The sequence below is a fragment of the Bubalus bubalis genome, chromosome 21 (genome assembly GCF_019923935.1).
Source record: "Bubalus bubalis isolate 160015118507 breed Murrah chromosome 21, NDDB_SH_1, whole genome shotgun sequence".
Taxonomy (NCBI): Eukaryota; Metazoa; Chordata; class Mammalia; order Artiodactyla; family Bovidae; genus Bubalus; species Bubalus bubalis.
The window spans coordinates 10,325,429-10,575,573 of record NC_059177.1 but is presented as its reverse complement, the minus strand read 5'-3'; the positions used below and the strand labels follow the sequence as shown (position 1 = coordinate 10,575,573).

Here is a 250,145-nt window from a genome sequence, read left to right as displayed (position 1 = left end):
GAGGAGAAGGGGAGGACAAAGGATGAGATGGCTGGAGGGCATCACCGACGTGATGGACATGAGTTTGAGTGGGCTCCGGGATTTGGTGATGGACAGGGAAGCCTGGCATGCTGAAGTCACGGGGTCACAAAGAGCCGGACACAACTGAGCGACTGAACTGGCCACACCTAACGCACACAGCCTATGGTACTTCTTCTGAGTCAAGAAGTAGCCTATCAGTCTAGCCCAGTGTTCTCTGTGCTTCTGTAATCTCACCTCCTCCCATTTCTTCTGTGCATTAATCTCTCCAGATACTGCACTGTATCACATACAGTTCAAAAACTGTCGATGGCACCTCTATTGCCCTTTAGCAGCTGGGCACTTGAGATCTTCACAATTTTACCCTACCCTTCCAGGCTTAGCCTCCTCATACACACTCTACCCCAGTGGTTCCATGACTTGACTGCACACTGGAATCATCTGAGGGTCTTTCAAAAATACTGATATCAGGGAATTCCCTGGCAGTCCAGTGGGTAGGACTCTGAACTTTCACTACAGAGCACCTGGGTTGGAGAGCTATGATCTTTCAGGCCTGTAGTGGGAGGGGTGAACAGAGGGCAAAATAAAAGAAATTATTGATGTCTAGCCCCTTCTCCTACTTAATCTGTTTTAATTGGTATGGGGTATGATATAAGCCCAGGATTTTTAAAAGCTCCCCTGGTGACTATGGCGGTGGTGGTTTAGTCGCCAAGTCCTGTCCAACTCTTTTGCGACCACGTGGACTGTAGCCTGCCAGACTCCTCTATCCATGGGATTTCCCAGGGAAGAATACTGGAATGGGTTGCCATTTTCTTCTCCATCCAGAGGATCTTCCCGACCCAGGGATTGAACTTGAGTCTCCTGCATTGCAAGTAGATTCTTTACTCCTGAGCCACCAGGGAAGCCCTCTGGTGAGTATAACATGGGGCAAATTTGGGAAACAATGTTAGTCTCCAAATCATTGAAGCTGTTTGCCATTTCCCAGACATCATTGGTCCTTTCACTTTTAAGAAACTTGACATATCCTTTATTCGTTTCCCCAACATCTCCCAGTTCTGCATTTAGAAAAGGCCCTTGCAACTTCTTCCAGCATGTCTCTCTGTCTCTGGTGTGGGTTTTTTTTTTTTTTTTTTTTTTGGCCAACTGCAAGGAATCACTTTTTCCCAGAAGGCCTAGCCAAGTTCTTACAAGGAAGGCAAGCCAGGAGATTGGTGAGTGCAGAAAGTTTAAAAGATGCCTCTAAATTTTGATGCTTTGACCAGTTTCTATAGCATCTCAGAATCTTTTTATCATACTTCTTCTTCTGTATCTTTTATCATAGTCTTCAAAACAGCCACATCAACTTAGTTCTCAAGAGTTGCCTTCCTTTTAAAAATTGTTTATTCTCTCCCTACTACTTTTATGTCTTTATCAAAACTATTCATTCTCACAGTTAAAAGAGCAGTCCCCCCTTCCACCTGATCTATCCCCCCAGGGGCCACAAAACACTTTTACCTCTGTCAGTCATTTTGATGGCTGTATTCATGTCCTGAAAAATGCTCTATTTCTTGTTTTGTGTCTGTTTTTTTTTTTTTTTCTTTTTTTTCCAATTTTGTTCATCATCAAATAATTTTTTTTTCTGATTGTACTTGTCTGAAAACCTTCACTCTCAATATAGTTCGGCTGGGTATAGAATTCTAGGTTGGAAATCATTTTCCTTCAGGACTTTGAAGCTATTATTCCAATGACCACTAGCTTTCACTATTGCTGTTGGGAATTCTGAAAGCATACAATTACCCAATTTATGTGACCTCTTTTTTTTTTTTTTAATTTTAAGAAATGCTCAAAATCTTTTTATCCCCAGTGCTTTGAAATTGCACACTGATATTCTGTGATGTGGGCCTATTCATCCATCCACTGAATACTGAGTAAGTTCTTTCAGTATTTCAGGCTCTTTGATTCTTGGAAATTATCTTAAATAATTTTGCTATTTCTTCTCCTTCATTTTCCCTATTCTCTCTTTTTGGGAACCCTATTATTAAAATATTGGACTTCCAGGGTTGATCTGTATCATAAAGTCCCCTAATTTTCAAGCCACTTCTCCCCTATTTTCCATCTTTCTGGGGTTTCTTTTTTTTTTTTCTTTAACCTTTGAAAGAGTTCTTCTGATCTTTCTAAATGAGGTTTTTGTTTTTTTAATTTCTGATACCACATTTTGATTTTTTCCAAGAGCTCTTTCTTATTCTGTAAGCATTCCTTTAGTGGTCCCCATTCTCTTTTCCACGATTACATACCTTTTCTAATTTCCCTGCAGATATAGTAGCTTTTGTTTTCTCTACATAGGCTCTGTTGCTTGAGTTCCTTTTTCTGTTTCTGTTTTTTGTTTTGTTCTCCTTGTTATGGATTTTCCTCAGATGGTTATCAGTTCAGGATTAAGAATGAGGGAACTAGATGTGCATTAACAGAGAACAACTGAATAAACCATGATATACTCACACCATAGAGAACTATGTATGCTTTTGAGTCATCAGGAGGATCACTGTTTAACACTATGGGATACTGGGCAGAAAATACTAAGTGGGGAAGAGTAATATGGAGAGGTCAATATTCTAGTTCATGTGCTTATATTTTCAAAACAATGGAAGGAAAATAAAAAACTAAGACAAAAGATTACCTATAAGGGGAAACAGAGTAGAGGGGAAAGATAGGGAACCTAGGCTTCTTTAAATATACCTTGTTTTATAGTTTTGACTTAGAAACCAAGGGAACCTTAAATATCATTGAAAACTTAAACCTAATTTCTGAAAAGTAGTTTCTAAAATTGAAACCATACTGTAACAAATAAATGTATATCAAGTGGGTAGCACCACCAAACAAAAATTATTTCAAGTGACTTTAAAACAGATTTGTTTTCCCTAAGGGAAAAAAGAACCAGCAGAGAAATCTTGAATTTCATAATCTTACATCCTTATTAAGTAATATTGGTATGTTTTACAAAAATTCTTAAAAGCATTTATTTAGAGACATTACTTGGAAATATCTTTATTACCCAGTAGTGTGTATAAATTAGAATAAGCAAATAGTCAATTACAATCAATTTCATTCAGAATCAAGATTTTCAGTGTAAGAGAAAAGAAATACAAATATAAAATCAAAGAAGTTAGGGGAAATTGTATAAACTGAAAACTAAAATGGAAATATCAGAATGAATTGGCAGTTTATTGTCTGACTTTGCAGATTCTCTTCAACTTTGATGTGATGCATTATTGCTGGGTTTAATAATAGCAGGCATCCCTGACACACAGGGATAGTCAAAGCTATGGTTTTTCCAATAGTCATGTATGGATGTGAGAGTTGGACCATAAAGAAGGCTAAGCACCAAAGAATTGATGCTTCTGAACTGTGGTGCTGGAGAAGACTACTCCCTTAGATTGCAAGGATATCAAACCAGTCAATCCTAAAGGAAATCAACCCTGAATATTCACTGGGAGGACTGTTGCTGAAACTGCAGTTCCAGTACTTTGATCACCTGATGCAAAGAGCTGATTTACTGGAAAAGACCGTGATGCTGGAAATGATTGGAGGCAGGAGAAGAAGGGGTCAACAGTGAATTAGATGATTAAATAGCATCACTGACTCAATGGACATGAATTTGAGCAAACTCTGGGAGACAGTGAAGGACAGGGAAGCCTGGTGTGCTGCAGCCCATGGGGTCACAAAGAATCAAAGATGACTTAGCAACTGAACAACAACTGGTACCCAGGAGGCACTCTCTAAACACCATTTCTTTCTGCAAGGAACCAGGACTCTTTAAAGAAAATCACTGATTCCAGGACGGGGAAGGAAATGTACAAGTTGAACCTGGTATGTTTGGTTGTTCCACAAAGCAAAGAAGCTATCAAAGAGAATGAAAATGAAGAAAGCCTATGTGAATTATAGGATCATTGTTGCTTGATTGCTAAATTCTGTTTGACTCTTTGCTACCTGATGCTCTGTAGCCTGCCATGTGCCTCTGTTATGGGACTTCCCAGGCAAGAATACTGGAGTGGGTTATCATTTCCTTCTCCAGGGAATCTTCCCAGAAAGAGGTTGAACATGAGTCTCCTGCATTGACTGGTGGATTTTTTTACCACCAAACCACCAGGGAAACCCTAATTATAAGATACTATCAGACAAAACAACACATTATTGGAGTCCTTGAAGGAGAATCAATGGAGAAAGGAGCAGAAAGCTTATTTAAATAATGACTGAGAACTTCCCAAATCTAGGGAGAGATTTAGATATCCAAGCTTATGAAACTCATAGGTCCCTAAATAGATTCAGTCCAAAGAAATCTTCTCCAAGATATTAAAATAAAACTGTCTAAACTCAAAGACAAAGAGATTACTTAGAGTAGCGACATAAAAAAAAATTCTCACATACAAAGGAACCCTCAACAGGCTATCAGTGAAACTTTGCAGTCCAGGAAAGAGTGGGATGATATATTAAAAGTGCTGAAAGAGAAACTGCCAACCAAGAACACTTTACCCTGCAAAGCTGTCTATTCTTCAGCAACAAAGGAGAGATAAACCCTTTACCAGGCACACAAAAGTCAAGGGAGTTCTTTACCAATAGAGCTGCCTTACAAGAAATGACAAATGGTATTTCTCAAGCTGAAATGAAATGATGCTAAATAGGAATATGAAAATATAAAATAAAGGTAAGTATATAATCAAATCCAGAATACTTTAGTACTGTAACACAATGGTGTTAATAACTTAATTCTAGTATAAAGGTTAAGGGCTTCCCTTGTGGCTCCAAGGGTAAAGTGTCTGCCTGCAATGTGGGAGACCCGGGTTTGATCCCTGGGCTGGGAAGATACCCTGGAGAAGGAAATGGCAACCCACTCTGGTACTCTTGCCTGGAAAATCCCATGGATGGAGAAGCCTGGTAGGCTACAGTCCACGGGGTCACAAAGAGTCAGAGATGACTGAGTGACTTCACTTTCATTTTCATAAAGGTTAAATAACAAAAGTATTAAAAATAATGGAAAGATTGAGGGCAGGAGGAGAAAGGAACGACTGAGGATGAGATGGTTGGATGGCATCACCGACTCAATGGACATGGGTTTGGGTGAACTCCGTGAGTTGGTGATGGACAGTGAGATATCACCCCTCACTGGTTTCTGTTAGAATAGCTGTCATCAGAAAGACAAGAGGCAAGTATTGGTGAGGTGGAGAAAAGGGAACACTTCTGCACTGTTGGTGGGAATATAAACAACATGTAGCTTCCTCAAAAAACATAAAAGGAGAACTGTATGATCCAGCAATCCCACTTCTTGACATTTATCCAAAGGGAATGAAATCAGTACATTGTAGAGATATCTGTATGCTCATATTCACTGCAGCATTATTCACAATAGCCAACATAGGATATGGATAAAGAAAATGTGATGCATAGATAGATAATGTATAATGAAATATTATTCAGCCATAAGAAAGGTCACTGCAGATGGTGACTGCAGCCGTGAAATTTAAAAAAACTTGCTTCTTGGAGGAAAAACGATGACAAACCTGTCTAGCATATTAAAAAGCAGTGACATTACTTTGCTGACAAAGGTCCGTATAGTCAAAGCTATGGTTTTTCCAGTAGTCACGTATAGATGTGAGAGTTGGTCCATAAAGAAGGCTGAGCACTGAAAAATCGATGCTTTCAAACCGTGGTGTTGGAGAAGATTCTTCAGAGTCCTTTGGACTGCAAGGAGATCAAACCAGTCAATCCTAAGAGAAATTGATCCTGAATATTCTTAGGAACGACTGATGCTGAAGCTGCAATACTTTGGCCACTTGATGTGAAGAGCCTACTCATTGGAAAAGACCCTGATGCTGGGAAAGATTGAAGTCAGGAGGAAAAGGGGACAACAGAGGATGAAATGGTTGGATGGCATCACTGACTCGATGGACATGAGTTTGAGCAAGCTCTGGGAGATGGTGAAGGATAGGGAGGCCTGGCGTGCTGCAGTCCATGGGTCGCAGAGTTGGACATGACTGAGCAATTGAACAACAACAACATAAGAAAGAAGGAAATCTTACCATTTGCAAAAAACACAGATGAACCTAGATGACATTATGCTAGGTGAAATAAATTGCACAGAAAAAAGCAGATACTGTATGATCTTAGTTATATGTGGAATCAAAAGGAAAAAAAAAAAAAGCCAAACCCATATAAATAGAGAGTAGAATGGTGGTTAGTAGGAGGAAATGGGGACATAGTGGTCAAATCTTTCAGTTATAAGTTCTGGTGATATAATGCACACCAAGGTGACTAGAGCTAACAATACCGTATCGAATGCTTGAGGGAATTCCGTGGTGGTCCTGTGGTTAGGACTCTGAGCTTTCACTGCCAAGGGCTCAGATTCAATCCCTAGTTGAGAAACTAAGATTCTGTTAGCTGTTCAGGATGGCCAAAAAAAACCCAGAAAAGAAACCCACAATAAACACTTGAAATTTGCTAAGTGAATAGATCTTACACATTTTCACCACACACCTACACACTCCCATATACATAGGAGCTACGTAAGGTAATGAATGTGTTCATTCTGGTAATCACTTCACAAAGTATACGTATATCATGTACATCATGTTGTACACTTTAAACATGAACAATTTTATCTACCAACTGTACCCCAACAGAGTTGGAAGAGAAAAAAAGAATATTAATTTGAAGGCACAGAAAAGTCACCTGGCAAGAGCATCCATGTATCTCTCTCGTCCGAGTCTGTAGTTTGGTCCTTATTACAGTGTTTTCAGGGCCAGAGCCTTGAGCCACATAGCTTTCTGCTTTTCCCATGTGGTTGGTTGGATTTTTGATTGGTTGGTTGATTGAAAGAATATAAGCTCTTTTCTCTTTAAAATGTCCAAAAGCTCACTTCAGTGACCTTGAAAAACTGAAAACTGATGGGCAAACTGGGGCATTAGGCCAGAATCATCACTGTCAAAAATATGAACACAAATGACAACTGAGTGACTAGGAGCCACAGGGGCCACTTTACCAAACGAAGACACAGGCCCAACACAAATAACTAACCAAGCAAGAAAGACAAATATTTAGATAAATTATCAGGAACATAGAGTACACAAATAAATGTCAGCTGATTTTTTTTTTTAAGAAAAGAGCTTACCTAATGAGGAAGTACAATTTATTTTCACTCAACATTTATCAGCATTTATGTTTTTTAAGTCTTTATGATAATTAAGTTGTTGTCAAGAGAGTCCACTAATTAAGTCCGATATTATTAGCTCCATTTTACCAAAGGAGAAACCAAAGAAATAAAAGGGCTTTCCTGATGGCTCAGTAGGTAAAGAATCTGCCTGCAATGCAGGAGACCCTGGTTTGATTCCTCAGGAAGATCCTCTGAAGAAGGGATAAGCTACCCACTCCAGTATTCTTGGGCTTCCCTTGTGGCTCAGCTGGTAAAGAATCCGCCTGCAATGAGGGAGACCCCGGTTCGATCCCTGGATTGGGAAGATCCCCTGGAGAAGGGAATGGCTACCCACTCCAGTATTCTGGTCTGGAGAATTCCATGGAATCCATGGGGTCGCAAAGAGTCAGACATGACTGAGTGACTTTCACTTCACTTCAAAGAAATAAGAGGTTAAATGGTTTATTAGACAACCAGTTTGTCAAAGGGCTAAGACTAGAGAACACAGATGAACTCAGAATGGACTTAGCTATGCTTCTTGGGCCCTGAGTTCTGTCCACCCTGGAATCTGGTGCTGAAGCACAATGTCATTGAAGACCATTGGGTTTATCACCCATTCATTACACATACTGTGTAATGTCTTTTTTTGGCCATGCAGTACAGCTTACAGATCTTAGTTCCCTGACCAGGGATTGAACCAGTGTTTTCTGCAGTGAAAGTGCAGAGTCCTAACCACTCTACCACCAGGAAATTCCTAAAACTGTTTTTCATTTCAGCTTTACTAGAGCTGAGTCTTAGTGTTCTGAAAGTACCAATTAAGTGTCATATATGTTACTAATTTATCATGCTGACATAGGAGGAGGGGCAGTGTGGACTATGTACAGTCCAACCTCGAAACACACAGATATTTATAGCTACACACAGATATCTATAGCCACAAACAGATACCTACACCCACACTGAGAATTGCACATTCTCAGAAATGTGTACAGAATGAGTAAACCAAAGAACATGCTTGATCAAGTCCATGCAGCTACACACACACACACACACACACACACACACACACAGAGCATGCTCTGTTTTCATTTCCCCATCTTGAGCATAGCTATTCACATCTGATGGAGAAGGAAATGGCAACCCATTCCAGTGTTCTTGCCTGGAAAATGTCATGGACAGAGGAGACTGGCAGGCCTCCCTCTGTGGAGTCACAAAGAGTCAGACACAACTGAGCATATACACACATTCACACGTGAGCCCACCAATGTTCCATTCAAACCCCTGACCAGCAGGAGCCACCCTCTCAGCCTCTGAGCCAGCCCTGCAGAGGCTGGTATTTAATCCGGAGCCTTCATGCTCACATTCCTGATCACTGATGACATCGACCTTGAAGGGTCAATCCTGGAGCCTCCAGTCCCCTTAGAACCGTGGTTCTCAACCAGGCATGAGTTTTCTCCCAGGAGACGTTGTGCTTATCATTACTCAATGGGGGGCTGGGAGGGGGGAAGGGTCCTGCTGGCATCTACTGTGTAGAGCCTGGGATCCTGCTAAACATTCTACAGTGCACAAGTCAGCCCCTCATGGGGCAAGACTGGGAAACCTTGCCTTGCAGAATCAGGGGACAACTGTCCTGGCCTCAGCAACTTGCTAATAAACTGCTTGAGGCTGATTCCTCTGTGACAGCTGGCCATGGTTTGTACCACAGGATCCCACCCTTGGACACAACTGTTGTAGGAAGGGAGAGGCCCCCCTACAGGGCCCCAAGAGCGGGCTCTTGTCTAACACTTGGAAATGAATTGTCCGAGGAGACACATGTGCTGACAAAGCAAAAGATTTTATTGGGAAAGGGCACCCGGGTGGAGAGCAGTAGGGTAAGGAAACCCAGGAGAACTGCTCTGCTGTGTGGCTCGCAATGTCGGGTTTTATGGTGATGGGATTAGTTTCCGGGTGGTCTTTGGCCAATCACTCTAATTCAGAGCCTTTCCTGGTGGCGCACGCATCGCTCAGCCAAGACGGATGCTAGCGAGAGGGATTCTGGGAAGTGGACGGACACGCAGTGTCTCCTTTCGACCTTTCCCAAACTCTTCCGGTTGGTGGTGGCTTATTAGTTCCATATTCCTTATCAGGATCTCCTGTCATAAAACAACTCATGCAAATGGTTACTATGGTGCCTGGCCAGGGTGGGCGGTTTCAATCAGTGTGCTTCCCCTAACACAACTACTTGGACTCGATTGGGCAGACATCTGTCGCAACGGCAGCCATGGCCAACTGGCCAGTTCCCAGTGAGCCCAGCTGGTGCGAAAGTGGTTAGGACAGGGACCACAGCGATACTCTGAACCAGGCCGTTTCTCAGTTAATGTGAACGAACTCTAGCCTCCAGTTCACAGTAACTGAGAAAACGGTTGAGTAGGGGCTTCCCCAATGGCTCAGCAGGTTAAAGAACCTGCCTGCAATGCAGGAGACACAGGAGACTCAGAGTCAACCCCTGGGTTGGGAAGATTCCCCCGGAGAAGGAAGTGGCAACCCACTCCAGTATTCTTGCCTGAAAAAAATCGATGGAGAGTGGGAGCCTAGGGGGCTTCAGTCCGTTGGGTCGCAAAGAGTCTGACACGACTGAGTGGTTCAGGCACAGAGCTAGAGCAGACGCCCCGGGCAACTGATAATGGAGAGACAGCAGCAATATGGGTCAGACAGATCAACCACATTTATTGTCACTGATAAAACTAAAAGTCTATGCCAGATCCATTTGGCAATGGGAGGGAGCAGGGAGCGCCTCAAAGGCTGGTTTGCCCTGACCTCCTGAACTCCAGGTAGCATGATGAAATAATGTTGTTTACACAGGCTGTTTTTGCAGCCTGATAATGGCCTTGCTGCCCTCTTGCATGTGGTAAATTCCAAAAGTCTCTGGATGACTCATCCCCATCCTTACCTCCCTTGTAAACTCGGGCTGACCATCCACCAGCCCCGCCTCCCCCTCTTCACCACTTCCTGCTCAGTGCCCCTTATTCTCTGTTACAGAGCCTACCACAATTTACTTGTCATCTACCCCAGACAGCATCCAAATCGAGGATTTTCTTACCTTGTTGGTTCTGTACTCCCAGCTCCCTGGCACTTAGCTGACACAATGCTTGTGGAATTAATGAGCAAATAAAACGTTATTCATGAGGAAACTCAGGTCTCCTGGAAGCTGGGGGGTGGGGTGGGGGGTGGGGGGAGGAGGGATATTCAGCAGGATTTTGCCAATAAATTTGCATTTGAACTGCGAAACCGATTTTCCAGGGGCGGGGGGCAGGGAGGAGCAGACGAAGAACAATACCGAAACGAAACTGAAAGCTTTTGAAAGGACTGAAAATGCTGCTGGGTTTCGATGGTGACGATGGAAGGGTGAGCTGGGAAGACCGCAAGTGATAGTCACTGACTGTAACCGAAGGTTCTTAAAGGGTAACCGAGGGGTGCGGGTTGTGTAAGGACGACGGAGGTGGCGGCAAGAGAGGAATCGGAAAGCGCTTCCAGCACCCTGACGACGGCTACCGCACTTGGGAAGAGCTTTACTTCCTCCCCAGCTGGGAGCGCCCTTGCTGCTTTGGAAATGCGCCACCGTGAGGCCGAGCGTACAGCTATACCCGGGGACGGGCTGAGGATTTACCTCCACCAGCAGAACCCACTCCAGTGTTCTTGCCTGGAGAATCCCAGGGACGGGGGAGCCTGGTGGACTGCCGTCTATGGGGTCGCACAGAGTCGGACACGACTGAAGCGACTTAGCAGTAGCAGCAGCAAAAACGGGTCCCATCACATCCTGGCAAATAGATGGGGGGAAGATGGAAACAGTGACAGACTTTATTTTCTTGGGCTTCAAAATCACTGCGGATGGTGATTGCAGCCATGAAATTAAAAGACTCTTGGTTCTTGGAAGAAAAGCTATGACAAAACCTAGACAGTGTATTAGAAAGCAGAGGTTAAAAAAAAAAAAAAAAGAAAGAAAGCAGAGGTGTTACTTTCCCTACAAAGGCCCATATAGTCAAAGCTATGTTTTTTTCCAGTAGTCATGTAAGAATGAGAGAGTTGGACCATAAAGAAGACTGAGTGCCAAAAAATTGATGCTTTTGAAGTGGAGAAAACTCTTGAGAGTCCCTTGGATAGCAAGAAGATCAAACCAGTCAATCCTAAAGGAAATCAATCCTGAATATTCATTGGAAGGACTGATGCTGAAGCTGAAGCTCCAATACTTTGGCCACCTGATGTGAACAGCAGACTCACTGGAAAAGACCCTGATGCTGGGAAAGGAGGAGGAGAAGGGGACGGCAGAGGATAAGATGGTTGGATGGCATCATCGGCTCAATGGATGTGAGTCTGAACAATTCCGGGAGATGTGAAGGACAGGGAAGCCTGGTGTGCTGCAGTCCGTGGCGTCGTAAAGAGTCGAACACGACTGACTTAACGACTGAACAACAACAATGAGCAGAAACCACTCTGGCTCAGTGCTTCAGGGATGCACCTTCAGTTCAGTTCAGTCACTCAGTCGTGTCTGACTCTGTGCCACCCCATAGACAGCAGCCCACCAGGCTCCGCCTTCCCTGGGATTCTCCAGGCAGGAACAGTGCAGTGGGTCGCCGTTTCCTTCTCCAATGCATGAAAGTGAAAAGTTAAAGTAAAGTCGCTCAGTCGTGTCCGACTCTTTGCGACCTCATAGACGGCAGCCCACCAGGCCTCCCTGTCCATCACCAACTCCCGGAGTTCACTCAGACTCACGTCCATCGAGTCAGTGATGCCATCCAGCCATCTCATCCTCTGTCATCCCCTTCTCCTCCTGCCCCCAATCCCTCCCAGCATCAGAGTCTTTTCCAATGAGTCAACTCTTCGCATGAGGTGGCCAAAGTACTGGAGTTTCAGGTTTAGCATCACTAAACACAGATTTCTATTACAGCAGCTGAGGACAAGCAGAAGAAAGACCACATGCCACTCGTCTCACAATCCGTCATGCCTTCCTGGAGGCTGACTGCTTGTCTCCAGTTTTCCTTCTAACCAGTCTGTAAACAATTTAGAGACAGAGGTTTACTCATCTTTGCTTTCCTACAGAGCCTTACACTCTGTAGGTGTTTGTTTTTTTTTTTAAAAAAAGCTCTTTTTAGTGCATGTATATGAAGATGATGTCTTAGGCAAATTTGTTAAAAGCTCCAAAAACAAGTCAAATAAGCCAGGCCCCCAAAGGACAAAGACTGTATGATTCCACTTGTGTGAGATACTTAGAACACTCAAATTCACGAGGAAAAAGATGAACAGTGGTTACCAGGGACCGAAGGGAAAGGAGGAGAAGCAGTTGTTGGCTAATGCTTATGGACGTTGTGATTGGAATGATGAAAAAGTTCTGAAATGATACAGAGGGGATTGTGAATGTACTTTACGCCACTGACTTCTACATTTTGACATGGCTAAAATGCAAATTTTACATGATGTATATTTTACCACAACTTTAAAAATGAAAGAAAGGAAGACTAGCTTTATTAACATCACATAAAACAGAATTTAGGTCAAAAAGCATTAGATGAGTCACTGCACTATGACAAATGTTTCAAGTCATTGAGAAGAATGACCAATTCTAAATGTGTATATACCAAATAACTACTTCCACATATGTAAAGCAAAAGTTGTCACACTGTTTCTTCAATGAGAAAGTCACATGTTGATGGGAAGTTTTATCAATGCTGTGTAAGTAACCTGAAAAAAATTCTCCTACATATCTCCAAGACATGTATAAAAATGTTTTACAGCAGCATTATACACAATAGCAAAAACTAAGAACAACCTAATATCCATTAGCGGTTTCTGTTGTTTACTTGGTGAGTCCTGTCCCACTCCTCTGCGACCCCATGGACTGTAGCCCACCAGGCTGCTCGTCCATGGCATTTCCCAGGCAAGAATACTGGAGTGGGTTGCCATTTCCTTCTCCAGTCTATCAGCAGAAGGGACAAACATATTAAGGGAATGAAAATGAATTAGCTGCAGCCTCAGGTAAAAAACATGGGGGAACTTTACAATGTACTGATTTTAGAGTTTTTCTTATTTTTTCAGCTGGAGCAAGGTTTTACTTAATTTTATATTATTTTATTGCAGTATAGTTGATATAAAGTGCTGTATTAGTTTCACATGTGCAACAAAGCGATTCACTTATACATGTACATTTTTTTCAGATTCTTTTCTCATGTAGATGATCACAGCACATTGAGTAGAGTCCCTGTGCCATACACTGAGTCCTTGTTGGTTACCTACATTATATATAGGAATATATAAGGTAGATATATACTTATATACAGAAGTATATGTATGTAAATCGCAAATCTTGATTTATCTCTCCCCATCACATTTCCACTAGGCTAAGAGTCAGACACGACTGAAGTGACTGAGCAGCAGCAGCAGCAACCATAAGTTGGTTTTCAAAGCCTGGGAGTATGTTTCTGCTTTGTAAGATAATACAGTTTGTATCAGTTTTTTTATTCCACCTACAACTGATCACATATGATATTTGCCTTTCTGTTTCTGACTTGCTTCACAAGATATGGTGATGTCTAGGTCCATGCTTGTCGCTGCAAGTAGTATTATTCCATTCTTTTTATGACTGAGTAACATTGCGCTGTGTACAGGTACAGCTGCTTCTTTATCCATTCATCTGTAGGAGGATGTTTTGGTGACTTCCAGGTCCTAGCTGCTGTGAATGGTGCTGCAGTGAAGGTCGGGGTGCACTTGTCTTTTCAAATGAGGGTTTTCTCTAGATATATGCCCGTGTGAATGGGATTGCCCGTTCCTATGGTGTTTCTGTATTTCGTTTTCTATGTAACCTTCATGGCGCCTGTCAGCAATTTACTTTCCCACCCAAGCCGAGGGGGAAGGGTTTCCTTTTCTCCAGTCCCCTCCAACATTGATTGTGCGTAGACTTTATGCTGATGGCCATTCTGAGTGGTGTGAAGTGATACCTCGTTGTGAGTTAGATTTTCATTTTTTTTTTTTTTTTTTTTTAATAATGAGCCATGTGGAACATGTTTTCCTGTGATTTTCTGTATTTGAGTGTGAGTAGAGTTTCCCTTTGAAATTGGATTCTTGAAACTCTGGCCTGTTTTGCATTGTTTTTCAATACCCTCTCCCAGGTCATTTCTTGAAGGCCCATGTCATTTACAGGCCCGCAACCTGGTGGCTCAGATGGTAAAGTGTATGTCTACAGTGCGGGAGACCTGGGTTTGATCCCTGGGTCGGGAAGATCCCCTGGAGAAGGAAATGGCAATCTACTCCAGTACTATTGCCTGGAAAATCCCATGGACAGAGGAGCCTGGTAGGCTACAGTCCATGGGGTCGCAAAGAGTCGGACACGACTGAGCGACTTCACTTAACCTCTGTGAAATGCCCCAAAGCGCGTCTACTACAGTTGTTGATACCAGGAATGTCCGCACGGGGGCAGCGCTTCCTCCTGCCTGCCCCTCTGATAACAGTCAAGCAGAGTCCCAGAGACTCCTGTGCCTAGGTTGGAAATGAGAATGGCACGTGCCAGAACAGCACCCAAGGACTTATGTTCCAGTATTTTTACTCCTTAATTTTCACCCCCAGGAAAATCCTATCCCCTGCCAAGCCAAGGTATTGGGGATATAGCACTCAGTTCCTGGTGCATCTCTAAGGAAGGAGGCTGGAAGTGGGAACCCCACCACCTGGATGCATGGAGATCTGGTGACTTTTGAAACCTCTTCTACCCACAGGGCCAGCATCCTTTAGCTACACTAGGCTCCTTTAGCTTCAGATCCCCTGGCTTGAGATTGTAAACTTGCTGTTTGCCGGGAGCCACCACGGGAGATCCCACCCATGACAAAGGTCATGCAGATCTGACAGGCAAAGGCGGATCAGGCCTCAAGGGACCCCCTGAATCTGCTCGAGCATCTACCCCCAAACCAGAATCTGTCTGTCTTACTATTTTGTGCCTTTCACCAACTCTTCTGACATTAGCAGGGGGCTATCCCCGACCACCTTTCTCTGGAAAAAGTCAACTTAGGGCTCTAATTAATAAGTCTCCTGGGCATGATAGGAGTGTTTCAATTCAAACTCCTTTGATGGCTTTCTAGCTTGCTTGACAGGTTTATCCATACTCTTGCAATTAACACACATGATTGTTCACAACTCCCCAACCTTGAAAGGCACGGGAAGCCAAAATATTCTAAAAGTCCTAATGAGCATAGAGTCCTTTAAGGGATGAAAAATCATTAGAATAGATAGTACTGGTAAAGGGCTTCATTGTTGAGCCAATGCTTGCTGCCAGTGCCCATACCCCTTATCCATTATGCACCTGGGAGTGCATTAGTTAACATAGTTGGAATGTAAGAAAAATAAGCAGCAGCCTTGGAATTAACCACATCAGACCTTTGAGCTAATTGGTTCTTTTCTTTGTTGTGACCCACTGCACCTTTGCTCCGTGAGAATGTAACTCTGTTTAGCACTTTCTGAGGCTGACATAGATTAAAAATATAAAGAAAAAACACTTCAAGGGAAAATAAGTTTTCTGGTTGAACAGCCTTTATCAAAAAAGGGTCATAAAATGTCCACAGGCCTCCAAGGCCAGAAGATATTATACACAACATTGTTTATGGGAAAGGTATGCAGAAAAAATCCTGGTTTTGATAAAGACAAACAGATGTAATGTTTGGGCTGACTCTGTATGACTTTGCATCTTTCATTTCCCTCTATGTACAAGTCAAGGTATAAAAGTTCCTTTTGAAAATAAAGTTAGAGGCTTTGCTCACCAAAGCTTGGTCTCCCCGTGTCATTCTTTTTTTTTTTTTTTTCCTTTTCTCTCTTTTTCTCTCTCTGTTCTTTTTTCAGGATGACTCCTTGGAACATAGGAGCTTTATTGGCTTTCTGTATTAATCAAGGAAGATCAAGCCTCTTTCTCTTCTCTTTATTCTTTCTCCTTTATTCTCTTATCGTTCAACCCCGGACTATCAGGTTTCAATCCATTTTAAGACCCGTGTCATCTCTCTCTCGCCGACGCCGTCTTTCCTGAGGGTACCCTAGGATCCTGCTGGAGCTGGACCCCGGCAGCTATTGCCAGAAATGTTGTTACCAGAATTTTTGTCCAGAGGGTACCAGGCACTAGAGGTCCACGGAGGTGCTTGCTGGCACATTTTCTGCAGCTCCCTCTGTCTCTGATACTCCTTTCGGGAAACCAGGACCCTCAGGGTTAACAGAGGTGACGGCATTGCAGGTCACCGAGGTCTCAGTGGAATACAGTAGGCAGTCTGTGTGGGTTTTTTTTTTTTTTTCTTTCTGTTTTATTTTCTTCTCTTTTTCCTTCTTTTTCTCTTTGTTTTAAATTTTATTTCTTACCTTATATTGGAATACAGTTGATTTACAGTGTTGTGTTTGTCTTTGTTGTATAGCAAACTGTTGCAGTTTTACATATGCATATATCTTTTATTTTTACTTTATTTTATTGCATATATCTATTTTAAAAAATAAAGCTGTTTATATATTTTTGGCTGTGCTGGCTCTCCATTGCTGCTCATGGGCTTTCTCTAGTTGTGGTGTACTGGCTCTCATTGAGGTGTCGTCTCTTATTGCAGAGCTTGAGGCTCTGCAATAAGCTGCTGCTAAGTCGCTTCAGTCGTGTCCGACTCTGTGCGACCCCATAGACGGCAGCCCACCAGGCTCCCCCGTCCCTGGGACTCTCCAGGCAAGAACACTGGAGTGGGTTGCCATTTCCTTCTCCAATGCAGGAAAGTGAAAAGTGAAAGTGAAGTCGCCCAGTCGTGTCCGACTCTTCGCGACCCCATGGACTGCAGCCCAGGCAAGAGCACTGGAGTGGGGTGCCTTGCCGTCTCCCATGAGGCTCTAGGGCACCTGTATTGAGTAGTTGTGGTCACAGGCTCAGTTGCCTCGCAGCACCTGGGATCTTCCCAGTCCAGAGATAGAATTTGTGTCCCCTATATTGGACAGGCAGATTCTTATCCACTGGACCACCAGGAAGTCCTGTTTTTATTATTCTTCTTCCACATAGGTTATTGTCACATGTGTTGTAGAATTCCCTGTGCTGTTCAGTAGATCCTACTTGATTATCTGTTTCAAACATGCATATGTATATATGTATTTATGTGTACCTGTTAATCTGAGTCTCCTAATTTATTCCTCTTCCCCCAACTTTCCACTGTGATAAGCATAAGCTTTTTTCTAATCCTGGGACTCTGTTTCTGCTTTGTTAAGTAATTCAACATATATTGGTTTTTCCAAGCAACCTGTAAGTGAACACATATGATATTTGCCTTTCTCTATCTTACTTCACATGGTATGATGATGTCTAGGTCCATGCTTGTTGCTGCAATTGGTATTATTTCATTCTTTTTATGAGCGGGTAATATTGTATGGTGTATACCTACCACCTCTTCTTTATGCACTCATCTGTCGATAGACACTTATCTCACTTCCGTGTCCCCACAGATGATAATAGTACTGCAGTGAACTTGTGTCTTTTTCAGTGAGGGTTTTATCCAGTTACAGGTCCAGGAGAGGGATTGCTGGATCCTACGGTGGCTCTATTTTTTTCCCCCCTATGGAACCTTCATAATACATGTCAGCCATACTCTTTCCCACCCACAGCAGAGGAGAGAAGGTTCCTCTTGGCATTGACTGTGGGTAGACCTTTTGTAGATGGCCATTCTTAGAAACGCGATGCGGTGCCTCGTTTTGGGTTATGTTTGCATTTTTAATAATGAAGGATGAGGAGCATGTTTTTCTGTGCTTTCCTGTTAAAGCGTATGAGTAGCATTTCCCTCTTGAAATGGATTCTCTAAAGTCTGCCCTCTTTTACGTAGCTTTTCGATGATCTATTCCAGAACATCCTAAAAGGTGGTGCTGTGAAAGTGCTGCACTCAATATGCCAGCAAATTTGGAAAACTCAGCAGTGGCCACAGGACTGGAAAAGGTCAGTTTTCATTCCAATCCCAAAGAAAGGCAATGCCAAAGAATGCTCAAACTACCGCACAATTGCACTCATCTCACATGCTAGTAAAGTAATGTTCAAAATTCTCCAAGCCAGGCTTCAGCAATACATGAACTGTGAATTTCCAGATGTTCATGCTGGATTTGGAAAAGGCAGAGGAACCAGAGATCAAATTGCCAACATCCATTGGATCATAGAAAAAGCAAGAGAGTTCCAGAAAAACATCTGGTTTATTGCCTGTGCCAAAGCCTTTGACTGTGTGGACCACAACAAACTCTGGAAAATTCTTAAAGAGATGGGAATACTAGACCACCTGACCTGCCTCTTGAGAAATCTGTATGCAGGTCAAGAAGCAACAGTTAGAACTGGACATGGAACAACAGACTGGTTCCAAATAGGAAAAGGAGTACGTCAAGGCTGTATATTGTCACTCTGCTTATTTAACTTATATGCAGAGTACATCATGAGAAACACTGGGCTGGATGAAGCACAAGATGGAATCAAGATTTCCGGGAGAAATATCAATAACCTCAGATATGCAGATGATACCACCCTTATGGCAGAAAGCGAAGAACTAAAGAGCTTCTTGATGAAAATGAAAGAAGAAAGTGAAAAAGTTGGCTTAAAACTCAACATTCAGAAAACGAAGATCATGGCATCTGGTCCCATCACTTCATGGGAAATAGATGGGGAAACAGTGGAAACAGTGTCAGACTTTATTTTTTTGGGCTCCAAAATCATTGCAGATGGTGATTGCAGCCATGAAATTAAAAGATGTTTGCTCCTTGGAGGAAAAGTTATGACCAACCTAGACAGAGTATTAAAAAGCAGAGATATTACTTTGCCAACAAAGGTCCATCTAGTCAAAGCTATGGTTTTTCCAGTGGTCATGTATGGATGTGAGAGTCGGACTACAAGGAAAGCTGAGTGCTGAAGAATTGATACTTTTGAACTGTGGTGTTGGAGAAGACTCTTGAGAGTCCCTTGGACTGCAAGGAGATCCAACCAGACAATCCTAAAGGAGATCAGTCCTGGGTGTTCATTGGAAGGACTGATGCTGAAGCTGAAACTCCAATACTTTGGCCACCTGATGTGAAGAACTGACTCAAAAAAGACCCTGATGCTGGGAAAGATTGAAGGCGGGAGGAGAAGTGGACGACAGAGGATGAGATGGTTGGATGGCATCACCGACTCAATGGACATGAGTTTGAGTAAACTCCGGAAGTTGGTGATGGACGGGGAGGCCTGGCGTGTTGGAGTCCATGGGGTCGCAAAGAGTCGGAGAGTACTGAGTGACTGAACTGACTGACTGACTCCAGAACATTTCTTGAAGACCTGTGTCATTTACAGCTGTTGTTACCAGATATGTCCACAGGGCGGCAGCACTTCCTCATGTCCACCTCTCTGATAACCTCAGGCAAGCAGAGCGCTAGCGATAGTCCTGTGCCTGGGTTGTATACGAGCGTGGAATACAAGAGCCAAGGATTCGTGTTCCCGTATTTTTACCCCTTAATTTTCACCCCCAGAAAACCCCAAACCCTGCCAAGCTGATGTACTGGGGGTGGATTCAGTTCATCATGCATCTCTAAGGAAGGAGGCTGAGGTGGGAACTCCATCACTTGGATGCATGGAGGCATGCAGGGGACTTTTGAAACATCCTTTGCCTGGGGAAGTCCCCTTTCCAGGTCTGGAGATTGTGGTTTTGCCCAGAGGGGACCAGGCACCCTGGAGGTGCTAATTGCTGGCACATTCTCTGAAGTTCCCTCTGCCCAGGATACTCTTGCCAGGAAACCCAGGACCCTCAGGGTCAATGGAAGTGACACCATTGTGGGTCACCAAGGCCTCAGGGGAATACAGTAACCTGCATTTCTTTTCTTTTCTTTTTTTTTTTTTCGTCTTTCTCTCTATGTGGTTTCTTCTTTCTTATTTTTTAAAATTTTCTTCTTGCTTTGTACTGGAGTATAGTTGATTTACAATGTTGTATTTGTTTTAGGTTTAAAGCAGACTAATTCAGTTACACGTGTATCTGTTCTTTTTTGGATTCTTTTTCATATAGGTTATTGTCAAGCGTGGTGTAGAAATCTGTGTGCTGTTCGTTAGATCCTATTTGATTGTCTGTTTCAAACGTGTTCATATATGTGTACTTGTTAATGCACACTTGGGTGTTAAGTCGTTTTAGTCATGTCCAACTCTTTGAGCAACACTACGGACCGTAACCTGCCAGGCTCCTCTGTCCATGGGGATTCTCTGGGCCAGAATACTGGAGTTGTAGCCACGCATTCCGGGAAACAAACTCACTCAGAAGGACAATGCAGATAGTGGAGTGCAGTTTATTACACCAGCGGGACCAAGGCAGAGTCTCCTCTTAGCCAAGGACCCCGACCAGCATTTGTGAAAATCTTTTATGCCCCATGTGCACGTGTCTGAACCCACCACCCCAAATTCCTTGAGACTTACATAAACCAAGGAAAATACAATCCCAGTAACCCCATCATTCACGTGCTATGTGCTCATGTGCTCAAACAGTCAAACAATTAGCCAATAATCAATAAGCCCGAGGTTACACTCTGATAGGTACAGAAAAATTTATGGCCTGTCTGGAGGAAGGGGTGATTAGTGTCTGTTTTCTCTTAGGCGATGAGTAACCTAGATACGATCTGCAAGGTTCCCCTGTCTGGAGGGGGTCTTATCCTTCTGTTGTTGTTTTCATAGGCACTAAACACAGAGTTCAGAGTCCACTGGAAAGGTGGCCAAGCATGATCAGCATGAACAGGCCTAAGATGGAGTCCAGGCCCTGTGAATTCCTTCTTCAGAGTGAGTTGCCATGCCCTCCTCCAGGGAATCTTGTCAACCCAGGGATCGAACCTGCATCTCCTGCATTGCAGGCAGATTCTTTACCCACTGAACCACCTGGGAAGCCCACTTGTTAATGGGACCCTTGTAATTTATTCATCCACCCCTTTCTTCTCACTTTGGTACCCATAAGTTTGTTTTCTAAGTCTGGGAGTCTGTTTTGCTTTGTTAGAAGAGTTCAATTAGTATCAGTATTTCCATTCCAGCTGTAAGTGATCAAATATACTTGACTTTCTCTGTCTGACTTAATACACTTGGTTTGATGATGTCTAGGTCCATGCTTGCTGCTGCAAATGGCATTGTTCCATTCTTTATATGACTGGGTAATATTGCATGATGTATACCTACCCCCTCTTCCTTATGCACTCATCTGTTGCTGGACCTTTTTCTCACTTCCCGTGTCCTCACTGGTGATAATAATACTGCAATGAACACTGGGATGCAAGTGTCTTTTGGAATGAGGGTTTTATCTGGATATAGACCTAGGAATGGGATTGCCAGATCCTATGGTGGCTCCATCCCTCATTTTTTTATAGAACCTTCATAGTTCCTGTCAGCAATTTACTTTCCCACCTACAGCAGAAGAGGGACTGTTTGCTTGTCTCCAGTCCACCTGGCATTGACTGTAGACTCTGTGCCGGTGGCCATTCTGAGTGGTGCTAGGTGATACCTTGTTGCTGTTTAGATTTGCATGTATTTAATAATGAAGGCAAATTTGGAAAATGCCAGCAAATCTGGAAAACTCACCAATGGCCATGGGATTGGGAAAGGTCAGTTTTCATTCCAATCTCAAAGAAATGCAATGCCAAAGAATGTTCAAACTACCACACAATTGCACTCATCTCACATGCTAGCAAAGTCATGCTCAAAATTCTCCAAGTGAGGCTTCAACAGTACGTGAACTGTGAACTTCCAGATGTTCAAGCTGGATTTAGGAAAGGCAGAGGAAACAGAGATCAAATTGCCAACATAAAATTATCAAAAAAGCAAGAGAGTTCCAGAAAAACATCTACTTCTGCTTCATTGACTATGCTAAAGCCTTTGAGTGTGTGGATCACAACAAACTGTGGAAAATTCTTAGAGATGAGTGTACCAGACAACGTTACCTGCCTCCTAAGAAACCTGTATGCAGGTCAGGAAGCAACAGTTAGAACTGGACATGGAACAAGAGACTGTTCAAATTGGAAAAGGAGTATGTCAAGACTGTATATTGTCACCATGCTTATTTGACTTATATGCAGAGTACATCATGAGAAATGCTGGGCTGGAAGAAGCACAAGCTGGAATCAAGATTGCCGGGAGAAATATCAATAACCTCAGATATGCAGATGACATCACCCTTATGTTAGAAAGTGAAGAGGAACTAAAGAACTTCTTGATGAAGGTAAAAGAGGAGAGTGAAAAAGCTGGCTTAAAACTCAACATTCAGAAAATTAAGATCATGGCATCTAGTCCCATCACTTCATGGGAAATAGATGGAGAAACAATGGAAACAGTGACAGACTTTTTTTCTTCAGCTCCAAAATCACTTTGGATGGTGACTGCAGCCGTGAAATCAAAAGATGCTTGCTCCTTGGAAGAAAAGTTATGACCAACCTAGATAGCATATTAAAAAGCAGAGACATTACTTTGTCAACAAAGGTCCATTTAGTCAAAGCTATGGTTTTTCCTGTGGTCATGTATGGATGTGAGAGTTGGACTGTGAAGAAAGCTGAGCGCTGAAGAATTGATGCTTTTGAACTGTGGTGTTGGAGAAGACTCTTGAGAGTCCCTTGGACTGCAAGGAAATCAAACCAGTCCATCCTGAAGGAAATCAGTCCTGAATATTCATTGGAGGGACTGATGCTGAAGCTGAAACCCCAATCCTTTGGCCACCTGATGACTCATTGGAAAAGACCCTAATGCTGGGAAAGATTGAGGGCAGGAGGAGAAGAGGACAACAGAGGATGAGATGGACATGAGTTTGAGTAAGCTCCAGGAGATGGTGAAGGACAGACAAGGAAGCCTGGCGTGCTGCAGTCCATGGGGTCGCAAAGAGTCGGACACAACTGAACACCACCACCAACAACCCAGAGGGTCAGCATCCTTAGCTGCAGGAGGCTCCTTTACCTGCTGAGCTCCCACCCCCTGTCTGGAGATTGTGGTTTTGTGCAGAGGGGACCAGGCACCAGAGATCCACGGAGGTACTGATTGCTGGCACATTCTCTGCAGCTTCTGCTGGCCAGATACTCCTTCCAGGAAACCCAGGACCCTCAGGGTCAGTGGAGGAGACACTGTTGCGGGTCACCAGGGCCTCAGGGGGATATGTTATACAGTCTATTTTTAGTTGTACAGCAAACTGTTGCCGTTATGGATATACATATATCTATTTTTTTCTAAATTATTTTTCCATATAGGTTATTGTTGTGTAGTTGTAGAATTCCCTGTGCTGTTCAGTAGATCCTACTTGATTATTTATTTCAAAAATATGTATATATATGTATATTTATGTGTACTTGTTAGTGCAAACTTCCTAACTTTTTCCTCCGCTTGCATCTTTCCACTGTGGTAAGCATAGGTTTGTTTTCTAAATCTGGGAGTCTGTTTCTTCTTTGTAAAGTAATTTAGCTTGTGTTGCTTTTCAATTCCACGTGTTACTGATGTCACATGACATTTGCCTTTTTCTGCCTGAGTTACTTCACTTGGTAGGTTGATGTCTTCTAGGTCCAGGCTTGTGGATACAGTTGGCATTATTTCAGTCTTTTATGACTGAGCAATACTGTGTGGTGTAAACGTACTATCTCTTCTTTATTCATTCATCTCTCCATGGACATTTTCCTCGCTTCTGTGTCCTTGGTGGTCATAGGCATGCTGCAGTGAACACTGAGTTCCCTGTGTCTTTTTAAAGGAGAGTTTTCTCTGGGTATAGGTCTGGGAGTGGGGTTCCCAGGTGGCTCCATTTTTCATTTTCTGTAGAACTTTCATCGTGCCTGTCAGCAATTTCGTTTCCCATCCACAGCAGAGGAGGGAGGGCTTCACTTTCTTCAGTCTCCTCCATCACTGAGTGCGTGTAGACCTTTTGTTGATGGCCATTCTGAGGAATGCTTTGTGATACCTCGTGTGTTAGATTTGCATTGTTAATAATGAGCGATGTTATGCATGTTTCCCTGTGGTTTTCTGTTAAGGAGGATGACCAGCGTTTCCCTCTTGAAATTGGACTTCTGAGAGTCTGTCCTGCTTTGCATTGCTGTTGGATGCCTTACTCCAGGACATTACATCAAGGCCTGCGTCGTTTACTGCTCACAGCCTCCTCTTCAGCCCCTCTCTTAAAGATGTTGTTACCAGAAGTGTCCACAAGGCAGCAGCACTTCCTCATGCCCACCCCTCTGATAACTCAGGCACGCAGAGCCCTAGAGACAGTTCTGTGCCCGGGGTTGTAAATGAGAGTGGAGAGAGTCAGAACAGCACCCAAGGACTCGCGTCCAGTGTTTTTACTCCTTAATTTTCACCCCCCAGAAAAAGCCCAGACCCTGCCAAGTCCCTATACTGGGCGTGCAGTACTCTGTTCCTGGTGCATCTCTAAAGGAAGGAGGCTGGAGGTGGGAACCCTACCACCTGGATGCGTGGAGATAGGTGACTTTTGAAACATACTTTTGCTGCACTAGGCTCCTTTACCTGCAGAAGATTCCGTCCCTGGCCTGGAGATTGTGGTTTTGTCCAGAGGGGACCAGGTACTAGAGGTCCACAGAGGTGCTGATTGCAGGCACATTCTCTGCCAGCTTCCTCTGCCCAGGATACTCCTGCGGGGAAAATCAGGACCCTCAGGGTCAATGGAGGTAACACCACTGCAGCTCACCTCAGTGGAATACAGCAGGCAGTCTAACCTTTTTTCTCTTTCTGTTTTGTCTTCTTCTTTCCTTCTTTTTGTCTTTGTTTTAAAATTTCATACCATATATTGGAGTTTGGTTGATTTACAGTGTTGTGTTTGTTCTATTTGTACAGCAAACTGTTGCACTTTCACAGATGCATATATATTTTTTTTAAGTTAATTAATTTATGTATTTTTGGCTGTGCTGGATCTTCACTGCTGCTCAAGGGCTTTCTCTAGTTGTAGTGAGCGGAGGCTACTCTCCCGTTGCAGTGCACAGGTTTCTCATTAGTCTGGAGCATGTGGGTTCAGTAGTTATGGCGTAGAGGCTCAGTTGCCTCATGGCACGCGGGATCTTCCCAGACCAGGGATAGAACCTGAATCCCCTGCATTGGCAGGCAGATTCTTATCCCCTGGACCAGCAGGAAAGTCCTCTCTCTTTTTGGATTCTTTCCCTGTATAGGTTATTGTCAAGTGTGTTGTAGAATTCCCTGTTTTGTAATAGATCCTCGGAGAAGGCGATGGCACCCCACTCCAGTATTCTTGCCTGGAAAATCCCATGGATGGAGGAGCCTGGTGGGCTGCAGTCCATAGGGTTGCTAGGAGTCAGACACGACTGAGCAACTTCAATTTCACTTTTCACTTTTCATGCATTGGAGAAGGAAATGGCAACCCACTCCAGTGTTCTTGCCTGGAGAATCCCAGGGACGGGGGAGCCTGGTGGGCTGCCCTCTATGGGGTCGCACAGAGTCGGACACGACTGAAGCGACTTAGCAGCAGCAGCAGCAGCAGCATGTATGTATGTATTTATGTGTACCTGCTAATGTGAACCTCCTAATGAACTCCTCCTCCCTAATCTTTCCAACGTGGTAAGCATAAGCTTTTTTTCTTAGCCTGGGACTCTGTTTCTTCTTTGTAAAGTAATTCAACTTGTATCAGGTTTGCGATTCCACCTATAAGTGACCACATGTGATATTTCCCTTTCTCTATCTGACTTACTTCACATGGTTTAACGATATCTAGGTCCACTCTTGTTGCCGCAATTGGTATTATTTCATTCTTTCATGACTTAGTACTATTATATGGTGTATACCTACCACCTCTTCTTTGGATAAAGAAGATAAGTGGATGAATGTTCATCTGTCGGTGGGCCTTTTGCTCACTTCTGTGTCCTCATAGGTGATAACAATGCTTCAGTGAACTTTGGGGTGCACCTGTCTTTTTGAATGAAGGTTTTATCTGGATATAGGCCTGGGAGCGGGATTGCTGGATCCTATGGTGGCTCCATTCCTTGTTCCTGCTCCATTCCTGACTAGGACTTTCCTAGTCAGTCAGTTCAGTCGCTCAGTCACGTCCGACTCTTTGCAACCCCATGGACTGCAGCACGCCAGGCCTCCCTGTCCATCACCAACTCCCCGAATTTGCTCAAACTCATGTCCATCGAGTCAGTGATGCCATCCAGCCATCTCATCCTCTGTCGTCCCCTTCTCCTCCTGCCCCCAATCCCTCCCAGCATCTGGGTCTTTTCCAATGAATCAGTTCTTTGCATCAGGTGGCCAAAGGATTGGAGTTTCAGCTTCAGCATCAGTCCTTCCAGTGAATATTCAGGACTGATTTCCTTTACGATTGACTGGTTTGATCTCCTTGCAGTCCAAGGGACTTTCAAGAGTCTTCTCCAACAACACAGTTCAAAAGCATCAATTCTTCGGTGCTCAGCTTTCTTTTTAGTCCAACTCTCACATCCATGTGTGACTACTGGAAAAACCATACCTTTGACTAGATGGACCTTTGTTGGCAAAGTAATGTCTCTGCTTTTAAATATGCTGTCTAGGTTGGTCATAGCTTTTCTTCCAAGAGGCAAGGGTCTTTTAATTTCATGGCTTCAGTCACCATCTGCAGTGATTTTGGATTTTCCTAGTTCCTGTCAGCAATTTGCTTTCCCACCCATGGCAGAGGAGGGAGGGTTTCCCTTTCTCCAGTCCCTTCTCGTATTGGTTGTAGACCCTTTGCTGATGGCCATTCTAAGTGGTGTGAGCTGTACCTCGTTGCGGTTAAGATTTGCATGTGTTTAATAATGAACGCTGTGGAGCTTGTTTTACTGTGGTTTTCTGTTAAAGAGTATGACAAGACTTTTTATCTTAAAATTCGAGTTTTGAAAATTTACTCTAGGTTTGTTTTTTTGATTCCTTACCGCAGGACATTTCTGAAGACTTGTGTTCTTTACAGCCCCCAAACCTCTGTGTTTATAAAGTGCCCTTCAACGCTTCTTGTGAAGTTGTTGTTACCAGAAATGGCCACACGGCGGCAGCACTTCCTCAGGCCCACCCCTCTATTATAACTCAGGCAAGCAGAGCCCTCCAGACAGTGGCGTTCCTGGGTTGTAGATGAGGGTGGAATGTGCCGGAACAGCATCCAAGGTCTTGTGTTCCACTATTTCACCCCTCACTTTTCAACTCCAGGAAAACCGCAAACCCTGCCAAGCCGTTGTACTGAGCATGTGGTACTCTCTTCCTGGTATATCTCTAAGGAAGGGGGCTGGAGGTGGGAACTCCACCCCCTGGGTGCCTGGAGATCAGCTGACTTTTGAAAACTCGTCCACCCAGAGGGCCAGCATCCTTTAGCTGCACTAGGCTCCTTTACCTGCAGAAGCCCCCTTCCACCGTCTTGAGACTGTGTTTTGTGCAGAGGGGACCAGGCACTAGAGGTCCACGGAGGTGCTGGTTGCTGGCACATTCTCTGCGGCTCCCTCTGCCCAGGGTACTCCGCTGGGAAACACAGGATCCTCAGGGTTAATGGAGGTGACTCTATTGCCCCTCACCAAGGCCTCAGGGAATACGTTAGGCATTTATTTATTTTCCTTTCTATTTAGTTTCTTTTTTTTTTCTTTTAAAAAATTCTCCTTGCTTTATATTGGATTATAGTTAATTTACAATGTTGTGTTTATGTTAGCTGTAAAACAGACTGTTATTCATATATCTGTTCTTTTTTGGATTTTTTTTCCATATGGGTTATTGTCAAGTGTTGCATAGGATTTTCTGTGTGGTTCTTTAGATCGTATTTGATTATCTGTTTCAAACTTGTATGTATGTGTGTGTGTATATATATATTTTTTATGTTAACCTCCTAACTTTTTCCTCCTCCGCCATCTTTGCACTGTGGGTACCACAAGTTTGTTTTCTAAGCCTGAGAGTCTGTTTCTGGTTTGTAAAATTGTTCAATTTGTAACAGTTTTTCCATTCCACCTGTAAGTGATCAAATATACTTGCCTTTCTCTGTCTGACTTACTTCACTTGGTATGATGATGTCTAGGTCCATGCTTGCTGCTGCAAATGGCATTGTTTCGTTCTTTTTATGACTGAGTAATATGCATGATGTATACCTGCCCCCTGTTCTTTATGCACCCATCTGTCGATGGGCCTTTTTCTCACTTCCGTGTCCTTGCTGGTGATAATAGTACTGCAGTGAACACGGGTGCAAGTGTCTTTTCGAAATCGGGTTTTATCCAGATGTATGGCACCCCACTCCAGTGCTCTTGCCTGGAAAATCCCATGGAAGGAGGAGCCTGGTGGGCTGCAGTCCATGGGGTCGCTAGAGTTGGACACGACTGGGCGACTTCCCTTTCACTTTTCACTCTCATGCATTGGAGAAGGAAATGGCAACCCACTCCAGTGTTCTTGCCTGGAGAATCCCAGGGACAGGGGAGCCCGGTGGGCTGCCGTCTATGGGGTCGCACAGAGTCGGACACGACTGAAGCGAGTTAGCAGCAGCAGCAGCAGGTTCAGGGTAGGATTGCCAGATCCCATGGACAGATGTGTGGCAGGCTACAGTCCATGGGGTTGCAGAGTCGGATTCGACTAAGCGCCTAACACACACGTGGTGGCTCCATTCCCCGTTTTCTTTGGAAACTTCATGGTTCCTGTCAGCAATTTACTTTCCCACCCACAGCAAAGGAGGTAGGGTTTCCTTTTCTCCAGTCCCTTCTGGCATTGACTGCTTATAGGCCCTTTGCTGATGGCCATTCTGAGTGATGCGAGGTGATACCTTGTTGCAGTTTAGATTTGCATGTATTTAATAATGAGGGATGTGGAGCTTGTTTTCTTGTGTGTGTGTGTGTGTGTGTGTTTTAATGAGTGTGACTAAAGTTTTTCTCTTAAAATTTGATTCTGGAAAGTTTACCCTGTATTTATTTTTTCTTTGATCCCCTACCCCAGGACACTTCTTGAAGACCTGTGTCTTTTTTCTGCCTGTAGTGCAGGAGACCTGGGTTCGATCCCTGTGTCGGGAAGATCCCCTGGAGAAGGAAATGGCAACCCACTCCAGTATTCTTGCCTGGGGAATCCCATGGACGGAGGAACCTAGCTGGCTACAGTCCATGGGGTCGCAGAGAGTCAAACACGTCTTCACTTTAACTTTGTGGTTTTTTTTCAGCCCTGCAGCCTGTCTGTATTAAGTGCCCTTAAGCGGCTCTTGTCGGAGAAGGCAATGGCAACCCACTCCAGTACTCGTGCCTGGAAAATCCCATGGACCGAGGAGCCTGGTGGGCTGCAGTCCATGGGGTCGCTAAGAGTCGGGCACGACTGAGCGACTTTACTTTCACTTTCCACTTTCATGCATTGGAGGAGGAAATGGCAACCCACTCCAGTGTTCCTCCCTAGAGAATCCCAGGGACAGAGGAGCCTAGTGGGCTGCCGTCTATGGGGTCGCACAGAGTCGGACACGACTGAAGTGACTTAGCAGCAGCTTAGCAGCAAGCGGCTCTTGTAAAGTTGTTGTTACCAGGAATGTCCACACGGCGGCAGCACTTCCTCATGCCCACCCCTCTGATAACTCAGCCAGCAGAGCCCTAGAGATAGTCCTGTGCCTGGGTTGGAAATGAGAGTGGTATGTGCCTGAACAGCACCGACTTGTGTTCCAGTATTTTTACCCCTTACTTTTCACCCCCGGGAAAATCCCAGACCTTCCCAAGCCGCTGTCATGGGAGTGCAGGACTTCGTTCGAGGTCCACCTCTAAGGAAGGAGGCTGGAGGTGGGAACCCCAGCACCTGGACATGTGGCAATCAGGGGACTTTTGAAACATCTATCCAGAAGGCCAGCATCCTTTAGCTGCACTAGACTCCTTTACCTGCAGAAACTCTCTTACTCTACCTCGAGATGTTGGTTTTCTCCAGAGGGGATCAGGCCCTGGAGCTCCATGGAGGTGCTGAGTGCTGGTACATTCTCTGCAGCTCCCTCTGCTCAGCATACCCCTTCCTGGAAACCCAGTACCTTCAGGGTTTTGGAGGTGACGCCACTGCAGGTCACTAAAGCCTCAGTGAAATACAGTAGATAGGGCTTCCCCCCAACCCCTTTTCTTGTAAGAACAAGTTAAATATCATACTTTACATGCAGTTGCAGAGTGAGTGGGTGTTAGTCGCTCAGTCGTGTCTGACTGTGCGACCCTGTGGACTGTAGCCTGCCAGGCTCTTCTGTCCATGGGATTCTCCAGACAGGAATCCTGGAGTGGGTACCCCTTTCCTTCTCCAGGGCATCTTCCCAACCCAGGGAGGATTCTTTACCGTCCAAGCCACCAAGGAAGCCTGCAGTTTAGTGTTTCTTAATCATCTATAACATCAGCAAAGTTATGTAAAAAAATGGTTTAGTGTTTGAGTTGACTTCTTTCAGTTATTTTTAATATAAACTAAAATGTACCAATAATGGTACATTTAAAGAAGCCCTTTGTTATGAGTGCTTTTGTATGCATGTATGCTAAGTCGCTTCAGTTGTGTCTAACTCTTTGCAACCCTATGGACTGTAGCCTGCCAGGCTCCATGGGATTCTCCAGGCAAACTGGAGTGGGTTGCCATGCGCTCCTCCAGGGGATCTTCCTGACCCAGGAATTGAACCCACGCATCTCTTGTCTCCTGTATTGATAGGTGTGTTCTTTACCACTAGCACCATCTAGGAAGTATAAGTGCCTTTGGGTTGTGCTTAACATTAGCACTTATTCCAATGCCCTCTCACCCCTCTTCGCCCGTCAGTACCTAGCTATCCCTTATGGAAGTAAGCATGTAACAGTAAATTTTAAGTGTAATCAAATTGGTGAGCAGTAATTCATAATCAGTGAAGTATAAGCAGGACCTTACAGATTTCTTGAATTTATCAAGTAGGTTTTACTTTTTTAATCTCTCAATTCCCTTTCAGGGGTTTAAAGATTATTTTATGTTTCAGTAATTATTTTACTCATAGGGCATGCTGCTGCTGCTGCTGCTGCTGCTAAATTGCTTCAGTCGTGTCCAACTCTGTGCAACCCCATAGACGGCAGCCCACCAGGCTCCCCCGTCCCTGGGATTCTCCAGGCAAGAACACTGGAGTGGGTTGCCATTTCCTTCTCCAATACATAAAAGTGAAAAGGGAAAGTGAAGTCGCTCAGTCATGTCCGACTCCCAGCAACCCCATGGACTGCAGCCCACCAGGCTCCTCCTTCCATGGGATTTGCCAGGCAAGAGTACTGGAGTGGGGTGCCATTGCCTTCTCTGACTCATAGGGCATGTTTGCCTCTTATTCCACATGCAGTAATTGACTTAACGTAAACCAGTGTCACGGGTTGTTAAAATGATCTATGTAGTTTAAGTTACTTTCATGGTGGTCCAGTCATTAGGGCTCTGGGCTTTCACTGCAGGGTTGTGGGTTTAATCCCTGGTCAGGGAATTAAGGTCCCATAGAACCTGTGGCATGGAAAAAAAAAATTATCTATGAAGATTACCACTGCTCTAAGGATGGGGTCAAATTATCTTCAATCTTCAATTTGCCAGCAGTGTGTAGTTCAGAGTAGAGTGCACTGGGGGAGGGGAAGGGATAAAGGACATGATGCAAGATGAGGTAGGAAAGAAAAGGGTTGTATGGGTACAGATTATGCAGGTGGACCATGATGAGGACCTTGGATCTTACTCTGTGACAGTAAGCCACTGGAGCATGCTGAGCAGACGACTGCATGCTCTGATTTACATTTTAAAATACGACTAGCTTGTTGCTGTGTGAATCATTATGAGAGAAGTACGGAGCAGGGCATATACCAAAGAGAATAGTGGGAAACAGGGCGCGCACATTCAGTGAAAGACACCAGAATGTTCGTAGGAACTTTATTCATAACAACTACAAACTGGACACAACCCAAATTTCCACCAAAGTAGAATGGATTCATAAACTGTGGTCTAAGTCACACGACAGAACACTACAGAGAGGTATTAATAAACGAATCACAACATGGATAACTCACAGATACAATGCTGAGCAAGAGTACACAGAATTATTTACATGAAGCTTTAAAACATATCTCTGGTGATAACGGTCAGAATAGTGGTTATCTGTGGCAGGCTGGGGGGTGTGCATAGGCGGGTGGCGACCAGGGTGCTGGAAGCGTTCAGTGTCTTGATTTGGTTGATGGGTTCTAGGGTGTACATAAAAACCCACAAGGTGTGCACTAAGTCTTTGCATTTTACTGAACGTAAATTTCACCGCAATTAAAAAGAAAAAATACTTTCAAAGAAATTTTGTAGACAGAGAGAAATACAGCTATGTGTTAGTTGGTAGTATCATCTTCCAAATATTTCTGGTTCTCTTCCAAGGCACGCGGAAGGATCACACTCCCTGGACTTGGTGTGGCCATGGAATCTGTCCTGGCCAATGAGAGTGCTTAAAGGGCCTGTAAGTGACTTGTCCTAGTTTTTCATTTCCCTAAATGAGCAGCCACACCCTAGGTGATATCCGCTCGGTCAGCTCGAGCCCCAGAATGAGACCATTTAGAGCATGGATCAGTGAACACTTCACGTTTTGTGGGCTGGACACTTTCTTCTGTAACTCCACAACTCTGCCAGGGTAGAGGACAAGCAGTCATAGATAAGGCAGAAACAAACGGGTAAGGCTGTCTCCCAAGGAAACTTTAGATAAACAGGCCGTAGGCCACACCTCGCCCATGGCCTTCAACCCCTGACTCAAGAGCACAGGCCCTCGCCAGACCACCAGAGAATAGCTGGGAATCGTGGTTGTTACCGCACAGCAACCTAGCCCAATGATACAGAAATAGGTTCTGTTTTCAAAAAATCTAGAGTACTGAACGTTGACTTAGTTGGCAGGCATTCTGGAAATTGCTGCTGGAGAACGGAAGAAGTAATTTCTGCAGGGTAATGCCTGTTATGGAATGGAAGAATTTCCTGGAGAGAATCTGGAAGGCAGAGAATCTCTTTTTAAGACAAGGAAACAAAATATTTTATGGTAGCTGTTGGTCCCATTTGACAAAACAGACAGGAAAGAGATGAACTCAGAAAAGAGTTCATCAGTTTGCAAGCAGAAATACAAGGGGATAAAGAGAGTTCACAAACTCAAGTACTTATTGGGTAGGAAGAGGCGACGTCTCAATTACTGAGAGATAAAAATGAGAAATCCTTTATGCCAAAGGTTGAGTAAAACCCAGTTTTGCAGCAAGGATCAAATCACTGGATGACAGTCACACTGTTAAAATCTCTGAATTAGTTAATGGGCCTCAGGCTAAAAGTCCAGTTAAGACTGTAACACCAGTTAATCCCTTAAGCTGGAAAAAACGGCTAAAAGAGACGAAGGGTATGGCTCTTTCACAACACCTGGAAGGCCAGGTGACCCAGAAAGTAAGTTCAGAGAGGCATGAGACCAAGAAAGCGAAGGAACAGAGCAAATCTGAGCAGCACACACGGAGCACACAGCACTTCCGGGTTACCCTCCTCGGGGAGGTGATGAGTGATGAGGAAATTCTGCAAGTAGGAAAGCATGTGAACGGAGTATCTAGTGATCAGAAGGGCTGACTGGGTCCTTCTTCTAGTATTTTGTGAAATTTACTTACTTTAAAATCCCAGAAGAGCCAGAAACCATCTGTAAAGGAAAAGAGCAGGTGGTTTTCTCCCAGAGTTGATGCTTACAGAAGGAAAACAGATATTAACTCTTAAGCAGGTATTATCTTTTTCTGGTACCGAATGCAACTGAAGTATTGTTTTAGTCCACTACATAGTTGTCCAATCTTTCTCATCCAGGTTCCTTTGTAAGCCTGCCTTTAGAAATTAGAAAGAAAGAAAAAAATGAAGACTTCTATTATCAAGGAGGTAAAGACAGTACTACATGGTGGATATATGAATATACTTCATGTTACTACTTCATGTTTACAAGGGCCAATTACAGTGTCTCCTCAACAACATTCACACAGTAAATATTTGAGCCACATGCCAAGCACTGAACTCAATTCTAGAAATACAACTCCCTAGTCACAAAGAACTTAGTTTCATTTCTTAATTGGCAATTGGTGGATAAGTTACCCAGCAAGCAGGTCATTGCAGAACTAGAGAAGGTCAAAGACTACGAAAGGGCTGCGAAGAGTAGAACAACAAATAATTACTCATCCAAATATTTACTGAAAAGCTAGGCACTGTGCTAAGCATTAGACGAACAGTGAGCAGGCATATACATGGTCCCCAGGCTTGCAAAGCTCACAGTGTAGCAAGGATCAACAAGAAGGATCAATGAAGCGTGCTAAGTATGTGGCTGGGGAGAAACAGGGTATTTAGAGATGCGTCGTAGGGGCACTTAGTCTAGAGGGAATGGATGAAGGCTTCCTGGAGGAAGTGGCATATAAACTGCACCTTTTCCTAAGAGCAGTGGGTGAAGCAGAGGAGTGATGGGACCAGACTTCTGGAGCAGTCTGGCTGCAGCGTGACAAGGGATCACAACCAGACAAGGGGAGACTGAGGCGGCCACTGCTATAATTTAGGTAGGCTGATGGCCTGAACCAGGAGAGTACACTGGAGAACTGAGGAATGTTTAGGCAAGACTTCACAGAAAGGTGTGTGTGAGTGGATGTGATGGATGAAGAGGGAAAGGCCATGGAGACCTGAGTCTGGGGCTCGGGCTGTGCCAACTGGATGGTTGGCAGTGGTGGTGCCATTTACAGACAGAGGGACCAGGAGAGGAGGAGCAGTTTTGGGGGACAAGGTCAAGGATATGAGTGATGCCCATGAGACAGCAAAGTGGTTTTAGTTGGCAGTTAGATACGGGAATCAGGGAAGGTCAAGAAAGGAGACATTAAGTTGGAGTCATTCGCATACAGTTGGTAACTGAAGGGATGAAAGAAAAAAAAAGATCAGCTAAGGAGATGATGTAAACAAGATAGCTTAAAAACAAATTAAAAAATCCCAAGGACACAGATGTTTAAGGGAAAGAGGTGCCTGCAAAGAAGATGGAGAACGAGTACTTGGAGATGGTCTTTCCCCAAAGCCAAACTAAGCAAGCATTTTGAGGAGGGCGGTCAGTGGTGGGAAGAGGGTTGGCATATTGACAAGGACTTGGGAAACTTGGTAGTGATCAGAGCACAATATGGGATAGCGGGAATACAGACAAATCTTTGAAGAAAACTAGTAGGAATGGGAGATATTGGGACACAAAAGAGTTTTTTTTTTTAAAAAATAGTACTTACTTTAACTATATTCACGGCTATGACAGGACCAGTAACAGCTATATTATAAAAAGTAACTTGTAAAGACTGCCATGCAGTTACAGAATTACTTAGTACAGAAAACAGTAAAATACACACTTTTTTTTCTTTTTACAAACACGGCTAATTTACATAGCAAATTCTCTATTGTTCAGGGTTAATTTAAAAATTCTGGGCTTATATCTCCCCCACAGTCAGTGACTAAAGAACTAATTTTATGATCACCCTAAGGAAAACATACAATGGAACTTCACAAAATGTACAAAACTTCAGCATTTGAGGAACTGGAGTTAGAAAGCAGAAGCAGCTTCCAGGTCTTCCAATTATCCTTCCCATAAGGCACCTGCCAAGTGAATACTCCAAACTGCTGGAAAATTACCGGCAGATGTTTTTGTTCCTTTTTTTGGTTTTTTAATCTGCTGTTTCTCCAGATGTTTAAGCTTACTCCCTGTTAACCCAAATCTTAACTTGACCATTCTCGCTAAGTATCTTAGTAATATAGAACACTTTCTTTTCTGCCCTAAACTAATTGTGTGTAATAAAACAGAGCCTTTTAATCTGGCTCAGTGCCAACTAATGATTTAGAAATGCTGTTGTGAGCTACCAGAACCTATCAGGGCCTTGACTGTATCTTACCAGCCAAATCTGGAATGCTGGAATTCGTTTCCGCCATCAAATGTTATCAATTAGCCTAACTTGTCCTTCTAATTCTGCTTCTACCGGTAATTTGCCTTCTCCCTCAAAATCAGATGATGTACTCGGGTGGGGGGCGGTCTGCTGGAACTTTGGGAGGGTAAGTTTATACTGTGCTGTCCTATCCTATGCGCCACAAGGGGAAGGTGTCATTCATGCTCACATGCCAGCAGAACTTCCTCCTAATGAATGTCACAATTACAGTCTCCTTTGTTTCCCTACATTCTAAAGGAGGAGATACTGTCTGATTGAGAACCACTGGCAAGATTTTGGTTCTATTTTGATTGCTCAGGCTTCAATTCCTTCTAAATTCTTATTTATTCTGGTTCCTTGAATTTGCTGAATTAGTGACCATAGAGAAATGCAGTCCAAGAGTTAAGACAGGACTTGAGCACAAGTTTTCAAATGGTACTTGAGCGGATCTCTAAGTTGGGTCCTGTCCTTAAATCATTTTACATATTTGGCTTTACTATAAGATTTTTTAATGGTTGACATAAATTTGAAAATTACTGTTTTAGTCCAAAGCAGGTGCCTCACTAAAATATATGGAACTGCTACAATCAGTAAATAAAGCTGCTTCTGGAGAGTTAAAATATTTCCCCTTGTGCAGTCTTAAACACACAATGTGTGAGACAATGGCAAGTTGATAATAAATCCATTTAAAGTCACAAACAACATTTGATACATCACGTTAAAATAAAGGATTGCCTTTTAGCAGGATTTCTTTATAAAGCTGTAGCACCCAGGCCGATGGGACAAATAAGCTAAAATAGCTCACACCTGATCCTGCGATGCAACCATCTTCTCTTTCTCTTCCTTTTTGACAGGGCTAAACTGTCTAGAGTACAAAGAATGACTAGTGGGCAGCCCCTAAGAGTCTATACTTACCACAATCTTCTAACAGGCAAGCTCATAAAAACGGCACCCAACTGCGAAGCATTCAGGGGAAACTGCCAAAAATCGGTTAGTCTGATCTCCAAACTGTAAAAGCCTCCTAAACTAGCAATTTAAAACAATTCTTGCTCCTCTGACTAAAACTTTACTCAAATTGAGTAAAATTTCCTAAGTAATATCATTATCGCTACCATGGGGCAGGGGAAGGTGAGAGAGAGGAAATATGTCTAAAGTAAGTAAATATATTTACTTTAGACTCAGAAACATGTCTAAAAAAAAAAAGTCTCCAACATTTTGATAATTAGACAAAACACCTCCACTGAATGTACGTTCCTCCTTTGCAGAAGCTTCTGCAGTTGTTATGTGAGTTTCTGCAAACTGGCTCAAACATATATTTAAGAAGCTGATACTTTCAGACTATACGCATCAGAATTTTAACACATTTTTGGTTAAAATAAGAGCAAAATTTCTTCAAGACACCTTAAAAACAGACTTCTGATTCAACTCACATTTTAGTACTAAACTTCTTTAAAAACAATTATATCATAAAAGCAAAAGATAATGACTTTGCCATGAAATTCAGTTTTAGGAAAAAAAGGTGTCTGCAGGTGTCAGTCCCATGCTGCCTCTTGAGATGAAAAAAAAAAATCTAAAGCATATCAATTGTGATCAATTTTGATGAAGAACATGGTGCCTTCCCACAATCCAAATTAGCACACTTGAAAGTCAAACAGGTGTTTGCTTTTAGAACTGGATGCTTGTTGAGTGTTTCAATGTTGTACTACAAGAGTTTATGGATTGGATTCATTTCTTCCTCTCACAAGATCATCCCAGCGAGGCTCTATTTCAGTGGTGGCGATCCGAAACAGGGCGTGGAGGTGTTCGTCTGTCAAAGGCTGGCTCAATGTGTGTTGGTTTCGAGTCAAATATGAAAAAGCCTTTTCACAGATTTTGCTGCTATCAAATAAGGATGCCACCTTACAGGCAACCCCTTTGATAATCGGGTAAGATTCTGCAGGCAGTCCAGCATAGAACTGCCCTAAATCTTTGGTTCTGTATTCCTCCCAAAGGTTAGCACTTGCCTGAAGTTTTGTGAGTTCCACCCTTACTGAAATAGGTGCATATTCAGGTTTAAAGCTAAATGGATTAGCAAAAAGCTCTAAGTCCTTCTTAATGAACTTGAGGTCCTTGAAATGTCGCTCAAACTCTTTCTGTAGGCGACAGATCACCGCTCGATACCTCTCAAAATCGAGTACTTTTTCGTCTTCTTGAAGATTCTCTTTAAGCTCATCAACCACTTGGCTCAAGGAAGCAAAATGTGTCAGATTTTTTTCCTCGACTTGTCTCTGAAGTAAATTCAGCTTCACTTCAAAGGCACAGATATGGTCAAAGGCGGCGGCAGCGAAGACTTTGCTCACTCTCAATAGTTCGCTGATTTCTCGAAGGTGGTCCATAATATCCACCAGGAAGCCAAAGTCACAGAGCCATTCCTTGTCTGTGAAATGGACCGTCGTGGCTCCTATCGAGACCAAGAATGTTTCTATCTCTTTTCTTAAAGAAAATATTAGTTTCAAAGTCTTCCCTTTCCGAAGCCAGTTGTTCAGACAGCGTCCGTTAACCCTTTCACCGTGCTCTGATTCAGATTCAGTCAGTAAAGCCTGAAATTCCGGCCGCCTCACGCCTCTGGTCTTAATCAAAACTATCCATTCAGATACGGCATTTATGATCTGATTAACATCCACATCGTAGGAGCTCAACAGTTCCAAGTGAAGAAATCCCGAATAGTGGATCACATTCCAACAGTTGGGGCTTACAGCCTTTTCTCTCATGTATGACACCAGTCCTGAGTTCTCACCAATCATCCTCAGAGTGTGGGTCGTGGTCAGTCCAACCATGCGCTGCAGGCTAAGCCCGGCCGTCTGCAGGGCCTCAAGGATTGCCGCCATGAGAGCGCCAACACTGAAGTGATGAGTCAGGTTGATTATGGTCAGAAGCTCTTCGTGCACCTCCAAATCGTGGCCGACGCCGCGGACAAAGACCAGCAGGTAGTTCTCATAGGCCACAAAAGCCTGGTCGTCCAAGGCAAGGGAATAGGCTTTAAAGTCCTTGGCTCGGTTAAAAAGTTGACTGCGTAGATTCTGGTGAATGTCCAGGACCCTCTGCCGCGTGGTCTCTGGAGATAAATCGATACCATCCATAATGCCTACGTGATCGGGCAGCACGTCTCTCAGCATCACCGCCATGCACCGGTGCACAAAATCCCCCTCGCCCCAGCCGCAACCCTTCAAGGCCAAGAGGCGGGCGAGTCCCAGGCCTGCACGAGCTATTCTCTGCTCCGGAGTGAGCGGGGCGGCCTCCGGAAAGTCGCCCCGACGCAGACGCTCCACCAGCGCCGCGCGCTCGTCCTCCGCTACATACCGCTCGTAGTACTCGTGCTCGGCCTCGTAGTGCTGCTTGACGTCGAGTTCGCCCGTAGCTGCGACCAGGCGGCGACAGACCAGACACAGGGCGCCCTCGCCCTCCGGAGGCTCCACCACCAGGTACCGCTGGGTCCACTCGGCCCGGAACGCCCGAGACTCGTCGATTTCCATTTTGCTCCTCTTGGGCGTCATCCACATTTCACGGAGGCCACAGGAGATGGGCCGACCTCTGGGAGGCCGCAAGCAAAGGGGAGGAAAGAGCAGGAGAGGGGCCCCAAGCGCCTCCTCCGCTCTGCGCCAGATCACCCCAGCGGCGGACACCAACCTGGGGCACCCGTGCGTCCTTTCCTATTGGCTGGAGATTTCGTATTCCCTAGCCCCAGGCAGGAGCCAATAGAAAGAGCAGGCCGCGATTGCAAGCGCGCAGGCGCACATCCTTCTAGCTGCGAGGCGAACGGAAGCCGTGTTAGGGCGGGACTAAGAAACCGGAATCACGGACTTCACGGGCATTAGAGCTGCCCAATCAGTAGCTTCCTGGTCCGGAAGTGACGCTACCGCCCGAGGGTTAGGCTGGATTTCGTCAACAGGATTGAGGGAAGGACGTGGGCAAGAAACTGTATGGAGATTGGCTGGAGGTACTTCCAGTGAGCTTCACGCCGTGACCCGGGATCGTCTGGCGCCAAAATGTCGCTTGTAGCGGGGGTTATCCGGCGGCTGGACGAGACAGTGGTGAACCGCATCGCGGCAGGGGAAGTTATCCAGCGGCCGGCTAATGCCATCAAGGAAATGATTGAGAACTGGTACGAAGGGAGTCAAGGCTTTCTCGAAGGCCACTACATAACGGACCGCCGCTATGGATGGCGCGGACACGCCTCCCTGCCCTGAACCAAAGTGTGTGTGGTCGCGGCGGCCGAGGCCCAGGCTACTGTCTGCTCCCCTCACGTGTCTTCGGGAGCGGTCTCGCGAGACTTTAGGGTTGTTGGGGGAGCAAGGACAGTAAACCAGTATTTTAGCATCATTGTTTTAATGATGCTATTAACTAAGAAACCCTTTTAAACTGTATATGCAGAAGGTGCAAGTTTTTGAATGTGTAAAAGTTTTATAATTTAAATTCCTTTATTCTTTCAAACGGTACCATGGGTTATCAGTTTCTTGCTTATTCCAGAAGTCATCCATCTACATTCAACGGTTCAATTCACTTTGAGTTATATTCAAAATTAATTGTTGGGATTTTAGGAGAGAACAGTGAACTTAGAGTTTAATTTGTGGTTTTCCTATTATTGCCAGGTTAGTCCTCATTTAGAATTTTTTTAAATTAATTTAATTGTAGGCTAATTACTTTACAATATTTTATTGGTTTTGCCATACATTGACATGAATCAGCCACGGGTGTACATGTGTTCCTCATCCTGAACCCCCCTCCCACCTCCCTCCCCATCCCATCCCTCTGGGTCATCCCAGTGCACCAGCCCTGAGCACCCTGTCTCATGCATCGAACCTGGACTGGTGTTATCTGTTTCACATGTGATAATATACATGTTTCAATGCTATTCTTTCAAATCACCCACTTAGGATTTTCCTACCCTTTTTGCGGAGTCACTTCGAAGATCCCTTATCTCTTGGGGGTATTCCGGGGATTCTGAAGTTTAGAACTGTCACACAACCATTGTGGAGGGAAGAGGTTAAAAACGTGGAAATAAGGTTAGATGTAAACTAAACTTCAAAAAGGGCAGAGGCTCATAGTATACCTAAATGTGTCGGCTCCTTTGTGTTGAAATGCTTTGATTGATGTAGGGCTTCCCAGGTGGTCCAGTTGCTAAGATTCTGTCCTCCCAGTGTAGGGGACTGGGGTTCAATCCCTGGCCAGGGAACTAGATCCCACATGCTGCAACTAAAGATCCTGTGTGCTGCAATAAGACCTGGTGCAGCCAAATATTAAAAAAAAAAAAAAATGCATTGATGTTAATACAATCCATACGTTAAAGGGAAAAAACAAATGTTCCAGTTGGAAGGTTTGTAAAGGGATTGTTCTGAAAATATAAACAACCATGGGGGTAATGAAAGAACAGTGGGTTAGAAAGAACCACCAGGACAAAGGAAGAGAATTAGAAAGTGGACAGAAGAAGCAGGGAATCTGAGCATTGTCTCTCCTTTTGACTTTACTTACATAGTTGGCAAATGCTGGCTTTTGTTTCTCCAATTTTAGAATTAACTAACAGAGCAATTTAAGTGTGTTAAGGTACCGTTCAGGAACACTACACATATTAGATCACTGGCTTACAGTTCTCCAAGAAATTTTGTATGGAGTCTAGCTGTGCTGTTTTTAATACACAAGTCAAGATGGCTAAATGCAACTTCAATTCAGGGACTCCTGAGAAAGGTCTTTGATATTTAAGTAACTTATTATCTTATTTCTGAATAAATAATTATCTTCCTAAAGAGAAGGCAAGTTCTCTTTCTCATGCAGCCCCAGGCTGATTTATTTTCTCTCTCTCCAGATGCTCTATGCTTATAGACTTTTCTTTGAAGGGGTAATAAGGTGTATTTAATTTTCTGCAGCACAATTTTTTTCTTTCTCCCAACATATATTTTCATAAAGAGGCTAGTGGAGAAAAACTTACAGAATTTTTTCCTTAGTGACATTTTATAAGGGTCATGTAGGATCCTGGGGCTGAATAAAGTTTGAGTAACAGATGGTAGAATTAGTTTAGAACTAGAGGAGCAGAAATGTTGCTGAATGTCCTATTGGAAGTGATGGTTGCCCCCTCTGCCCCTCTCTTCTTTCCATCCCTCTCTCACAACATGTAAGCTGATAACATTGTGGTCTCAGAGCCTTTAAGACAAAAGAAAAACACATTCATCAGTCTTGTATTTGTCTGAAATTTGTTCTTATGCCTTGATTCATTTTAAAATATGTGCACTGGAATAATTGCAGACTGATAAATTACTATTTTTTGTTTGATTTGCCAGTTTAGATGCAAAATCCACAAGTATTCAAGTGGTTGTTAAAGAGGGAGGCCTGAAGTTGATTCAGATTCAAGACAATGGCACTGGAATCAGGGTGAGTATAAGCTCAGGGCAGCAGGATGTTTGTGCGCTTCTTGTGTTGCATCTGTGGGAAGTGGTGGAACTTTGCCCTGTTCTGGAAACTTCAGGCTTTTACGGATGGGATTGTTTGAGAACTTCAACAATAAATATTTATTGAATACCTATTCCATGCCGGGCAGCGTTCAGGAGAGTAAGGAGGTCAGGGATCGAGTCATGAGTCTGTTTAAAGGTTGAGTGTTCTGAGCAGAGAGAACAATACACACAAAAACCACAAAATGGGAGCTTTCCTGACATGCTAAACAACTAGCAAGGAGCTTGTGGTGTCTAGAACGGGGTGGTGGGGGGAGTGGAAGAGTAGCAGGAGATGAGATCTGAAGGGGAAGCAGGCTGAGCATGCAGGAACTTGTGGGCCATTGTACAATCTTTGGCTTTTACTCTGGATGAGGAGGGACATGATTAGAACATTTTGAGCCAAGAGATAACATGGTTTGGCAAGTTTTATAAGAACTCTTCTGTCTGCAGTGTGGAAAATAGACTGTAGCAGGACAGGACAGAAGCAATGGTATTCTTTGTTGGTGATGATGAACAAAGCTCTCAGAATTTGCTGGTGTAGGGAGTAAGAGGAGTCAAGAATGCCTTCAAGGTTTTGGCCTGTGCAAATAGAAAAAGAAGCTGCCATTTACCGATGGGAAGACTATACGATAGGCAGATTTGGGAAGATCACTAATTCATTTGGGCGTGTGTTAAATTTAAGATGCCTGTTTGTTGGATCCATGGATCCACATGTTTGGAGTGCAAAGTAGAGGTTTGCTCTGGAGATAAAAATTTGGTGTATTGCATTTAATGGTATTAAAAGCCATGAGACTCAAATTAAGAGACACTTGACATGATTAGTCATTAGGGAAATAGAAATAAAAACTTCAGTGAGATCCCACTTGACATCAATTAGGATGTTTTTTATAATTAATTAATAAAAAGATTGTCACCATATCCTGCCTGCCATGTGCTTCACCCACTTCCTTCATACAGTGGGTGTCACTCCAGGACCTTTCTTCAGATGTGTAAGCTCCCTCATCCATTAAACCTTTGATGTCTCAAAAAGGAAATATTGGCAAGGATGTTGAGACATTGGCGCTCTTGTACATTGCTGGTGGGAGTATCAAATAGTGCAGCCACTGTGGAAGAAAATTAAACAATTGCCATATGATCCAGCAATTCCACTTCTGGGTTTATACCCAAAAGAGTTGAAAGCAAGGTCTTAGAGAGATTTGCACACTCATGTTCATAGCAACATATTCATGATATTCCAAAGGTGTAGGCAACAGATGAGTGGATAAACAATATATGATAAATACATAGAATGGAATGTTATTCATCCTTAGAAAGGAGTGAATTTTTGACAAATGCTAGTACATGGATGAACCCTAAAGACAGGATGCTAAGTGGAATTAGCCAGTCACAAAAGGAAATATTCTGTTTGTTTCCACTTATATGGCATACCTAGTGTAGTTAAATCTTTAGAATCAGAAAGTAGAATGGTGGTTCCCAGGGGCTTGGAGGAGGGGGAAATGGAGAGCTTTTGTTTAATGGGTACAGTTTCCGTTTGGGGAGATTTCAGAGTTCTGGACATGGAAGTTGGTGATGGTTGCACAATATTGAGAGTGTACTTCATATACCTAGAGAGGGTTAAAGCAGTAAATTTTGTTAATTATTTTTACTGCAACTAAATTTATCTGTAAATTTTTAATAAAGGAGTTTCTTAATACAGTAATAATTTTTGTACAATCTGTGAGCCTGCATGAGATCATCGAGAGAGTGAGTGTAGACAGAGCGGAGGTCTAGGGATGGAATTGTGGATTATCTGCTGTCAGGGGAGCCGAGACAGAAGCAGCAGCCCAGGCTGAGACCCAGGTGAGTGAAGAGGAGGGAGTGCCAGGGCCTCGTGGAATTCTGGAGCCCAGAGAGGAGGCTCCTGCTGAGTTAGAACTCTTCTCCCGAGAGCATTTACTTCCTGGAGTCAGTCAAGAAAAGGGAAATTCAGAAAGACTGGGAAAAACAAGTAACATAATTATTTACTTGTTTCTTTGCACCTTGTAGAAAGAAGATCTTGAGATTGTGTGTGAGAGGTTCACCACAAGTAAACTGCAGTCCTTTGAGGATTTAGCTCATATTTCTACCTATGGCTTTCGGGGTGAGGTAAGCTGAGGATGGAAGCAGAGTGTAAATATCTTCCTATGATTACATTTCTGCCGTTGGGCAGCCTGTGTTTCTCAATAGGTCAGTAAGGTATAACACTTTTTACTTGTTCAGTTCAGTTCAGTCACTCAGTCGTGTCCGACTCTTTGCAACCCCATGGACTGCAGCACGCCAGGCTTCCCTGTCCATCACCAACTCCCGGAGTTTGCTCAAATTCATGTCCATTGAGTCGGTGATGCCATCCAACCATCTTGTCCTCTGTCATCCCCTTCTCTTCCTGCCTTCAATCTTTCTCAGTATCAGTGTCTTTTCTTATGAGTCAGTTCTTCACATCAGGTGGCCAGAGTATTGGAGCTTCATCCTCAGCATCAGTCCCTCCAATGAACACCCAGGACTGATCTCCTTTAGGATGGACTGGTTTGATCTCCTTGCAGTCCAAGGGACTCGCAAGAGTCTTCTCCAACAGCACAGGTCAAAAGCATCAGTTCTTTGGCGCTCAGCTTTCTCTATGGTCCAGCTGTCACAGCCATACAGGACCACTGGGAAAATCATAGCTTTGACTAGATGCACCTTTGTTGGCAAAGGAATGTCTCTGCTTTTTAATATTATGTATCTCCAGAGACACCCAAGTCTCTTGATGGAAGAAGACTGTACCACCTACCAAGTTTTCTTGTCCCCAGTCAGATGTGAATCTCAGGCAATACTTAGATCTAAGTACCAGTATACCAAAAGTACAGGGAGAGAGGGAGCATGGTACAGGGGCTGAGACTGGGAAATCACGTGATAAAAAACTTGTTTCCTATAAAGTGAACTGCACAGGGGAAGAAAGGCAAAGAAGGGAGCAAGAATCAGAGGTTAGGGGGATGTAAGAGGCATATGAGCCAGCTCCAACGTATGGATATTACTTGGATCCTTATTTGCACAAACTAAAATTTTTTTGAGACAGGTAATTGAACTCAGATTGATTATTTGATTTTATTGAGAAATTACTGTTAATTTTCGTGGTATAAAAAGTTTCCTGGGGTTTTTATTTTTTGAGTCCTAATCTTTTACGTTATATTCTGATATATGTATAAATGAAATTATATGGCCTATCATGGGGACATATGATATAGAAAATGGATAAAAATACTTTTAAGACTAAAATAACTTTTATTTTTATGACAATACTCTGAATATAAAGATATCATTCAGTATATGTAGGACTACATAAATTATAATGCTACATACTGTTCTATTACTTATATGTACTGTAGTCTATTTAAAGGTTTCCTGTTGAACGTTTATGCTCTTTGCCATTTTTTTCATGCCTAATGCTCTGGTGAACATTCACATGTACAGTGTGTTTTGTTCAGTTAATTTTCTTAGGATAAGTTTATAGATATAATGTTTGTGAGTAAAAATACACATACATTTCCAGTAACTTGTATTAGCTTCCTATTGCTGCTCCCCCAAATGACCACAATCTTAGTAGTTTAAAACAGCACACATTTGTTATCTTAACGGTTCTAGACGTAGGGGACATGGGTATCACTGTGCTAAAATCCAGGTGTTGGCCGGGCAGTGTTCCGGCTGTATTCTGGGGGCTTTGGGGTACCAGAGAAACTATTTGGGGGTAGTTATTTGCGGGGATGAGAGTGAAGAGAAGGGAAGGGAATGGAGCCAATTATTTTTCATTTTAGGCCTTTTTGTAGTTTTTAAATTTTTTATCATGTGAATGTATTTTTACTTTGATTTTTTTCTTTTTTTAATTAAAAGGCAGCTTTTTATGACCCAGTTGTCACAATTCAGATCAAATCCAGGTGGTCTGAAGCACCCTCCAGCTCACAGTGAGTCCCGAGTTGTTCCAGGAAGGAATAGCATCAGACTGTGAACCTTGAGGTTCCCCTGACTTCAAGCAGGTCTCAGGTCAGCCCTGGCAAAGCAGTTTCATTCTGACTTTGCAACTTCCTGAGTCAGTTCCTAAGTCCAGGGCCTTCTGTAGCCTTAGCCTGGTTGTAGGGTATCTTTCGGGTTGTGATTAAACAGGGAAGATTTACTGAGGGATTGCTATGTGCCATCCATGGTTCTCAGCCCTTTGTATGTATTAACCCTTTCACACTTGACAACTCTGAAAGAGTAGGTTCTATTATTATTGCCCTGTTTGATATACTGGGAAACTGACACTCAGACTTTAAGAAGTGTGGCTGGAGTGCACAGCTGGAAAGTGGCAGAATGGGGAACTGAGCCCTGGCAGTTTGACTCCAGAGTCTGTGCTGTTATCCTCTTCCCCCAGTGCCTGTACAAAGGCCCCTGAAGCAGCTGGATCATCTGCCAGTGGCTTGCTTTCTTCATGGTGTTGGGTAGTGTTGTAGTTTTGCATGTATTTCATGTCCTTCCTTATCCAAATCTCAAAATCATTAAAAAAAAATCAAGTCTCAAAATCGTTTACATATTTAATAATGAAAATTAGGACTTCTCTATAGCTCAGATAGTAAAGAATCTGCCTGCAATGCTGGAGACCTGGGTTTGATCCCTGGGTCAGGAAGAGTCTCAAGAAGGCAATGGCAACTTACTCCAATATTCTTGCCTGGAGAATCCTGTGGACAGAGGAGCCTGGCGGGCTATAGTCCTTGGGGTTGAAAAGAGTCAGACTGAACTGAGTGGAAGTTAGCTTATCACAGTTCACCAGGGAAATCCAGCTAGGACCTAGTAATCTCTGAGCCTGAGCCATGGTCCTTGTTAATGAACTGAAGCTGCCACCCCTGCATTTACTGTCTGCTTAGATGTTGTCACATATCACAATGCTTAGGTTGTGTTTTTTTTATGCTGTGATGTCCTGTGAAAGGAGATACAGGTTCCAAAGGGCCAGTGAATCAATCTTGATTTTCAGGGGGAAAAATAGTCATTTTAAAAAAAATTTGTTTCGTCTTAATTGCATAATTAAAAATTTTTATTTCTAAACATAAAATTGCTTACAGAAAACAGTTTTGAATACAGTTTACAACACTGTCAATTTGGAGTGATTCCATTATCCTATTTCTGAAGGCAGCTTTAAAATTGTTAGAAGACAAGTCATTGAGAATATTAAATATGCCTATAACTCTACACCTGAACACAGTTGCTGTTAACATTAATTCTTGGTTGTGTTTTCTTTTAGGACTTTTATATGTATATATTTTTTCCCCTTTTGTTCTAGTAATTGTGCTGTAGATTCCATTTGATAGCTTCCTTTTTTTTTTAACGTGTCATCAAATGAGTGAGCAGAGTGCTCATTGTTGCCATTTGTTAATACAATACAGAAGAGGCAATTTAGGTAACTTCTCCCTTAATGCGAGATGGGGGTGACCCAGGAGTGGGCGTTTCTTTCACTCCATGTCCTTTGCTTCCTTAGGCTTTGGCCAGCATAAGCCACGTGGCTCACGTCACCATTACAACCAAAACAGCTGACGGGAAGTGTGCATTCAGGTATAGTGCTGGCCTCTGCTTAGCGTATAGATTCATCCCGAAACATGCTTTGTCCTGCAACTCAATGTAATCCTGTCTAAACACGAATGTTACCTTTTTTTGCCTAGATCTTGGGAACATTTTCTTTCCTCCCTTTGGATTAGTTGGTAATCCAAAGGGGTGGTTGTAAGTAATAATCTTCCTTCATGAACTTGTGAAAGGTCCGCTGTAACAGATTACAAGTGCCTAGCACCGTGTCTGTTACGCTGAGGAGGGCTGAGTCAGTGGGAGCTGTGATGTCACTCTGCCCCTTGGCCCTTCAGCAAGGCATGGCTTTGGCCTAATTACGCGGCTGTGGCTGGGGTGCCAGAGGATTGTGACTCCTTCAGTTCAGTTCAGTTCAGTGGCTCAGTTGTGTCCGACTCTTTGCGACCCCATGAATCGCAGCACGCCAGGCCTCCCTGTCTATCACCAACTCCCAGAGTTCACCCAGACTCACATCCATCAAGTCAGTGATGCCATCCAGCCATCTCATCCTCTGTCGTCCCCGTCTCCTCCTGCCCCCAATCCCTCCCAGCATCAGGATCTTTTCCAGTGAGTCAACTCTTCGCATGAGATGGCCAAAGTACTGGAGTTTCAGCTTTAGCATCATTCCCTCCAAAGAAATCCCAGGGCTGATCTCCTTCAGAATGGACGGTTGGATCTCCTTGCAGTCCCAGGGACTCTCAAGAGTCTTCTCCAACACCACAGTTCAAAAGCATGAATTCTTCGGCGCTCAGCCTTCTTCACAGTCCAACTTTCACATCCATACATGACCACTGGAAAAACCATAGCCTTGACTAGATGGACCTTTGTTGGCAAAGTAATGTCTCTGCTTTTGAATATGCTATCTAGGTTGGTCATAACTTTCCTTCCAAGGAGTAAGCGTCTTTAATTTCATGGCTGCAGTCACCATCTGCAGTGATTTTGGAGCCCAGAAGAATAAAGTCTGACACTGTTTCCATTGTTTCCCCATCTATTTCCCATGAAGTGATGGGACCGGATGCCATGATCTTTGTTTTCTGAATGTTGAGCTTTAATCCAGCTTTTTCACTCTCCACTTTCACTTTCATCAAGAGGCTTTTGAGTTCCTCTTCACTTTCTGCCATAAGGGTGGTGTCATCTGCATATCTGAGGTTGTTGATATTTCTCCCAGCAATCTTGATTCCAGCTTGTGCTTCTTCCAGTCCAGCGTTTCTCATGATGTACTCTGCATATAAGTTAAATAAGCAGGGTGACAATATACAGCCTTGTCGTACTCCTTTTCCTATTTGGAACCAGTCTGTTGTTCCATGTCCAGTTCTAACTGTTGCTTCCTGACCTGCATACAGATTTCTCAAGAGGCAGGTCAGGTGGTCTGGTAGTCCCATCTCTTGAAGAATTTTCCACAGTTTATCGTGATCCACATAGTCAAAGGCTTTGGCATAGTCCAGCCACACATGAGTGCTGCTGTGGATTCCTTCCCACAGGTGTCCACTGGCTGTCTCTTGTGCTGGCGCAGAACAGGAAGGGGATTCAAGGGATCAAAATCATGCCTTTGCTCTCATAACTGTTGGCCATTACTAGTGAAAGATGTGTATTCAAATCTAATTCCTGCCAAAAAGAATTTTTTTCTTACCATACAGAGTGTTAGTTTATATAGAAAACAGCTTCAACCGAGGGCAGTTCTGCCTGTTCTCAGCCCTCTTCCACAGATGAGTGTGTGCTGTCATGGATGATGGAGCGTTTCAGCTGCAGCACTTGGCGCTGAAGGGGGTTGACTAGATGCAAATTGCAACAGCCCTAGGACCTGGCTGCTGATATGATTAGAATCTCTTCTCACAAACGGGGGAGGCGCTTGTGAGTGAATGTCTTCTGAAATAGCCTGGGGCACAAACTCCATTTCTTTGCCTCTGGAGTGTTCTGCCCCTGCTTGGGACCTCTATAGCTTCCCCTGTGTGGCAGGATGAAATCCATAATCTTCCAGAATCTTCGTCATAGCAGCTCGTGCGCTCCCCAGATGCTCAGTCCATCTTCCCAGCCTGTCCCCACAGCTGCGCTGCTATGTATTCTAAAGCTTCTGTGCTTTTGTCTATCTTTTCCCTTCCTGGATGGACTTCCTGCCCTCTCCACTTGAGAAGACAGCAGTCAAGGGCCCAGGTGAAGTGTCATCTCTTCTGTGACACTTCCTCCCACCCTACCCCAGGCTCAGTGTTTTCCTTCTCTGGACCACTTGGGATCTTGTTCCACACTTCAGGAAACAATCTGTCCCCTCACTAAATCAAGAACCTCCCAAGGCCTGTCTCTATTTCAGGGTGTTTACAGGCCTGATACATGATAGCCCTTTAATAAATGATTGCAGAATTATTGAAAAAAATGTTACTGTCATCTTAGGCAGTGGCAAAACTTTTGTTTGTAGCCCAGAACTCAGAAACCAAAAATGCAGTAATTGGTAAACAAACAAAAAAATAGGGATCTTTTCCCCGCTTGTTTGGTACCCATTTAGGATGGTTATGGAAGTAGAAAAAGGGAGGAAGCTGGTAACTCAGACAACATATAACATGGCTATATTTTAATCTGTTGTTGATGTAACTTACTTTTTTACTCTTTGGAGAAGTATCTATTCTCTATTAGCTACCAGTATCTCTTATGTTTTCTGATAGAGCTCATTACTCAGATGGAAAGCTGAAAGCGCCTCCTAAACCGTGTGCAGGCAACCAAGGGACCCAGATCACGGTAAGAATGGTACACAGGAGGTGACATTGTTGAGAAAGAGCTTTGTGTAAATACTGAAATAAAAGGCAAAATTGTCTTTGAGTTCTCAAAGGATTGATATAATGAATATTTACCAGTTAATAGAAGCCTCAAGATATCACCCTGTAAGAAAGAGAAATGATGATTGATTTTTGTGACATGGCAGCCTACCCACCACCTCCTGTATTTTAAGAGGCTGGGAGATTCTTCTGTTGAGATGGCAGAAATTGGTGGCAGGGTAGCTGCCATTGAAAGAACCTTAAACGTGACTCCAGAAGACAAGTCCAGAGTCCTAACCTTGCCACTCAGCGGCAGTGTGTCCAGAGGCAAGTCATTTAATGGTTGTTCATCTTACTTTGCTCCTCTATCAAAAGAAGGATGGCACAAGGAATATCTGACCACTCATTCAAAGGGCACTTGTGTTATTATGTTATGAATCAGGAGAAAGGCTGTTAAGCTGCCTTATTCCTGTGGTGTGTGGCCACATTTGGTGTGTTTCTCTTCTGGGATCCCATAAATCACCCCGCTATCACGTTACATGTCCCACCCCTGCACCCACAGCCCCAGCCAGGGCACATCTGCTTGAAGGCCCCAAGCCCTGGGCTTGATGAGGCAGGTCGGGGGCGCAGCAATGAGGAAATGAACGTGTACTTTGCATCTCATGTTCAGCGGGATCTTGTACCTGGGACCACAGTATGATTTCTAAGAACCCCCAGAAGATCTAACAATTATTTCTAGTTTGCAAAGGTTTCATGCCATGTGGTGTCACAACGATTTATAGGTTTGTCTTTGCCCCACTAAATCCTGTGCTGTTTTGGGCAGGACTGTGTATTTTATTTGTCTTACTCCCAGCACAAGGCAAAGAGCCTGACATGGAGGTGGACCCCAGTGCCTGTCTGAGAAGTCAGTGAGTTAAGTGGGAGGCTTGCTTTCTCTTGTTAAGGCAGCCCTGTCTCCTGCCCTGTCTTCTAACACTTAGAACTGTGCTGGTGGTGAACACAGTTGGATTCTCTGCCTTAAGACCATGCTGTACTTCCTATACTTCTGTGAATTTACAAAAAACAACCTTCTGTTCAGGTGGAGGACCTTTTTTACAACATATCCACGAGGAGGAAAGCTTTAAAAAACCCAAGTGAAGAGTATGGAAAAATTTTGGAAGTTGTCGGCAGGTACAGTCCACAATCTGGGCACGGGTCTCTGAATCCTTCTGTCACCAGAGAAATGTGTTCTGGTGTTTAGAAATGGAGAAGAGTTGCAGAGCTAAATGGTAAGCAGCAATACCAGCCCATAAATTGTTTCTGGTCAAAGGTGTGGTAAGTGAACTGTTACTGAATAAGTGCGTTTTGCTAGACACAGTCCTTCAGTTCCTGGGGCCCATGGAGGGAGGAGGAGTAAATGGGAACCAGTGGAGAAAATGCTGGGAGATCCTGAAGCAGGACCTCGTGGGGAGGAAGACACGGGTGAAGAGGGGGCTGTGTTAGGGTCTCAGAGAGAAGAACAGTACAGGGGGTGTTCAGGCTACATTCTCAAGAAGTTTTTGAGACCACTCAGATGAGTTTGAAAATAAAACTAGGCAAGGAGGAGATTGTATTGAAATACCCTCGAGTCTAGTCAGCAATGCATGGAAGCAAAAGGGAAACCTGTTTTTTGTTCATTTCTGCCACATTGTAGCAGTGAGATCTTCATGCAGTCTCTGCTGGTTTATTTTCATGTGGGCAAAATATGATATTTAAAGATATGTTTGTTTGTATGTATCTTTGTTTACATTAGTTAACTCCACTCATTTAACTACAAGGGGGCTCTTTCTCGTATGGTGCATTTGGCTTCTCTTTTTTACTATTTTTTTTTTCTCTGCCAGGTATGCAATACACAATTCGGGCATTGGTTTCTCAGTTAAAAAAGTAAGTTCTTAATTTATAAAGGATGGTTATGTATTATAAAAGAAGAAGGGTTTTTTTTTTTTTTTTTTAAATAGTTGGCTGTGGAGACAAGGTCATGGTATTTCAGTCAGCCCTGTTCTGTTTATCAGCAAGGTGAAACCGTAGCTGACGTCAGGACCCTGCCAGATGCCACCACCGTGGACAACATTCGCTCCATCTTTGGAAATGCTGTTAGCCGGTATGCTGATAACTTGCATTTTTTAAAATCTTGTGTGTTCTGTCACATTATTTTGGAATCTGTTTACACTTGCCTGGAGAGTTTTCTTTAACCAAGTACAGGCTTGTTTTTATGCTTCAGGCTTGTTGTCATGCTTCAGATTATTTTGTATAATCAGTGCTTCTTGGGTGCACGTCATCTCCTAGGTGGTCTGGCTGCAAACTGTGTGTTCTCTCTAGGTCTCTGGTCTTCAGAACGTCTCTGGTCTTCAGAACTTCTCTGGTGTAGAAGAATTCTATCCTCCGTTGTTCCCGCTTGTCCTTGTATTTTCATAATTGTCACTGGGATTGCATTTATTACCACTCAACATTTATTCTGGGCTTTGTGCCAGAAGTTAAAGATATAAAGACAAGTAAAATGTTTCTGCCCTTGAAGACTTCCCTGTCTGGTGGCAAGCAGTGTTGTGTCCCTAGATCTTCATGGTCAAAGCCTCAGCAGGAAAATTGCTTGTATTCTGGGTTTCTCACGGCATTCCCCTTGATGGGTGAAAGCCGCTGTTTCAATTCATATCCGTAGCTTAATCTCAGGGCTTTGCAAAGCCCAAAGTGTCTGCGTCATAATCTGAGGGGACAATACTAAGTGCCTTCTGTATGCCAGGCAGGCCCCAGAAGCTGGGGGTACACAGATGAATGAGACCGCCCCTGACTTTACCTTTTCCAGCAATCTTAAAAGCAGGAGCAGTAGTCCCACGACTCAGTTTTCTACTCCAAAGGGGACAAATTACTCACCTTTTGAACAAAACCAGGTTCCTAACTAGAGAAGAGTCAATTTGCTTTTAATTACCCTTTTGTTACTTATCAAGTATTAAAGAATTATTTTTTCAGTTGTGCTCCCAGAGCAAACAGAGAGTTCTGTTGACCAAATTTTAAGACCCAGTGAAACTTTTAAGAGCTCCTTGGCCAGATTCTGAGATTCAGAATTAGTTGTTATGAAACTCTTAGAGAGTATAAGAAACTGGAAATCCCACAGAGGAGCAACTCCCAAAAGAGGTTTCCCGAAAACCAGCCTCTTTTGGGGAGAGAGGGCCTGCTGGTGCGCTGCTTGGGGAAGCGCAGGAAGCTGGAGTACAAGCGCAGGCTTGGAGTACACACCACTGCCTGTGGAGCATCAGCCACCCTTCCAGGATGTGTGATGAGCTTCTGCTCCTTGCTGGCCACTGTGCTGCGGGGTAGAGGTGGGGAGGAGGGAATAAAGCAGGAAGGAGTCTTGTCCTCAGACGACTCATGCTCGAACTGGAGAGACACAGGAAATAATTATTCCGTTCATTAGTGACTGTGCTCAGTGGCTTAAAGGAAAAGTATAAGGTGGGGCGTCTCCTGAGATCAGGGAGAGAGATTGTCATGGAAGGCTCTTTGAGGAGGTGATCCCTAGATACGGTGGGTAAGGAGGAATTAACTAGCCGGTGTGTGTGCCAAGTCACTTCAGTCGTGTCCAACTCTGTGAGCCCATGGACTGTAGCCCTCTGGGCTCCTCTGTCCACAGGATTCTCCAGGCAAGAATACTGGAGTGGGTTGCCATTCCTACTCCAGGGATCTTCCTGACCCAGGGATCGAACCAGTGTCTCTTATGTGTCCCGCTTTGGCAGGCAGGTTCTTTACCACTAGCACCACCTGGGAAGCCAAACCAGCAGAGGGAACTTTCCAGCTGGAGGGACTAGCACTTAAGAGGCCCTCAGGCAGAAATGAGCGTGGCTCATGGGGGGACCTTTTTTCATCTTAATCGATGCCCCTGCTCCCCGTAAACACACTCTGGGGGGCACCACACAGGAGCCTGTCATGATCCCCATCAGCGAAGTAAGAGATTTTTCAGCAGAGATGATTTCGTTGGAATCTCGTCTTTGGAACTGAGTTACTAAGATACATAAAAGTTTCAGCAAACAACATCTCAGAACTTGACTTGCCATGTCCCAACAGTGACAGTGACGATTGACATATCATAAATGCTTGAAAATAGTAGCTAGGTGGGTGAATGGATGGCCAGATGGGTGGGTGAGAGGTTGGATAGACAAATGGGTGGGTGGGCCTGGACGATCTTAATGAACCAAGTCTCTGGGATCCACACTTGGCAGAGTCAGTTTATGGGAAGGAGCCCTGATTTTTCCAGCTCTGATTCTTTAGAGTGTTTGAATTTTCCAGTTTTTTGAAAAGCCTAAAAATTTCTCATTTTTCTAACCAGAGAATTGATAGAAGTTGGATGTGAGGATAAAACCCTTGCCTTCAAAATGAATGGCTACATATCCAATGCAAACTATTCAGTGAAGAAGTGCATCTTCTTACTCTTCATCAACCGTAAGTGAGAAGGAGCTATGTGGAGAAATCGCTCCACAGGGAACTTGAAGGGGCCATGGAGGAACTTCTTATCCACAGGTTTGATTACACCCAGGGAAACCTCATGCAGAAATGTGGTTTAACTAGGAAGTAGTTACAGTTTCTGCCCTGAGTCTCCCTAGTCCTCTCACACGTGCTCAGGGTTGGCTGCCGGTTGCGGAGTCAGGTTCTTGCCTCTGAGAGGTTGCCCAGGAGAGGGCATCCCAGCCCCCATGAGCCAGTGCGGCCTCCTCCCTGCCGGCCTCAGGGCCTTACCCGCAGGCCCAGGGCAGACCTTTGTTCTCTTCTTACATCAAGACCCACTGTTGGAAATTGCCCCGCAGGGCACAGGGAGGGGGTGTATTAGGTGCAGGCAGGGTTTTTTTTTTTTTTAAATGAAGTGTAGTTGATTTACAGTATTGTATGAGTTTTAGGTATACAGCAAAGTGAATCAGTTACACACGTATATATTTTCGGATTCTTTTCCATTATAGGTTATTGCAAAATATTAAATATAGTTCCCTGTGCTATACAGTAAATCTGTGTTGTATGTTTAACATACAGTGGTGTGTATTGGTTAATCCCACGCTCCTAATTTATCCCTCTTCCGCCTTTCTCCATTGGTATCCGTAAGTTTGTTCTCTATGTTTGTGAGTCTGTTTCTGTTTTGTAAATAAGTTCAATTGTAGTATTTTTTACATTCCACACAAAAGTAATAGAATAATTTGTCTTTGATTTATTTCATTTACCATATTGCTGCAAATGGCAATATTTCATTCTTTTTTATGGCTAATATTCCCACTGTAAACGCTTATACAGAAATACACACCATGTCTTCTTTGTCCACGCATCTGTTCATGGACATTTGAGTTGCTTCCATGTCTTTGCAGCTGTGAATTTTGGGGTGCATTTGTTCCTTTTTGAATTGGAGTTTTCATTTTCTCTGGATGTTGGATTATATGGTAACTCTATTTTTAGTTTTTTAAGGAACCTCTGTACTGTTCTCTGTAGTGGCTGAACCAGTTTACATTCCTACCAACAGTGGAGGAGGGTTCCCTTTTCTCCACACCCTCTCCAGCATTTATTATTTATAGACTCTTTAGAGGTTAGGTTAGACTCTTAACGTGTGTCGTTCACTTACCTACACACTGGGCAGGCTCCCTCGGGTGGCAGGGACAAAGAACACTCCTCCAGCGTGTCTCAAGTTCAGAAACCTCAGTGGAGGGCCCCTTTTGTTAGGTTACGCAGCACAGCGACATCACCGAGGCAGCTGTGGGTGACGTAGTGAGCACTCAGAATAATAGTCTCCTCGCTCATAAGATCACTGCCTCTCTTTCATGGGAAATAAAAAGATGTGACATATCCTCTGCTTCACCAGGTCAGGAAGTAGATTGTCAACAGGTCAAGAGTCTGGGGAGAAAAGAGAGCCGTGTTGTTTGAAAATAGATCTTCCTCTGATTTTAGTCTTATCTCTCCAGCTTTTATCGTTTTCTACCCTCTCAAGCCTACCTCATCTCCTAAATTACTCTCAGCATGCAGTCAGAGATTTGTACCCCCTGAAGTGCCTGGAAAATGCACTTGCCCTTAAGTCTCTGTTCAGCTACCCCAGTGTTGGAGCTCCCTGAGCCAGTGTGGCTGCCGCCTGCCCCACCGTTCAGCACGCCGGCTCCAGTGGTGGCCCTTACCACGGGGAGCTGGAACTAGTTTTATTCACCAGCGTTTGTTTCCCTGCTTGTAGCCCGGAGTGTGTATTTGCAGAATGAGGTTCTGAGCGGGGGCACGTGGTCTGCCTGGGCTGCCGGGGAGGGGTGAGGAAAGGAGCAGGGAGGCAGAATTGGCTGTTGCTGCTGCTCTGGTGAGAGGAGAGCCCCACGCCCCCAGTGAGATGCTGGGGGATCATGATGGTAAAGGGGGACTGATGTGGATGTCACCCCAGCCGTGTTCTTCCTGAGCTGATGTCCTGGCATGGTATTGGTGTGCACCTGTCACCTCACCCTTTAAGACACATAGGAGCTGATCGCCTTTTATTTTCTAGATCGTCTGGTAGAGTCAGCTTCCTTAAGAAAAGCCATAGAAACGGTGTATGCAGCGTATTTGCCCAAAAGCACACACCCGTTCCTGTACCTCAGGTAAGGCAGCACTGAATTCCTCACCCAAGACTCATAGGGAAGAGAAATTCTGTCCAGCTGTCCTCTCTGAAAGAGCCATGGACTTGTTAATTAGCCCAGTGAGAGTGAACCCCATATCCCACTGGCCCTTTTCACAGGTAAAAGGCACAGTTTTCCTTTATTTATTCACTTGTGCTGTAGAATCCCACCGAGAGCTTCCCTTGTGCCAGGCAGTATGTTGGTGGAACAAAGTGAACATCGCCTTGCCCCTGAACCAAGAGGAACCTGCCTTAACCTGGCAGAGAAACCCTTTTCTCCTATGGGTCCGTCCAGCGCCCTCTACCGACCACACTTCACACTGCCACGCTCCCTTATCAGAGCTTGCAGTGATAGATGCTGGCTTTGACCTGAGGCAGTAAGTTGATGGCACAGCCTCTAAACTGACTTTTATGCAACATTTTAATGTTAGAAAGTTCTCTCACATTTATTATTTTTTGTATATGTTTTTATCTCCACATAATACTGAACAGTAAGTAGGGACAGGTTCATGGTTACATATGGGAGAACCGTCCTGAGACATTAACACATTGTTGACTGGGGAATTTTTGCAGAAACTAACTGACACCTGTCATTGATGAGTTGTTATGTACATGAATATTGAAACACTCTGGTCTATAAAGTTTGGGTAACAAGAGACATATTAATAGGTTGCTGGTCAGCTAATTGTTAAATGCCTCGGCCGTGAGTTATGGAATGAGAAATTCCGCTAGCTCTGGAGTGATGGTAATGACAGCTGATGGATGATAAATGTGCCGGGTGCATGCTAAGTGCTTTACGTGAATTTAATCCCCAACATGTATTAGGTCCAGTTCGCAGGCATGGAAATCGAGGCATAGAAAGATGCTGTAACCTACCCGCAGCCACTCAGCTCTCAAGTAGCAGAGTCAGCATTTGAACCAAGGTCACTCGGATTTGACCTTGAAGCCTTAACTACTGCATCATTTGGCTTCCCCAAGTCTCCTGCCCACTGCAAAGACTGTGAGTGAATTTCCCCCGCGTTTCTCACTGTGTTATGTAACTCTTCTCCTTTTTCCTGCCAGTCTAGAAATCAGCCCCCAGAATGTGGACGTCAACGTGCACCCCACGAAGCACGAGGTTCACTTCCTGCACGAGGACAGCATCCTGGAGCGGCTGCAGCAGCACATCGAGAGCAGGCTCCTGGGCTCCAACGCCTCCAGGACCTACTTCACCCAGGTGGGGGCGCGGCCCCAGCTCTTTCCCCCGTGCCTTTGCCACCGAAAATGTGCCCTGTCACCCAGGAGCGCCCAGACATTTCACTGTTGCTTTATAGGACTTTCTACTTACTTTGATAATTTTTTTTTTGGCCATGACCTGCGGCATGCAGGATCTTAGTTCCCTGACCAGGGATCAAATCCATGCCCCCTGCAGTGGAAACTCAGTGTCTTAACCACAGGACCACCAGGGAAGTCCCACTTTGATAGTTTTCTTTCAGCACCTTTCTTGAACCCAACTCTGAAGGTTCACAGTGTTAGTCCTGAGCATGGAGTCGTAAGGCCCCGAGTTCTGTCTCTGCCTCTTTCTGGGGGCCTTAGACCACCTTCCTAGGAAAAGGGGCTGTCTGAAACAGAGTGGGGCGCCTCTCCCCTGCATTCCCCACTGGAGACGTTCAGAGGAGGCCGATCCCCCATATCTGGGGCAGAGTGCAGGGGCAGGGCCCTGGGCAGGGCCTTTAGTCAAGCCTTGTTACCACTGTGTGACTGACTTTCCCTGACCGCCACATCTCCCTCAGTAAAGATGGAGCTGGTCACCCCCACACCCAAGGACAGTTATAAGTGGTTGGTGAACAGCAAGTGGAAAATGTCTGGTCCAGGACCTGGCACCATTCAACTTAGTACAATTATCCAGGTTCTAAGAACATTGATTATAAACTGCTCCCCTTCTCTGGGGCCTCAGTTTCCCCATCTGTACAATAAGCAGGTGGTAGTACCATCTCCAGTGTCTGGTTGCAGCTCTGAGGTGACTGCCCAGAGTAGTGAGAGTGGGTTCCTCAGAAGCACAGTGGACACCACAACTAGAGAGATGGAGCCTTTTCCCCCTTAAATCACACTGGGTCCTGTAAGCAGGAAGTGGGCTTCTGTGAGCCCTGCTTCTTTGAAAATTTTCAAAATGGCCAAGCAGGTGAGTGCCTTCCCAAGAGCATTCCTGGTTACCTGCAGAGAGCCTCGATGGGGATGGTGTGGGCTCCAGCAGTGAGCAGAGTGCCCTTGGGGCAGCCGCGCCTGCCTGGGGACCTGCACACCTGCAGGTTGTTGGGGGGTGTGCATGAACCCTCAGAGCGGGTGCTGATACGGAAGGGCTCCATAACTGTCGGTGGTTTTCATCCATCGTTGCTGACTCAGCCTCAGTGCCCTTGACTGCTCCCTCCCCAGATACCCACAGAAGCCCCCTGATGGGCTGCTGGGGTTGCAGCAGAGACGGATTCCTCCCTTCACTGAGGCACCCACGGTTTAGAGTCCACATCCCACATGAGAGAAAAGCAGACTTGGAAGGGAGGGGGCTCTTGTCCCAGGCTTGAGCCTCAGAGACATGAAGGAAGGGATGTGGAGCCTGGGCCCCAAGGCTGAGAAGGAGTTAGATGGGCAGAAGGGGACAGGGGTGCGCAGGATGTTTCTGGCAGAGGAGAGGAGGATACAGGCTCGGCCAGGCAGTGGGGGAGGGCTGCAAGCTAAGAGTGTTGAGGATCTGAATGCTGAGTGTGCTGTCAGCGTTCTCCATGCTGGCTGCCTGATGGGAATCACCTGGGCCCTCCCCGAACCAGTACATCTATCTCAGGGGGTGGGTCTGGGCGTCGGTGGTTTTTAAAAGCTTGGCCAGGCATGGGCACGCGTAGGTGGGGTTAAGCAACACTGGGCATGTGTGAAGGCCTACGCTCACTGCAGAGTTCAGGTCAGTTCGAGGGGTTTCATCAGCAAGGTAAGGAGTGTAGACTTCAATGTGATGGGAACGGACAGGACCTGGTTTGCATTTTACGGAGAGCTCTCTGGCTGCAGCATGGAAAGCGGATGGAAACCCACAGTGACTTGGGCAAAGTGAGGAGGGAACCTGGACAGAGGACATGTCTCTGATCACTGATCAATAGTTGAAATCTGGAAATGCCAGCACCTGGGCCTTAGTTGGCTGGTGGGAAGGGGAGGAGAGGCCTGGAGGAAGGGGTTCACTGGAGTCCCAGGAGGCGTCTGTGGCTCTACCAGAAAAAGAACCTCTCAACTTCCCTGCTTGTCCTGTCCTGCATGAGGCAGATTTGTTAGATTCCATTTTATTTCCCGAGATAACTCCGCGTGGGTTCTGACCCGTGTGTCTTTAGAAGGAAGGTGGGTTTCTGGATCAGAGGACCCGCCTCTGTCTGTTGGTGTACTGTTCTGGGTGAAGATCTCCAAACTCAGACTGTCCCCGCTCCCCTGGGGTCTTCAGAACACCTTCTTGCCCTGGCTCCTCACTTTTTGGCCCTGGGTTGCCTTCTTCCTGCTCCCCAGCTTGGGCCTTGCACTTCGCTCCTGGGGCCAGGGCAACAGCAGCCCTGGTTTGCTGGGTTGCCATTCGGTGTGAAAATTGGGAACCCTGGTGGTGCTTGCGGTTTGTTCCAGCTCCATTATGTTGGACAAGGTGTTTCACTTTTCTGGACTTAAAAGTGACTCTGCAAAGTAGTTTTGTTAGTTTCTGCCTCCCCAAACCCACCTGTGGATTGCACAGGCAGATGAAGTAAGTACATCGCAAGTAAGTATCGCTGTGGTAAGGTTCATCAGTGGGCTCAGCTGCCGACAGCCTGATTCCTTCACCATGAGGGTCACCATTAGTGATTAGTTTCACCATTCCTTGATGGTCATTGCCTGAGCCAGTTATTTCATTAAGATTGTGAGATTATGATTTTCTTGATTTTATCATTTCTTCTTTATTAATAAACCAGTTTTTTCTGTAGCAAATAATTTTCACTCGTTTGTTAGTTATTAGGTTATCCTGAAATAGTTTATGCCAGAAAGAAAAGATAAATGCTGAGTTCTTTGCCTTTGGTGATCAGTTTGCAGGGAAATGGGTTGGTGTCCTAGCAATGTCCATTTAATGACTTTTTTCTGCCTATCTCATCTCTCTCCTTCCTGCTTTCCTTTCTTCCTCTCCATTTTTCTCTTTCTTCTAGTATTTTGTCATAGATGTTAACAAGCATCATAATTCAACTAGTTGTAGTTAAATTATTCCATCCCTGACCAGCAGAAACCACTTCAGGCTGGTGCTCTTGTCTTTTTAACCCAATTGCTTGAATCTTTGATAATTTCCTTGTTTCTGATGAGATAGGATTTTTGTAGGCTCACTGTATAGTTTCCCAGCCCATGTCCTGAAATTGGCCACTTTTCCAAAGAACTGCTTTATTTTAGTGGGGGAATGGTATTTAGAAACTATAATCTGGGACTGAGGGGTGGGGGGTGCTTCTCATTGCTGCTGGGTGGTTACTGCTTCCAGGCCTTACCAGTGCACAGAAGTAGGAAATACGTATGTTTACAAATAGACAGTCGGAAGGTGGTCGCCAGAAGCTAGGGGAGAGCTTCCACTTGGGAGGTGGAGGTGGGTGATGGTTGCACAACGTTGTCAGTGTACTTACTGTTGCAGGACTGTACACGTGAAAATGGTTAAACAGATTCTATGTTATGCATATTTTACCACAGTAAATCTCTTATGGCAACAAAAAATGGACAAAAACATATGAGCTTTACATGAGTATTTTTTATATCAAACCAATTTTTAAATTGTAAGGATTTTGCTGAATTCTTGATTTTATATTGTCTATTTCCGTCTTGATTACTTTTTTGGCCATGCTGTGTGGCGTGCGGAATCTTAGTTCCCTGACCAGGGATCTAACCCAGGCATTGGGAACCACCAGACCACCAAGGAAGTCCCTATATTTGTGTATTTTTAATTTTGTACTTCAAATTTTGGTCAGAATTCCTTCTGTAATAATTCTGTAGTGATAATTATACCTGGTTCTAGCTTCTGCTCCCTTTTGGGGCCTGTACTTCTCTACTTCTTATTCTGAATCTTCCCACCGCCTTCTTTTTTGGCACAGACTTTACTGCCAGGTCTTACTGGCCCGTCTGGGGAAGCAGTTAAATCCACAGCGAGTGTGACCTCATCATCCACTGCCAGAAGTGGTGACAGAGTGTATGCCCACCAGATGGTCCGCACAGACTGCCGGGAACAGAAGCTCGATGCCTTCCTGCAGCCTGTGAGCAGCGCCCTGTCCAGTCAGCCCCAGGCTGTCGTCCCGGAGCACAGGACAGACGCTTCGAGCAGCGGGACCAGGCAGCAGGACGAGGAGATGCTTGAGCTCCCAGCTCCTGCTGCAGTGGCTGCGAAGAGTCAGGCCTTAGAGGACGATGCAACAATGAGGGCTGAAGACCTGGCCGAGAAGAGAGGGCCCTCTTCCAGCCCCGAGAACCCCAGGTATGATCTTGGGCAAAAGGCAGCTGGCCTTCTTTGTTCTTTGCTGAAACTGCCTTCTAACTGGAACTGTCACAAACTCCTTGCAACCTTCTCTCTGCCTGTTCACCATCTCCCTCCAGTGGGATGGTCCACTGTCTGCCTTTGACCACGGCTTGAGAGTCACCCGTCACAGTGGCCTTTGAAATACCTTAAATGTTCATGATTCCAAACATTATTTGAAAACATTTCAGGAAAAAAATCATATTTATCATTTGATTTAATAGTGAATTCTAGTAAAGCCTCAACAGCAGAGGTGGCTGGGAACGGGGACCTAAAATACCTGGAGGAGTCTTCATCCTTCTCCACGTCTCGCCGGAAGTTGTCATTTCTTTCAGAAGAAGCAGAGTTTCTCAGTTTAAATTATGAAACTTCCTAAAGCGCATGGGCTAGTGGTGGAGAGCTAGAGAGAGGGGGACAGGAACAGCTGGACCAATGACTGTCAGTTTAATTGTTTAAATTGGAATATATTTGCTTTATAATCTTGTGTTAGTTTCCGCTGTACAACAAGGTGAATCAGCTAATTGTATACGTAAACCCCCTCCCTCTTGAGCCTCTACCCCATCCCACCCATCTAGGTCATGACAGAGCACTGAGCTGAGCCCCTTGTTCCATGTAGCAGCTTCCCACCAGCTATCTGGTTTACTCATGGTAATGTATTTATGTCACACTTACCCTCCCCTTCTTCCTGTGTCCCCACATCTGTTCTCTGTGTCTTTATTCTTGCCCTGTAAATAGGCTCATCTTTACTATTTTTCTAGATTCCACATATATGCATTACTGTACAGTATTTGTTTTTCTCTGACTTCAGTCTGTATGATAGACTGTGTGGCCATCCATATCTCTACAAATGACCCAATTTCATTTCTTTCTACAGCTGAGTAATACTCCCTGTATATAAACACGTGCCGCATCTTTGTCCGTTTCTCTGTCGATGGCTGCTTGGGTGGTTTCTATGTTTCAGCTCCTGCGAGCAGTGCTGCAGTAAACACTGGGGTGCAGGCATCTTTTTGACTCAGGGTTTTCTGAGTGTAGTAGGAATGCTGGGTCATATGGTAGTTCTGCTTTTAGTGTTTTAAGAAACTTCCATACTGTTGTCCACAGTGGCTGTGCCAGTTTACATTCTCATCAACAGTTGAAGAGGGTTCCCTTTTCTTCACACCCTCTCCAGCATTTATTGTGCATAGACTTTTTAATGATTGCCATTCTGACTGATGTGAGATGATACCTCACTGTAGTTTTGATGTGCATTTTTCTAATAATGATGTTGAGCATCTTTTCATGTGCTGCTTGGCCATCTGTATATTTTCTTTGGTGTTCAGTGTACACTCTGTGGGTGCTTTAAGGACATCTCACTGGAATCGGTAAGGTACGTATTCCTTTCTCAGTGTGTGCAGGCAGTGTCCCTGGAACTCTGGGTGAAGTCCTTTGCCCAAGGCCACATGTCCATCTGGTGGCTGACCACCAAAACCCTGGCTCTAAATGCCCACTGGAACTTGGGCCTGTTACTTCACCCCATTTGCTCATTTCCAAGTCAGTCTAGCAAGACGACTCCTAAGGATTTGTTTCCAGAGAATAATAAAGGATGCTAACACTTACTGAGCATCCGCTGTGTGCCAGATACTTTGCATGCATTAGCTCAGTTCATGATCTTAACAGCCCTGCCAGGAAGTGTGACGTTTCTGTTTATCACTTGGGAAGGTAACGCCTTGAGCCATTGACTGCACAGCAAAGAAATCTTTTTCAACCAGGAACCAGAGTGCATCACTCCTTGCTGAAAACCACTTGGGGTGAAACCAGCCTGGCTGCCCCAGCCCATCACTCTCCTCCCCTTCGTGGCGCTTTGGCCAAACTAGTCCCTCAGCCCAGGAACTCTCTGACCTCTTGTCACCGAGGTCTCAACTCAGATGTCACCTCTCACCAGAGACCGTCTTTGTCCATTTAATCTAAAGTTCTTTCCTTCTCCCCTCATTCTCTTACCTTGTTTTATTTTCGTCATAGCATTTGTTGCTACTTAAAACGATCTTTCTCCTGTTGCTGTTTGTCCCACTGGAAAGCCAGCATGGTGAGGGCAGGCACTTTGTCGTGGCTGTATGAGGTCGGTATTATAGAACAGTGATGGATGGAGGGCCAGGTGGAGGATGGAGGGCTGAATGAATGAGACGTGGCGAGATCAGCACACTTGCTTGAGGCCCTGCAGGTCTCTGGGCTGAGCCATGTCCAGTGGCCCCTTGCTTGGGCCCCAGAGGTGTCTGAGAAGCAGTATCCAGGAGAACAGACTGATCTGACTGGCTCCCTCATGGGGAGGTGCCCCCCTGCCTCCCCAGAATGTGCAGATTTGGCACATAGAAGCTACTTCCTTCTCCAAAATGCGAGCCAAATTTGACTGACTTTAAAAACTTTAAAGATAGTGTTGACCTGCCAGTTCTTCATCTTCTTTGCAGAAAGAGACCTCGGGAAGACTCTGATGTGGAAATGGTGGAGGATGCATCCCGAAAGGAGATGACAGCCGCTTGTACCCCCCGGAGAAGGATCATCAACCTTACCAGTGTTCTGAGTCTCCAGGAGGAGATCAACGAGCGGGGCCATGAGAGTACGTAAGTGCCCAGGCTGCCTGTGTGTCCTGCAGCCGGAACTGCTCTGCTGAAGGTTTGGGAAATGCAGGAAGCATGCATGTCCTGATGGTCTCTGCAGTGCACTGAGCGAAGCTTGCTTTCTTTACTAATCCATGGCGGCATAAGCTTCAAGATAATTGACACCTGGGAGAGAAGAGAAAAAGTGAGTCTCTGGTTTCAGCCAGAGCGAATCAGTACTCTGGTTAAATCAGGAAAGTCAGAGTAGGGTGGTCATTTAAAGCGGTGGTCCCCATCCTTTTTGGCACCTGGGACTGGTTTCATAGAAGACAGTATTTCCGTGGGCTGGGAGGGTGGGGGGAGTGGAGAAGGGGGGATTGTTGGAGGATGATTCAAGTGCGGTACATTTACTGTGCACTTCATTTTTGTTATTATTACATCAGCTCCACCTCAGACCATCAGGCGTTAGATTCCAAAGGTTGGGGACCCCCCAATTTAAAGAATCCTGAGTTTGTTTCTATCTTAGCTAAAGGCAGCGTGCGCTGCCTGGCATTTGCTGTAGCTGAGAGTACACAGGTCTGGAGGGCCCTGGTCTGTATCTAGGCAGCTGGTAGCTGCTGCTCTGTGACCTTAGCCTTTCTGTGCCTCAGTTGTTCCTTATCTGTAAAATGAGGTTAATTTTACCACTGAAGATTACTGGTGCTGATTAGAGGTAAAATGTAAGTGAAACACTTGGTACAGAGTAAGGAGTCATAGTTGTTTTTGTATCCTGAAGATAAAGTGAAAAATCATTATTATTTTCCTCAGAAATAGCTTTCAGAATGCCCAAGTATAGAGCTCCATTTGAGTCCCTGTTGCTCTGAAATGATGTTTATGGTTTTAGGAATGAAAAGAGGGCTCATCATCTCCCGGGGATAAACTGATGCAGGGACTGAGGTGTGTGACAGTGACCTGTCCCTAACAAAAGTCCGGACCCCACTCAGTGGGTCACAGGCATGCTCTGGGTGGGTCCGTCGTTGCTGGGCGGTGTTGCACCTGAGTCTGTGCAGTTCAGCCCTGTCCTTGCCATTTTCCATCTACTGCACATTTTTGATTAAGCAAGTTACATTTTATAGCAGTGTTGAAATTTATCTTAAAATATGACAACCTGGACTAACTTTTAAATGAAATGAATGGCCGAGGAACAATTCAGGGCCTTTCCCACTGATCCTTAGCCTTCTAAACAGCTGTTCTGGCTCAGACGCCCCTTCCCTCTTCTCAGTTCCCACTCGTTGGAATGAACTCAAGAGAAGCCTCAGTTTGCCCTTTCCTTGCTCCTCCTTCCTCATCTTCTCACTTTGGGCCCTTGTCTGTCTGCACATGGGGAATGGCGTGGGGTCTGCTCCCTCGGGAAGGCTGCACATTTCCTGTGATTAGGGCCTTGCCGGTTGTAGATGGCGCTGCCAACTGGCTTCTGATTTCTGTTTCCGTGGAGATTTGTTCCCCTTGCTTCTTTTCCCTCTGTTACTGGCTTTCAAGCTGGGATCTTTTAAAATCATTTTTAAATAATGAAAGGAAGGTGGGCCATGACTTGATTTATTTAGCAGTCTCACTCACAATTGTTTTAATTGACAGACTCCCTCAGATTTGGAATTTACTGAGTTTTCTCTAAGAGTTTGTATTCCTCATGCAAAGCAGGCTATTTAAAAGTTATAATTTCAGTGAATTTCTGAATAGTTGCTAACTATTTTCGGTAAGGTATAAATCTAATCTCTACCAAGTTTGGTTAGGTTTAGAGTCCATTGCTAAGGTGATGATGAATCGAAATATTCTAAAATTGTATGTTCATGCATATTACCTCATTTAATTCTAGAATAGTCTTGTGAGGGAAGCAGAGTAGATGCTGTTATCTCTGTTTTAAAGATAAAGAAATGGAAGGTGGAGCGATTAGTTGGAACATCCCCACAGTGCAAAGCTGGCCTGGATGCCTGCCTCGTGGAGGGGGCGGTTGTTGCTAGCCCAGCCTGCAGCAGGGGGCCTGGTCCAGGGCTTACGTGCAAAACTAGATCAGCTGCTTTAGATCACGTGGTGGGATGAGCATGCCACATGATCCCTGATCCCTCAGACTGAGGCTGTTTTCAGATGAGCCAGGGCCGGGTTTTCCAGAGGAGTCCTGGTCTTGGTGTGGAGAGTAGGGCTGCCCTTTGGAGCCAAGAGAATTCCGTTGACGCTCCTACCACCTACACCATTCTGTAGCCAGTCAGAAATCTATTCACCTTTGTGGGGCATCTTTTGCATGTTCTGTGAACCGGTGCTCCTGTTACAGCCCTTACTTGGCTGTTGTGATGAACACCTGAGACATCTGAGCAAGGGGAGGGTGGGGACCTCTGACTCAGGTCCTGCCTGTGGCATCTGTTTATACAGCCCCAAGCAGGGAAGCTGGTTGAGTTGAATGCCTACGGGGATCTCTCGAAAGCTTGGATTTGGGGAAGTAGGCTAGAACCTGGCTGCACTCCCACAGAGCTATGCCCTAGCCCAGGAAAGAAGTCAGATGCTTTTGATCTTGGGTGGCCTGGGCCAGCTTGAAGCGGGGCTTGGATTCCCAGCCAGAGGTTGATGTTGGGTCACAGCAGTGATAGTCAAATCCTAGCCACTAGACTAGTGGTCATTGACAAAGCCCTAGCCCTTTGGCTTTGCGGGTAAAGAATTCTCACAAAGACAGAAAGCAGTGAAACAAGTAAAGTATTTATTAAGAGGAAAAAGTTAAGTACAGGTGGATAAACACAGCTGTACTGACACTGAGGGGCGCGGACTGTCGCCGAGTCTCGCCCTTGAGGCAGTTGGAATTACTGTTGCGGGGCATTTTTTCTGGTTTTTCTTTGGCCAGTCAGTTTGATCTGCCTGGTTCAGAGCCCATATTTGGTATATCTCATGTGTGCACACTCATCTGTCAGCCAAGAGGGACTCCAGAGAAGAGGTGTAACTTGGCATCGCTCCCCTTTTGCCCTCCAAGGAGCTTTCCAGTCAGGAAGGTCTCCCTTGAGATTGAGAAAATGTGTGGTCTCTTATTTGGGGAGGGCCCAGCCTCCTCTCTGGATTGTCCTGCTATTGATATTTAGGAGTTTCTGTCCTCAGGGAACGAACTTCAGTTGGTCACCCTGGGTTGGGGGGCACGTCTACCACCTGCCTCAAATCCTCCCTGAGAGACACAGACCCCAAGAAATTTTTATCAGGAAGATAAAGGGTAAAACTTTTGTAGCTTCTTAAGCTGGCCAGGGCTTCGTAGACCCTATGTAGTCGGGTTCATGGTGCTCTCTCCCTATCTCCTTAAAGGGCTCCAGGTTGCTCTTTCAGCAGGGTCTGCTGTGGGGAGTGAATGGAGTCCCTCATCACCCCTGTTCTGTGATGCCCCAGAGAAAGCAAACTACTTAGATAAGCAAAGACTAAAGATCAGTAAAAGACTGTTATAATCAGACTCGAGCAAGGGTAGGATCTGGTTATACAAGGTCAGCATATCTTTGTTAATCTCAGGCTTAAAATTTAGTATCTTTCTCTATTTCTAAAATGAAAGATCTGAACCTGTTGGTCCCAGGCCGCCTCCTTGGACTGAAAGGTCTTAGTTGCAGATTTGCAACAGTATGGAAAACAATGGGGAAAGTTGCTCAGTCGTGTCCGACTCTTTGCAACCTCGTGGACTATACAGTCCATGGAATTCTCCAGGCCAGAATACTGGAGTGGGTAGCCTTTCCCTTCTCCAGGGCATCTTCCCAATCCAGGGATCGAACCCAGGTCTCCTGCATTGCAGGCGGATTCTTTACCAGCTGAGCCACCAGGGAAACCCACCAACAGAGCATTGGGCAAAATATGAATCAGTATGGCTGAGAAGAGAAAGTTTGTAAGAAAATGTTGCTAAGGAAAGGGTTAGGCAAGAGACATTAGAATTTTCTTCAATTGGAAAATGAACAATTCTGACCCTGTACATTACTGTTCGCAGTCTAGGGTCTCTGGTGGAAGACCATTTTCCTTCAGGAACTTGGTTAAAATTCCTTACGGGATGGACATTGCTTGGGGTAAGCAAATCCAGCTTTCCATCAACTCAGTGGAAGAAGCATGAATTTGTGCAGTGCAAGCCAGAGAGTTGTCTGTTCCTCCTGTGGATAAGGGGAAGAGGTATAGAAAAGCTAAGTCAATTAGTAGCTTCATCGTAGCAGCAGTCAGGCCATAAGTGAGTCACCCAGTGTGGGCAGAGAAGTTTGGTAAATTCCAAGAGCAAGAGTGAGAGCAGAGAAGACAATAGTTATCCAAACCTACCAGAACACATCAGTTATTCTGTAAATGGATTGGTGTACCAGAAGGCAAAAGGAAGATAGTGTCTAAGATGTCTTTCTGTCCTTTTTGAATAAGAGGTTTAGGTCTTGGAGTGGCTTATTCATCCACCTGGAATTTTCAGGCTGTCTTGGGTCCTCTGGGTCCTGTAGAGCCATGCTTCCCAACCTTTTTGGCACCAGGGACCAGTTTCGAGGAAGACAGTTTTTCCATGGACCGGGGTTGGGGGGCAGGGGATGGTTCAGGCGGTAATGCGAGTGATGGGGAGCAGCAGATAAAGCTTTGTTGGCTTGCTCACCACCCCCTGCTCTGTGACTCAGTTCTTAACAGGCCTCAGACCACTACTGCTCCACGGCCCAGGGCTTGGGGACCTCTGCTATACAGATTTGGAGAAAGGGGTGGATTCACAGGGATGATTGGAATGTGGGTCTTCAGGTTCCTGTAACATATCAGTGGAGACAGGTTTAATCCTGGACAGATGAACCCAGCTGGTGACCCCCTGGAGTTTGCTGTAGGAGTGCTCAGCAAGATTTAGTAAGGACCTTTCCATTTTGCGAGTAGCTAGTCGCCAGGGGTTCATTCTTCTAGGTCTTTAAAAGTACCCAGTCTCCAGGGTAACGGGGACTATCATCTGGAGAGGACTGCACTCTGTGCCATAGTCTTGTCTAGCCCTCTGAACCTGGCCTAGGCTTACAATGTACCTGAGATGAGCCTGGGTTTCTGGGTCAGTTAGCGTGTCCAGAGTAAGGAGTGGCTCTCTGTGTGTCATTTCTCAAGGGCTTGGCTTAGTGGTAGTTTCGGGAGCTGCCCTGACCCTTAGGCAGGCTGTTGGCAGCAGGGTACCACGACTCTAACGTTTCCTGACAGTTTGCCCAAGGTTTTGTTTCGAGTACGCTTATCCTGTTCCACTTTTCCTAAGGACTGAGGTCTTCAGGACGAATGGAGGTAGCACTTAATTCCCAAAGTCTGTGAAATCTGTTGTGTGATTTTTGCTATAAACGAAGGTTCATTGTCACTCTGAAGGTGATGGGGCAATCTGAATCTAGGAATAATTTCCTTTAGGAGCACCTTAGCCACTTCAGTTACCTTCTCTGTTCTATTAGGGAAGGCCTCCATCTATACAGTTAGAGTACCTGTAAAGACTAGTAAGTATTTGAAGCCCTGGAAAGAAGGCATCTGAGTGAAACCTATTTGCAGTCCTCTCCTGGATAAATCCCACATTGCTGGACTGGGCTGACGAGGGGGAGGCTTGACTTGGCCTCCTGGATTATGGGTGGTGCAAAGGGCACAGCCTCAAGTTACTCTTTTAATTGTCTCCAGGAGCCCTTTCCCTGTAAACACTTAGAAAACAACTACAGGCGTTGCATCTCTCCCAGATGGAGAGAATCATGTAGCCCTCTAGTATTTTTCCAGCGGTCGGAGAAGGAGGGAGCAGTTTCTGATCTGTGTCACCAGCCATCTGCTCCCTTAATTTCCCCCTCTGTTTCCTGCCTGGGTCTCTTCAGAAATTGAGTACCTGGGTATAACATTAGAAGGGGTAAGGGATAGAATTAAAGCCATTTTTGTTATGGACATCTGGGCTACTTTGCTCGCTTCTCAGTCAGCCCTGTCATTTCCTCAGAAAATTAGAGAAGTTCCCTTTTGGTGCCCATGGCAATGAATGCCTGCTACATGTTTTGGTTTTTGAACCGCTTCTGTGAGATGTAGAATCTCAGCCCCACTTTTTACAGGGAAATTTCTTGCATTTAGAAGTCTTCTCTATTTCCAGATAGCTGTGTGGCATGTAAAACGAAGACATATTTTGAGTCTGTGTATATGTCTATAATGTTTCCTTCCCTTAGGATGAAGGCTCACATTAGGGCTCTTAGCTCAGCCTTTTGATCTGAGGTGTTAGGTGGCAAAGATTGCGCTGCTTTAATACTATAATTGCTCACAATAGCATACCCTGCCCTCCTGACTCCATCTTTAACGAAACTGGTGTTAGCACTTCCTCAGTTTTCTATGGCCTGGTCTACAGGTCAGATCAGCAGGCACAGACCTGGTCAAGGGTTTTGAGGCAAGAATGTGTTAGCTCTGGGCATTAAGGTAGTGGGGTTGAGTGTGTGGCAGATTTTGAGGGTTGGTTCTGGAGAGTCAAGGGGCAAAGCCTGGTACTTGATAAGGCACCCTTCTAGTTTGCCTGTTATCTCTGAAGTTGCTGGTACTTGTGAGGGGTCTGGATTTCAAGTGGCTGTCCAAAGACAAGGTTGTTAGGTTTTTCTACCAATAAACTAGTGGTTGCTACAGCCTGGAGGCAGTCAGGCCAAACTTGGGCCACAGAGTCTAGTTGCTTGAAAAAGTAGCTTTTAGGCTGAGGAACTTCCCCTAGCTTCTGTATAAGGACCCCCCAAGGCTGTCCCCTGCCTTTTAGTCATGTACAAGATGATTGGCTTTTTCAAACTGAGGAGACCCAGAGCAGGGGCTCTGGTGAGGGCCTGCTTGATATTATTAAAAGACTTCTCCTGTTCTCCATTCCAAAGTAACAGTTCTGTATCTGGGACTTTAATGGCTTCATATAGGGGCTTAGCCATTAGTCCAAATCCTGGAATCCAAATTCTACAAAATCCTGCCATGCTCCAAAAAAGATGGAGATGTTTCTTTGTCTTTGGAGTGCTTAGGCCTAATATAGTTTGTTTTCTATCTGGAGATAATTGTCTATTTCTGGAGTTCATAATACATCCCAGATATTTAACTTGTTGCCTCGTGCCTTTTTCTGAGAGACTCTAACCCCGGGCCCCAAGGAAATTAGGGACTTCGATGCTATTTGATCTGAAGCCTCCATTGAGGGCCTCCATGTTAAAACGTCATCCAAGTGCTGTGGAATGATCCCTTTGTTTAGGTGCGTCTTTCCTGGCCCGGGCCAACAGGTGTGGGTTGTCCCGAAACCTCCGAGGCAGTACTGTCCGTGTGTACTGTTGCATTTGGCCTGAGTCAGGGTTAGTCCACCTGAAGGCAAACAGATGCTGAGATGAGGGATGAACTGGTGTGCCAAAAAAAAAAAGCCATCTTTGAGTCTAGCACAGTGAACTGTTTGGCATCTCCAGGAATCTGGGCTGATACGTTGCAAGGATTGGCCATAAGGGGATATGTGGGGGCCACTGAATCTTTCACTGCCTTAAGGTCTTGCGCTGTACTGTATTCCCCATTTGGCTTAACAGCTGGCAGAAAAGAAGCAGTGCATGGAGCCTGGAGGGCGCCAAGAGGCCGCGTCTTAAGAATTTAGCTGCACGGGGTTGTAAACCCTTCTTTGCTTCCAGCTTCGTAGAATATTGTCTCCTGTTGGGATAGGCAGTTTCTGGCCTAAAGCTGATTCTTACATGTTGGGCATTTGCGGCCCTTCCGGGGATTCCTTTGTCCCATACTGAAGGGTCTGCTGTTTGTAGAATATGCCTGGGAATAGGACTTTGCTCTTGTGGCTGATGTTAGAGGTAAAATAAGGGGCTGCCCAGGTCCTCCTATCCGGAGTATGGCCCTGAGAAACTCGGAAGGTCTCTCCCAAGGAGAGGGGTAGGACACTCGGTACATCTGAAAAGGCATGCGAAATCAACTGCTGCTCAAGTTGGCAGTGAGAGGCCCAGTAAAATAATGGGTGCGAGACTTTCCCTTGACACCCATCACAGTACAGCTTTTGAAGGAAAGAAGTTCAGTGTGAGGAATCAGGACAGGGTAAGTGGCTCCCTTATCAATTAAAAAATCGATTTTCTATCTGTTATGTCCAGTACTACCTGGGGCTCCTTGATGGAGATAGATGTCTCATTGTGGGGAGCCACCGGAATCCCCGGGCCACCTCAGACGTCCAGCATGGCCATCTCAGGAGTGGGAGCCCTACTTCCCTTCAGGAAGGAGCGAAGTCTCTCTTCCAGTGACTTGTTTGTTTGTAGTCTGGGCATGGCCCAGGGGGATCTTTCTGGCCATCTCAGGCCCAGTGACCAGTTGAATTGCAATTGTAGTATTTCCCCTATTGGTGTTACCTTCGGACAGATAGATAGTTGGACTTTATTGGTGCCTTTGGGTTGTCCTGAGGTTACAAGCCACGGGTGAGAGCAATGGCCATCAGTTTTGCATGAGTCCTGCCTGTCTTTCCTCATGTTGGCTTCCCTCTTCCTCCTCAGCTTGATCTCCATTATTTAATACCCCAAAGGCCACCCCTAAGAGTTGGGGCATGAGTGTTTGTGCGCCAAATTGTAGCTTCTGGAGTTTCCACCTAATATGAGGGGCAGCCTGGCTGATAAAGTGCTGTCCCAGTAGGGACTGACCTTCACAAATGGAGGGATCTATGTTGGTGTATTTCCTAAAAGCCTCCACATGCCACATGTGGAAGAAGGATGGATTTTTTTCTTCTTAGGTCATTTCTTTGACCTTTTCATAGTTAATTGACTTTGTGATACACTTTCTCATCCCTTCTAATAGACATTGGATAAATGCTTCTTGGCTTCTGTTCCTTCCCGGGAATTATAATTCCAAGAGGGTTCCTGACCTGGGACTGTGTCTCCACTCAGAGCATAATGTTTGGGTTGGTCTCTGGCAAACTGGTCCGTTCCCTCTGGCCTGCTGTCCAGATTCTTTGTTTTTCCTCAAAAGTACAACAAGTAGATAGGACTACTTGGACATCCTTCCAGTTAAATCATAGACCAGAGTGAGGATGTAAGACCATTCAACAAACTTACTAGGGTCTTCAGAAAATTGGCCCAGTTTCTGTTTATACTGGGCTATATCAGTTAAAGAGAAGGATATGTACTCTGTCCCTTTTCCATTTGCCACTTCTCTGACAGGGCATAATTTTCCTAAGCCTGCGTGATGGGAAGCTGCACTGTGAGTTACCCCAGAGGGACTAGTCTCTCTCCTTTGGGGTAACAGAGGGTATGAAGGGACATAGGGAGGTGGAGTTTGGGATTGGTCAGAAGTAATTGGGAGAAGTAGATGACTCTGAAAAAGTACAGATGCTGTTGTTAGGAGTGGGGGGAGCTAGATTCCCCCCGAGAGATGGGAACTTACAAGGGGATCATCTAAAATGTCAGGAGAGTCTTCTGGTTCCCCAGGTTTTTAGTGTATGTGTGCCTAAGTGAGCGCTTTCCCCAGGGTTTGAATTATGAGACCCATATAGGGCGAGATGTTGGTAAAGGACCATGGAAGCCTGAACACAGGGACTCTCACTCTACTTTCCCATCTTGTGGCAGTAAAGATCCAATTGCAGAATGGTATTATAATTTAGAAACCCATTTTCAAGACATTTTTCTCCATTCCCCAATTTATACAAAGACCAGGTACTGCGACAGTAGAATTTGTTTCTCCTTTTTTCGTTGTTCAGTCTCTCAGTTGTGTCTGACTCTTTGCAACCCCACGGACTGCAGCACACAGGTTTCCCTGTCCTTCACCATCTCCTGGAGTTTGCTGAAACTTGTGTCCGTTGAGTCGGTGATGGCATCCCACCATTTCGTCCTCAGGGAAGCTCTCTCCTTTATTAGCCCTTCAATTAAAAAGTCCACTTCTTAACGATACACTCCAGAGTGTTTCTCCTGGCTGGGAGGGGGATCCTCCCACGTTGAATAACCTGCAACCAGAAACAAGAGAGCGCTCCTGGAATGGAGTGTGGCGTCCTGGAAATGTTGACCAGGAGACATTAACCTGAAGGGGTTTGGGACGTCCCTGAAGTTCTCTTCAAACCTGATGGGATTTCATATGTCCTCTTCACCCTCTGGTTGGTTTCTGGCCCCCAAGATACGCTGCACAGGGCACTTGACCCAGCATAGCCGGAGAAGGGCTTTTGAACCAGTGTAGACAGGTTGCCAGGACTTCCCTCAGGGATCTGTTGTTTATAGAGCTTATGTCCTACGATAAGCCTTCCTATGCTGGAGTGTATTCCCTGAGACTGAGCATCTACAAAGTTTATAACTCGGGCTTCTGGTACTGGCTGGCCTGATAGGCTGTCTGTAGCATGCCTGGAGTGAGGGGGGTCCAGTAGATGTAAAGAGGAATCCTTGGAGAAATTGGAGCTGGGTGCTATGGAAGATGGCATGGGGTTCAAGGCTTGAGGGCTAGGAAGTAGAGAAATTCTCAATAGTAAATTTCTGACATTGAGGTGAGAGACTAGACTGCTGAAGAATCCCAAATCCTTTGTTCTATCTTCCTGGCAGCTAAGATAGAATTGGAGGGACTTCTTGGTGGTCCAGTGGCTAAGACTCTGCGCCTCCAGTGCAAGGGGGTCCAGGCTCGATCCCTGGTCAGGGAACTAGATCTAACATGCCACAACTATGAGTTCTCACATGCCATAACTAAGCAGCCAAATAGATAAATAAATGTTTATAGTAAAGGAAGAAAAAAGAATTGGGAATCGTCTGGTTTTGTCGGACACAGATGGCACTGAATTAGGCAGTGGCAGGGATGCAGTTTGGGAATGATATATAGGAAATCTTTCCATAAAAGGGTGCAGAGAAAAAAAGTAAGAAATAGACCTTGTTCAAGTAAAGTGGGAAAGAAAACCTTAGTGGAGGTTTCTGTACGGAAAAGTTAGAGAGTGAGAGTGAGACCCCTTGGCTCCTGCATGGTCGGAAATTGTGTTTCTGCCATGTCCCGAAGGACAGCATGAGCTGTCACCCAGACATTTGAATCTGCACAACCTGGGAAATTGCCCTGCCATCCCCAGTGTTGCAGGGAGCCGTAATGCTGTGAGTGGGCAGATGTTACGGCCTGTGGGTCTTGAAAGTGAAGGGGATAGTGAGAGAAAGCAAGAGTTAAAGCCACAGCTGGGCAAACTCCATGGTTTACCTTGACTTCTCGAATTCCCGAGTTTCGGCACCAAATACGATCTTGGGTGGCCTCGGCCTGCGGCTGCTTAGAGCCGGGCTTCGGTTCCCTGGCCAGAAATTGAGGTTGGGTCACAGCAGGGAGAGCACCAGGTGCTCGCCACTAGACCAGTGGGCAGTACTGGCACTCCAGCTTTGCAGATGAGGAATTCCCACAAAGATGGAACATAGTGAAGCAAGTGAAGTATTTACTAGGAGGAAAAAGTACAGTCCGTGTGGACAGACACTTGGGCAGACTCAGAGTTGCCGGGGCATGCCCTTGTGGCAGTGGGATTACTTTTATGGGGCATTTCTTCTCGTTTCCTTGGCCAGTCATGTTGATTGACCTGGCTTAGAGTCCAAATTTAGTTTATATCTCAGGATCCTCCCATATGTGGGTCTTAGCCACATGCACCTCTTAGCCAAGATGGACTCCACCAAAGAGGACTATGGGTAGCGAGCATCAGTTGGCTTCTCTCCCCCTTTTTGACCTCCAAGGAGCCTTTCTGTGCATGTATAATTGAGGAGGTCTCTTGCGCTCAAGAATGAGAAATATGTGGTCTCTTATCTTCTATCTGGGCAGGGCCCTGCCTCCTCTCTGAGCTTTCCTGCTATGCTTGTTTTGAAGTTTCAGTCCCCAGGGAATGAGTCTCCTATCGCTTTACTCTGCGGGAGCCCATCTACTTCCTGCCTCACTTTCCTTTAGCGACATTTTTAGTTGCATTTATTTGTGTAATTATTTCATTATGGTGCCAGGCAGAGTGCCTGGCTTAGGGACTCAGGAGATCTTTCTGAAGGAGTGATTGGGAAGAGCCACCTCAGAGGCGGAACCCTGGAATCTGTAATCTGGAGGGATGTCAGGGTTGAATGCTCCATCAGACAACCCTCTTGAGTCTGGATGTATCCATTCCTTGTGAATACACTTTCAAGCAACAAGTGAGGTTAATTTCTGGCCCAACATCCAGTCATTTGTTCATGGAATTAGGCTCATCCTGCGTTAGTAACAACCAAGTTACTTATTGCCAGTCACATAATTTTGATCCATTAATTAAGGAGGATGAGGAATGTCATAAGTTATTTGCTAACACTTAAATCAGAAAATGTTCTTACTGTTTTATCCGCAGCTTTATTTTCTTGGTCTTCGGTGCACAGTCCTGGGTCTTAATGTAGACACTCTTCTGTGTTTGTCACCAGATGACAGGTTCTTTTGGTTCAAGAAGTCAGCTCAGCAGACATTTATCAGATGTCTTCTCTGTACAAAGTATGCTGTGCTGATCCCTGAGGCAAAAAACCCACTGAATAAGCTCAAAGCCCTGACTTAAAGGAGTCCATGCTGTTGTGGCGGGTGTTTGGTAAATTGCCGCCGGCTGCGATGTAAAGGTCGAATGAGAGACATTCTGGGACAGAGACAGAAGGCCACGTCAGCCAGGGTGACATTTGCCTGGGAGGGCTGCTGGACCTCCTGAGGTGGGGCCAGAGGCCCTGGCCCCCAGGGGCTGCGGGCAGGTGAGAGCTTGCTCCCGGAGGGGCCCTAAGGAGCCGGAGGACTGCTTGCCCTTCCTCCGGGCACCTTCACTCGCTAGTGCTCAGAGATACAGGCTCAAGATGTAGGTGCCCTTGTGAACGTGCATGTGTGGTTTGGCTTTGAAGCCTGGAGGATTTGGTCCCATCTTGGTGCTGCTAGAGTGATAGGGAGATGCCCGCAGGCCCCCAGTGCTGTGGGCATAACTAGGGAGGAGCCCTGTGTGTCTTCCTTGCCGACCTCCTGCCTGAGTAGAGCCCTGACCCCGGCCAGGCTGCGCTTCGGTAGCTGTGGATGCGTCAGAGCTCCCATGAAAAATGTGTATGGAAAAATCTCTGATCCTTTTTTAGTGGATTACGCTGCTTCTCTTTTCTCCAGTGCCTCATTATTCAAGATTATTTGATGTTCTCCAGCTTTTAAAATAATTATTTTCCACTTACGCAGAACATCCTGTAGAGACACTGAGTTTCCAGTGGGAACAGAGGGGAGTACTTATTTTAAAATGAGGAAAATAAGCCTCTTTTGGGGAGGGGGAGCAGAGAGTGTTGCAGAAGTTATGTAACAGTGCAGGAACTCACATGTGGTGCCTGAGTTTTAAAAAAAAAAAAAAAAAATGATGTAGAGGCTTATTGCCGTCCCTAGACCCTTGCCCTATTGTCTCCAACCCCTCTATTCTCGTTTGTAGTGGTGGGGCTTTTACTTCTTTCATTAAATGTATATTTATGTACTCAGGTGCACAGGCACTCAGATAAATTAGTAGATGCAAAATTGTGCTTATAAAACACAGGTAGGAGCTACAGGGGAAAACATGAACAACACCGGCGTTTAAAGAAACAGCGGTGTCTAACACCACTGCGTAAAGGAGCAACAGCAATGTGCTGCTTCCCCGTCCCAGCCTCTCCCTCCTCTCTTAGGGTAGCTATGACCTTACAGTTTGTGATTATTATTTCCTTTCTTTTATTAGAATTTTACCACCCATGGTTTGTAGCCCTACAAAACTTATTGTTGTACAGAGTTTTAAACTTTATATAAAGGGAAATATACTGTATTTTTCTGCAGTGTATATAAATATGCACACACATTGCTAAAATTCATCCATCTTGCTACACTCTGGTTTGCTTTTTCTGTTTGTGATAGATTCCACTTTCTGATTCTGCCCTGTGTTTAATCATTCATTCTGCAGTGGAAGAACATGCAGGGGACTTCAGGGCCCCCACCTCTGCCTCTCAGCCCCCATCCCCTTTCCTAGGCTTGGGCAGATCATGCGCTTGGCACACTGGCTGGCAAGCTCTGTGTAGGGTCGACACACAAACCGGCTGGCTCCTAAAAGTGACAGATTGTCTTCCAGACGGGTCGCCAAGTGTGTGGTCCCTCCAGCAGTGTAGACAGCTGCTTTGCTTCAGTTTTTCTCCAGTGTTGGATATTGTCAGGCTTTTTACCAGTTTCTTGGTAGTGAAATGGGGTCTGATGGTAGTTTTCATTTGCATTTCCTCGGCCATTGATAAAGTTGACTAAGTATTTCCTCTTGGTAAGTGCCTGTTTCTAGCTTTCTGCCCATGTTTCTGTTGGGTTTTTGATCTTTTCTGATTTTATGAGTGTTTTATATAATGTAAACATTAATCAGTTATATGAGAACATCTTCCTTCAGTTTAGGGTGCGTGTGGTACATATTTTTTATGAATGCTTGTGTGTGTGCGTGTGTTAGTTGCTCTTTCGGTCCAACTCTTTGTGACCCATGAACTGTAGCCCACCAGGCTCCTCTGTCTATGGAATTCTCCTGGCAAGAATACTGGAGTGGGTTGCCATTTCCTTCTCCAGTAATGAATGCTCCCCCCCATATATATATACTTTTTTTTATTAAAAAATGTTTATATTGGAGTCTAGTTAACAATGTTGTGTTAGTTTCAGGTGTACAGCAAAGCAGTTTACATTCCCACTAAAGTGTAGGAGGGTTCCTTTTTCTGTACACCCTCACCAGTATTTATTGTTGGTAGACTTTTTGATGGCTGTTTTGACTGGTGTGAGGCAATAGCTCATTATAGCTTTGATTTGTATTCCTAAGCAATACATATCTATGTGTATGGATATCTCTCTCTCTCTCTCCTTGGGGGTGTGTATATATATGGATATATATACCTCCTTTTTCAAATTCTTTCCCAATTTAGGTTATTACAGTATATTGAGCAGAGTTCTTTGTGCTATACAGTAGGTCCTTGTTGATTGTTTGTTTTATATACAGCAGTATGTACACATCAATCCCAAACTCTCAGTCTGTCCTTCCCCAAGTCCTTCCCCCTTGGCACCCGAAAGTTTGTTCCCTCAGTTTGTAAGTCTGTTTCTGTTTTGTAAATAAGTTTATATCATTTTTTTAACATTCTGAATATAAATGATATCATATGATATTTGTTTTTCTCCATCTGACTTAGTATGCTCATTTCCAGGTCCATTCTTGTCCCTGAAAATGGCATTATTTCATTCTTTTTAATGGCTGAGTAGTTTTTTTGGGCTCCAAAATCACTGCAGATGGTGACTGCAGCCATGAAATTAAAAGACGCTTACTCCTTGAAATAAAAGTTATGACCAACCTAGATAGCATATTCAAAAGCAGAGACATTACTTTGTCAACAAAGGTCCGTCTAGTCAAGGCTATGGTTTTTCCAGTGGTCATGTATGAATGTGAGAGTTGGACTGTGAAGAAAGCTGAGCACCAAAGAATTGATGCTTTTGAACTGTGGTGTTGGAGAAGACTCTTGAGAGTCCCTGGGACTGCAAGGAGATCCAACCAGTCCATCCTAAAGCAGACCAGTCCTGGGTGTCCATTGGAAGAACTGATGCTGAAGCTGAAACTCCAATACTTTGGCCACCTCATGCGAAGAGTTGCCTCATTGGAGAAGACTCTGATGCTGGGAGGGATTGGGGGCAGGAGGAGAAGGGGACTAGAGAGGATGCGATGGCTGGATGGCATCACTGACTCGATGGATGTGAGTTTGAGTGAACTCCGGGAGTTGGTGATGGACAGGGAGGCCTGGTGTGCTGCAATTCATGGGGTCGCAAAGAATCGGACACGACTGAGTGACTGAACTGAACTGAGTATTCTGTTCTGTGTGTGTGTGTGTGTATACACATCATATCTGTATCCATTCATCTGTCGACGTTTAGGTTGCTGCCATGTCTTGGCTGTTGTAAACAGCGCTGTAGTAAGCATTATGGTACATGCATTCTCTTGAACCATGTTTTTCTCTGGATATATGCCCAGGAGTGGGATTACTGGATCATATGGTAGCTCTATTTTTAATTTCTTAAGGAACCTCTTTTAGTTTCTTAAGGGCTTCCCTGATAGCTCAACTGGTAAAGAATCCATCTGCAATGCAGGAGACCCCAGTGCGATTCCTGGGTTGAGAAGATCTCCTGGAGAAGGGACAGGCTACCCACTCCAGTATTCTTGGCTTCCCTGGTAGCTCAGCTGGTACAGAATCCACCTGCAATGCAGGAGACCTGCGTTCAATCCCTGGGTTGGGAAGATCCCCTGGAAGGGGATGGCTACTGACTCCAAAATCTGGCCTGGAGAATTCCATGTATTGTATAATCCATGGGGTTGCAAAGAGTCGGATGAGCAACTTTCACTTTCAAGGAACCTGCATACTGTTCTCCATAGTGGCTGTGCCGCTTCGCATTCCCACCAAAGTGTAGGAGGGTCCTTTTTGTCCACACCCTCTCCATCGTTTATGGTTTGTAGACTTGATGATGACCATTTTGACTGGTGTGAGGCAATAGCTCATTATAGTTTTGATTTGCATTTCTAATAATTAATGATGTTGAGTGTCTTTTCATGTGCCTCTTGGCCATCTGTATGTGTTCTTTGGAGAAATATCTATTTAGGTCTTCTGCCCACTTTTTGATTGAGGATTTGGGTTTTTGATACTGACTCGCATGAGCTGTTGTTAATTTTGGAGATTAATCCGTTGTTGGTTACATCATTTGCAAATATTTCCTCCTGTTCTGTAATTTGTCTGTTTTGCTTATGGTTTCCTTTGCTTTGCAAAAACTTTTGAGTTTAAGTCCCATTTGTTTGTTTTTATTTCTATCACTCTAGGAGATGGGTCAAAATATACATTGCTCTGATTTATGTCAGAGTGTTTTGCGTATGTTTTCCTTTAAGAGTATTATATAGTATCCAGTCTTACTTTAAGGTTTTTAATCGATTTTAAATTTATTTTAGCATATTGATGTTAAAGAATGTTCTAACTTTGCCTTTTCACCTGTAACTCTCTAGTTTTCCCAGGACTGTTTATTGAAGACACTGTCTTTTTTCCTCTGGTGTGTAGTCTTGCCTCTTTTGTCTCAGATTAATTGGCCATAGGTACATGGGTTTATTTCTGGGCTTTCTCTCCTGTTCCATTGATCTATATTTTTGTGCCAGTACTATATTGTTTTGATGACTAGTTTTATTTTTTATTTTTATTTTTTGTTTTTGATGACTAGTTTTATAGTATAGTCTGGAGCAGCTCCATTTTTCTTTTTCAAGGTTGCTTTGGCTATTTGAGATCTTTTGTGTCTTCATACAAATTTTAAGATTTGTTGTTGTTGTTCTAGTTCTGTGAAAATGCCATTGGTAATTTGGGAGGGATTACATTGATTCTCTAGATTACCTTGGGTAGGATAATCATTTTTACAGTATTGATTCTTCCAATCCAAGAATATGGTGTATCTTTCTGTTTGTCATCTTTGGTTTCTTTCATCAGCATCTTACAGTTTTTGGAGTACAGGTCTTTTGCCTCCTTAGGTTTATTCCTCGGTTTTTGTTTTTGTTTTTTTGATGCAGTGGTAAATGGGATTGTTGCTTTAATTTCTCTTTCTGATTTTTTTGTTGTTAATGTAAAGAAATGCAACAGGTTTTGGGTGTTTATTTTGTACTCTGAAACTTTACTGAATTCATTGATGAGCTCTAGTAGTTCTCTGGTAGCATCTTTAGGATTTCCTATGTATAGTATCATGTCACCTGTAAACATTGGCCGTTTTACTATTTCTTTTCCAATTTGGAGTCCTTTTATATATATTTTTTCTTATTGCTGTGGCTATGACTTCCAAAACCATGTTGAATAAAAGTGGGGAGAGTAAACATCCTTTTCTTGTTCCTGACCTTAGAGGAAATGCTTTAGCTTTTCACCGCTGAGTACAGTGTTCGTAGTTTTGTCATATATGGCCGTTTATGTTGAGGTACATTCCCTGTATGCCTACTTTCTGGAGAGTTTTTATTATAAATGGGTGTTGAGTTTTGTCAGAACCGCTTCTGCGTCTGTTCAGATGATTGTGTTTTTTTTAAAAAATGATCCATTTTTGGCTGTAATGTGTCTTTGTTGCTGTGCGTGGGCTTTCTCTAGTTGCAGCAAGTGGCAGCTGCCCTTGATTGTGGTGCATGGGCCTCTCCCTGCGGTGGCTTCTCTTGTTGCAGAGCACAGGCTGTCGGCACACTGGCCTCAGTAGCTGTGGTTCGTGGGCTCGGTCACTGCAGCTCTTGGGCTCTTGTGGCACACAGGCTTAGTTGCTTCTCAGCATGCGGGATCTTCCCGGACAAGGGATTGAACCTGTGTACCCTGCATTGGCAGGCGGATTCTAAACCACTGGACCACCAGGGAAGTCCTGATTATATGGTTTTTATTCTCCTATTTGTCGATGTGTATCACACTGATTGATTTGCAAATATTGAAAAATCCTTGCTTCCCTGGGATAAATCCCACGTAATCATGGTGGGATTAAGCTGCCTCCTGGCAAGCTCAAACAGGAAAGAATCTGCCCACAATGCAGGAGACTGGGGTTTGATCCCTGGGTCAGGAAGATCTCCTGGAAAAGGGAATGACTACCCACTAAGGTATTCTTGCCTGGAGAATTTAGTGGACAGAGAGGAGCCTGGTGGGCTACAGTCCATGGGGTTGTGAAGAGATGGACAGTACTGAGTGACTAGAGAGAGATGGTTCTTTTAATGTATTGTTGTACTCTGTTTGGTAGTATTTTCTGGATGACTTGTGCATTTATGTTCACCAGTGATACTGGTCAGTACTTTTCTTTTTTTGCAGTATGTCTGGTTTTGGTATCATAATGGTGTTTGGGGGTGTTTCTTCCTCTGCAAATTTTTGGGAAGAGTTTCAAAAGGATAGGTGTTAACTCTTCTCCAGATGTTTGATAGAATTCACCAGTGAAGAATTCACCATTTATGTGATCCTGGACTTTGTTTGTTGGGAGCTTTTTAATCACAGTTTCATTTTTAGTACTTGTGATTGGTCTGTTCATATTTTCTGTTTCTTCTTGGTTCAGTCTTGGGAGATTGTACTTTTCTCAGAATTTGTCCATTTCTTTCAGGTTGTCCATTTTATTTGCATATAGTTGCTATGTTTCTGCGATGCCTGTCACTTTTCAATTTTTTTTTACATTATTTATTTATTTATTTTTCACGTCATGGGGTTTTCGCTGCTGTGTGCAGGCTTTCTCTAGTTGTGGTGGCTTCTCTCGTTGCAGAGCACAGGCTCTAGGCATGCAGGCTTCAGTAGCTGCAGCGTGGGGCTCAGTAGATGCTGCGCACAGGCGCAGTGGTTGTGCTGCGCAGGCTTATTTGCCCCAAGGCTTGTGGGATCTTCCCAGACCAGATGTTGATTGATCCCCTGTGCCCTGTATTGGTGGGTGGATTCTTAACCACTGGACCACCAGAGAAGTCCCTCTGTTGTATCTTTTCCTTTTTTGTTTCTAATTTTATTGATTTAAACCCTCTCCCTCTTTTTCTGGATGAGTCTGGCTAAAGGTTTATCAGTTTTTTAAATTTTTTCAAAGAATCAGCTTTTAGCTTCATTGATCCTTTCCAGTTCTTCTCTGTTTTATTTCTGCTCTCATTTTTATGGTTTCTTTTCTTCTGCCAACTATGGATTTTGTTTGTTCTTTCTCTAGTTGCTTTAGGTTTAATGTTATGTTGTTTATTTGATATTTTTCTTCTTTCCTGAAGTAAGATTGTATTGCTATATAACCTTCTGTCTTCAAACTGCTTTTGCTGTGTCCCATCAGTTTGGAGTCACCATGTTTTCATTGTCATTTGTCTCTAGATATTTTTTGATCTCCTCTTTGATTTCTTCAGTGATCCATTGATTGTTTAGTAGCATATTATTTAGCCTTCATGTATTTGTGTTTTTTACAGGTTTTTTTCTCTTGTGGTTGATTTCTCATTTAATAGCATTGTCAACTTAAAAAAATGTACAACATGAGAGTTGCAAGTTAAGTTTTTTGGGGGCCAAATGAAAACTATAGCCTCAGAGATGGCATTTCAGGTACTTATGAGAAACTGCTCCAGATAGGTAGAGGGGGAAGGCCAGTATGTATGTGATTTTGGTGAATGGGGATTACGTGCAGTCAGTCACATATTTTTGCAGAAGGTGTTATGAGGGTTACTGATAGTCACGAGGAGCAGACGTCACCGTGAAGGAATTTAGTGCTTTTCTAGATATGAGGAGATGCAAGAACTGGACTCATAAAATCAGCTCCTGAAAATACCTAATTATCTGAAGGCCTGTTCTGCCTGTTTTTCTAGAGAACAGAGTGTCTCATTCCTGATGTTCCATCCTGAACTCCCTTCCAAGGGTGTTGAAGGTCAGCAGCACATGATTTAATCCTTGTAGAGACAGATGGCAAGTGCCCATGGCAAGTGCTGTTTTGTAGTTGACAGGCCCCTTCATGGTAATAAATTCATTCCATGGTACTAGGAAGGTGCACTTCTAGATCGTGAAGATTTTGATGATAGACTACTCAATGTGGTCTTATGAACGGTAATTAAAGATCTCTGAACCACTCATCTCATCTTCTAGTTTTTTTTGGTCCAAGAAAAAAATTCCCTCTTACTGCATCTTCCCATATCTAGAATTATACTATTACAGTCATTGATCGCATACAGAATTATATATTTGATCAACTGCTTCAAGTTGCCTCAGTGTGTTAGTCATTAAGTCGTGTTTGACTTTTTGTGACCCCATGGACTGTAGCTGGCCAGCCTCCTCTGTCCATGGGATTTCCCAGGCAAGAATACTGGAGTGGGTTGCCATTTCCTTTTCCAGGGAGGTCTTCCCAACCCAGAGATCAAACTCGGGTCTCCTGCATTAAAGGTGGATTCTTTATCATCTGAGCCACCAAGCCACCAGGGAAGCCATCATTATTTTTTTGGAGGCTCAGTCGCACATTTGGTAATACAAAAAATGCTAATCTTGTAAAACAGGCAAAATGCCAATAATATAGCTAATAACTTTAATAGAGTTGTAAGTAAATATTTAAGCCAAGAGCTTCCCACACCAAACTGATTTTTGAAGAGCTTGTCAAGACTAGGGTGTGGGTCAACTTATAGCACAATTCTGATTTTTCATATGGTTCCTTAAATGTGTTGTATGAGAGGATTCATCAGGTATGAAGCACACATTCAGTTTGAATTATGGCACAGGTGTGTCCCTGAGATGCTGTAAGGACATTACAGGTCATGTAAATTTTGCTTTTCTTATACAGACCTCAGAGTTCAACAGGCTCATACCCTAGTTACTGTCATTTAAAGCCTGTTGAGTAAATGTTAAGGCTTTGATATGACCGATTACATTCTGCAGTCCTATTGAAGGCACAAAAATAGTTGTTAAATGGTCATACGAGAGGCATACAGATCTCTAGTTTGCTTGGGGTCATCTCTGAATTGTTATGTATATGGCTTATGTCCATGGGACTCGTAGGGTACATTTTCCTATCCATCCCAGTGGAAGCCAAGGCCATAAATTAGTACCACAAATCCACTGAGTTCCATTACTTGCAACCCAGTGACTCTCTGGTGGTCTGACTCAGTTCTACACCGATCATTGTCTCTAAGGGTAATCATATGTAGGCATTGTTCATAAGGCACCCAGCCAAATTTCCTACTGTTACTAGGCTTAGTTTGATTCACCCTTAGTATGATTTAATTGTTCCCAACATAGAGGAGCTTTTAAACTTAAATGACAATATAAATCCATCCCATAATTGTGGAAGGTTTCCTCTTAATAGATGACAAGTTACAGTTTTTGATTGAGACTTAGCTCATTGTTCTGATTGAGTTTGAGTGATGCTAAAGGAAAATTTGTATCTGTGGCCAGGGTCAAAGTGGGTATTATTTATTTCATGAGTAGCCTGAACAAGACTGGTCTTGCTTCTAAAATAAATTTCCTTAGGGCTATCCAGTCAGAGCTTTGGAAGGGAGAAATCTACCAGGGTAAGCCAGAAGTAGTAGACACAGGTAATTGGGCACAAACCCAGCAAGTAGATTGCTTTTTTAAAATTAGCATAAGATCGTGCCCATGATAGGAAAACATTTGATTCATATGCAAAGGTCCAGGAAGTCAGGAAAACTATAAATGATCAAATGTGTCAGTTCCATCATCTTGGGTAAGTTGTCTGCTTCGCATGTCATCTTCTCATCCTCGTGTGAGTATATTTTCTCCTTTATTTGAGCATTGTTTTAAGGTGAGTTTGAGGTCAGCAGTCCTCTCTACAGACCAGTGTGTTGTAGGGCCCCTTTTTAAGTGGAAAATGTAAATCCAACAGTCAGTTTCCTTTGGTTTTGCTGCACATGAGCTAGTTAAGAGTGCCTGGTGAGGGCCTCTCCATCTGGGTTGTAGTGAGTCCTCTAAATGACATCTTTTCCAATATACATAATCTGGTTGCACATCATGGGATATCTGATCTTCATCCAAAAATAGATGACTATGATAAACTTCAGAAACAAGCTTAAAATGCTCTTTCAGGAGTTCAGTTAAGCATTTACAATAATATAACATGTTCCCTTTTAATAATATATGTTCATAAAATCCTTCATCTAGTCTCATTGGTCTCCCAGTGATAATTTCAAAAGGATACAGAGGCTGTTTCCCAAAGAGAATTGATCTTAGGTTGAGGAAGACCACTGGAAGGGCCTTTGGCCAAGGTGAGGAATAAGTATCTAAGATTTTAGCTGATTAGTATTTACTTATTTATTTTTTCCAATTGATTTTTAATTGTTCCATTTGTACTTTCTACTAGCCTAGAGGCCTGGGGGTGGTAAGTACAGTGGAAATGCTTCATAATTAGCCCAATTTTGCAAATTTTCTTGACAATTTGTCCAATAAAATGGGTTCCCCTCTCATTATATATTTCTACAGGGACTCCCCAAATGGGAATCACCCTAGTATTCATTTGCTTACCAACTGTCCAGTGGCTCTTCTGCATGGAAGTGCCTCAACCCAATGTGAAAGCATCCAAATTATAATAAATACACGCTGGTAACCTTGAGAGGGGCCATTTGGATAAATTCAATCTGCCAAATTTCAGAAGAGCCAGCAGGTAATGGAAAACTTCCCTGAGAACTATGTAATGGCTTTCCTGAGTTGTATTTTGGACATTTGGTGCACCTAGAATAAATTTTCCGAGTTACAGTGAAGGAGCGCTTCCAAAAATACTGTTTTACCCCACCCTACTGTCTTGTCTGAGTTCCAGTGAGTTAGCTTGTGAATTTATTGTAAAATGGGGTATTGTTTGCTAAATAGAAGAATACAGCTTTCCATTTGGGCCTCTCCAGAGCGCTTTGTTGGAGCCAAACCTTATTCCTTTTTGTTTTCATGTTTCCTCTTCTCCTTTTGGAGCTGTTCTTAAAAATTTTGCAGGGTGTCAGAAGGGTTACTGGGAGGCTGAAAAGAGAAACCCACTGTTGACTTATCATTTTGCAGAGCTGCCGTCTTGGCAACGTGTTCAGCTGCGGAGTTCCCTTTTGCTTCTGCGGTGTCCGGCTCTGAATGACCTGATACCTTAATGATAGCTAATGAACTTGCTAGAAGAATTGCATCCAGTAATTCTGCATCTTGTCCCCTGAGGCTGCCCTGAGGAAGTTAAAAATCCTCTGTTTCCAAAGCATGCCAAAATCATGTACTACCCCAAAAGCTTTGTGGCTGTTGGTGTAAATATTACAGGATTTCCCTTGCCAAGTGGTAGGCTCTTGTTAGTACTTTTAATTCAGCTTCTTAGGCAGAAGAGATGTTAGGTAAGGGACCATTCTCAAGGATTGGTGCTGGAGAAACAGCAACAAAACTAGTACCAGTACATAACTGGTACTTTCCATGAGGTCCTCACAGATATGAACCATCAGTGAATGATATAAAATCAGGATTATCCATAGGGCTTTCTCGGAGATTGATCCTGGGGGATAACAGATTGTCAGGTAAAACAATACAGTTATGTTTTTCATCATTAACATCTAATTCCTCTGGTAGCAACGTGGCTAGATGAAGCTTGTTGTGTCTGTGAAGAATTATATTTGGTGAGAGCAAGATAGTCTCATGGGAAGTTAATCGACTTGCTGAATAATGTTGTTTGTGATGAAAGTTTAGTAAGACTTCCACAGGGCGAGGAACAAAGATGGTCTGAGAGTGACTCATGATTATCTCCACTGTGGTTGGACACAGCGCAGCTGTCCCTGTGGCAGCCTGGAGGCGAGGGGAGAGGCCCCTGGCTACTGAACCTAGCTTGGCTGTAATAGCCTACTGGCTGGCAGTGAGGGCCGAGGTGCTGGGCTAGTGCTCCCAGTGCAGGCCCCTTGTTTTCGTGAACAAAGAGGAGGAAGGGTAGGTCATAATTTCAGTGCCCCAGGGCGGGGCCTTTGCCAGAAGTTTTTTTTTTTTTAAAGATCTTCATGGCTTCAAAATGTTCTGCATTTCAGCAAAGAGGTTCAGGTTGGTCTTGTTTGAATAGATTATATACTGGTTAAGAAATGAAGGGTGGTGTCATCTGCATTTCTGAGGTTATTGATATTTCTCCCAGCAGTCTTGATTCCAGCTTGTGCTTCTTCCAGCCCAGCGTTTCTCATGATGTCCTCGGCATATAAGTTAAATAAGCAGGGTGACAATATACAGCCTTGATGTACTCCTTCTCCTATTTGGAACCAGTCTGGTGTTCCATGTCCAGTTCTAACTGTTGCTTCCTGACCTGCATATAGGTTTCTCAAGAGGCAAGTCAGGTGGTCTGGTATTCCCATCTCTTTCAGAATTTTCCACAGTTTATTGTGATCCAGCCTTGACAATTCAGATCATCTAGATCGGCTTTTATTATCTGAGAGAAGTAAATGAGGCTTTCAGTATAGCCCTGTGGCGTACAGTCCATGTGTATTGCCATTCATTTGAAGTGAAGGCAAAAAAAAAAATACTGATCATCAGGATGTATAGGGATTCTAAAAAATGCACCACAGAGATCTATCACCAAAAGAAATCACTGTTTACAGGAAGGTATATGAATTTGGCACTACAGAATGTTGAGGGATAATGTTAATAATAGCATTGATAGATCTCAAGTCCTGTACGTATCTCCAGCCTTTGCCATTTGGTTTTCTTAACTGGCAAAATGGGAGTTATTACAAGGGCTGGAAGGCAGGAGGAGAAGGGGATAACAGAAGACGATATGGTTGGATGGCATCACTGACTCAATGGACAAGAGTTTGAGCAAACTCCGGGACATGGTGAAGGACAGGGAAGCCTGGTGTGCTGCAGTCCATGGGGTAACAAAGAGTCGGACACGACTGAGTGACTGAACAACAACAACAAGGACTGGTGCAAGGCACAATAAGGCCTTTCTCAGTGTGATCTCATAGTAAGGGTTTTGTTCCTTCTGTGGCCTCCTGCCTTAATGGATATTGGCAAATATTGGGCAGGGCTTTTCCTTTTCTATAGTGATTTTAATGGCAGATGCAGAATGTATTCTTCCAATGTCAGTAGAATGAAGTGCCCATAATTCTTTAGGTACTAAGCCAAGCAATTTGTCTTGTTCAGTGTCATCCTCATCAGGAGTCACAGACATCTCTGATTGGTCCTTTAGATCTAGATACATTTCTCCGTTAGGAGTAAAGGAAATATGGGCTTCGTAAGCTTCTAATAGGTCTCTGCCTGTCAAGTGAACAGGAGCGCTTTCTACTAGAAAAAAGGAGTGTCTTCCTTTAAGTTCCCCTAAGTAGAATTCTAAAGGTAATGATTTAAGTCTTAATCAGTTCAGTTCAGTCACTCAGTCGTGTCCGACTCTTTGCGACCCCATGAATCACAGCACGCCAGGCCTCCCTGTCCATCACCAACTCCCGGAGTTCACTCAGACCCATGTCCATCGAGTCAGTGATGCCATCCAGCCATCTCATCCTCTCTAGTCCCCTTCTCCTCCTGCCCCCAATCCCTCCCAGCACCAGAGTTTTTTCCAATGAGTCAGCTCTTCGCATGAGGTGGCCAAAGTACTGGAGTTTCAGCTTTAGCATCATTCCTTCCAAAGAAATCCCAGGGCTGATCTCCTTCAGAATGGACTGGCTGGATCTCCTTGCAGTCCAAGGGACTCTCAAGAGTCTTCTCCAACACCACAGTTCAAAAGCATCAATTCTTTGGCGCTCAGCCTTCTTCACAGTCCAACTCTCACATCCATACATGACCACAGGAAAAACTATAGCCTTGACTAGACGGACCTTTGTTGGCAAAGTAATGTCTCTGCTTTTCAATATGCTATCTATATGCTATCTAGGTTGGTCATAACTTTCCTTCCAAGGAGTAAGCGTCTTTTAATTTCATGGCTGCAGTCACCATCTGCAGTGATTTTGGAGCCCTAAACAATAAAGTCTGGCACTGTTTCCACTGTTTCCCCATCTATTTGCCATGAAGTGATGGGACTGGATGCCATGATCTTCGTTTTCTGAATGTTGAGCTTTAAGCCAACGTTTTCAGTCGCCTCTTTCACTTTCATCAAGAGGCTTTTTAGTTCCTCTTCACTTTCTGCCATAAGGGTGGTGTCATCTGCATATCTGAGGTTATCGATGTTTCTCCCAGCAATCTTGATTCCAGCTTGTGCTTCTTTCAGTCTTAATAGCGCAGTAGAAATGCCTACCATCTGTACTGAGGTATTACTCTGAGGGACAGAGCCTTTAATTTTGGTGGGGTTCAAAAGTGAAAAGATGGCCCTGGTATCTCTTAAAGCTTTGTTTCTCTTTGTATAATCATTTCTACTTTTCCCAGGTTGTTAGGAGAAGGGGAAAGACTCACCACATTCCCTTGGAGCAGCCCTGTTCTAGTTTAACTTGAAATTCTGGCCTAAAATCCAGTTTTCCTTCTAGGCTTCTTTTACTTAACTTACAGTTCTTTTCTGATATTTTGGTTTTCTGCAGTAACAGCAAACTTTTTGTTTCTCTCAGTTGGAAATTACATGGAGGTTGGTTAACGTTCGACTGCTGTTGGGAACTTAATAGTATAATTGAAGTTTAATGATTTTTAAAGATATCCCCCTTTCTTTTTAGTGGTTTTGAAAAGTTTATCAGCCAGTGTAACAAGGGCATTTGTATGTAGTGTGGACCAACTTAGATTGTGTCTTTTGCCCAGAGTAGCCAAATCCTCATCTAAGCAAAGAATCATTTTAGTGGTTAGAGAATGATTCAGGTGTCAAGTCAGAATATTGCTTAAAAGTTTTTTAAATCTCGCATAATAATCTGGAATTCATTCATCTGGTCTTTGCTTGCACTGTTGAATCTTTATCCAGTCTACAGTTTTTGGAAAAAGCTCTGGCATAAGTTTGAGGTGTTTCTGAGCTAAATCCTTGCATTCATTGCGAGCTTGTGAACTGTGTGATTCAGAATCCATTAAGGAGTGTTTCTCTGTCCATTGCCTACTTTGCTTTCAGAAACTAATAAACTGTATTAGTTTAGATCTGAAAACCCGAGCTCATAGGTCTGGATGGTTAACTCAGATTCGTTGTTGTTGGAGTCACTAAATTGTGCCTGATTCTTTGCGCTCCCATGGACTGTAGCTCCCAGGCTTCTCTGTCCATGGAATTTCACAGGCAAAAATACTGGAGTGAGTTGCCATTTCCTTCTCCAGAGGATCTTCTCCACCCAGGGATTGAACCTGCGTCTCATGCATTGGCAGGTTGATTCTTAACCACTGAGCTGCCAGGGAAGCCCTTAGATTCCTCAGCAAATCCCAGTGGATCCTGACTTGGATCAGGAAATTCCTTAGCTAAGGCTCTAAGGTTTCACTGCTGCTGCTGCTGCTAAGTCACTTCAGTCGTGTCCAACTCTGTGTGACCCCATAGACGGCAGCCCACCAGGCTCCCCCGTCCCTGGGATTCTCCAGGCAAGAATATTGGAGTAGGATGCCATTTCCTTCTCCAATGCATGAAAGTGAAAAGTGAAACTGAAGTCACTCAGTTGTGTCCGACTCTTAGCGACCCCATGGACTGCAGCCTACCAGGCTCCTCCATCCATGGGATTTTCCAGGCTACTGCTGCTAAGTTGCTTCAGTCGTGTCTGACTCTGTGCAACCCCACCAGGCTCCCCCGTCCCTGGGATTCTCCACGAAAGAACACTGGAGTGGGTTGCCATTTTCTTCTCCAATGCATGAAAAGTGAAAGTGAAGTCGCTCAGTCGTGTCCGACTCTTAGCGACCCCATGGACTGCAGCCTACCAGGCTCCTCCGTCCATGAGATTTTCCAGGCATGAGTACTGGAGTGGGGTGCCATTACCTTCTCCAGGCTACTAAGGACTTTCAAATATGAGCTCCAAGTATGAGCTTTGTACGTGTTGTACATGAATCTGGCTTGGGTGTTCGTTGGAGGTTTGTTTTCTGATGCCCCTCATTTCTGTGTTTGAGAGAGTCTATTTTTCATTTTAAGTTGAATTTGTCAGGGGTAAAATTTACTAATGAAGTTGTGTGGTGGGTCAGTGTGCTGTTTGTGAGCTTACCTCCTCTAAGAGTCACCTTTGAGTCATTTCAACCCTTTTCTTTGTCTTGGTTTTTCTCCCTTGGACAGTCTAAGACCACCATAGGTGCTTGGATTGCTGAATGGCCAGTTTTTATTCATGACTCCTGGTGAGCAAATATTTCAATTAATGAGTAGTTTTCCCTATGGGACCCTGCATGGTATGAGGATGCTGTCTCCACCATTCCCGTAAACTTTTCAGTCTCCTAAGAAAGCCGTAACTGGCTGAGACGAGTCTTGTTCCTTTTCTTCAGAGCTCACTATTTTTTTGGGGGGAGGGGGGGACTTTGTGTTTTTTTTTAAATTTTTTAATGTAAGTTTATTTATTTTAATTGGAAGGTAATTACTTTACAATATTGTATTGGTTTTGCCATACATCAGCATGAATCCACCATGGGTGTACACATGTTCCCCATCCTGAACCCCCCTCCCACCTCCCTCCCCATATCATCCCTCTGGGTCATCCCAGTGCACCAGCTCCGAGCATCCTGTATCATGCATTAAGCCTGGTCTGGGAATTCATTTCAAATATGATAATTTACATGTTTCAATGCCATTCTCCCAAATCATCCCACCCTCCCTCTCTCCCACAGAATCCAAAAGACTGTTCTGTACATCTGTATCTCTTTTGCTGTCTCACATACAGGGTTATTGTTACCATCTTTCTAAATTCCATATATATGCATTAGTATACTGTATTGGTATTTTTCTTTCTGGCTTATTTCACTCTGTATAATAGGCTCCAGTTTCATCTCGTTAGAACTGATTCAAATGTATCCTTTTTAATGGCTGAGTAATACTCCGTTGTGTATATGTACCACAGCTTTCTTATCCATTCGTCTGCTGATGGACATCTGGGTGGCTTCCATGTCCTGGCTATTATAAACAGTGCTGCGATGAACATTGGGTACACGTGTCTCTTTCAATTCTGGTTTCCTCAGTGTGTATGCCTAGCAGAGGGATTGCTGGGTCATATGGCAGTTCTAGTTCCAGTTTTTTAAGGAATCTCCACAGTGTTCTCCATAGTGGCTGTACTAGTTTGCATTCCCACCAACAGTGTAAGAGGGTTCCCTTTTCTCCACACCCTCTCCAGCATTTATTGCTTGAAGACTTTTGGATAGCAGCCATTCTGACTGGTGTGAAATGGTACCTCATTGTGGTTTTGATTTGCATTTCTCTGATAATGAGTGATGTTGAGCATCTTTTCTTGTGTTTGTTAGCCATCTGTATGTCTTCTTTGGAGAAATGTCTGTTTAGTTCTTTGGCCCATTTTTTGATTGGGTCGTTTATTTTTCTGGAATTGAGCTGCAGGAGTTGCTTGTATATTTTTAAGATTAATTCTTTGTCAGTTGCTTCATTTGCTATTATTTTCTCCCATTCTGAAGGCTGTCTTTTCACCTTGCTTAGAGTTTCCTTTGTTGTGCAGAAGCTTTTAATTTTAATTAGGTCCCATTTGTTTATTTTTGCTTTTATTTCCAATATTCTGGGAGGTGGGTCATAGAGAATCCTGCTGTGATGTATGTCGGAGAGTGTTTTGCCTATGTTCTCCTCTAGGAGTTTTATAGTTTCTGGTCTTACGTTTAGATCTTTAATCCATTTTGAGTTTATTTTTGTATATGGTGTTAGAAAGTGTTTTAGTTTCATTCTTTTACAAGTAGTTGACCAGTTTTCCCAGCACCACTTGTTAAAGAGATTGTCTTTTCTCCATTGTATATTCTTGCCTCCTTTGTCAAAGATAAGGTGTCCATAGGTGCATGGATTTATCTCTGGGCTATTTTGTTCCATTGATCTGTATTTCTGTCTTTGTGTCAGTACCATACTGTCTTGATGACTGTGGCTTTGTAGTAGAGCCTGAAGTCGGGCAGGTTGATTCCTCCAGTTCCATTCTTCTTTCTCAAGATTGCTTTGGCTATTTGAGGTTTTTTGTATTTCCATACAAATTGTGAAATTATTTGTTCTAGCTCTGTAAAGAATACCTTTGGTGGCTTGATAGGGATTGCATTGAATCTATAGATTGCTTTGAGTAGTGTACTCATTTTCACTATATTGATTCTTCCAATCCATGAACATGGTATATTTCTCCATCTATTAGTGTCCTCTTTGATTTCTTTCACCAGTGTTTTCTAGTTTTCTATGTATAGGTCTTTAGTTTCTTTGAAAGTGAAAGTGAAGTTGCTCAGTTGTGTCTGACTCTTTGCGACCTTGTGGACTGGAGCCCACCAGCCTCCTCCGTCCATGGGATTCTCCAGGCAAGAATACTGGAGTGGGTTGCCATTTCCTTCTCCAGGGGATCTTCCTGACCCAGGGATCGAACCCAGGTCTCCTGCATTGCAGGCAGATGCTTTAACCTCTGAGCCACCAGGGAAGCCCCCTTAGTTTCTTTAGGTAGATATATTCCTAAGTATTTTATTCTTTCTGTTGCAGTGGTGAATGGAATTGTTTCCTTAATTTCTCTTTCTGTTTTCTCATTATTAGTGTATAGGAATTCAAGGGATTTCTGTGTGTTGATTTTATATCCTGTAACTTTACTATATTCATTGATTCGCTCTAGTAATTTTCTGGTGGAGTCTTTAGGGTTTTCTATGTAGAGGATCATGTCATCTGCAAACAGTGAGAGTTTTACTTCTTCTATTTCAATTTGGATTCCTTTTATTTCTTTTTCTGCTCTGATTGCTGTGGCCAAAACTATGTTGAATAGTAGTGGTGAAAGTGGGCACCCTTGTTTTGTTCCTGACTTCAGGGAAAATGCTTTCAATTTTTCACCATTGAGGATAATGTTTGCTGAGGGTTTGTCATATATAGCTTTTATTATGTTGAGGTATGTTCCTTCTATTCCTGCTTTCTGGAGAGTTTTTATCATAAATGGATGTTGAATTTTGTCAAAGGCTTTCCCTTTATTGAGATAATCATATGGCTTTTATTTTTCAATTTGTTACTGTGATGTATTACATTGATTGCTTTGCAGATATTGAAGAATCCCTGCATCCCTGGGATAAAGCCCACTTGGTCATAATGTATAATCTTTTTAATGTGTTGTTGGATTCTGCTTGCTAGAATTTTGTTAAGGATTTTTGCATCTATGCTCATCAGTGATATTGGCCTGTGGTTTTCTTTTTTTGTGGCATCTTTGTCAGGTTTTGGTATTAGGATGATCCCAACAGTTTCTATGAAGGCAGCCAAACTGAGGAAAAGTGTCAGATCAGCTTCTTGCCTACCTGTTCAGTCAAGACCACTCAGTCTCCTACAGCTGAGCAAAACCTGGTATCTTTCAGCCGAGCCTCCCACCCCACCCTCCCAGTATCTTTCAACTGAGAGGGCAGGTACTCCTTATACACTGTCACATAACACTCAGAATCATCAGCCAGTGTGGGAGATCTGAGAACTGTAAGAGACTTACCTAAATTCATCTGGACTCCCCAAGGAGACAGAGGGGTACAGGGAGCCACTGCTGGTACCAAGTCTTTAGTTCCTCATAAAATTCAGGCAAAGGAGGGAAGTCCACTCTGGGTCACTTCGTTGGTTGAAATAAAACTGTCAAATGCAAAACATGAGAGTTGTGAGTTAAATTTTATTTGGGGCAAAATGAGGACTATAGACTGGGAGATAGCATTTCAGGTAGTTCTGAGAAATTGCTCCAAAGAGGTAGTAGGGAAGGTCAAGATATATGTGACTTTGGTGAAGGGGAAGTACATGAAATCCAGTTATTTTTGTAGAAGGTCTCCTGAGGGTTACTGCTAGTCATGAGGAGCAGATGTTACCATAAAGGAATTTAGTGCTTTTCTAGATATGAGGAGATGCAAGAATTGGGCTCATAAAATGAGTTCCTGAACATAATCTAGAACTCTCTGAAACCTGTTATGCCAGTTTTTCCCCAGCACAAAGCGCCTCATTCCTGATCTCCACCCCTTACTTCCTTCAGTTCAGTTCAGTCGCTCAGTTGTGTCCGACTCTTTGCAACCCCATGAATCGCAGCACACCAGGCCTCCCTGTCCATCACCAGCTCCCGAAGTTCACTCAGACTCACGTCCATCGAGTCAGTGATGCCATCCAGCCATCTCATCCTCTGTCGTCCCCTTCTGCCCCCAATCCCTCCCAGCATCAGTCTTTTCCAATGAGTCAACTCTTCGCATGAGGTGGCCAAAGTACTGGAGTTTCAGCTTTAGCATCATTCCTTCCAAAGAGATCCCAGGACTGAGCTCCTTGCAGTCCAAGGGACTCTGAAGAGTCTTCTCCAACACCACAGTTCAAAAGCATCAATTCTTCAGCGCTCAGCTTTCTTCACAGTCCAACTCTCACATCCATACGTGACTACTGGAAAAACCATAGCCTTGACTAGATGGACCTTTGTTGGCAAAGTAATGTCTCTGCTTTTCAATCTGCTATCTAGGTTGGTCATAACTTTTCTTCCAAGGAGTAATTAATTTCATGGCTGCAATCACCATCTGCAGTGATTTTGGAGCCCAAAAAAATAAAAGTCTGACACTGTTTCCACTGTTTCCCCATCTATTTCCCATGAAGTGATGGGACCAGATGCCATGATCTTTGTTTTCTGAATCTTGAGCTTTAAGCCAAATTTTTCACTCTCCTCTTTCACTTTCATCAAGAGGCTTTTTAGTTCCTCTTCACTTTCTGCCATAAGGGTGGTGTCATCTGCATATCTGAGGTTATTGATATTTCTCCCGGCAGTCTTGATTCCAGCTTGTGCTTCTTCCAGCCCAGCGTTTCTCATGATGTACTCTGCATATAAGTTAAATAAGCAGGGTGACAATATACAGCCTTGACATAATCCTTTCCCGATTTGGAACCAGTCTGTTGTTCCATGTCCAGTTGCTTCCTGACCTGCATATAGGTTTCTCAGGAGGCAGATCAGGTGGTCTGGTATTCCCATCTCTTTCAGAATTTTCCACAGTTGATTGTGATCCACACAGTCAAAGGCTTTGGCATAGTCAATAAAGCAGAAATAGATGTTTTTCTGGAACTCTCTTGCTTTTTCCATGATCCAGCGGATGTTAGCAATTTGATCTCTGGTTCCTCTGCCTTTTCTAAAACCAGCTTGACTATCTGGAAGTTCATGGTTCATGTATTGCTGAAGCCTGGCTTGGAGAATTTTGAGCATTACTTTACTAGTGTGTGAGATAAGTGCAATTCTGTGGTAGTTTGAGCATTCTTTGGCATTGCCTTTCTTTGGGATTGGAATGAAAACGGACCTTTCCCAGTTCTGTGGCCACTGCTGAGTTTTCCAAATTTGCTGGCATATTGAGTGCAGCACTTTCACAGCATCATCTTTCAGGGTTTGGAATAGCTCAACTGGAATTCCATCACCTCCACTAGCTTTGTTTGTAGTGATGCTTTCTAAGGCCCACTTGACTTCACATTCCAGGATGTCTGGCTCTAGGTGAGAGATCACACCATTGTGATTATCTTGGTTGTGAAGATCTCTTTTACTTCCTTCAAGGGGTGTTGATGGTCAGCAACTGCAGCCGCACATGACTTAATCCTTACAGAGGTGGATGGTGAGTGCCAGTTTGTAGTTGACAGCATTGTGGTCAGAAAAGATGCTTGATATGATTTCAGTTTTCTTAAATTTGCCAAGGCCTCCTTTGGTGGCCCAGCCTGTGATCATTCCTGGAAAATGTTCCTTGTGCACATGAGAAGAATGTATGTTCTGCTGCATTTGGACGGAATGCTCTATAAGTATCAGTTAACTCTAATGTATCATTTAAGGTCTGTGTTACCTTGTTGATTTTCTGTCTGAATAATTTTTCCATTGATGAAAGTGGGGTTTAAAGTCCCCCACTATTATTGTGTTATTGTCGGTTTTTCCTTCTGTGGTTGTTATTATTTGCCTTATAGAGATGCTGGTATGTTGGGTACATATATATACAATTGATACAGCTTTTTCTTGGGTTGATCCCTTGATTGTTTTGTAGTGCTCTTCTTTCTTTGTCTCTTGTAACAGTCTTTATTTTAAAGTCCCTTTTGTCTGATACCAATATAAAATAGTGATATAAATATTGATACCCTGGCTTACTTTCCATGGAATACCTTTTTCTATCCCCTCACTTTGTATGTGTTCCTAGATCTGAAGTGGGTCTCTGGTAGACAGCATATATGTAGTCTTGTTTTGTATCAATTCAGACTGCTTGATACATAGGTCTCTATATAGACAAGATTGTTTTAAATTGCTGGTATTTTAATTTCAAATGCATTTCCAATATCCTGCATTTGTCCAATACCCTTTTCTCAAAACAGTTGCTGGTTTTGGTATTAAATCTGCAAGCATCTGATTTCCTACCTTTTATTTTAGGTTTGCCTTTACTAGTGAGCTTTTCCATTAATGATTTTCTTGTTTCTCAGTTCAGTTCAGTTCAGTCGCTCAGTCGTGTCCAACTCTTTGCGACCCCATGAATCGCAGCACACCAGGCCTCCCTGTCCATCACCAACTCCTGAAGTTCACCCAGACCCATGTCCATCGAGTCAGTGATGCCATCCAGCCATCTCATTCTTGTTTCTAGTTGTGGCTTTTTCTGTCTAGAGAAGTTCCTTAAGCATTTGTTGCAAAGCTGGTCTGATGGTCCTGAATTCTCATAGCTTTTGTGTGTCTGTAAAGGTTTTGATTTCTCTGTTGAATCTGAGTAAGAGCCTTGCTGAGTAGACTACCTTTCCCTCTCTTCACTTTATATATTGTGCCGCTCCCTTCTGGCCTGCATTGTTTCTGCTGAGAAGTCAGCTGATAATCTTATAGGAGTTCCCTTGTTTGTTTGTTGCTTTTCCCTTATTGCTTTTTAATATTTTTTTCTTTGTCTTTTGTTTTTGTCCATTTGGTTACTTTGTCTTGGTATGTTCCTCCTCATGTTTATGCTGCCCGGGACTGTCTGCTTCCTGGACAGGGGTGATTGTTTCCTTTCCCATGTTAGGGAAGTTTTCAATTATTATCTCTTCAAATACTTTCTTAGGTCTTTTATATGTTTCTTTTCCTTCCAGGATCCCTATAATGTGAATAGTGATGCATTTAATGTTGTCCCAAAAGTTTCTTAGACCTCATCTGTTTTCATTCTTTTTTCTTTATTCTGTTCTTTGGCAGTAATTTCCACTATTCTGTCTTCTAACTCACTTAGCTGTTTTCAGCTCACTGTTCTTCTGCTTCAGTTATTCTGTTATTGATTCCTTCTAGTGTATTTTTCATTTCAGTTATTCTGTTGTTCATCTCTGTTCTTTAGTTCTTCTAGGTCTTCTTTAAACATTTCTTGTATCTTGACCTGTGCCTTCATTTTTTTCCCAGGTCATCTTTGCTGTCATTACTCTTTTTCCTCCAGTAGATTGCCTGCCTCCACTTCACTTACTTGTTTTTCTGGGTTTTTATCTTGTTAATTCATCTGGGACACATTGGTCTATTCTAATTTTGTCTGCCTTCCTCTGATTTTGGTTTCCATTTTGCAAGCTGCAGGGTTATAATTCTTTTTGCTTCCGTCCACCCCCTGGTGGATGAAGCTGTCTAAGAGGCTTGTCAGGCTTCCTGATGGGAGGAGCTGGTTCTTGCCCACTGGTGAGTGGAGCTGGAAGTTGTTCCTCTGGTAGGCAGGCCCATGTCAGGGGCTGCGTTTATTGAGCAGCTGTGTGCTCAGGAGGATTTTAAGCAGTTTATCCCAACCTGTTGGTTGCTTAGCCTGAGGCATCCCAGCACTGGAGCCGACAGGCTGTTGGGTGGGACCAGGTCTTAGTGAGAAAATGGCCCCTTCCAAGAGGGCTCACAGTGGCGCCTCCTGTGTGCTTGTCCCCACAGTGAACCACAACTGCCCCTACCTCTGCCAGAGACCCTCCAATACTGGCAGATACTTTGGGGCCAGTCTCTTATGAGGTCATTACTTTTTTCCCCTGGATCTTTATATACTTGAGATCCTGTGTGCACCCTCCAAGAGTGGGGTTTCTATTTCCCCCAGTCCTGTGGAATTCCTGTGATCAAACCCTCATGAACTTCAAAACCAGGTCTAGCAACTCCCATTGCTAGACCCATGGGTTGGGAAGCCTGATGTGGGGGTTCAGAACTTTCAGTCCTCTGGGAGAACTTCTGTGGTATAATTATTTTCCAGCCTGTGGGTTGCTGCCTGATTTGATTTCATCACTGTTGTGCCCCTCTCACTGTCTTGTTTTGGCTTTTTCTTTGGATGTATAGTATCTTTTTTGATAGGTTCCAGTGGTTTTTTGTCAGTGGTTGTTCAGTAGTTGTGGTTTGGATGTTTCATTAAGAAGAGGTGAGCTCATGTTCTTCTCTGCCACTCTTACTCCTTGGTATAAGGAAGAGCTGAGTCTGCAATCACTCCACCTTCCTTTGGAGTCTCCTTCAGCTTCTCCAGTTCCTGGGCAGCTGTGTGTGTTCAGTTCTCTGACAAAGGGCTCCAGGCTCTGTCTCCAACACCTCACCCTTACAAGATGCTAGTGGACCAGCTGCACCGCTACCTAGGCAGCGAGTGGGCGCTCGAGATCGTGAAGGCTTTTCATGAACAAAAATTCTTAGATTTAATGTCGGAAGATTTTATGAGTTTATTACATGTTGGATTTTTTTTTTAATGAAGCATAGTTGATTTACAGTGTTGTGCTAACTTCTGCTGTACAGCAAAGGGATTTGGTTATATATATATGTTCATTTTTTTTAATATTCTTTTCCATTGTGGTTTATCATAAAATACTGAATATAGTTTCTCTTTTCCAAAGGAGGACTTTGGTGCTTATCCATTCTGTATATAATAGCTCATGTTTACTCACCTCAGCCTATCACTCCACCCCTCCCCAGCCCCCTCCGTCTTGGCGATCACAAGCCTGTTCTCTGTATTCATGACTGTGCTTCACAGGTAGGTTCATTTGTGTCATATTTCAGATCCCACATGTAAGTAATACCATGAGTTATTTTTCTCTTTGCAGCTTACTTCACCGAGTATGATAATTTCTAGTTGCATCCGTGCTGCTGCACGTGGCATTACTTCATTCTTGTGTATGGCTGAGTAGTGTTCCATTTTGTGTGTCTTCTCTCTCCATTCATTTGTCGATAGATATTTGTTTCCATGTCTTGGCTATTGTAAATTGCGCTGCTGTGAACAAAAGGGTGCCATGTATCTTTCTGGATTAGAGTTTTGTGTGGATTTAGCTTCCCTGGTGGCTCAGATGGTAAGAAATCTGCCTGCAATTCAGGAGACCTGGGTTTGATCCCTGGGTGGGGAAGATCCCCTGGAGAAGGAAATGGCTCCCCACTCCACTATTCTTGCCTGGAGAATTCCATGGACAGAGAAGCCTGGTGGGCTGCAGTCCATGGGGTTGCAGAGAGTCGGACATGACTAAGCATGTATGCATACACTGATGCATTAAGTCTCCACTCTTGACCACTGGATGCAGAGTTGCTGGGTTCGGGGTTTGGCACACCTTGAAGGTAAGGTCCAGGATGTTTGTTAGAAGAGTCTGATATCTTGTTAACTTTCTGCCGGTCAGCCAATGATGTCCTTTGACTTCCAGCATAGATTGTACCCAATGAGGTACAATCTAAGCTTAGGTACATCTAAGTGTTGTCACAGGGTGACCTTGGATACCTCATTAACAAGCAGGGCTGCTACTGCCCACAGCCAGCTTGGCCATCCCAGGGCCGTAGAGTCCATTTGTTTTGGAAAGTAAGCCACAGGTCTCTGATCCATTCCCAGCTTTTGGGTCAGGATTCCTAGTGGCTAATCCTGACCTCTTCATGCACATATAGGGCAAAGGGCTTTTCCACATTTGCAAGCCCCACTGCTGGTGCTCTGCTAAACTAAGTCTTTAGAGTCTCAGAGGCCCTTTAGGTTACTGATGGTCCTTATTCTGTTGAAGGGGTTCCTTTCTCCTCCCTTTAGAGCCTCATATTGGGGTTTAGCTATAGGGCTGTCATTTAGAATCCAGATATGACAGAACCCAGCTGTCCCAAGAACACCTTGGAGTTGTTTCTTGGTGGTTGGAGATGGTATGCACTAATTGCTGTTTGATCTATGGCCAGGGTTTGTTTGCTCCTGGAGTCAAAACAAATCCTAAATATTGAACTCGTTGCCTTGAAATCTGAGCCTTGGTTGGAGAGACTTTTATCCACTTTTTGCCAGAAAATTTAGGACCCTGTCGGTATTTTGATCTGAATCACTACTTATCAGTGTCATCAACAGATTGTAGCAGAGTTCTCTTCTCAAGGCTCAGTTCCCTTAATTCTCTTGCTAATGCATTTCCAAAAAGATGGAGGCCTTCCTGGAAACCCTGGGGAAGCACTGTCCAGGCATATTGGTTAGCCCCCAGGATGTCAGGGTCCCTCCATTCAAAGGCAAAAAGGCGTTGAGAATCTGGATATTGGGGAATCCAGAAAAATTAATCCTTGAGGTCCAAAACAGAAATACTGGGTGTTCCCTCACAGTTGGGTGAGGAGGGTGTGTGGGTTTGGCGCCAGTGGGTAAATAGGGATGACTGCCTCATTCACTACTGCTAAGTCTTGTACCAACTGATACTGCCCAGTAGGCATCTGGACAGGAGGGATTGGGGTGTTGCAGGGGGATTGGCAGGATCTGATGAGTCATGTTTTAGGAATTTGCTGAGAAGTAGTTGGAGTCCCCTCAGGGCCTCAGGCTTCAGAGGATATTGTGTCTTCCAGGGGTGTTTTCCTCAGGCCTTAAATCTTGTTTTATTGGGGGAGCACATTTTTGCCCTTCCTGGCATTGAGGTATCCCAAACTACAGGATCTACTTGTCAAATTTCCTAAAGGATGTTGTGGGGGATATTTTGATGCCCACCAGGTGGGTCATCTGGGGTTGCTCACATACACATTCTCTGTTTGGATTCTTTATCTCCTTGGACTTCATCTTGTCCTAAGATTATGTAGCAGATCTCACCCGAGGAGGAGGACTGGGCATTCTGGCATGTACAGAAAGGAGTGAGTAATAACAACGGACCCGATGTTGCAGGCAAGGGGGAGACATAAATCACCTTACCTTTAGCTGGCCAAGTCAGAACAGAGCTAGTATCTCCAGTGTCCACAGGAAACTCTGTTTTCTTACCTGCCACATCGAAGAAGGCTCTCTGGAGTAAAGAGGGTGGATCAAGTGGGACATGGAACCAGCCAGGCACCTGAGCCTGTCAGTTGGGGTGTGGAATCGCTCACAGGGAACTGGGGCCAGTCAGGGTCACCCCTCTGGCGTCCCACAGGAGGATGCTCAGGACAGCCCCCCTCCCAGTGCCCCCCTTTCTGACAAAAGGCGTGACTGGTTCAGGCCCACGTGGTTTCTTGGTGGTGCGTCCAGCCTTCTCAGCCCTCCACAGTCCCCTTGAGGTGGTAGGTGAGTCGGAGCTGCCAAAAGCTGTTTTCTGCATTAGCCTCTTATCTTGATTGGCCTCCTCCATTAAGTCTAAGTTGTTATAGACCTTTACAGTGGGGTTTGGGCCCAGCCTCAAGTTTTTGTCATTTTCTCTGGATATCTGGAGTAGCCTGCATGATAAAATGCACAGCCAGTAGTGCCTCCCTTAAGACTCAGGGTCTGTATTGGTGTCCTTCCTGAGTGTCTCGTCACTGGTTCAGGAAGACTGCTGGGGTTTCATCTTTTTCCTATGTAACCTCTCAGGCCTTATAATAACTCACAGGCTTTGGCACACCTTTTCATTCCTTCTGATAGACAAGTAATGTAATGTCTCATCCTAGCCTGGCCTACATGATTGTCATAATTGGATTGCGGGGTCATGTTCTGGGGTTACATACACGTGCCCCCCTCTGCACCCCCCCTCCACCTGATGAAGTTGGTGGTGTGGATTGGTGGCCAATAGGCCATCTGCTATTTCCCTGGCCTTTTCCAGTATATGCTCCTTTTCATGCGGGATGCAGCAGTGGGCCAGAATAACCCTGATGTCCTGCTATGTGTGAGAGAAAGCCAACCCCAGCCTGAGAAATTTACCCCTAAACTTGTCAGGGTTCTCCGAGAACCTGGCAAACCTCTCCTTGCAGATTAACCCAGTTACTTTAAGATCTCTCTTTGGGATGTCCTCCAGGGGCCCCTTAAAGCACCCCAAAGTTAACTGGAAGTCAGAGTTTCATTTAGAATTTGCTATTTGAAAATTCTGTCAAAAAGTTTTAAAATACCCAGGCAGATAGGATCTTATGTTTCTGTGAAACAATCCTTACTCCTTGAGCTAAGGTGGGAAAAAATAAAAAGTCGATGTAGATCACTTAAAGGCACAGGGACTCAAACGATCTGTTATCAAAAGAGCATCCAGGACAGCTTTTGTTCTCCTATGAGAGAGACCAATCCAGTCTTACACCAGTCTGCTATTAATAAAATCCATGTACCTAGTTAAATGTAATCCACTTAGAAAATCCTGACCACATACAAAATTCTTTCTCATTGCCTCTCTTCTGCAAATCGTCTGCCACTTTCTGTAGCTATACGTTGTGTCGTGTTCTCTCCCCATTCAGAGAGCCAACTCCAGGACAAAAGCATCTTTTTTCCTTTAAACAAAATATGTTTCCACTCCCCAGACTTCCTTTTCTGAATACACACATCCTACTTTTCTTAAGCAACCATGAACTGACCCTTATGTTGGCATTCCATTGTTGCTGTTCAGTCACTAAGTAGTGTGCGACTCTCTGTGACCCCATGAACTGCAGCACTCCAGCTTCCCTGTCCTTCACTATCTCCCAGAATTTGCTCAGACTCCTGTCCATTCAGTCAGTGATGGCATCCAACCATCTCAACTTCTGTCATCCCCTTCTCCTCCTGCCCTCAATCTTTCCTAGCATCAAGTGGTCTTTCCCAGAGAGTCAGCTCTTTGCATCAGGTGGCCCAAGTATTGGAGCTTCAGCATCAGTCCTTCCAATGAATATTTGGGGTTTATTTCCTTTACGATTGACTAGTTTGATCTTCATGCTATTCTAGGGACTTTCAAGAGTCTTTTCCAGCACCACGATTTGAAAGCATCAGTTCTTTGGCACTCAGCTTTCTTTATGGTGCAACTCTCACATCCATACATGAATACATGACTATTGGAAAAACCATAGCTTCAACTATATGGATCTTTGTTGGCAACGTGATGTCTCTGCTTTCTAATATACTGTCTAGGTTTGTCATAACTATTCTTCCAAGGAGCAAGTGTCTTTTAATTTCGTGGCTGCAGTCACTGTCTGCATTGATTTTGGAGCCCAAGAAAATGAAATATGACATTGTTTTCACATTTTCCCCATCTATATGCCATGAAGTGATAGGACTGGATGCCATGATCTTTGTTTTTTGAATGTTGAGTTTTAATCCAGCTTTTTCACTCTCCTCTTTCACCTTCATCAAGAGACTTCTCTTCACTTGCTTCCATTAAAGTGGTATCTTATGCATATCTGAGGTTGCTGATATTTCTCTTGGCAATTTTGATTGCACCTTGGGATTCATCCAGCCTGGCATTTCACATGATGTACTTTGCATATATGTTAAATAAGCAGAGTGACAATATACAGCCTTGATGTACTCCTTTCCCAATTTTGAACTAGTCTGTTGTCCCATGTGCGGTTCTAACTGATGGTTCTTTACTTGCATACAGATTTCTCAGGAGGCAGGTAATGTGGTCTGGTATTCCCATCTCTTGAAGAATATTCCACAGTTGGTTGTGATCCACATAGTCAAAGGCTTTAGCATAGTCAGTGAAGCAGATGTTTTTCTGGAGTTCTCTTGCTTTTTCTGTGATCCAGTGGTTGTTGGTAATTTGATCTCTGGGTCTTCTGCCTTTTCTGAACCCAGCTTGTACATCTGGAAGTTTGCGGTTCACCTACTGTTGAAGCCTAGCTTGGAGGATTTTGAGCATAATCTTGCTGGCATGTGAAATGAGTGTAATTGTATGGTAATTTGAGAATTCTTTGGCATTGTCTTTCTTTGGGATTGGAATAAAGACTGACCTTTTCCAGTCCTGTACCCACTCTAGTGTTCTTGCCTGGAGAATCCCAGGCATGGGGGAGCCTGGTGGGCTGCCGTCTATGGGGTCGCACAGAGTCGGACACGACTGAAGCGACTTAGCAGCAGCAGCCACTGCTGTTTTCCAAATTTGCTGGCATACTGAGTGCAGCACTTTAGCAGCAGCATCTTTTAAGATTTGAAATAGCTCAGCTGGAATTCCATCAGCTTCACTAGCTTTGTTTGTAGTGATGCTTCCTAAGGCCCACTTGACTTCACACTCCAGGATGTCTGACTCTAGGTGAGTGATCACACCGTCGTGGTTATCTAGGTCATAAAGATCTTTTTTGTACAGTTCTTCTGTGTATTCTTGCCACCTTTTCTTAATCTCTTCTGCTTCTGTTAGGTCCTTGCTTTTTTTACCCTTTATTGTGCCTATCTTTGCATGAAATGTTCTCTTGATATCTCCAGTCTTCTTAAAGAGATCTCTAGTCTTTCCCATTCTGTTGTTTTCCTCTGTTTCTTTGCATTGTTTACTTAAGAAGGCTTTCTTTTCTTTCCTTGCTATTCTCTGCTACTCTGCATTCAGTTGGGTATTATCTTTCCCTTTCTCCTTTCCCTTTCATTTTTCTTCTTTTCTCAGCTTTTTGTAAGGCCTCCTCTGACAACCACTTAGCCTTCCTGCATTTCTTTTTCTTTGAATGGTTTTGGTCACCACCTCCTGTACAATGTTAATGAATCTCTGTCCATAGTTCTTCAGGCACTCTGTCTACCAGATCTAGTCCCTTGAATCTATTCATCACCTCCCCTTAATAATCATAAGGGATTTGATTTGGCCATACCTGAATGGCCTAGTGATTTTCCCAACTTTCTTCAATTTTAGCTGGAATTTTGCAAGAAGGAGCTGATGGTCTGAGCCACAGTCTGCACCAGGTCTTGTTTTTGCTGACTGTATAGAGAGAGCTTCATCTTCAGATGCAAAGAATATAATCAATCTGATGTCAGTATTGGCCATCTGGTCCATGTATAGAGTCATCTCTTGTGTTGTTGGAAGAGGGTCTTTGCTATGACCAGTGTGTTCTCTTGGCAAAACTGTTAGCCTTTGCCCTGCTTCATTTTGTACTTGAAGGCCGAACTTGCCTGTTACTCCAGGTGTCTTTTGACGTCCTACCTTTACATTCCAGTTGCATATGACTAAAAGGACATCTTTTGGTATTAGTTCTAGGATGTCTTGTAGGTCTTCACAGAATAATTAGACTTTAACTTCTTCAGCATTAGTGGTTAGGGCATAGACTTTGATTGTTGTGATGCTGAATGGTTTGCTTTAGAAATGAACCAAGATCATTCTGTCATTTTTGAGATTGCAACCAAGTACTGCATTTCAGACTTCTGGCCTGAAGAGTTCCATGGACTCTATAGTCCTTGGGGTTGCAGAGTCAGACATGACTGAGCGACTTTCACTTTTCATTCCTTCAAAGGGATTCTTGGCCATAGTAGTAGATATAATGGTCATCTGAATTAAATTCGCCCATTCCCGTCCATTTTAGTTCACTGATTCCTAAAATGTCGATATTCACTCTTGCCATCTCCTGTTTGACCACATCTAGTTTATTTTGATTCATGGACCTAACCTTCCAGGTCCCTGTGCAGTATTGTTCTTTGCAGCATCCAGATTTACTTTCACCACCAGACACATCCACAGCTGGACATCGTTGCCCCTTTGGCTCAGTCTCTTCATTCTTTCTATAGCTATTTCTCTGCTCTTCCCCAGTAGTATATTGGACACCAACCAGCCTCGGGGGTTCATCTTTCAGTGTCATCTTTTTGCCTTTTCATACTGTTCATGGGGTTCTCAAGACAAGAATACTGAAGTGGTTTGCCATTCCATAAATTGGTAGAAAACATTTCAGGGTGGCACCATACATCTTTAGTTTCTCACAAGATGAAAGTAGATAAATTTAGACCTAATTTTTAGCAATTAATGTTCCAGTATTTTATCTTATTTGAAACTGGATATTCAGTTAAATCCTATCGTTTAACTTATTTTTAAAAGTACCAAAATTTGGAGGGACTATTTTAGATGAAAGTTTTCAAAACATGATTAGTCCTATGGGGTTTACCAAAAAGTTCTTATCCCAGTTATCTTTACTTCAAAATTTAATCATATCAGGTTGTTTTCCCTGTTGACAGATTTTATAACAGAAACACTGGGTGCTTATTTCTAGTAACCCTCAGTTCAGTTCAGTTCAGTTGCTCAGTCGTGTCCGACTATTTGCAACCCCATGAATCGCAGCACGCCAGGCCTCCCTGTCCATCACCAACTCCCAGAGTTCACTCAGACTCAACGTCCATCGAGTCAGTGATGCCATCCAGCCATCTCATCCTCTCTAGTCCCCTTCTTCTCCTGCCCCCAATCCCTCCCAGCATCAGGATCTTTTCCAGTGAGTCAACTCTTCATATGAGGTGGCCGAAGTATTGGAGTTTCAGCTTCAGCATCAGTCCTTCCAGTGAATACCCAGGACTGATCTCCTTTAGGATGGACTGGTTGGATCTCCTTGCAGTCCAGGGGACTCTCACGAGTCTTCTCCAACACCACAGTTCAAAAGCATCAATTCTTCAGCGCTCAGCCTTCTTCACAGCCCAACTCTCACATCCATACATGACCACTGGAAAAACCATAGCCTTGACTAGACGGACCTTTGTTGGCAAAGTAATGTCTCTGCTTTTCAATCTGCTACCTAGGTTGGTCATAACTTTCCTTCCAAGGAGTAAGCGTCTTTTAATTTCATGGCTGCAGTCACCATCTACAGTGATTTTGGAGCCCCCAAAAATAAAGTCTGACACTGTTTCCACTGTTTCCCCATCTATTTCCCATGAAGTAATGGGACCAGATGCCATGATCTTCGTTTTCTGAATCTTGAGCTTTAAGCCAACTTTTTCACTCTCCTCTTTCACTTTCATCAAGAGGCTTTTTAGTTCCTCTTCACTTTAGCCATAAGGGTGGTGTCATCTGCATATCTGAGGTTATTGATATTTGTCCTGGCAGTCTTGATTCCAGCTTGTGCTTCTTCCAGCCCAGCATTTCTCATGATATACTCTGTGTATAAGTTAAATAAGCAGGGTGACAATATACAGCCTTTACGTACGCCTTTTCTTGTTTGGAACCAGTGTGTTCCATGTCCAGTTCTAACTGTTGCTTCCTGACCTGCATATAGGTTTCTCAAGAGGCAGGTCAGGTGGTCTGGTATTCCCATCACTTTCAGAATTTTCCACAGTTTATTGTGATCCAGACAGTCAAAGGCTTTGGCGCAGTGAAAGTGTTATACTTAACACTGATGTCTCTAAAGACAGGTCTGTATTGATTAAGCACACAGGTTTAAGCCAGACAAGCCAATTTCTATAGAACCAGAGATCTCATAGTTTTCCCGCTTGAATTGAAAATGCACCTCTCCTTTTTTCCCCTCAGTCTAGGGTCTACAGATCAATCCAGTACTTGCTGAGAGCACAGACAGAGCAATTACATTGCAGAGGGCAAGGAGAGAGATGCAGGCCCCTCCAGCTCAGGCAGGAGGGGAAAATGCAGGCTCCTATGTTTTCTTTCTGTTCTTTAAAGTTCTACCAAGTACCCCAGGGCTGCTGTCTCAGGGCATGTGGGCTGTGTTTGTATTTCAAGGCTTAAGTGCTCCACCAGGCCCACAGTGTCACACAGACTTGCAGAACAGCTGGACAGACAAAACTGCATCATAAAGGTAGCAATCACAAAACTTAAAGACACAAAAAGCTTTCAGGATAAAGGGGCCGGTAGTGTAGGAGGACTGAGGAAGAGGTAAAGGGAGGAGGGACAGAAAAGACTGAAAAACAGAGAGAGTGCTGTTTCTACCCACGCCCCTGCAGGTGTCTGTTCAGGCACCAAGCAGCACACTTCCGGAAAGGGCCAGTGAAGGAGGGGGCGCCCTGTCCGCTGCCCACCCAATGCTCTAGCCCAGAAACCAGCCCCTTGTCTGTGGGACTACGACCCAAAGGTGGGGCTCTGACCACGCAGTATATAGCATATATAGTGTATCGCATATAGCAGTCTGCAGCTGCAGCCTGTCCTCAGCAGGGCTTCTCTTGGGGGCAGGAAATAAAGGTGAGAATATTGGGACAGTCAGACTTGCAGCCACGACATGACCTGAGGGCGGAACCTCTGTCACTCTCCTGAATCTCCAGGGGGAGCCCTCTGGCCCGGGGTCTGTGTGGTGTGAGGCCAGCCTCTCCACCTCTGCTCGCCACCCGCCAGAGGAGCAGGTCTCAGGCTGAGAGGAGGGATGCTGTAGCTGCCCGACGTCCACTCTTGGGAGGGTAAGACAGAAGGAGAGGACAGAGAGAGAAGATTTCAGGAGAGGGAAAAGGACAAAGGCGGGGGGAGGCATTGCCTGAGTGAGGTACTGAGGCCCCCAGGGGCCAGGAAGGCAGTCTTAAAATGAGGTGATGCTGAAACAAGCAGTCAGGTGGCCACTTGTCACCCAGGGGCAGCTGCATCCCACGGTCCCAGAGGGGCCCATATCCTCTTCCCAGAAGGGGACGGGCCCCATGTTGGGCACTGCAGAATATGTTACCACCCAGGGTTCTTGGCCTCCTTGATAGAGGCCGGATGAAACATTCAGGCGTGGCCTTCTTGGGGCCCCTGCTGCAGTGGGGGTCAGGGGGACACAGACAAACAGGTTCCCTTGGGCGCCTCCCACTCACTTTCAATCTATGGGTATCCTTTGCCCCAAAGTGGGTCTCTTGTAGGCAGCCTGCTGTGTAGGCTCTGGTTTTTTAATCGCGTCTGCCACTCTGTGTCTTCTGATTGGAGCATTTAGTTTATCAGCTTTTAAGGGAATTCTTGGTAGATATGTATTTATTGCCATTTTAACCTTGTTTTCCCAGTTGGTTATGGATTTCTTCTTTGTCCTGTTTTTCCTGTTGTGGTTTGATGGTTTTCTTCTGTATTATGCTTGTGTTCTCTTCTTGGTTTGTGAATCTGGTTTGTGGTTATCATGCTTTTCAAGTGTTAACCGCATCCTATATCTGCTTGTCTTAGGCTGGGAGTCAAGCACATTCTAGGAAATGAACAAATATATATACGTTTTCTTTCCTCCCTCACATTTTATGATTTTGATGTCCTTTTTTGCATCCTTAATGCTCATCCTTTTGGTGTTTTTACAGTGGTAATTATTGATACTGACCAGGGTTCTTGGCCTTCCTTAATCAGTGGAAATTGACTGGAGGCCAGATAAGAAATTCAGGTATAAGGCTTTATTCGGGCTTCTGCGTCGGCTGCAGGAGTGAGTGGAAACAGATAACATGTTCACATGTTCCCCAGGTGGGGCACAAGCTTGTTCCTTATATGGGGTGAGGGTAGGGGTGTGTTCAGTGGGGGGGGGGGGGCTTAGGTGGTCTTGCCCCCCATCTCTGGTGGTGTTGAGTGCAGCAGGGGCATGCACAGTACTTGCTTTGGCTTGGGACACCCAGGTTTCGTTCTTGGCTCTTCAGAAATGACATCTTTTTTTTTCTCTTTTTGCCTTTTTTGTATCGTTTGGTCCCGAATTTGTCCCAACTGTACACACACAGGGTTGTTTTTAGTCCCACCTATTTTGTAGCTTGAGAGGCGTGTCCAGGGCCAAGCTTTGCAACACTGCGGCAACAGCTCCCAGGTCCCAGGCCTGTCTCATGACTTTCACAGATGGCGTTTTATTTTTTTGTTTTTAATCTGTATACTGGCTTATTTAGGTGATTTGCTTTCCAATTGTGAATTTCTATTTTTTATAGATTCTTGCTTTTCTATTTAGAGAAGAACTTTCTATATTTTGGGCTTCCCTAGTGGCTCAGATGGTAAAGAGTCTGCCCACAGTGCAGGATACCTGGGTTCGATCCCTGGGTCAGGGAGATCCCTTGGAGAAGGGAATAGCAGCCTTCTCCAGTATTCCTGCCTGGAGAATCCCATAGACAGAGAAGCCTGCCGGGCTACAGTCCATGAGGTTGCACGGAGTCAGACATGACTGAACGACTAACACTTTCAATATTTCTTTCAGGATATATTTAACATTGCTATGTTCTTTTAGTTTCTGGTTGTCTGAGAAATTGTCTTTCCTAGTCTAAATGATAATTCTTTTGGGTAGAGTGTCTTAGGTTGCAGATTTTTCCCTTTCAAGACTTTGAATATATCTTGCCATTCCCTTCTGACCTGCAGCTTTTCTGGCTGGAACTATCAGAAATCAGCCGCCAGCTTTATAGGGGTCCTTGCTGCCTTTGGTTTTCTCTTTCTACCTTTGTAATCTTCGTTTTTAACTTTTGCCATTTTTCAAAGAGTGTGTCTTAAGTTTACCTCGTTTGAGAGCGTCTGTGCTTCCTGTACCTTAGTATCTGTTTCCTTCTTTTAGGTTTGGGAAGTTTTCAGCCATAATTTCTTCAAAAACATTTTCAATCTCCTCTTCTCTTTCTTCCCCTTCTGGAATCCCTATTATACATAGGTTGGCACGCCTTTTAGTGTCCCATAGGTTTCTCATGGGCTTCCTAGGTGGCGCCAGTGGTAAAGAATCCCCCTGCCAGTGCGGGAGATGCAAGAGGCGCGGGTCTGGTCCTTGGGTTGGAAAGGTAGGAAATTCTTGCCAGGAAACTTGCGTGGACAGAGGAGCCTGGCGGGCTACAGTCCATGGGGTTACAAAGAGTCAGACACGACTGAGCGCGCACGCACTAGAATCTACCAGGCTTCTTGTATTTGGCTTTCTGTCTGCTGTCCTGAGTGGGTAATTTCCGTTATTCCAATTTTCCAGGTCACTTATTCATTCTCGTGCATTACTTATTGTGCTATTTGTTGCCTTTAGTTCATGAGCTTTCTAACTTTTTCTTAGCTCCTCTCCATAGTTTCTAGTTCCTTTTTATAATGTTCTTCATTTCTGTTGACTGATGTGGTTGTTCTGTTGCTGCATTATGTCCACCTCTTTGCACACCCATGGACCGCAGCATGCCAGGCCTCCCTGTCCCTCACCATCTCTTGGAGTTTTCACATGCACACTCATGTCCATTGAATCAGCGATGCCATCCAACCATCTCATCCTCTGTCCCCTTTTCTTCTTCTGCCTTCAGTCTTTCCCAGCATCAGAGTCTTTTCCAGTGAGTCAGCTCTTCGCATCAGGTGGCCAAAGTATCGGAGCTTCAGCATCAGTCCTTCCAGAAGAGTATTCAGGGTTGATTTCTTTTAGGATTAACTGGCTTGATGTCCTTGCAGTCCAAGGGACTCTCACGAGTCTGTTCCAGCACTACAGTTTGAAAGCATCAATTTTTCATCACTCTGCATTCTTCATCGTCCAGCTCTCACATTCGTACATGACAGCTGGAAAGATTATAGCCTGGATTATATGGGCCTTTGTTGGCAAAGTGGTATCTTTGCTTTTTAACACACTGTCTAGGTTTGTCATAACTTTCCTGCCGGGAAGCAGGTGTCTTCCAGGTTCATGGCTGCGGTCACCATCCACAGTGATTTTAAAGCCCAGGAAGAGGAAATCTGTCAGTGCTTCCTTTTCCCCTTCTGTTTGCCATGAAGTGATGGGACTGGATGCCATGATCTTAGTTTTAACACTGAGTTTTAAGACGCTTCTTTCACTCTTCTCCTTCACCCTCATCAAGTGGTTCTGTAGTTCCTCTTCACTTTCTTCCATTAGAGTGGTATCATCTGCATATCTGAGGTTGTTAATATTTCTCCGGGCAGTCTTGATTCCAGATTGTAACTCATCCAGTCCGGCATTTTGTATGACGTGCTCTGTGTATAAGTTAAACAAACAGCCTTGTCGTACTCCTTTCTCAATCCTGAACCAGTCAGTTGTTCCATACAGGGTTCTAACTGTTGCTTCTTGACCCACATACACGTTTCTCAGGAGATAGGTAAGATGGTCTGGTATTCCCATCTCTTTAAGAGTTTTCCACAGTTTGTTATGATCTATACAGTCAAAGGCTCCAGTGTAGTCTATGAAGCAGATGTTTTTCTGGAATTCCCTTGCTTTCTCTATGATCCAGCGAATTTTGGCAGTTTGATCTCTGGTTCCTCTGCCTTTTCAAATTCAGCTTGAACATCTGGATGCTCTCGGTTCACATACTGCTGAAGGCTAGCTCAGAGGATCTTGAACATTACCTTACTAGCATGGGAGATGAGTGCCATTGCCTGGTGGTGTGAACATTCTTCAGTTCTGCCCTTCTTGGGAATTGGGATGAGGATTCACCGTTTCCAGTCCTGTGGCCACTGCTGAGTTTTCCAAATTTGCTGGCGTATTGAGTGCAGCACTTTCACAGCATCATCTTTTAGGATTTGAAATGGCTCAGCTGGAATTCCATCACCTCCACTAGCTTTGTTCATAGTAATGCTTCCTAAGGCCCACTTGACTTCACACTCCAGGATGTCTGGCTCTGAGTGAGAGACTACACCACCATGGTTATCAGGGTCATTAAGATCTTTTTTGTACAGTTCTTCTGTGTATTATTTCCATCTCTTCTTGATCTCTTCTGCTTCTGTTAGATCTTCACCATTTCTCTCCTTTATTGTGCCTATCTTTGGATGGAATGTTCCTTTGATATTTCCCGTTTTCTCAGAGAGATCTCTAGTCTTAGCCTATCTGTTGCTTTCCTCTATTTCTTTGCATTGTTCATTGAGGAAGGCCTTCTTGTCTCTCCCTGCTATTCCCTGGAACTCTGCATTTAGTTGGGGGCACCTTTCCCTTTCTCCCTTGCTTTTTGCTTTTCTTTTCTCAGCTATTTGTAAAGCCACCTCAGATAACACTTGGCCTTCTTGCATCTCTTTGGGATGGTTTTATTCACTGCCTCCTGTACAGTATTACAGACCTCTCTCCATGATTCCTCAGGTGCTCTGTTTACTAGGTCTAATCCCTTGAATCTATTCTGTATTCATTACCTCCCCTGTATATTCATAGGGGATTTAAGTCATACCTGACTGGCCTAGTGGTTTTCCCTGCCTTTTTTTAGTTTAAGTCTGAATTTTGCTATGAGGAGCTGATGATCTGAGCCACAGTCAGCTCCAGGTCTTGTTTCTGCTGGCTGTATACAGCTTCTCCATCTTTGGCTACAAAGAATGTAATCAATCTGATCTCAGTACTGATCATTTGGTGATGTCCATGTGTAAAGTCGTCTCATGTTTTGTTGAAAAAGGGTGTTTGCTTTTACCAGTGTATTCTCTTGGCAGAATTCTCTTGGTCTTTACTCTGCTTCATTTTGTACTCCAAGGCCAAACTTGTCTGTTACTCCAGGTATCTCTTGACTTCCTACTTTTGAATTCCTGTCCCTTGTGCTGAATAGGATTTTTTTTTTTTTTTGGTATTCTAGGTTTTCTAGGTCTTCATAGAACTGATCAACTTCAGCTTCTTCAGCATTGGTGGTTGGGGCACAGACTTGGATTACTGTGATTTTGAATGGTTTGCCTTGGACATGAACTGAGACCATTCTGTCATTTTTAAGGTTGCACCCAAGTACTGTATTTTGGACTCGTTTGTTGACTCTTGAGGGCTATTCCGTTTCTTCTAAGGGATTCCAGCCCACAGCAGTAGATATAACGGTCGTCTGAATTAAATTCTCCCATCCCCGTCCATTTTATTTCACTGATTTCTAACGTATCGGTGTTTACTCTTGCCATCTCCTGTTCAGCCACATCCAATGTACCTTGATTCATGGACCTAATATTCCAGTTTCCTCTGTGGTTCTGTTCTTCACAGCATCTGACTTTACTTTCGTCACCAGACACACCCACAGCTGAGCATCGTTTCCTCTCTGGCCCGCCGTTCATTCTTTTTGGAGCTATTGGTAATTGTCCTCTGCTCCTCCCCAGTAGCATACTGGACACCTTCTGACCTGGGGGCTCATCTTTCAGTGTCAAATCTTTTTGCCTTTTTACACACTTCATGGGGTTGTCCCTGCTAGTGTGTTGGAGTGGATCGCCATTCCCTCCTCCAGGGGACCACGTTTTGTTAGAAGTCTGCACTGTGACACACGGCACGGCTCACAGCTTCACTGAGTTACACAAGCCCTTCTGCCATGACAAGGCGGTGATCCTTGAAGGAGATTTCTGTCAATAACCTTTCTTAATTCCTTGAGTGTTTTCATTATCTCCATTTTGAAATCTGTGTCTGTTAGGTCTGTTTCATTGTTTGTTCTTTCTGGGGAATTCTCTTCATCGTTTAACTGGGAGTGGTTTCTCTGCTTCTTCATCCTCTTGCTCTGAGTTAAGGAGGAACGGTTGTCTCTGTTGGAGCGGGAGTCTTGGGGGCTGTTTCTATGTGGGCGTGTCCCATGTAGCTTGTGCGGGTTTAATATAATGTGAGGGCTGTTTTTATTTTCATGTGTTTGGCTGCGCTGGGTCCTAGGTGTGGTGTGCAGGATCTTCAGTTGTAGCAGGTGGGGTCTAGTTCCCTGACCAGGGAGTGAACCGGGCCCCTGCACTCTGGAGTGCTGAGCCTTAACTACTGGACCAGCAGGGAAGTCCTGTGGGGGCTGTTCTCAGTGTGTGCCTGTTGGCTCTTTGGTCAGCATGTGCTGGGTGTCCTCTTGATGCAGGGGGTGTGCAGATACGGTGGCCGGTGCCAGGTAGTGGGTTTTTCAGTGGCAGTGGTGGCCCCCCCGCAGCCCAGAAGCTTTGTGATGGGAGTGGAGGCAGCACGTGGGGGTTGGGGGCAGGCGGCGGCGAGTGACCGCTCCCGCTCCCAGAGCTTGTCCCGCCACCCGCACCCTCACGCAGGAAGAAAGGCTGTGATGGTGGGGCCTCCCCTCCCCGTGCGCCCCCCACAGTGGTGCCTGTGGGAAGCTCAGGCTTCTTCCTCAGAGCCCATCGGGTGTGGCCACACCAGACTGCAGCCCCCCTGGCCCTGTCCTCTCCCCAGGCCCGCTCTCGGGAGTGCAGAGCCGTGGCACTGACCGTCTGAGCAGGCCTGGCCGTGCTGAGCGCCACAGACCAGACTGTGTTCCTCTCTGAGGCTCTGAGGCTCCCCCTCCGTCCTGGCCGATCTCCCTGCTGGTGAGGGGACTTGCCAGCATGCAGGACCTTTCCTCTTTCGCAGCTCCCTCCCTGTGGCACAGGTCCAGTCTCATTCCTTTCTTGCTTTTTTTTTTGTCCCTCTCGGTTACATGGAGATTTTCTTGCCCTTTCAGAGGTCTGAGGTCTTGTGCCAGCATTTAGTAGGTACTCTGTGAGAATCCTTCCACATCTAGATGTATCTTGGATGCACCTGGATTTTTCAGTGGCAGCGGTGGCCCCACTGGCAGCGGGTGGCGGGACAAGCCCCGGAGCGGTCACTAGTCGCCCCCCGCCCCCCGCCCGCGCCCGGCTGCAGGAGCAGTCTCAAGCTGCGGGCTACCGCTCCCAGCCTCCAGGGGCACTCATGTGCTGCCTCCACTCCATCACAAAGCTGCTGGGCTGCGCGGGAGCCACCACTTCCACCTTGTGGAAGGAGGTATGCTTTGTGTCCTGGTGTTCCGCCACTCTGAATGGCTCCTATATTACACAGGGACCTTTTTATGTAGCGAATTCCTTCTCACTCTGGGATAATTAAATCATTGCTCTTTTGTTAGCTCCTAAAATGCTTACATGTAAATCTCTTGTCCACCTGGGATTTAGTTTTGGCATATGGTGTTATATTCATAGTTTCTATGTGTCTGATTGTTCCATATTACATTGTTAACTCTCAATTTGTTTGAATTTGTCCAGTATTTTTTGCTCATAATTCTTTCCCTCAGACCTTTGATGGTGTATGGACCTACTTCCTCTTTGAGTGGGGCCGTGGATGGGAAGCTTTTTGTTTTGTCGAATCCATCTTTATTTTGGTAAGTTTCTTTGCTGGGTTTAAAATTTCAGAGTTGCAGTTACTTTCTCTAAGCGCATTGAAGGTGTTAGTCTGCCAATCGTTGGCTCCTTCTATTGTGAAAATTCAAGTGTCAGTCTTTTTTTTTTGGCCTCGCGGTGCAGCTTGCAGAGATCTAGGGATTGAACTGGCGCCCTTGGCCATGAAAGTTTGGAGTCCTAACCACTGGACTGCCAGAGAATTCCTTGTCAGTCCTGTGTTCTCTTACTTTGTGGTGATCTCTCTCTGTCTCTGAGTGCTTTTAGGGTCTCTTTTCTTTGGTATTCTGTTTCTCTCAGGTGTAGATTTTGTTGGGCTTCCTGGAGCTGAGGCTTGGTATCATTCATCACTTTTGGGACCTTCTCTGATACTTTGTCTTGAGAGTCTTCAGTTACTGTCTCTCCCTGTTTCCCAGCCCTTCTGCAATTTTAATTGCATATTTATTTTCCTCCACATTGCATAAGCTTTCCTGTTTTCATGTCGTCAGTCTGTGCTCCTGATAGTTCTACCTTTTAACGGCCTTGCCAACTTTGTCCACTCTGTTCAGTTGATCTTGATTTTTATTTTTAAAGATTCATTTATTTTTGCTTTTTGACTGTGGTGGATCTCTGTCGCTGCACATGCGCTTTCTGTAGCTGTGGGGAGTGGGAGTGAGCGGTGTGCAGGTTCTCGTGGTGGTTTCTCTTGCTGCACGGCGGCGCAGGCTCAGGGCGCGCAGGCGTCGGTACCTGCGCCATGTGAGCTCAGTGGTGGCGGTGCAGGGGCTTGGTTGCTCCGAGGCACGTGGGATCTTCCTGGACCAGGGATCAGACTGGCGTATTTGATTGCATTGCAAGGTGGATTCTCAACTACTGGATCACCAGGGAAACCTGGATCTTGATTTTTAATTTCAATTCTTGTGTTTTTTATTTTTAGACATTTTTTTTTTGGAAATCTCCTTGATCATTTTTTAATATGAACTTTTAAAAATTAATTCTGATTTTAATTGTTAAGGTTGAGTCAAAATAAATCATTTTCCTCATTGTTTACCATGAAATTTTTACCCTCATCCATTAGTATATTAAAATACAAAAGACCTTGTGTCACATGACCTTGCCAAGGGTGCAGATAAAGACAGTTCTACTTTTTTTCCTTTCATATTTTTACACTGTTTGCTTTCCTTGCCTCACTACAGTGTTTAGAACCCACTATACAATGTCAAGTAGAATGAGTGAGTATGGGAGTTATCTTTTTCTGTATTGTGGAAAGAATGCATTTACTGTTTCACCATTAAACATGATGCTAGTTGGAGGTTTTTCATTGATAGGTTTTTCAGATTAAGGAAGTTATTTTCTATTCCTAGTTTGCTGAGGGATTTTTTTTTTTTTTGACTGCACCGCACAGCATGTGGGATCTTAATTCCCCAACCAGGGATTAAACCTGCACCCCCTGTGTTGGAAGTGTGGAGTCTTAACCACTGGATTCCCAGTGTTAAGACAGTCTCTGAGAGTTTTTATTTAAAAATTGTTGTTGTCAAATACTCTTTCTGTGTCTGTTAAAATGATTATTTTTTCTCATTTATTCTGTATGGTGAGATTTTCCAAATGCTAAATCACCCTACATTCTTGGCCTAATCTCTTCTTGATTATGTTATTCTTTTTTTCATATTGCTGAACTTAATTTGCTAATTTTTTGTTAAGAATTTTTGTATCTGTGACCCACAAGGATATTGGTCTCAAATTTTCTTTTTTTAATGTTTTCTCATATTAGGGTTAGGATAGGGTTATGCTAGCCTTGTAAAGTAGGAATTACTGTCTTCCTTTATTTTTTGAAAGTTTATGTAGAATGTTGTTTCTGTTTTTCTTCCTATTTTTTAAGTTAATTTACAGTATTGTTAGTTTCAGGTGTACAGCAAAGTGATTGTTACACATACACATCCTTTTTCAGATTGTTTTCTGTTCTAGGTTATTACAAGATATTGAAGATAGCTCCTTGAGCTATAGATTAGGTCCTTGTTTATATCTGTTAATCCCATACTCCTAATAAATCCCTCCCGACCCACTTTCCATAAAGCGGGTAACCATAAATTTTTTTTCTATGTCTGAGTCCTTCTATTTTGTAGAAGTTCATTTGTATTATTTTCTAGATTCCACATATAGGTGAAATGAATTGTTTTTCCTTGATCATTGTGATAGTCTGCGACTCTGTGTTTTAATACCTCTTAAGCACACTGTGCATGCTTACTGTTTTATGATCTTTACTGGAATTTTCGATCTTTAAAACTTGGCAGATACTGACTTTGTGATTTCTTCTGGGTTCTAATTCTTGGTGCCTAGTTTTGACCACAGAGGTCCTGGTTCTTTACCTGTGAGGAATTATTTGAAGTCTGAATTGAAGATGAATTTCTCCAGAGAGAATTTGCATTTGATTCTAGGAGGGACCTGGAGGAACAGTCAGCCCTGGAATCAGTTTAAATTAAAACTTCCATAGGCTTTTCAGGCAGCCTGCTTAGCATGAATCCTGGCTGCAGAAGGGGGCACGTGACTCCTGTCACAGTCCCCATCTCACCCCATTCCTAGGCTTTTCAGAGTCTGCACAAACTGAAGTTCATGAATCCTGCAGTTCCTCTGCTGTCTTAGTTTATAAAAGGTTTCAGAGCGCTTGTTACTTCTCTGGCTTCCTGCTTTAATCTTTTGGCAATTTCTTGTTGGATTTTGAAAGATTAATTCTATCTTGTTCCTTCTTTGCGTGCGTTTTCAGCAGTTTTCCATGTTTCTAGCTCTGGTGCTTGGTGCTCTGAGGTGCAGGGAGGTGTTTGGGGGCCGCTCCTGACCTGTGTCTTGTTTTCCAGCTCTCCGGGAGATGCTGCATAACCACTCCTTTGTGGGCTGCGTGAATCCTCAGTGGGCCTTGGCACAGCATCAGACCAAGTTATACCTTCTCAACACCACCAGACTTAGGTAAATCGGTGAAAACAAGAGAAACGCAGAGCTGCTAGGACGGTGGTCCTGGAGACAGAGGCAGGAGAAGCTGGGGAGAGCAAGGTGACAGTCAGAAAGGGTCCAGCTTCAGAGGCAGACACGTGTGGTTTCTCACCCAGGCTCAACATTTACCATTTATGTGACCATGGACAAGTCACTCTGATAACTGAGTCTCGGATTTCTCTTCTGTAAAAGTGGGGTATCACTATTAATTCACAGGGTTTTGTGAAGGTAAGATGACGTGCTCTGAGCTGGCTGTTGAGAGCTTGGAGCTGGTGGGGTATTCCAGCCTGTGTGGTGTACAGCAGGGGCTGCGGGCTGCTCTGCAACACCAGCTCTCAGCTGCTCAAATCCAACTGATTGGATTTAAAGCTGGGATCAGGTCCTGTGATGCAGGGGCCGATTGAATTCAAGTGGTGGGGGAGGGAGGGCTGAGCGCCTGGGAGACTTTGAGGGAGAAACCCCCCTCTGTATCAGGGCCCCCCCGCTGACACAGTGAGGAGGGAGATCACTTGGGCCTCCGCCTCCGAGGGCCTCCAGGGCAGGGAAGGGAGGCAGGGGAGGGGTGAGAGGGCCTGACACCTCCTCTCCTTTCAGCTTTGGGATGGAGCCAGGGCCTGTTCCAGCCCTGAAGAGCCAGTGGGGTCCAGGAGCACGGGATGGGCCAACTCGGCAGCGCCCTTTGCCCAGCATGCAGCTGGTGACATTTATGGTTGTTTCCAGGGATCTTGGAGGATGAGCTCCTGTTGAGTCTAGAACCTCTATTAAATATGGTCTCGAATCGGTAGTTCAGGGGGGTGGTGCTGCCACCCTCCATCGCCAGACACCGTCACTTGGCCATCGTGGGACTCAGTCCTGCTGAGATCCCACGTGACCTCCTGGAGCTAGGACTGCCCCACCGGGGAGCTTACTGCCGGCACACCTGGCCTTGGGTGCTGGTGACTCCTTCCTCCTAGGCTCAGAAACCCTTAGTGAGCTCAGCTCAGGGCCACTGTCTGTCCTGAGAAGCCGTGGGCTCGCCCAGTGAGCTCTTACTGGTTATGGGGATCCTACTCCCTTTGTTTTTTCTTTGCCAGGAAATCTAACTGCATGATTTCCAAGATCCCAAATCACAATCGTTTCAGTTCTTTGATTTCATGATTACAAACCTAGGCCAGTCCTAGAATCCTAGCTGCTAATAAATGGGAACAGTTTCCAGCGAGCATGTGAACCGCTGAGAGCGGGTTTTAGACTTGCCTTCTTCCCTCCCCACTGACGGCCTCTGACTTGGGGCCAGCCAGCGGCTCTCCGGGTACCTCCGTGTCCCTGCTGCCGTGCTTTGTCTACTTTGATAACCAAGTCTTTAAACAAGACCTGTGTGGTGCAGATTTCTTTCATAACTATGGAGTACAGTCATTTCAATTCTGTGTTTCTGCAGGTAGGTCAGTATATTGTACACTTCACAGCTGCCTAAACCATCCCCCATGCAGCCCGAGCCTGTCCACTGCTGACCACACGGGAAGTCCCTTGCCCTCCCCATACAGCCCATATTTCTAGATGGTGGGTTGTAAAAGAAATGGTTTATACGATTCTTTGCCAGTGGGGAATAGTGAGCAAACCTGCTTAACTTTGTCACCACTGGGTGTCAGAACCTTTTACCGCGCCAGGAAGGTGGGGACAGCGCGCGGGTGTTGGCAGGGCAGGCGGTCTCAGCGCTGTGACCAGTGCGGGTCCCAGGACTGCTGGAAAGGCCACCGCGAGGCCGCACGCCTTCACCCCACTGCGTCTCGGGTTCTCACTCCCATTTTGTCCCTGCCCCTTGGCTCTCAAGCACAGATTCTGCTTTTCCTTAAAGTCACTTCATTTTTATTTTCAGTGAAGAACTGTTCTACCAGATTCTCGTTTATGATTTTGCCAATTTTGGTGTTCTGAGGTTATCGGTAAGTTTATTTCCTGCTTCTCATTTCTGAGAGTTCAACAACTGGTCATTTCTGAAAAGAGCCCTACCCCATTATCTTATTTGTTGTATATTAAGTGTTTCTAAATGTGATTAGAATAGTTTATGTATGAGTTGCATATGGAAGTATCCTTATAATAGTTTTATACAAAGCAGAACAGTCATTTGGTAGCCAACTTAAAATGTTTATTATTATAGAAACTAATACATATCTACTTAAAACTTAAGAGATAGAAGCAGAAATAAACATTCTCTAAAGCCCACGACCCAGACACAACCCCAACTAACATTTTAATGTAGAATTAAAAATCATACCATCCATGTAGTTTTGTATCTTCTTTTCACATTTGACATACAGAAAAGCCCTCTGGAATTTTTACTGGGATTGTGTTGAGCGTATTCTATAGATCAATTTGGGGAGAAAAATCTCAATTTATTTCTTAATAGTCACGTTTTTTGGATACTATTGTAAAAGGCATTTTTAAAAAATTGTCAATTGTTTGTTGCTATTATATAGAAGTACATACAAGTGTTTTGGTAATTCTATCTTGCAGCCTTGTTAAACTCACTTATTAGCTGTAGCTTTTTTATTGATTCCAGCAGATTTTCTAGGTATATGACCATCGCATCTGTGGATAAAGACAGTTTTATTCCTTCCTCTCCAACCCAGATGCCTTTTCTCTCTCTTGCTTGGTTGTACTGGCAAGAACCTAAGTACAGGCTAAACAGAAGTGGTGAGAATGGAAATACTCCTCTTTTTAATCTTGGGGGAAGCATTCAGTCTTTGACTGTGAAGCGTGTAGGTTTTTTGTAGACGGCCCTTAGGGTGGTTGAGGAAGTTCCTTTCTGTTCCTTGTGTGCTTCAGGCTTTTATTCAGGAAGGGAGGCAGAATTTTTTTCAGATGCTTCTTCTGTATCTGTTCAGATAATTGCATGGTTTTCCTTTTTTTAGTTTGTTAATATAGTGAATTACATTGATTGGTTTTCATATTTTAAACCAGTCTTGCATTCCTGGGCTAAGCCCTGCTTGTACATGATCTATTCCCCTTTTTATAGTTTACTGGGCTTGACTTGTCATAGTTTGTTCACAACTCTTGGCATCTGTATTCCTGCACGATGCTAGTTTGTGCTCTAGTGCTCAGTCGCGTCCGATTGTGACCCCACGGACTGCAGCCCACCAGGCTCCTCTGTCCATGGGCTTCTCCAGACAAGAATACTGGAGTGGGGTGCCATTTCCTTCTCCAGGGGACCTTCCTAGTCCAGGGATCGAACCCGTCTCTTGCGCCTCCTGCATTGGCAGGTGGGTTTAGTGGCACCTGGGACGCCCTACTGGTTTGCAGTTTTCTTGTGTTGTGTCTGGTTTTGGTATCAAAGACTGGCTTCATGGGATGAGTTGGGAAATAGTTATTCCATCTTCAGAAAGAGTTTGTTTATAATTGTTAATGCTTTAGATGTTTGGTAAAATTCATCAGTTGAAGCCATCTGGGCCTGGAGATGTCCTTACAGGAAGATTTTTAAGTAAAATTTTTAGTGGTATAGAGCTATTCATGTTAGCTCTGAGGGGCCTTTGTATTAAGTTTAAAAATACTTGTCCATTTAAGTTTTCAAATTTAGTGGCGTAAAGTTGTTCCTAATCTTTTGTTTTCTTCTAATGTCTGTGCATCTGTAGTGATGTGACCTCTCATCCCAACATGGGCCATTTATGTCTTCCTTTAACTTGGTCAGTCTAAGGTTTGTCAATCTGGACCCAAAGAACTGACTTTGGTTTCAGTGCTTCTTCTGTTGTTTTTCTGATTTCAGTCTCATCGACACCTGCTCTCATTTTCTTATTTCCTTACCTCTACTTAAAGTGCTGTGAAAATTTCCCAAGTGCTACTTGAGCAGCGTCCCACACATTTGGATAAGTTTTCATTTTCATCCAGTTCAGAATACTTCTAAATTTCCTTTTGATTTTTTTTTGACCCTCACATTATTTAGAAATATATTATTTAGTCTCTTAATTACTTGGAATTTTCTCAGAGATCAAGTATTGATTTCTAATTTAATTCCATTTTTGCAGAGAACATATTTGAATCCTTTTACACTTATTGAGACTTGTTTTATGGCCAAGAGTATATTCAGTGTTGGTAATATTCCATGTGCATTTGAAAAGAATTTGTGCTCTGGTCTTGTTGAGTAGAATGCTCCACAAATGGCAGGTGTCTCGTTGGCGACACTGAAACCTTGTACATACTGACCTTCTGTTCCCCCGGTTCTGTCAGTGACTGGGGAAAGGGTATGGAAGCCTCCATGTAACTGCATGTTTCTCTTCACAGTTCTGTTTTATTCTTCACGTAGTTTAAAGCTCTGTTACCGAGTGCATAAGTATCTTGGATAGCTCGGGCCATGCTAACTGGCTCTTCTGTTAGGGAAAAGTGAGAGCGGTGCGCTGTGGGTGGTAACAGGCGATGCGCTGTGGGTGGTAACAGGTGATGCACTGTGGGTGGCAACAGGTGAAACCTGTTGATGTGACAACAGGGACTGTTCAGGGGGAGAAATGGATGAAAACTGAGGCACCTTGTTTTCACAGTGGGTTTCAGTCTCCTTCCTAACAGATGATTTACCTGAATGTCATTTGCTTTAACGTGCTTTCCCTCCCCCTTGCTTTAGTAAGGCGGTAGGAAGCAATGAAGGTTCGGCCTCGTGAGTTTCTGGAAATATGAAAGCGAGGTCTTTAAAGCTACACAAAAGGAAGTGCCTTCCGTGGCTTTGCCTTTCCCAGATTTTCAGCAGGTCTTTGTCGGTGACCTTCTCTGTTGAAATGGCCATTGGTGAGGAGGAGAACCTTCTTTTGTAGATTTTCAAGTGTCTTTGGGGGAATTGAGGAATGAGTGCTAGATTTGTGGCTTCTCACCTGCTGAGGTGACAGGGGTCTTGTGGGAACTCAGGCAGCGTTTGGAAGCCCTGTTAACGCTCGCTCCTAATGTTCTTGCCCCTTCCTAGGAGCCAGCACCGCTCTTTGACCTGGCCATGCTCGCCTTAGACAGTCCCGAGAGTGGCTGGACAGAGGAGGATGGTCCCAAGGAAGGACTTGCTGAGTACATTGTTGAGTTTCTGAAAAAGAAGGCTGAGATGCTTGCAGACTACTTCTCTCTGGAGATTGATGAGGTGGGTGAGGGCCGTTTTTGTCTCCCTTGTAAGTCCCCCTTGATCTCTGGGACTTGGTTTGCTGTGTTCAGTTGGTGAGCAGACCTAAAGAGCAGGTGGCTCTGCTATGTGCCAGCAGAGAAGGCTCTCTAAGCATTTGCCTCTGCTGCCCCCCAGGGCCCAACCTGGTCGCCCAGAATAGCCAGTCTGAGGACAGGACCTGGAGCAAGCACCAGGGAGATGGGATTGGTTTAAACTGTAACAGCATGATTTCTTATCCTCCTTGTCCAGGAAGGGAACCTGGTTGGATTACCCCTTCTGATCGACAACTATGTGCCCCCGCTGGAGGGTCTGCCTATCTTCATCCTCCGACTGGCCACAGAGGCAAGTGACAGAGCACATCCTGATGACAGTCCTGTGGGGCGATGAGTGTCGGGGGGCGGGGGGTGCGGGCCTGTAGCTCCACCATCATCTGTGATGATGAGGAGGAAAAGGGTAATGAGGCTAAGGCCCCTCTTGTGCCCACCCACCCCAGCAGTACTCAGCAGTTCCAGTCTACAACTTTAACACCTAAAAATCATGCGTACTTTTTAAGTCGTCTGTTATCTTCATTTAGAAATGGAACGTGCTTAAAGCATGTACATATGTTGACGTATTGAAGTCTCTCTTTGGATCAGGTGAACTGGGATGAAGAAAAGGAATGTTTTGAAAGCCTCAGTAAAGAATGTGCAATGTTTTACTCCATCCGGAAGCAGTACGTGTCTGCAGAGTCAACCCTTTCAGGCCAGCAGGTACGAGGGCGATACACGCTGGCGCTCCAGAACTGGGATGGGCCCTCACACGAGCCTGCCCCTCTCTGAACTCCTGTGATCCAAGGCACACCAGCTTTAGCACAGTGGTCAGCTCTTACGAATTTTATCTCCTTCTGAAATACTGCTGGAAGGTACCTCTAGAGTGATCTGTCAGATGTACGAACAAGCCATAGTAGTGAGAAAAGGTGGGCTCCGGGGCTCGGGGGCCACGTCCCCACCGCCAGCCTGCAGCGTGCAGCCACAGCCGTCACGTCCCGGTCCGCCCCCCGCCCCCTCGCGCGTGCCCCACGCTGCCTCTGACACTGCTGTGCCAGACGGACCTGGCTGTCGTGGGCCAGGTCCCCAGCTCTTCTGAAGGGAGGTCCCTGGCCTCCTCACGTTCCCACGTCAGATGACAGCACTTTTCAGTCCACAACTATTTCGGGGGGCTTGTTTGGGTGAGGAGAGGCGACTGAAACACAGGCACACCTTACACATTTTGCAAGTTCCGTTTCAGACCACTGCAGTAAAGCGAGTTGCACAAATTTTGGGGTTTCCCAGTGCATATAAAATGTTATGTTTACACCCTCCTGTGGTCTGTTAAGTGCAATATATAGCATTGTGTCTTAAAGCCAGTATATATACCCACATTTAAAAATGCTGTTGCAGAGATGCCACGCATAGATGTGGTGCAAGGTTGCCAGAAACCTTCAATTTGTGTTTAAAAACAAAACCACAACAGTCTGCAAAGTGCAGTAACACAAGGTCTGCCTGTGGTGTCAGACGGACATGTAGTCACCGTAGCCACATAACCGTCTTGGTGACGGCACTCGTCTTCTGAGGTGACGGGCTGTGCTCCGTTCGTGGGTGAGGACGCTGAGGGACCGTTGTGGGGTGTGTTCACAGTGACTGTGGGGTGTACTTCCTACTGCTGCCGTCAGGCACCCCAGTCAGGAGGAGACACTGCTTTAGGTGCTGCTACAGTGAGCACTGTCCCTGAATGGAAACAGCTTCCATGGGGGGAAGCATCACAAGAGCCGTGGCTGCTTCTCTTCCCCCTCTCATTGCTGTGCTCAGGCCTGCGGGATCCCTGAGAGGCTGGCCTAGAAGAGAGACTTCTCAGGCATGAGGTCACACAGCCCTTCTATAAGCCACCACAACTCCCCAGGCCCGGCGTACACGGACGGGGATGTGGACTCTACCTTGTCTCTTCCAGAGTGAAGTGCCTGGCTCCACTGCAAACCCCTGGAAGTGGACTGTGGAGCACGTCATCTATAAAGCCTTCCGCTCCCACCTGCTGCCTCCAAAACACTTCACAGAAGATGGGAACATCCTGCAGCTTGCTAACCTGCCTGATCTGTACAAAGTCTTCGAGAGGTGCTGACTGTGGTCGTCTGGGGACTCTGGGATGGTCTGTTCTTCCTTTTGTGTCCTGATGTCGGTAGGTGGAACTTTGACCTCACGCACGCCTTCTCACTAGGAGCGCTGCTTCATGTGTGGCAGACTGACTATAAATAAATAGCCAAATTTGTCCTGAGCATGATTTATTTAATTTCATTGCAAATGAAATCCATTTTCACCTAGTGTATACCTGATTGTGTTGAAGACTTCCAAAAGTAGTTTGAAAGCCTCCTGGACATCTGATAAGTCTAAATGGCCTTAAAAACTTTATATAGATCATGCATTGATTTGATTCTTTTTACATTCTGATGAATTTCTAATATCAGGTGATGGACATTATGTTTTTTTATGCTTTTAAAAGGCACCTGAACGTATGAGAGACTCTGATGGTATTGTCAGTTCAGCTTTCTACATGGTTCAATCTATTAGTACCTTTAATAACTAGTGTAAAAAAAAATTGAACAGTCCTTACGCAGTGCATAACAGGCATGAGTTTTTAAGTTAGCCTACTTTGGTAATGGCTATCAATAATACCAGCATATGATAAAGGCATTCCTAGGCATTTTTCTTTGAAGGGTGTTATAAAAATACAAACTTGAATTAGTATCAGCCTGCATTTAAGAAATGTGCAGTCAGCACTGGGAGGAAGAATGCCTGTAGTTTGGAGGTAAAGTCCAGCACAAAGGAACAGAAGAATCTTATGAGAAGTGGAGCCATTCCATTGGGACAAGGACAGGCCGCTCTGGGAGGAGCAGAGGCTGAGGGAGCACAGGCGGAGAGGAAGAGGAGCAGAGGCTGAGGGAGCACAGGCGGAGAGGAAGAGGGACTCCAAGGCCTCCTCCTGGACCACACAGGATGTCGGTTCCAGGTATGGGATTCTAGGATGAATCTGCATCCCAGAACATGCCTTGCCACTGCCCACTCCCACACGAAATCACCTCAATTCAGGACATTGGTTTCCATATTTTAAAAACAGAGATAATTATTCTAAAGAAGAGAATAATTATTAGAGATCTTATTCATATTTAAGTTAACTTTATTACCTAGTTTCATGTCTAATTTTATCTTATGTGGCCTTAATTCATTAGACTTCCCCCGTATTTTTTGTGTAAACACGTTGAAGATACAATAATCATTTCCATAAAACCACTTCGATTCTGAGAACAACAGAGAATCACAAATACTGCAACATGGCTACACACTCCACGGCAAAATCCTCTTGAACTGGGTACCTTTAAAGATGAAACCAAAGTTCTTAAAAGAAATTCTGTATTTCAGATTATTCTTCATTAAGGAGAGAAGAGGGATGTGAGCTAGGAGGGGCGTGACTGCCATGATTTGTTTTAAAGGCTCCTCTTAACGAATGTGTCAGTAGCCGACTGTAGGCAGCAGAAGGGTGTGTTTAACAGACTCTTGAGGCTGACCTCCGCCTGCCTGGCCTGCCCTCCCTCCTCCTCCATCGGGCTGGTCTGAGGTTTCATTCCACAAATAAGCAGCAGATGAAATACTTTACAAGATACAGCACAGCTGATGTGAAGACTAAGGACCCTACTCTTACTTTAAGAGCAACAGGCCCTGGGCGCCCCTGCCCCATGCAATAAAACAAGTTTTATATACACTTCCCATATCCTTTTCTAACATTTTCTTATATAAATTTAAATATCTTACAAAAAAGGCTTTTTCCTCCAAACATACAAATTTGAGTGAAACATATATTCCCCACCTGTGAACTTGTTTCTGCACTAAATATAAACGCTACCTGATATTAAGGGTAAGTGTCTCTTGGCCCCTGGAGATCACTGTAGTCTGAATTGCACCGTGGAGAAGGCACTTGTGTTTCTGAGGTCTCCAGGAAGTATCTCAGCAGGCGCTGAGCTGCTGTCCTCCAGAGCCGGGCCCAGTCACTGAGGCGGCTGGGGAAAAATGGTGAGTAAACTTGATTCTAAAATTACGGAAATAAAAAATAACGGCATGGACTAGTTCTTAGTCTAGAATCAAACTACACACAAAGTGTTCGTTCATGAAGATTCAAACCTGTTTCATTCTCTCATAAATTAGAAAATACAAAGGTGGCTATCTGAAAGCCAAAGCTCAAACAGTCCTGAAAGGGGTCTGCGTCAGTGGCCGAAGGGCAGCCCCTCGGGGCGGGCCTGGGGCCGGGCGGGGCCCTACTGCTGGGCCAGCAGCGCCGTCCTGTTGGCTTTCATCTTCTCTAGCCGCTTGGCCAGGTGGCTGTTGGTCATCTCCATCTCCTCGATCTTGTCCAGTGCTGTTCGGAGCTGCAGACGGGAAGAGAGTGGTCACTTCTCACAGTCAGAAACAAAGCCCGCAGGGCTTTCCTCTGCACTCTCGGGGAGATGGAATCACTGCTAGGCGGGGTGGTTACAGGGGACCCAGCGGTCACTGGGTTTTCAGCCAGCCAGAGGTGTGAACCAGTGGTGCTGAGAGAGAGGGCATACAGACATACACCTCATCTAAAACAAAAATGAAACCTTGTCCTCACTATCTGAGCAAAACATAAAAGTAAATGGCAGTCCCCGTGCAGGTCACAGAGAAACCAGCACAGAGTAAATAATCCCACTGCTGTGTCACTGAAGACTGGAGCCAGGATGAAATTCCTTACACAGCAAAGAATGTGTTTCCAAAGGAGCTTTTCTTTTTAGGAACGTTATTTCAAGAAGCATAATAAAGTAAGTACCTCTCTCTGCAGCTTCCTCTTCTCTGCTTTCAGCTCATCCTCGACTTTCTCCGCATTCTCAGCAGCGGTTCTGTATCTCAGCACCTGCCCCTCCAGGCGGCTGATCTGTGAACACAAGAACAGTCCTCAGAGGCTGCCACCGAGCCACCAGCTGTTTCGCAGCCAAGATGGAAACACGAGTCATAACAGACTCCAAGCAAGCGAGCACTGACGAGCCCCTCAGGGCGAACCAGAGGTCCTCTCAGAACCCAACTGCTATTTATAAACCAAGAACTGTCATCCCTCGAGAGGATGAGCTGTGCAGGCGTTACAGGGCCAGTTTCCCATGTTCGGTTTTATGACGACTACATTGTTTAACAGCCACAGTAACAGCCGGGAGGAGATGCCCCGGATGGAGAAGTCATTAGGCTTTCTAAAATGTGCAAGAAGGGAATATATCATAAAGTACCATCTTCTTGAATTGGCTCCAAGAAATGGAAGTATAGCTTCAGTCTTCCTTCATAGAGAAGGCAGAAGTTCTCTGTTGGCTTCTCCACTTTAACATGGAGCTTTTCTAGAAATCCAACTGCAGAGACAGCTCAAAGAAACCTAGGCGCTCACGGGGTTAGCCACTGAGATGCAGGAAGCAGATGTGTTGTCAGGGGGCCTGAAATCACTTGGCACCACACACAGGAAGGACTTACACTTTGCTCCAAGGTGGTTATATCCTGTTCGGCTTTTGAAAGCTTAAACTTGTATTCACTAATTTGTCTGTTGGCGTCTCCTAGAAGAGAAAAGAATAATAAACCTCTTGCAGAGATGCAGGTGTGACGAGAGGCGGTGAGGCCTGCCTGCTGCCCAGGAGAGGCCGTGCAGTGCAAGCGCACAGGCCACCGCAGAGCTCCCTTCACCGGTCCTGGCGCATCTGTGCTCCGGACGCGCCTTGTTACTACAGCACCTAGAAATTCTGATGCGCGCAGGCAGGGCTCTAAGCCCTGGCTCCCCTGACCCCAGGCACCCTGCGCTCCACACCAGGGCCCCTTCTCCCCACCTCTGAGTCTAGCCCAGCCATTAAGGTCCTCCGTTTTCACCTTCTTCATGACCCTCCATATTAACTATAGCTTCTCCTTCCTTTATTATATTTTTTTTGCACTCTTAGGACATTTATCATGTTTCCCTAACATTACATAGAACATAGGACACCACAGGTCCATGGGTATGTCTCAGCTTCTTGAATCCACCTCTGTTTCCAGCTAAGTGCTCCGCACATAATGTATGCTTAGTATTTACTGAAATAAATGCTTTTCAGTAGTATGTTGTGATAATGCGTTAGGGATAGAGCTGGAAATCATTAGTTTGTTTCTAGGTCAGATATACAGCTATTTAAAACAAGAAGTTCAGAAATCCTGGGGGAGAAAAATTCCTTCCAGCAATCCAAATTTAACAAAAATGTTAATGGTAAGTTCTAATTAAGCTTTTGTCCAAAAAGGCCTATGTGGCCTTACTCAGAATATGTAGAGGAAAAAGGTCATGGCGGAACCAGTATTTTAAAATAAGTTATCAGAAACGCCTTATTGAAATTGGAAAAACAAAAGTCTCCCCTGTGTGGATTATACATTCTCCACATACAGATGTCTCCCTACTGTGGAATACTGGGAATACAGTAGGTGTTTTTACAACATTCAGTAATGTGGGGCAAAACCAGAAAGGCAGGAAAACTGAATTCAGGTAAACTACATGGGCTTACTTTGTGGCCTGTTTTAAATTCCATCTAATAAAGACTATTTCTGGGAAAATTCTGAAACCACTCTGCAGTGGTGTGAGTTAGTTCCGAATATATCCCTCCAATCATCTAAGATAAACTCCCCAGAAAAACTTATCAGTAGGAAGGATGCTTACAGATGACACAGGAATGTGAAAAAGGACAGTGTCACAATGTCACTAGCTGCAAGATGTTCTAGAAATCATGTCACCCAGAGGGGAGAGCACTGCCAGGAAGCACACCAGCTAGAAGCAGGCTCTTCAGTCCGTGACTGACTGACTGGGACAGCTTTTCTGGTCCCCCTGAGGGCTGATCTTTGGAACCACAGGCTCGCGCAGCCCACCCAGGGGAGCGTGCCGGCCCAGGCTCACTCTGCATCTCGATGAGCTGCAGGTCCGAGCCATTCTGTAGCTCTGCCAGGTCGCCCACTGTGCCGTCGCTCCTGGAGCACTTCTGCCGCTCCTCCTCCAACTGCAGCTTCAGCTTTCTAATCTGAGGAAGTAAAGGCTCATCAGTGAGACCCAGCCTCTCAAAGGAAACACATACTTGGCCCCGTGGCCACATCTTAGAATAATGCCACAGATGATTCACTCAGAGACCCTCCTAACTCTGCTCAGGTGCTGGAGGTCAGCTGTGAACAAATGTTCCAACAGAGAGAGCTCCAGGACCAGGGGTCCTAATGAAAATAGCCATATTTCATTATTTGTGTCCATCTGTAGAAAAGCACATCTTAGGGTATTTTTAAATTTTTGTTTAAAATGGAAAACCCCACGGCAGTTAGATGTTTCTTGTTCTAATTTGAGAGTTAGGTCAAATATTCTTATTTAGAAAGCTGTATACAGAAATAATTGGAAATACATTTTTGAGTTTGGCTACAAAATTTACCTTATTTTACCCCAAATAAAGGCCATTTATAGCAGCTTACTCATTAATAGCCCCAAACAAGAAACTGTTGAAATGTCCATCAACAGAAGGAGAAAGCAAATAGTGGTCCATGTATATACAATGGAATCACTGCTTGGCCAAAGAAGCGAATATACTGCTGATGCATGCAGGAAAATGGTGACTTTCAAGCTAATATATGCAGCGCAGAAAACTCCAGAAAATACAAACTGAAGAGACAAAAAGGTACGTCGATGGTTTCTGGAGAAGGGGAGGAGGTGGGAGAGGAAGGAAGGTTTATAAAGGGACACAGGGACTTGGGGTTTATGCACATTTTTACCATGTTGATTGGGATGACGTTTCACAGGCTGCTGTCCCCCCAAAGTTCGTATATTACAGTCCTAAGCCCAGTGCCTCACAGTGTGATCTTATTTTGGAAACAAAGTCACTGCAGAGGCTCTTAGTTGAGATGAAATGATACTGGAATAGGTGGGCCTTGAGTCTGGTGTGCCTGGGGTCCTTCATCAGAAGAGCGCCACACGGACAGAGGGGAGCCGTGTGACACAGAGAACGTGGTCAACAAGCCCAGGGGCCCAGCAGCTGGCCGTCGGGAAGAGGCCTGGGAGGCCCCCACAGGCCTCAGGATGGGGCCCCTCGCCTCCACAGTGGGAGAGCCCTCTGCCCTGCGCCGCCCATCCTGTGGTGCTCTGTCATGGCGCCCTTGGAAACTAATCTACGGATGCGCATCTGCACATTTTAAGTGTGTGCCCAGGTGGTGCTTGTGGTAAAGAGCCTGCGTGCCAACACAGGTGACATAAGAGATGTGGGTTCAGTCCTGGGGTCGGGAAGATCCCTTGGAGGAGGGCATCGCAACCCGCCCCAGTGTTCTTGCCTGGAGAATCCCCTGGACAGAGGAGCCTGGCAGGCTCCAGTCCGTGGGGTCACACGGAGTCGGACACGACTAAGCACACACACAACAGCTTATTTTATGTCAATTATAACCTAAGTTTTTTAATTTATAAAAGAAAAGATAAACTTGAGGCACTTTGGGAAAAAAGGTCCAGCTGGAGACAGCAGTCCCATGAATGGAAAATAAGATAAGATGGACAGAGATGAGCTGAGGGTGAGGCCTCTAGCCCACCCTGTTTCCACGCTGCACGGCTGGGCCTGGAGCCTCAGGCAGAAGGTGGGAAGCACGCTCTAGAATTCTGATGAGCCTGAAATACAAGTCCAGCACACCCACATCAAAGGTTCCCAACCAGCCAGAAACTCGGATGGGCCCCACCAACAAGCTGCCCACCAGCTTTTTAGTATTTCACTTTTAAACAGAAAACTAAATAAATCTACATAAAAGAACATCTGGAATGAAACAAACTATGCAGACAGAAAAAATTAAAGGGGAGCAAATCAACCGACCTATCAATATTGTCTGAGATAAGTGAAAATGCATCCTTGAAATGACTTCAGAACCACAACTTCGTGAAAACAAGAAGGCAAAGTTGAGAACATCTTTTAGAAAGCAGACATGAGATGAAAGGGATGGAAAACCAGGAGAGAGAGTATCTGGCTTGAGACCTATTCCCCTTCCCCCCAAGTCAGAAATCAAAGTCGAGCTCCCCAAATGCCTACAACACTTAGCCCCAGAGATGCAGAGAGCAGAGCCTGCTGTCCTCGCCCGCATGGGGCCACCTCTGGGGCCAAGCCCAGGCCTCGCCACGCCTCCTGTGCCCTTCCTCCTTGGTCAAAGGTGAGGCTGCGTGCTCAGAGCACCGACCGTCCTTAGCTCCATCCCCGGGGGGCACTGGACCAAGTCTGCCCGCCCCTCCACGGGGAAGGGTGAGCTGGGCACCAGGACTGAACCCATCCTTCCCGACAGCTTTGCCCTTTCAGCCACGACATCACTACCCGCCTCAGGGCAGCCAGGACTAACTCATCTTCTCTGTCGTTCCTCCTTGTGTCCATTTCAGGAAGGCTCACCCTCCCTCCCTTTGTGCTCGTCCCCAAAGGACCCTGGATGAGCCCGACTCTGTCTCCACTTCCTAACCTTCCCCAAAGCCCCACCCTTGCACTGCCCCCTCTGGTTACCTTCTGTCATCAGCAGCCGCTCCGTCCCCTCTGCACATGCCCATCACCCCAGCCTGCTCCCCCCGAGGGGCTGCTTCCCCTGCAGCCCGGCAGCCCCCCCTGCAGCCCAGCAGCCCCTCGCCCCTGCTGAGCCCGAGGACGGATCAGGGTCCCCTGTTCTCCTTGCTGTTGCGCACTCGCCTCCCACTGGCTCCCTGAACTCCTAATGCAGCTCCCAATCACATCTCCTCTTTATAAACACCACCATCATCCCGCACTCTCGTCACCATTGTGGCTCCTAACATACCTGCAAGGTTATTCCTGCCTGAATTGTTGGCAAATTCAAAATCCATCTGAGCAGAGGATCTCTTACAATGAATCCCTCAGTTTCTGGAACAAGGATCTTGCCATCTACCCCATCCCGCCCTCAGCCGCTTGCTCCCACTGTCATGTACTAGATCTTTTCACCACACACCAGCCAGCCCTACCCAATGCAGCCCCGTGCATCTTCTAACCACTACTCTTGATCTTTCCAGTTCATTCTCTCTGCACCCAACTCCAAAAATCCTTCCACCCCACAGGCACCTACGATCCATTGTCTGCATCTTCTCTCCATTGTGCCTTGATGTCTTCCTGGATTTCCCATAAAGCTCCTTACCCAGCTTAATCTCAAGGCCCATCAACACTCTGGCATATGTCTGCCCGAGTCTCACCTGGTGAAATCTAACACTCTGCTCACTCCATGCCTACACCTATGCTGCTAAATGTGCCTAGAGAAACAATAAATGCTTCCACACAAAATGCCAAACCGCATCACTGAACTTGCATAATACTAAGGAGAAAGGAGAGAACGGGCCACGCTTCCAGAGGGGAAAAACAGGTCACAGATAAAAATATCAAAAATCAAAATGTCCTTGAAATTCTCAATAGCCAAACACAGGAGGCCAGAAAACACTGAAACAATTTCTTTGAAAAACAAGATGAATGCAAATGATTACAACAAAGAAGTCCATACCCACATCAAACTGCTAATCGAATAAAGGGGTAAGGTGACATTTTCATTCCTGTTAAGAAAAATTTATTGCCCCCAAACTGTTCTCCAGAAGCTCCTGGGGGATGTACCCGAGCAAGAGAATGGAGGTGGAGGGAGGGAGGCCTAAGACGCCGGGGAATGGGGTCCAGCCTGGAGCTGTACAGGCAAAGGGAACCTCAGATGATGAGCAGGGCGGTAAGGTCTCTGTCCCCAGGGAGTGAGCCAGCATGTTCAGAAGGGCTGAGCCAGACGCGCCAGGAACCAGAAAATGGAACTGAGGGAACACAGGAGGCATCGGAAACACCGAGTGTGGGCCGAAACCACTGCTGGAGAGTCTGCAGCTACGAGAAACCAGGACACAGGAAACCAAGCACGTGACGAGGCAAACCGCGGTCCTGATCTGAGGGGAACCAAGGAGAGGTGAAGATGAACCCCAGAACACGCCCCGCGGTCCCGCTGTGTGTGGTGTTTACAGGCTGCTGATGACACAGACGACTGGAGTCACACTGTCCCTTTGTGGGGAGGGAGTGGGGACGGGATACAGATGTCAGGCAGGGAGAGAGGATGAAGGAAGTGAAGTCCCCACGCTCCGTAGGGGGGTGTCACCAGGACCGCCTTAAGCAGAAGAGCCGAGAAGCAGCGTAAGCACGTCACACAGAAGCAGCCAGGGCAGTGCGCACCTCCGCAGTCAGCTAAGGGGCCCACACGAGAATCGGGGCAGGGGCCTTCTGCCTTCTTAACAGGCTTACGGAGCTGACTCGCTAAGCTGTGTCCCATAAAGACTAGGAGACAACAGAGGTAAATATGACTTTTTATCCTTCAACTCTTACCTGAGTAGTGATGTCTGAAATAAGCACATGTCTTTCTAGTGCACATTTTTATTTGCTCACATTTTGCCACATGATTTAGTCAGTTACAATTAAGATTACCCTCCCATGAGAAGAATGCCTTTACCTGTGATAGTAGCTCTTCCTTTTCCCCAGCGAGTTTTCGTAGCCTTACGTCTAAAACAAATGAAAAGTTTGTAATGATGTAGTATATAAACAATTTATAATAATTCTTCAAATTCACAAATAGCAAACATCTGATAAACAATTTACCACTTTGAGTATCAAAAGACATGAAGGCTTTAATGATGAAAGGAAAAGTACTAGATGATTCAAGACATATTTCCACGCAGTTGATGTTTATCAGGCACTGAATACATTTGCTCCCAAGAGCAGTGATTTTCCATGTGAAGACAAATGAAAGTACAAAGATCATTTCCTTGTTTCAAAACATTGCAAGTTTTACCAGGAGACAATCCCCTGAAAGCCAAGGGTATGCACACGGGCTTTTAAGTCCTTAGAATAAGAAAACAAACTCCGGGAGAGAGGACAGGGCTGAGAATGAGCCTGAGACGGGGTGCTGGAGCCAAGAACGCACAGGAACACAATGCCAGGAGCAGGCAAGGCCCACAGAGCCTGTGTGTGTTGGGGGGTGCGGGGCGCGCTCTAAGACGTGGGCCGTCAAGGCTCGGCAGAGGCTCCGCAGCAGGACCACGGGGCCGCTCCTAGCCTCAGGGGATGGATGCTCCCTCCCAACACTCAGGAGAACAAGCCCCTGGGCCGATGGGATGCCGACAGAGGACGGGCTCCCCAAGGTCAACCACAGTCACCGCCAAATGCTCCAGCCACCCCATGAGGCAGAGGAAACCCTGCAGCTGCCGTGGCTGCACTCGCCCGTGCTCCATGCGTGCTCTGCTGTCAGAGGGCCGACGGTTACACTTCCCGAGTTCCCTCCTTGAGAGCGGGCCCGCCGCTGTCATATACACATTCTTCTAGGAAACTGACATATGCATGAAAATTAAAAAGGAAGAAAGCTCACTTTTCATATAAAAGTGGCTGATGCTACAGTATCCACCTGTGCCATCCTCTAGGACTGGATTCTGAGTGGACACAGCAGATGGGCATCTTCCTGAGGGTAGTGTCATTAGGCTCTCAAAGCATCGAATTCAAGTGGCTTAGCCCTTAATGCATTACTGACTGGGGGATTTTTGTAGAAACTAACGCTGGTGGCTGGCAATTTGTTATGTAAGTGAATATTAAAACGCCTCAGGTCAATAACATTCAAGTAACAAAAGACCTATTAATAGTTCCTGGTCAAAAAGCTGGTAAGAGGCTCAGAAGCCCTGCTCTGGAATAACAGTCCTCTGATAACTTTTGGTCATCTGTTTGGTGCCTTAAGAAGTGCAGTGGCAAAGAGCTACAGAATCCTGGCATGAGTCACAGAACAGAAAACCAGATGCTCCCGGAAGAAGAAACTTTGAACATCCTCAGGAAGCCACCGACCAGCCTCTGGTTCCCCGGGACAGATGTACTGGATTCTCTCTTCCCAGAAAGTAGTGTTTAAATGACAAAGCCACATACACACACCCACATGCTTCCGACCAGGGGCCTCCCCCCCTAACACTCACTGCCTGGCAAGGGCCCAAGTGCTGCTTTCCCAAGGTCAAGGATGTCTGAAGACAGCGTGCCCAAGTGTCTTCCTCTCAAAGGATGTCGAGAAGGCTCAGACGCCCTGGCTTTTGTTTTCCAAGAGAGGATGTGACCAGGTTGATGTCCAGGGGGACAACACAAACCCCAGTTAACACAGTGGTAGTGTCTTACCGAGTGGCCCTTCCCCTGCTGACTCCAAGACCTGGGCGGCTTCCTGAGACACGACGGTGATGGCCCCGACTGCGGGCTCCTGGTGGACGTCACCGTTGGGAGTGCCGTCGGGGATGATGACTAAGCCGTGTTTCTGCGGGGAAGAAGGGACCCAGTGTCACAGCAGAGCCCCCAGGGAGGCAGGAGGCGGCAGCACGGTGGCCCTGTGATGACACACGCCTGCTGCGGGGACCCCTGGTCAGCACCAGACACACGGGGTCCAGCTCTGCAGACGGACTCGCACCTACCGGCTCTGGGCGGGAGAGCCAACGACACTCTGCGTTCAGGAGGCAGAGGGGACAGGGCGGCAGGAGGAGGAGCAAAGCGGCGAGGAGCTCACGTACCTCTCCCACCTCCACCGCTGCCTTCAGCTTGGCCAGCTCCTCCCGGAGCGCATCCCGCTCGCTCCTGAGGCAGCCCGCGTGCTCTTTCAGTTTCTCAAGGGCCTGGTTTGGATGGGGCAGCGGGAGAAAGGGCACAGAGAGAGAGCAAATGAAAGGGAGCAGAGCAGCGCCTGATTCAACTTCAAAAGATAAAGCGTTAGGGACAAGGAGGCCTTAAGAGCTTTGGACACAAGCAGTTAGATGTGGAGGGGACACAAGAGTCCTATGCATCTAGCTTCAGAAGAAAGTTTTGTAGAAAGTGGTTAATCGTGTGTAAATCTGGCAGAGCATGCTTAGCACATCAGGCAAGAAAACAAGCCCTTTTTAGTCAGTGAAAATAAACAGAGAAGGAAGGTGAAGAAGAAATAATACTAAAATAAAGTTTTCCTGACAAACCTCCTAAGTATGCTTTTGTTAGGTAGTCCAAAAACCCACATTTCATGTTAAACTGAACTAGTATATTCAAGATTATACTTGATTTTTTAAAAAGTAAAAATGGGTTCTGGAATAACCAGTATATATACAATGTATTTTAATTAAACACTGGCTGCAGTAATTGTTCTCTACATCATATGGTAAAATATTCCTCATATACCACTCAATTAAAAACAGCTACCCCCCCCATTTCTCAAGGATATGTTTTTGTTAATTAAATGCAACTAATGGTTGTTTGCTTTTCTGATATATGTTCAAAATGTGAAAAACTGATGAAATAAACCCAGCCCACTTATGGCAGGTAGCAGAATATGGGTTTGCAAACAGGCCGTTGAGTCCCGGCACCTACTAACTGACCCGTGCCTCAGTTTCCTCACCAGAAAAAAGGATGATGTCAGCACCACCCATGGGCCCAGGCTGAAAGGCGTACTCAGCGGCAGCACCCTGCAGTGCGGAAGATGCAGGAAGGTTCAGGAAAAGCCGGCCTGGGTTCCTCGTGTATTTTCCCTGTTGTTGCCTAAAGCTCACAGCTGTCAGAGCTGAGGACAGCGGAGCAGAAGCAGGAACATGTTTGGTCCACGCTGACGCACTGTTATGTCATAAAATAGCCCAGACTTCAAAAGCCACCCAGGTCAAGCAGTGTGTGCAGACATCTAGCAGCTGGGCTATTTGAAAAAGCCTTTGTCTGCACATTCGTTCCCACGTTTAATGTTTCGACCAGCATTCCCATTCATGCAAGAAGCTGAACTACAACAGGTAACTCTCCTCTTGGTTTACAGAGTCTAGAAGTGGGCCAACCTCTTAGTTACTCATTGCTGAAAAGCTGGACAACTTTCTAAATCATTATAATCCTATTTTCCAACCAGTAAGTAAATAAGGGATGATGGCAACTGCCATTTGTGCAGCTCCAGGGCTTAAAATTGATGTGTCTCATATATTTTTATATTTAATTTTTCCCTTATAGACCCTGTACTTTCCTTATCCCCATTTCACAGATCAGAAAATTGAGGCTCTGACAGGCTGTTTTTTATCCAAAGTCACAGTACATGGCAAAGCCAGAAAATGAATCCCGTTTTTTGGTTCAAAGCCCTTGCACACTCTATATGTACCATCACCCCATGAAGGCCACAATTAGCTTCCCTTACTGTCACCCCGGATGCTACGGGAAAGTAGTTCACAGGACAAGTCCTATTCCTCCTTTGCCCAAACTGCAATGTGACCATCCAGCTTCCTCTTTCAACAATTTACGTTCATACTGTGTGTCGAGAGTCTGCCTGTGAGTTAATAAAGTGCATTCCTAACACACAAGGCATTTAGTCTAACACTTCAAGCCAGTCTTATCTATCACTGTTACATTACTAGCAAGTGTAACATTAGGACAGCAGAGCCCAGCACCGCGGCAGCCTCTCCCCTCTGGGCTGCTGTTCTGGGTTATAGGCGTCCCCGTGCACTGTTGCGCCTCTGGGCTGCTGTTCTGGGTTACAGGCGTCCACGTGCACTGTCGCGCCTCTGGGCTGCTGTTCTGGGTTACAGGTGTCCGCGTGCACTGTCGCGCCATGCATCGCCACACACACCAGGGTGGCGGCCACCGTCACAGCATGCTCGGTTAACAACACGAGAAAACCCCTCAGGAACGGACCAATTTGAAACTCAAATGCTAGCAAATGCTAGTACACGCCGTTTGTTCCTTTTCCCAATCTTACAGCAGACTGTATCTTTACTTCTGGACTTTCAAATTTCACCTTCCCATAATTATGGGTGGGAAAATAAAATACATCCTGCAAATCCTCCCATCTTACCACAGAGTTTGAAGACTACTGAAATACCTTATAACTGGACCAAATGCATTCACACTGGATCTGAAATCCTCTGTATTACCTGACCATATAATCACTACTCTTGGGCTTGTCTTCCATAATTGTTCCTACAGTAGATTTTTTTAGGGTAAAAAGTACAGCTTGCAGAGCTTTAAACAATTTTTACCCCTGACCTAACCTCAAATTCTAGGGTCAAGAAGCCTGAAAGGCTGAACTTTTGGACAACGGGTTATAATTACATAGAGGTACAAATATCTTTAGTGAGAATGGGAGTGAGCCTTGTGCGAGGCTGTAGGGACGTACAAGCCCTTCGCACATACTGATTCGACACATGACCCCTGGCTGCTCAGAACGACCTGGTGCTAGACGAACGACCGCTAGGGTCGATGGAAGAATTAAAGAAAACTATATGAGAATAAGGGCCATGTTCCTTCATGGAGCTACTAAATTCAAATCTTGATCGTGAAGCTAGAGACGTGATGTATCAGGTAGTCACAGATATTTAAAATGCATCTTTTAAAAGTCAGGGGAGGACCACCTCTCACACAGTATGATGGCTACTACTGAAAAAAAAAAGAGTGTTGGCAATGATGGAGAGAAAGCGGGACCCCTGTGCAGTGCTGCTGGAAAGGCAAAATGGTGCAGCTGTTATGGAACACAGTATGGTTGTTCCTCAAAAAATTAAATTACCGTATAATGTAGCAATTCCCCTCCTGGGTATGTACCCAAAAGAAATCACCAGAAGAGATTTGCAAACTCATGTTCACAGCAGCGTTACTCACAGCAGCAAAAAGATGGGAGCAACCAAGTGTCCATCAGCAAATGAATGAGTACACAAAGTGGTACAAACATACACTGGAATATTATTCAGCCTTAAAAGGAAGGACTTCTGACATAGGCTGTGACATGTCTGAACCCTGAGGACATGATGCTTAATTGAAACAAGCCAGTCACAAAAAGACAGATACTGTATGATTCCACATATAAGGTACCCAGAGTAGTCAAATTCACAGAAATGAAAGTAGAATGGGGGCTCCCAGGGGACGGAGGAGGACGCCCTGAGGAGAAGTTGTTTAATAAAGTTCAGTTTCAGTTCTGCAAGATGCAAAGAGGTTCTGTGGAACCTCCAATGTGAATGAACTTAATACCACCAAACTGTTTACTTAGAAATGATTTAAATGGTCAATTTTATGTATTTTTTGTATGTTACCACCACAACAACAAAAAAACAATTTTTTAAAGCAAAAGAGGGACAAATTTTTGATGCATAAAACACCTTGGATGAATCATAAGGGGAATTATTCTCAGTGAAAAAAAGGTAATTCCAAAGGGTTACATACTGTGCTGCTGCTGCTAAATCACTTCAGTCGTGTCCGACTCTGTGCGACCCCATAGACGGCAGCCCACCAGGCTCCCCCATCCCTGGGATTCTACAGGCAAGAACACTGGAGTGGGTTGCCATTTCCTTCTCTGATGCATGAAAGTGAAAAGTGAAAGGGAAGTCGCTCAGTCGTTCCCGACTCTTTGCGATCCCCTGGACTGCAGCCCACCAGGCTCTTCCGTCCACGGGGTTTTCCAGGCAAGAGCACTGGAGTGGGTGCCATCGCCTTATAAACATTCTTAAGATGACAAATTACAGAAATGGAGAAGAGCAGTGGCCAGCACCTGGGATGGTGATGCTGAGGCAGCAGATGTGACTACAAGAGAGTGAAAGGAGGGACCCCTTACAGTGATGAAAATGTGCTCCATCTAGATTAGATCAAGATCAATGCCCTGATAGTACTATACTTTTACAAGATGTTACATTTTGGGAAAACTGGATAAAGGGCATACAAGATCTCGTGAGTCTACAATGATTTCAAACATTTTTTTTTAAAGTTTGGGCTTCCCAGGTGGTGCTAGTCGTAACAAACCCGCCTGCCAGTGCAGGAGATGGAAGAGATACGGGTTCAGTCCCTGGGTTGGGAAGACCCCTGGTGGAGAGCATGGCAACCCACTTCAGTATTCTTGCTGGAGAATTCCATGGACAGAGGAGCCTGGTGGGCTACAGTCCATTGGGTCGCAAAGAGTCGGACACGACTCAGGGACTGAGCCCCACCATGACCAGCTAATTTCAAGCAGAACAAGACCTTCTTAGGTCCTCAGGCCAAAGGTCTCCTCCTCTCTCTTCCTCCATCTGCCTTGACAAGGTGAGTCTCCAGAACAGAGCTCCTATGCCATGAGGAGGTTGCCAGTCAAAAGGCTTCCTGGAATGAACTGGCAGGAATGTTTTCAGTCTCCGGAGTACTTGGGATCTACCTAAAGGGCTTAGCAAAAAGGCACCGAGGACTTCTTCCTTATCTGGGCCCCTGCTCTGGGGAGTTACGAGGATATAATTAGAGGTGACGTCCCAGTTTGGCAGTGCCAGCAAAATCTTACATTCCTATCCACTTCCGTAATTAAAATGATTCTAATCTCTTCCTATTTTATTCCCAAAGATTTATGGGATGTTAATAACTTCTCCCCCACCACCCCCTATCCTCTGCTTCTTCTCCAGATTGTTACAATGTAAGAGTATCAAATTACCCACAGAGTTTGAATTAAATGCCTATAGCTGTTTCTGCATAAAAATGCTGGGAAAATAAAGAACAACTTCCTTAGAAAGCTCCTGCTTGTACGTTTTACGAGCGCAGAGTCAGCTGGAGAGAGGAGTTCTTTCCAGGCATAGGATCGGGTTTTCCCAGGGAACTTTCTGCCTTCTGCTAATTTATTTCACTCTATATAAATGCTCAAAGATAATCAAAGGACAGAATTTTAGGAGTCTCTAAATTATATTTACATTGGTCTATTCCTTGTCTACGAGCTTCGGGCCAAAGCCCAGTTTCACTTCATACCCTAATGCTTTTATCTTTCCAAAGCAGTGTCTCCTGGAGTTCGAACACCTCTTTTGTCATGGTGTCTATTTTCTGCTGCATACGCTGCTTCTCCTGCAGAGGAAGAGGGGAAGAGGAAAAATAAAAGAGCAGGAAGAAAAAGAGGATGGGGTGAGAGGGAGGAAAGCAGAAGAGAAATAAAGCTGATAAAGAAACTTAACAAAAGGAGAAAGTGTGATGAACAGGGAAAGCAAGAGCTGCTTGTGGGAAGGAAGGATGACACGCAGCGTCTAGGTGCCGTGACTCCCACTGGCCTGGTGCTGGGACAGCCAGCGAGGGCACTGGGGACAGCTTCCCAGCCACAGCCACGGCAGCCAGCCAATGGGCTTCTGCACACGCCCAGCTAGCCCCACGCGTGTACCCTTCCGCTCATGACTGCCCTTCCTCAAACACGGGCACTTGCACTTCTAGAGGGGAAGTCAGACCTGCTCATGAGCACGCGACCCTTGTCACTGACAAGCAGGAGTTTCTGAACTCTATTGTTTTAAGCAGAACTGAGAAAAACGAGAGGGACACGGCTCAATCATTCTGAATTTCCTTTAGCAGCAACTATGATAGCAAGAACATCCTAAGTTACAAATGAACAAACATAGCAGTTTTTAGAAACGCTTGAATTTTAGCATTCAGCAATTCTTAACTCTTGAGTAGGCAGTGATGCACAGTTTATACCCTCTTATATTTAGCAGGTTTTCTTTTCTGCATTACTGGTAAATTATCATCTCCCACTTTCCCTACTCACACATCTCTCATGTACTTTACCGTGTGGTTCTCAATTCTAAAGACCAAAAAGCGTTATTTTGGCATAGCCAAGATTCTTCAGTTATAAGTAAACGTGTATATTAACATCTGGTGGTGGTTTAGTCACTAAATCGTGTCTGACTCTTGGGACTCTACGGACTGTTAGCCCTCCAGGCTCCTCTGTCCATGAGATTTCCCAGGCAAGAATACTGGAGTAGGTTGCCATTTCCTTCTCCAATATTAACATTTGAAGGATGTTAATTCTAAACATAAGAAAATACCTAAAACTAAAGTTTGTATACCCAGCACCTTAGGCTTTCAAGTTAGAGACCATACTGACAAGTTGTAAAAGTCAAGCATTAAAATTCCTCTTAAATGCAATCATCACATTAAAAATTAGAACACTTAATCAGTTCTAATGTAAGTTACTGAATTTGAGAAGCAGCTCCCAAAGCAGTTTTATCATTCTTTTGAAACTGTAATGAGGAAAAATATATATTTTAACTAGGAAAAGAAGTAAGTGGCTGGCATACTGACACACAAAAACAAGAAGACAAAAAGGGAGAAGTCACACATTATTTTTAAATGCCAACAAGACACAGAGTTTGGATAATATACTTCTTGCCATATATGGAAAAACTAAGACAACTAACTCCATATGTAACCTGATATTTTCAAAGCCTATCTGTTTGCATTTAGAATTCACAAACTCTACCCGCTTTCAGCAAGCCAAGTTGTTATTCTCAAGAATGACAAAAAAGTAACATAAATCCACAAATAGAATCACTTCTTTTCCTCGATTAAATCATTTTTAAAGTCATCCGCATGGGGGGAGATTAAGTGAGTCAGATCCGTGGGGGAAGAGAAAAAGGAGGGGGAAAGGCAGGGGGGAGGGGAGTCCTGAGCCACTAGGGACATGGATGAGCTGAGTGTGACACAGGAGAGGCATCTCAGGTCGCTGGAGCGGGCCTCCCTCACATCACCACAGCACCGCTGCTCATCAGCACGAGACGTGCTGGGAAACCACGCCGAGGAAGCAAGCAGGAGCCGGTCCCAGCAAACCTAATCCTATATTTATTAAAAAATGGCAACCTCGGAGGAAAACCACATTTAAGGAAAAACAGAGAGGCATGCCAGGTAGCAGGCCCAAAAGGATGAGAACTGCTGTCAAAGGTCTCCTGGAGGCCCACGGGGCTCCCCTCCTAGGACCCTGCCGCGGTCCTAGAGCTCCCTGCCAGGGGAACCTGAGCTGCAGCCTCAGCCAAGCTTCGCTTCTGTCTCCCACCAGGTATCCAGACAACTTCTTTTCATTTAGCCATTTCAGAAGTGCACCTACCTCAGTGAAGATCAAACTTCTTCTTCCCCAAGAATCATGTCCCCAAATATAGCATTCACTACATTCCCAAGGACCAAGGTACCCTGTAGTGTCTCCTTCTGCCCACTTCCTAAGGTACCGTTAGGGGAGAATGTGCTTAGGAATACAAGGCAGTAACAAAAGCTTCTGCTATTAAAAAGAAAATACTTAGAGGGCTCACAGTAGTCATTTTTAAGCCTGCTCTCATGTTTCACACTTGTAAAACGTTAGGGTGCAGCCAGTGTGAAGAGACAAGGACAGGGTTTGTGGCATTTTAACCCCCTTCCCTCCCAACACACACGCCCTCATTCCGTTCAGTGCATTTTCTCCTCAGAAAAGGTCTTTCCACAGTTCCCGCACGTACCTCAATTAGCTCATCTCTCTGTCGGAGGCCTTCTTTAAGCTCGTCCATCTTGTGCTGTAGCACGCTACACATATGTTTCTGCCTTTCCAACTCCTGTTATTAAAGAAATGACACGGTTAACAGAGACGGCGGCACACGACAGACTGGAGCCGCTACAGTGTGACAACAGAGAGGCTGCGTGTGAGCAGACACACACCTGCACTGCCACGCACTTAGACAAATCCTGCATTCTATGGAAAGGCTCGGGAAATTCTCAAGCCATCTCATATGATTACATATCTAGAAAACCCAAACTAATCAATGGCAAATTTACTTTGAATGATGAAATGACTTTAGTAAAACAACAGGTTATAAAATTAACATGCAAAATTCAAGAAGTGCCACAGATCAAAATAAGAGAGAAGATACAAGAAACACACTATCAAAAAATAAAATACATACATGTAAACTTACAAGATATACCCAAAATATATACGAGGAAAATAATATAAAACATTCCTGGAAGACAGAAAAGTAGGACTGAACCAATGGAAAGGCATACCACATTCTTGAATAAAACGATGCATCATAAAAATATAGGTTCCCCCTGAAATAACCTATGCGTTTAATGCAGTCCAAATAAAAATAACAACAGGTTTTTCTCTCCACAGAGCAACATAAGTTGATTATAAAGTTTATTTGGGAGAAAAAACAAGAAAAAATAGCTGGAAAAACACAAAAAGAAAAAGAAAGCTAACCTTACTAGATATTGAAACATTATTATACAGCTTATGTAATTAAAACTGTTGTAATGGCTCATGACTACAGACCGATGGACTGGAACAGAAAAATCCAGAAGCAAGCCCAATTACATATTAAACAACAACAAGACAAAAAGCGGTTCAAATCAATGAGAAAAGCTAGGCTTTTAAATTAGCAGTGTTGGCATAACTGGATATAAACATGGAAAAAGAAAACTGGAAGCAAACTTCACAGTATACAGCAGAAGAGATGCACAGAAAGAAAAGGGAGAGAAAAACAGAGACAGAAGAAAGGAAGTTAGAAACAGTCACTAGAGAAAAGATGAGTGTATTGCTATAACCAAGGAGTGGATAAAACATTACTAAAAAATGACTCAAAAATCCACAAACAAGAAGGGGAACGGGGTAAAAAAATTGGACTACATAAAAATTTAAAACTGTTGGGAAATTCCCTGGAGATCCAATGGTTAGGGTTTCATGCTTGCACTGCAGAGGGCAGTGGTTTGATCCCTGGGTGGGGAACTAAGATTCCACAAGCAGGTGTAGCGGCGCCAAAACCAAAGCCAACGTTTGCATGGCAAAGCACCACACACAAAGACAAGGACAAGCGGCAGGCGATGGCAAAGCACCACACACAAAGAAGGACAAGCGGCAGGCGATGGCAAAGCACCACACACAAAGACAAGGACAAGTACTAAGTTTTATCGGAGACAAAAAGATACCAACTTTCCATATAAAGAGCTTTGAAAATTAGAAATGAGGAGGGAGAAAACCCCACTATTATTAGAATAGGCTAAAAAAAAAAAAAGGGACAGATCACAGAAAAAGAAGTACATTGCTCTGAGTATGAAAAGATGCCCGAACCAAGAGAAATGCAAAATAAAACTGTGTTTCTCACCCAAACACCAGTAAAAGTCCCCAAACTTAACAATATACTCAGGGGAAAGTAGTACGGAGAAGGAAACAGGCCCACTCTTACAGTATGTGGGAATACAAAATTGTACAACCTTGACAAAGGAGAATTCATCATGTCCAGCAGGGTTACCAGGCCTTCTGATCCAGCAAACTCATTTTTCTGATTTGCACAGATACCAGCAAAAATACAAAAAGACCTATGCAGTACATTGGTTTTGCAGGACTATTTTGAAGAGCAAAAGACTGCAAACAACTCAAATGTCCATTAATAGGAAACTGGTGGTACAAACTAGTCTAGTGATAAAAAAAATGAAAGACGAAGAGCTCTCATCAGGTGATAGAATCAAGATACAGAAAAATAGTACAGTATGCTACCATTTTCTAAGAAAGGAGAAACACAAATACATTTTATTTTTTGAATGGGGAAAAAGGTCTTCTTAGGATTAAAAAAAAAAAATGGGAGGATAATCCATTTAATTAAAAAAGTTCCCTTAAGGAAGGAGAAGAGAGGGATAAAGAGAATGAGACAAAAGACTGCCTTCTTTGAATTTTTTCTTGTTACTGATCTGACTTCAGATCTGTGTAAATAATTCACAAATTGTATAAAAAATTTCATTGTGGAAGCAAGCCAAGTGTCCATTGACAGATGAAGGACAAACAAAATGTGGTACATAAATACAGTGGAATATTATTCAGGAAGAAAATCTCGTCACATGCTATGAACATGAATGAACCCTGAGGACAGTATGCTAAGTAAAATAAGCCAGTAACAAAAAGACAAATATGATCCCACTTATATGAGGTACCTGGGGGAGTCAAACTCATAGGGACAGAAAGTGGAACTGCTGCCAGGGGCAGGAGGAGGAACTGGGGGGGTTGTTTAATGGATACAGAGTTTCAGTTTTACAAGATGAAAAGTTTTCGAGAGCTGTTACACAACAATGTGAATAAACATTAATGAAATACACACTTTAAAATAGTTAGGATGGTAAATTTTGTTATGTTTTTTTTTTTACCACAATTAAAAGTAAAAATAATTTCATAATAAAAAAGTTGAAAAAGCAATTCCTAAATATTGAAAGGAAATGTAGTGAACCTAGCTATATGTATCCAGTTAGTGGTATAAGCACAGAGAAACTATTTCAAGTAACTTTAAAAACAATGGTTGTACTATATACAGCCTAGCAGTAAAATAACAACCAAACACAAAAAAACAAACATGCTTTTAACTATTTTCAGTAATTATACTGCTGGTGGTAATGCTGGTATTGCTATTCTAGGTACTGTGGGATAAAGCGATGAAAATAGAATATAACAAAATTACTCCCATCCCGAGTGACTCTGAGAACTGGGAAGGGTAGTTTCAGAAGAAGGAGATATGCATATGCAAAACAGAGAGGTCAAGTAAAAATCCTAAGTCTGAACAGAAATTAGCACTTATCCACATAACATATTTTGACTTTAAAAACAAAAGCATACCCCGTATACACATGGTGCTCATGCAGCACTGAAAAGGCCTAGAGACAGTCACCAACACTGGCACACGCACCGAGCACCCACACTGCTCCGGCAAGAGAGAACCAGGGCTCCTCGGGTTCACACCTGATTCAGGTCTGGAGCAGAAAATGTACCAGACAAGCCCTGAAAACTTGCTTACACTATACAGCAAAGAAGCTATCAGAGCCAATCAGACTCAGGTCGAAATTACTTGGGAATCAACCTGAAGATGTTCACTTTAGACAAAAGTGGGACAACTTGAAAATCAGTAAGAATAAAGCTACAGTGGATGGAAATCATCAAACGAATTCCTCCCTTCATAATGGTTTTTAAAAAATAATTAATAATTGGTCACTGTGAGAGGATGCTAAACAATTTCTTATTTTGAAAACTTGTAAACAAAGGAAAAGAGTCATGCTTTTATCTTGCCTTTCCTCTGTAAACTGTTTCACTGAGTAATAAGGGATGAAGGGCAATTTACACTAATAAATAAAAGCAGAGTCAAGTGAAAAGATAAGTCATGGAATGGGAGAAAATATTTGCCAACCACGTATCTGATAAGGAACTTGGATCTAGAATATACAAACTCTAACAATGCAATAACACAAAGATAATCCAATTTAAAAATGGGCAAAGGATCTGAACAGACATTTCTCCACAGAAGATGTACAAACAGTACACATATCAAAATATACTCAAAATCATTAGTCATCAGGGACATGCATTCCAAAACAGCATCTCCTAGGATGGCGAGGAAGAAACTCAGATAAGAACAAGTGATGGTGAGGATGCGGAGAAATCAGAATCTGCACACACCGCCGGAGGGAATGGAAAATGGCGCTGCAACTTGGAAAAGGGCCTGGTTACTCCTTAAATGTTTGAACACAGAGCTGCCGGATGACCCAGCAATTCCACTTCTAGGTATAATATTTAAAAGAAAGACGAATGTTCCCACAAAAAAACCTGTACACAAATGTTTACAGCAGCATAATTCATCACAGATAAAAAGTGAAAAAAATGTCCATCAATACACACATGGATAAACATGGTATATATCTATACAATGGAATATTATTAGGCTATTAATACGAGCGAAGTACAGATGCATGTACCACACAGATGAACTTGAAAATATTAACCAAAGTGAAAGAGGCCGATTATAAAAGATTACATAGTATATGACTCCACTGATATGAAAGGCAACTAACTCGACAGAGACAGAGAGTAGAACCAGCAGTGGTTACTGAGGCTGAGGGGCTGAGAGCGAGAGGACTGCTGAAGGGTACGGGGCTGCTTGCTCACGTGATGAAACATTCCAAAATTGGTTGTGGCTGCATTTGTCTGTGAAGATGCAAAATAACCCAATGAACTGTACACTTAAGATAGATGAAGTATATGGTATATGAATTATATCTCAATAAAGCTATTTTAAAACAATGATGGAAAAATAAAGCAGTAAAGATAAAAACAATGTTATTTTGCTACCCCTAATCAACTAGTGGATATAGACACCCTGTTGCAGTATCACAGAGATGCCCTATACCTGGGCCTTCTGAAGGAAAAGAACCTATGAAGTAGACTGAACCCGCGTGTGATTAAACCTCTAAACCTAACTATTTATAGGAAACACAGAAGAAAAAGGAGCATGGTAAAGAACCATGTTAATGAAACAGCAAAATCCCCAAGACTGTCAGAAACTGTTAAGACCAGCAGTCCAGTTTCTTCAACCCATAAACTGCAAGAGAGAAAAAGAGATGAAACGAAACCTATAAATAGAGATCTGTAAGACAAGACAGACAACTCCAATGTGTGCAACTCACCAAGACTCTAAGTATAAAAAAGAAAAATCATTTATCACATTTGAAACAACTGAAATTTTAACAATGACAGGATATATATAGTATGAAGGTCTTGCCATTATATTTTTAAAAAGAGAGGACATGTTTAAATTCATATTAAATTCAGGAATATTCTGGTGGTCCAGAATATTCTGGTTAGGACTTGGCACTTAATACTGCCCAGGATCTGGGTTCAATCCCTGGTCAGGGAACTAGGATCCCACAAGCCATACAGTGTGGCCAAAAATAAATAAAATAATAAACTCATATTAAAATATGGGACTTGCTTCAAACAAACTGAGTGGGGGGAGTTGACATGGTAAAACTGGCTATGCACTGATGGCCTGTTTGGGGTCAGTGATGGGTTCAGGAAAGTTCATGATATGCTTCTCTCTCTCTCTTTTTTTTTGTGGGGGGGGGGGTCTGTTTAAAATCTGAAATAGAACATTTTGTTATATCTCAGATAAACTGTAAAAAAATAATAATAATAAAAAAGGAAAGGAAAGAAAAAAGAAAAAGAATTCCCTACGATAATGCAGACATTCCTAACCAGGCATTCTTTCCCTGAAGTATAGATACAATACGTAAGATGCAGTTACCATAATCCCAGCAGAAAACACGAAAGACATTTTGAAAGGTGGCATGAATATTGCTGTGTAAAGGAAACAGGAACATCTCCTGTATGAGGCAGTATCTGTTTAGGAGAAGAGAGGCTGGGCTGAAGGTGCATCAGAGACAGACATACCCACAAAGTCTTCTACATCACCGTATTTGAAGCAGATTCCCAGGGCATTAAAGAAAACACACAGACTTTTCAAAGTCAAAAACACAAGATTTAGAAACAAAAACAAAGTGAAAAAACCCCATAACTCTATGTATACTAAGACATCTCTATATCCTAGAAAATGACAGGAGGGAAAACGAAGTTGGTTAAAACAGCTTATCATAGGGATATTTTTTTTTAATGCTCAAGGTCATTGGAGAAGATAGATAAGAACTTTAGTACTGACCATTCAATACACAGCATGAGCTTTTCTTCTGTTATAAGCAAGAGCCAGAAGCAGACATGAAAAACGTGTGGCAAGGTAGAAAGAGAGTCCAAGGACTAAGAAAAGTACGATGGCTTGGACTCTCCAAAACTGGCTGATGAGATACAGGAAGAGTCAGAGAGGAGCCACTACATCACCACATAGTCAACGAGCTGCTGTCATCGATATGAGAACACCCAGAAGCCTCTATCACCTTATCTAGATGCAAGTCTTCTTATCCTACTGCTTTTGTTTACAGACATTATTTTTCCGAGGAGTTTAAGGCAAAATCCAGCAGAAACTACAGAGTTCCTAAATACCCCTGAGCCCCCGCCCCACTCCCAGAACAGCCTTCCCCCGCTATCAACATCCTAAACCAGAGGGATATATTTGTTGCAATCAACGAGCCCACACTGACATGTCACTGTCACTCAAAGTCCATAGCTGACACTAGAGTTCACTCTCAGTGTTGTACATTCTGTGAGTTGTGATACATGTACAACGTATGATATAGAATAGCTGCTGCTGCTAGTCGCTTCAGTCGTGTCCGACTCCCCCAGGCTCCACCAGGCTCCCCCACCCCTGGGATTCTCCAGGCAAGAATACTGGAGTGGGCTGCCATTTCCTTCCACTGCTGCCCTAAAAATCTCCTGCACTCTGCCTCTTCAGCCTTCCTTCCCCTAGTTCAGTTCAGTTCAGTCGCTCAGTCGTGTCTGACTCTGCAACCCCACGAATCGCAGCACGCCAGGCCTCCCTGTCCATCACCAGCTCCTGGAGTTCACTCAGACTCATGTCCATCGAGTCGGTGATGCCATCCAGCCATCTCATCCTCTGTCGTCCCCTTCTCCTCCTGTCCCCAATCCCTCCCAGCATCAGAGTCTTTTCCAATGAGTCAACTCTTCACATGAGGTGGCCAAAGTACTGGAGTTTCAGCTTTAGCATCATTCCTTCCAAAGAAAACCCAGGGCTGATCTCCTTCAGAATGGACTGGTTGGATCTCCTTGCAGTCCAAGGGACTCTCAAGAGTCTTCTCCAACACCACAGTTCAAAAGCATCAATTCTTCGGTGCTCAGCTTTCTTCACAGTCCAACTGTCACATCCATACATGACCACAGGAAAAACCATAGCCTTGACTAGACGGACCTTTGTTGGCAAAGTAGTGTCTCTGCTTTTGAATATGCTATCTAGGTTGGTCACAACTTTCCTTCCAAGGAGTAAGCGTCTTTTAATTTCATGGCTGCAGTCACCTTCCCCTAACCCTGCTGCAAATACTTCGTGACACTTTGTAAAAGTGATGAAAACAGACTGGAATGAGCATTTTCAGTCCTCAAGAAATCCCTACAGAGTCTAAGTAATAATGTGGGTCCCTTAGAGGTTATATTAACACCTTTTCTCCCTTTATTACGTACAAATACAGATTGTTATTGCTTCTAACAATTCACCAAAGCGCATTTCCTAAATTCTTTTCTTTTTTTTTTTTAATACAATGTACTGCAACTCATTTCTTCATAGTAATATCCATCTGTCCTCTGCTTGGGCTGATTTCAGCACTTTTTAAAAAATCCAATACACTTTTAAGGGAACGCAACTTGTTTCCTGCGGCTGTCAAAAGGCAAAACCAGGCCTTGGGCAGTGGCTTTTATTTTCCATCTGCACATTTTAACAATATAGCTTACAAATGGCTAAAGAAAACATCTGCTGATTTCTGATCCACATCTCCACACTGCTGTTTCCAAATAACCGGTTAAAGACTTCTCCCCAATCATTTAGAAAACAGGTTCTCTTGAAAAATGAGAGAAGAAAAGAAGAGAGAAGAGAAGAAAAAAAGAAAAGAGAAAACAACGAGCCATCTCACTGAAAGTCTTTGGAGCTTTGTGGAGTTTCAGTTATAACAGGAAGAAGTAATTCACTGTAATTGTCAAATTAAGAGACAGAAAAAAAAGATAAAATTTGAACTGCATTCTATTTTCAGAAACTAAAGGATGTGATAAGTTTCCCCTTATGAAAATAAACTAAATCTTATAAAAATTAAAAAAGGCAAACACTCCAGGAATGGCAGTCTCATGCTCTGTCGATCTCCTTGCACCAAGTGGTTTTTAGGGAAATCCCATTCCCCGGGACCCTGGCCTCCTCCATCAAACCCAGCACTTAAGAAAGGTATGTTAATTCTCCTTTATTCTTCATCGATAATACTAACAACCATTCACTGAACATATACTATGTGCCAAATAAACACTTTATAGTCAGTAATAATCATTAACCCCTCACCACAGAACTATGATGTAGGTATTACTAGCCCCATTTTACAGAAGAAAACAGTACTTTTTAAATAGCAGGTTTTAGTTTTCTGACCCCAGAGAAAGGCATGATGTAAAATGAGCAAATTACCTTTGATTTTTCTTCATTTTCTCTATAAAATTCCGCCATCTGTTCCTCCTGCTCTTCAATAACATCCTTGAGGGTATCTACTTGGTATATCAAATTGTTCTTCTCATTGTCTAACTGTGCATTGGAAACCATGGCTTTCTTGTATTTTTCTTCCACTTCAGATAAAGACTCCTAAATGAAAGTCAGAGTCATCAGTCTAGCCCTGGCACAAACACATGAAGATGCATTTTTGCAAAATACAAGCAGCTTTGGAAACTCTGTTTAGTAACAAGCACATGAAGCAGGAGGACGACAGTCAGCCAAGAGTGCCGCTGCAAGCCCTCTATGGGCTCTCTGCTACCCAAGAAAACAAAAGCAGAGATGCAGCCTCTGAAAGACGAAAAGGCATGCAGACAACATGGAAGAGTCACAGGGAACAGTCACAAAATGAAAACTCATTCATGTTTTCAGAAATGTTACTCCTGCAGTTTCAACAACAAGCTATCTGGTACTCTGAATGCAATGACAGGGAATATAGCCTCTTTTTATACAAGAAAATTTCATACTCCTTTGAATTTCACCATTTCTTGGATCTGTATTTTCAGTACTTTCCTGCTCTCCATGATATTAATAAATGTATTCACATTTTCTCTGGAAATTATTCAAATATTAGCCATTTAAAATAAGCGACACAAAAACAATTATTCTTTTTAAAAAGAGCTACCAGGGGAATTCCCTGGTGGTCCAGTGGTTAGGACTCCATGCTTTCGCTGCAGGGCCTGGGTTCAATCCCTGGCTGGGGAACTCAGATAACACAAGCCCGGCTGAGAGCTCCCCTCCCCACCCCCAAAAAAGTGCTACCACTAAATGCCTAAATTTTCATATACTTCAAAGTTTCCTGTCTAAGATAGCTTACAGTCTGTTTCTGAATAGCTGCTTCTATTTTGGTAGATTACTATTACCTAGCAACATTTTTAAAGCTAAAAAGAAAAACATTTCACATAGAAAAGATCATCACTTCTGTATTTTTAAAATGCTGATGCAAATGTTAACAAATAAAAGAGCAATGATATTTGAACTGAGGGTTCTGAGAGTCCAGAATCCTTTACACATCTATGATCAACTGATATTTGACAAGGGTGCCCAGACAACTCAGTGGGAAAAATAGTTTTTTTCATAAACTGTGTTGTGGCAACTGAGATCCACATGCAAGCAAATAAAGGTGGACTCCTACCTCACACCATACCCCAAAATTAACTCAAAATGGATCACAGTCCTAAATTAAAAGCCAAAATTATAAAACTCTTCCCCCAAAACAAAGAAGTAAATCTTTATGACTCTGGAGTAGGCAGTGGGTTCTCAGACATGAAACCAAAAGAAAAAAACAGGCTTTATAAATATTAAAAACTTTTATTCTACAAACTATATCATCAAGAAAATAAAAAAGACCGTGCAAAAAATGGGAGAAAACATTTGTACATCTTATGTCTGATAAGGTACCTGTATCTAGAATATATAAAGAACACTTAGAAATCAAGAATTAAGACAGACAATTCAATTTTAAAATGGGAAAGGATGTGAACAGATATTCCTCCAAAGAGGGTATAAAATGGTAAGAATATAAAAATATTCTTAATATCATTAGTTATAAAAGAAATAAGACCAAAACCATAATGAGATACTACTCCAGACTTAATAGGATGGCTAGTAAGCATAATAAAAAAAACAGATAACAAGTGTTGGTGAAGAAATGGAAAAGCCAGAATCCTCATACACTGCTAGTGAGAATGTAAAAGAGCGCAGCTGCTTCGGGCCAACAGTCTGGCAGCAAGTTAAAATGTTAAACATAGAGCTGCCTTATGACCCAACACTTCTATTTCTAGGTAATCTGCCCAAGGGAAATGAAAAGATATATCTATACAAAAAACTGGACACAAATGTTTGCAGCAGCATTATTCATAATGGATCCAAACTATAAACAATTCAAATGCCTATCAACTAATAAATGGATAAACAAAATGTAGTAAATCTATACACTGGAATGTTACCCAGCAATTTTTACATATACACACACAGATGCATGTTATGGCATGGATGAATCTTATGACATGGATGAAAACATTAAGTAAAAAGTCAATCACAAAAGACAACACTGACTAGTGGTCTGGGAGTGAAGGAATGGAGAACAACTGCTGATTAGTATGGGGTTTCTTTCTGGGGTAATGAAAATACTGTAAAACTGGTGATGTCTGTGCAACTCTGTGACTATGCAAAAAAAAAAAAACCACTACACTGTACACTTTAAATAGGTAAATGTTATGGCATGTGAATTTTATCTTAATAAAGATACACAAACACATACACTTAACTGTTTGCAAATCAGGAGTATATTAATGTTTTGGGGTTTTTTCCCAGAAAAAATGAACAAACTTTTAGGCCAACCCCATACAGTGCAGAATTTAGAATGATTCTGATCCATCTTAGAGACAAATAGCAAAAATGAAAAAAAAAAGATAAAGAAAAGTCATCCTCACAACTCAGTCCCACACAAAATGGGGTGTGACTACATGAACACCAGAATCTGAGGCAGTGTAAGCAGCAGCTGCAAGGATACAACATATAAAATAAAACTGACATAAAAAGTATGGAAGTCACTTTTCTTTAAACAACAGACCACAGAGGACTAGTTTAAGTGTCAAGGTAGTTTTAATGATTTTAATCTAGTTCACACAGTGATACCCATAAGGAATTAGTTTACTTAAATGTATCTAAGGAATTGATTTTCAGTGTAGGTTCTAGACTAGAAGCAACATTATCATCTAGGACCTGGCTAAAAACGCAAATTTTCAATAACCCCATCCTAGACTTTTTGAATGAGAAAATCTGGGAGTAGAGTCCAGCAATCTGTGCTATTAATGAGATCCAGGTGACGATGGATGGAAGTTGGAGTGGGAAAACACCCCTCACAGGCAGACGTACTTGAGAATAATGTCATAAGCAATGCCCCAGCATTCCTTTTTAACAGGATACAGGTACACCAACAACCACTGTGCTTTGACCACCAACTGGATGATTTCCTAAATGATTTTTTTCTTCTGTTTAAAAGACTCATTTCAAGGATAAACATAATCTGAAGTCAAGTTCAATTATACACTAACTATGAATTAAGAAAAGGGGTCTTATCTATTCAGTTTCAAATAAGGTGAATCTGTTTTCTGTATCCTTCAAAGAATGCAATAAATGGTAGGTCAAAAAGAGGAAAATGTTCAAAATAAAATGAAAAACAAGAATTCCTCTGAATCATTTGCTTTCCTGATACATTATGTTACATTCAATACTTTAAAATGAATGTACTGATTGAAAAGTCCTGAATTTGTTCCCTTGATCTAAGATATTTCCAAGTCATAGCTCCAAAACTTGAAGATGAGAGCAATAAGGCTACGAGAGCACATAGGCACCCTAACTGGGATTCTCCTGATGGTCACCAATGCCCACACACGGCTGTCCGTGGAGTCCAGGCGCCCCAGGAATGCTCTCCACGGGCTTCCCCCCTCTTTCTGGTCCTGAGTCTTAACTGTGTGCCTCTGGGCCACAATCACCTGCATGAAGGTTCTGGCTGGTAGTTGGCCCAAGTCCAGTCATGCCAGGGCAGCTGAGCAAAGCCTTTGCCTGTTAGGTTCATACCGTGCTCCTGGGGCAGCAAAGCCTTTGCCTGTTAGGTTCATACCGTGCTCCTGGGGCATTGCCCAAGTCACCTTTCTGAATGCCTTGTTTACACATTTTTAGAGGCCTGGTGTCTATGTTAAATAGGGAACTGCCTGTGTTCAGAGAAACTTACAGTAATTCATAATATTAGACCTGGACTTCTTAAGGAAACACAGGGAAGAGCATGATAATCAAGTGCCATTTATAACTAAAAGGTCTGCCACACACCTATACTTCTTTGGAAAACTGGTAGCCATTCCTGCCACCATTTAAAAAGTGAATGTGTTAGTCGCTCAATCGTGTCTGACTCTTTGTTACCCCATGGAATATAGCCTCTGTCCATGGAATTCCCAGGCAAGAAGACTGGAGTGGGTAGCCATTCCCTTCTCCAGGGGATCTTCCCAACCCAGGGATTGAACCTGGGTCTCCTGCATTGCAGGGAGATTCTTTACCATTTGAGCCACCAGGGAAGATCCCTATTTAAATTTACCTCCAAATTCTTTAAGGCACTGAATGTGTGTAACTCTTTTTGACCTATATGTAAAAACAACACCAAAACACAGTCCTCATGCTTTAGGGTCTTTCCACCACAGGGGTTATTTATGGTAATGCTCTCTCTCTCAGACGCTTCTTCCTCCTGTTTCTAACACTGACTGCATTTGGTGACAGAAATAGGCAATGCTCTTTTATTTAGCTTGCAAGAATTTTAAGGTTTAATTCTCAATAAAAAAAATATTCTTAGAACATTTCTTAGGTTTTTGCCTAACTCAATTTCGTAAGGCTAAGACACAAGGGATATGTAAGTATTTTACAAGGTTTAAAAACTGAGGCCGGCTATCTTTTGCTGAATGTTCCACAAACTACACCACACACGTAAATATCAGCAGAGACTGGAAGTTCGCCTTTCACTGCAGGTTAAGCACATGCTTGAAAGACAAACACTGTTAGTAAAGCCATGTGCAGTGGGGTTAAGAGAACCCGTGAAACCACCGTTACTGACACTTCTGCGCACAGAGAGCATGCTTGGGCTGCAGAGAGGGCCCTGATACCTTTAGTTCTTTAAGCCCCTGCATGTATCTCCCTTCTACATCCTGAATCTGGTCCTTAAGGTCATAGATATCCTGCAGGACATAGGAATGAACCATTGCATAAAACCACACATGCAAAGTCTCAAAGGATTCATGAAAATGTGAATTACTTCTGAATAGACCAGACCAAAAGAAGAGAAGTCACAGTACACAAACGTGGCTGCCACTCCGAACAGCACAGGTGACGGTAGGGCTGGGAAGGCCCTAGAGTAATCAATTCGACAGAGTAAAAATTTTCTTGGCATTGACTCCTGTTGAAGCAATATTAGCAAACGGGGGCAGGGCTGTGTATGGACAAAAGCTGTTGCTTATAACAGTTTTTAAAACACAATTTTGAAAATTGTATAAATCATTTAAATAATTTTGAGTATAACACTTCACCGAGAACTAGTAAAATATGCAGCAAATTAATTACAAGCTGAAAATTTTACTGAGTTATGCAGAAGTTTTTAAAAAATGTAAAACTAGGTATGAACAAAGTTGTCTTCCAATGACTTGGTTATTGCCCACAATTCATTTGGGAGGAAGAGAAGTAAAGGGAGGGAAATGAAACACAAACCTTTTTAAATACAATGTCAAATGAGACAGTCTATCCTGAGGACACCATTTAAATGATGAGAAAAGTCTTTGCTCCAAATGTTACCATAATCCTTATAAAAAAAGTAAAGCAGGTCAAATTTTAAATGGAAAATATTGTCTCCCTTGTACCCAACCTTGCTACGTAAGATCTATTCTGGATGGTTGATTTAGGTTGGAAATAACAGCTACAGGCCCTTGAAAGTAACTCTACAATTACAGGCAGGAACAATGGCCCACTGCACAGAGTTACATCATATAAACATTGCCCCTGCCTCTTCATTCCCTCACCGGTGGGCTTGTCTTTTACTCCTCGGTTCCCTCAACAGACATTTATCAAGTGCCTATGCTGTGCTGTGCTTAGTCGCTCAGTTGTGTCTGACTCTTTGAGACTCCATGGACTGTAGCCCGCTCAGCTCCTCTGTCCATGGGGATTTCCCAGGCAAGAATACTGGAGTGGGTTGCTATTTCCTTCTCCAGGGGATCTTCCCAACCCAGGGATAGAATCCAGGTCTCCTGCACTGCAGGCAGATTCTTTATTGTCTGAGCCACCAGAGAGTGCCTACTAAGAGCCAGATACTAGGACATACAAGCTCATTTCCTTCCAAGAGGTTGTAAATGGCAGCACAAGCTGAGTTGGACGCTGGAAGGCCCCATCCTCCTGTCTTTCGCTGGACTAGAAAACAGCACTTAAAGGCAAGAGCTGAGCTTCCTTACTTTGCGCCCCCCATGCTTCTGCCTGGTACTAAAAGCTCAACAACACGGGCCCCTTCAGAGTCAGAGCCAGCGTGGCCTGGGCCGCCTCCTGCACAGCCACTGCCGCTGCAGCAGTCCCCTAGCCTCTGCTGATCCTCAGCCCGCTGTACAAGCTGCCCATATCACACAACGGACTCCTGCTCCTGACGGCCTGCAATCTGACTGGGTCACCCACGGTCCCTCCCGCTTCCTCTACTGTGTCGGGGGAAGGGGCACCCACCTCCCCCCAACCTTATCTGGACATTCCTCTCACCCACTCAGGCACTTTCTGTTCAGTTATTCCTCTCCTTTCTTAACTTCATGGTCTCTCTCTACTGGCTCAATCCAACCAATGAAAATAATAACTAAGGCTGCCTTTAAAAGAAAACAAAAACCCTCTCTTAACACTATTGACCAATCAACTTCCAGCCTCCAACACTCTCTTCACAGGAAGCTGCCTGCATTTCCTCCCATTAGTTTTGACTTGCACATCTCCTCCCCACTGTTCAACCACAGAGGAACAGTTCCTGCCTCCAAGGTTTCTTCCAGCCTGTGGTCAACCTTTAGGAATGCAAATCCGATAGCAGCGCTTCCCTGCTTCATATCCCACTGTTGTCAGGGTGAACCTGAATTCCTTTCAGGGGGCCACACAAAGTGTTTTGAGATGTGGCCCATCATTACTCCTCCAGCCTTCTCTCTCATCCATTACGAATCCCCACTTTCCATCCTATCCTCTGGCAACTCTGCTACACAGATAACCTTCTGGTTCTCTGAATTTATCAGAGAACACCTTCACGCTTTGGCTTCTTTGCCTGGTTACTTTTTACTGTTCCTTCACTCCTTGTCTCCTCTGAAAAGCCTTTCATTATCTCTTCCAATTTAGACGATGCTTCTCTGAATTCCCTTAACAGCCTTACTCTTGCTACTATGGTAGTACCACACCACCTGGCTTTACTGGTTTATATCCACTTGTCTTCCATGAAACAGTGAATTCCTCAGGTTTCCAAAGTATGTTTTACTGCCTGAACCTATGCGGCCAAGTGCTCGATAAACGCTGAATGAATGAATAAATGCAGTTTTTATTACTACCCTTGCCCCGTTCCTCACAAACAGCATGCTCAGCAAATAGACATTCACAGACATCTTGAAAGGGTTATTAATGAGACTGGAGGCTCAACTAACGGGTTAAATGAGCTTTCATTACTCAGGTATTTCTGTCACCCCAAATATTATCATAGTTGTCTTATCATGAAACTGAGCGATAACTGTATTCAAGCAGCCAAATAATACTATAATGGCTCAAAAGACTAATAACCCCCAAAGTCTGGTTCCCTGTACATCCACATATTTTCCATCTAAAATGTGGCCAATTATTTGAAAGGATGACTTTTACATACATTAGAAAGTTTTTTTGGCATTTGTAAACTAGCAGAGCTCATTCCAAATACCATCAAATCTTCAGGAAAGAGAACAGAAGAGAATTAACTAATCTCCTTCCTTTCAGACCCTAGTCACATTCTTGAACTGTATTAACAATTTTTTTTTTTTTAAAGAACTCATACTTCTTGCCTTCCTACCAAGTCACATTAAATATTAAATGGTTCTAGTATACTACAAAGAAGCCAAAAATAAAAAATGTTTATAAAAAGCAAACCAAAATGGCGGTTTACCCGCAATTCACTTAATGAGGTGTCTGGGTCTATTAAGCTGCTGGTATCCCCGCTTCCTCGCCTGGATGAGTTTCCACTTAGAGGGGTCGTCGCTGAGGCAGAATTTCGAGATGAAGGCTAGAGAAAAAGACAGATGACACTTTTAAGTCTTAGTTCTTTAAAAATAAATTGCTGTGGAAGCTAAAAGTGGGGCAGGGTGACAGGAAGAGCTCTAACACAGTGTGGATAAGAAGTCACCGAATGCAGTCCACAAGCAATTCAGACTGGCCTTGGTGGGCGGGGGGAAACGGGGGTTACCCAGAGATGGGCTCAGACATACTCAGCACAACTGCGTTTGCTCACTCTTTTGGAATCTAGGATTCATAATCACTAAGAAGGAAACAGTTCGTTTGAAGAGTTGTCTGTTTTCTAAGTTTATCTTTACTGTACTGTAAACAGCGCTGGGGTGAGGACATCAGCTTGATTTTGAACAGTTCCAGAATGCTCTGTTGGTATGCTAATTATTAGGTTCCTGAAGCTGCTTCTTTAGAACCTTTTCTTTTCCCAACACTTTGTTGATAAAAGCTGGAGACACTGTCTGCAGCTGAGAGCAACAGCATTTTGCCCTCAGCTGTGGATGATGCTCCTGAATTAATAAACGGCAGAGATTTGGGCAGACAGTTCAGCAGACAACTAGCCACATGCGGCGACTGAGCACTTGGAATGTGACTGGTCCAAACGGAGAATTCTTCCTCAGGTGTGAAATACACACCAGGTTTTGAAGTCTTGATGTGGATAAAAGCATGTAAAATATCTCACTGATAAGTTTTCATGTTGATTATGCTTAAAATATTTTGGACATAGGGGTTAAATAAAATATATCATTTGAATTAATTTTATCTGTTTCCTTTTACTATTTTAGTGTGGCTGCTAGAAGATTCACATGTGGCTTACATTTGTGGCTTGCATTATATTTCTACTGGACAGAACTGGCATATCACTGGGGGCATAGCAAAAAATTAATCCAGATAATTTTCTAGGATGACTTTCTAAAAATGTTTCTAGAAGAAAGTTAGAGACTTTTTTTTTTAAGAACACAAAGCAACTCCTGAAAAGGAATTATTTCACTTCAAAGAAATAATTTATCTATACAGGAAAAAGAAAGAAAACCTTCAGAGTCTGTCACCACCATTCCTAAAGACACTTCCCCATTTCCAGTGTGTAATGGTTTCTTCTCAGGATGAAATTCTAGAGGACTGAAAATCAAAAGAGCAGCCACAAGTTTAAGAGGTGACATGCAAGGAAATAAAATGCAGTCTGTCTCCTCTCTTCCCAGGGCTTCACATGATTCAACTGCAGAGGAATTTGGGGGTTAAGGACAGGAAGTAGATGAAGAAAGGAAGAGTAACTCCATGAGTTAAACTGTTGTAAAATCAAGAATAAAATAGTAGTGGAAAGTAAGCTAGTGACCTCGAGAACTTAATTTCTTTAGGAATTTATATACTCACCCTTGTGTAATTTTCAGCATACTGTTTATCAGATTTTTCATCCAACTAGAAAAGAACAGAGATAAAAATCAGAAAAGATGTTGAGCCTTTTGATTTTTTTAAGGGGGAAGAAAAAAAGAAGTGACACCATTTGAGTTCTCCAAGTTCAACTGATATTTGGATCCTAAAAGTAAACATACTAAAACTGAAATAAAAGTTGGGACACAGAAGACAAGATGTTAACTTCAATTCTTATTCAAGGAAGACAGTGTAAGCAAGCTATCCTTATGAAAAAGGTTAGAACTTTTCCATAGATTTTTCTTTTCATGGTATTTGAAACAATTAAAAGAAAACTACATATAAATGTAAACTCTAGCATTGCAAAAGTTACACACACACAAAGATACTCATACATGTCAGAAGAAAAAGTCTGATAAAACCAAAAGCCAATAAACTTTATTACATTATTAGTACACAGGACACACAGATAAGGCTAGCACACTTAGCCAAAAAAGTTCAGACTGGACTACAGCATGTTAAATGTATCCTCAAAAACATTCTCCACAGTCCGAGGATTTGGTTGTATGCTTCTTGTTTTTGCTTTTTAACTAATATATGCACAAGTATCTAAAAAAAGAAAAAAATCAGACAGCACAAAGGGCATGTGCTTCCCTCAAGGGCAAATCTACTCCCAAGTCTTTACAAAACTCTAACAGTGGTGTCCCAAGCACATCCCATATATTCTCTTTTCCCTCACCATGTTTCAGAGATTAGAGAAAGTATTTTTCTTCATGGCATTTATCACTCCCTGACCCCATGATACTTACTAATCTACTTATTATCTGATCTCTCTCTTTAATGTAAACTTCATGTCTGTATGTTCTTTTCTGTATTCCTAACACCAAGAATAGCACCTGGCATACAGAAGGACTGAGAACTTGTCAGATGAGTGAATAAATGAACTACACTTCTTCTGCGCCTACAGGCTGACCTCATTTAACAGTTGCGTAGTATCCTACTGTCTGGAGATGGCATAACTAGCTATCCTCTCTCACAGACAGGCCTTACAGTTGTTTCCGTCAATGTTTCGAGAAGAGAAGGACCTTAAAGGTCTCGCCTAAAACTCTGACTGTACAGCTGAGGAAAGAGAAATTTTAGATCTTGCTGAAGGATGAACAACTAAATCCCAGAGCTGGATCCAGATCTGAGTTTTGTCAATTTTTTCCTATTATTTACCTGTATATACTGTCTCAATTACCACTAGGGAGAAAAAAAATCACAGAGAAATTTAACTAAATGAAAACATACCCAGACCCCAACTTCTAGACCAATAATCCTTCCAGCCCAATCTAGAGAAGAGATTTGAAAACTGTCCTCAGTTAATTATTAAAACACAAAACATCATTATTTCTGGCTCAGTTCAGATCACTTCACTCTAACTTCCTCATATTTGAAAGTTTTCCTTTTTTAAAAATTACATTTATCATGTTCATTTTCTGTCTCAGTAAACACCTTTTTCTATAAGTACTAAATCAGAACATAAATCCTGTCTTAGCCTTTGAATTATTTTTGCTGCTTCTTACTACAATACCGTTAAAAAAGAATGGACATTACTTCATTTTGACTTCTTAAAGTCACATATGAAGGGTCTTAAACAAGCAGTAACAATAGTTTTTCATGTTGGCAAATACCGCCATAAGGAATTACCTTCCTCATGTCTATACTAGTAAAAATATATTGCTTAATATTTAACGTGTTATTCCTCAGAACAAAAGAAACACTACATCTAAATAGACTGCCTTATTCTCCTTAGAGTACCTTCCAACTCTCTTCTAATGAGTTAAAGAGAAAAACAGGCAGCATTCAGAAACAATCTTCCAGGTCCATCTGAAATTCTGTCCCTTAAATCGCTCTCAAACAAATGACCCCCAACCCATCCATTTCTTAACAGGCAGACACCTGAGCGAAATCTTACAGTTCAGAGGGGGCATCAGTGACCCAGTCGACCACAGGGCTGATTCTCCTGCTGTCACTCTCCTCTGACAGGACTGCCGCAACCCAGGCTGACCACGTGCCAAGCTTCAGACTGCGGAGCAGCAGAAGCGCTGAGAGCAGCCCCACCACAGCCCGGTTGTTTTGGCTGCAGCGACTTGGCCAGAGACTCCCCAATTCTCCTCCTCATGCTGTGTTATGCCAGCCTTCCATTTAGACAAAAAGCGAGCTGAAACCTGGTATTCTAAATGCCCAGGAGGTCCACAGAGCTGCACTGCAACAAGAAGCTAGTGTTCAAAATGATGACCCAAAGACTCCACCAGACCCTGGCAAGGGTCTTAAATGGAATAAAATGGAGTCATATTTAATATGCTAAGGTATAAAAGAAGGAAATGCTGCTGGTAAAAGGGTACAAACTTGCAGCTGTAAGATAAATAAAGTCTGAGGATCTAATGTAAAACATGGTGACTATGGCTGATTTTTCAAAAATTGTTTATGAATAACACAGAAAAAATGAATACGTAGTAATATGAAAAGTCAGAAAACAAAGGCTCTATATATAATACTATATGGTCACAATTTTGTAAAACAAGCAAATTAAACTGAGATAGAAAAGAAGACTGAAAATAAATCATTAGTAAAGACCTCAGAACTTGCTTATGAGTACTGACGACAGCTTACTATTCTCAAAAACTTTCAAGTACATGTTATGTCATTACATTCCTAAATAATTAAATACGTATTTTTCCAATCGAGAAAAGGGTTTCCTTGATAGTTGGAAATGGAAAGCTAGCTAACAGGCTTGTAATATTTTACATTCATGTTAATCTGCAAAGAAGAGCACATGATGGCAAACTTCACTGCTGCTTTCAAGAATTTCAAATTATCAACCAGTAAACAAAGTGTCAACTGTCATCTTTTCTATATTTCGGTGATAAATGCTTTTATCTTATCTATGTCTGGGAAATCTGAAAATGCTTTGCTCTTAACATCATAGAACACAGATCGTTTCTCTTTAAGTCCAAACTCCATGATTATTTGTTGAAATTAGCACATGAAAAATATGTGTCCGACTCTGTGCGACCCCACAGGTGGCAGCCCACCAGGCTCTGCTGTCCCTGGGGTTCTCCAGGCAAGACATTGGAGTGGGTTGCCATTTCCTTCTCCATTCTTAGAATACATATCTTGTCAAATCTTTGAAACCCTCTGTTTCAAAGAAAGGTATTTCTTATTCTCAGATGAAGAGGCCCATTGGCCTTGTCTCAGCATATGACTACTGTGACCGATAATTCTGTCCTACTAAAATGGTAAAACATAACAGAATTTTTTTGAATGGAAACAGAATTTTAGTTGTGAATACATTTTAATACCGTCATTTGAAAGTGTTATTTAGAAATAGAAAGAGTTGTTTAGAAATAAAGATGCATTTTGTTCTAAATTATATTTCTCTTTTAAAAGAACACTGGAGATTTGATACAACTGAGCTATGCATATATGATATGGAGAGCCACTTTCAGCAAGCAGCAACCCTTCTGTCACCTATATCATAAATCTAATATAATGTGTGATCAAGAGATAAGAGTATTATATTAAGGCATTTGAACAAACTTTATTATTTTAGGCTGTGCCAAGAGGCAAAATTAAGGATATTACATAGGTACTTAGACAACCATTCAGGAAAAAAAAAAATCACTGCGGCTCATAGGCTATAAAACAGGGTGCTGGCCAAGTTTACCAACTAACGCTCTGGAGAATCTTGTGCTTATGTTATAAGGTGCACAGCATGACTTGATATACATATGCAGAGCCTACATGGGGGCTTCCCTGGTGGCTCAGTGGTAAAGAATCCACTTGCCAATGCAGGAGATGCAGGGTTTGTCCCTGGATCGGCAAGACCCCCTAAAGAAGGAAATGGCAACCACTCCAGTATTCTTGCCTGGGAAATCCCATGGACAGAGGAGCCTGGCAGGTTATAGTCCATGCGGTTGCAAAAGAGCTGGACACGACTTAGCGACTAAATTAACAACAAGAAGCCTATATACATGTGTATCAAATCCAAATCATTAGTTATATATCTTAAATATGTATAATTTTTATTAAAATGTGTAGATAAATAAAAATAATTACTGGGAGAAGAGTTTTATTTGATTAGAAGCAGCAGTGGAAGACTTTAAAAATAAAGTCAATCTTTTCACTTCTGTATAAGTTACTAAAATAAATTGCGAAGAAATAAATGTAAGGAGGACCTAACCAGTAACTCAGACATCACATTAGGTGCTAAACGGACTCAAAGTTTTTAAGAGAAAGAGTGTACATAACAAATTAAACTGATTATATCTATGAAAAAACAGGTTAATAAGCAAATTAATAAAATAGGCAATATTTCAGGGGAAGGACCTGGGAGCCAGTCTTCTAACTTGGGTGCAAAGAGATTCTTTGATCTGATGAAAGCCAAGACAGGGGCTGTTGCTCAGCCAGCTTTGAGAGCCAACAATCTGGAACACTTGAGGACCACACTTAGAATTGTTTTCTAGGATCAGCCATTCAGAAGTAGCTATTTAAATACAATCTGTGATGTGCTAAATGTAAAGAACTATCTCTTCATTAAAAAAAGGGTCTAATTTTTTGTTAAGAAACTCTGCCTCATCTGCTTCAAAGAGTTGATAACTAGAGCAGTTGTTGGTTCAAGGGCAAAACAACACAAAAACAACACTAATGTCAGCAACAGAGAGGTGTTACAGACAGAAAATCAGGCTGTTAGAAATACCAGGCAGGTAGACTTCTGTTGCTGTGGGTTCCTTCATTAAGGTAAATGCCTCCAGGCATTTCTACCGGACACTCTTTCCTAAATGCAGTTCCCAAGGAATGTGAGGGCTTCCCAGGTGGCCCAGTGGTAAAAGAATCTGCCTGCCAATGCAGGGGATTCAGGAAACACAGTTCGATCCCTGATTGGGAAGATACCCTGGAGGAGGAAACGGTAATCCAATCTAGTATTCTTGCTGGAGAACTCCATGGACAGAGGAGTCTGACAGGCTACAGTCCATGGGGTCGCAAAGAGTTGGACATGACTGAGCACAGAGCACACAGAATGAAGTGAAAGCGACGGGCAGGCACTTCTTCAAAAACAACGCCACAATCCAAATGTTTACATCTATTCGGATTCTTCCCAGTTATGGCAAATTAGTGACATTTTACTAAGTAGTGGATTTTATTGTTCAACCTTCAAAGTCCACCTAAAATTTATAGATTCACCAAAATGAAAAGAGAAGAAAAATTTTTAGACCGATCAGGAATATCTAAATATGGGAAAGGTATTAGATGGTTTTAAGGAGTTTTTTATCCTTTTGTTAGGTCTGATACAATAAATAAGAAAAAAGTTCTTAACTAGAGAGGCATACTGAACTATTTATTGGGAAATGGCATGATGTACGGGATTTGCTTTAAAATAATTCAGGAAAAAAAGGAGGGAAAGAAGAAGAAACAGATGAAACAAAATTAGCAAAATATCAATAATTGTTCGGGCTGCTTCTGGAAAATTTCCATAGGAAAAATTGTTTAAAAAAATAAGAACATATCAATGTATACATTTTGAAACAAAACAAAAAACTATTCAATGCTAGTGTACTCAAATAAATTAAATTCTGATTTTAAAATAGCTACTGTATTAGCTGTTAGTCACAAGCCTGAGACAGTGGGTCCCCATGCACTGCACTCACGCTGGTCAGATCTGGGATGCTCACGTCATCCACGTCGGAGACGACGCTCCCCCTACGATTGGAGCGACTAAAATAATCAGCGGCAGAAACCTTTCAGTTAGAAGAAAATGAGATGCTTTAAAATTAAGGAGAGAGAGAAGAAAACGATAAGAACATTGTCATATGAGGGGAAACCTTTTTTGTTGTGTGATAAAGTATCAAGAAATGAAATGAGGGAAGTGCTGTTGATTACCTACTCAAGAAGGTAAGAAAGAAATGTAACGGGTTCCAAAATGACATCACAGCTCCCTAAAATAAACTCTTATTAATTTTAGTCAGAGTTCTATGCTATAGAGATCATCATCTACTGCCTGAAAAGGAGCATCACCCTCACCACGAGGGATTCTAGGATAGCATTTACCTAAAGCCTCTACTATTTTCCACAAATATCTAATGCATTGTAGCTGTCGACTCTGTTAAGCACATATATGCTGAATGCAGAACTACCTGCAGAGTATTTATTGTGCCTTTTACCCAGTTTCCAGTTTCCTCTTTTTCATACTTCTCAGGACCAGGAACTGTAGAACAAAACAACGAAGGAACCACACTGGTGTCGTTCTGTCCCTAAACACAACAGTCTCTTTCTACCTTAGCCGTTGGCACTGGCCTAAGAACTCTCAGCTCAAAGCTCACCTCCCTTGGAGACGCCTTCTCTGATCACCCCATCCCGAAGGGACACACACTCCACTCAATGTCCTCTATCATATCACCTGCTTTTTCTCTTCACAGTCTCTAGGTTTACTTTCTCCTTTTGTTCCTTCCTTTACCAGTTTTTTCCCCCTATTTCTTTCATTAGGATGTAAGCTCCATGAAGTCAGTAATCTGGCCTGTGTAGCATACCACATTATTCCCAGCAATTAACACAGTGCCTCATATATAACTGGTACTCACTCTATAAGCATTTGTTGAATTAAAAAACAATGAACATTTTTTTCTTTTTATTGAAGTATAATTGCTTCAATCAATGAACATTTGTTACCTCACTCATCAGCTACTGCTTACCTCAGCTCTGTCTGATTACCTCACTCAAAAACTCTTCTCTTCCAGAAAGGAATCTGGAAGCCCATCCACACAGATGCCTTCTTTAAGGCTTACAAATATGAAGTTTTATGAAGAGCTGAGATGATCATACAATAGTATTCTTGTTTACAGTAATAGTAATGCAACTTAAATTTACATATAATACTATAAAGGTACCCACCATCTCAGAATTTCGATAGTTCATTTATGTGATATATTAAGCCTACCTACAAAGACAGTTATTACATGCTCATTAAAGAAATAAAGAAATAAATAAAAATAATAAATAAAGGAATCACTATTAACGCAACTAATAGGTTGGAGCAACGGTCCAAGCCCCTGCCCCTTCCACTCCATCACTTCCCAGGGTGTTTGAGGGCGGCAGGGACTGTTCTTTCCTCTTCAGCCATGATTATGAGCATTACCTGGCTTGCCAAGGAACCAAAACTGTCTTAGTTCAATCACTGTATTTCTGGCAACAAAGCTCACAGACTTGCTGTTCCCCTTGTCCAAGAAAAACTTGGGTTCACAATCTTTCACAAAACATGACTCAAAGTAAATGGCCTTCTAATTTCTTAACGGAATTATAGCCTCTATAGCCTCTCAGTTATTGGGCTCTCTTTTTTTCTTTTAGCTCTAAGCTGACACACCATTCTCCTCAATGTAATTTTCAAATCAATTCTTAATATAGAAAAAATGTCATCCGCTCTCTGTAAAATTCCTTGCTTCATCAAAAAAAAAAAAATAACCTGAAATCATATAATTTATGTTCTAACGTAGCTATTTCTTACCTTTACAATTGTAACTCTAGTTGAATTCTAAGACAATATTTTTAAATTTTGCCATCAGCAACTCAAAAAATTCACAGGTCTTAAAAGACATATAAACAATAGTTAAATACATAGCAAAGAAAACTACTAATTAATGGCAGCATGATTTGTAATCCAAAGTAATGAGTTTTAAAGAATGTGGAAACATTAATCTTGTTTGAGGATTTTTTGTTTTTGGTGAACTGTGCATATACATGCATGTGCATAAAACAGCAACAAAGAATAAAAAGTGAAAATCTGTCAAGTACATAATGACTAGCACATAAGAGGTGTCATTAGGAAAGCTTACACAGCCCAATGAGAAAATGTATTCTCAGGAATACATTTCTGAAGGTAAATTATTCATATAAACTAAATTTGAAGAGAATGCTCATTTTGTCAAGTGCAAATTTCAGTTTGCAATAGATTTCATGTGATCACACAGTGTTGCAATTTTAAAACTTATTAGATGTGTTTGCATGCAAAACACGCTCACCACGCTGTCCCTTCGCCCACGGCTGGCACAACCAGAAGACGCAATGCTTGCAGTGTCATCGTCGAGAAACTACGGACATTAAAAGCAGATAATGACAAAGATGCAGTTTCACCACAGGTATATGGTCTTCCCATGACCATAAGCACAGGAAGGCAGGCTTTGGGAAACACGCAAATGCTCCCTATGAGTATTGATTGTAATTAGCACCACTACTGAGCACCATTAAACCAAAAGGCTGTTTTGAGGCATAATGAATAATCACCCAAAACCAAAAGATAGTTCCAAAGAGCACAAAGATTAAAATAGTATTTACTTTACCTTTTAAGTTACATGAAAGAAAAAGGGGGGTGAAGCATGACTCTACTAGCCAAAACCTGCTAGGGAGCTCATGCTTTTTAAACCTCTAGGCCCTCTGGGATCCACTGATTACAATGCATTATAATCTTATAATTCATTAAGTCAATAAATACACTGTCTTTTAGTTTGGGAGAGAAAAATAATCTTCTCAAATGAAATAATTTATGTCAAACACAGAATTTCCTACCACCAAGGACACTGAAATGATGATTCCTGTTGTCCTTTATTCACTCCTGCGCAGCACATGGAGGTGTTTCTAACATTACTGCGCAGTCCCCTCGCTCTTTCAGCAGCACTGGAAGACGCACCTTCAGTGTGTGCAGGCTGCCTCCATTCTGACGTCACTAAGGAGCCATTCTGGCATCACTAGGGTAATAAATAACTCTGAGTCCCAGCTTGCAAATGAAATCACATTTAGCCAGCACACAAGGACAAGATTCTATACTTGACTAAAAACATTACCATAAGTTTTTTTTTTTTTTTTTGACAAGGGACCATCACAGTGGGGACACTAAAAATGACATCAGGCTCAAGAATTGCCAAATGGAATTTTATTACCAGGTGGGTTAAAAATAAACTTCCTTCTGTGAAAAAGCTTTTATCTCCTTAAACATCCCTTTAATAACTTTTTGTTAACTGTAACAGTGGAATCCTTGATAAATGTCACTTGGAAATGGCAGGAAAAATGAGTCAAACATATACACAGAAGAAAGCCCATATAACTTGCCTATTCTACTCCACAAAGTAACCTATGCTGACCTTTAAGACACTGCTTAATAACTTCTCCAATTTTAACATCATCAAGAATAACAAGGTGTTTCCTAAAAAAGTCATAATTTTCTATTAAAAACAGTAATTAGCACAGTCTTTTTGGTGGGTAATATGGTAATATATAAATGTACATACTCTTTGGTTCCATCATTTCATGATTAGCAATTTACCATGCAGATCTATCTACTCATATAAGTACACAAAAATATACTTGTATAAGCATGTTCATTGTACAAGTATCTGTTGAAACAAAAATCTGACAACCTAAAAGCTCATCAAAATGGGAGCAATTTTTCAAATGGACAGCCCACGCACTAACAGAATGATGATACATTGCCATTAAAAAAAATGTGCTGACATAAAACTAATCCCCAAGAGGCACTCAGTGGAACTAGAAAGGGACATGACTTATTTTTTAAAATCTTTTAAATGTTCCCCTCCCCAAAAAAGAATAAAATAAATCTTTATATACTGATTTGAAAAGATACTGTGAGTAAAGAAGTTAAGCAGCATTATATACATGAATCACTTCCATACTGTTCAAACGTTATACACAAACAGAGGCTGCATTTGGGGGACAGAAACAGGAGAATAGGGGCAGAGGACTTTTACTTTGTACTTTCCTTAAGCTAATATTACGTTTATAAATTTAAAACAAGTTTTAATACTCTAGAAAGACTGGGTAATTAGAATCATCCCAGTTTCGTGTTTTATGTAGCAATTTTTAAAAAGTTGATGTATTTCATTTCTTCTCTCACTCCACTGATTGAAGGGCTAGGAAGCAAGTGGAATGGTTCAATGTATAAAGTAGAGACGAAAAGGAGAAAGCAAAAGGACAGGGCAGCTAACTCACACCCTGAATTACCACCACTGGGGGGGAAAAAAGAATTTCCAAATGACAGTTACAAATAAATTAAAAACAAAATTCTAATGGCAGTAGATTCAGACTCATACAAGAATTATGTGCTACGTCACATTCATACAGCAACCACCAATTCACACAAATTAGTTCTTGAGTTTGTGTACTGAAGGAAAATGGCAACCCATGCACAAAAGGGTGAAACACACCACACTCCCGATATTCTGAACTGTGAGTACAGATTAATGAACCAATCAGAAGTGTCTACAGAACATGCAAAGAGACCAGGCAGCTCACCACAGGACTGCTTCGGGATGAACTCGCTCTTGATGAGTGAAAACTGTATTCAGATGGCTATAAAGTTTCCAAGAAGACAGGTTTTACAATAACGATCAGCTCCTTTTCCCGCTGGGAATACATCAGTGCCCCTGGACCTGACTCACCCTGGTTCCCAGGTGAAGGTGACTGTTACTCCCCCGGCTGGAGCCCTACTGCTCCTACCCTCATGACCCAGCGGCCCACGGCAAGAGCAAGGAGAGAAGAAGGGGTGCCCCGAGAAGCGCTATTCTCATCCTCTCCCTGAGGAACTAATGAGCCAGAAAAGAGGTTTCTCTGCTTGTACTGCCTTCACACTTGAAGCCTCAGTTTGCAGCAGGCGCCTCCTCACAGCTTGGGGGAGAGTCACAGTTGACAAGCTGATGGGTCACAGCTTGGAGAGTTATTACAGGTCAGATTAACTGGCTTTTTCTTTGTAAGTAAACTGCCCACCTACACCTCGCCCTCCTCACCACCTCCCCCTGCTTGGACTTACAGTTCGAGAACCGTAAGGGTTATATAATCCACCATTATACAATGACACCTGAAGAACAAAGGAAATGCCATTTAGCCATTCAGCATCAAAGTTATTTTCAAAGTGACATAACTTCTCCAAAGTACTCAGTTCCAAAAAAGCTGAAGAATAGTGTTTAAGTGCACAGCCTCCCGAGGTGATAAGACTCATTTATGTCTGCATAAATTCCTGCGTCAGCCTCAGTAAAGCTTCAGGCTCACACTTCATTTCAAACAGCACCACTGGTTACAGCACTGCCTTTCATCACCATGTTATGAAATTAGGAGACATTTGCCAATTTATTCTCTCAAAAGAGGGAAGAAAACAGGTAAGAAAGTGAGCTACACAAAGCTTTGCCGACTGTCATGATACAACTATGCACAAAGCCTCAGGTTCCCGGTCACTAGAAGAGGCCACAACAAAACAAACAGCCTGAAAGCAACCAACTCACAATCGCACATTACACAGAGCGATTGTTTTGGCTTTCGAGTCAGCTGGCTTCATTAGAGCCGAGTATTGATGTGGCCAAGGCCACAGCTGTTCCCCTCCAAAAATACGACATCCCATGCCTAGGCAGCCATCTCACACAAGTATGCCAGTGGAGTGGAACCCATGCAAATCCACCTCCTCTACAGGAAGCCAATTCTAGGCAAGGGCCCGCCAGCAGCCAGCAGTGTCTACCACCGTGAGGGGAAGACACTCTTTACTCCCCGCAAGTTGTGTGCTGTAAGCACAGGCAGCACATTTTGCGGTACACACAGCACTAAAGCCACGTGCCCTTAGCTATTTTGGAGGAAAGATGTCAAGCTAGAGTCAGCACCATGACAATGGCTTCGCCAAGAGTACACACACTGGAAGTGGAAAATACAAACCAGACTGGCACTTCTCAGCAGACCAGAATTTACAGTGGAGGAGGCCTATGGAGAAAGTGCATGATTTAACCCAAAGGAAAGGAACTGGCAGCCCTGAAGGCCCCCCACTCCTCAGGATACTAACCCTGTAGCTCTTGGATGTCGCCAGAGGGTCGCTGTACAGGGAGGAAGACTGCTAAGAAACAAAAACAAAACACAAGCAAGAAAAGAAAGGGAGAACTGGTCTCACAATCATGAAAGCAGAACGCTTATGTTTGTTTTATATTCCATAATTCATAAGTGTTTAAGGCAGTTAAGTACACACAAAGTGCGAAAAACTTAACCATTAGAAATCTCTTTAACTATCAATTTTAAGGGATCAGAAAGAAACACACTTGGAACAGTTTTCTATAAATGTGTTTAAGTCCCACTGGTCTTTGAATGTTAATGTTAGGAGATGAGAGGGCCACCTAAAGCAATGTTCTGGGAACAAGGGCCACGGTACAGGGAGTGTGCAAACCGTGGCCACGCCGCCGCAGTTACCAGCAGCTCCTTGACATCGATGGGCTTATCCTGATGACTGCGGAGCCAGGTAATGAGCTCTGAGTTATTGCTATAAACACTCTTCTCCAAGGGGATTAGAAAACCTGTATTTCAGAACAAGCCATGGGCAAAGTGCTTCAGTTTAATTAGATAAATTATACTGGTCACAGTGAACCCATGCATTAAACAAGGCACAGCATTATTTAAAAAGGAATTAAATCTTTTTTCCTGATGTCATCTCAATACATTTTCAGTTCTTTTTCACTAAGCCCAATCAGACATGGAAAATAAGACTAAATCATGTATGCAGGTTTTGACAACTGAATTATTTTAAATGTACTGTGTGCCATATATTTAATATGCTCTAAATGTACGGTGTGCCAAATGCCTTGAAAGAACAAGAGATTCTCACATTACATAATTACATTCTTTTCATCACACATTTTCTTGGTCATGCTGCTCAGCTTGTGGGATCTTAGTTCCCCAACCAGGGACTGAACTCAGGCCCTGGCAGTGGAAGCACTGAGCCCTAACCACTGGACCACCAGGGCATTCCCTCTCATCACACTTATAGTTCATATTTCCACATGTACACTTTTAGTAAAAGGACATACACCGTGATATGTATTGATGCCTACAACTTATTTTGAAATGTGCCCTTCCCAAAAAGATGGGACTGATTGAAACACAGTGGGACAGGCAGACAGAGAATTACACGATAAAGGAAATATAGTAAAAATGTTCATTGTTGAATCTGAGTATAGGTATGCGGGAGGTTACTATACAATTCTTTGAACTTTTTTGTAAATGTAAATATTTTTCACTTAAAAAATTGGAAAAAATGGTACTCATTAATAAATGTGGTGATTCAACAGTTACCATTATTTAAAGATACACTCACACAGACAATGTGAATTCAGTTATCACAAACCTGTACAAACAGAGCCATTCACAGATTAGTCCTAACTAGTCAAAATGCAAAACAGGGGATTAGAAATGTGTTAAAGTTGGATAAAACAAATAAAGCCAAAAAATCTTGTGACGAACCCGAGAATAGTAGGCAGAGGTGGGTTTGCTATGTCTAAGACTGCTATAGTTTCTTTGGTCAAAGTAGAGGCCACTCTGCAAAAAGCAAAATCAAACACATTTTTCTTAGGTTAAATGCTGTTAACCTAACAGCAATGACAAAATTGGATATTGCCAAACCCCTTCTCCAAAACAATGATTTTAAAGATTTGAATTATATTAAGTCAAAGTCAAAATAACAGCGATTTCAAGTCTCTCAAAGAAGACTAATATTAAAGGTTAACTTTTCAAACCAAATCATTGCTATTTTTTTTTTTTTACTTTAAAAATAATATAAACCCTCAGATAAAATAGAAAGGAAACAGGAAGTGAATTATTCTCATGTCACACTTAGGAATGTCCTTGAAAAACCCAGGATGAATGGGTAATTACCACTTTTATAATCTATTTGGAAACATCACAGAAATCATTAAAGCTTTTTTTTTTTTTTTTCCAAAACTCCTATTTCCATTATTTGTTCAAATAAACTGATTAAATTAAATTACCAAAGAAAGAGTGTGAGCAGTAAATACGGTTTGGTCTACAGCAGGTTCATCTTCAATAGACTAAGGGAAGCAATTGCATTACTGTGATTGCTTGAGGGGGAGAGAAACCATCTAAACAATTCCAGCCATCTTTTTTGCTCAAGGTTAAGGAAGCCCAGGCAATCTCTGACTGAAAGACGGCTCCTCCACTGTTGACACTGCAATAGGGGACAGCCCTCCTCCCATCCCAACCCTGCCCTGCCCGACCCGCCTGCACCACACCCTCTGAGAGGCTCCATGACTCACTTCTCCCCAGAGCTCCCAATACTCCACCTGCCAGGTCTCACTAATGTCCTCCCATTTCATCCTCGCCTCCTTCCTCATTTCTACCAGCCAAAGGTTCCCACCCCGCTCTCCACCTCACCAATGGTCAGAGCCCTACCCAAGGGAGCCCCGAGTTAGCAAGGAGCTTGGGCTGCACTTCCTCTGCCAGGGCTGTTGCAACTCGACAGGGAAGAGGTGTTCCCCGCACCCCAAATGGGCACTGTAGACTTTTTTTTTCTCCACAGCAACGCCATTTAGCAGGCTGGCTGGAATGGAGAGCACTATTAGTCCTACAGCTTAATTACACTATAGGTTGAAGAATTTTCTGCAAGATGGCATGGGAATTCTGCCATCATAAACTTTGTTGTTTCTACCAGAAAATTAATTTCAAGTTCCCCAAATCTCAAATCTATAAAAACCATCATTCAGAATGACAGCTATATGTGAGTTTGGTACTGCCTATAATACCACAACTGTGCTTAGTCGTTCAGTCATGTCCGATTCTTTGCAACCCCATGGACTGTGTAGCACACCAGGCTCCTCTGTTCACAGGGATTCTCCAGGCAAGAATACTGGAGTGGGTTGCCATGCCCTCCTCTAGGGGATCTTCCCAACCCAGGGATCGAATCCAGGTCTCCCGCATTGCAGGCAGATTCCGTCTGAGCCACCAGGGAAGCCCAATATCACAACTAAATCAATTCAAATATCCAAAATAAGTTATAAGAATCTCGCTAAACCTATTAAGGTACAGTCCTCCAAAGGGCAATTCATAGATGAAAATACAGTATTAATGGACTTAGTGTGACACTTTCCTAACTCTAGCCACCAGGGTTAGCATACATTAGTGAAGTGAAAGTCGCTCAGTCATTTCCGACTCTTTGCGACCCCATGGACTGGGGCCTGCCAGGCTCCTCTGTCCATGGAATTCTCCAGGCAAGATTACTGGTGTGGGTATCCTATCTTTTCTCCAGGGGATCTTCTTGACTGAGGGATCGAACCAGAGTCTCCTGCATTGCAGGTGGATTCTTTACCACCTGAGCTACCAGGGAAGCCCATAATATGTTAACTTGATATTAAATCTTGTAAATGAAAACAAAATTATTTTTAAATAAGGTTCTAGTAAGTCATGTTTGTATATTATCAGGTTTCAATAATGCCTGAAGAACACACCAATGCAGTCATAATTCTTAATTTCCCTGAAAGGATCAGTGAATTTTACAACCACACAAAATACTATGATATGAGACACAACAGAACTAACCAGTGGGTCTTTATGAGAACCAGAAGATCTCTTCTTCATTCCGTAAGAGTGACTGTAAGAATGATTCTGGAAGTAAATATTGATGTTAACTTTAAAGATCACATAGTGAAGTTTTAAGATAATTTAATCAAGTGCATCTTAAAATCATACATAGAAAAAGGCCCACATGAGACACCGAATAGTCTACATGCATGCACCTGTTAGTGGGAAACGGGCTCAGACACACAGCCTGCCTGCATACCAGCATCCCCCTCATCCCTGCTGTGCCATCCAGCTCTGTGCTGAGCCAGCTGAAAACTGAATTAGGACTCAGAACCAGCAGGCTCTAAGTGGGGGCCTTCACGCCACACCTCATTTGAGTCTCCGCTTCTTTAAAAAGGTATGAGTGACAAGAGAGGCCGCTTCCTTTCGCAGTCCTCCTTACCTAAAGGCCAAAGAGCAATCCTGTGTATCCATCAAAGCACAATGAGAACAGAAAACGTAACACGGCACTGCCTGAGACAGTCCTCTTAACCCGAGTTACGGGTCCTGCAGCAGGTGCTGCTCAGTGGAGAGCAGCCTACACAGCATGGTCTGTCTCAAAAAGCAGCAGCATCATTAGATAATAACCTGACATCCTTGGATGTAACTTCTAGGAGTCAGAGCCAAGTGCATGTGAGGGGATAGAAGACAGCAATACTAGTAAACAGGACAACTGGCAGATAAGAAGTGCAATGTGGATATGCACCTTTGGTCTGAAGGGAGGAGATGCAGCTAGAAGGGGCCTAGCTGTCAACAGCCTGCTCTACACACATCAGCTGAAACATGCACAGCTAGATTCTGAATCAGTGATTACAAATTCATTTTCCTTTTTTTTAAAGTCCATATCTTTCTTTTAGACATTATTACTCTGAACATAAGAGCTGTGGCAACATATGGATACATTAACCCAAGAAAAACACACTACAGGTAAACTTCCTTGGCCAAAATGACATGCCATCAAAAATAAACCAAATCCAGCAAAAAGGAGTGGAGGAACTGACGTTTCAGTTGTCACCTGAATCCTCTCACACCTGCTGGCTTGTGACACGGAACATAAGACATAGCAGGTGTAGCTGTAAAACACGCTGCTGTGTTTCAGTACATCTCACAACACTGCTGGAAACATGTCTTCCAGGGCCCTGAGTGTGTGTCAGCTGGGTGACTCATCATTTTAAGAAAAGATACTACTACCAATCTTAGTCCTGAATGGGAAAGCAAAAAATTTTTATATGATCCTGAGATCCTAAAAGGCAAAGCTATTCAAGTGCTAAATCATGCCACAACTGCACACTACAATTTGCCGTTAGTCATATATTTCCCCCAAACATCACAACAGACCTGTGAAAAAGTTAGACATAATCTAGGATTAGCATTACCAATTATTTATAAAGTGAAACTATATTTAACACAAAGTCATGCAATACATACTAATGATGAAAGTCTTGATGATCTATCCTTAAGAGCATCATACTGGATTTCAGGAAAAGGTGAAAGTTGGTTTTATTTCCAAAATCAGAAATATAAAGGCGGGGGAAAGCAACATTCATAAAATTATGAAAAATCCAGCACTACTTTAAAATCCCCAAATTATTCAACATAACAGCTGTGACACCTGAATTAAAGAATACTCTCCCCCCTCACTCTTTACTAGTATAGATTATTGTTAAACTATATGTACAGGAAAAACTTCACGTTCTCATTCAAATCCAGAATGTATAATCAGTAATGTTCAGATGATTCACCCCAGTACACTGCAGCACAAAACACCCAAGGAAGCCTTTAAACACAGGAATTAAGCATCCTAACGGTCTGTGACCATCATTGTCCATCACGTGAAAGGTGGCAAAAGCAAGTCATGGAGAAGCAACGAAGCAGGAACACATAGCTATGACGAAACTTACCAAAAAACAGAACTAAAAGACAAACAACTGCAGCACTAAAATGGGGAGTGCTCCCTCGGGTCTGCTTGTGCACACACCTGGGAAGCACCCCTTCTCAAGAGCCTTCCCTGTGTAAAACAGCGAGTGGAGCCAGAAACCTGGTCAGAGCAAAGCGTGGAACGCAAAGTATACATATAAAAGTGGCATACATATAAATCAAAGAAAATAGATATAAAATTTATGACAAGACCAGAAAACCATATTTCCTGTCAGGTCTTTAAGAAAATACGTTTAGCACCACATGTCAAATCCAAGAAACCAAATTAAATAGTAACTAACTACTCAGATTTGTGTTTTCCTAATTTTTTTAAGCATTCTAGTCAGATTTTTTAAGCAATCTTGCCCAGAAGAGCAATGTATAAAACAAAAGCAATGAACAAGTTCCTCAGGTAGTTTGGTAAAAATATCTTTCTTTTGCAACTCTTATACCCATTTAGGATCTTAGGGAACACTATTCAGAAACCTGATCTAAAGTAATGTTTTTCTAAATGTGGACTGCAACTTATTAGTAGTTCATAAAATCAATTTATGGGTTCAACCAACATTAAAAAAAATACAAAATACTAGAGTGGATCACATACAGTAAATACTATTTTTGTAAAATTTGTTTCTGTATTTTTTATATACTTATATACATACAAAAACAGGCACATCTTTGCTTATGAATACTGGATTACAGTGTAAAATGTATTCCTGTCATAGAGGCTGCAATTTTTAAAAGCCTAAAATACACCAAAAGGTAAAATTTTAAAGTGTAGTTCTAATAAAGCATTAAAATAATACTTCAGACAGAACAAAGGTTTCAATTCATACTTAATGAGATGATCATTCACAAAAAATAATGCAGAAACTCCCCAAAATGTATTTCATAAGTATAAGGCTAAGTGGTATAATTTTACCACTGGCAAAATTAAATTCAGAGAAAATGATATTGCAATAAATACTAAGAGGTACTGAAGCAACATATCTGCATTTGCATACTTTTCTTATATTATCATGAAAACAGAATATAAAGTGTTATTACATGTGTAAAAAAAAATCTTGTTTATCCAAAATTTTCTAAAATGCCTAATGGTGTGCATTTGGTGGTAAATGATGTGCATGGTAAAGTCACTGTGGTGAATGACATTTCACTGAAAATAAAGTTCCTTCTCTATGAAAGTTTTACCTGTGACTTCTCTCAGTTAACAAAATACTTTAAAAAAAAAAAAAAAAAAAAAACAAAAACCCATGACCAAAACATGTATTACTCAAATCACACATTCTTTCATATAAGCTATTCCATCCTCCCAAACAGGTAAGTTCACTGAAGGAATCAGTCTTAGTTCTCATCCTCTCTGTAACACCTGGTCTTCTGCAAAAGCATAAGATTTAACAAGTTGAACTGAAAATGATCTACTTTGATTTTCTTTTTCTAAAATATAATGCAGAGCTCAGATAGTTTTATTTTATTTATCTATTTATTCAGCTGTGCTGTGAAGCTTGCAGGATCTTAGTTCCTTGACCAGGGATGCAATCCGGGCCCCAGCATTGGAAGAGTGGAGTTCTAACCACTGGACTGCCAGGGAATTCCCTCAGTTTTAAAAACTGCTGAATCTGGTAGGAAAATCCACAACTTGGACATCCCAATTGCTACTACTGGTTGTACACCCGGTGAACAAAAAGAATCCTCCAGTATGTGACAGGTGGCATTTATGTTGTTCAAAAGCAAACGATTCATCAAAGAAGAGAGAACTGAAAGTATTTCCAAACTTCCTATTATAAAGAGTATTAAAAAGCAGGCTACAGAAACAAAAGTTCGGCAAGTGTTTGTTTCTGTGGGAATGGACCTATTGCTCAAGCCCCCGGGCGCCAAGAGTCAACAGTGAGTGCACAGTACTAACGCTGCACATTTCTCTGGGCTACACGCCATGAGGTCATCACTGCTGGGTGTACGGGCTCTGCTCCAATGTGTCCCCGTAACGTCCTTCGATGGGCTCTTCCACGGAATTAAACAGTGTAGGAGTAAAGGACAGAATAATAAATTCCAAGCATATTAAAATTAAATTCATTAAAGTTGTACTAAAGCCACTGATATATAAATAGGAACTAATAAAAAAAAAAACAGTAAAGCTCTCTACCAGTGAAAACTGTGATGCATCCCTACCACTCTGATTCAAGATTACCTCATTTTCTAATTTCTGATCTCTTCCTTATAGTCTTCTTGTATTTCAATACATAAAAGCAGTGACCAAGCAGTCAGTCAGTTAGTTTTTTTTCTTTTTTAAAGGTAGATTGCTTTTTAAAGAAGCACTGTTTCAATTCTAAACTCAGGGCTTTGATTTAATCTTCCTTCCCCAAACCTACCATCTTGAACTATCTCTGCCCTATTTTTATACACAAAGTCTATAGCGTTGATACCATCTCTAGCCCCACATAGCTTCAGGCAGGACACTTTTCAAAGAAAGCAGTTAACTGGACAAAAGGAGAGATCAAAGTCCAAAGAATGTGGCATGAAACCATAAACACATCTTCCTCATATCCAAGTACTGCTAATGTTCATGTATCAAATACAAGGTCCAAAAGTCTTAGACTTTTTAATATACAGCTCATACGTTTAAAAAAATAACTAGAAAAGAAATACCAAAACCCCAAATAATATAGCAAACCCGAATAAAATTTAGGTCAGGGTTTTAAGCCATCACATGTATTTTTACAGAGAACACAAGTTGTCTACATTTTCGGTATAATGTAGATGGTAAAGTTATTTTAAAAGGCAATAATCTGATGAAAATTTAAAACTCCCAATATTATCAAGTTAGAAAAAAGAAAAAAACTTATCTCAACTATATTTCTTTTATACTGTGTTATTAGTAAGCTTTCATTTCAAATCAGACATTTCTAAGAAAGTCTAAAAATTTAAATATTCTAAATGCACACTAACAGTAGTACTGAAGTCTCTACAAGGTAAAAATTTTACTAATCTTGAAGTTCACAGACTGCTTTTTAAAAATATTAGGAGTTTTACTTTTTGCTACATAATAGCAAATTTTCATAACTACCATAATGAAATAAAATACTATTTGAGTTCTAGTTATAGCTTAAATTTATTTAACGATGTAATTTCCATGAAATGAAAATCAATCTCACTTTATAGACACTGAGTAAACAATTCCTTATTTAATTGCAGATTTATTTTTTGTTTGTTTACAGATTTGTTTTAAAAACAAATTAGGTTGAACTTGGATGGCTTTACCATTAGGTTAAACTAATATGTAAGTTTCCCATGCAAATTTACAAATAGCCAGCTTGAAGACTGTGAACTTCACACTATGAACATTACAGTAAGTCATATATTTAAAAAAAAAAGGTGAGATGGGATTATTTTCAAAGCCCTCCAAGCTCAACTTTTAAGCTTTTGTTAACTCCTTGTGAGAAAAAAAAAAAAAAGGCACCAAAATTTCTCTAAGGAGAAGCAAGACAAATTTATTATCTTAAAGCTCTTTTCCTTTAAAATCATTCTTAAACCACTAGTTAGATTTCTATAAAGGCTTATTAATATTCTTATAAATCTAAATTTTTATAATCAACCAAAATGTTTATGATTCAAGTACTAGCTTACTAATTTATTCCAAAAAGACAGTAGATTATATTCACCAATAAGAAATATAACCACTCCTAGCAACAACTGTACATTCAGAAAACATCATCTCGCCTGCCATTCAATTTAGCGCATATGCATGTGCAAAATTTATGGCAAAAGCTGCACTCAGCCAATACGCAACAGATTGTAACAAAAGGAAAATTATCTAAAAAATAAAACATGGTCTTAAGAATGTAAGTGAATTAAAAAAAAAAAGAAATATAACCAGAGTAAAAGACTATTTAAGAATGCAAACATGTCAATAACTAGTATACCAGAACACAGTCAGTTTAATACAGTGTATTTTCAAGATAGGAAAAAAATACAAGATAGGAACATTATACAAGATAGGAAGAAAACTAGACCTGGGGATATTAACAAATATAGATCTTAACAAGAACAGAATTTTACTGATGAAAAAAATCTAGATATAAGCACATATACTATATTAATAATGTACAAATTAAAAGCATTGCTCTAAGGCAATGTGCTTTAAGCACAACTCATTAAGAACAGAGATCAGCTTTTGTGGCACAATATGCAAGCCTTTAATGAACAATTTCTCATTTATTTTGATTTACAATGATGTACACTAAAAACTTGAGACAAACTACAAAATATTAATCAATATATTGAAGCATGATCATTTCTATAAATATGGTAAGACAGGTATTTTAAAAATCAGTTCAATTTTTCCACTGAATACAACTATAATTAGTCACCCATGCCACCAAATAATAAATTTCATTAAAAAAATTATCATTTAGAAAAATCTGAAAGTTAGAACCATGCAGGTGTTATTTTATAAAATCAATCTTATTATTTTGTGATGATTTTTCAAAATCAAAAGTCCTTTTATAGAAAAAAAGTAAATATACATGTTAATAGATGAAAATATTTACAATTTTAGAATTGATTTACTTATAGCAATAATTTGAAAGAAAATACCACTTTCCAATGAAAAGAACTTTGCCAATATTTTCTTTTTAGAAAAGACAAAGGGACAGCTTTGCTATTAAGGTGTAAACAACTTAAAATACCAACCCTGTGACTGCCAAGACTTCGAATGGACAATGCATCCTCAACTCCCTGATAAGATAAAAACAAACACAGTAAAGGTGTGTGAGTGGCTGCAGCAAGCTGGTGAGGAAAAGTATCAGGGGCAAGTTTGTAGGTTATTACAAACCAGAGAAGGACGACGATGACTGGATCTGTGGGAAGACCTGGCCCTTTCCGACTCTTCCTGGGAAAGGAGAAAGTACGTGGACAGTTAATCACTGAGCAGAGGGCTGCCTATCAGAACTGAGCACAGAGGGGAGTTTCCTCAAAGCTGAGTTTGGGCAGTCACGTCCCTCCCTCAGTTGGAAGGGAAGTAGAAATCATCTCAGCAATGTTTTCATTTGAACAAGTGTATGTATGTCTGGCCATTTGTAGAATGTACTCAATATATGACCAAGAGAGCTCAATATACCAAGATAAAAATAAGTAAGCATACTTAACCAACAGAAATTGAGGTCAGCATTAAAAGCAGACTTTGATCTATTTTTTATGATGTTAGTTTATGCAAAGCAGGAAGAAATGTTTATTACAGATGTAGTTACGGTGAAAATGTATTCTTTTAAAAAGGTTTGGGTTGTAATTTTGCGCTCATTGCAAAAAATTTTTTGCTTTTATCACTATAACTGGGAAAGCAAAGAACAACTAAATGAAATAGCCCCTGACTGTGTATTGTTAATATGAAAAACTACTTATAATTATGAGAAACTAAATACTTTAGAGTTGATAAAGTTGCTTCAGAAGTTATGCCTTATGAAGACTGTAAAAACAAAATACACACAAAAACCCAATTGACTAAATAAATGTAATTCTAATTTTTTCCATATTCATCTATTAGCACTGTGGCATTAAGTACTGAGTCATGTGAAATTAAATGATTAGTCCCTAGAACCTAATCAACTGTAAGAAACTTCTGATCTTTCAGAATTTCAAAGTTTGGAGTGTCAATTTGCACTGACTAAGAATCTACACACAACTGGCCAACTGGGTTCACAGGTAATCGACACTGCTTTTCCCAAAACACACCAAAACTTCAACACCCCATGACAATACAGCACAAGCATCATGCAGATGGAATAATTAGATGTGGCTACGCCTGATCATTCATTGTGAATCCAGTGACAGTAATTCAACTGAAACACCACAATTTAATGCTTTGTTTTGGTCATGATCTTTGAATACAATGCCAAAAAACGCCTGCTTGTCGTATGTTGTGTATATTGATGCGTTTGATCAAATCTGTTCAGAAGTCTGTTTATATGTACCAGGATGATTCAATAATTCAATGTTCAACATGGTGCTCTGATCTTTAGGAAATCATCACTGATTCACAGTTTTGTTATGTAATAGACACATGTAAGCTGTAAGAAGCCAAGCAAGTTTCTTTCCTCTCTTTAACTATCAGGTGACGTACCACAAAACTTTGGGGGGCATGAGTGTTAGCCCAGCAGGGTAGGTACAGCTTACTAAGTGGTAACAAGTTCTAGGCTAGTTAGCTTTGTTGCTGCTGCTGCTGCTGCTGCTAAGTCGCGTCAGTCGTGTCCGACTCTGTGCGACCCCAGAGACGGCAGCCCACCAGGCTCCCCCGTCCCTGGGATTCTCCAGGCAAGAACACTGGAGTGGGTTGCCATTTCCTTCTCCAATGCATGAAAGTGAAAAGTGAAAGTGAAGTCGCCCAGTCGTGTCTGACTCTTAGCGACCCCATGGACTGCAGCCCACCAGGCTCCTCCGCCCCTGGGATTTTCCAGGCAAGAGTACTGGAGTGGGGTGCCATTGCCTTCTCCGAGTTAGCTTTGTTAGTTGAGGTTAATTCTATGTGCCCCCTCCTAGTGTTATTTGGGGTACCAGGGTGACATATCAATACAAGGTTTAATGTTCAGTCTTCTCTTTATTCTATCCTTTCTTTTCATTCCACCTACCACACAGGCGCACTTTTAAAAACCTGCCTCTAAAGAGCACATCCCATTAAACATGCAGCAGAGACATAAATTCATATTTATCCTTAATTATGCCTATTATAAAAATAACCCTAAATAACACCACAGTAAGTATCGGAATATCTCTAGATTTACACAGCTTTCTTTTTAGCACCATTTGGAAAAAATAACCTAATGAGTTCAGAAAACTACAGAATAAAATATAAGCCCATACAGGCTGGCTAATTTAAAGTGACAGGATACAGTTTATTCCACAGTCATAAACTATACCTGAAGCCAGCACTACTCAGCAGGCCTTTCATCGACAGTGGAGATGCTCTGTGTTTGTGCTATCTGGTATGGCAGCCACCAGCCACAGGTGGCCACTAAGCATTTAAACTGTCAGAAGTGCAACTGAGGAACCAAAGATAAATTTTTATCAATTCAAGTCGAAACCTAATTACCCACATATGGCTAGTGGCTACCATATGTACAGTGAGGCAAGCTCAAAGCAAATTTTTATTACACCAAAAAGACTCCAAGCATATATTTCTCTAAGAGTCTGCCGTGGAACACTACTCTTCCACAGAAAGGCAGGCATTCCACGTGGTCTTTAACTGCTGCCTTTACCTGGAATGCTACCGCACAGTGGCAGATAGGGAGAAACAGAAGGAAACCCCGTATAAACCAAAGACCCTAGCACCGAATTTAGAATTATTTTTAAGAGCTAGAGGATCCTTAGAGATCATCTAGTCTGATCCTTTCATTTTATAGTACAAAAAACTGCATCACAAAAAGGTTAGGGGTCAAGTTAGAAAGCTGGACCAGCATTCAGATCTTCTGACTCACCATATCACTGAACCAATCAAGATACTATCCTACACTGGCCAAATCCAGATTTAATTACATAGAAAGAACATGAAGAGAGGGGCAAGGTATCCTAGTTTTGTACTCTGGAATATAAAGAAAGCTTCATTTCCCAGGTATTTCTAAAGGAGTATTAAAACTGCCAAAAGGCTTTTTTTTTTTTTAATTAATCACCAGAAAGTCAATAGAAAAAGATTTCAGCAATGTTTTCAGGTACCAATTACAAGGCAGACTATCCCTCTCTTCCACAGTTCAGAAGACAAAATATTTTCACTGTCTTGGGAATCCTTATGAGTATAAAGGATGAATGAACAGGACAATGCCTTCAAAGAGGGGTATCTATCTTTTAAGGCTTCCTGGAAAATTATGTTTGATACATTTAAGTTAGATAAATGGAAATGAAATATACCCTGTTTTTAAAAGTTCTCTTCAAGTTTTTTTTTTTTTTTAAATAAAGCTCACAGCCCTCTGAATACACCTGGACATCTCTGACAATAAATACTTTATTCAAGGGTGGAGCTATCCCCCTCAGTTTTTTTTTTTAATTAATTCACTTATTTTAATTGGAGGCTAATTACTTTACAACATTGTAGTGGTTTTTGCCATACAGTGACATGAATCAACCACGGGTGTACATGTGTCCCCCATCCTGAACCCCCCCTCCCACCTTCCTCCCCATCCCATCCCTCAGGGTTGCCCCACTGCACCGGCTTTGAGTGCCCAGTTTCATGCATCAAACTTGGACTGGTGATCTATTTCACATATGCTAATATACATGTTTCAATGCTATTCTCTCAAATCATCCTACCCTTGCCTTCACCCAGAGTTCAAAAAGTCTGTTCTTTATATCTGTGTCTCTTTTGCTGTCTCGCATATAGGGTCATTGTTACCCTCTTTCTAAATTCCATATATATGTGTTAATATACTGCATTGATGTTTTTCTGACTGACTTCACTCTGTATAATAGGCTCCAGTTTCATCTACCTCATTAGAACGGATTCAAATGCATTCTTTTTAATAGCTGAGTAATAATATTCCGTTATATATATGTACCACAGCTTTCTTATCCATTCGTCTGCTGATGGACATCTAGGTTGCTTCCATGTCCTGGCTGTTATAAACAGTGCTGCGATGAACACTGGGGTACACGTGTCTCTTTCAATTCTGGTTTCCTCGGTGTGTATGCCCAGCAGTGGGATTCCTGGGTCGTATGGCCCCCTCAGTTTTAAATTAGGAAACTTCACAAACTGCATTTGCTCTTTCAGATTCCAACACGTCACTGCTTCAGATACCCAGTTTACAGGCAGCAGTACTGGCTAACCTAAGACTATCTGGGGGCCCAGAAAGACACAGGCCCTTTTCTTCTTGGTCCGTCCACCTCCCACTCCACCATCAGCACATGGGGCACCCTTGCATCCCTTTGAATTCTGGCTCTGCCAACAACTAAAGCTGTTCACTTTGCCAACCCCTTCTCACCTACCTATAAAATGGAGAGAGTGGACCTGTCTTACAATGGGGATGGAACACGCATGTAAAAGGCGTGAGCACAATGCTGGCACACAGACACGCACTCAACATCGGCTTCACTCCTGAGCCTCATGCTCTCGTGCTCCCTATTCACGTCCAACGGCCCGCTCACGGGCAAAGAGTGCTATACAAGGGGAGACTTTCAGTATAGGAAGATTCTTCCTTCTAGTCATCGATAACCCAACTGTTTGTCTATGCATTATTTATTATAAATTTATTAGTAATTTATATTTTACACTGGGATGCTCACATGCCAACTTCTATGATAAGTTCATAGACAGAAAGCAGCCAGAAAGACAAGGATAGGATAAGAACTTAGAGGAAAAATCAGTTTGAATGAAGTGCCAGAAGGGGTCGGAATGTTAATTATTCTAACTGAAACTAAACCTCACCTTCTCTGCCTGTCCAAATCCTACCTATTATTTAAGACTTGTGTTTTAAACCCTAACCCAAACTGCTCCTTTCAACGTAAGAATTAAATATTAGACTTTTAATGTAGGCTTTTCTTATTTAATGCTTTGATCTGCCCTAAGATATTAAAATCCTAAGCAATTTAATTTGAGAACTATAATACATAATTATAAGAGGAAATTAATATTTCCACTTTTTCAATTAAGACTTATTTCTCTTAACTCATGCAAAAATATTAAGACATCATCAGTAATATTAAGTCAGTTACATGCAGAAGACACTTGAATTATAAAATAAGCTAGCTTTAATAACAAGAAAGGACAGATTCTACTCCAAAATAACAAACATATACATGAGGAGTTGCTTAATTTTAAGTAACCAAACGTCTTTTTTCTCTCTTTTCTAAAATATCACAATGAGAAGTATGATGAAGTTTTAAAATGTGCATGTAAATACAATCATAAATATTTAAATTCTGGTTATACCTTAAAATGCTATTCTAGAAGGGATTTGCTTATGAAAGTTGCTTTTAAGCAGCAATTAAACAGTGGTTCTTAACCTCTTAGGGATCACAGACTCCTTCTGAGAATCTGATGATAAAAATTCCTGTGGCCATTTCACATGAAAACATACACATACTCAAAACCTGGCATGGGATGTCCTCACCCCATCCCCCAAGCCTATTCACACACCAAGCTAAGAACCCCCGCAATCAGAGGCAGCGAGGGCACTTATCAACACTGAAAAAAGCTCAAATTTAGGAATGACTCACAGTAACTCATACATTACTGGTTGCAATTTGCTCTTGCAGCTAACAAATTTGGGAGTGACAGTGTAAGACTTGAAAGGAAACTGAGAGAACAACATAAAAGTAATTTTCAGCAGGGATGAAAGAATGAGTTGGTTCATCTTCCTATGAAGAACCTGATACAGCTTTTTAAAAAAGAGAGAAAAGAAGAAAGGGGCAGGGGAGGAGAAGGTGGGATGGAGAGGGGTGGGCAAATTTTAGGGACAGAAGAACAAATCCACAGAGAGAAAACACATTCATCTACTCAATCTTTCTTGGTCAGGAGCATTTATGAGATGAGTGTGAGGCTCTAACTTCAACGAAAATGGCTGGACTCCAAGCACACATTTGGTCCACTACAGGCAGAAGAGACACTCGCTGACCTTTAGGTTCAAACATGACAAACACTCCTACTTGGCAAATGATTAGTCAATGTTTTACTTTGAGAATGCATATTTCAGCAACTGATCACAACATGCAGGGCAGGCAATTCTGGCCTACCAGCCACTTCTGAATCTGTCCCCATTTCCGGTCAAAGGAATGATGAGAGTGCTACAAATGCAAAAGTTTCACAAACTCAAGTTTCCAACATACTGCCTGCTATGGAAAGTCTTAAATTAATCACATACATTTGTCCTGAAAGGCAATGATTGTTAATTCAAAGTTACACATTCAAAATACACAACATACAAAGCTAAATATGTTCAGTCTGCAGCTTAGAGAACTACAAATAAAACTTAAACTTAATAACTCTATTCTTATAGTTCACTACAATTTTAGGAGTATAAAAGACAATGCATTGTATTGTAACATTTCATCTCAAGCCAAGAACTGCATTCAATATTTGAAGCTATGAGGTAAAAAAAAAAAAAGCAATACATTAATTGCTTTTGGCTTTGTTTTTGAGCTGTGACAATATGGACTCTATTCACATCTCTCTAACTCATTAACAGAAAATTCACCACAAACCTCAAAATAAAGTGTTTAATATTGCCCTGCAGCTTTTTTCCCCCTTTAAACTAAAACATCATAAATGGTTTTTATGGGAATTTTCAAAGTCAGGTCAATGTCAGAAGGAAAGAGTAAAAAAGAGTATTTGTTTTCTTTTAAAGCAGCCCAACTTCTATATATGTCTAGTTAGAAAATTTTTTTCTTTTTTGTTTTTCTCACTGATAATTAAAACAGAAATGTATTAGCTATACAAAAGTGTAACATAAAATCAATCATAATTCCACCATAGATAAACCAAAGTACTGAGAGTAATCACTTCTTTCCAGTAGTTTTTGATCTATATATAGATACTAGTTTTTGTAACACAAGACTGGAGTCCTAAAAGTGCTACAATTGTGGGATTTTTTTTTCCATTTTCGTATATGAAGATTTTCCTCCATTATTAAGTATGCTTACAAACTACATGGCTGTATGATTTCACAGAGCTTAACTAGTATTTATCACGATATAGTCAAAATTCTAGGACATTTAGGACTATAGTAAATAATTCTGTCATCTCTAAGCCTTCTTTGGCTATTACAAGGACTTTATAACACAACAGTAACTTATGACAAGAGGTATACAGGTGTCTGCTGTTAATTTCAAACAAATATTGCACTAACTTGCTGACACAGAATGGCTAGTCAAAACACATACATCAGGTTACTCTATTCCCAGTATTTCTTTTTTTTTTTTTTTTTTTTTTTAAATCGCTAAGTCGTGTCCGACTCTTGCGACCCGATGGACTGTAGCCAGCCAGGCTCCTCTGGTCCATGAGATTCTCCAGGCAATAATACTGGAGTAGATTGCCATTTCCTTCTCCATATTCCCAGTATTTCAAAAGGAACCAGGTTTACTTCAGAAGGAAACTAGCCACGTATTGATTTTGGGGGGGGGAAACGACACAAAACAGGGTTATTTTCCCCAGTTACCTCTTTTTGCTGCCGTTCCAGTTCTCTCATGCGGATATCTCTTGCTTCTGCCCGGGCAGCCCGTTTTGCTGCCAGCCTTGCCTCTGCCTGAAAAGTAATAGAAAGATTCAGCTTTATTTAAAAACCAGTGCCTCCAGCACCACCCCTCTAGACCAGCTTGGAGGAGAGACAGCCAAAAAGAGTGGGGACACAGGGTTGCCCACCAGCAGCCTGATGACCTCTTCAGTCTACACCCCCTCCACAACTCACTTCTTTTTCTAGTCTCAGAGTCTCCTGAAATCTGGGCCTTTATGCACAACTGTCTGACTTGATGACATATTCAAAACAGTTTACACTGTTCATTGTAGGTTTCTCCAAACTTGCTTTTTCCAGTATTTCTTTCCCCATCAGTTTAATCATACAAATTAGAAACGGCAGGGCTGGCCCCTATTTCACTGTGGGCATCACCAATATTCACTCTCCAAGTGCTGTCAATTCTTGACCAACTCTTGGGTTGAGTTTCCCTCCAACCCATCTCACTTTCTTTATGCTCATTATTCCTGCTTATTTCAGGAACTCTTTCTCTCTCTCTCTCTGAGATATACTTCACATGCCATCAGATTCACCACTTAAAAACATACAATTCAATGGGTTTTTAAGTATATTCACGAAGTTGCACAATTATCATTACCATCTAATGATACTTTCGTCACCCCAAAAGGAAAACCTGTACCCATTAGTTGTCACTTCCCATTACCCAACTCCAGCCCTGGGCAACCATCAGTCTACTTTCTGTCTCTATGAATCTGCCTCTTCTGGACACAGCATGAAATGAAATCATATAATAACTCTTTATCTCTTGAACACTGCAATTGCCTCCAAATCCATCTACCTGACTCCAGACTCGACTCTACAATTCATCGTCTATGTGGTTACATGACTGCCCGTCTGCCTTACAAAACACATTTCTGATCAAATCAATCATTTTGCTCTGTAAAACACTCCAGCGGCTCCCCCTCACTCACTGTTAAAGCAAAAATTCCATAGACCAGCACAAAGAGAAGACAGGAGACGAAGAGCAAAAACAGAGATAAAGTTTCTCCCAGTCAGTTCTCTGCCTTTTTTCCCCCAGTTGGCCCCAGCTTCACCAGCTGCATCCACCCTCCTCCATTCCTGGACCCCATCTCCTGGGCTGGGAGGTTCAGCCTCTCTTCACAGACTGTTTGCTGGCAGGACATATTCTCCCTTCTCTCTCATTCAGCGACCACATTACTTTCTATTAAGAGTTCCTCCAGCCCCTCTGTCACAGAGTAATGTCCTATGCACACGCCCCTACTGTGACTTATGACACTGTGTTAAACGTATTATATGGTATTAAAATTACATGCTCTGTTGCCCCTATGCCTCGGTGTCTGCCAAACAAACAAGACATTTCCAGGCCATGGGCCAGTGTATCAAGGAAATGAGGCAACAAAACAGCCTGATGTACCACATGAAACTAAAAAATTTCTGCCGTTTCTCTGGGAGTGGTTTCCTGGGTTCTTGGCCGCATTGTAACTCTGATTCAGATCCCTCCTCTGATAAGGACAGTAGCTGCTGCTTCTCTTGTTCTGATGATATTTGTGCCCAAGTCTCACAGTAGGAGGGCTTCCCAGCTGGCACAACAGTAAAGAATCCACCTGCCAATGCAGGAGACACAAGAGACGTGGGTTCCATCCTTGGGTCAGGAAGATCCCCTGGAGTGGGGGCAAGAATACTCCAGTATTCTAGCCTGGGAAATCCTACAGACAGAGGAGCCTGGCAGGCTATGAACATGGGGTCACAAAGAGTTGGACACAACTGAGCAATTAAGCCCGCAGGCACACTCACACTAAGAAGAGACTCAGGCAAGGTTTAGAAGGATCTACTGTATGTAAGCACCACACTGAGTGCAAAAAGTACAGAGCAGGACATGCCATTTCTGCCCAAAGACTTCACAGTCTAGCTGAGAGAGACAAACACACTGCTTAGAAGAAGGACACCTGCAGGAAGGGGCAACGGGTTTTGCCAGGCAAGGTCACAGAAGGCTGCTAAGAAGCATAGACAGTGTAAGAGTTACTACTTATTCAATCTCAATTTTGGCATTTTCCTAGTCAGTTTTACACGTGTTTTAGTAGCAAAAACCCTGCAAAGTGAATTGCAATCTACCATCCTTAAGCTCTCACACCGTCATCACCAGAGCAATTAGTTTTCTCACATGAATTTTCCAATGGCCTCTATCTTTAAAACACCTACACTCAGACTTCCCTGGTGGTCCAGTGGATAGGAACTCACCTGGCAATGCAGGGGACATGGGTTCAGTCCCTGGTCAGGGAAGATTCCATAAGCTGCGGGGAAACTAAACCCATGCACCACTACTACTGAAGGCTGCCCGCCTAGAGCTGATGCTCCACAACAAGAGAAGCCTCTGCAGTGGGAGCCCTCATACCGTAACGAAGAGGGGCGCTGGCTCACTGCAGCTAGAGGACGGCCACTCACAGCAACGAAGTGACCCAGCGTGGCCAAATACACACGCAGTTAACTTAGAAATACACCTACACTCTCCACCTTCTTTCCCCCTCTATGAATGATCACCACGTTCTTACCAGAACGTGTATTTTACAAAAAAAGACTTAAAGGCTAAATTATGCTTCAGCACATAATAAATACATCTACACTTGCAGCCTCCCTTAGAAATTTATCGAGAATGCCGATTTAATCCTTCTGATATCTGTGGCCAATTCTGCACAATCTATTCTAAAATGGGAGTTCTCTAACCAAACAGAAGTACAGGTAATTGAAATTTATTCTCTAATAAATTCTCTTGCACAACAAAAGGGAAGGGACCTAACTGCTGTGCAACAGAAAGACCACGGGCTTCAGAGCCACAAACACACCCTTCTCTTTGCTACTTAGGCAACTCTAAGCAAAACTCGGATGTTACCTCCCTTGGAGATAGTATTAAATACAGCAAGCTTTAAGAAGATAAAGAGGTTTCAAAACTACTTTATCTGTTTCTTTCTTATACATTGCTCCCAGGTTTCTGATAGCAGGAACAGCAAGGGGCCAGCAGTCACTCCAATCTGGTAAGACAAGAGGTGCACTCTATTCTTACACTGACACATTTTAACTCTTTTTTTTTTTAATTATGAAAGTATGATAACACATTTATAGGAGACTTGGAAAACACAGAACAAAATTACATATAGTTCCACTATATTTTATAAGCATTTTAAGTAGATAAATTAAGACTTTTAGTTGGAGTTTCAAAATCAAATTCTCAAAAATTAATAAAATACATAGAAAAGTAGAAAGATATAATAGACCTGAAAAGCACTGTGAACCAATCCAACATAATTAGGATTTATACGATTTTCACACAACAGCAGGATACAAATTCTATTCAAATTCCCACAGATTATGAACCAGGAGACACTGGAACATATCCAGGGACATAAAGCAAGGTGCAAAAATTTCCTGGTCTGAAGGCACTGAAATCATACAGAGTTTGTTCTCTTAACATTGTGGAATTATGTTAGAAATCAATATCAAAAACATTTGAAATTAACCCCCATATTTCCAAGTGCAATATGACATTTACCAAGAGAGATCTTTGACTTATAGCCACTGAAAGCCTCAATAAAGTTACAAGACTGGAAAAACACAGAGCTTGACTGCAAAGAAAGCATTTAAATGAGAAATTAGTATCAAAATGAGAGCTTAATGTCAAAGATACTTTAAAAAACCCATGTATACGGAAATTAAATGTCCACTTAAATGATGAGTGTGTATAAGAAGTCATAACAAATAAAGTTAGAAAATATGTGTAACAGAATAAAAATGAAAAGAGAATTTATCAGAATTTGCTGCATGCAGCTAATGCAGCTCAATGCAAATATAATGTGAAATTTTAAATAAGGTATGAAAACAAATAATAGATCCTAGCATAAAATTGTGTAAGATTTGAATAAAACCTGTACTTTAGTTAATAATACTGTGAAGTGAAGTGAAAGTCACTCAGTCGTGTCCGACTCTTTGCGATCCCATGGACTGTAGCCTACCAGGCTCCTCAGTCCATGGAATTTTCCAGGCAAGAGTACTGGAGTGGGTTGCCATCTCCTTCTCCAGGAGATCTTCCCAACTCAGGGATCGAACTGGGCCCAGGGATCAAACCCAGGTCTCCCGCACTGCAGGCAGACGCTTTACCGTCTGAGCCACCAGGGAAGCTAAAATAATACTGTATCATATGTTAATTTCGTGTTTGTTTGTTTACAACAGTATTTCTTTATATTCTCAGAACTGGATTAGAAATTTCAAGTCTCATTCAAAATTTTTTTAAAAATCACTAAATAATAAGCTTTCTAGACTTTTAGCCGTAATACTAGATATACTGATATATGTTTAAACAGTCAAATTATAGGTACACAAACCACACTTCAAAGTAGCAACACCAGCACCTTCCCCTCAGGATACAATTGTGTCAAAGAGCTACCACAGCTTAGTTTTAACCCACTCGCACAGATACAAAATAAAGAAGATAAAGCAATAAAGGACCACAAGGATTGAACTAAGTTCAAAACAAAGGTTGGTTAATAAAATGAAACAGAATCACCACTTGACCCAATAATTCCACCTCTGGGTACACACACAAAAGACCTGAAAGTAAAGACTCAAAAGAGATATTCACACACCAAATGTTCATAGCAATATTACTCTTAAGCGCCAAAGGTTTAAACAACCCAAATGTCCACCGGCAGATGAATGGATAAAGAAAATGTACATACATTTTCCATACAATGGAATATTACGTATCCTTTAAAGCTCTGACTATATGCAACAACTGTGATGAATTTTGAAGACACTGTTGAGTGAAATAAGCCAGACACAAAAGGACAAATATTAAATGCTTCTACTTATCTCAGGTTCCTAAAATAGTCAAATACCACAGGGATGGAAAGTAGAACCGTGGTATCCAGTGTGGGAAGGAGGGGATGGGAGTTGTTATTTTAACGGGTACAGAGTTTCACTAAGGATGCTGAAAAAATTCTGAGGATGGGCAGTGGTCATGACTGCACAGCAGTTTAAATGTACTTAACGCCACTAAATTGTACACTTGAAGATGATCAAAATGATTGACTTCATGTTATGTTTATTTTACTACAAAAAAAGGTTAGTTAATTTAAAAGTTAGCATAAGACATGAGTGAAATCAGAAGTATTCAGGAGCCTAAATCATTGAAGTATCTGTATGGTCTTTAGGCTGATATGACCCAAACTTTTAAGGTTAATAGGAAAATTCAGGAACTGGAAATTCAGGTTCAGAAATTACCTGTAAATCTATCTAGTAAGCATTGGACCAGGTTTCTAAACATGAAGATCATTCCAAGGAAGACAGTCGAGGAGTAACGATCAAGCTCTGGCAATATATCAGGACCCAATTCAAAATGTACTAATTCTGTAAAGGGGGGACCCTTACCTTGGCTCTTAATATTTATAAAACTGAACAGTGCTTTGAGAATGATCTTCATAGAATCAAAACTCAAACTTTCAAGATGACAGAAAAGATGAGTCTTCACATTAATATTACCACCATCATTTGGGCACTTAGCAAAGCTAGATGGTTATTTACCTTTAATTCACAAAGTAACCCCTTGATGTAAAGAAAGATGAAGTAATTGGCTTAATGTCCCCTGGCCAGCAAGTACTGGAACTGAGATCCAGATCCTAAGAATCTGATTCCAGTTCATGCTCTTAACTGTGTTGCCACAATGTATATCTTTATACCCCAAGTATAAGAACATATCCTTAGGCAAATAATAAAAGTTTACTTTGGAGGAATTATCCTATGATTTTCAATTCAGCACAGACTCTTTTCTGTGAAAATGTACTATTCTGGTTCTCTTTTTACTTTGACCAGGACTTTACACCAAACGTAGTCAATCTTCTGTTACACACAGCCTTTCCTCTCCTTTTACTCTCCATTTTCAATTATCAACCAACGGGAATGACTCAAATCTTACATCTCGGGCTCTGACCAAAATCAAGGCCTACATTTCTGTTTGGTGGATCTCTTGTCATGCACTAAGAGTGGATAAAAGCAACCTCATCCCCATGAATACTCTATGCTTCCCTGTTTTTCAATCTCCAGAAGTGGAACCCTTGTTGAAAACTCAGCCTCAGGGATTCCTACTTCTTAATCAAACTTTCTTTACACTATCCCTTGAATCCAACCTTTAATTTTCCTTCCAAGCAGGCCCTTACCACTTTCATCTATGATACTAATTCTAACTTCACTTTCTCCATTCCCACTCTCCTTCTATCCCTGCTATTCCATATTACACACTGTTAAATTCACCAAGAACTGACTCATTGGAAAAGACCCTGATGCTGGGAAAGACTGAAGGCAGGAGGAGAAGGGGACGAGAGAGGATGAGATGGTTGGATGGCATCACTGACTCAATGGACATGAGTCTGAGCAAGCTTCGGGAGTTGGAGATGGACAAGGAAGCCTGGCGTGCTGCAGTCCACGGGGTGGCAAAGAATCGGACATGACTGAGACTGAAGTAACTAAATTCACCAATATCCAAAAGAATCCTTACACTGTTACAATTTTAAATTTGGATTCTGTTACTGCTTAGTCAAATAAACACAGGCAAAGGGGCTAAAATAAGCTCAGTGTGGCTCCCACTGGCATCCCAAATCAGAAACTCAACCAAGGCCAATCCTATTCTAAGTATCTGTCTTGTGGGTCTACAAGTAAAGCAGGATCTAGCCCATCCAATGGACAGTGCCCTGCTTCCTTGGAATATAACCCCCGTGTCAAATTTCACTGTAAACTATTCTAGGGGGAACAAAGTTATGTTCATTTAAAAAAACAGTTTGAATCCATCATCCTAAGAGTCAAAGGCAGGAGTTTACTATACAGCTATATAACAAGGTAAATATATGTATAGACATGTAAAGTTATATAACAATATACATATAAAACATAGATGGACATGTCTATATACAGAGACACACACACCCACCCTACTATGATGTGAACTCCACCCTCCCCTGGGACCTTGCCTCAACTATCTGATCTTTCTCCTGCCTGTACTCTCTCCCTCTGTTGTTGTCCTTCTTATCCTAAGTAGGTTAAAAGTCTCTCCTATCTTTAACAAAGGGCTTTCACTGCCATGGCCCCGGTTCAGTCCCTGGTTAGGGAACTGAGAGCCCATAAGCTGTGCGGCCAACAGACAAACCATCCCATCCTGGATCGACTCTGTCTCATCTTCTCTTGTCTCTCATCTTCTTCTATTCTCTCACCTCCCTACTCACTCTCTTCAAATGACTGCTTTCTGGCTTCTGCCCAAATCATTTCAGAGAAACTGCTCATGCCAAAGTCACTCATGACCTCTGACTACCAAACCCAGTAGAATTTTTCTCTTCTTATCTTGCTTGTCCTTTCTGGATTTCCCATATCACTGCCACTCTGCTCCTTCTAAAACACTCCTCTCTGGGCTTTCTGCAATGCTACTCTCCCCTGGTTTTCCTCAACTCCCTGATCTGCCTTCTTCAGAGTCCGACCTTTAATGTAACCAAAGCTTCCAGACTTCATCTCACTCTCTTCACCGTATGTCCACCCTAAGTTCTCTCCCTGGGTGATAGTGAGAGTCTGCAAATCTCTGCATCCAACAGACTTTTCTCTCTCAGTCCTGACCCAATTGGCTGTCCCACTGGAACCTCAGATTCAAGCATCACAAACGGAATTTATTATCTTTCCCTTAAAGTCCCTCTTCCTCTTTATATCCCCATCAGTGCTCCCATTACCCCCAAAACTGAAACAAAGGATCACCATAAGGCTCCTCTGTTTTTAGCCTCCATTCACACCCAGTCACTATATCTCAACTATCTACTACATCTCTATATTGACTATCTACTATATCTCAACTATCTACTCCATCAAGATTCTCTCTCTACCATTTCTCCAATCCAAATTTCCCTCTCTTTTCCCACTGTCACTGCCTGAATTCAGGCTCTCCCAAGATGACAACAAAGCCTCCTAACTCATTTTCTCCCTACCAGTCACTCTACATGGTGGCTAACTCTGGAAAAGGTTTTACCCTTCAGTGGCTCCCCTCAGCTGCCCAAATAAAATGTAAACTCCTCAGCACACAAATCCCATCCTGATCAGCCCCTCTGGCCTCTCCAACATTAGCTCCCACTCCCCCCAACCTCTCTTCAGCTAAACCAAGCTGTTATTCTGGCAATTTCCCCCATGTTCTAGCTGTTTCACACCCCCATGCCTGAGAACGCTTAGAAAGTGACACAGAAACCCATAAAGTAATACTGTTTATAATGATACGTGTTAGAACTTTTAGAAGAGGAGCAGGAAGGCCACCTCAAGATTCTACTACAGTGGCTCCCTGTTGGGGTAAGGGAAGCGGAACTATGACTAGGGATGAAATAAAAAGGGCCCTAAACTTGGTTTACAATGTCTTTTCCCTTCCTTCTTACCTTTTTAGGAAAAGGTCTGAAATAACTGTCCCAAAAGGATACTTACACTATTACTAAAACCTTTCTGCATTCAACCTTTTTCAAAAAGAACAGAACATGAAAACACACTCAAATGCCTTTAAAAGAACAGAAACCGCTAGCTTTTGAAACTTCTGTCCCACTATCATATGGGACAGTTTTAAAGGGAGGCAAATTCAAATTTCATGATTAGACATAAATACACTGAATGGAACCAAATGCGGAATTGCCAGCCTGCATATACATCCATAATACAAAATCCACGCAACTGGCATGAGAAAGAAACATAAGGTATGTGTTTGTCCCTCAGCTATGTCCAACTCTTTGCGACCCCAGGAAGCCCGCCAAGCTTCTCTGTCCATGGGATTTCCCAGGCAAGAATATTGGAGTGGGCTACCATTTCCTTCTCCAGGGGATCTTCCTGATCCAGGGATCAAACCTGGGTCTCCTGCATTGCAGGTAGATTCTTTACCATCTGAGTTATTTAGGCCTTTACAGACAATGCTTTAATTTCAAGAAATCTGAAATAGAAAATTATACAAAGTGAAACTGTCAAGGAAAATGACTAATTCAGGTAGCTAGGTCTCAAGAGTTTACTATGTTTAATTTTGTTTATTCTTCCATGACACTCATGCCAAAAGAACACTGAAAGACAAGCTGAGACATAATATTTATTGTGTTGCTATGGTTTCCAAATTAACAAATAAAAACCATTACTCAACTTCCTAGCAACTTCCCTTTAGTAGAAAATCTTGGGTACCATTTTTCTTAATTTGATCTTACAGTATCAACTTTTTTTTTTCAAAGCGTTTGGTAGTTGAAAACCAACTATATAAACTTTCCTGGGCATAAACAACAATATTAGATAAAATCTAAGGAATTTTAATCCATTTTCTTCTGATGTCTAACAACTGTATCTTCCTTTTATTCAGAAATCTTCTGACGGCAAAATATTCTTTCAGAATGAGAGAAGAAATTTAAGATTACAAACTTTATTACTGAGGTTTGAATACAATCTAATAAATGGATAGCACAGGAAAGCTGAAACTTTGGCTCAGCAATGACATGTCTTGCCAAAGGAAAATGTGATTCACAGTCCCAGCAGAAATACTCTGTGTATGTCTTGGGGGCTGGGGGTGGGGGTTGCTAGTAATGATTTTATATTTAGGACGATGATACTGTGCTATCTGAATTTCTTCTCCAAATGCCTATAAGTCACAGGAATGGTGAAGATAATGACAATGAATTTTATACCAAACATATTTTAGTCATATTGGCACAAAACTTCACGCCCAGTAATCCTCCCTTAATTCTGGTTACAGGGATAACTCCAGGAACAGTGAGACATGAAGAGGAACGTTGGCCATCACAGAGCCAGGGCTCTGGATTGCAGGGGGAGGGCTGCCCCAATCACATCGGCCCCTCCCTTTGCCTTCATTTCAGTGGGTCAATGAGGAAAAAAATGAAGACAGATGCATTCATGCACTAATGCCACTGGAAAGATTCCTAAATGACTAAAAGTGACAACTCTTTCAAAGCATTTGTTGAATAAAAACATTAAGTACAGGACTTCCCTGGTGGTTAAAGATTCTGCCTGCCAATGGAGAGGAAATGAGTTCCATCCCTGGTCTGGGAAGATCCCACAGGCCGCAGAGCCACTAACCCTGTGAGCACCACGGCTGCTGAAGCCCGTGCACCTAGAGCCCGTGCTCTGCAACCAGAGGAGCCACTGCAGTGAGCAGCCTGTGCGCCCCACCGAGAGCAGCCCGTGCGCCCCACCATCAGAGAAAGCCTGGGCAGCAACCAAGACCCAGCACAGCAAAAAGTAAAGCAAAAAACCAGTGACTACAAAGCGGCAGAATTTTTTAAGAAAACCCTTAACTGGGCAGAAATGGAAAGAAAAGCATTCATTTTTCATAGCTCTGAAAAGTTAACTCATATTTCATAATCTTTTATAAATTTTGTGTACCACCACTGAGTGTATTAAAGAAGAGTAATTCTGCCTTCTGTGGAGTTAACTTTTCAGACAAATCCAACTGGGACAGAACAATCTGAACCAAACACAAAAGGATGATCAAAGAAAGTGTCACCATCAGGAAGACTCGAGATATGACCTGGAGTTCTTTAGGGCTCGGCCCGAGGAGTGACTACCCTCAACTCTACACTTTCTCTCTAGACAATCTCATCCACAGCTCATGATTTCAATCACTTTCTACATGCGCACAAGTCTCAGATGTGTATGTAGAGCCCAGACCCCTCCTTTGAGCTCCTGACCCAAACCCCCAAACTGCTTCTTCAAAATCTCCACAGACACATTAAATTCCACACAGCCTAACATAAATTTATGGTCTTCCCTCTGCAAACGTCCTCCACACAGTAATGTTGACTACCATCCGACCGGATGCACAACCCCAAGTCCCCCGCCCTACCCAACCACTGCCACTAAGCATCTTCTCTGTCTCCATTCCAACCATCTCCCCTCATCCCCACAGTCGTCACTTTAGGCCCGGCCACCGCTGGCTCTCATGACTCACCTCCCTGCAACCACTACGGTCTCTTTCTGGTATTATTAATAATAGCATCTCCAACCCACAGGAAAGTCATCTTTTGAAGGCACAAATCTGATCACGTCATACCCCTACACAAAATCCTTCATATTTCCCCTTTCCTCTTTAGAATGCAGACCAAAATCATATTAGGTTCTCAACCTAAGCCTTACTGACATTTGAACCAGAGAATTCTTTCTTGGCGGGGAGCTGTCCTGTGCACTGTGACATTTTCAGCAATATCCCTGACCTCTCCCCACAAATGCCAGTAGTGACAGGCAAAAACATCCTCATACGTTGCCCACTGTCTTCTGTGGGACAAAGTCACTCGCTGTTGAAGGCCACCAGCCTACATGATCTGGCTCCTGCCTCTCCAGCTACTCTCCTCCTTGCTGTCCATGTCAGGGTTAACACTGCTATCCTGGAGGCACAACAATTAAGAGTGTAGGAGCCCAAGTACACTTATCAGCCCGACCCCTTTCTAGCTATGTGACCTTGAGCAAGTTACCTCACTTCTCCATGCCCTGGATTCACCATGGATAAAATGAGAACAGCAGACCACCCCACAGAGTTATCAGGAGGATTAAGTCTGTTTAAAGGGCTCAGAAAAGTGCCTGGTACATAATTAGAGCTCAGCAAAAGTCAGCTGGTGCTATTCCTTGAATTCTCCATATCTTTTGGCCTCAGAAGCTTGTCCCATGTTCTTCCCACTGACGGTAAAGCTCTTCCTGGAATCTGACAGCTCCTCCTAAATCATTCCACTCCTCCTTCAAAACTCAACTGAAAGGGCACTTCCTCAGGGAAGCCTTCACAAAGCCATTAAACATGTCAAGTCTCCCACCACACTCTTCAATAAAATCATTTACTGTTCACTCAAAGCACTTAGCATGGCTGTAAATAAATATATTATTACGTTTGCTAAATTTTAAGAATGCCACTGGTTGTAACATACACTGACAACCACAGCTTTCAAGACAGAAATTACAATATTAAATGTAGACATTAATTTTAGGGTCAATTTTTTCCTCTAGCATCTAAGCTCTACAAGGGAAATGACCACATTAGACCTGTCCATCCCATGTCCTTACCTAACACAGCACCTATGAGAGTAGATGCCCAATAAACATTTACTAAATGAATGACATTCAAAATTCATGTTTCTAAAAAAACCCACTTTATTCTTAAATGAAAAATGGTACTAATACCCATAATCATTATTGATTATGGAAATTCTTTGCATTTTAAAAAACTGCTATCCTTGACAAAAGTTTTTCATCCTTAATTCAACACTGCCTAAAAATGAACAGATGACTAGAACAAAACAGCAAAATAACTATGAGGAAATCATTAGCTCTATCAAGCTATCGTGGCTGTTATTCCATAAAACAGTAATACTGGACAGTATTTTTTAAACTAAGCACAGTTCTTCCCTTTGTATCCTTCTTCTCAGGCTGCTAATCCATAATCAAATTTCTGGTTCTCATTACTAGATGGCTGGAATCTACCATTTTAGGCAGCAAAATAATAAAATCTAACCAACTGTCCATCAACAGATAAATGGATAAAGAAAATGCAATACGTACATACAATGGACTATCATTTATCCATAAAAGAAGGAATTAAGTTCTTTAAAATGGAAGAAAAAGAGGAATGAAGTTCTGACACTTGCTACAACATGGATGAATCTTGAAGACATTACGCTAAGGCATTAAGCCAGAAACAAGAGGACAGATATTGTATAATCCCAATTATATGAAATATCTAGAATTAGACAAATTCATAGGGACATAAAGTAAATTAGAGGTTACCAGGGGCTGAAAGAGGGGGCAAAGGAGTTATTGCTTAATGGTTACGGAACTTCTGTCTGGGGTGATGAAAAGATTTTTGAAATAGACAGTGGTGATGGTTACACATATTTTGAGCACAGCCTAAATTTGACCATGACTAAAAAAAATTAGTCATGTAAAAACCATTGAATGGTATGCTTCAAATGAATTACATGTTATGTGAATTATATCTCAATAAAGCTAGTGTTAAAAAAAAAAAAATGAAATCCGAACGTTCTAGCAGTGACAAATGGTAAACAGCCATAGAGCTTCCTTTTATCCTCAGTATTACAAATGGGTGTGCACACAGAATATGTTTACATGCAGACTCTGCTCAACATGACAGTCTAACTCCTATAAAAGATCAGTTTCTATGCTTGTCATTGATTCTGCTTTTTATTTTCTTTTGGCTGTGTCGGGTCTCAGTTGTGGCATGACAGATCTTTGACCTTCGTTGTGCTTGTAGGATCTTTTTTTTTAAGTTGCAGCACGTGTGAACACTTGGCTGCGGCATATGGGATCTAGTTCCCTGACTAGGGATGGAACCCAGGCCCCCTGCATTGGGAGTGCAGAGTCTTAGCCACTGGACCGCCAGGTAAGTCAATGTCAATGATTATTTAGATTTAAGAGAATTGTGCAAGATGAGTATGAATTTTGAGGGGGTCCTGAATCTCAAAAGAAATCACAGAATTTTAGAACCAGAAAGATTTTCAGATCATCAGGTTCAAAAATAAGCAACATTCTGATGACTTTCATTTGAAGGGAAGTGCAGAAAACATGTTTTCTTCATCATTTCAGCTCTATAACAAGGAAAGGAGTAATATTCCAAGCTTCAGTGATGCCATAATCAGACTGCCTGCAGACCCTTCAAGACCCTTCTACTTCTCAGAAACACTCACTGTAACACTCACGAAACTGACTGTGGTAAGGCGGCATAACTGGCTTTCATCCTTCCCCATCCTTCTCCCTTTCAGAGGCTAGCTGCCTAAGGGTCCCCAGTTTGATACACTCTGTGCTTTTAGGTAATTTTCACTGACAGGCAACTCTCCAACTGCATTTTCCCCAAACCTGTGGGACAATCAAAGTCACACAAGCAGGAAAGGTTATAAGCATCCAGATGGGCCTTCTGACACCCCGGAGAACCTGCTGGGACCTCCCCCAACACCTGCTCTCACGAGCGCCGTGACAGACGTGCCCTCCCAAGAGAGCAGCAACACACCCACCACCACACGGCAGGACTTCTAGATCCATCCATACCCCTCCTTCACAGAGAAGTCTTCAAACATTCCAACATTTTCGAAAATCTATCCAGGTTTTACAAGATAAAAAGAATCCTGGAGATCGATGGTGATGACGGTTGCACACGTGACTGTATTTAAACCCACAGAACTGCACACTTAAAAATGGTTACAGTGGGCAATCTTATGAGTATTTTATAACAATTTTTAAAACGCTCTCAGTTCTGCATATTAGCACGCAAATTATTCAGTGTGCAGAACACAATCATGCCCCTTTTTCCTTTTCTTCTCCTTCCCTCTAGTTGTCTGATTTGGTGCCCACTGAGATGCATGGAAACTTGAAAGTAAGTAAGTAGGAGGAAAAAGAAGCTATTTTTGTTTATTTATGGCATGCCCTATCTGCCTCAAAAAGCAACTTGAAGTGAGGAAAGACAAATTAAACTCTTAAGATTAAACTTTAAAAAAAAATTAAGCTATTTGTCATTTTCAGTTGTTACGAGGGTTCTGTTAGTTTTTATTCCTAACCCAAGGCATTTGCGTGTGTGTGTGTGTGTGTGTGTATGTGTGTGTGTGTGTGTGAGAAAGGATGATCCTATCAGAGAAAATAAAAATTGGGGACTATCTATGAATGCCAACCGTTCAACGTACGAATGGACAATAGAGAACTGGCTATTAAAACTTGAAAGAGAAAAAAGAATCACAAAGGATATACGAAAGAATTATTAAGACTGCTAAACCTATTTCCTCTAAAGTTTCACAACAACCGCATCACACGTTAGGCATTCATTCTTGCAAATAAAGTCTTGAACCTTAAAAGTAAAAACTAGTCCTTTTAAGTTTCAGGTTTAAGCTGACCAGATTATTAGAGTTGGAATATTCATGTTCGGAGTTCGGAAGACAGAAATGAAAACTAGGAATAGTGGCCTCTTAAACTTTTTATAAAAATAATTATTGTAACTTTAAATATAATAACTGGATTAAACTTAGTTATTTCATAGCAAAGTAATAACGTACAGGGAGGAAACAACCTCTAAGTATAAAAAACTGATCATCCCAGATGGGTTCTTCTGTGTACTTTGCTTCATGGTTCCCATGACTGGCCCAGGAAGGAGTATCTTTGTGTATCTGTATGCGTGTGTGCACATGCATGTGTATCTGTGTGTGTATGCATTTAAATACAAACCTGTAAGCTCATCCTCATAGATTCAGATTTAGCAAGTATGGGGTAAGGCCTGGTAATCTGTATACTGAAAAAGCAACCTGAGAGATTCTGATGATCAACCATGTTTAGAGTACTTATCTTAAATAATTTTTTGCAAAAGAATATTTTACTTCTTACTTCCTATTTCAACTTATTAAGAAGCAACAAAATAGCCTACTGCAAGTCTAACACCATGGTAAAGTTTACATGCACTATTTAAATGTGACAACAGTTCTATAATAGGAAAGGAAAGTGAAGTCGCTCAGTCGTGTCCGACTCTTTGCGACCCTGTGGACTGTAGCCCACCAGGCTCCTCCGTCCATGGGATTCTCCAGGCAAGAATACTGGAATGGGTTGCCATTTCCTTCTCCAGGGGATCTTCCCGACCCAGGGATCGAACCCAGGTCTCCTGCATTGTGGACAGATGCTTTAACCTCTGAGCCACCTGGGAAGCCCCTATTATTCCCGTTTTACAGTTGAGGAAACTGAAGTACACAGTAGTTACTTAACAAGATTGCTTAACCAGCAATGAGTACAGCCAGAATTTAAAGCCATGCTTGTAACTCTCCAAAGCCCAGCTCTTCTGGAAGCAGTATGATTTGGAAGAATGAACAACAGCTTCAAAAGCTGAGTTTGAGTCCCAGTTTTGATACCTTTCAGACATTAATCGCTCACTTTCATCTGTTTCCTCATTTGTACTAAGGCTAATAACAACAATCTCTCCTGGGCTTACCTGGTGGCTCAGTGGTAAAGAATCTACCTGCCAATGCAGGAGACAAGAGTTCAACCCCTGATCAGGGAAGACCCCACATACTGCAGAGCAACTAAGCCCATGTGCCACAACTTTTAAGCCTGTGCTCTAGAGCCTGCAAGCCGCAACTACTGAGCCCCCATTCCACAACTACTTAAGTCTGCACACCCTAGAGCCTGTGCTCTGCAACAAGAGACACCACGAGAAGCCCGTGCACCGCAACTAGAGAGTAGCCCTCACTCGCTGCAGCTAGAGAAAAAGCCCTCACAGCAACAAAGACCCAGCACAGTCAAAATTAAATTAAAAAAAAACAAAAAAACAAAAAAAATTTTTTTTAAATGAAGAGTGTCTGTCCACTTGAAATGGGAGTCTTTAAAAAAAAAAAACTTCTATCCTAACTTATAGGGTTATTTTGAGAATCAAGATGTGATTTGATTTAAAATCATGAAAAGCTACAGAAAAACAAACTATTAATGGAGAAGATGGAGAACACTAAAAACAGTATGGCACAGACTTCATTTGAATTTGTTATTTGAATCCAAGTTCTGCTATTTCCTAGCTGTGTGACCTTAGGGAAGTTACTTGTTTTTTTCTGTGCAATCATTTCTTCATCTGTAAAATGGAGACTATAATAGAACCAATTTCACAATTCTGTGGAGATTAAATGAATTCAGTTCAATTCAGTTGCTCAGTCGTGTCCAACTCTTTGCAACCCCATGGACAGCAGCATGCCAGGCCTCCCTGTCCATTACCAACTCATGTCCATCGAGTTGGTGATGCCATCCAACCATCTCATCCTGTTGTCCCCTTCTTCTCACGCCTTCAATCTTGCCCAGCATCAGGGTCTTTTCAAATGAGTCAGTTCTTCACATCAGGTGGCCAAAGTATTAGAGTTTCAGCTTCAGCATCAGTCCTTCCAATGAATATTCAGGACCGATCTCCTCTAGGATGGACTGGTTGGACCTCCTTGTAGTCCAAGGGACTCTCAAGAGTCTTCTCCAACACCACAGTTCAAAGGCATCAATTCTTCAGTGCTCAGCTTTCTTCACAGTCCAACTCTCACATCCATACATGACCACTGGAAAAACCATAGCCTTGACTAGACGGACCTTTGTTGACTAAGTAATGTCTCTGCTTTTGAATATAGTGTCTAGGTTGGTCATAACTTTCCTTCCAAGGAGTAAGCGTCTTTTAATTTCATGGCTGCAGTCACCACCTGCTGTGATTTTAGAGGCCCCCAAAATGAAGTTCATTTTAAATGCTTAGAAAAGTATTTGTCACATAGTAAGCACTCAATGGGAAAGACTAGGGATCTCTTCAAGAAAATCAGAGATACCAAAGGAACATTTCATGCAAAGATGAGCTCGATAAAGGACAGAATGATATGGACCTAACAGAAGCAGAAGATATTAAGAAGAGATAGCAAGAATACACAGAAGAACTGTACAAAAAAGATCTTCATGACCCAGATAATCACAATGGTGTGATCACTGACCTAGAGCCAGACATCCTGGAATGTGAAGTCAAGTAGGCCTTAGAAAGCATCACTACGAACAAAGGTAGTGGAGGTGATGGAATTTCAGTGGAGCTATTCCAAATCCTGAAAGATGATGCTGTGAAAGTGCTGCACTCAATATGCCAGCAAATTTGGAAAACTCAGCAGTGGCCACAGGACTGGAAAAGGTCCGTTTTCATTCCAATCCCAAAGAAAGGCAATGCCAAAGAATGCTCAAACTACCGCACAATTGCACTGATCTCACATGCTAGTAAAGTAATGCTCAAAATTCTCCAAGCCAGGCTTCAGCAATATGTGAACCGTGAACTTCCTGATGTGCAAGCTGGTTTTAGAAAAGGCAGAGAAACCAGAGATCAAATTGTCAACATCCGCTGGATCATGGAAAAAGCAAGAGAGTTCCAGAGAAACATCTATTTCTGCTTTGTTGACTATGCCAAAGCCTTTGACTGTGTGGATCACAATCAACTGTGGAAAATTCTGAAAGAGATGGGAATACCAGACCACCTGACCTGCCTCTTGAGAAATTTGTATGCAGGTCAGGAAGCAACAGTTAGAACTGGACATGGAACAACAGACTGGTTCCAAATAGGAAAAGGAGTTCGTCAAGGCTGTATATTGTCACCCTGTTTATTTAACTTATATGCAGAGTACATCATGAGAAATGCTGGACTGGAAGAAACACAAGCTGGAATCAAGATTGCCGGGAGAAATATCAATAACCTCAGATATGCAGATGACACCACCCTTATGGCAGAAAGTGAAGAGGAACTAAAAAGCCTCTTGATGAAAGTGAAAGTGGAGAGTGAAGAAGTTGGCTTAAAGCTCAACATTCAGAAAACAAAGATCATGGCATCCGGTCCCACCACTTCATGGGAAATAGATGGGGAAACAGTGGAAAACAATGTCAGACTTTATTTTTCTGGGCTCCAAAATCACTACAGATGGTGACTGTAGCCATGAAATTAAAAGACGCTTACTCCTTGGAAGGAAAGTTATGACCAATCTAGATAGCATATTCAAAAGCAGAGACATTACTTTGCCAACAAAGGTTCGTCTAGTCAAGGCTATGGTTTTTCCAGTGGTCATGTACGGATGTGAGAGTTGGACTGTGAAGAAGGCTGAGTGCTGAAGAATTGATGCTTTTGAACTGTGGTGTTGGAGAAGACTCTTGAGAGTCCCTTGGACTGCAAGGAGATCCAACCAGTCCATTCTGAAGGAGATCAGCCCTGGGATTTCTTTGGAAGGAATGACGCTAAAGCTGAAACTCTAGTACTTTGGCCACCTCATGCGAAGAGTTGACTCACTGGAAAAGACTCTGATGCTGGGAGGGATTGGGGGCAGGAGGAGAAGGGGACGACAGAGGATGAGATGGCTGGATGGCATCACTGACTCGATGGGCGTGGGTCTGAGTGAACTCCAGGAGTTGGTGATGGACAGGGAGGCCTGGCGTGCTGCGATTCATGGGGTCGCAAAGAGTCGGACACGACTGAGCGACTGATCTGATCTGATCTGAAGCACTCAAGGGTTAGATGCTTGAATGATACCCGATTTTGTAAATGAAGCATCATATCCAAAAAAAGAATTAAAATATCTAGTGACAGTACAGAAAAAGCCTAAAACATACTGGGATTTCCTCCCCTTATAGAAATCTGGGTATGTAAATCCCGTGGATTTTGGGATCAAATATTCTGAGTAGTTTCAATTTTCAACTAAACTGTGTGGCTTCCAAAATACTTCATTCAAGTAAATTCTTAAGATCACTGTAAAGTGTTAGCTAATGCTTCATTTTTAAATATCTTTTTCCTTTTTATCGAAAACTATCTCACCAATTTTTAAAAATAATTTTGTGAAGGTATTATCACAGTTTTGTCATCAGATTTTAGAGAACTTCCCTCTGCCTCAAATATCCTCCTACAAAATTTGACTTTTAATTCAAAAGCTAAGTAGCTTACAAAAGGAAAAACGTAACAATGAGCTAAATGCAAAAAAAGTCTGTGTGATATGTCAAAAGGAAACAGCACTAGTTTTACATGAGTTATTTACTAAGAATAACAAAGAGGAAGTGATGAGGGAACATTTCGCACCCGAAGAATACAATCTGAAAATGCTCTAAGTGCTTCTCCTACCAGGTTAGTATATGATCAGGTCTGCAACTGCCGACACAGTCTGAAATAAAGTTGGCTCCTCACTGAGAAATCACAGCTGGGAGTTACCCAACATGTCCAATATGCAACAGGAAATGCTGCCCGAGATCTAATAGGTGACACTTCTTTCGTTTTTGTCCTTTTTTCTGAGTTGTCAACAAACCAAAACAAAAATGCTCCAGAAGCTCTATTACTAGCTAAAAGTTAAACACAAAAATTCCATTGCAGTTATTTAAAAAACTGCTAAGATGCTGAATCTGACCAGACACCAAATAAGGTCTGTTTCTGTCAACAATTATACAGTGCTTCCTGGAATATGTTAATGGTAGAGCCCAAATGAGCATTTCTACAATAGAGCTATCTATCGTATCTTCAACATTCTAATTACCTTAAGCTTCAATAATGAAGATTAATTATAAATTTCAAAACATTAGGACAAGTCCCTGGAGGTCAACTAAACCACAAAAATAAAATGAAAAGTTAATTTTAGATAACTTGAATAAATACCCAAGTAAAGAGACAGTAACTGCATTTTATTCTAACACAATATTTTGGAGGTTGTATTTAACATCTAATTCACAGCAAACATTCTAAACTAGCTCAATGAATGAATATCTGTATTTCTCCCCCAGCACCTTTACAACATTCTCTTTCGTACAACTCAGTGGTGCGAGGGGTCTTCTAGACATACCTCTCTGGCAATGTTACTCAAAGCTTCATCTTCTGCAGAAAATCGGTCTTTCACAGGTGTCCTTTTCCTTCCAGAACCAGGAGTCCCCATCTTGTCTTCTAAATAGTCTTTAAACAATGAAATGTGACTTCACTGTTTTCAGCCCTGAGATAAAAAAGAAACAGAATAATTTAGGATGTTTCTCTTTATATAGTTTTAATACTCATTTATACTTTTAACAACGAGAAACTATATTTATGTATCAATTACTGAAATTAGTCACCACTTTGTCTTCCACCATCAGTTTTTTCCCAAATAAATTTTAGAATATTTAAATTTATACTAATTACTAAACCTCCTATGCTTTTCACCATATTATCCACAGCAATCTATGAGAACGTATTATTATTAGCTTCAGAAAACTGCAAACAGTAATAATTTTACTTAACAGTTTAAAATTACTAGAGCTATTTCTAAAATCTATTTCCATTCTAGAGAGAAAAAAACATTTCACAGAAGTCATTCAGCCTAAGACTTTGAGAGCACATATTCAAGGAAGTTTAATACAGAGCCTTAAAGCTACAAAGGCAAGTTGGCTTTTAGTGTAAATCAAGAAACAATTCCACTTAAACCACCGTTGTTGTATAGTGGCTAAGTTGTGACCAACTGCAACCCCACAGACTAGAGCCCTTCCGGTTCCTCTGTCAATGGGATTTTATAGGCAGAAATACTGGAGTGGGTTGCCATTTCCTTCTCCAGGAGATACTCCCGACCCAGGGATCGAACCTGTGCCTCCTGCATTGGCAGGTGGATTCTTTACCACTGAGCCACCAGGGAAGTTACCACATTAAAAAAAAAAATGTTTATTATTCTGCAATTAGCAATAAACAACAACATCTGCTGTTCAGTCTTTAAGTTGGGTCCAACTCTTTGCGATCCCATGGACTGCAGCGTGCCAGGCTTCCCTGTCCTTCACTTTCTCCTGGAGTTTGCTCAAACTCATGTCCATTGAGTCAGTGATAACTATCTAACCATCTCATCCTCTGCTGCCTCCTTCTCCTTTTGCCTTCAATCTTTCCCAGCATCAGGGTCTTTTCCAATGAGTTGGCTCCTCGCATCAGGTGGCTCAAGTACTGGAGCTTCAGCATCAGTTCTTCCAATGAATATTTAAGGTTGATTTCCTTTAGGATTGACTGGCTTGATCTCCCTGCTGTCCAAGGGACTCTAAAGAGTCTTCCCCAGCCCCATAATTCAAAAGCATCAATTCTTCAGCGCTCAGCCTTCTTTACAGTCCAACTCTCACATCTGTATATGACTACTGGAAAAATCGTAGTTTTGACTATACGGATCTTTTGTCAGCAAGATGATGTCTCTGCTTTTCAATACATTGCCTATGTTTGTCATAGCTCTCCTTTCAAGGAGCAAGCATCTTTTAATTCTGTGGCTGCAGCCACTGTCTGCAGTGATTCTGGAGCCCAAGAAAATAAAGTCTGTCACTGTTTCCAATTTTTCCCCTTCTATTTGCCATGAAGTGATGGGACCAGATGCCATGATCTTAGTTTTCTGAATGTTGAGTTTTAAGCCAGCTTTTTCACTTTTGCCCTTCATGGATCACGGTCTTGTTGTGGCAAAGGCGCTTGCGTAACTAAATGAAACTGTGAGCCATGCCGTGTAGGGCCACCCAAGACGGATGGATCATAGTTGAGTGTTCTGACAAAACATGGTCAACTGGAGGAGAGAATGGCAAACTGCTCCAGTGTTCTTGGCTTGAGAACAAACCCATGAACAGTACGACAACCAACAACGTCTAGGGCAACAAACCCTGAATGCCTTCCATTGCCAGGGAGGTACTTTGGGAGGTGTTAAAAACACCGTGATGAACAAAACAGTGATGAGATAGGCCAATGACTAAGAATATGTCTATGGGTCTATTATTATTATAAAATAGATGTATTTTTACAAAGGAGAGAAGAAAAAAGTCATCTGCTAGGGTTAAATAACAAGGATGATAAAGACCATCTAACCTTTATAGCACAGAGTATTTGAAATTAAAGACATTAGTGAGAGAATGTATCCCAAATTACATGACTCCTTCTCTCCTGTACACATTCCTGGGCATGTAGCTTTTTAAATGAAATATCCATTCGTTTTTTCCTAGCTTTAACAAAATAAACTGGCGAGGGACTTCCCTGGTGGTTCAGTGGTTAAGAATCAGCCTTCTAGAATGCAGAAGACGCAAGTTTGAGCCCTGGAGGACTGGGATCCCACATGCCATGGAACAACCAAGCTCATGAGCCACACTACTGAAGCCCACAGGGCGTGACTAGAGAGCCTGTGCACAGCAACAAAAGATCCTGCGTGCTACAACCAAGACCAGACACAAGTAAACAAAATAAATAATAAATACATAAACCGGCAAAATTTCATTTGATGACAAGCCACAAAGAAAATCTCAAGTAAGTTTGTCCTAATAGAATACACTACTGAATATATTAAAAGTATAAGTGACTTTAATGTATTGGAATGAACTTACTTGATCCAAGCAAAATAAAACAGAACTCATCAATTCATTCTGCCCAAAAAAGTTCTCTCTGATGAAAATTCAGGCCATTCCTAGCTTAGCTGACTCCGTTTTTTTATTCCTACACAGCTGCCTGCTATCTTTGTCAATCAGAATGAAGACTGATGATAGTTTTATTATTCTGCCATATAAAATATACCTCTATACAAGAAAGTCCATGCAGTCCATGGAGTTGCAAAGAGTCTGACATGACTGAGCATTTGAACTGATACAAGAAAAGGTTCATTTAAAAGGAAACAGAAGAAAAAAAAAAATAAGAATGTATATTGGAAGGCAGCACATGATTAAATCCTAGCCACCAATCAAGACAATTTCTGGAAAGCACAGACGGTTTTTTTTCCCCCCAGAAATCTGCCATCATTCTTAGCCTCAACACCGTTTTAAAGATCATTCACTTGTTTAATAGTAATGCTGTATAAACACTAGTCACCCACTGAGAGAAAAGCAGCATGCAACAGAAGGTTCTTTTTCAGACTGGAGTGACAATTTAGCTGATGCTCTGTGGGATCATCCAATATTTGCCCTTCAGCCAACTTTCCAAGGACTCGCTGAAAGACATTTCACAGAAGTGGGATACAAAACATAGACATTTTCCAATTCCAGATACACAAAAATAATTAGAGAAGAAAAAAAGATTTGGCTGGAGCTGTAGCAAAGTTTAATAGTAGTTTTGTTAGAAGAGTGTTTTTTCTTTTTGATTCTCTAAAACTTCAATAGCATTGGGGGGAAAGAGATGCATTTAAAAATAAAAGCTTTCATATCAGAGAATAAACTGGCCCCAAAGTGGACTGCACCCAAATCAGGCCCAATATGCTACCCAGCGGAGACACGCTGTCTGACACCACCTCCAGTGGCATGCTTTTCAATAGAGGATTTCTTTCTCCTCTTTTCCCATAATCCAATTTCCTTCTTTCTCAACTAATACACTGCCTTAGACCTTAGAGCTGCCAGGATATTCCTTAGCACACAGATTTACATAAATAATTATCTTTTCTAGGGGGCTTCCCTGGTGGCTCAGTGGTAAAGAATCCACCTGCCAAAGCAGGGGACATGGGTTCGAGCCCTGATCCAGGAAGATCCCCACATGCCATGGAGTATCTAAGCCCACGCGTCCTAACTGCTGAAGCCCGAGCGCCCTAGAGCCTGTGCTCTGCAACAAGAAAAGCCACTGCGATGAGAAGCCAGTGCACTGCGACGAAGACCCAGCACCACCAAAAATAAACAAACAAAAATTTTTTAAAGAATTATCTTTTCTTAAAAATGCCTAAAAACCAAAACTGTTTCAACAAGCTCCAGGCTAAGCCACCCTGGGAAAAAGATGACAGCGAAAAGGACGGAGGCGCAGGATCACAGGGAGGAAGTGGAGACGACTTCCTGTCTCCCGTGTCCTCTGAGACCCATCTACAAGGACACCCAGGGGTTCTCACGCATAACTGGCCAGATCCCGCCACCTTTTTCACCTGCACGTGAGGCAGATCAGTCATTACCTATTTGAAAAAACAATTGAGGGCTTTTGAAAAAATTACATTGTTTGTATTCTGTAAGGAGACATCCTTACTGACATTAGAAAAATGTAAGGTTTTCAGTTCCTATGTAACCATCTTCTAATAACTCTAGAAGAGTCTACCTCACCGACAGGGGGAAACCTTAAAAGAAATAAGATTTCTGGCATAGATAGAAAACTACTTTCAATGAAATGACAAAATTAAAGATAGACTCGAAGGTGACCTCAAATAAATTATTTCCAGTTTCTGATTCTAAAGGATTCTAAAGTAAATTTCTATTCCAAGCAGGTTTTCTCAAGAACAGTTTTCTTTGGGAGCCATGTTAATTTCTTCCAGCTTTTCCTTAGTGTTATCAACCAAACCCAGAGCTAAACCTTTACACCCCCTGACAAGAACAAAACCGCCTGCATTTTTGTGAACTCCTTTATCCAATGTCAAGTTGATTTTCTCCAGATGGTTTTGTCATTAAGTATTTGTCTACCTAAAGGAAAGAATGGGTGCTGTGAAATATAAATCTTCCAAAACAGATATATCAATAAGGCTTTCTCTTCTCCAATAAGCTTCTCATGCAATACATTTCTGAAAAGTAGGCATTTTGCCACATTACGTGGCATTTCAATCATGATATGGTTCCCTTTTATGAGAACAGAATATCAGTGTGTCATATGCTAAATATAGCCCACGCAGATAGTTCTGTCTGGATCCTGATGGTTGCAGCTCCCTTATGTCCTAAGTATTGTATTTCATCATAGAAAATTCAACATACTGGTGTTAAGTCTTTTGTGTCAGCATTGTCATTACAGGTAACCCAAGTCCACACAATAAAACACTTGGTAGTTACTTATAAGCAAATCCCAGGATCCAGAATGGCTCCTGAACTGAAATTAGCAGCGACTGGAGCTGCAGCCACTGGATAAGATTTAAAGCGAGAGGCTCTGAGCTGGTTGCATGACCAGTTGCTGCTCTGCTCTTCCCGCTGCTTACGCCTTCCTTTCTTCACCCAAAGAGCAGAAATAACAACTGTCCCCACTATCTGACATTGCTAATGTGAGCCTCAAGTGAGTTAAGATAAATGCAAGCACTTAGCAGACAAAATGTTTCAAGTGTCTTGAACTAACCAGCTCTTTTACATATTTAGCTTATGAAGCTGACAAAAGGGCATTCCTAGCCTTTCTTTAAAATTTTTTATTTTTAACTAAACAAAAGTATCCTCAAAATTGCTTCTACCAGTATGCTTCTTGTGATATCGCTGGCCATGCTAAAAAACATTTTAAGGTACTCTGTGGTATTCAAAGTCTTTTTTGGAAAATCTGAATGAATAACAAGTTCAGAGGTATAACTGTATAATGCGTGTTAGTCACCTTATTAGAACACAAATTGACTTAGAAAGACAAAGGTCTTTAAATGGTACACTTAAGATCTGTGCATATATCTCTATGTAAATTCCACCTCAAAAGAAAAGGATCTTCAAACAAATTTTGAACTCTAGTCAACGATGCACATACTGAAACATTTAGAGTTGAAGTGTACTGATACCTTCTACTTATTTTGAAATGCATCCAAAAATAAAAAGGAATAATGGATAGAGAGAAGAATGGAGAAAGGACTATATGGGTGACAACATATAATAAAATATTAATAGTAGAATCCAGGTGGTAGGTACAAGAGTGTTCACAGACCTCTGTCAACTTTTTTTTTTAAGCCGTGCCACGCAGCTTGCAAGATCTTAGTTCCCTGACCAGAAATCAAACCTGGGCCCTGCAGTGAAAGTGTGGAGTCCTAACTACTAGACCACCAGGGAGTTCCCTCAACTTTTTTGTATGTTTGAGATTTTTTATAATAAAGTGCTGGGAAAAAAGTAACTGGTTGACAAAGGTAGATGACTACATGAACAAAAGGCATGGCAACTGGGAATTGCAATTAAAAAATCTTGCTTTGAAATAAAAAGGAAGGCAGAGGTAATCGTAGTATAGAATACCAGTAGTTACGCACACATTAGGAAGATTATGGGGAAAGGAGAGAAGATGAATTCCTGGACTAAAAGAGGAAAAAAAAAAAAAAAAAAAAAAGAGGAAAAAAAAGAGGAGGAGGGGGAAGGGCACAAAGAGCAGGGGGAGGAGAGGGGGAAAGAAGAAAAGAAAAAAAGCAAGCAAGGAAGGGAGGGATTGCAGAGACATCAATTCTGAAATATCTAGATAAGACCATTACACAGAACCCACAAAAGCAACAAAAGGAACACCCAGAACTTGAGGCAGAGTAAAAAATGAAAAATACATATATGAGGCAAAACTGGAGGGCCTGGCAGGACAAAGAAAGATAGATACTAAACACAAACTAAATCTCAGGAAAAGCATCAGAACCTATAATGGTTAATTTAAACTCATCTTTTATAAAATACAATGCCTATAAAAGGTCAAAGACTTGTATAGTCACATCTCCTACTTCCACATTTAGTCCTCCTAAGAATTACCAAAAATGTTTTTTAAAGTCTAATATTTTGAATACATAGTATTCTTATATACCCAATACAACCAATAATCTTTCCATTTCCTCTTTTCATAAGAGTACATGCCAGGGGCGAACTTCCTTCCTTGCTAACAATGTTATTCAATAAATGAACTCTAATGGGCTGTACAGAGAAGGCAATGGCACCCTACTCCAGTACTCTTGCCTGGAAAATCCCATGGGCAGAGGAGCCTGGTGGGCTGCAGTCCATGGGGTCGCGAAGAGTTGAACATGACTGAGCGACTTCACTTTCACTTTTCACTTTCATGCATTGGAGAAGGACATGGCAACCCACTCCAGTGTTCTTGCCTGGAGAATCCCAGGGACAGGGGAGCCTGGTGGGCTGCCGTCTATGGGGTCGCACAGAGTCGGACACGACTGAAGTGACTTAGCAGCAGCAGCAGCAGCAGCAATGGGCTGTATGTTCAACATGATTTATAATTAATACTACATCAACTGTGCAGAACCTAAATCAGGAAGATGTACTCTTACCAACAACTGCATTCTCAGCTTGCCTTAAGAAGTAAATCATGTTTAAGTAGTACCATTTGAATGGACTCCTTTCCCCACATCTTTAATTATCTCAGAAATGTATGGTCGCATGTTCAGAGACTGAATGGGAAGGAGAGAGAAAATTATATACAATTGAAGATAGGTCCCACTTAAAAGTGTGAAATAAAGCAGAAAACAAGAAAAAAGCAGAAGTACTAGGGTTAAAAACAGAAGCTCAGGTGACAAAAAAAACCCAAACAAAAGTGATAAAACCCCAAACAAAAGAAAAATGTAGAAGTGTGAAATAAGGATATGATTTTCTAATGTAATATGAAGGAGATTCTAAAATTAGGAAATTTTAATAAAAGAAATCATATACCTTTAATTTTCCCCCTTTCAATGAAGATCTACTGAAAATTTGCAAGGCACTACGTACATACTAATCATTGCCTTGTAAGTGGAAGAAAGAGTACAATAGGAAAATTAAAATCATAAAGAGGTCAGAGATAATGTAGCTATACCATTTTAATGTATTATTTCTTTTTTTTAATCAAATAATTAATTTATTTATTGGCCACACTGCAGGGCATGTGGGAACTTAGTTCCCTGAGCAGAGATCAAACCCATGCCCCGTGCAGCAGAAGTGAGAGTCTTAAACCACTGGACATCAGGGAAGTTCTGTCTACATATCCTTTCTCACTATTCAGAGAATGGTGTTCTCTGAAGCACAAAGGTTTTTATTTTGAGGAAGTCAATTCACCTTTTTTTTTCTTTTGTTGTAAGACTTTGATGGTGCATAGCTAAGAAAGCACTGTCCACCCCAAGGTGACAAAGATTTACTCCATTTTCTTCTAAGAGTTTTATAGCTTTAGCTTTTACATAATCCATTCTAAGTTTTTTTTTTTATATGGTGTGAAGCAGGGATCCAGCTTCATTCTTTTGCATGTGGATATCTACTTTTTCCAATACCATTTGTTTAAAAGACAGTTCTTTCCCTCCTGAACTGTCTCAGTACCCTTGTTAAAAATAAACTGAATATAAAAGTAAAGGTTTATTTCTGGCCCCACAATTCCATTCCATTGATTAATATGTATATCCTTATGCCAGTATTACACTGTCTTGATTACTGTAGCTTTAAAGTAAGTTTTAAAATTAGGAAGTATGAGCCCTCCAACTTTGTTCCTCTTTGAGATTGTATTGCTGTTCATGACTGTTCTGGGTCCCTTATCTTGCCATACAAATTTTAAGATGGGCATGACTGTATTTCTGCACCAAAAATTGAATTCTGCACTGTCCAAGATCAATTTGTACAGCAGTGTCATCTTAACAATATTAATATTCCAAAACATGAACATGGAATGTCTTGCCATTTATACAGATCTTCTTTAATTTCTTTCTCCAGTATTTTGTGATTTTCAATGAACAAGTCTTGAACTATTTAAATTTCTTTTCCCATCACAAGGGTCATTTTAAAGATCAAGTAGATATATTGAGTATGTTTTTATAAACTGTAAAATGTTTCAGAAATATAAGGTGTAACTGATACCAAAAAAAAAAAAAAAATCTGAAATCACAATAGCAAAAGAGGTGACAAAGCAAAACTCAGAAGTAAATCCCGTGGCTAAAGTTAATCTCAGTTGAGCCACAAGTGGGTGGGTAGGTGGGTGGGGAGCTGTGTATTTTCAAACATAAATCTAACCCTAAATCTAATCCAACGTCAGACCTACATACTTTGTGGGAAGGCATTTTTCTCTATTTTCAATTAACTAGATATGTTCAGTTCAGTTGCTCAGTCGTGTCCAACTGTTTGTGACTCCATTTACTGCAGCACACCAGGCCTCCCCGTCCATCACCAAAGCCCAGAGCTTACTCAAACTCACGTCCATCGAGTTGGTGATGCCATGCAACCATCTCATCCTCCGTTGTCCCCTTCTCCTCACGCCTTCAATCTTGCCCAGCATCAGGGTTTTTTCCAATGAGTCAGTTCTTCGCATCAGGTGACCAAAGTATTGGAGCTTCAGCTTCAGCATCAGTCCTTCCAATTAATATTCAGGACTGATTTCCTTTAGGATGGACTGGTTGGATCTCCTTGCTGTTCAAGGGACTCTCAAGAATCTTCTCCAACACCACAGTTCAAAAGCATCAATTCTTCAGTACTCAGCTTTCTTTATAGTCCAACTCTCGCATCCATACATGACCACTGGAAAAACCATAGCCTTGACTAGACGGACCTTTGTTGGCAAAGTAATGTCTCTGCTTTTTAATATGCTGTCTAGGTTGGTCATAGCTTTTCTTCCAAGGAGCAAGCATCTTTTAATGTAATGGCTGCAGTCACCATCTGCCGTGATTCTGGACCAAAACAAATAAAGTCTCTCACTGTTTCCATTGTTTCCCCATCTATTTGCCATGAAGTGATGGGACCAGATGCCATGATCTTAGTTTTCTGAATGTTGAGTTTTAAGCCAACTTTTCCACTCTCCTCTTTCACTTTCATCAAGAGGCTCTTTAGTTCTTCTTCACTTTCCGCCATAAGGGTAGTGTCATCTGTATATCTGAGGTTATTGATATTTCTGCCAGCAATCTTGATTCCAGCTTGTGCTTCATCCGGCCTGGCATTTCACATGATGTACTCTGCATATAAGTTAAATAAGCAGGGTGACAATATACAGCCTTGATGTACTCCTTTCCCGATTTGGAAGCAGTCTGTTGTTTCATGTCCAGTTCTAACTTTTGCTTCTTGGCCTGCATACAGATTTCTCAAGAGGCAGGTCAGGTGGTCTAGTATTCCCATCTCTTAAAGAATTTTCCACAGTTTGTTGTGATCCACAAAGTCAAAGGCTTTGGCAGGGGAGGGAGGTGGGAGGGGGGTTCAGGATGGGGAACATGTGTACACCCGGGGCGGATTCATGTTGATGTATGCCAAAACCAATACAATATTGTAAAGTAATTAGCCTCCAAGTAAAATAAATAAATTTATATTAAAAAAAAAAAAAAAAACAAAGGCTTTGGCATAGTCAATAGAACAGAAGTAGATGTTTTTCTGGAACTCTTGCTTTTTTGATGATCCAGCGGATGTTGGCAATTTGATCTCTGGTTCCTCTGGCTTTTCTAAATCTACCTTGAACATCTTGAATTTCACAGTTCATGTATTGTTGAAGTCTGGCTTGGAGAATTTTGAGCCTTTGCTAGTGTGTGATATGAGTGCAATTGTGCAGTAGTTTGAACATTCTTTGGCATTGCCTTTTTTTGAGAGTGGAATGAAAACTGACCTTTTCCAGTCCTGTGGCCACTGCTGAGTTTTTCAAATTTGCTGGCATATTGAGTGGAGCACTTTCAACAGCATCATCTTTTAGGATTTGAAATAGCTCAACTGGAATTCCATCACCTCCACTAGCCTAGTTCGTAGTGATGCTTCCAAAGGCCCACTTGACTTTGCATTCCAGGATGTCTGGCTCTAGGTGAGTAATCACACCATCGCGGTTATCTGGGTCATGAAGATCTTTTTTTGTCTAGTTCTGTGTATTCTTGCCACCTCTTCTTAGTATCTTCTGCTTCTGTTAGGTCCATACCATTTCTGTCCTTTATTGTGCCCATCTTTGCATGAAATGTTCCCTTGGTAGCTCTAATTTTCTTGAAGAAGATCTCTAGTCTTTCCCATTTTATTTTCCTCTATTTCTTTGCACTGATCACTGAGGAAGGCTTTCTTATCTCTCCTTGCTGTTCTTTGGAATTCTGCATTCAAATGGGTATATCTTTTCTTTTCTCCTTTGCCTTTCACTTCTCTTCTTTTCTCAGCTATTTGTAAGGCCTCCTCAGACAACCACTTTGCTCTTTTGCGTTGCTTTTTCTTGGGGATGGTCTTGATCACTGCCTCTTGTACAACGTCACGGACCTCTGTCCACAGTTCTTCAGGTACTCTGTCTATCAGATCTAATCCTAGGTATGAAGAAACATTAAAAAGAACTACCTGTCCTCCTACTAAACTTACAAGGGTGTGTTTTCTTTTTGAAATATGTGTAATTATAACTGAAATACTTTCATGAAAAAAAGTAAAAATCAAAATATGATAGAAGAATAGGATATCTGCCACTGATAATAAAATAGAAGGGATCAGAATTAAGTCCCAAAGAAGGGGGGAATTAGCTTTAGACTTTAGTTTCTCCTTCTGACTGGGAGTGAATTCTACTGACAATACTCACATTAACTCTATTCTATTAGTAAAAAAAATAAAACTTAGAACATAATACAACAAAAGAAAAAATTACATGAATAAAGACAATCATTTTAATTTCTTTTTAATCTATAGTAAAACAAAACACTAAGCTGAAAATGAGCTGAACTGACAATAGCTTTAATTCAAGGCCAGTCAACATGATTCAATAAATTATGGCATTAGAAAACTCATGGGAAGCAAATAAAGACAGGGACAAGTTTGATATCATGCCTACAAGGTATAAAAAGGTGACAAAATGGCATGTAAAGTGTGATTGAAATTATGTAAAATTTTGTACATATGAATAATAAATGGCAAAGGAAACTGTATAAAAAATTCTTTTTTCTTAAGCTTTATATATTGTCGATAATCACCTTACCAAAAACTGATTTAAGCTACTAAAGCTATAATTCTGGGGCTACCTCACAGTATGAAAACATGCAAAGAACAATCAGCTTTGACACTGTATTAAGCTGATGAAGGGGGAAGATTCATTTGACCTGAGTACTACAAAGTAGGACTATAAAAATTTATGTTGGTTATATCTGGTAAAATCATAATTTTCTAACAGATTTCACACCAACCAAGACTCTTATGGACACAAAGAAATTCTAAGTAAATGAAAAACACATTATTAATTTTAAAAAGAATGAACACCATTAGATTAACCTTAAAAATGTAATAAAATTAAAACTCTGACTCAAATCAATAAGTCAAAATTAGAACAAAGAAGTAACCATTAATGTTACCAAGTCTTGGGTAAGACATCAATGTTCAACTCGACATGTTTTTATGATTAGAGCAGAATTCTTTGGAATTCTGGGTCTCTCTTCAGATCCCTGTGCGTCTTGCACCGTCATCCACCCACTGGGGGCAACAGTGGTGACCCGGCACGTTCATAGCAGAAAGGGAGGTGCCAACATGTCCCTTCTCTTGGGCCATGCTGGTCAGGTTTGTGTGGGTTAAAGTTGTCTTACAAAGACAAAATAATTCCCTGAAATGGTAGGCAAGGTGCTGATTAGGCTCATAAAAGGAAGAAGCCAACAGGTAAAATATGATATAAGTACAGTGTTCGTGAGGGAAGGATTAGAGAAGAGAGCACAGCTGTGCGAGTCGGTGATCCATGCGCCACTCCAATCCAAAGACACAGGCAACGAGGGCCACTCCAGACACAGTACTTCTGCTCATAAAAGACTCAATACCAACACTTGGTGGGCTCCTTTTTATAAAAATGAACAGACCTTCCCATACCTGCTCATCCACTACCCCCAACCCCCCAACACACTGACATTCGCACACACAAAGAAAAAGAAATCATTAATAAAATAACTTCTCTGGGACTTCCCTGGTGGTCCAGCGGCTAAGACTCAACTCTCCGACGCAGGGGGCCTGGGTCTGATCCCTGGTCAGGGAACTAGGTCCCGCACGCCACAACCAAAGAGCCTGCATGCCGCAACTAAGATCCTACAGGCTGCAACTAAGATCTACTGCAGCCAAATTAATTTTTAAAGGTAATAACTTTCCTGACGTTAAGGCCATGGGTCACCAGATTCAAAAGGCCTACAGAATGTACAAGTCCTGAATCTACACCAAGGTATTTCATAGGGAATTCTTACAGTTAATTTCAAACATGGGAACAAGAATGATTTTACAAGCTTTCCAGGGATGAAAAGATCAGGTCACAGATAAAGGATTAACAATTAGAATGGTTTCAGTCTTCCGGAAACAAAAATAATTCTGGCAACAAGAAGACAATAGAGCGATGCCTGCACGTTCCTGAAAGAAAATTACAGACCCCCCGTGTGGCTTAAGCCCAGCCACACCGTTCTGTTCTCATGCTTGCACGCTCAGCTGTGTGTGGGTTAGTCACTCAGTCATGCCCAACTTTTTGTGACCCATGGACTGTAGCCTGCCAGGCTCCTCTGTCCATGGGATTTTTCCAGGCGAGAATACTGGAGTGGGTTGCCATTTTCTCCCCCCAGGGTCTGTTCTCAAACTTGATTTCAAAAGACTTCAGGCTACGCATGTTTTCAAAAAATGTATCTTTTACACCCTATGTTAATAAATGACTAAAGGTACCTCTCCAATAAAAGAGAAAATCAAAACGGAGGAAACACAGCATACAGGAAATAAATCCAAGACCGAAGAGGTAAACGGGATCCAGCCATCCCAGGGTGACGGGCATCCCAGGAAGAAAGCTACAGACTGAAGCAGTCACTGGTTCCAGAGACATAATAGAGGGTGGCATCGCCCAAATCTCCACAGCCTACGAGACTTCTTTTTAATATGAGCTGAGCTGGCCCTGGCTTTTAATCTGAATTTAATCTCTCGACCCCATGCTGATGAAGTTCCCACGGTTCCACCCCCAGCTGCCTAGATGGGAGGGAGGCCATATTTCACACCATGGATATATTTCACTTTTACCTACTGCTAACAGATAGAGCAGGAAGAACCTGAAAGAACAGTGTACTTCCCCAGCCATATTTCTTCTTGGTACTTAATACCTTGTACAGACTTCAGCTCCACCAGGTGCCCCGACTGTGATGAGTCTTAGGGTTTCTCGGGACTTATTAGCAAACTTTCCCAAGGACTTAGCAGAAAGGACTCAAGAAAGACTCTGTCCAGCTTATCTGCTCCTGTCAGCCTTCATTTAATAGTAGCAACATGGGCCTTTCTGTTCTTAACTAGGTTTATATTTGCCATTCAGTTTTCCAAAACTGTCAAAATAGAGCCTGCCTAGGGATAAGTACTATGGTAGAAATTGGCCTACTGTTCATCGAGTCATTTCCCCTTTTGGCCCACAGTTATACTACAGGGTTACAAGACGTCATTCCCATGATTATATCACACTACATGGGGCTGTCTAGCCTGAAGAATCGCCCTGGGCTTTCTCTGATGCTTTGATGAAGTGGTCAGAACATCCAAGGGTCAAGAACTTCAGGTTGGCCTTAAAAGCTGAGAGCAGCCTTTAGGAGTTTGAAGACAGCCTACAGATGACCAAGCAACTTCTATTAAGCTAGAAGCCTCAGTCATAATTTCACAAGAAAATTAATTCTGCCAAAAACCTAAGTGAGTTTAGAAGCAATTTTTTTTCCCCCAGTTGAGTCTTCAGGTGAGAATACAGCCCAGCCATGAAACTGTACTGCATGACCTGACTGCAGCTTCATGAGACCCTAAGCAGAAGACGGTTTAACTTCGCTCAGATTCCTGCCCCCAGAGAAACTGTAGGATAATAAATGTGTGTTGTTTTAAGTTGCTAAATTTGTGCTCTGTTATACAACACAGAAAGCAAATGCAACTGCTTTTAAAACTGGATGAATGAATTCAGCAAAGTTGTAGGGATACAAAATCAACACAAAAGATCAGCTGCATTTCTATACACTAATAACCGAATGAACAACTAAAAAGGAAAGAAAAAAAAACAATACCATTTACGATAAGAAAAAAAGAACAAAATACTAGGAATATGCTTAACCAAGAAGGCAAAAGATCTGTTCACTGAAAACTACAAAATACTGCTAAAAGACATGAAAGGACACATGAATAAATGGAAAGCTACGTCATGTTCACGGATTGGAAAACTTCATATTGTTAAAACGCCAAAACACCCAGAGAAACCTACAGCTTCAATGTCCTCTCTACAAATCCCAATTACAGATTCTGCAAAAATGGAAAAACCTATCCTAACATTAACACTCCTATGGAATCTCATGGGACCCCAAATAGCCAAAACAATCTTGAAAAAGAAGAAAAAGGAGGCATCACGCTTTCTGATTTCAAAACTTACTAGAAAGCTACAGTAGCCAAAACAACATGTTACGGGCCTACAGAGAGACACAGAGGCCAACAGAATTTAACAGCACAAAAATAAACCTGGCATATATAGTCAAATGATTTTCAACAAGGGTGTCAAGGTCAGGTAATGGGGAATGGACAGTCTTCCCAACAACTGGTGCTGGTAAAACTGGAAATCCTTTCACGACCTTCCTTGCATTAGGAGTAGCTAGTTGACTCAATTCTGGCTCATGGAACATGGACAAAAATGATGTATGTCCAGGCCCATCAAACTTGCCATGGAACCCACCACACTCCCTCTCTTTGCCCTTGAATCTGTCAGCCAGAGGCAGAGAGTTCAGTGCAAGTGTGCAAGTCTCTGAGTCCCATGGAAAAGCAGAGTCACGAGATGAAAGTGGTCTGAGTCCTCAGGTGACTGTGTGGAACCAGCTACCCCTTCGCCAGTGGGAGTGAGAAAGAAGCTTTAAAGTGTTTAACTACTGAGACTTCAGTGTTGTTTGTTACAGTAGGTTAGCCTAACCTGACAGACATGAAAAGGTGATCAAACCATTCAGTTTCTCAAAATTAAGTCACAAATTGACTAGGAATACATATTTGGAGAAAGGGATGTGATTACAGAGCAAGGCAGGGAATGGTTCCCAAAGAGTTATTACCATGTAAAATGGGATTATGATTACTGGGAGGGAAAGAGCTGCCATTTAAGAATATTTGCAGGAAACTTTGAGGATACTGAATGTTCAACTTCTTGGCCTAGGTAGTGAGACCAGAGGTGCTTATTTTATTATTCTTCCTGAAACTGTATTTTGTTTTCTATTTCTCTATAGGTATTTCACAAATAAACCACAAATTACTAAATCAGAAAGAGAAGACATGTGAAAAATCTATTGGAGCATTTGGGGAAAATAAGGTGACTAGAAAACCCCCTCCCCCTCCAAAAAAAAGGTCCTTAAATCTCGGGGAGGGGGGGCAGGGAGGGGTGGGAAAGAAAGTTAAGCAAGAAAGGAAACAATCATGATATTAATTCTTGGCTTAAGTCGTAAATAGTATTTAGTTATAAGGAAGACACAACTATTGATTTAAAATTGCAACACTAGAATGTTGCAGGGAGAAGTAGGAATAAATAATGAAAAAAATAGTACAAAACAACAATTAAAAAACAGCAGTTTTCCACCATTTGAAGATACTCGTAAGTGCATATATGTTTTTTACACAAAAACAGATTTATAAAATATGTGCTATTTTGTAACCAGCTATGGCTGATGCTATGGTGGCTTCCCACTCTCCTTTACATCTTTGTGTGAACACCTCCCTTGGAAATTGGGCAGAACTCATGACTTGCTTCTACCAACAGACTATCCACTTGGACATGGAGAAAAACATCTCATCTAAATCGGATTTCTTGGGACGTCTCTGGTGGTTCATTGGTCAAAAGTCCACCTGCCAATGCAGGGGACACAGGTTTGATTCCTGGTTCAGAAATATCCCATGCTGGGGGGCAATTCGGCCTGTGGGCCACAACTACTGAGGCCTGTGCCCTAGAGCCCGCGCTCGGCGACCAGAAGCCCACACCACAGCTAGGGGAGGCCGGGCTGCAGTAACGAAGACCCAGTGCAGCCAGAGATAAATCAATAATTTGTTTTTAAATGGATTTTTTTTTCAATTTTTGGTCCTATAATCTTTGGATCATTTAGCAATAACATGTATGCTTACTAATTATGTTGTGATTATATAAGAAATAACACAATAAATACAATTTTGTTACTATAAGTGATTAAACCATTTAACAGAAAAATAAACACTTCAACATTCTAACTCCCCCACCCCCACAGCATAATTTAACTGCTCCTAGCTGTTAAAATGTTTCTATTGAGAAAAGTGGGAGATGTAGAAAGAATAACAAAGTGATCAGAACAAACAACTTAAAAGTTAAATTTGTTTCCTAAAGCTGTAATTTTATATCCAAACCAGTTAAAAATTTCCTGTTTCTAGAGAAGGAAAACTAACATATAGAAGGTTCAAACTGAAAACAATGGGAAAAGATGACTGTGATTTTTAAAGGAGGATTTTAATAATCTATTTCTGAGAAAATAAAAACACCCTGATAAGCCCTTGAACTTCAAGGCTTTCCCAACCTCTTTTCCGCTCTCCCTCTGCTCTGCTCTCATCTCACTTTTTTGGAGGAGAAGGGGAAGGCAGAGACAGGGAAGCGATATAACAAGATAATAGGAACACGACAGATAACAGGAATAGAGAATAGAGAAAAACAGTGATTATTTTTTCTACTCACAGTGAATACTAAATACATCATCATCATCAAATGCTAGCAATCCAAATTTCTGAGGGAAAGGAAAAGCTCAATTTTCTGGAGTGCCAGCCTACTCTAAAGCAAAAGGAAGGGAAGCGCCTGCAGGTTTTGCATCTCTAAATGCAGGCTGTGTGCCAAATTCTTCCAACCACCTCCACTCTAACCAAGGATTTGGATAAATATGGTGACATGAGCCTTGATCAAACAAGTGGCACGCTAAGCTCTTTAACAGCTTTCTGGCCTAAGAAGCTCTGAGATCAGTTAAAGAACGTCAAACCCAAGCACTTTACTCACTAAGGACAGAAACACCAAGGTTTCATGAGAAAGCATCTGGTACAGAAAGGCAGCTATGCTGGGACACAGCATCTGGTAATAAACCAAAAATTTAGAGCGAGAACTTTCTGATATTATACATGGGGCTGCACAGTTCTATGGGAAGAAGAGAATGAGAATTTGGGAAGAAGCTTATTCCTCTGTATAAACTCAATAATCCTTTTTAAGGTCTCTGAACTGGACTACTATTTCAGCTCGGGACATGGCCTCCCTATTGGGGTAAGAGTAATGTCTTTTCCCCTGGTGTAGAGCATAGACCAATCCTTGCCAAACACTCAGAACCAGACATGACATCAATACTGCGCTCTTCCTTGTGCATTCTTCCACATGCTGCCCTCGTTAGCTGTCCTTAATCCAGCTCATCCCGCACAGAGGGAAAACAAAAAAAACCTGGATCTTAGACATGCTCGCTAAGCACACTTTCACCTCCAAACTGAGCCTTAATCTTCCGAAGGCAAAGGTCCTTTATAAGCTCCCTCTTCTGTTGCCATCTTCCTAAACCGCAGGCCTTCCTGACTTGCAGTGGGGCCAGGACAGATTGTGGTTATGTGGTAGGTTCTGTCAGGAGAGTTTTGACAAGGCCTCAAAATAGACCCTGGGCACCGGCCAAGGAAACTGCCACTCACAAGTTCCAACTTTGTCCTCATACATTAGCTCCCAGCACTTCCTACCCGCCCCCGCCCCTGCCCAGGCTCTCCTTTTAAAAGAGTAAAGATTCTTGAACTCTTGCAAGTCTTGATGTGCTGTATAACATTGAAATTAAAAATGAAAATCTTCTTATTCTGCTCAGGAACACTTTGCAGAATAAAGACTAAATCTGTACCTACCTTCTGCCTTGAGAAATTAATCCATCAATAGCATTCTGGTTTGTAAAATGATTTTTGGGTCTCAAATCCCACAGAGGTTTATTTTATTATAAATAGATTAGGATGTGGAAGGTAAAGGAAGCAAAAAAATAGGCCATTTATTTCCCATGTGACTAATATATGGCAGCAGACTTCTGCAGGGCAAGAAGTGAAACTGTGTATGTTTTTAATTGATATTGGTCATAAAACCCTAAAACAATCAAGCTACTTCAAAAGGCACTCATTTAACTAGTATCACCAAATATAAATGAAGTAGTCTGTCTATAATCGCAGGGTCTTCAAAGTACAGTGCTTCTACCTTTTCCAGTATAAATAAAATCACCCAGCTGTCACTCTAAGGGGTTTAAAATTACCTTATAAAATACACTTGCAGTATATTTTTAAATTGGAAGTAGAAAGGATACAAAGTAATTAACAGCTCTTTTCTCCTACAAGGTTAAAAAGAAAGGTAATTTCTATTATAAAATGAATCCCAATATAAGCTTGAAATAAATTTTTAAAATTTCACAATTTAAGTCCCAACCTGCACTCACACTTCCAGAAATAAATTCCATATACACACTTACACACTACAGCAAAGGCTTATACATGAGCTGTTCATTACAGCAGTGTTGTTGTAGTTTAGTCACTAAGTCGTGTCCGACTCTTTTATGACCCCACGGACTCTAGCCCACCAGGCTCCTCCGCCCATGGGATTTCCCAGGCGAGAATACTGGAGTGAGTTGCCATTTCCTCCTCCAGCGGATCTTCCTGACCCAGGAATGGAAACCTGCATCTCCCGCATTGACAGGCAGATTCTTTACCGCTGAGCCACCAGGGAAGCCAAATGTCTGGAACAGGGAATGTTAAACTGTGGGAAATGAGCAAGTTTTGTTTCATCTACATTCGACAGGTCAGCTAGTCTTTTTTGAAAAATAGATGGACATATGTGCTAATATAGAATGATCTCTAAGACACATCAAAGGTCAGAATGAAAGGGACAGGGCATTTTTTTTCTAAACACAGGAGATTATATATGGAAGAGAAATTTTGGAGAGACACACAGGAAACCATTAACCGGAAACCACTGCTTGGATTACGGAGTTGGGTGGCAGAGGGAGTCAAGCCTAGAAGTTTATCGTGGAAAGGAAACTTCCTTTTCACCATGGGACATTTTCTTTTAAAATGTTTTATCAATTTTAAAAAGTTCTACAACAACTACTGAAGCCAGAAGGGGAGCACTCTCCTTCTGTGGATGCCATTTTTCCACCTCTTCTTAATCACCTGTACTCTTCTTATCTACTGCTCTTCCCATCTCTGCTGCTGCTGCTAAGTCACTTCAGTGGTGTCTGACTCTGGGCGACCCCATAGATGGCAGCCCAGAAGGCTCCCCCGTCCCTGGGACTCTCCAGGCAAGAACACTGGAGTGGGTTGCCATTTCCTTCTCCAATGCATGAGAGTGAAAAGTGAAAGGGAAGTCGCTCAGTCGTGTCTGACTCTTTGCGACCCCATGGACTACAGTCTACCAGGCTCCTCCGTCCATGGGATTTTCTAGGCAAGAGTACTGGAGTGGGCTGCCATTGCCGTCTCCTTCCCATCTCTAGACCAAAACAAAAGCACAACACATATGGAGCAAATATCAGAGCTTCCACGAGAAACAGAATCCCTTCTCCATCCCCCAATCAAAACAAAGATATAACAGGACAAATGAAAAGGCAATAGCATACAGTAAACCCAGTTTTTAGCCCAGTGTTGGATTCCTTTTAAGTCTGCCTTAATTTATTGAAGGCCAAAGTTTTCAAAGTGAAAGCACAATGTGCAGCACAGATCATTTCTAGTGGTGTCCTGTCTATTATCTTAAAAAGACAAAGTGGAGCAAAGGGCAAAGTTATTTTGCTCACAGGGTATTTTGTGCAACCCTTCTTTCTGAAGTTTTAAAAGTAGAGTTTTGAATGATGGTCATAAACTCTTTACTGTATTTCTAACTGAATAAGGTGGTACGTATTTCTGGTTAAAAGACCGTCTCTCCATTCAGATTCTCCAGAGAGAAAGCAAAGGCAAAGGCCCATGCCACGGCCTATTTGTAGGTACGATGGAAAGTGAGCCTACGGGGAGGACAGAATGTGTTTCCTCTAGAATGATCCTCATCAACATTCCCAACATGGTGCAGGGAGATTTTTTTCCCCCTATATATCTTCATTCTGCTCCTCTTCACACTAGGAGCAGGGTAAACAATTCACAAAGAGCTTTGCAAAAAACTGTTCCCTCTCGTTTCTAGTAAAGATCTGTTTTTGTTTTGAGAGAAAAAGAATCTACTTTGCCAAACATATTCTCCGAATCAGTTTTTCCCTTCATTGTGGAGATGCTTAAATCCTGACCTAAGAAGGATTCTCTTACCCATCAGGACTGTCAGTTTGGGTGGTTTCCACAAGGGATTTTCCAAAAGGGAATCTCTGTTCAATTGGAAACTGAAACTCACTATTAGTTGGACAAAAACCAAAACCAATATTAGGGAACACTCTGAATATAAGAATGGATATCCAAGGAAATAAAATGCCAAAATTTAGTTCAAGAATTAAAAGAAGATCAAGATCAACAGGGCAAATTTACCATTACTTAATAACTGATAATTAACTATAAAGTTCTTTATAAATCAATATAAGTTGATTTCCAAAAAAGAAGAAATCAAGGCTAAGAGTATCAAGAACTCTGTGATTCAAAGTCATTTTGCTTAGCAACACTTTAAAAGCCAAAAACGATCAAGTTACATTCCAGTAATAAAAAGTTATTTCTAATTTAAAATGCATTCATTCTCATAATGAATCACTACTTTAATATACACTTTCTTCTATGACAGAACTGAAACAGGAGCTCTGTATAGTCTTTCCAGGTGTCTCGGTGGTAAAGAATCCGCCCACCAGTGCAGCAGAGGCAGGTGAGAGCCCTGGGTCAGAAGATGCCCTGGGGGGAGGAAACGGCAACCCACTCCAGTATTCTTGTCTAGAGAATTCCACGGATTGGACTCTGGAGTCTGGTGGACTAAAGTCCGCTGGGTCACAAAGAGCTTAGACACAACTGAGCATGTATAAAGTCTCATTCCACCTTTTTAAGGGCAGATTTTCCCAAATGGGTAAGGTCTTTCCCTCAAAAGACTGCTTGTTCTCTGTACTGCAGATTCTTTGAATGAACTTTTTCCTACCTTAATGATGGTAGCTGTCCTTTTCACTAACATTTGTTTCTAGACATTTATCTTCCTGGAGTGCGTAAAATCACAACAATCCACTTAGGAACTAACTATTCTAAATCCTAGAGCTTCTGCAAAAGTCCACTATTTGTTTCTCTACCATACTTCATGACAATAATTATGCAGCAACAAACCTAACAAAAGCCTCAATGTGACACTTTCTAGGAGTGAAGGTATCTAATTAAACAGGTGGTAACAAACCTCAAACTTTCCTCTATTCCAAGTTTAAGAACCCTATCAATGATTCATTCACACCGCGAGTGACCTAACTTCCTCAATGAATCACACTTTCTGAAATTCTTATTCTAAATGAGTATAATAGTCATCATCTCTACATGTGTTGAACACAGCATGAAGTTGGTCAAACTAAGTTAATTCTGTAAGACCTTCAAACCACAGTGAACCTCAAGTCCCTGCCAAGTAACTTATCTGCAACACTTTGCCTTTTCCAACAATTGCACCTCTCCAAACAGATGCATCCCCAAAATAAACATTTAATCTTGAAACACTTATTTTAAACACTAAGAACTGATTCATCCACACCCTGCCCTCCATCTCTCTGGTTCCACTACTGCATCCCCATTCTCCTCCCATTGTGATGCCGTGAAAAAGTAATGGACACTTATCCTCACACTCATCCTTTAATCAATGAACCTACACTACACTTTTTCTTTTTAGGGCAGAAGTGCTGAGTCATTAAATGGAAACTCAAAGAAAAAGAGCTACAAGCAGTTGAAGTTTAGGATCCCATTATTTCCCTGGCCAGGTCTCCACAGCCTGATATTTGTATATCCCACGGTGGAAAAAGCAAAGCAAACACTTGAACTTTTCCCCCCCTTCCCGTCGAAGAAAGAACAAGAGATGGGTTTCCTTAGGTCCTCTGGCTTCCAGCAACATACCCACGGCCACGAGAAGCAGGCCCGGCCAGAGCTATATAACTTAACAATCTGGGTGTGAATAACACCTGGCCGTAGTCAAGCATTAACCCTGACACTCCTAGCAAGCACTTGTTCTGGTCCTGCTTCATTCAGTTCGGGTCAAGGAGGAAGGAAAAAAAAAAAAAAAAAATCCCATACAAGCTCTACGCCCTCCACTGGGCTGACACCTTTCCCCGGGTGGCCGGCCGGGGACAGACCGAGGGAGTGGTGCGTCGGGGAGAGGGAGAAGGAGCCCTAGCACCCAAAGAGCAGAGACAGCGGCCCGAGTTTATTTCTCCCACAATGGGAGTATCGCCGTCCCCGCTCGCGGATCGAGACTGAGCGTTCGAGACCCGGCGTGATGCCCGAGGACGCCGCAGGCAGGGGGCGACCTCGACCCCGGGGCCCTCGGAGGGGGCCTGGCCCCCAGCAAGGGTCGGCGGCAGCGCGGACTTCGCCGAGCTGCAGAGGCCGGGAAGCGGGGGCCCCGCTCCCCGCCAAGGCTGGCGGGAGGAGCGGCCCTTACCTGTGTCCGGGCGCGGGCTGTGGCTGCGGGCGCCGCCGGGAAGGGCCGGAGCGCGGCTCGCCGACCGGGAGCCTGCCGGAGCGAAGGGCGAGGGGCGCGGAAGGTAGACTCGGTGCCAGGTCCCCGGCCAGGCGGGCCGGGCAGGACGCGGCGGCTCCCGGCGCCGACGGCCGGTCAGTCAGTCACGCCGGTGTCCCCTCGGCGCCGCGGCTGAGACAGCGGGAACCGGCCCCCGGGAGGAGCCGCAGCCCGGGCGGCGGGCGGCTCAGGCGGCGGAGGGGCGGGGCCACAGGGTCGGCGACCCGCTCACCCGGAAGTACTTGTGGTCGCGGCGGCGCGCGCTGCGCGACGGGCTTGACCCCCCGCGGCCGACTGCGTGCCGCCGAAGAAGAAGAGACCCGGGACCCCGAGAAGGGTGGAGGCTCTGGCGGCCTCCTGAGGTGGCTCCTCCAGGCCCGCGGGGCCCACCCCGCCCCTCCGCCCCCAGGACGGGGGTCGGGAATGTGAACTGATGCGCGTTGCTACCCCCTCCTCGGTCACCTCTAAACTGTCCGGCCTAGAGGGCTTGGGTGAGTGGGCCGGGGCGGCAGTTCTAACCGTTGGAACGTAGGTGGGTGGGTGCGGTCGAAGCGCTGGAAGCCTTATTTCCAAAATGAATGATTTTGGACTGATTTCCGGTGAAGAATGCTGGGGGCGGGGCTGGAGGGAAAGGGAGTCTGCTCAATATCTGATGGACTCGGAGCCGTCATTCAGTCCGAGAGTCTCAGTCGGGATCCACCAGCATCAGGGCCCTGGAGAAAGACCAGAGGTCCTGCTCTTTGGGAAGCTTATCTTCCAGTGGGGTGGACGGATTTAAGCAAATAAGGTTGACAGATTGCGGTGAGACTCCGCAGGTGATACACAAAGGTGATGAGAGATCCTGTAGGCGAGACCTCTGGCAGAAGAAGACCTCCAGAGGGAAGTGGCAGTTGGGCAGCCTCCTGAGAAGAAGGCACAAAACACTTCGATACAACTTTACCTCCCGGACAGAAGTAGGTTCCAGGACCCGCTGAATAAGCCCATGATTCCATGTTAAGAACCTGGCTCGAATGCCTTATAAGGGCTGTTTGTGCGCTGCCCACCCCTGCGATTTCAGAAGGCTTGCTCACCTTTCAGAGTTCATGAGGGCTGGAGTGCGGCACTGCGAGGGCGGCGTGGATTACGGAACTGTGGTCTTTAGGCAGAGAGACACCAACAGGTGGCTTCATGGCAGGAGGATCATACCATCAGCCTTGGAAAGACACTCTCTAACCTCGCGCTCTTTCTCTTTCCATGTCGCTGTTTTTCTCAGACCTGTGAACAAATACTGAAACTTATTTTTACCTGGGATCAAGAGGGGCTTAATGTCCCCAAAAGATCATACTATGTTACGATGTGAATAAAAGGATTAATGACGTGTTTTGCTCAGTTAAAGATAAACTAAAAAGCAGACTTGCAAGAGAGAACCTATTCAGGTACCTGAATAATACCAATAATCCAATAATGTATATTAAGTATTAGTTTATGTGACTGCATAATTAATGGAAAGACTGTTTGGAATGATGTTAGGATTGGAAGGGACTTCCACGGTGGTCCAGTGGTTAAGACTCTGTGCTCCCAATGCAGGGGGTCTGGGGTTCAGATCCATGGTTGGGGAACTATTAATAGATCCCACATGCCACAACTAAAAGATCAGGCACGTCTCCAATAACAAGGAAAAAGATCCTTCCAGCCACAGCTAAGACCTGGTGCAGCCAAATAAATAACTACAAATAAATGTGTGTGTGTGTGTTTAGGATTAGATTCTCTTGCTTTTTAAAATTTTACTTAGTCACTTGTTTCACCTCATATCAAACTAACAGAAAGAAAGGTCTTGCTGTGTCTTCTGGGAAAACCGGGAGGGAGCTCACACAGTATTTGCACAACATTCTACTAAACTCTTAAATACATTATCCCTTTCAGTACTAGGACCGACCTTGAGATATGCGAGTTACTATACCCATTTTAGTAATAAAGTCATTGAGATTCAGAGAAATAATGATTTGCCTAAGGTAACAAAACTAGTAGCTGAGAGAATCTGAGATTTGAAACTGAATTTGAAACTCTTGTCTTTCTGGCCCCAATACCCCTTTTACTTTATGCCGTGTTGCTGTAATTTTAATATTTAAGAGGGAAATATAAATAAAGCGTCCGGTCAAGCAAATGTCTATGTTGCTCTTGTAACTTTATTATGAAAGTATACTTTAAGGCAAAGTGCTATAAGGCAATTTTGGAAATTCTCTGTTTTTATTTCTCCCACAGTAGGATATTTGCCATCTGTTACCCCCCCAAAAAATTTCACTTGTTTCGCATGTGTCTTTTGAAGGCTCCCAAGAGTGTTCTGATGCTAACATTTCGTTATTGCAAGGGGATCCTTACTAAATGCATCACTCTGAACTGTTTCACAAGCAGTCCTTCCCTGCACATTCTTTCCACCAAAAATATGCGTTCCCAGATCTTTATGGAATATTCTGACATGTGAACGCCCCCAGGTCTGTGTGAGCTAGCTGCTTTAGGGACATATTAATAGATGAAGGAAAAAAATTTTTTGAGCAATGAGGTGGTAGGATTTGTACATTTTTGTTCATTTCATATCAAATCCTTCACATTTTTCTTTGATGATGTCAAGAAATAAAAGTTTTCCTTTCTCAAGAGCAGATACTCATTTTTGCGGTTTTCACAAAATTGACTTTCACAAACAATGCTATGTTTCACTCTAAGCAGTTCTCCGGAAAACATTAGTTCAAACATTAAAAATAGGATGCTACTTTTCAGGCCTCAATCTTTTTATTAGTAAAGTATGTGTATGTAAGCACACTTTGAAAGCATTTTTAAAATTTTAAAAACTCCTTACAAACCCGTGGAAACCTAGCAAAGCAACTCTTTGTTTATGTGTATTTGCTTTAAGTTCTGTTTCCAAAAATGCTTTCTTATCTAGATTTACTACTTTTTCTTGCTTTCCTTTTTTTGGTGAGGAGGGGAATTACAGACTCACCAGAAGTTACAAAAATAATACAGAAAAGTCCTCTTTACTCTTTATCCACTTTCCCCCATTGGCAGCATCTTATATATCTATAAAACATTATTAAAACTAAGAAATTGACATTTCACTGTCTTTTGATTAGTAGTTTCTTTCTGTGTTTCATCATATTAAAAATTTACCATTTTGCAACAATTCATTTGGCTCTTCTCTCTTTCCTAAATTAGCAAATGATAATATTAATAAGCTTGCCACAGTGCTTGTCTAGAATTACAAGTTTACTAAAAAAATTTGTGAGTTAACACACTTAAATGTGATTTATTTGTAAGATTTTTGCTTTTCCTGCTTATATTGTACCATATCTTCCTGCCCTAATAAACCTATAAATTTATACAACTTGCAAATGTGTGTTTTAATATATACCCTCTGACCACTGAAATATTTGCAAAGAGATTTCTATTAAGGAAAGCAAAAGTTCTCATTTGACAGAAAAGGGAAAAAAAGTTTGTAAGCATCTAATTATTCACATGAGAATGCTATGATCTGTTGGTTCGGAAGCCGTATCTCACGGCTAATTCGGACTCCATCTGGATTCTCCTAGAGAGAGCAGCTCATCCTTTCCTCTACCAGACAGCAAACAAAGGAAAGAGAAGTGTAATTTCCTTTCTTAAGTCTCAGTGATGTAGGAAAGGATGATGAGAGGGAAGAATTTGGAGTTTTGTGTTGTTCGGTTACTAGGTCGTGTTTGACTCTTTACGACCCCATGGACTGCAGCACGCCAGGCTTCCTTGTATCTCCTGGAGTTTGCTCAGATTTATGTGCACTGAATCAGTGAAGCTATCTAACAATGTCATCCTCTTTTCCCCTCTTCTCCTTTTGCCTTCAATCTTTCTCAGCATCAGGGAGTTTCTTGTAGGTATCAGTTATGTATAAAGGCCTCATCACGATAATCAAGTGATGGCTTTTCTGTGTTGTATGCTCTGTAAATGAGTAATCAAACATCATTCATATTACGGCTCATTTAGCAAACTTACTTGCCTACTGTGTACCAGGCACCCAGTTTTGCACTGGAAACATAGGAACACAACAGGGTCTATTTTTAAAATGTGTATTAAGCTCTTCCTATGTGCCAAATATTTCCCAGATGCTAGGGATTCAAGGAGGAGTAAAAAGAAAGCTGTGTGAGAAGAAAGAGAAGAAAGTCTTCTCTCATGAAACTTACTGTCTGGTAAAGGAGATAATCACACAAAATTCACTCTATAATCCTAATAGGTGTTACTAAGGGTAGGTATGTGGTGCCTGAGGGTGAGGAGGAGGTAGAAGAGCCCAGACGGAGAAGCTGCAGCTGGTCTCTTGCTGATGCTTCGAGTTGCGGCACCAACAGGAGCACTGAGCCCTGACTGGGTGCATTCTCCTGGGTTTCTTAGTCTGACACACGTGCAGAGAAGGGCCTCCGTCTAGCGGAAGGACAAAAGGAGGCAGAAGTCACCAGCTGGAATCCATCTCGGCTGAGAAATGCGTGCCAACACCAGGACCAAGTGAGATGATGATTGGCCAGAACCCGCCCCCGCCCCACACCCCCCCCCCACACCCCCGAAAACTGCCCCTTTGTTAACAATCTAAGCCGACCCTGTTGGGGGCAACTCGCTCCAAGCTCACCTGTGTGCTCCCTCTATACTATTTTGTTTTTTTCCACACATACTTGTTTCTTCCACACGTACTGCGTTTCTAATAAGTGCTTTTATCGTTTTCACAGTCTTGGTCTGTTTTCTTTCATCAAAGGAAACGAGCTGAGGTCCTTCTTCCAGCTTTTCACCACCCGAATCAAGGGCATTAAAGTGGAATTCAGTCTAACCTGAGGTATCAGAAATGACTTCTAAAAAGAGATGCTCTAAGCCAAGATTTAAAACCTCCTCAGAGTGAACTCAGTGCAGAAGTTGGGGAAGAGCAAGGAAGACCACAAAGACCTCATAATGGGACAAGCAGAGTCCCAGGGACTAAAAAGAAATGAGGGAGATGATGCGAGATGAGTCTAGAGAACTAAAGGGCCACATGCAGGGACCTACAGTCTTCCTAAGGATTCTTATCTTCATTTTGAAAGTAACACAAATTGGAGAGTTTTTAGTAGGAATGACATGATCAGACTTTGTGTTTTTAATGATCACCTTGATTTCAGTGTAAGGAATTCAATCCTTAAATAAATATGCCCTTGGTGCACACTACAGGCCAAGTACTGGTCTGTGTCCTGAGTCCACAGCAGTGGACAAATGCAGACTCCCTGTTTTTGAGGATCTCATAGACAATACATAAATAGTACATAAGATGGTGAGAAGTGCTCTCAAGAATATTGGAACCCAGGGACTTCGCTGGCAGTCCAGTGGCTAAGACTCCATGCTTCCAGGGCAGGGGCCCAGGTTTGATCCCTGGTCAGGGAACTCGGTCCCACGTGCAGCAACTATGACTTTGCAACTAAGACTTGGTGCAGCCAAATATTAAAAAAGAATATTGGAACCCAGGTAAGAATAAGAGGGTTAGGGTCTAGTTGTTTTATTAGTTTGAACCATATGAAATTACTGCTCTCTTTGCATCTTTTTTCTCTTTTAACCTCAGGATGATATTTAGTTTACGTGGCACAGCTGAGGAGAATGACATTAGAATTACATCATTCAACCTAACACTTGGAAGAGTCAGAGAAGTCCTAATGAGGTGACCCAGAGGCAAGCCATGCAAACTCACAGCAGGGAGAGCCTCCCAAGCAAAGGGACAGCAAATGCAGAGAATGTACTTAGAGTGTATGAGGAACAGAGAGGAGGCCAATGTGGCTGAAGAGTATTGGACAAGAGGGAAGATTGGTAGCAGGGGCCAGAGTGTGCTGGGTCTTGTAGACCATGGTATGAAATTTGCTCTTTTTCTTTGAATGAGATGAGCTGTTGAGGAATTTTGACCAGAGGAGCTGCAAGACCTGTCATTTTTAAAAGGACTGTTCTGTTCATGGTAGATTTTAGGAAGCCAATATACAGATGGATCACTGTAAAGTCTTTCAACTTTGCTGTGTTTTAAATTTTTCTTAATAAAATGAGAGGACTGTCCTCTGCTGGATTGTAAACAGACTTTGGTGGGGGGTGGGCAGGGAGGGTGAGATCAGGAAGACCCATACTGCAATAATTCACACAGGAGTGGAGACAGACAGAAATGGTTAGATTCCAAATAAATTTTGAAGATAGGGCCAATAAACTTTGCTTACAGAATGGATCCAGATGTGAGAAAAAAAGATAATGCTTAAGGTTTTAGACCTGAGCCACTGGAAGGATGGCGTTGCTATCTCTTGAAATCTGGAAGGCAGTCTATTCAAACAGATTTGGAAGAGAAGACTTTTGGGACAAGGTGAGTTTGCGATGCCTGTTGGACATCTAAGTGGAGATACCAAGTAAGCAATTGAATATACAATCAGTAATTCACAGTAAACATTAAGATAAAGATATAAAGATCAATGCCTTGAGAATTAAATGGAAATACACAGTTGAGCCTAAAGCCCGTGACTCATGCTGTTGTTCTAGGCTAGTTTGTTTGTAGGTAGTTATCAGCTACTTCGTGTTACCATATTTATATACATATTATATACATACAGAATATTTATATACATTACTATGTCCTGTTCACTTACGTGCATTACTATCTGCTACTCACAGTTTTACTTTTTAATCTTGGTCTTATTTAAACAGATTATACATTTCTTGAGAAAAGATCTATTTTCTCTTGCGCACTTCACAATGCTGTATCACAGACATTTTATAATGCTCATATAGTAAATTATTGGAATGCAGAGTTTGCTGTTGTTATCATAAAGCATCCATTTTCTTACAAGTATTTAATTTGGGCACTTGTAGCTGTCCTATGAAAATAAGGGTAGAATTGTGATTTTCAGTCTATTGCACCTCCAAGCCCATATCAAGTCAGATAAGTAAAAGAGAGCCTTCTTATGCAACCTACTTAAACTCAAAAGCTCTCACACAGCAAAGGAAACAAAATGAAAAAAGACCCCAGATTGGGAGAAAATATTTGCAAATGATGTAACCGACAATAAAACCTACAAACAGTTCATGATGCTTAACAGCATCAAAATGAACAACCCAATCCAAAAATGGGCAGAAGACCTAAATGGACATTTCTCCAAAGAAGACATACAGATGGCCAAGGGGCACGTGAAGAGATGTTAAACATTGCCAATTATTAGAACATTGCTAATTATTACTGAAAAATGCAAATCAAAACTACAATGAGGTATCATCTCACACCAGTCAGAATGGCTCTCATCAAAAAATCCACAAACAAGAAATACTGGAGAGGGTGTGGAAAGAAGGTAACCATCTTACACTGTTGATGGGAATGTTAATTGGTACAAATACCATGGAGAACAGTATGGAGGTTCCTTAAAAAACTAAAGGGAGGGTTATCATATGACCCTGCAATCCTACTCCTGGGCATAGATCCAGAGAAAAACATGGCCGCAAAGGATACATGCACCTCTGTGTTCATTGCAGCACTGTTTACAATAACCAAGACATGGAAGCAACCTAAAGGTCCACTGACAGAAGAGTGGATAAAGAAGACGTTGTACATAAACACAGCCATATTATACAGCCATTAAAAAGAATGAAATAATGTCATCTGCAGCAATATGGACGAACCCAAGATTGTCATTCTGAGTCAAGTAAGTCAGATAAGCAGAAACATTGTATGACATACCTTATATGCAGAATCTGAAAAGGTATGGCACAAATCAACTTGTTTAAAAGTGGAAACAAACTCACAGACCTAGACAAGGAACTTACAGTTGAGGGGGAAGGATGGGGGGAAGGGATAGTTAGGAAGTTTGGGATCAACATGTACAAACTGCTATATTTAAAATGGATAACCAACGAAGACCCACTTTGCTCAATGTTATGTGGAAGCTGTTATGTAGCCTGCGAGGATCTTCTGTCCATGGGATTATCTTGACAAGAATACTGGAGTAGGTTGCCATTTCCTCCTCCAGGGGGATCTTCCTGACCCAGGGACCGAAAGTGTGTCTCCTGAAGCTTTTGTATTGGCAGCTGGATTCTTTGCCCACCTAGGGGAGAAGGGATACATGTGTATGTATGGCTGAGTCCCTTTGCTGTTCACCTGAAACTATCACAGCATTGTTAATTGGCTATAATCCAATACAAAATAAAAAGGTTAATTTTAAAAAAAGAGCCTTCTTAGAAAAAAGAAAGGCTCAGCTCTCCTCCATGTTAGCTTAAAACTCAGACTTCATGTGATAGCACGACAGTTCCCAACAAGTTCAAGTATACATGCACCCTGTCCAAGTCCAGCAAGAAAGAGATCCTTCCCTGTAGTCTTGGATTCACTAACGGAACCAATATGGCTACCTGCCCATCCCTTAACAAATTACAGAGCTTGGAAAATTCTGTGCTGTGATTGGCCAAATATGAGTCATATACTTTACCTCTGGTTCACCCAAAGAGCATGGACTATAGAAGAGGAGTGGTTGTCCAGGAGAAAAAACTGGATCACTGTCACCGAAATAAGGAAATGGATGAAAAAAAGTCAGAGTGTTAGTCACTTAGTTATGTCTGACTCCTTGTGCCCTTATGGACTGTAGCCCACCAGGCTCCTCTGTCCATGGAATTCTCCAGGCAAGAATACTGGAGTGGGTCACCATTCCCTTCTCCAGGGGATATTCCTGACCCGGGGATCAAACCCAGGTCTCCTGCATTGCAGGCGGAGTCTTTACTATAAGGAAGTGGACTTTGTTGTTGCTAAGTCATGTTCCACTCTTTGCAACCCCATGAACTACAGCACAGGCTTCTCTGTCCTTCACTGTCTCCCGGAGTTTGCTCAGATTCCGTCCATTGAGTCGGTGATGCTATCTGACCATCTCATTCTCTGCCGCCCTCTTCTCCTTTTGCCTTCAGTCTTTCCCAGCATCAGGGCCTTTTCCAGGATGGATAGCGAGGATCAAAAAACAATGCATGCTACACCTAGAACTGCAAAGGCCTAAGCATTGTTACTTCCTTAAGCACTTGAAAGAAGTAATGCCACGCATGCACTTTGAATCTCTTCTGATTCTGTCTACAATACTGTATGTCCCCCTGAATCATTCAGCTGTCACATACTCACTTGTCACTGCTGAATGAACCTCAACCAAAAGTAAATGCACGCACCTCAAAGTTAACCAGCTGGAAGGGTCAGTATCTCAGCACGTCACTTTCCAGGATCCTCCCACTGAGGCATGCAGGTAGTTTCTTGTCCTGCAGCTCTTTCGTATTGTCAGCCTGCCTGAAACATATTTATTTGCCCTCAGTACCCTGGAGGCAGGGTGGCTGCTAGCTAAGGTGCCTGGGAAACCACTGCAGAGGCAAGTGACGATGAATCAGCTTAAATTCATCTTCTAGAAGGATATTTACATAATGTAGAATCTTGAAAGCAAAATGTATCTACAGATATGTCTTTTTAGCTTCACCATTTCCATTTCTTTCTTTCTTTACTAACAGGTTACTCTCTCACCCCCGACTACCCCCCCCCCCCCCCCCCCCCCCCCCGCTGCAAGATGATCTAACTTGTTTGGCTTTTTCTTTTCTTTTTTAACATTTTAGTTCAAATGTTGCTGCAGTAAATGGATAACCTTGGTATAAAGGAAATGTTGACACTACCTATGAGTCTGGAATTTGGGTCGGTCCCTCCTCTTTGCCGCTTCCCTGGACACCAAACCTCACATTCTCTGTCCTAGGACCTGCTTCAAGTTGGTCATAAGACTGGCAGAAAATCAAGCCAAATCTAAATGAATGGTTGTTGAAGTTACTCTCATATCCTGGAGCTGTGTGTGTCACGAAACAGGCTGCTTTAATTAAGAAGCACAGTTCTGATCAGAATCATTGCTCTGTGGTCCTGTTCATCAGAATTTCATGTTTGGAAACGGGATTTGGGTCTGGTTACTTTTATATTTTCTAATGTGGGAAAAGGTAACATAGGGTAGTGCTAACCATGCACTTAGTGAACAGTATGTTCTAGATGATTCCAATATTGTTAATGCTGTACATAGAGAATTACAAGAAGAGATACCCAAATGTTTTAACTTGATTGCTTACTTTTCAAAATAGTCCTAGATGACATGTACCACATCTGTCTCAGATAAACTAATTTTTAGAGAAAGAATAGTTTATCATGCCAATATCCCAGAGTCAAAATATGCAACAAATACAAGTGAAAAATACATCTAATTGTGCTTCTCCCTGCTCAAAACCAGTGTGGATCTTTTTCTTGCTTGGCATACATTGTTTGTTCTTTTCT

At 42.8% G+C, this 250,145-nt stretch overlaps 3 protein-coding genes and 1 long non-coding RNA gene across 33 annotated transcripts; 1 reads left to right on the top strand and 3 right to left on the bottom strand.

Moving 5' to 3' along the window:
- Positions 1-9,266: 9,266 nt before the first annotated feature.
- Positions 9,267-10,940, bottom strand: LOC112581189. Its single transcript, XR_003105664.2, has 3 exons — positions 10,494-10,940; positions 10,257-10,304; positions 9,267-9,833 (listed from the first exon to the last, which is right to left on the bottom strand). It is a non-coding gene; the product is annotated as an uncharacterized LOC112581189 (long non-coding RNA).
- Positions 10,941-31,947: 21,007 nt separating this feature from the next.
- On the bottom strand, positions 31,948-39,717 carry EPM2AIP1 (EPM2A interacting protein 1). Its single transcript, XM_006077047.3, has one exon. It carries the CDS (start codon positions 39,535-39,537, stop codon positions 37,711-37,713), a length of 1,827 nt encoding a protein of 608 aa, XP_006077109.1. The 5' UTR covers positions 39,538-39,717; the 3' UTR covers positions 31,948-37,710.
- A 163-nt stretch (positions 39,718-39,880) lies between these two features.
- MLH1 (mutL homolog 1) lies at positions 39,881-130,027 on the top strand. Its single transcript, XM_006077048.3, has 19 exons — positions 39,881-40,139; positions 42,310-42,400; positions 44,485-44,583; positions 47,957-48,030; positions 50,691-50,763; positions 51,859-51,950; positions 52,640-52,682; positions 52,811-52,899; positions 55,114-55,226; positions 57,280-57,373; positions 58,453-58,606; positions 62,487-62,863; positions 65,344-65,492; positions 122,508-122,616; positions 124,493-124,556; positions 127,556-127,720; positions 127,991-128,083; positions 128,377-128,490; positions 129,707-130,027. Exons 1-19 carry the CDS (start codon positions 40,024-40,026, stop codon positions 129,872-129,874), a joined length of 2,277 nt encoding a protein of 758 aa, XP_006077110.1. The 5' UTR covers positions 39,881-40,023; the 3' UTR covers positions 129,875-130,027.
- Positions 130,028-130,909: 882 nt separating this feature from the next.
- On the bottom strand, positions 130,910-241,290 carry LRRFIP2 (LRR binding FLII interacting protein 2). 30 transcript variants are annotated; one of them, XM_044934336.1, is made up of 28 exons: positions 240,925-241,290; positions 216,537-216,680; positions 196,111-196,197; positions 194,690-194,740; positions 188,811-188,867; positions 188,669-188,713; positions 183,491-183,532; positions 182,042-182,107; positions 179,954-180,028; positions 178,509-178,559; positions 178,385-178,429; positions 177,495-177,542; positions 176,981-177,037; positions 174,697-174,765; positions 172,333-172,422; positions 166,646-166,690; positions 165,159-165,275; positions 162,139-162,210; positions 157,406-157,576; positions 149,000-149,092; positions 146,505-146,597; positions 141,341-141,442; positions 140,958-141,090; positions 139,264-139,313; positions 134,702-134,822; positions 133,273-133,352; positions 132,590-132,694; positions 130,910-132,170 (listed from the first exon to the last, which is right to left on the bottom strand). In XM_044934336.1, exons 2-28 carry the CDS (start codon positions 216,624-216,626, stop codon positions 132,060-132,062), a joined length of 2,166 nt encoding a protein of 721 aa, XP_044790271.1. In that variant the 5' UTR covers positions 216,627-216,680; positions 240,925-241,290; the 3' UTR covers positions 130,910-132,059. The 30 variants fall into 30 exon arrangements, with proteins under 30 accessions (XP_044790271.1, XP_025128515.1, XP_025128516.1 ...); XM_025272730.2 differs by lacking the exon at positions 240,925-241,290 and adding an exon at positions 239,777-240,050; XM_025272731.2 differs by lacking the exon at positions 240,925-241,290 and adding an exon at positions 239,777-240,050 and having other exon boundaries at positions 178,509-178,556.
- Positions 241,291-250,145: the final 8,855 nt, after the last annotated feature.

What these genes read in the sequence shown, in the direction of transcription:
- EPM2AIP1 (XM_006077047.3), bottom strand. Translation starts at nt 39,537, where the DNA reads ATGTGGATGACGCCCAAGAGGAGCAAAATGGAAATCGACGAGTCTCGG.
- MLH1 (XM_006077048.3), top strand. Translation starts at nt 40,024, where the DNA reads ATGTCGCTTGTAGCGGGGGTTATCCGGCGGCTGGACGAGACAGTGGTG. An exon ending in TTGGTTTCTCAGTTAAAAAA is followed by an intron (nt 52,683 to 52,810) that starts GTAAGTTCTTAA and finishes TCTGTTTATCAG; the next exon opens with CAAGGTGAAACCGTAGCTGA. An exon ending in CTCAACACCACCAGACTTAG is followed by an intron (nt 122,617 to 124,492) that starts GTAAATCGGTGA and finishes TTTTATTTTCAG; the next exon opens with TGAAGAACTGTTCTACCAGA.
- LRRFIP2 (XM_044934336.1), bottom strand. Translation starts at nt 216,626, where the DNA reads ATGGGGACTCCTGGTTCTGGAAGGAAAAGGACACCTGTGAAAGACCGA. An exon ending in GTCATCGTCGTCCTTCTCTG is followed by an intron (nt 188,714 to 188,810) that starts GTTTGTAATAAC and finishes TTATCTTATCAG; the next exon opens with GGAGTTGAGGATGCATTGTC. An exon ending in GGAAAGATAAAAGCATTAGG is followed by an intron (nt 141,443 to 146,504) that starts GTATGAAGTGAA and finishes CATCCAAACCAG; the next exon opens with GCCCTTGAGAAACTGAAAGA.